At 35.5% G+C, this 288358-nt stretch overlaps 1 protein-coding gene across 20 annotated transcripts; it reads right to left on the reverse strand.

Annotated features, from left to right (window-relative positions):
• Positions 1-16066: 16066 nt before the first annotated feature.
• Positions 16067-242587, reverse strand: TFEC (transcription factor EC). 20 transcript variants are annotated; one of them, XM_055347459.2, is made up of 13 exons: positions 242077-242585; positions 232561-232659; positions 203820-203863; positions 202515-202824; positions 194386-194432; positions 193099-193317; positions 66715-66966; positions 56571-56657; positions 39055-39169; positions 36892-36948; positions 33184-33259; positions 24240-24387; positions 16070-23273 (listed from the first exon to the last, which is right to left on the reverse strand). In XM_055347459.2, the coding sequence occupies exons 6-13, from the start codon at positions 193294-193296 to the stop codon at positions 22893-22895; spliced, it is 1314 nt and encodes a 437-aa protein (XP_055203434.1). In that variant the 5' UTR covers positions 193297-193317; positions 194386-194432; positions 202515-202824; positions 203820-203863; positions 232561-232659; positions 242077-242585; the 3' UTR covers positions 16070-22892. The 20 variants fall into 20 exon arrangements, with proteins under 20 accessions (XP_004046131.1, XP_055203444.1, XP_055203434.1 ...); XM_055347457.2 differs by lacking the exons at positions 202515-202824; positions 203820-203863 and adding exons at positions 238454-238561; positions 239593-239651; XM_055347462.2 differs by lacking the exon at positions 203820-203863.
• Positions 242588-288358: the final 45771 nt, after the last annotated feature.

A 288358-nucleotide genomic window follows, 5' to 3' on the forward strand; every position in this document is an offset into this window, starting at 1 on the left:
TCACATGTTTACGTTTTGTAAAAATACCATGAGAGAAAAAAGTATCCTATTGCCTGCGGGGCGGAGGGGTGGGGAAAGCATAACTGGTTTGCTATCTTTCATCTACCTGACCCAAACAGAGAAATTATGTTCCATGATCTTCATAAAGTAAATTGCTACTTGTAATATTATAAGCATAAATTTTCCTTTTTTCATTCTATCCTTTACTAAGGATGTTTAAAATAATCTTGAGTTACTTCGGCAGCTATTTATCAATGCATTTTATGCCTTTTGTTAGCTATAATCTTAGTCATTTTAGTACATGGAGCCCTAATCTTCAAGTCTGTCAGTCCCATTTTGCATTACAAATCATTTGTAGTTTTATAACTGTCATTTCCAAGGACATCTGGAAAAGATGGATTTATGAAAGGTTACCATGCATTCTAAGAAGGCCAACAATTAGCATGACTTTGTAAAGGTTCTTATAAATTGAGCAGCAGCCATCACTGGCAATAAGGTGTTTTCTGCTCTTGTCAAGTATCTTTATTTAAATATTAAGGGAGAGATATGACCTTTGGCCTCGGAGATCACTGTGACATGGCAATGGTTCAATCTATTAGCTGTCAATGGAGTGCTATGGTCTGACTCTCTCAAGGCTCCTATTTGTGGACAGTGTTATAATAACCCTTCCATTAGGCACCCCCAAGGCAAATAACCTCAGCTTTAGCAGAGTCAGTTTAAAACTCCTTAGAGTAACATTTAGAGACTATCTGGTTTGTGTCAGTTTAAGATCAACTGCTCTCTGCACAGGTTCAATTCTGTAAATTTTAAGTAGCCATAGTTATTTAAGAATTATTTCCTATATGCCTGCAGGTAAATATTAGACACATAGAATGTAGAAATAACCCTATCTACTTCTTTGATTTTTTTAACAGCCTTTTTAGGGATTAATTCAATCCAAATGGGCTTGAGATTCTATTTTTTAACATGACTTTTTCTAATCTATGTACATAGCTTTTGTTGATAGAAATTGTGCACGGTTGCTGCAGTGATGTGGTATGAACAGGAGTTAGAGATATCAAATCCCCTCACAGTACACATAAATTATCATAAATGGAATAGACAAGGTAATATTCATTGGAGGAAGCAGGCACACCTCTCTATGTATATACTGAAGTAAGTGATGGTTACAAGACCAAAAATTTTTGGTTTTCTCTGTCTCTTCCCCCTGATTTTGTCTGCCTCCTACACTGTTTTACCCCAGGTAAGTCATCTGGTTATGCTCAGATGAAATGTTCACATTTGAATCACAAATGATTGCTCTTATCTCTAACTACTTAGGTTCATTATTAGACTCAGACTTTGGGGGGAAAATCTGAGGTAAAAAGACAGCTTTATGCAGTGAAAAATCAAGGTCAAACTATCCTAAAATGCTTTGTAAAAATCACAATTGTCATTGTAAGTCTAAAACATAACAGTAAAGATGATATTAATACTTTGAATATTTGGTCATGAAATGATTTTACCGTTTCCTCTAAATTCAACTTTTGTGTTTGGATGTCTGACTTTTTTCTTGTTAAAACATAAAATCCAGATTAAATATGAACAAGTTTATTGGTGACTATAGATAGCTTCTCAAATGCAAGTTTCATTGCTTTACATTCTTTGTTAAATACCAACAGAAATATTCATTTAATTTGGGAACTGTTATTTTTAAAACTAATGGAAAGTCAACAAATATTTGTAGAGTGCTTACAATGTACACATGGCATTGAGTTAAATACAAACATCTATAAATATTCTTTCCATGCATACAGTAAATATCCAACCAATTTTTAAAATTAAAGACTAATTTGTAAGAAAACAAAGTATATGTTTAGTACTTGACTTTACTTATTGATGCCAAGTACATTAAAGTGTAAATAATTATTGATTGTATTTTTTGTCCTGCATCAGGTTAACTGCTATAAGAGGGAAAAAAGTAAAATGATATCATGTGATAAAATCCCAGTGCTCATAAACAACACTTAGCCTTTGATTTACAGTGAAATCACAATTCTCCATTTCTCCTTCCCTCTGTCTCTGACATTGCATGTGAGACTATAGGGCAATACATGCCCTACAACATAATATAGGATGTAATTTAAAGGGTTCTATTGATGCTATAAATCACAAGTAGTTCGCTGAAGCAGTTTATGAATGGCAGTAAAACACTAAGACTGGATTATACCATTAGAATTATGTACCACATGCATGTATTGTTATTTGTAATTGGGGATAAAGTATTACAAAACAGATATATGGAAATGTCGTTTTTCTTGATATTTACAACCTTCTTTTACTCTTATGTAAGAAGATGTGTTTTGGGATAAAATAAGAAATCCAGGGTTGTAGAATATCTGTCATTCTAGAAAAAGGATTTGTGTTCTCTGAGAGTAAACTATAATAGTTAGAGCATATTCTGGCAGTTCATACATTACCCAATCGTTAGAACCACAAAATACTATCTGCATATGGCTACTAGCATATGGGTTATTAATGAAGCTTATTAGTACAAAATTAAAGAGAAATAACACCACAATTACTATGTGGTATGATGCTCTAAAAATAAACTGAAGAGTGTAAAAGGTCAATCAACCTGTTAATGCTCTCTAAAAATATAATAAAAATGAAGTTATTTTTCCATTGAACTGACTGGTTTTTGTAGATACATAGCCATTCTGAAGCTCTGAAATAATATGGACTTAAATATTTCTTTTCTGGTGGGATAAAATGATAATGGTAATTCTTCAACTATTCTGGGCACATATTTGATGATGGAGAGGAATTCCAGTCTTCTGTCTTTTTTAGCTGCATCCTTCTGTTATTATGAGTAAATTGTCTTAGTGGATGTATCTATGTAACCAAACCAGATGGCCCGATTTGATGCCAACACAGTTCTTTCATCTATTATTTTAAATGTTATTTTTTCTCAAAGAAACTAAAATAAAATAACATATAGTGGGATAACACAAGTAATTTCAGAATATTCTAAGTGGGCCTTTGGGTTCTTCAGATTAATTTCCCTAAATGAGGTCAATCCTCATCAAATTCTAAAATAGGTTAAGACTTGAGCACCTCCTACCTTTCTGTCTCAGGCAATAACCAGCAATAGCCGCAAACATCCAAGCTTACCCCTAGTTTCCCATGAATAAAATAAGGCATTCCAGAATTATTTATCTGGATTATCACCTGTCAGAGTCGTGTCCTTTCATTTTAGGCTTGTTGCTATTATATTTCCCTTTCCACAGAAACAAATTCATTCTAATCTCATACTTTCAAAAGAAAATAGAATAATTGACTAATAAGCTATCTGCATTTATTTACAAAGGTAGTGATTACATTTGAAATACCATTAGAATTATGTACCACATGCGGGTATTGTGGTATAAAATAATAAATATAGATATAAAATAATATACAGATTATTTTTAAAGTCCTTTTTCTGGGAAGAACTCTAGAATTGATTTATTTAAATATTAAAATGGGTAGAAATAATGTGCTATAACAGTTTAGACATGAGAAAGATGACTTCCAGCTAGAGGTTCTCTAGAAAGTTTCTAAGATAAGGTAAAATTAGCATGTAGAGATACAAAGGATGGCCATCCTGGAGGAGCTTAGTCAAGGCACAAGAGCAGGAAAGTGAGAAATTCTGGGTACGTAAAAGGGAGGAGTATGAGACGTCCATCACTGCAGAAATGTTGGGAAATGCAGTAGCATGTATAGAAGAAAATAATTTTGTATTACAGTCTTGCAGTGAAAAGTAATCAATATTAACATTATTATATCATTCAGTTACAATTTTAAAATAAATAATATTCTGCACTTATGATTATATGTACATATATGTTATATACATATATGTATATGTGAATATATGTATTTACACTACACATTTATAATATAATACACATAGTTGTAAATATATAATACACTTAGTTTTAAAATAATTAATGTTTTTTAAACTGTATACTTTTTCAAAATAAGAATGATTAATCATTCAAATCTATAGGAAATTTATGTTGTTTCTCATATTTTGCTACTGTTGGAATAAAGGTTAGAATAATCATACTTTCAAATCCTTGTACCTGGAACTGTTTCCTTAAGAAATATTAAGAGAAATAAAATTAGAGTTAAATGTATTAAGTATTCAAAGTTTTCTGATATATAATGCCATGTAGTTTGAGTATATACAATTTACATTTCCTAAGTAGTGATAAAAGGGCCATCTTAATACCTATTTTCATCCTTCATATATCTTTAAATTTGAGATTTCAACAAGGATAATACATTGTTTAACCTTAATAATGATGTTTTTCCTTTGTATTTCCTTAGGCTCTTCTCTTTCTGCTCTTAGAAGGGCATTCATTTTGATTATGAGAATGTTAGAATTGCTATCCCAGAAATAGAAAGAGAAAGAAAAGTTTTTATTTAGTTTTCAAATCCAAAATAGTATTTTTTGCAGAAGTAAAAATATTTGGAAAGTTAAGCTTTGTTGAGAGAGAAAGGATCTTTTTCAAAACACTTAAAATATGAAGGGTCAAGTCTAAAGATCAAAGACCATAGTGCAGAGAGAAAGCTTTTCTTTGTATTCATGGGGTTCACTGTGGTTCTGTGAGTTGATATCTTTCATACAATTTAGAAAAATCTTGGCCTTTATTTCTTCACATATTATCTTCCATCAGATTTTGAAAAAACTTGGCCTTCATTTTTTTCAAATATTGTTTTGGTTTCATGATCTTTTCCTCTCCATCTGTGATTTCAATTACACATATATTAGGCCTTTTTAGAGTGTCACATGTATCTCAAGCATTTTTTCCCTAGGTGTTTTCAACTATTTTTTCCCTATGACTTCAGTTTTAATATTGTTCTACTGGCATGTTCTTAGGCTTGCTAGTCCTATATTCTGCTACATAGAGTAAGCCATTTGACCCATTCAACATGTTTTTAAAGTTAGATGTTGCATTTTGCAGTTCTATAAAACTCATTTAATCCTTATTTACAAGTTCTCATTCTTCACTGAAGTTTTCTTATGCATTTTGTTTTTATTTTTCTCTATTTTCTTTAAAATAGAAATCTCAGTTACTCGGAAGCCTTTTTTCACTAAATCTAACATTAGGGTTATCCCTGAGTTTGCTCTTATTGACTTTATAAAGAATTTCTTGATTGCCAGTAACATTGTTTTTTGCCCCTTTACATATTTGGTGATATGGGAATATATTTCAAATTTATGAAAAATATATTAGAAAAAATCTGGATTATATTATTTTCCTCTGAAGAGTATGAAATTTTCTTTTGCAAAATGTTAAATTTTTGGAGGGGAACTTGCAGCTGTCAAACGTTGCTTTTAGGATTTCTAAAAGTGAATATGATTCAGCTTTACCATTACTCCTACGACAGAACCATCATAACTCTTAGGGCATACTTCTTACTCCTAGGGCTTAGACTTTCTCAACTACAATCCTAAGATATTTACTAAGAACTCTCCACTTTATCTGGACTTGCACTTTAATTTATTTATAATACTCTCTGCTTCTGAAATTTATGCTCAGTTCTCTGGCCTCCTAGCAAATGTGTTATGCTATGCTTCCCAGAGACTTGCTCTGTGCATGTACAGCTTAGGCATCAGCTAAGGGCCCTGAGAGGGATTTTATGCAGATTTTGTAAGTATCTTTATCTGCAGTGTTCTATTCTCTAGTACTATGCTCTCCAAATCCTGGTTGTCAGTCAGCTCCAAATCCCAATCAATGTTTCCGCTTGGCCTCTATTTCCCTAATTTCTTAATGAAAGACTCACCTTTTGGATTTTCTTCTCAAAAATTGTAACCCTATCTTGGAAGCTTATCAATGCTCCAAACCATTGTTTCATTTAATTAATTTTTTTTTTATTATTATTTACAGTGGGAAGCCAAGTCTAATCTCAGCTGCCGTATCATGTCCAGGACCAGGTATCATGAAATAAAATTTGAAGAGAGAGAATGTTTAAATTTTAAAAGTAGATTAATCACTGGTAGGTCTAACTGCATATGGTTCTAACAGGTGGAGGCTCATGGTAAAGAAAAAAGGTTTTGTTGTTGTTGTTGTGTTTGTTTGTTTGTCTGTTTTTTTAAAATAACACAAGGTTGCGGTATGTTGCCTAATCTGGTCTGAAACTCCTGGGCTCAAATGATCCTCCCTCCTTGGCATCTCAAAGTGTTGGGATTACAGTTATGAGAGCCACTGCACTCAGCAGAAAAAGCATTTTTAAAAAATGAAAAAAAAATTTTCTCTGCATATATAGGAAAATGCAAATTATTTTTCAACCATGCCGCACTTTAAAAAATTATTTTTAAGACTTATTGTTTTTAACACATGTATTTCTTTTTTGAGGGCTGTATGTTAATGTTCTTTCTTGTATATGCCTTTAAAAAGCAAGTTACAGGCTTCTGTAGTTGAAATACAAGAAACTGATTTCTGCACCCACTTGAAGTATTAATCATATTTTTTAAGATACAGATAGAACATATGAAAAAGAAACTACTGGAAAGAGACTGGACATCAGGAAGCAAAAGTGGTCCATGCGAGATAGAATAAAAATGAAGTGAGCCTCATAACTGCCCCAGCTCACTGCCTTGAGACAGTTTCAGCGCCATTGTACAAGGAGGGTAACCTAAGTGGAATTCAAGAGACTTCCTGAGTTAAGGAGACAGACCTAAGAATCTGGAGAGACAAAGGCAGGTCAAGTTTACAAAAAGAGTACTAAAGAGGAAAGAACTGGACAAAGAGAGAAATTCAGAAATCTCATAGGGCCTGTCTTGAGTATTCAGCAGAGTACTGATTAATGCGTGTGCTTCAACTATCCAAGCTGAGGGAAGTACTACTGAAAGGATCAGAGAAAAAAAAAAAAAAAAAAAAAAAAAAAAAACAAATCCATGGAACAGACGCAAGACTGGGAATAGTGCCTATTCCACTAGCCAAACTGAAAAACAAACAAAACTTCATTCTTCACAGGCTTTGTGTATAGTACTTAGAAAGGTTTGCCTCAATAGTGGAAAACAATTAGACTAGATTGAGCACTGTCCCAGATTCCAAAAAAACTGTAAAGCAAGTCCCAAAAGGATCAAACTATTTCCAAGTAACCTAACTCCATTCCAGAACAAAACATCCGTGCAAGTGAGCTAGGAAATGGATCTTTCCAAATTGAACCTTGAGATGACTGCAAACTTGTAGAGATTCAGTCAAAAGATAGCTTTAAGTCATGTCTGGATTTCTGGCCCACAGAAACTGTGGTATAATAAATGACATTTTAAGTCAAGAAATGTTGGTGTAATATTTAACCCAGAAGGAAACTTCCTTAACCTATTAAAAGGTATCTATGAAAGACCTACAGCAAACATATTTAATGGTGAAAGACAATATTTGTTCCCTAAAGATCAGGAATAGAAAGGATGTCTGCTCTCACTACTTTTGTTCAACTTGTACTGTAAGTTCTGGCCAACAAGCTAGCCAGAAAAGGAAAAGAAATAAAAGGCTTCCACATTTTAGGGGAATAATTAAAGCTATCTTTATTAATAAACAACATGATCATGTATGTAGAATATCTGACAAACTATTAGGACTAGTGAGTGAGATTAGCAAAGTTGCATACCTCAAAATAAATTTATAAAAAATTATTACATTTCTATATTTTGGAAACAAAAAATGAGAAGTTGAAATAAAAATACCATTCACATTAGCATCAAAATATGAAATATTCGGGATAAATATGACAAAAAATTATACACCAAAAAGTACAGCACCGAGGGAGACTGAAGAGAAACTAAATAAATGGAAAGAGACCTACTTTCATGGGTTGGCAGGCTCAATATTGTTAAGTTGCCACTTCTCCTGAAATTGATTTATGTATTCAAAACAATTCCAACTAAAATTCCAGTTGTCTATTTGAAAAAATTGATATTGATGTGATTCTAAAATTGATTCTAAAATTCTAAAATTGATATTGATGTAGAAATGTAAAGTACCTTAAAAAGAGAAAAAAGTTTTAGAACTTACACTATGTGCTTTCAAGGCTTGTTTATAAAAGTACAGAAATCAAGACAGTGTTGTATTGACATAAATTAATTAAAGAGATGAATAGACTAGAATAGAGGGCCCAGACATATACTCACAAATATATAGACAATTGATTTTCAACAAAGGTATAAAGATAATTCAGTACAAATATTACTGATAATTACCATTTACTAATTTTTTGTTTATTGCCTATCTTCCTTATTTAAATGTAAGCTAATGGAAGGCAAGATCTTGGTCTTATTAACTACCATGTCCCTGTGTCTATAGTAATGTCTAACACTGAATTCAAATACCACCTTTTGTGGTGAAAAGTGCAAATAACTTAGAGCTAGAAGCAGTTCTGGGTTATGCAATATAGTGCAATCTTATTAATCTTATGCACTTTAACTGTTTTGTAATAAAGAAGTTGTTTAGTGGATGCATAGATGGATGAATAGATAGGCAGGCAGAAAGAAATGCTGCAATGCATTATTAGAAACTACAGAAACAACATACCTCTGAGAATCTCACTTAAAAAATAAACGTGTGACAAGAAATGGCAATAGAAAGAAGAATCTCTCCTCCTCCTCCTCCTCCTCCTTCTTCTTCTTCTCCTTTTTGACATGGGTTCCTGCTCTGTCACTAAGGCTGGAGTGCAGTGGTACATTCATGGTTCACTGTAGCCTCCACCTCCTGAGCTCAAGCGAGCCTCCCACCTCAGCATCCCAAGTAGCTGAGACCACAGGCATGTGCCGCCACACCCAGCTGATTTTTTAAATAGTTGTAGAGACAAGGTCTCACAGTGTTGCCAAGGCTGGTCTTGAACTCCTAGACTCTAGCAATCCTCCCACCTTGGCCTCCCAAATCACCGAGATTATAGGTGTTAGCTACCACACCTGTCCCAGAACCTCATTTTTTATGATAATTATAATAGCTATTATTTATGGGGTACTAAATGTATGCAGGAGATTATGCTAAATTCTTTATGCACCTTCTCTCATTTACTAATCCTCAGCAAAAATTTACTATGCTGGTTATTAAACTTGTTCCCATTTTACACATGAGGAGACTGATGCACAGAGGTGAAATAAATCTTCACAGTCATGTGCCCCTTAAACTGTAGAGAAAGGACTTGAACTAAGTTTGCCTTACAACAAAGACTGTAGGACTCTCAAATATTGCATACAGCCTCAGAATGACATCTGACAGTCTCCAAGAAATTCATCCCAGGAAACGCTTTGCATTTTCTTACTTGGTATATAAATGTACTCTGTCTGAAAAAAAAATATTGAAAGTGAGCAAAGTTACTCAGAAAAGTTGCTGAAAACAATAATATCTAGAATGGAGTAATACAATTTGAAAACCAAAAAGTCATTCAAAACAACTTTTCTTGTTCCTCACTTCAGGAATTAAAGAAACCAGATATTTTCATTGAATTTGTTTATCTTTGTCTTCACTTTTTCATCCTTTTCCTCCTGCCGCCACTCCCCTATTTGCTCTTATTCCTCCTTTTTTTTCCTTCTTTCCCCTCCTCTTAACTCCCTTTCATTCTTGGCTCCTCTAACCATCCTTTTCTGTTTTTGCCTTTTCCAAGACCATACGCATTTCCCTGGTCTTCAATACCAACTCTACCATGAGCAGTCTCCATCTGTTATAGACTAAATATTTGTGTGCCTCCAAAATTCACACGCTGAAGCCCTATCCCCCAGGGTGATGGTATTATGAGATAGTGCCTTTGGGAGATGATTAAGGCAAGAGAGCAAAGCCCTCCTTAATGGAACTGGTGCTTTTGTGAAAGAGGCCATAGAAAACTTGTTTGCTGTTTCTGCCAACTGAGGATGATGAAAAGATGGTGGCCTCTGGACCAGGAAGTGGGCCCACACCAGACACTAAATTTTCTGGCACCTTGATCTTGGATATCTCAGCCTCCAGAACCGTGAGAAATAAATTTCTGTTTTGTTAAACTATCCAGTCATGGCATTTTTGCTATAGCAGCCATAACAGCATCTCCTTCATGTTCTCTCCAGTGGTCTACAAAGTCTACCACAATTCCACTGCACCCTCAAATTAGCTAGGCTTATTACCCCCATCACTCTATATTGGGTGCTTTAAAGCCCCAGTCTATATAGGCCTTGTGACTTTCCTCTTGTTTAGGCTGTAAAATCCTGAACTAATTATTTACTATGCACCTCCACCAGCTGTCAAACTTAAGTCATATTCATCCAGGAAACCTGCATTGAAGAAATAATTGCACTGTAAGCCCTATATCAGCTGTTTCTAGAGTGAAGCAGAGCTCCTAAAATCTGCGTAATAGCACATTCGGCTGAAACCTGGATACGTGGGATTTTAGTCCTAGATCTAGTTTTGCGATGGTGACAAGTTAACATAACTACTTCCCTCTCAGCTGAGTGTTGGGCATCAAGAGAATGATAAAGTCACACATTCTTATCACAGCAGGAATTATTCTCTGCTTTTAAGGTTCTATGTGATTAGATTAGGCTCACCTGGATAATGCAGGATAACTTCTCATTTCATTTAAATACATCTGCAAAGTCTCCTTTGCAATGTACGGTAGCATATTTACATGTTCCAGGGATTAGAATGTGGCCATATTTGGGGGAACATTATTCCACCACAAGGCTGTTAAAACTAATGTTTGTATTAGGGCAGAAATCCAGTTATTTCTAAGAATCTTCCCAAAATATAAATGCAAATACTGCATGTCTGTTTTATTTTTTTTTCTGCCTTTGCTGTCTTCAAAAAAGAAACTTAGAACTGTTACTGGTCAAACATTGAAAGCCAACATTGCAGAAAATACTATGGGTGAATGAAGAGAACGAAACAGGAGATTAGAAAAATAAACTGTCATACTGAATGGGCAGAAACTAGAAGCATTCCCTTTGAAAACTGGCACAAGACAGGGGTGCCCTCTCTCACCACTCCTATTCAACATAGTGTTGGAAGTTCTGGCCAGGGCAATCAGGCAGGAGAAAGAAATATAGGGTATTCAATTAGGAAAAGAGGACGTCAAATTGTCCCTCTTTGCAGATGACATGATTGTATATTTAGAAAACCCCATCAGATCAGCCCAAAATCTCCTTAAGCTGATAGGCAACTTCAGCAAAGTCTCAGGAGAAAAAATCAATGTGCAAAAATCACAAGCATTCTTATAAACCAATAACAGACAAACAGAGAGCCAAATCATGAGTGAACTCCCATTCACAATTGCTTCAAAGAGAATAAAATACCTAGGAATCCAACTTACAAGGGATGTGAAGGACCTCTTCAAGGAGAACTACAAACCACTGCTCAACGAAATAAAAGAGGACACAAACAAATGGAAGAACATTCCATGCTCATGGATAGGAAGAATCAATATCGTGAAAATGGCCATACTGCCCAAGGTGATTTATAGATTCAATGCCATCCCCATCAAGCTACCAATGACTTTCTTCACAGAATTGGAAAAAACTACTTTAAAGTTCATATGGAACCAAAAAAGAGCCCACATTGCCAAGACAATCCTAAGCCAAAAGAACAAAGTTGGAGGCATTATGCTATCTGACTTCAAACTATACTACAAGGCTACAGTAACCAAAACAGCATGGTACTGGTACCAAAACAGAGATATAGACCAATGGAACAGAACAGAGCCGTCAGAAATAATACCACACATCTATAACCATCTGATCTTTGACAAACCCAACAAAAACAAGCAATGGGGAAAGGATTCCCTGTTTAATAAATGGTGCTGGGAAAACTGGCTAGCCATATGTAGAAAGCTGAAACTGGATCCCTTCCTTACACCTTATACAAAAATTAATTCAAGATGGATTAAAGACTTAAATGTTAGACCTAAAACCATAAAAACCCTAGAAGAAAACCTAGGCTATACCATTCAGGACATAGGCATGGGCAGGAACTTCATGTCTAAAACACCAAGAGCAATGGCAACAAAAACCAAAATTAACAAATGGGATCTAATTAAACTAAAAAGCTTCTGCACAGCAAAGGAAACTACCATCAGAGTGAACAGGCAACCTACAGAATGGGAGAACATTTTTGCAATCTACTCATCTGACAAAGGGCTAATAACCAGGATCTACAAAGAACTCAAACAAATTTACAAGAAAAAAACAACCCCATCAACAAGTGGGCAAAGGATATGAACAGACACTTCTCAAAAGAAGACATTTATGCAGCCAACAGACACATGATAAAATGCCCATCGTCACTGGCCATCAGAGAAATGCCAATCAAAACCATAATGAGATACCATCTCACACCAGTTAGAATGGTGATCATTAAAAAGTGAGGAAACAACAGGTGCTGGAGAGGATGTGGAGAAATAGGAACACTTTTACACTGTTGTTTGGACTGTCAACTAGTTCAACCATTGTGGAAGACAGTGTGGTGATTCCTCAAGGATCTAGAACTAGAAATACCATTTGACCCAGCCATCCCATTACTGGGTATATACTCAAAGGATTATAAATCATGCTGCTATAAAGACACATGCACATGTATGTTTATTGCGGCACTATTCACAATAGCAAAGACTTGGAACCAACCCAAATGTCCATCAATGATAGACTGGATTAAGAAAATGTGGCACATATACACCATGGAATACTATGCAGCCATAAAAAGGATGCATTCATGTCCTTTGTAGGGACATGGATGAAGCTGGAAACCATCATTCTCAGCAAACTATCGCAAGAACAGAGAACCAAACACCGCATGTTCTCACTTACAGGTGGGAATTGAACAATGAGAACACTTGGACACAGAAAGGGGAACATCACACACCAGGGCCTGTCGTGGAGTCGGGGGAGGGGGGAGGGAAAGCATTAGGAGATATACCTAATGTAAATGACGAGTTAATGGGTGCGCACACCAACATGGCACATGTATACATATGTAACAAACCTGCACATTGTGCACACGTACCCTAGAACTTAAAGTACAATAAAAAATAAAAAGAAAAAAAGAAAAAGAAACCATCAATATAAGCATACTATGCATCTTAATTTTTTCTTTGAATAAATACATTTGTATGCTTCAAAAAATTTTTAAAAGGTATGTAATAAAAATATTCCCACATCTTCTCCCCCAATAACACCGCTGTTAGGTTCCTATACATCTTTCCACAGTTCATTCCTGCATGTATAGCAAATATGAATGCATATCCCTATCTTTCACTCTTCACCACCAAGAAAGAAGACAGCATTCTACATGCAACTCTACTCCATATAGTATTAAGTAAAAAATCAATCCCAGGGAACTTTTTATATCAGAACACAGGGTGTTTTTTCTCCATTCCTCATTGCAAAAAACATTCTACTCTATTTAATAGATGTACCATAAATCTCATGGCCATTTGATGTGATTACACGCCATTTATAGAATAGTCTCGTCTATACTGATTTGTAATTATTTCCTTTATGTTTAATTCCAATATGCATTTAGGCTTATTTATGTCCTATGAACTGTTTATTCATTTCCCATTCCACAGAGTTTTAATTAGTGAGACTTTAAGATATGTTTTAGGCCGGGCGCGGTGGCTCACGTCTGTAATCCCAGCACTTTGGGAGGCCGAGGCGGGCGGATCACAAGGTCAGGAGATAGAGATCATCCTGGCTAACACGGTGAAACCCTGTCTCTACTAAAAAAAAAAATACAAAAAATTAGTCGGGCTAGGCGGCGTGCGCCTATAGTCCAAGCTACTCGGGAGACTGAGGCAGGAGAATGGCTTTGAACCCGGGAGGTGGAGCTTGCAGTGAGCCGAGATTGCGGCACTGCACTCCAGCCTGGGCGACAGAGCGAGACTCCATCTCAAAAAAAAATATATATATATATATATGTATATATATATATGTTTTAACGTCTGGTAGCCCTTGACTTTTCTCATTACTTTTATTTTTCAGCTATTTCTTTTATTTATTTGCTTATCTTTCTTTATAAAGTGTTATGGCAACTTGTCTTCTTTACAAACACCTATTGGCTTTTCTATTTATATCCATAAAATGTATGAATTTACATAGGGAGAAATGATACCTTTATTTTGTCTTCCTATCCAATAATATAGTATAATTTTCTACTTATGTAGTTTCTTTTCCTACTAGGTTTCTTAAATGATATACGTGGGCTATTAAAGAAAAGAGGCAAAGTGTTATTGAGTACTATTGGGCATTCATAGACAGTGTGGGAGAGGTACTTAAAAGAGCAAACTGCTAGCTGTAAGCACACGGTTAACTATATGCTTAAAACTAACAAGAAAAAAACAAACAAGAAAAACCCCTTATCCCAGACAGGGACAGTAAACTAGCTGGGAAGGGTAGCAGTAAACTAGCTTGGTTCACTGATACAGTGAACCACACACACTTAGACACACACTGAAATATACACTCTCTTACTCTGCCTAGGAGAAGTGACACAAAGGTCCTCTGACCAAGTGCCCCTTTCCTGAGTTTTCCTTAGTACACAAAACAACCTGGGTTTTGTGTACTAAGAGCCTTTTTAAAGTAATAACTCCAAATAAATCCAAATCTTCTGAAACCCCAGGGTATTAAAACCATTGATGAGCCCCCTGAATGAATAATTGTAAACTCATTGGATGCTTGTGCTTAAAGGACCTCTCCCCCTTCTCTCTCTCTCACCTCCCCTCTGTACCAAGCTAGCTCTTGCTCTGCCTTGAGGTATCAGTTTCCCTGAGACTGGTGTAGATGCACCAATGTTTGCTTCCATAATACCCTTAGCTCTGCTACCATCATATTTACTAAACCTTATTGGAAGATTTCAGTGACTTTTGTTTTTTATGTTCTCTTCAGCAACAACCACTGTTCCTTGGGAGATGCTCATTAAAGGAACAGTAAGTGAATCAATGAATGATTGTAGAACAGGAATATTCTCTGTATCAAGTTTTGCAAAAGTTAATGTTATTTTCATTTCTCAAAGTTATAAGCCCAAAGAACACAAAAATTCCTATCTCACTGTAATAGAGATAATTGCAAAGAAAGATTGAAAGGTGAACATTTCAGTGAATGGTCACAGCCTTGAGTGAACACCGTTTTATTATCTGATTGAAGAATTCGACACTTGCATACTTTCCTTACCTAAAATTACCCATCACTTAATTATTTACTAAGAAAATAGCATGTTAAGTGATGTAGAATAAAAGAAAGCTAAGGTATATGTTTTGCCTCCAGTGCCCATCCATCTAGTGAGAAAGGTAATGTATGTATTAGCAATACAAAGATAAACGGCAATACAAAGATAGAATTTAAGTACCAGCTGACTGGAATTGCCAGAAAAGACAATGGTGACGTTAACTGTTGACTGGGGTGGTGAGGGAAAGCCTTCAAAGTAGGAAAATGTTGAGTAGCCTTGTTAGATTAAAGAACAGAAGACCAGATGAATATGGGAGTTGCCAAGACTGACTTTCTTTATTGATCTGGGGACCTGTGTGGAAAAAGTAATAAATCTACGTCTCAATTCTACTTTTTTATATTTACCATATAATTTCTATTTACCAATGGAAATTTAATGCTAGAATAAATAATGCCTCAGATATATCCTACTTCCTGTCCTTAGGAATATCAGAATCGATTTTACACAACTACCTACTGCTTCTAACATTACAAGTGATTGCAAAGTCTTGAAGAACTTAGAGGCCTGCTTGTTCCATATAAATATATGAAGTAACTATTTCTTAAGAGATAACCATGTAACTCAAGCAATATTTTTTCTTTACACATACGCACAACATCACTCTTCACTTGTGTAAGCAAATAAATTATAATCTCGACTATAGTATTGGTTTTCAGCAATTTAATTTTTTCTGAACATAGCTTTTATTCTATTATAATGCTTGAATGACTCACATGCAGTGTTTCCAATCCACTTTTCCTGGCTTGTGAAACTTTTTAACAAAATGTTAGCATTTGCAAGCACCAGATGTTTTGACATAAGGAGAAGCAATATGTAAATTTTAATCCATGCTAGGAACAATAGCCTGCAGGCACCTTTTTCTTATTACGTGAATCATATACTTAACCACAATGTGGTTGAGCCTATCAAAATCATTACTGTCTCAAATGTAATACTTTTGTCTTATGGTTGCCAATTAATGAAACTGATACATATCTAAAATGATAGGCATCCATTACTTAACCAATAAGCCTTATTGTATTTTACTACTTCACTACCACTTAGCTAGAACTCCGCAGGTGACAGTAATAACTTTTTAGAGGGTTTTAATCTTCCTTTTGGTGGTCAATAAAATCAATGCTTGTATTAGATCTTAATGTTTTATAGCTGAAAATATTATTTTACCAAAAATATTAAAACCTATTACAACTTTTTTCATCTTTTCCACCTTTAAACTCAACTCATGGTAAGGAGTATGATGTATGATACGTGTGTGTGTGTGTGTGTGTGTGTGTGTGTTTCTAATAGGAAAGATTTGGAGACAGCTTCAGTATTTGCTACATGTATTTTCCAATAAAGAATAACATATTCTCTTTAGCTTAAGGATTTTTCTAGGGCTAAAAGAATAACAAAGAACATATTCTTATATGCAGTCTTTTCTAATATTGAAGAATTATAAAACGTTTTAAATAAGCTCCCACATGGACACATATATGTATGCCCAAACACACCACAGATGTACATACACATACAATAAACAATCAAGTATCAAAACCATTCAGTCATCCATATTTTCAGCCTATATACTGTTTAAGAAAAGTCACCCTGACTTATTTTTACCTGTATTAGATTATTCTTTCCATACAAAGATTATTATAATGATCAGTATTTTGGGCATTGATAATACTTTAAGAAAAATATTCATGACATTACTTTTTTTAAAAAAGCAAAGAACCTGTATTTGAACATAGAATACCACCCTTTATGGTTAACTCTGAGCAGTCCTGTTTTAGTATTTTAAAATAAAGTATGGAGGGAAAAATTTCATAAACATGGTATTAAATATTAGAAAGTCTTAACACAACTGAAATCCTTATTAATTTCATTATCAAAGGATAGGTCTAGTCAATACCAATTAGCAGCTTTAAGATGTTTTACATATTAAAATACAGTATTCTATTTATCCTAGATTGTCTGGGGACCATCTAGTATATTAAAAGGTTTTGCAGAGTTTCTTAGTGATTTCACTGCTACCATTATGCCTGTTAGCAATTTAGCAACATTCTGATAAATATTTTCCATAAATCAAAGCCATAACAGCATGGTGAAGCAGATGGCAGGAGACCATATTAAAGAATGTAACAATTATTTTCATTAATAGGGAAATATTGAATCATCATTTTCAGCATGGACTATGTAGTGAGTAGTTGTCAGCTGTGATGTCTGGTGACTGTTTTAAATATCCTTTCAAATGATTAACCCACATTCTCTGTTTTCCAGTGCAGTCTATATACAAAGGCAGAACAAAAACTGTAAAACATTTCATAATTATAGTCTTTCATTTAATATATGCAAAGAAAATATTGGTACATTTTAAGGTATTTTTACAAAGATTTTTGTATGTATTAAAGTACACCAAAGTTCTCCATTTTCTTAGAAAATAAGACACATTACTTTGTTATTAAAAATGAAAAATAGCAATAATTACAAATTCTACAGTCTTATTAACAATGTTTTCTTGATCTAATCAATGTCAGATTAAAATTATAGGAATGTTACTTCAGCTATTTATATATGTAAAACACTATTAAAGTCAAAGATTTTTAACTACATAATAATTATTAAGATTAAATAGCTGAATTAATTTTAGCCTTGTATGCCATAAGCAACTGCTATGCTGTTAGATAAGATTCTTGAATTTCATTTGCTTTTAAAATTCAGTATCATATTTAAAGAACAATATGTAACTTCTTGATTATATATAATTCTTTCAGCAAAATCAGTCTCTTCTTTTATTTGTATATTTTGTCTGCTACATAAACTACCAGCTTTAACACAAAAACAAAATTTATTTCTATGGAAAAAATACAGTGACAATATAGAATTTTTGCAATAAAACAGTAGTGCAGGGATAAAAGAGGTAGTATTACAAACACAAAAGTCTTTACTGTTATTCTTTATGCCTGTTGGATAATGTAAGAAAAAGACATTTTACAGAGAATTTCATCAGTAGAAAACACAATAGAAGTCATCTGATTATGCAGAAATACACATAAAAATCCCTTTACAAGCAGATAAAAAGTTCCCTTTTATGTATAAAGCAGTAGACAATAGTATTTCATCATTAAGTTGGTTGAATCCTGGGAGATATATTTTTTAATCAAAATAGCTGTTTTCAGATAATCTCCTATACATTCAAATTCTCTATGGACCTCAGAGGGAAAATGTAGCACTGAAAATTTTAAGAAAAGCTATTTTTTCTGCTTTTGGATTGTTTCCTTGTTTTCAAATTAGAATTCATACAAACAATAAAACATTGGAACATCAATGCACAATAACATAGGAGATCAGTAACACTCGAAATGTATTTTGTATTTATTAGGTAAATGTAATGAAATCTCTGTATATATGTATACTAAGTCAAACTGACATACTTAACATATAGGGCACTGGAGGGATAAATGATGTAATTCCATGTAGCACACAGAGACTATGCCATTATCAATACTGAAACAAAATTCAATCCTTCGGGTGTCTTTAAGAAACCCAGATGGTTGATCTTGCGCTGATAACACAGTGAAATAATTAATTGATTCCAGTTTTATTCCACATCTTACATATCAGATGGTCAGTAAATACCTAAAATGTTTGAATAGGGTCAAAGACATTGTAAAAAAATTTGGAACACTTAGTTATGCCATTTATTTATTTGAATGTTTAAATTCCACAATATCCAAACAGGAAAAAAGTGTTTCCATGATGCCTTGAAGTATAAGAAAATTCCTATATGACTCAGTTTTTCAAAATAAAATAAAAATATATTCCTTTTAAAGTTGTGAAATCTAATTCCCCTCATGACATTATGGTAAATGAGCACACCAAATCAAGACATTCTTTGTATCTATTTTTTAAGTAAGAGCTATTAAATATTTGATTTACAGTCATGTAGGTGGGAAAAAATGAGTTGAAAAAAAAAGAGTAAGGCTATTTCTCAATGTCCCCAGCTCATCTGGCTATTTATTATTTAGAGCTTTTTTAAAAACCTATATAAAGAAAGCCATGGCCACTGATATGCCTATACACTGAGAAAATACCATCTGTACATATATTCTCCATTTGACATAGGAAAAATTCAAGAAGAAAAGGCACTAAAGAAAAAAATTGTAAAGAGCTGTATCTACTCATAGGAGGTCATCATTATTTTAAGATAATTGGAAGTTGGAAAGGGCTATTTAATGTGAATCCAAGAAAAAGCAGCCAATATTTAATAATATAAAAAATGATTGGATGGGATATTTTGTTAAAAAAAGAATGAAAAACAATAAAATTATTGTATCTTACTTTAAAGGAAGTTTTATTATAACTGTAATTATGAATTAAATCTTTAAATGAAAAGGGATAATTGTATATTAATTGAATGAATAAATCAATAATTATGCATTAATAGTCCCATTACAGTTGATGCTTTTTGTGACAGCATTGTTTGATAAACATATGCCTCTTTTACTATTATGAAAAATCTCATTTCTGCAAAAAATATTCTAGAGAGTCAAATTTTTCTAGAGGTCTACCTTGTTTCTTAGATACTCAAATAATTTGCTTTTAAATTCACACTATTTTTGTTTGGAAATTTATTTGCATCATTTCAAAATGTTATGGTCAGATGTTTATAATGCTCAGTAATTATAGTGAAACTGACCCATATATAATAAATAGAAGGCATAGTTTGCTGAGTGGGGAGGACATGTTTGAAAAATGACTACTTCATAAATGAACAACTTTTTTAGTGAATAATCTAAAGTTTGGTACACTATTACTTTCCTATGCAACCTCATCATTATTAGGATTGGGATAATTATATTTAGATTTACAAGTAAGGGTCCCCCCCATTGTTATACATGACATTAACTGCATACCTAAGAGACCTGATTCAGGAATTTTTCACTTGGGATTCAAGAAAACATTCAGGAGATCCCTAAGATCTCTGAATGCATGTGAATTATTGTCCATATAAACAGTTCTATACTTTTCTAGGGAGAGGGTTTATAACTCACTAGATTCTCAAGGTATCTGCCTTAAAAAGTTAAGAACTACCATCTAATTAATTTTTAACATATTTCAGTTGACCGGGACACAGCACAACTCTTTACTCTCTTTAAAAATTCATTACCCTTTTTACAGTTCCCTGACATCTCATAATCTGAATGTAGCAGCAAATATCAGTTCCCTCTCCAGATCTCTTGTGTCCAGGCTCTATCATCCTGTGCCAAGTCCTTATCTCAGCCAAGATTGTGAAGGATAGGTTTCAGGGCCCAGTAGTTGTACCTTAACAGAATGGAAAATAATGACTGAGTAATGACATCATCAGTGCAAGTCTACTCAAAATATGAAGAAATGAGAAGAGCAGATAACATGAGAACCGAAGCCAGTCTCTATCTAATAAAGTGGTGTGTTTTCTATGAACTCCAAAATATATTCCTTATCTGTAATTTTTAACATTTAATCAAATTATCAACTCAGATAATGAAGTGGAATTTTGTTATAAAATTAAAAGTATGTAATATCTTCTTGAAAATTATTGAGAAGATGTATCTAATAGCTGTTTCACATGGCATATTTCAGATGAATTTATCTATCAGGCTTTAATGACTGTACCCAGAAGTTAGTAATTATTTTTCCATGTCAAACAATAAAATTATTTTAATTCTCCAAATTCTGAGCAAATGATATAAGCTAAGCCTGAGATAATTATTATACCATAAGGATTTACTATTTTTCTACTTTTATCAGCATTAGGGTCTCACATTTTATAGTGACATATTTTCCATGTGAGAAGCAACTAAAAGATCCTTTCAAAATTTATCCCAAAGCTTAATATTCATGAAAGATTACATCTCACTCGTTAGTAATATATATTTTAGTTTTCAGCATCCTCCCTGCTACTAAAAAGATTTGTTTCTATTATATTAATACTATATTATTTCACCATAGTTTTCTAAGGGCCTTCACAACCTGTTGTCAGTCTTATGCTTCAGAACTCCCCAACAGACATCTTCTAGGGCATCCAGATCTTTCTAATGAAAGTCCTATAAAGATACTTCCCCTATTATTCTCACTTTTATCATTTGGTTGATATTATTCCTTTATATGCTCTCACTTTCACTCAATTAATGCCTTTCAAAGAGAAGTCAAATTCTGCTGTTCCCATAAAGTTTGTCAGTCATTTTCATTTTCTTTGACCTTCTGTATTTACAGCTTATGCTTAGATTTTTTATTCTATATGTCTTCTATATTTTGTTTTTGTTTTTCATGCATTCTCATAAACTACCTTAGGAGTAAGACCCTATCTTTTTCAACTCTTCTACATTTTCTCAGGACTCACTGCAGTTCTGAGTATGCCTCCATGAATACTCATTGATCGGATGATCACTCTTGGAGGTCCAGCACAGAGCAACGTGCTTGGTAACTTAATTTCCTAACCTAAAAGAAGCGCAAGAGATAAAAATCTAAATGAAGCATCATAGTTATAAGTGCTTATAATAAATGCTAACAGTGCAACCAAAGATCATAGGACACTCTAAGTGCTTATAGAAATAGAACCTTACGTTCCTCTCAGAACTGAAAATAATAAGAAATAGTTTGTTTTAATAATTATTTTGTCAATTGGCAATTCAATTTTCAATATTTTATCCATTTGTAGCAAAACCAAATCAACAACTAATTGATTTCTGTCCAATACTGATGAAAAGTTTTAAGTACCTGAAAACTGTCCTTGTAGGGGACATTTTATATTTTATTTACTACAATTGATGATCTGACATCTCTTCTTAATAAGAAAAGAGAATTTGGAATGTGATTCTGATGCAGTCAGAAGAATGAAGAAAACAAAAGAACATATACTACCTGAATTATGTGAATACGTGTAGGTGTATGTTTGTGTGAAGGGAGACAATTCTGGTCCATATTCCTGAGGAAAATATTCAATATGTTCCTTTTCCTGAACAGAGACTGGAGATATAAATATGCATGGATGCTTTTAGAATTAGTGTAATTGAACCAACTACAATAAAATGAGGATCTAATTTTAGTAACCAATGTTTTTATAAGTTATCCATATTTTATTGTGGAAAATTCTCACATTTATTGTAGATTTGCCTTTCAACCACAAGTGACAGATAATCTATTATACATTTATTTATCCTATAAAGTTTGAACTTTAGACATGTCTACTAGACAATGGAGAAAGGCAATGAACACCTGATATGTTGATCTTGATTCTGGAAGACTGATGTGAAAGTTGAAGAGAAGATGGAAATGAGTAACTAAGAGACTGTATATTTCAGTCGTTTAACACTTTGCAGTCATTAGTTCCAGTAGTACACCACCGAGTTGCTGCTTTTAAAACATCAATAAAGAGCTATTCCTTATGCTGTACCTCTTTCCAGGAAAACAGAATTTAAGTGGATTTGGACTCTGTAGTCAAAGAAGAAAACACCTTTTTTTCGCCCTCAATAATTCATTAACACTATGATTTTTCTTCCTGCGAATTCTTCTGTTGCTTCTATCAGTTTTTCATGAACAACACATTCCTTTAAGAAAAAAAATAAGCCAAAGCAACATATGAAACACAGAGCATAATTGCATAGCACCAGCATAGAATTGCTTTCCAGTTGATGAATTGGGTCTGTTTATTTCTTATAATTCATCACCATCATCTGAGCTAAAGCTACTTCTCCTACTGCTTTCTTTGGAAACTGCAGGGGAAGTGGCAGATAGCAGAGGATCTGTTCCAAATGGAGAGATTGTGTCATCCAATAGCATGCCATCCAATCTTTGTTCCTCTTTCAATGCAGCACTAAATGATAAATCTGTGAAGTATGACAAAGGATCAGAAAAGGCTACAGCTTGATCACAGAGCTCAGGGCTTGGCCCCTGAGACACAGTCAGTTGTTGGCAATAGTCTACTGAATTCTGTTCAGGATGGCTCTGCCGTTTGGTGACATGAGCACCTAAATCAACCGTGCCAAGTGAAGCCAGGGTTGGCAGACCATGAGTACGAGCCTGAATTTCTAGTTCCTGTAATTTCAAACGAGAATCATTAAATAATGTCTTTGAAATTGGATTTAACACTAGAGAATAAGCCAGACATAGAATCAAAATATTAGCAAGCATTTAAAATGAAGAGTAATACAATACAAATTATGAATAATCTTTGCAAATAATGAAATTGATACATTTCTGATGCATGAAAAATAACTCTGAGAAAATTACTCAGATTTTTTTTTAAGTTTGGTCTCATTGTTCTACAAAGGTTATGACTGATGATAGTTCCATAGTGGCTCAGACTACAATACAGCCATTTGAAGATAGCAGAAAGTCATCTATTTATTCTTCCTGATTAATTTCTCACTGTAAATGCAGGACCTTTTCATGGAAACAGTAAATGTTTTACCTGATGCTAAGCATACTCACATTTTTAAAAAATCTTGAGAGTTATAAAAGCCCATGTTTTGATATTTTGGATTATATGAACAGATGAGAAGTGACTTACTATATACTGTCACAACATGCCTTGAGGCAATGAAATCCATAGCAATGTTGGAAAGAAACGAAAGAAGGAGGGCAGAATTTAATGTCCAATATAATGTAGAGAAACAAATGTTCTACTTAGTATTATTATTTGATTAGGATAATAATGTGTGCATTTATGAAATGAGTTATATTTTATGCATTTTGTAATTTGTTGTTGTCATTATATATGTGTATATATATATATACATACACACATACACACATATATACACATATATGTGTATATATGTATATACATATATACATTTTCAGCCACCTTGATCCTGGATTTCTAGTCAAATCCTAATTGAAACAACCCAATTCACGAACTTCTAAAAAGCAGTAAAATTATCCTTCAAAAGGAAAAATAATTGTTAATAAGAGAAAAAATAAATGAGACCAATGAAGAAAACTGATGACAGCTGAGTCATGTGTAAGCTATGTGGCTCATGGCAACATTCTTATAAAAACCTGAATCCGAAGTAGAAGTCGCCTGTTAGCCTGCTCTAATTTCTTCTGTCTGTGTTCTAATTCTCGGGCTCTCTGTTGTTCTTTTTGTAGCCACTTGATGTACTCCACTGATGCTTTTAGAATGGTTCCTTTGTTCCAGCGCATATCACTGTAGAACGGAGAGATAACCTTTTCACAATTGTGCATGTCAGCAGAATTCATAAGAACTTACAAAATCTTTTACATTAATATGAAATAATGATTTACATGACTATTATTCACTCTTAGATATTATTGCTTCTGAATAGAAATTTTAATAGAATAGTTAAGAAGCCCTTATATAGTAAAATTAATCCCAGAATGAAAATAAGTGTCAAAAGAAAGTAATAAAGTGACTTTTTGTGGGAGAGCTAAATGCAATATCATGATTCTACCATTACAGTTTTTATATTTTTAGTGAAAATTGCTTTTATTATTAACTCCAAGATTAAAATCTATGTGCAGTATTTCTGCATTAATGAACTAGGAAATGTACATTACCGAGGACTTAAGCCTAAATTTTTTAAGATCATTTCAAATGTAGCAATCTTTTAACCTATTTTCTAATAAGGTTGCTTTTATGTTTCTAAGAAAAAAATAAAGTCCCTCCTGAATGGTGATCCTGAGCAATTGTGAAACAAATCAGACTCTGGCAACATCACTTTACATAATAGAGCAAACTTTCTAAAACCATTCAGTCATTTTTTTGTATACAAACATCATCAAAACTTCTTAAAAGCTTGATGTGAATAGCTATTTTTAAATACATTTAAGATAAGAAAATATAATTAAACATTACTGGATAACTTTTTAGGCTATAGCATAGAAGAAATCATTTCATTAAAACTTACTTTTAAGACAGGAGAAATTAAAGATATGAAATTGTGGAAGAGGCTACTGATTTTGATATCTGAAAATATACATTAATGAATGTAATAATGCATGAGAACTAATAATATGTTTGGAGAATGAGTCCAAAGTAATTGCTAAATGTTAATCAGAGTTGTTGGAAAACCTGGATACATTTTGAATTTAGAGTCATGAGATGTTTTTAATATAGCATAAAGTACACAGGTAGGGAAATATAACATTTTTCTACATATATTTTTGGTGATGTGACAATGCCATTAGCAGTAAAATATTAAAAGAAGAGACATTTTTCTACCAGCAGGTGAAAATGCTTACTGGAACCTGGATAAGAGCTCTGTTCTACTGCAATGCACCAAAACATTGTCAATGGACATCGCAAGTTTGAAAATGCTTTGTCATTTCTTTAAGGCTATAATGGCTGTTGGTCTCATTCCACTCACAGGGGGTGAGGGGAATGGGTGGGATGGTGGTGGTGGGAAGGGTGGGGAGAGACAGTCTATCTTTGGTGCTAAACCAAGTATCTGTAACTGAAACGTGTAATGGACTCTAAACTAAAATTTAAGTAGTAGCAAAAGCCTTATGGACCCTTAATTGGTGTCATTTTTTCTCATGGAAAGAAAAACTTGAGGACAGAGGAACAGATTTAAAAAAAACGATAACCCTAGCCATATTTGAAGTTTAAAGTACTATTAGTTCAAAAACAAACCTTCAAAATGGTAGTAGAGAACACACAATGAGCCTCCCTTCAATTTGTACCTGATGTCACTTACAATAATTTTTTTAAGTTCCTCTATTTTAAAGAAATTTAATGTACAAGATTCTTTCCTATTTATTTTTTATATTTACTAAAGAGACTTCTGCCTCTCCCAAAACAATTTCAACAAAGTAGGCATTACAAATATTATATAGGGTGGTACCATATAAACACAGACACACCAATAAAGGCATGGCTAAAGAATGAATGTTGATAGTTGATGCTGGCCCTTCATTTTCTGCGCAACAATTTTTTAAGATCTTAAAACTTTGGTGGATTAAAAGCCTGAATGCATTTACAGTCAGAGCAGATAATACAAATGTATAAATTGGAGTAAGGAGTGCTACCAGGCAAAACTATGGAAAATGTACAATCTGTTGTTATCTTAGGAGTGTACATCCACTTAAAAGCATTAAAAAATAATTTTAAAAAAAGATTTTAAAAAGAAAGAAAATAATACTATGACAGGTCTGAATTTTTTTTTTTTTTTTTTTTTTTTTTTTGCTTCAACATTTTGTGACTCCTGACTTAGAAAGCTTTGTCAGGTCTCATATTCTACACCAACTATCATTCTTACACAAAAGCAGGAGGAATTTGGTTGTAGAGGGGAATAAAGATTAAGTAAAAAAACTTCAAACTATTTAGAAAACTTTTTACAGTGCAAAAACAAGAGTAATAGAGTAATTAATGATCTAATAATACTTTTAACTTTCTACTCATGTAATTTTTGTAAACATGGCTCACAAAAACACATATGGACAAAAGTGTTTCCAAGAAAGCTAAAGAGGACAACTACTACATGTTGTAGAAGCTCTTCACTCTTTCTCTTTGCTTTTATTTTTGTTTGGGTTTTGTTTTGTTAACACCGGTCAAGAGATTGTCATTGCCTGGTCATGTTTTTTTCATGTAATTTTCTCAACCTATACATCTCAATTACAGCTGTTCTCTATATTACTTTTCCTTCTGACCTCACCATTTTGACCTGCAAAGAAATAGAACTTTCTGAATATTTTGATACATAGAAATAAAAACTTCATAGAATTCAAAGTGTCTTCAGTTATTAGCTTTTATTTCCTAAGCCAACTCCAAAATATATTCCAATCATGAGCTGGAAAGGTACTCAAAGGCCAACCATGCCACAGTTGCTGCTATATGCCCCAGAGTATATGGTGTTTAGGAGATAAGCCCCAGGTTTCCTCTCTCAATTCAGTACTCTTTATGCCAAGCTGTGGCTTTCCCACCTTGCAAATGCATCTGTCATAAGAAATACGCTTTATATAGTGACTTGGCAAACTCTTAGTAAATAAAACTGCAACAAAGATTTCACAGGGCTTTCCTATTCTCTTTACATGTAATACTCTCATATTTTCAATGCTATTCTTCCTTTTTTGTTTAAAATGCTGCATTTGTCTCATTTGAGTGATTCCATGACTCGTTAATAGGTATGGCACATAATTTAAAATATCTCATACTAGATAATTGTATAGCCTTATGTACTTTTTATTTTTTAAAAACTGTTCTTAGTCATTTTAATGGTTGTAGTCACCTGTTCAACAAGTTATTCAAAAATGTGCTAAACTCAAACTAAAATCTTGTATGGTCTTTTTTTTTTTCAGATCCACTGTTTGTTAATTTCCTCATTGTCATAACATAATAATGTCATTTCTTCTTTTATTTTCTCACCCTCAAAGTAAATTTGCCTCTTCTATGCTACCCTTCCCTTTCCCAGCATTCTTGTTTCCTGTGACTTTTAGATTATCCCTAATAACATTTGAAAATTTGACAAATGGATCCAGAATAATTTTGTCACGTAGATGGGTACTCCTTAGTCCATGGAGCCAGACCTTGGTTCTCAGGTAAAGTCATTTTAAGAGGATACACTCTGGATTCAATCATGGGACCCTCATTGCTAAACCCTAAAGAGGGACACTGGAGTAACAGGTGAGGCCACAGCAAGCCGAGGAATAAAATGTATTTAAACAGAATTAGTACTGAGATTTTTGGAATGTCACACATTTCAGTGAAGTGTCTTCTCTACCTGTGATATACGGAAAAATCCATGTATAGACATATTCAACATCTAATTAATGTGTTTTCCATTAGACCCCAAATAAATGTTATTTGCCTACATACAACACAATAGAAATAAAACAAATAATAACCCTCCTTTCTGAGATTCATAAGGAAGAGAAAAACAATGCTTGCAATGCAGTTTTCCCAATTCTGGTCTATCATAAATTGAATTTTCATATTCTAGACCAAGGGTAGACAAACTATGGCCCATAGCTTATGTTTGTCAATAAATTTCACTGGGTGAGGTCAAGCTCATTCATTCCATGTTGTCTGTGTCTGCTTTCATGCTACAATGCCAGAGTTAAATAATTGTGACAAAGACTTTTGTATGGCCCGCAAAGCTTGAAATATTTACTATCTGGCCCTATACAAAAAGTACTTACCATCCCATGTTCTAGAAAATGAATTAGAACTAGAAAGGAGTCTTTAGATAAAGTTTTTATTAAAATTTGGAGTAATAATCTCTCATAAAACTTTATAACTTGCAAACTATTCCCATACACCTTATTTGATTTTATTTTTATAAAAACACAGGCATATAGGGAAGACAAGTGTTTTCTTTAGCTAACAGAGTCACATGTTTAGAGACTTTAAAAGATTTGAAGAGTTTGGAGTAGAGTCTAAATTAGGCCTGAGCTCTTCAGACCCTAAATGTCTTCACAATCTAGTATGTACGTAAGGACAAATATTGCATTCCCTTTTCTAACAAATTGTTGAATTGTCCAAATAAATGAGCAAATTTGGATTTAGAGAAAAAGTGCTTTAAAATCTCAGAAACATAACTTGTGTGTGTGTGTGTGTGTGTGTGTAGGGTCTTGTTCTACCACCCAGGCTGGAATGCAGTGGTGCGATCATGGCTCACTTCAGCCTTGAAATCCTGGGTTCAAGTGATCCTTGTGTCTCAGCCTCCTGAGTAGCTTGGAGTACAGGTGCATGCTACCATATCAAGCTTGCTCTTTCCTTCTTTCTTTCTTTCTTTCTTCTTTCTTTCTCTCTTTCTTTTCTTTTTCTTTCCTTCCTTCCTTCTTTTCTTTTCTTTTTTCTTTTCTCTTCTCTTCTCTTCTTTTCTTTCCTTTTCCTTTCTTTTTTATAGAGGTAGGATCACACCCAGGTTGATCTTGAACTCCCGGCCTCAAACAATCTTCCTGTTTGGTCCTCCCAAAGTACTGGGATTACAGGCATGAGACAACGTGCCTGGCCCACAAGTATCACTTTATCAAGCATGATCATTTCCGGATAATGAATAATATCCAGTATTTGGAGAAAAAAGTTCTTTTTTAATTTATTATTATTATACTTTAAGTTTTAGGGTACATGTGCCAATGTGCAGGTTAGTTACATATGTATACATGTGCCATGCTGGTGCGCTGCACCCACTAACTCGTCATCTAGCATTAGGTATATCTCCCAATGCTATCCCTCTCCCCTCCCCCAACCCCACAACAGTCCCCAGAGTGTGATATTCCCCTTCCTGTGTCCATGTGTTCTCATTGTTCAGTTCCCACCTATGAGTGAGAATATGCGGTGTTTGGTTTTTCGTTCTTGCGATAATTTACTGAGAATGATGATTTCCAATTTCATCCATGTCCCTACAAAGGACGTGAACTCATCATTTTTTATGGCTGCATAGTATTCCATGGTGTATATGTGCCACATTTTCTTAATCCAGTCTATCATTGTTGGACATTTGGGTTGGTTCCAAGTCTTTGCTATTGTGAATAATGCCGCAATAAACATACGTGTGCATGTGTCTTTATAGCAGCATGATTTATAGTCCTTTGGCTATATACCCAGTAATGGGATGGCTGGGTCAAATGGTATTTCTAGTTCTAGATCCCTGAGGAATCGCCACACTGACTTCCACAATGGCTGAACTAGTTTACAGTCCCACCAACAGTGTAAAAGTGTTCCTATTTCTCCACATCCTCTCCAGCACCTGTTGTTTCCCGACTTTTTAATGATGGCCATTGTAACTGGTGTGAGATGGTATCTCATTGTGGTTTTGATTTGCATTTCTCTGATGGCCAGTGATGGTGAGCATTTTTTCATGTGTTTTTGGGCTGCATAAATGTCTTCTTTTGAGAAGTGTCTGTTCATGTCGTTCGCCCACTTTTTGATGGGGTTGTTTGTTTTTTTCCTGTAAATTTGTTTAAGTTCATTGTAGATTCTGGATATTAGCCCTTTGTCAGAAGAGATAACTAAAATCAGAGCAGAACTGAAGGAAATAGAGACACAAAAAACCCTTCAAAAAATTAATGAATCCAGGAGCTGGTTTTTTGAAAGGATCAACAAAATTGATAGACCGCTAGCAAGACTAATAAAGAAAAAAAGAGAGAAGAATCAAATAGATGCAACAAGAAATGATAAAGGGGATAACAGCACCGATCCCACAGAAATACAAACTACCATCAAAGAATATTACCAACACCTCTATGCAAATAAACTAGAAAATCTAGAAGAAATGGATAAATTCCTTGACACATACACTCTCCCAAGACTAAACCAGGAAGAAGTTGAATCTCTGAATAGACCAATAACAGGAGCTGAAATTGTGGCAATAATCATTAGCTTACCAACCAAAAAGAGTCCAGGACCAGAAGGATTCACAGCCGAATTCTACCAGAGGTACAAGGAGGAACTGGTACCATTCCTTGTGAAACTATTCCAATCAATAGAAAAAGAGGGAATCCTCCCTAACTCATTTTATGAGGCCAGCATCATCCTGATACCAAAGCCGGGCAGAGACACAACCAAAAAAGAGAATTTTAGACCAATATCCTTGATGAACATTGATGCAAAAATCCTCAATAAAATACTGGCAAAGTGAATCCAGCAGCACAACAAAAAGTGTATCCACCATGATCAAGTGGGCTTCATCCCTGGGATGCAAGGCTGGTTCAATATACGCAAACCAATAAATGTAATCTGGCATATAAACAGAACCAAACACAAAAATCACATGATTATCTCAATCGATGCAGAAAAGGCCTTTGACAAAATTCAACAACGCTTCATGCTAAAAACTCTCAATAAATTAGGTATTGATGGGACGTATCTCAAAATAATAAGAGCTATCTATGACAAACCCACAGCCAATATCATACTGAAAGGGCAAAAACTGGAAGCATTCCCTTTGAAAACTGGCACAAGACAGGGATGCCCTCTCTCACCACGCCTATTCAACATAGTGTTGGAAGTTCTGGCCAGGGCAATTAGGCAGGAGAAGGAAATAAAGGGTATTCAATTAGGAAAAGAGGAAGTCAAATTGTCCCTGTTTGCAGATGACATGATTGTATATCTAGAAAACCCCATTGTCTCAGCCCAAAACCTCCTTAAGCTGATAAGCAACTACAGCAAAGTCTCAGGATACAAAATCAACGTACAAAAATCACAATCATTCTTATACACCAATAACAGACAAACGTAGAGCCAAATCATGAGTGAACTCCCATTCATAATTGCTTCAAAGAGAATAAAATACCTAGGAATCCAACTTACAAGGGATGTGAAGGACCTCTTCAAGGAGAACTACAAACAACTGCTCAAGGAAATAAAAGAGCATACAATGAAATGGAAGAACATTCCATGCTCATGGGTAGGAAGGATCAATATCGTGAAAATGGCCATACTGCCCAAGGTAATTTACAAATTCAATGCCATCCCCATCAAGCTACCAATGACTTTCTTCACAGAATTGGAAAAAACTACTTTAAAGTTCATATGGAACCAAAAAAGAGCCCGCATCGCCAAGTCAATCCTAAGCCAAAAGAACAAAGCTGGAGGCATCACACTACCTGACTTCAAACTATACTACAAGGCTACAGTAACCAAAACAGCATGGTACTGGTACCAAAACAGAGATATAGATCAATGGAACAGAACAGAGCCCTCAGAAATAATGCCACATATATACAACTATCTGATCTTTGACAAACCTGAGAAAAACAAGCAATGGGGAAAGGATTCCCTATTTAATAAATGGTGCTGGGAAAACTGGCTAGCCATATGTAGAAAGCTGAAACTGCATCCCTTCCTTACACCTTATACAAAAATCATTTCAAGATGGATTAAAGACTTAAACATTAGACCTAAAACCATAAAAACCCTAGAAGAAAACCTAGGCATTACCATTCAGGACATAGGCATGGGCAAGGACTTCATGTCTAAAACACCAAAAGCAATGGCAACCAAAACCAAAATTGACAAATGGGATCTAATTAAACTAAAGAGCTTCTGCACAGCAAAAAAAACTACCATCAGAGTGAACAGGCAACCTACAAAATGGGAGAAAATTTTCGCAACCTACTCAAAAGTTCTCAGTTTTAATGAAATATTTTCAAATCATTATTAACGCTACAGATTCCATGTTTTCACTTTTTTTTTTTGAGATGGAGTCTTGCTCTGTTGCCCAGGCTGGAGTGCAGTGGCATGATCTCAGCTCACCACAACCTCTGCCCCCTGGGTTCAAGCGATTCTCCCACCTCAGCCTCCTGAGTAGCTGGGATTACAGGCATGCACCACCACACCTGGTTAATTTTTGTATTTTTAATAGAGACAGAGTTTCACCATGTTGGCCAGGATGGTCTTAAACTCCTGACCTCAAGTGATCTGCCCGCCTTGGCCTCCCAAAGTGCTGGGATTACAGGCGTTCGCATTTTTAAAGAAACATTCAACATTTTAAGTTAACACTTTATTTCTCAATATTTACAAGAGTAAGTAATTTGTTTGATGGACATTTTGTGCATACAGCACAAAGCCTGGTCAGCATCAATCAATATGCTTTTATAATTCCATTTGTTCCTTGTGTGTCTCCAAAATTCAGGGACCTTGGAAAATCTAACAGTTCTATTTTCACTTGCACACAAATTTTAAATTGGAAGAATTGTTATACTCATAAAAATTGAATATACCAGTCAGCATCATAAGTAGTATTTGACATTATCACTAAATTTGACAATATTGTCACCATACAGAAAGACTCACTATGAACTGAGGAAAAATAACTTATTTACTTCTTATAGCTCAAGAGGACAACTCTTAGTAACAGCCCTGATGCTCAGTAACAATCAGACTGGAATAGACATTTTAAAATGAGCCCAGCAATAGCCTCATTTTTGCCATAAGCTGCTTAGTTTCCTAGTCATTGGTTCTCTCCTCCCCTCTTCCCTCCCATTCATTTTGGGGGTCTTTAAATTATAACATTATTATAGAAATGATTGTTGAACTCACGGATCATTAGACTTTGGAATAAGAGTGCCAAGCTCCTTGATTCGGTAATTAATATTATACCTTCTTCTTCTTTCAACTATTAAAGAAGAAATATTATTGATTATTCTCATTAATGCACAGTTCACTTTTGGTCAGCTGTAAACATTTTTAACGATCTTTTAAAAACAATGGGAAAAAAACTTTCCATTTAGTCAAAAGATAATACTTCTCAAGAATAAAATAAAAATTCTTATTCTAAAAGTAAAGGTTTCAATATCAGAATTATAAATCTATGATTTACACTGTTTTAAAAACATTTTGTCACAAAACATTTTTAAAAATTCTTTAAAATACTATAATACTCATAATGAAATGTGTGTAAGTATATATTAATATGTATATCTGTTTGATTATTTCATACATTGGCAATTTGTCAGTCCATCAGGATAGTAATCATTCGAGGTCGTGCAACACTCTTTACTCTTCTCATGTACTGTCCTCAAAGCCTAACGCAATGTTTAGCACATAGTAGGTCTGTGTATCCAATTAGACTCTATGACCTCCTTGAGGGCAGGGACCTAACTTACTTATTTTTGTATCACCAGAGAGCTTGACTTATAGGAGGTGGTAAATAAATGTATATTGATTAGACTGCAAATTTATTTTTCTATTTTAGTTTCCAATAATATATAAATAAGTAGTTTTTATACTTTGGCACTCTTTAGACACACCTGGAAGGATTGTTAAAATAGATTTGCACCACACACTTAAAGATTCTAATTTTAGTGTGTCCTGGAAGTAGGGGGACAAGAGTGGGCAAGAATTTCCATTTCTAACAAGTTTCATGGTGATGCTGATACTGTTTTTGTAGGGCCAATGCTTTGAAAACTGCTGATATAAGCTCTTATTCAGAGACTGTTTTCTCTTTTTGCATTTCCATACATTCATTGCTTATGGCAATTTTCTGAACATCGTAAATGTTCAACATGCAATATACATCTGTCAAATTTCCTGTATTACTCTTCTCTAAGAGCAGTCTTCTACTCTATATTCCTAATATCAAGAACCATAACATATACTTATACATGGTATCTTTTTCAACAGATATGTTTAAAGCTTTTGGGGAAGTAAAGGTAGAAAAGGATATGAAGAAGAAGGAAAATATATTTTTTTAAATGTTGGAAAATACTTAAACAGTTCACATGTGAGAATTATGAACTGCTACTAGAAACAAGGAAAGTCATCAAAGACTATCAATTGCCTTGATGAACTTACTCTACAAAGCAAATTACATGAATGAATTTGACCTTTAGGAATAATACATTGTGATTCCTCTAAAATGAGAATATAATTGGTTCTGGTAAGAGTTTATTTTCCCTCTTCACCAATCCTATTTCCCCCGTGCATAGAACTCAAATAACAGCAAAATGACACCACAAAAAACACTGACTAGAAAATAAAGGTAAAGCTAATAGAAACATATATACACACATATAATACATATATACTTATATAAAAATGTATATAACATATGCATATATAAAATAATAAGAATTTCTTAATAATTTTGTGTCCACACACATTAACTCTTATAAGCCAGACTTTTAAATACAAGATGAAGAACAACTATGAAGGAAGTTCAGAGTTTTTTTTCTCAAAATAAGGGACTGTTTCTGTCCTGTCACATTTCTTTAAGATATTTTATTTAAATTTATCTTATGTAGCATGTCAGAACCTTCTTCTCTACTCTTCTTAGATAGTAGTCTATGAATTTTTAAATGGCTAATTATAATGAGAAATCTGGCTCCCAATGGTGTTCATACCTAGTACTAGTTATTTGTAAAGGAGTCAAGTTTTAAGAAATTACTAAACTACTTCATGTCATGGCGGTTTCACTCTTCACAAAGTTTTTGACATATTCACTTAATCCTGTACTTAGATCCAGGCAAGAGAGGCTCTTACTCTGATCAATATTTAGAGGAAGCACTCTTGCCTTCTCTGGCCATGCCTCTCTCCACTCAGCAAGGCAGCCACAGGGCTAAGGGAACCCTTCTAAACTATACTCTGGGTTATCGGCACAAGCAATTTCCTCCCTAATTCCCTGAGTTCACTTCCAGAGCCTGTGCAGGCCACCTCCCTAGGTCCATCCTCCTGAAGACCGAACATGACACCAACGTGCTCACTGGGGGCCCCAGTTCTGACCAATGGGCAGTTGTTTGCAGGGCTGTATATGGAGCTTGAATGTACAGGACAGGGTGTTCACCGACACATTTGAGGCCGCTTGTAGCACAGAATGGAATAGGGGTTGCAGAAAGAAGAGTGGGGGGCTGCAAGCTGAGAGCTGACACTGCCCTGCCCTGACATTTTCACGCCAAACTCCTATGAGCTGAAAATTCTAAATTCACTCCTGGCCTCCGGGTCTTTATGAAGAATGGAACATAATTTTATGTAAACTTCTGGTAAATTGGACTTACTTTGTAATTTTGCTACGATCATCACAAGTTTTTAGGGTTTTTCTAGATTCATTCTATTTAAAACTTATAATGTTTTTAAGTGTTTGTTTCCTCCAAAAGCAAGATGATGTAGCAGGTGTATCTAGATTAAGAAACACTTCGATAATGGATATACAGGACACCATGTTACTCTACATTAAATGACTTGTTTAAGCTGCAGACACAGAAAAGAGAAGGTAGGATTAAGGTCAGTAATCGTTAAGTGGCTGATTAAGAGAAAAGTCCATAGTTCCTCAATTTACTAATCCCTTCTCTCAGCCATTAGCTCTCCCCACTCATAATCTGGACCAAAGTTATCTGCTCTGACACTAAAGCCTTTGAGAATAAAATCATTTCTCAGAGGACTGTTATGACCACGTTCCAGCTCTTGTCTTACAGTCACACACTCAGCAAACATCACTGTGACACAGGCAGGTGCTTTATGAACAGATGCAGGTTTCACAAGTACGTGTATACTCAATTTCAGCTAGCGATACATAAGGAAATTAGTCATTAGTTTTAGGAATTTGCAATATTTTATTTATTTTAATTTCATTCTACTCTGTTCTCAGTTTTTGATTTGGCTTCCAGAACGAAAAGGCTTCACACTCAATTAGTCAAGCTCACTTGAGACAGTTACACATTTAAGACATGACCAAGCATTCTAAAGCTCAGCCTCGCTGCCAATCTACTTTTCTTGCCCGATTTCTCCATCTCATATGACCTGTTATCAGAGTCTAATTGACCCTTAGGAAGGCATGAGGGCTCTATTTGTTCCAGAGGTGAAATTCAGCACTGCAACACAGCAATGCCTTTCAGATAATATATCATTAAGAAAGGAGGAGCAAATTGACACAGAAAAATGAGAACCTGGAGTTAAGTTTCTTATTATTTAAATGTTGTACATTTTCAAAAGTCACTTTTATCTCTTTAAATCTTTGAGTCAGTGAGTCACAACAGAATTCAAATGTAACCAAATGCACTCATCTCAGTCACAGGTAGCCTCCTTGGAAGTGAATGAGCAAAGAGGGAATTCGAGATGTTTCATTTTGTGAAAATAGATAGCTTTTCTGAGAGCTCACATTGTTAATATTTCCCAAAATAAATCAAGTTGTATGTGCAATTAATTTTGGCCATCTGACATCAAAATACTCATGGAGTATAATAAAAGACCACACACCTTAACCTCTATGCATTTCCTTTTGCATTAATTTTATATGGAAAAATATATACTCACTGAGGTTGTGGTTGTCCTTTTTTTGTCTCTCTTTTGCTAAAGCTCTAGTGTCAGTTTCTGATCAAAAGAAAAATAATAAAAACCATGCTTAGTTCTACCTTAAAACCCCTCCACGCAACATAATTCAGGACTCCTAGGTGAAAATAAAATATTATTTGCCCCAAAATGGTACAATAATATTTTTGATGCAAATATTCAGAAATTTGGAAAACAGTACTCTTCAGTGAAAGGCAATGGCAAAGCTTTTAGGCTCTGGGATAATAAAAACGGAATTTATTTTCTGGCCCTCCATTTAATAGCCATGTGATCTATTGCCACACTTCTCTGTGTTTCAGGCTCTTCATCTGTAAAATGACTATAATACAATACCTACCTTAAAATCATTGTGATAACCAAAAGAAATATAGTATACAGAAAATATAGTATTCAATTATTATTTTCAGAATTTTGAGATTCAGAAATTATTCCAACCTAAATATTTTATTAGTAATTATTATTTCTACATCCCAAGAGTTGCAACTCACTATATTTCTCAAATATCCATATGAAACAATTCCACACTTTCTTCCAGTAAATGGCACTTCCCTGTATATATGGTGTGGTTGTATTTATATGACCATCAATCTCCAGGATGGCCTACAATGATTCTTAATTTGTAGTATTCACACCTTGTAATTCCCTCCCACATTAAATAAATAAGGCTGACCTGTGAAGCCACTAGCTTGTTGTGGAAATGACTAGTATGGTATCCAAGGCTAGATAATAGGAGAAATTTTTAACTTTCACATTGGCATCTCTTTGATCTCTAGTTGTCATGTCATGAGGACACTCAAGCAACCCTATGAAGAAGTCCAAGTAGTCAGGAACAAAGACCACTTGCCAACAGGAAGCACTATCCTACAAGAACTTGAGTGAAACACCTCGGGAGTGCATCCTCCAGCCTCAGTCAAGTCTCAGGTGTCTGTACTTCTGGCTGACATCTTGACTACAGCCTCATAAGAGATTCTGGTCTGAACGAATTCACTAGGCCACTCCTGGATTCTTGATGCTCAAAGACTGAATGAGATTATAAATGTTTATTACTTTGAGATTATAAATGTTTATTACTTCAAGTTGCTAAATTTCAGGAGTAATTTGTTGTTATGCAACAAAAATAATACGATATTATTAGAGTTATAGTTTAAAAAGTTAATAAAATAATACATTTTATTTAAATGTATTTATTTAAAACTATAGTCATTAATTTTAGTCTGAATAATTTGGATGCATAGACATTTTTGAATTATTGATTGAGCTTTAAGAGTGGTCATGTTGTATTTATTTAAAATTTTACCATAGTGTTTGAGCTCCAAACCAAAAGTTTATTGCAGAAATCTCAAGTGAATTTATCTACTTTATTCTTACGGAGGATCTAACACTGGACTTCTAAGTCAGGAAACCCTTACGTTGATCCAGTTCTGCCTGTAATCAGCTGTTACACCTTTAGGAAAGTAGCTCCTTTGACCCTGGGTTGATTTCCTCATTTATTTTGGAAGAATTTGACTATGCTCCTATAATTTGAGTTGTAACACTTAAAATAAACTATTGAAAACTCAGGGTTTATTTTCAATTAAGAAAATTAAATGTGAGTCTATCATGAAATCCATAAAACAAGCTAAAAAGAAAAAAAATCCAATATTTGTTTTTTATCAAATTCTGCATACAGAGAATAGAATCCACAAAACAAGCTAAAAAGAAAAAAAATCCAATATTTGTTTTTTATCAAATTCTGCATACAAAGAATAGACTAATTTCTCTAATTTATTACATCACTTTGTAACCATGTTAATAAATGGCATCTATTTAATATAAAAATGAGCCTATGTTAAATGAAGCTGTCTTTTATATATGTATGTATATGTGTGTGTATATACATGTATATATGTATATAAAACATATGTGTATTTGCTCAATTTCCAAAATGATGAATCAATTCAGTCAAACTATAAGTTATTTTAACTTACTGCTTGATTATCACAAAAAGAAAAGATGAATTTACTGTCTGCCTTCTTTTTTGTAACTGTTTTGTTATACTTTTAAAATCCTAGTTAGCACAATATATGTCACTCATAACTTATGTCATTAATAAAAATAAAAAGGGTAAAACTATAAAAGCAACATTACCTGTAATTTCTCTTTTCATTGGTAGACTACTTGGACAAGAAGCACTTGTAAGCCCCATGTTAACTGGTGAAATTCCTTGTTCACCACTATACACATCCAAAATACTTCCAGATAACTTGAGAGGAAAAAGGAAGAAAAGATTAATAAAAACCTTCTGTGCAAATTGATATATTTAGTTATATATATTACATTTTCCACTTTAAATGTGGCATTTTGTTAATAATAATTTCTAATTTGGGGCATTTTGCTTTTAAACAAGACAAGAGTATGCATTAACTTTTTAAAAAATGCATTATAAAATGCTTACAGATAAGATGCGCTGAAAAAAAGTTATATGTGTTTAAGCAAAAAGAGAAATCAGTTCATGTATGAAGGAAAATTCCTATTAATATTTACAAAGTTATGGAAGTTTGATCCAGCATATGACCTGGTTATAAATGGATGTAATTAAAAATATTATTTTGGACAAAAATCAATATACATCTTTGCAAAGCTGGAAAGTTCACCACATCCCACAAATTAGGTATAACGGTTGAACATTTTGGGAGCCTTCTTAATACCATCAGTGCTACCAGCAACTCACAGTCAAGAGGTGTTTTACACTGTTAATTAAATGAGAAACTCTTCCCTTCCTGGAAGGCATACTTTTTCTCATTGTACACTTAATGTTCTAGATTATTATAAATATCCCAGCTGGTAACCAAAAGTAGTCTAAAACTACTTTTGCCTCTAGTGAATATAGGGTACATCCAATTATAGCAACACTGCAATTCTTGAACTGCTTCTTGGGAACAATTTTTCAGAAAACCTAAGTTGCTTTATACACAATTCAAAATTGCACCAATTCATTATTCAAAGTGTGCTTATTGATTTGATTTCCCAAGAAAATCAAATTTAAGTAATATTCATATTTCAGGTTAATACTCATTATTCCAGAACAAGCTACATTCACTATGCAGGATTTGAAATTTTAAGATATTTCCATTGTGAGTATCTTTCTTCCACTTCTGTGCAATAAACCAAGAGCTGAATAAGAAGCAATTTTTTTATTTCCTCAATGACTAGAAATAAAACATATAATAAAACAATGCTTTAACAAGTCTTCATGAAGAATCTAACTTCACAACCCACTTTTTGCAAAACTCCAATTCAATTTGAGAGAACTGATAAAATCAGACTGGAAGTAAATATGAAGAAAGGACATATTATGTCCAAAATTAGTTTCTGAGATAATAATCTATTACGGTATATATAATAAATGTTGTATATACCTGAGGGGAAAAATTTGAAAATACAGTTGAAATCACGTCAGTTTATATGCATATCAATAAGGACATTTTAGACTTATATGGCTCTCAGATGTATTTTTTCATATTTTTTCATTAACTCTATTAGGACTCTTCACGTTTACTTTATATAAACTTAATTGTAAGAGAATTTTTGCTTTATGGGTGTTGGAAGGGAGCTATAAAAGCCAGCTATTGGAGTCATCAGCTATTTCTCCTCAATTTTCTCATCTGTAAAACAGGGGCAAAGTTGAGCAAATTAGGCAGAAATGTGTGTTGGTATCAAATAAATACAATTAATCTTTGGAAGAAATCCAAAAAGCAGATGTTTTTCTAGGATGTGACTCACTTAGCCATACTTTTTAAAGTATAAATTTTCCAAGGTCATTTTTGAAAGGCCTGTTGGTTATGAGCTGAGGCATCACCAGCTTGAATTGCACATTTCCACTGTGCCTTTGAGAAGCATAATGGACACGTTGAACAAAAAGGGAGTGAGGGGGACAGAACTAGGAAAAGGGCACTTTCCCTCTGAAGAGCTTGAATTCAGATGGATTTCAATGAAGAAGTGGCAAGTTGCAGAAATGTTAAGGAAGAAAAGGAGCCATATTACAGATATACTGCAACAATAAAGTAAGAGGTTCCTAACTATAGCATTTCCTTGCCTCCATATTACCTAGTCAGACAGCACCCAGTGCATTATTCCTTAGAAATTGGGTTTAAATTCTGATAATGAATCTAATCCTGCTGAACTGTAGCCATATTGCATATTCTTCTGATCTTGGTTATTGTCTAATTTATGCCCTAAAGCACAATAATTAATATCCTATTTAATTTTATGCTGTAGGTACTTCTCTATTTCATGTAAATGGCTCATCACTTTTTGAATATCATTAAACAATTGAGTTCAGTTTCAAAGTGTGTAATACACTTCATGTAACCTAAAGTGCATTTTCTCCATTAAAAGATGTAAGAGTCCAGTGTTAGTGAAAATGTACAGATTGCATTCACTTGTGAAAAAGTTTACAAAAAACTTCTATCAACATTTGTCAAAGGTATAAGTAACTTAGGTAATAAGGTCCAAGTTTTAATTTTGTAGATCAGTAGGCAAATGAATGCCTATTTTATGAAGAAATATTTATTATGATATTTTAAAAATGTTGCTTTCTCAGTAAAGCAAAATCTTTGATGTGACAATAGGCAAACATATTATTATTAACAAAAAATTCACAAACTTTAAAGACATAAAATAAATAATTTATTATAAAATCCAGTCAACAAAGTGAGAGAGAAGGCCTGATAGAGCAGAGTCTACTTCTCTATAAGGCAATACTTCTTTCTGATAGAAAAAAGTGAACTCCTGATCTGAGAAACTGCTTTGAGGTGAGGAGTGAATGACAGTAGTTTCCTGGTATCAGAGGCTCTTCGCCTTAGATTTTATTCACATCTCCACTGCTGAAGTCATAGGGACTGAAACAAATAGAGTCTAACCTTTCCACATATACACTGCTATCTACAGTAACTAATATTTCCTGAAGAAAATGAGCTAGCAGGTCAAAATATCAAAATATTTGAGGAAAATGACTATTTCAAAAGTAAGGCAACAAACACCATTATAAATAACGTCAAAGGTATTTGTAATAACTTGTGATATAAAATAATAAACAGTAAACATAATGACCAAAGAGACCAAGGAGAAATGAGAGATATGAGAAATAGAATGCTTAGAAAAAAATCCTATAGAATGGAAAAATAACATAATGGAAACAATAAAAAAGGAATAAACGAATTGGTAAAATATAAAGCCAAATTTTTAAAGTAATCTCCCAGGAGGATAAGGAAAAAGACTAAGAAATAGAACATAGGAAAGAACACCTAAACAATACAGGGAATAGAATTATTAGAACTAAATTACAGATAACAGGAGTTTCAAAAAGAGAGAAAAATAACATTGGAAGAAAGAATTTTTTAAAGTAATGGAGACACATTTTTAAGAATTAATAATAATCAATGGACCACAGTATTTTATTTCACCGTAAGTTATCATTATTTTATTTTCATTTAAAAATCAAAGTGTTTATAGAATGCCTAATAAGAATGATAGAAAAGACCTGCATTCAGATATATTGTACTAAAATGAAATAATATACAATAATAAAGAGAAAAAATCTAAAAGCCTAGAAAGAAAGATTGTGTACAAAGAACAAAAGTCCAATTAATATAAGACTTTTCAGTAGCAAAACTGAATGGAAAAATAAAACAAATCTGTATTTTAAAACATTGAAAGAAAATAAAATGAAGTTTTATAGTTTTATATCCAGCTCAAACGTCATTCACACATGAGGCCATGATAAAAAATATTCTTAAGCATACAATGCTTAAGAAAGTTCATCCCATAAAGACTAACACTGGAAAAAGTTGGGGTGAAATGCTTAAATAAGTAGAGATATTTAAAGAATATGCTCAAAAATATAAAATAAAATTGATCGAATATCTTGGTAAAGTGATTGTGGAATAAATAATGGCAGTGGATCCAAGATCAAAGATTGAGTGAAACACATAACCATGTAACTCGATCTAGATAATATCAGCATAATTGGGTTGCTGTTGCAGGGAAGCCAAAGGATGTGAAAGTGGTAAGAATGTATTAAGGAGAAACTTAAAAATGGGGCACAAAAATGAATTAAGATAAGAAGAGCAAGTGAAAACATATCAATAATAATAATTGATCTAAACAGGTCAGACTCCCTAGGTAAAGGGTTGACAGATAAAGTAAAAAAACAGGAACTAGATACAAGTATCTTACAAGAGACATATCCACACAGTAAAAGGACACATTAAGATTAAAACTTAAAGAATGGAAAAACACATATCCAGCAGATGATATCCATGGGGAAACTGATGTAGCTATATTAATATCAGAAAAAGGGCTTTCACGCTTAAAAAATTATTAGGGATAATGAGTCACTATTCCTAAAAGGTATAACAATTACAAGCATGTGTGCTCCTAATAAAGTAACCTCCAGATATGTGAAACAAAATGTTTAGAACTACAAGGGGAAATGAATAAATACACCAAAATAGTGGAAGACTTTAACACACATCTCCTCATTTTTGAAAAGTCAAGCAGACAAAAATAATCAGTAATGCTATAGAAGATTGGAACAATAAATGTTAAATCTCAGCCCAATAGACTGGCATATAGTTTTACATGAAGAAATAGTGAATACAGTTTTCTCAAGTACATATGGAACATATACAAAAACTGACTAGGTGCTCAGTCAAAAGAAACCCTCAACACATTTCATAGAGTATCTGATTGCCAAAATATTTTGAAATTTTAGAAAATTGCTAAAAACCTCAAAGTTTAAGATGAAATCATACTGGAATTTTAAAATACAACAGAGATAAAACACATGTAAAAATGTCTAGAATATGGCAAAACAATGCTTTAAAGAAAATTCATAGCCTTAAATAATAAATGATAAAACTAGATTCATTTTTGACTTATATAAATTAACCATCATTCTTTTAAAAAAAGGGGAAATAACCAAATAAATCCAAAGAAACTAGAATAGATAATATAATAAGGCCATAAATCAGTGAAGAACAAAACAATACACCGATAGATTCATAAACCAAAGCTTGTTTTTGTTTGAAAAAAAAATTAACAAGATTGGCATGCTTCTGGCAAAACTGATTAAACGAATAACATTTCAAATGAAAGGAGAAAGTAACAACAGTATGTTAGATTTAAAAGGTAATAAGTTTCTCCACTAAGCTTAGGAGCAAGATAAGGATGCCTTTTTTCACTACTTCTATTCAACACAGTATTGTAAGTTTAGGTGAAAATAACTAGGCAAGAAAAAGTAACAAAAGCTATCCATATTGGAAAGGAATAAATGAAATGATCTCTGCTAACTGTTGACACGATCTCATATTAAGAAAACCCTCCCTAAGATTCTACACTTACACACACACATGCACACACGCACATACACCATCAAACTGTGTGCTGATTTTATGTACTGCAGCTTAGCTGAATTCATTTATTAGCTCAAAAATCAGTTGCATTTCTACACATGAACCATGAACAAACTGAAAAAGAAATTAAGAAAACTATTCCATTTAAATAGCATCAAAAGGAATGAAATACTTAGGAATAAACTTAACTGGAGAAGAGAAAGGCTTATACACTGAAAACTAAAAAATACTGCTGAATGAAATGAAATAAATCATAAATAAGTGGAAAGGCATTTTGTGTTCATGGATGAAAAGAAATAATATTGTAACATTGCAATACTATCTAAAGCAGTCTAAAACTCAATACAATTTTTATCAAATTCCAACTGCATTTTTTAAAGAAATAGAAAAATGCATTTTAAATTCACATGAAATCTCAAGGGACCCTGCAGAATCAAAACAATCTTGTGAAAGAACAAAGTTGGAGCACTCACACTTCTAGATTTCAAAACTTATTACAAAGCTGCAGTTATCTAAATATGTGCTAGTGTGAGTCTGACAATAAGATATATAGACCTAGGGAGTACAATAGCAAGTCCAGAAATAAACTCTCTATTTTATGGTCAAATGATTTTTGACAAAGGTGCCAAGACCACTCAGTGGGGAAAGGAATTATTTTCAACAAATGGTGTTGGAAAAACTGGCTATCGTCATGCAAAAGAATGAAGTTAGATGTTTACCTAACACCACATACAAAAATTAACTCAAAATGGATCAAATACATAAACATAAGAAAAAAATCTATAAAACAACCCTCACAGGGGGAGAAGCTACTAGCAGATCATGTATTTCTTAAGAGATTAAGATCCAGAATATATACATATAAGCAAATCTTAAACTCAACAACAAAAACGACAACCCAATTTCATTTATTTATTTTATTATACTTTAAGTTCTAGGGTACATATGCACAACGTGCAGGTTGTTACATAGGTATACATGTGCCATGTTGGTTTGCTGCACCCATAAACTTGTCATTTACATTAGGTATTTCTCCTAATGCTATCCCTCCCCTACTCCCCCTCTCCCTGACCAGCCCCGGTGTTTGATATTCCCCACCCTGTGTCCATGTGATCTCGTTGTTCAACTCCCACTTCTGAGTGAGAACATGCAGTGTTTCGTTTTCTGTCCTTGTGATAGTTTGCTTAGAATGATGACAACCCAATTTTCAAAATGGGTAAAAGACTTGAATAGACATTTCTCCAATTAAGATATATACAAATGGCCAATAAGCACATGAAAAGATGCCCAATATCACTAGTCATTAGGAAAATGCAAATCAAAGCCACCATGTAATACTTCAGTCTCATTAGGATGGCTAAAATCAAAAGAAAAATTCAGGAGTGCTGGTGGGAATGTGAAATGGTGCAGCCATTGTGGAAAGAAGTATGGAAGTTCCTCAAAAGGTAAGTATAGAATTAACATATGATCCAGTAATTTCACTTCTAAGTATGTATCCAAAGGAATTGAAAGCAGGGACTTAAACAGATAATTGTACACCAGTGTTCATATTAGCATTATTTACAATAGTCAAATGTCCATCAACAGATGAATAAACAAAATGTGGTGTATACACATAATGGAATAGGCTTAAAAGGGAATGAAATTCTGATGAATGCTGCAACATGGGTGAAACTTGAAAAAATTATGCTAAGTGAAATAAGCCAACCACAATAGGATATATATTGTATTATTTTACTTATATGAGGTACCTAGAATAGTGAAATTCATAGAGACAGAAAGTAGACCAAAGGTTATCAGGATCTGGAGATTCAGAGATAAGGGGAGCTATTGTTTAATGAGTACAGAGTTTTTGTTTGGGATATTGATAAAGTTTAGGAAATGGATAGTGGTGATGGTTACACATTATGAATGTACTTAATGCCTTTGAATTGTACACTTAAAAATGTTTAGAATGGTAAATTTTATGTTACTTATATTTTACCCCAATATAAAAACATAATGGGATATACTACCAACAGGGAGCAAGATAAGGATGCCTATTTTCACTACTTCTCTTCAACATAGCATTGTAAGTTTTAGCCAGAATAATTAGGCAAAAAAAGGTAACAAAAGCTACCCACATTGGAAATAAATAAGTGAAATGATCTATGTTCACAGTTGACAAAATTTGCCATTGATTGTAAATGCTTAGACAAAATGCAAAATTTTCTAGAAAAATATTACTTAGTAAATGTAATTACTGACTGAAGAAGTAATTAATAGTGGTAATCGTATTATGATTACTGAAGAATCAAAGAAACTTTAAACATACTTCACAAGGAAAATATCTGAACTAGATACTTTTATGGGGAAAAGTATCATATTTTCAAGAAATATATCATGCCATTTTGTAAAAATGCTTCCAAACAACTTTAAAGGCAAGTGGGAATATGTCCCAATTCACTGACACCAAAATCATACAAAGACATTAGAGGAGGAAAAATTATAGGCCCATTTCACTCATTATTATAAATATTTAGCAAAATATTATTAACACTTTGAATTCAAAAGCTATAAATAAGATAATTTGCCACCATCAAGTTTGATTTCCCATAAGTGTATTTTATAATTTAAAAGAGAAAAAGAATCTATGATCATCTCAACAAATTCAGAAAAAGCATTTGATAAAAGTTAATCCCATTTATTATAAAACTCAGTTTATTAGGAATAGAATTTTGTTAATTTGATAAATAATATGTCTGAAACTTTAAGGCAAACATCCTAATTAATTATTCCCATCAAAATCATTCCTTTTGACATTCAACTCTGTATCTGAAATTCTAGCCAAGGTAATAAGGTAAGAGAAGAAAAGTGCTATGTTTACAGTATCAGTCTATCTCTTCATACAGAATATAGTATTAAGAGAAAACATTTAAGTTACAAAATGTCACACACAGCTTGATATCCTTTATATATACAAAGTTAAAAACAACTAAGAAAAACAAGTTGATCATGTTTTCTTAGCCCAGTGCATGGTAGACTAGCAAAGGAGAAAGAACAGACAAGGCCATTGTTGTCAAGTGTGGTAACAACTGTAGAAATGACAGTAACAATTTCACAATGCTGCCAGATTTTCTTTTTAAATGCCTAACTGGAGTTTTCTGTATAGTTTTAAATTAATTAAGTTTTAACTGATGTTGATATGAAAGTAATTCTACACATAAGGTATATGTTTCATAAACTTTTTTGGATAAGACCAGTAAATAGTTTGACATAATATTTCTTACCTACAAAAATTCTACCACTTCTAATAGCTTCTTAAAGGGAATTTTTCCTACCTCTTCAGGCTTAGGTATTGATTCTGTTCATCAAATTTGTTACTCTTAATCTCCTACTCTACTACTGTGTAAAGATGCTGATTTAATTACATGTAGAATGATTATATACAAAATTGTGAAACACTGGTTACCGTATATCCTTATCCTCTAAATGGAATGCTTATGGATCAAAGTTTCCATTACACATTTGCTTACTGTTAGGATAAGGAATCGTGTGCATTTGTCTCACATTTTATCAAAATAGCGCCTTTTTTTTTTTTTTTTTTTTTTAGTTGAAGTTACTAATGTCTCCAAATTGCAATTTTAAGTCTGGAAGAAAAGACAGTGAAATTTTTATTCAAATTCAGTGCATTGGCAACATATTTTTGAGACAATACATGTTTTCATAACCCTAGAAAAATATAGCTTTGTCTTTGTTTAAAATCAGTGCTGCTCTATAAGAAAATAAAATCTGTGTCCAAAATTATTGTAGAAACATCTAAGTAAAATTAACCTCTGAAAATGTTCATATATCCATCTATTCTTATCAGGACAAATACAGGACAACATAAATAACCTGACCTGAATTCCACATATGCTTTTTCTACTGTTTTGGCCTCTTCCCTCTTCATATTTTATATCTGATCTATCACTCAGATATGACTTTTTTTAAGAGCTATTTCTCAGTTTGAAAATTCTTCCCTATTCTCATATTTCAAGATTCTCACAGCCCTAAGCCTAAATTATGTTCCCCGCCACTAGTATTTCTTCATCTCTCTCAATTAACTACCACTACCCCTCCCAGACTAACTCATAGTTTAAAAATACAACTTCCTTCTGCTTTCTCCCAGTCAAAAAATTTGAAATCTAAAATCTTTCTGCCTTAACTCATGTATTAAGCCCAAATTCTTGCGTTTAGTTTTCAAAATCTTGCTGCATGGCCCCACTTTCTCTATTCGACATTATTTCCCACTACTCTCAAGATGAAAGATTTCTTACCACCACATGTAAACATACTGTGCCCATGGCTCTCAACAATAGACTTCAAACCCTAGCGGGAGGGAGGGTGTGAGGGGGAAGAATGTTACTGCAAGGAATCTGTGAATTTATATATGGGGAATTTTTTTAAGAAGATAATAAAATACAAGCATGATCCTGACACACATGCTATGTCATAGACAGCTGAGTATTTATTACATACCAGGTACTAAAACAAGCATATTTCATAATAATAATTTAAATAACTATATCTCAAGTAATCTTTACAACAACTCTAGTATTATAATTGTCATTTTAAACATAAAATAATTAAAGCTCTAAGAAATGAAATCATCATTTCATGATCATATAGCTTTATAAAGAAGTAGAGAGCTTGGATTCAAACCAAGGAATGTCTAACACAATGTCTGGATTCTTTATTATCTACCCTATAGGTAGAAGGGCCTTGCCTTTAAAACTTTTAGTCTTAAGTGTTTTGAGTACTAAAAAAAGTTACAAGGCATTGGATTTAATTTTTCTCAGTTTTATTCTTTTCCACTGCTGTTTTCTGCACTACCAATGTCCCCATTCCTTCAATAAGCATCCAAATCTAAGGCTCAACTTTGGGAAAGCCCTCTTCAGCACTCCTCCTCAGGCCAGCCTGGTTTATTTTTCCTTTCACCCTAATCACATGGGGCTAACAAACTTGCAATACATTTTCTAATTGAATTTAAATTAATTGTTTTATCTTTCTCCATTTTTATTCACTCAGCAAGAGAAAAGGCATTATAGTATGTATTTACCATGTTCCTGAAAATGGATTATATATGTAAAGCTAAGAATCTTTGGCATACATATGTGTATATACATATACATATACATATATATAATGTCCTAGATAATTTCATTATAAATACAAAAATGTAAAAAAGTCTTATATATAGTCACATATTATATTTCCAGATAATTAATTAGTAGAGATAATAAAAGGAAAAAAATACCTTACATATATGTGTCTGTGCACTACCATATATTTAATATGAGTGTCAAGGGAAACTGAGGGAGTATTTTGAGTTGTTTGGATCCTATATTGTGTTTTTTTGTGAAAACATTCATTGTGACCCTAACATGGTAAAAGATTAGATAGAATAATTGTAGACATAAAAGGAAAATAAACTTCATGTATAAAGAGGATCACTGTAGGAGAGCCTAGAGTGCACAATGCACGCAAAAAATTGGCGTTTGAAAGATTATTGTCTTTCCTTTTGGGTGTTTATTAATGTAGATGCAATAAACAAGGTCTTTATAGTTTCAGGACACACACCATTAATATTCCTCTAAATTTGTTTTCTTTGCTACTAAAGCAGAGGTATACAGTTTAAATGACATGCACTGAATAGAGAAATCCCACTGTGTTATTGCTGTTATTATTTTTGTCCTATTATGACATATGTAAATATAATGTGTTGAGCTGGAATAGGAGATCCCCTGTCCTTGGTGAGCTGGTTTATACATATAGTGGCAGATTATCTGGAAATACAATATGTGACTATATACAATAATAGAAAAGATAAAATACAAAACAAAGAATGATAATTTATAAATACTTTTGCATCATGCATATTATATACATATGACCTATTTAGTAATAAATAAAAACAATTAATTTAATGTAAACACTGCAACAATTAGTTTGAAACCCTCATCTTTTGATTAAAAAGTAATAATAAACAGGAGTTTGAATATTTTTTATTAAATATACTGTTATAATTTTTTACTATAGTCCAGAGCACTAAAAATAATCTTGTAAGTAAGCACGCTTGTCAATACAGCAGAATATATTTTATGCGTTTCAAAGCTCAATGTTTACATATCTTATTTTATTGACCATAAGTTTATAAAGTTTAAATTCAGTATTTAAGGTGGTTTCATCTCCAAACACTGAAAGAATTCCAAAATATACTTGCTCACCAGTTTTAACTTTGAAGTGTCTATAACCTTCACAATAGCAATGGTTTTCTCTTTCTCCTTCATCATTTTCTTTTCCTTAAACTTGCAAACAATAACCAAGAGAACTGCGCGGAAACTTCTACACTAAAGTGAACTTTGGTTCTTCTTTGGACTTTAAGACTAATCTTGTCTAGATTGTGATTGACAAAAGCTTGCTCACTGATGTTATGCAGTCCTTTCAAGTTCCAACCAAGCACAGGGGGTTGTTAATATTTACTCATTCCTCGTCTCTGGAATGATCTTGAACTATAACAGTTTACTTAGACTACCAAATGCCACCAGCATTTACAGACACTTGATTGAAAAAATACCTATATATGTTAAAAGAAATGAGTTACTATGCACAACCACGTCTCTGAAAGAAAGGGGTGAAACTAAGACCAATGGGTGTAAATAATACACAGATCTAAACTCAGAGGCTAAGCAATCATTCAGCTGGAGTGTGCCAGATGATAAGATCTGTCTCAGACCCCTTCAAATCATAGGATTCTATAGTTCTATGAAATGGCTACTTCCCTGAGACCGCTGGCACAGCAGAATGGGTAGGATAGTTGCACTGGTTTCATGCAGGGCTGGATTCAAGGCCCTACTTTGCCATTCATTAACTATATGAACTTGGGCAAGTTACTGAACTCTCTAAGCTTCTTTCCTCATTTGTAAAATTTTAATAGGCAATAACAGTCTCTATCTCATAGGTTTGTTGTGAAATTAAATGTAGTTTTTCACTAAAAGTATTTTGCATAATTCTTGGCACCTAGTAAGTAACCAATGCATGGTAGCTATTATTATTGTTGTCTTTATTCTTGTTGCAGTAGTACCATGCTACTGCAACAAGAATAAAGTATTCCTGAATAGGAATTATAATGAAAACAATTATTTCAATACTATGTGTGAATTTTAGTCATTTATTTAACATGCATTTGCTGAGCACCTGTGATGTGTTAGTCACTATGCTGGGTACTAACAACAACAAAACAGGCTACTGTTTTAGGCTCCAGAGACACAGCAGTAAATGAGACAGACAAAATCCCTGTCTTCAAGGGGTTTGCATTCTACAGGGGGAAGCATAGAATAAATAGGTAAATGCAGTAATAAAGAAGATCATTTGTGTTACACTACTCATAAGTCAGAGGGTAAATAAAATAAGACATTGATTTGAGGAGTCATGGAGTTAGGGTAATTGTGAAAGGCCCCTTTGACAAGCTGACATTGACTAAAGATCTGAATCATAAAGAGGTAATCACGCAAAGATTTGAGACAAAAGCATTCCAAACTAAGCAAAGGAAGTGCAATGGTTGTAAGATGATAATATTCCTGTCATGTTTAGGGACGAGAAAGGATGCCATTGAATCCAGACCCTGAAGTCAAAGGGAAGTGCTTACTATAATAAAGTGTCTGGATTATATTCTGAATATTTCAGAAAGTTAATAAAATGTTAAGCAAGGAGAAACAGGATCTGATTATTTCTTTAGGAAGATCATTCTGCCTGCTCTGTGAAGAACAGCTGTAAGGGAACAAAATGTAGCAGGAAAGCTAGGTCAGAGCCTGTGGCTGTAGGGAGAGATGATGGAACCTGTTTTACAAGAGGACATGATAGGAACCTGTGAGATTCTGGAAATCTTGGATGTGGATTACAAAAACATATTGATAGATGTGAGTATGGGAGTAAGAGAGAGAAAAGCAAAGAATGACCATTTTTGTTTGTTTCTTTCACATCAACTAAAAGCAGATTTTGGAGGGAGGACTTCTTTTCAGCCATGCTATGTTTAAGATACCTGTTAGAACCACAAAAGATATCAAGTAAGCAGTAGAATATATAAGTCTGGCATATAGGGGATTGATCTAGGCTAGAGATGTGTTGATGTTACCTATAGGGCATGTATTGATATATGAGAAAAGAGGACCAAAGACTGAGCCTTAGGACACTCCAGAATTTAGACATCTGTGAGAAGAAAAAGAACCAGTAAAATGAGTGAAAAATCAGAGAATCCACAGAACCCCAGATAGCTCTTCAAGAAGAAGGAAGTGGTCAACCATGTCAAATGCCACTGAGGAGCCAAGTCAGGTGACAATGGAGAATTTGCTACTGGATTAGTTTGCTGTTGACTGCTATTGATTGGCTTGCTATTGGTTTGCTATTGATTGGTTTTCAGAGCCCTTTTTGAATTGTGAGGACAAAAGCCCTATTGGGGAGGAAAGAATGAGAGGGAAGGAAGTTGAGGCAGGGAGAAAATGGGGGCAGTGAGTTTTTTTGTGTCTGTATGTAAAGGAGTCACGAAATAGCCTAGTAGCCAGAGAGGAAATGTGTTTAAAGGGTGCTGTTTGGTTAGGTTTGCTTTTAGTGAGTGTTATTAAAGACTGATAAATGCTGATATTTATAATCCAGTAGATCAGCATATATTCATGATCTAGAAGGAGGAGCTATTTAGAGAAGAAAAGTCCTTTGGAAGGGATCCCAGACACAAATGGTAGGGCTAGCTTTAGATAATGAACTAGGACAATTATTCACATGGGAGCTAGTTATTTAAAAGAGCATGGCAACTTCTCCCTTCTCTCTTGCTCCCTCTCTCACCATGTGACACTCTGGCTCCCCTTCCTTTCTGCCATGACTAAAAGCTTCCTGAGGCCCTCACCAGAAGCAGATACCAGGGTAATGCTTCACGTATACAGTCTGCAGAGCCGTGAGGCAAATAATCCCCTTTTCTTTAAAAAGTACCCAGCCTTAGGTATTCCTTTATAGAAATGTAAAATGGACTAACGCAGACAACCCATGTCATATAGTAGGTAAACATAATAATAATTATTGGTAAATATTCTCATTTTTGAACCTTATTTTAATAAACATCTGTTAATTTAGCCTGACTAGAATCCATTCACATTTGCTTGGGTAACGACTACTGCTTTCTTGGTTCTCACTCTTAGTCTGGGCAATTTGTTGTGGAGGGCTGTTCAAGCCACAGCTCTAGGGTAGGCCCAAGACCCAGAGACATTGGCTTAGAAATAGATATGTGACAGAAGCTGCTCCATTATCCCAGAGCTTTAACTGGAACTAAGAAGAAAAACACTTCCTCTTAGGTATCCCATACTAACTGAATGTTTCCATTAGGATGCATTTGTTTTTGAGAATCAGAAAATCCTGATACAATTGGCTTATAAAATAAAGAAAAAAAAAACCCTTACATATCCATAGGCAAAATAATTCTCCAGGGGCATATAAGCAGCATTTCTTTCCATATCTGTTGATTTTCTCTTTCCCTTTGTTTCTTTTGTTTTTCCTCACTTTATCTACCTTTTGGGAAAAAAAAAAAAAGGCTACAGAAGCCCCATAAATCATGGAGAAGCAAAAAGCCTTCTCTTTCTTGAAATTACAGACTGAAGAAAACTTCCAAGCAGGTCTCAGTATCCTGCTCAACTTGCCAGAATTGCAGCACAAGCCCATTCTTAAAACAATCTCTGGCAAGGGAAATGGGGCCACCAGAATTGGTTTAAATTAATCAGAAACTTCCTCTTTCTTGTGAAGGAATGGATGTCTGAAAAAAAACTAGGTTAGCAAGAAAAAAGTGTATGCATGGCTGGGAATAGGCTATGACAGTGTCTGTTCAATGGCTGAGAATAAAGCCAGCACAGAAGAAAACAGAGACAAATTTACAAAGGGATGCCCACATACAATATTACTTAGGGATTTTTAGATGGCATGAACCAATAAATTCCTTTCATGCTTAAGCCCCTTATGAGTCAGGTTAACCACCTGCAACCAAAAGTTCACTGGCTAATATACTTACTCAAAGCTTTTTTCTGAATCTAACAAGTCTTTGCTTTTATCTACATAAACTATAAAAATCCTTCAGAGTTTCCTACCCCTATTCTACCAGCTATTCTTGTACATTCTCTTTTTTCTCACTTCTTGCCTTATGTTGTTCTCTTAACTTGCTACTTTTCTGCCTTCATGTCTATCTCTTAAAATCTTAACTATACAGTACTTCATAACTATATTTCAAACATCACCTCTTTCTAAAGGACTTCCAAAAATTCTCACTTTCGCATGGTTTCTCCTTCATTTGAGCTGCAGAGCAAATCTCTGACTAGCATTCAAAATGAACACATGTAGTCTATAAGATATCAATTAAAACAGCCTTCAGAGACCAATATTTTAAATTATTCCCATACTACAAAAATAGATACCAAAGCAAAGGCAGGTTACGTGATTTGCACAATGTCTGGACTAGAAATGGGTTTGACCCAAGTTCCACATTCTTTCCCGCCCTGACTCTCAGGTACAACTCATTGTGCTACCCCATTATATTGCCATCTCTTGACATGTGAATTGTGCCTCACTCAACTTGCAGTCTCATATTGTGTGAATATTATGCTTTACATATAACAAGTATTCAGTAAATATTTGGTTAATTGAACTGCTTTGTTTTACATGTGGATCTAAATTATCAATAATCTTTGGTTAGTTAACAGCAGATATTTCTTTATGTAAATACACTTAGGCCAGTAGTATCCATCTATTTAAAAGTACATTCTGTATATCAAACGCATATTCCCAATGAAATTCATCACCAATTTTTTACTGAGTAAACCATTCTACAAAGACTCTACAAAACAAGTAGATAATTTGACAGAGAATGTTTCAGTATACAATTTCAATGAAGTAAGTACCATGTACAAAGAAGAGAAGACTGCAGGAAATTAGTATCATTTCCTCAAGCTCAGAAGTTGAATATTGGTTAAGAAAATAGGATCCTCATGCTGTGAAATTAGAAAGGGAGATATTAGCATTAATATCAAATGTATCTAGAGAATTAGTTTTCATGTCACTATGCTACTTGAAATCTGAAGAGAAAAAAGGTAGAGTCATCATTCTATATTTAAAAAAATGAAAACTGAAAAAAAATCCTGCAACAAAAACTAGATTTGAAACCTCATCTGATATTTAGCAGGTAGAGTTAGTATTGGTGACTTGACTAGCACTGTGTGGAGGTCCTGCATACTAGAGAAAAGGAGAAAGAGACACTTCTCTCATTAGATAGTCTACTGAAGAATTGATACAGAAAAAAGGGATGCTTCCACCATTTTTTTCTAGGCCCTAAATTGAAAACATCCATCCATAATAATAAGCCTATTGACTTATAGATGAATAGTCCACAACTCAATATAGTCAGAGTTCACTTTTTTAAATTAAATATTTAAAGTAACAATTCAATTGCGATCTTTGAGATTCTTTTTTCTCCTGTTCTCTAAAAGATTGTAAACTGTAAACAAACCAAAAATAATCCTTCAAAATATGTTGAAAGAGCTTATACACCCTTTACAGATAACATTTTTATGATTCATAAATGAACAATCAGAAGGCGCATAGCAAGCAAATAGGAGATAATACACTATCCCTTCATATTGCAGGAATTTGTACTGATTTCAACATAGAAGTCTTTCTACATACTTTAAAGGAGGGTGAGGCCTGTTCTATCTTTTTCAATTTGACTTTAACCTCTGGCTATTGGCTTAGAAGTAAATTTATATTTTTCATTGTTGTAATATTTTCTTTCTTCTACAAAGGTATAGAGCCTCTAAATCTGAAAGCTGTATTAGTCATGGTAAAATAGTCAAAATTTAGTCATGACCTTATAAGAGTGTTTGATTACTTGCTGTGCTTAAAATAGAAAATATAAAGATTAAATTCCTTGCAGAAAATGCTAGCAAATTAGATATATAGTTAGATGCATGTATATAGGATTAGATAGACGCAGAGACAGAGAGAGAGATTAGTACAAGCACTATATTCTTCAACCATTAGATAACCTTTTTTTCTGCACCAATAAATATTTTCTAGTATTCATCTTTTATCCTGTCTGTTTAAAAAGTGCAGAAAAAAGCACCAGTTGCTAATCAAATTTTTTTATTATCAGAGTGTATTTATTTCCGTTTCAATGACCTTCTTGGGTCTGAAAGCACTTACTGTTCTTTGCATTAGCAGAGGAGAGTCTGCTCCTTCCTCTTTAAAACTTGATTCCATACCGATTATATCCTCAATAACGTCCTCCATCTAGCAAAATATAATACATTTAGAATATTGTACATAATGATATAAGTTGTGCTTCAGTCTGAAAACAGAGAGAAAAATTCTAGCAATCTTTAAAAGTTTTTAGACAATTTAAATTGAGGTTATATATACATATATATAAAACCTCAATATTATATATATATATATATATATATATATATATATATATATAAAAACACAGATTACTTTAGCATTGAAAATGCAGGAATCCTGACAATCTTTGGTCTGTTGCTTTTTCTTGCATTTGTGTCCAAAGGCTGACAGGTGACAACTTGACAAATCACCCTGGGCTAGTCTCTTGGAAATCAGTATCTACATAAATAGAGTGGTTATCATGAAATATCTCAAGGCAGATAGGGTCCCTATAGTTAATATGTACAGAGATTACTTTCTACAAACTTTATTTTTCTTTTAAAATATTCTGATTGCATCTTACATGTGGATATCTAAATATTCATGGTTAAATATTACCCAGTACATTCCTGTAGATATAGAAGAGATGGAAACATTTCATCCTACCTTCTCTAAAGACCAATAATAATAGGTAATAGCAATAGCAATAACAAAAACAGCAATAATTATGAACATTTTAAATAGTAACAATAAAAATCACTTTTATAGTGCATGAGATGTACCAGGCATGCTTCTAAGTGCTTTACATACATCATTCATTTAATACTTACAATCACTCTATGAAATGAGTACTTTGCTATATAGAAAAGGAAACTGAGAGAAAAAAATTCAATAATTTGTCCCAGGTTATATAGTGAGTGAGTGGTGGAGGAAGGACTGACATCCTAGAAATTTGGCTCTATAGTCCAAATCTCATTGGCTTTCTATTTCCTTTCTCAGTTCTTTTCTAAAATAGAAACTTCCCTTCCGTACTTTAGCTAGGGGAGATTTTTAAAGTTTATATGTTTAAAAAAATGGTTGCTACTCTCTCTCTCTCTTTCTCTCTCTCTGCTCTAGCTCTAGCTCTCTTTGCTTCCATCATATTCCATTTAGTTAAATTTTTAAATGTGATATAAACTCAAAGATATTGTGAATGTTTTATTTATATAACTATAGTACTGTGAATTTCCCGTGATATATGCAGATACAGTCAGGAGTACACTCTGATAGATATGGAAAAAATTTTATAATTCTATTGATGTTATCTTCAAAGCAAGATATCTAGGAACTTAAGAGAATTGAGTGTTCAGAGAATTCTACTAAGATACTCGAAAAAATAAGGAACATTATTCATATCTTAACAAATATTAATTAAGCAATGTTTACTGTGAGATCTTGTGGTTAGAACTGGAGCTACCATAGCCAACAGCAGGAAATTCTTCCTCTTATGCAGCTCAAAGTCTTAATGAAACAGACCCATAAACAGCTTAATAACAAATAGTGGGCTGAGGAAATTAAAGCAGGTAGAGGATACGGCTTGATGAAAATGGTTGTTATTTTATAAAGCGCATCAGAGAAGATTTACTGACATTTGAACAGACATAAGATTAACATGGGAAAGGGTCATCCTTGGGAAAACAATAAGAAACACCTAAAGTAGGAACAAGTTCAACATGTTTGAGAAAGAATGAGCACTAATGGGAATAGAGCAGAGTGCGCAAAGGCAAGAGCGGTTAGAGATGAAGTGGAAAAGTATGCAAGAAACTGACATCACAGAATCCTCAAGGCCAGTGGTATCCAGTAGAAATTTCTGCAATGATGGGAATGTCCTACATCTGAAATGACCAATGTATTAATAGTAATAACTAACCACATGCCCTCATATGACTACTAAATACATGAAATGTGGTTAGTGTAACTGCGAAACTGAAATTTTAATTTCATTTAATTGTTTTAAATGTTACTGAATTTGGCCGGGTGCAGTGGCTCACACCTGCAATCCCAGCACTTTGGGAGGCTGAGGCATGCAGATCACTTGAGGTCAGGAGTTCTAGACCAGCCTGGCTAACATGATGAAACCCTGTCTCTACTGAAAAATACAAAAATTAGCCAGGCGTGGTGGTGTGTGCCTGTAGTCCCAGCTACTTGGGAGGCTGAGGTGGGAGAATCACGTGAACCCCGGAGGCAGAGTCTACAGTGAGCAGAGATCGCACCACTGCACTCCAGCCCAGGTGACAGAGTGAGACCCCATCTCCAAAAAATAAAAATAAATAAGTTACTGAATTTGGACTAACTTTAAACTCAAACAGACACATGTGGTTCATGGGTACTACAGTGGAGGGTGTAGCTCTAGCCATGGTCAGATGTTAAATCCTTGTGCACAGAGAGATCTTTAAAGAAGCTAGGTTAATACATGTGCATATTTTGTTTCTTTTGTTTGGTCCAGTCTCTGAAATTCTTTAAGTAAATTATTGATTGTTATTAAACTTGAATTTTTATTTTGCGATATTTTACTCATATTCTACCACTAAACGGGCAAAAACCTTGTACTGAACAGATGTGAAGAAGATTTGAGGAAAGAAGATTGCTAAACATAATTTATGAGGAGTGCTTTTCATTTGGATACTTGGAGTGGATTCAGTAAAAGTTACACATAAGTCATTCATCTATTTTCTCTCTGGAAGCTTACGTCATAAATGACGCGGTCTGTTTAATTTTTCATGTTGACTATAAAGCATGCTTAGGTTTCCCTTATTCCAGAAAGAAACTTTTCTTTGTTATATGAGAAACATCCTCCTTTGGAGGCTGTGCCTTTGCCTTTAACACTACTATCCCTCATTTCTGTCATCTACCTACATGACTACTTTTTTCCCTAATTTCAGTTTTACCATTATCTTAATGGATGTTAAAATCTAAAATCCAGCCTAAAACCTTCACAACTTCTAAGTATCTCCATAATTAAAAACCCAAGAATCCATTTGTTATTTTAAAAAGACAATAAACACACCATTTTGTATCAGATGAAACAGAATTAATAGATCAGACAAAATAAGAATTACAAACCCGCAAGTAAGCATCCTCAAAATAATAAATTAAGATCATAACAATACAAAGAAAGAGCAAATTTCTTGACAAAAGTAAAAATGGAGATAATAGGCATAGAAAGTATAAGATTCAAGGACAAAGGAAAACATTTATACGTTTTCAGGTATGTGAAAATAAAGGTTTACAAAAGAACAAAACTTTTTAACAACACTGAGTGCAAGAAGAAAATGGGATAATACTAGAAATATTAAAGGTAAAGAACTTTGAACCTACATATTTATAGCCAACAAAGTATCTTTTAAGTATGTGGATGAAATTAAATTCTTTTTGGATATAAAAACTCAGAAACTTTAAGGCAAAAATACCTTTTAAAAACAGTTTAAGGAGTACTCCAGTCAGAAGATAAATAAAACCATGAAACTGATACAAAACAAAAGAATGAGTAAAGAACAGTAAAATGTTTGTGATCTAAGTAACTCTAGATATATGTAGAGAGAGACATACATGCATAATAATTATATATATATTTCTATAGATAAGTACATATATATACATGAATTCTATACATAGATAAATTCTATAAATATCAATTCAGAAAGGTGGGTGACAACAAGGAGATGAGACCATACTAAGGTAGATTTTTACTTCAGAGTATGTCATATATAATGTTAAACAAGGATATAGATGTAGAAAAAAACATAATGATGACTCTTAAAATATTAGAAGTAACAAACAGAAAAGAAGATTAAAACTGACCAATGGAAGACAGAAAAATAAAGGGCAAAGAAACGGAAAGCATAGTAACTTAAAACATAAGAAATTGTAACTGTTAAATCCTAATAGCAAAGTAAGTACAAGAATATAAATGAGTTAACATATTGATTGAGAAACTCTTTCTTGAATTGGATTTTTAAAAGGTTTTGTAATATTTTGTCTATAAGAGACACACTTAAAAGTAAACAACAGAAAAAGCTGAAACAAGGTTAAAAAAGGTATCATAAATATAACCAAAAGGAAATCCACAGTAGTGGTATTCATATTAAGCAATATAAAATTCAAGGTTAAAATCTAAAGGAAAAATAATACCAAGTGATCATGAACACGTATGCACCTAAAAATATATACAACTGTCAGAATTCTGTGGAAAAGTAAATCAACACTTGCAGTTGAATATTTTAACTCAGCACTCTCTAAATCTGATAGTTCAGCGCATAAACCTAAGTTTAGACTTCTCTTTACCTATACTTAAAGCCATGCCTTGGGTCTTGTCATCATCTAAAATGCTTCATTTCTGAAATCTTAAAATCCATGATCTTACTCATCAAATGCAGCCTTTGTTTTAGATCCAGTCTAAACACTGGCAGATCACCTGAACAATTTTTATTTTATGACCCATTACGCCTTTGCTCTGTTACCTTTCTGTCCAACTATCCCAAACATCCCAGGTAGTCAATCTCTCCACCTTCTATTAACTCAGAATTCAAAATAGAATGGCTTCTGCTCACCATCCTACTGACATCCCTTTTGTTGTTATTTTTATTCACTCTTTGCCAAGTTCAACAGATATTGATCAGTTCTTATTTTACTAGACTCATCTGCTATATTTGGGTGTGTGAATCACTCCCTCCTTCTTTAAACTAATTCTTTCTTTGGCATCAATGACATTGCACTCTCCCAGTTATCTTTTTACTTTACTTTTATGGGCTTTCTCTTCTAACCATCCCTTAAATGTTGGTCATCTTCAAAAGAGTATCTTTAGCTATCACTCTCCTCACTGTATTCAGGTTCTCAAGGGGATTTATTTCTCATTCAAGATTTCAAAGACCATCCGTATGCTGACAACTCTCAAATCTCTTCCTCCAGTCCAGCAGATTTGGATATCTAGCTGTCACCAACATCTCCACGTGATGATCTCACTGATACCACAGTTCAACATGTTTTAAGGGAGAGTCTCACTTTCTCACACCGCACAATAGAAATAGACTCCCAGCTGTTCCCTATCCCTGACTCCAGACTTCTCCCTCTATAGAGCTGACAAAGTGATCTAGAGTCAAATCTGATATGTCACCCTAGGTCCCAAGTTTCAACCCTACAGTGACTTGATACTGTTTAACATGGAGTACTAGCCTCTCTGTAATTTGCTGATTACTTACTTCTTTGATGTCATCTTTTACCACCATCTGCCTTCTTTTCTATTCATTTCACACTGCTTCCCATCTCTATTCTGCGCTCATGCTATCCCATCTGGCTAAATGCCCTACTAGTCATTTTCCTCTAAGTCTTTTTACATAATATTATAATTATTTGTTAATTTTTTCTCTTGCCCTCAACCTGAAGCTCCTATATGGTATAGATTATATAGGATGTGCAGTTTGTTCCCTGAGCATGTGGCAATGACAGCTGTCTGAATGAAGAAATAAATGAAATCTTATTGACCGTTCTAAGTTCTTTTTTGAGAAATAGATTTTTTATTTTCATTTGTCCTTTGAACCTCTTCTCCTGGTTGTCTTCTAAGTTAACTCATCATCACTTTCATGACAAACTCTACACTCCTTCTAACTACCATACTTCTCTTAACACTCCCTTCATCTATGTATGTTGTTCATCCTGTAAAGGCTCAAAAATCTCAAAATTGCACCAAAGTCATCTTCCACCTTCACTTTCGTATACAATATGACACTGAGACGCATCAACATTACCCGAGTTCATTTCTTTTATTCTCTCTACCACCAATTTTCCTGATTCAGGCTATAACTAAATTGCACTGTAATATTCTGTCATCTGTTCATGTAGCATGAAACTTAACCTTAATTCTTTCCCTCTCAACTGCCATTTAAATGTTTCTGAAGCATTGCTTTGATTATGATACTTTTGTACTCAAAAACTTGTTCCCACAGCAGATCCATTGAGAGTTGTGTAGTAAATATCAATTTTCTTCTTCTTTCTTACTAATGTTTTTGGTGAAACAATATGCTCAGAAGAAAAATGCATTTTTCTCAGCTTCACATCAGCTAAATGTGGCCATGTGACACAGTTTTTACTAAGTCATAAGCATAAGTCTCTTGTGAATTCCTGCAAAATTTTTCCTTTCCTCATGGAGGCATTCTCCTTGCTTCTCTCTCTACTGTCCATCTGGTTTGAGGGCCTGAGAGATGAAGCAGCCCCCTTGTGATCACATGAGGCCCATTAAGATAAAAGTCACACAGTGAAGAAGAAAGAGGAAGAACTGATCTATGTTGACGTCATAGAGAACTACAACAGCCTCTGACTACCTACTTCTGGCCTACTTTTCATGGGAGTTGCCCTGTTTTAAAAATGGAGATAATAGGGGCTGGGCATGGTGGCTCATCCCTGCAATCCCAGCACTTTGGGAGGCCGAGGCAGGTGAATCACTTGAGGTCAGGAGTTCAAGACCACCCTGGCCAATACGGCGAAACTCCATCTCTACTAAAAATACAAAAATTAGCTGGGCATGGTGGCTTGTGCCTGTAGTCCCAGCTACCTGGGAGGCTGAGGCACGACAATCTCTTGAACCCAGGTGGTGGAAGTTACAGTGAGCCAAGATTGTGCCACTGCACTCCAGCCTGGGCGACAGAGCGAGACTCCGCCTCAAAAAAAAAACAAAACAAAACAAAACAAAAAACAAAAAAAGGAGATAATCGTAAACCATAGTGCTGTTTAAAAAATTAATTTAAAATACCACCTGACATAAAATAAAGACTAAATGAATACTCTCATTTTTGTTGTTAATATCACTGTTAATATTCTATGTTGTTAATAATTATAAGACATAATTGTATAAGATTATATGAGATAATATAAGATTATTATGGGAGAAAAATTTGTAACTCTCATTTAGTTAAATCATGGGAAGTTATTTTCTCTTGCATGTTCCTAATGCAGATCTAATTGATACAGTCCCCCACTACCTTGGAATCATGTTCTAAGTTCCCAGATCTGCATTTAAGTCCTGTAGCCCCACCCTAATCCTCCTTTCTAACCTCAGTCACTTATTTGTACCAAACTGTATCACTCTCAAACCCACTTATGCTTGTCTATTCTGCCCTTAGCTTACAGCATTCTCTACTCAAAAAAATTATCTTCCGTCATCTTTGCTGTTGATGTACATGTCTTTCAACATCCAACTCAAGTATTACCACTTCCAGAATTTCCTGAGACCTCACACTGAAAAAATTTATCTTCTGATTTTCTAGAATACCTTGATTTCACTTTTCTAATGGTTCTTCTCAAATTATACCATATTACTTAAAGTATCACTGTACTAATAACAGCAAGTAGAGAAATATTATTGAAATAAGGGTACTCATTATTAACTTATAAATTTGCCAAAAATATGCACTGATTATTAATTGGCAGAAATTCATCTTAGGAGCTAGATATTAAAATGTGAATAAGGTATTGTATTTTCATCAAGCAATTAACAGACTAAAAGATAAGAAAAAGAAAAAAGGCATAATTAAAATGTAGCATGTGCTGTGAGAATGCCATGAAAAGTGCAATTGTTATCCATATGATATCAGCATTGCTATGAAAACTCAGATAACAGGCGCTAAGCCCAGACAGAGCATCACCAGGGAAAGCACCTTAGACAAGAAACCTGAAATGAATTTTGAAGGGTGAGCTAGAATTATCCAGACAAACGGTCATGATCAAATAAGCAGGAGGTAAAGAAAAGGTGTAAGAAGGAGAGCCCCGCCACCATGAGAACCAGTGTAAACCCATAGAGCTGAAACATGAAGCTCTATGGAGATACTGAAGGATAAGTCTGAGCCAGGTGCAAGGGTTAAGTGCGGAAGGGTCCATGTGCTATGGGTAGAAGTTTGAATTGTATCTCAGAAAGACCCATGTTACAAAATGCTTCTTTTGATTTTACATTTCAGCTTAAAGATTTTCAGTCTTCAAGTTACTCCTAATTCCAATTACCAAATCCTGAATCTAAAGCTGTTCTCAGACTTATCCTGTGGTAGCTATGATTTCTGGGGTCTTCTTTGAATTGATGAAATGCTCCCTGATGTCACAGGTGGAAAAGGCTTGGGAGAAAAAAAAACAAAAGATGGCAACAGACACCATCTCCTAAGCTCCCACTCTACCCTTGTGTTAAAAATTTAAAATTCAAGCATCAAAACAACTCTACAACGTGTACACACATGGGTGAGAGAAATTAAGGACTGAAACCACACAGCTATACTATACTGACTATATCCAAAGACTATACACTTTCTGCCTTGAGTCAGACTCCAAGAACCAGTAAAAGTATTAGACTACTGCGACAACACAGGGTATATCCTAGCTATCAAAGATAGTAAGTCTGTGAATGATGGCAGTATGTGAAAATGTATAAACGTACCAAATTCAAAGAGACCACACACTGATTAAAACTATTACAGACTCAGTAAAACTGTGATTAAATGGACATTAATGATAGTTGGGAGATACTTTTGTATACATAATTTAAAATATGATGGTTTAAAAAAATAGAAAAAAATTGTCTATAGCCATTGTTCGTTCACATTGCCCCAAGGCCAGAGCAATTCTTGGGACTTTCAACCCTTCTGAGCCATGAGATTATTTGATTGAGAGCACCCAAAGACCACTAAAAACATGTGAATTTTCTTTATATATACAAACTTAGGATAAAAGCAAAGGTAAGATGTGTGCTTAAAGAATAAAAAAAGTAAATAAAAGGCAGAAAGCTGATCTATGTTGCTTATCCATTCTCATTTTTTAGAGTACATATTTTATAAAATATATAATAAAATCATTTCTAGGTTTTACCTAGAATTAACTGGCATATGCATATCCTTCAAGATTTGTTTTTCTCTTCAGAAATCAACCTTTCACACAAGAAAATGAACTTTGGGAGAAGTAGTTGTAGGATAAATTGTACTGTGTGTAGATCTAACATTTACTGAACAGATTATTTCATCTGATATATATTTTTACAATCTTCATAGACTGAACAGAGAACCTGATTCTACATTCATTTTTTAGGAAAGTTTTTTATATATCCACTACTGTAAAGTTTGAGTAAATATACACGTAGGTATTTACATTCAGTTTTAGATTTCAAAAAGTCCCATTTTTTATTGTTTTATTTTTTATTAATAATCTACCAGATCCTTATTTTTTTCTCTTTTCCAGGTTAACATAAAATTTGTTTAAAAAAATTCTCTATCATTTGGAATTTAAATAATGGGATTCTGAGCATTATCCTTTTGTGCCTGGAGGCTACAGGCTTAATAGATGGTAAGCATTGACCTGAAATCGGCAATAAACACCAGGAATGTAGATTGGGAGATTAAACCTGGGAGATCATAGGACCATAGCTTTATCAACAAATCTAATGGAAAAAAGAAAAGAAAGCTCAGTTATTAATGTAGTTTTTTACACTGAAACATTAAAGGAAGTCTTTTTTCTAGTACCAGTGTTTCCCAGTTCTATTCATACTTCAATATTTTCTGAAGGTTCATTACAAGCAAGTCACAATAAATGTAAACTCCATGAAGCTAAATACTCATTTATTTTGTATGATCAGCACCTCTAAATTTCGGTTATTTAGTAAATAGTAGCCAACTATTTATTAAAAATAGAATTGAATGTATAGAAAAGCAAAAGTTAAAAGATCCAGATATAATTTCATATAAGTGCAATAAAATTATTAGTCTTATTCTAATAGTCAATTTCTACAGCAAAAATTTACTGCTATTTAAGTAATTTCTGTCTGTTTTATGTTAATGGATATTTAAGACAATTTAACTACTGATAAATATTTCAACTAAATTTATCAGAAAACATTTACAATTAGGGCTAAATCTTCTAAACACATACCACTATTAGTGTCTATTTTAATTCACATTAATACATATTTGAAGTGCATATTAAAAATGAATTTTTATAATTTATTATGCATAGGAATTTATATGCATATAGTTAATAGAGAATAATTAATTAATTAAAAGCACATTTCTTTTGTTACATTTGCAGTCGGAATGTTTACTGTAAAAATGTTGACTTCAATTACTTTAATAGAGTTTTTTTCAAAAACTGATGATATATTTTTATAACCAGCCATTAGACATACATGCCATTGTGCATTGTCATCTTCTTTCCCAATAGCTAGTAACTTGGTGAGTGGGTTTTCTGTGAGGCCAGCATCACTGTCCAGAGTTGTGTGTGCATGCTGCACAAGAGGCCCACCACTTGGCACTGCAGGTTGTGACCATTTAAGAGTTGGATTGATGATCTGATGATCAAGGGTCATGAAAGAGTTTACTTGCTGTCTCTGGGCTTTCTGTAATTGAGGCCTTGCAGAACTTTCCAGGTGTGCTGGGACCTACAAGATCAAAATTAAACAAATACAATGTGCAGCATCAGCTGTGAAATTAGAGTTCTCCTTTCCACAATTGCACTAGGATAATAAACACACTATACTATAGCATCTAGTTTCTCTCAAATCTATCGTCCACACTTCTGTCATAAGTTACATACAATTTTAATGGGTTATGATTATTAAGAAGTAATTTAAACTTTAATAAAATATTTTAAATGCTAACCAGTTTTTTTAAATGAGTAGCCCTAAAAATTAGGAATAAATATAAAAACCACAATATTTTTTGAGGGTCTAAAAAATGAAGGCCTAAAATAACGTAAGGAAAATACAGATGATTCACTATTACAAGTAATTTGTATATAACATGTATTACTTGGATTCCTTTATATTACACATAAATATTCTATGGAATACGATCAAAACTTTGTTCTTAAGAAAACTAAAAATTATAAGACAGCAGGAACTAGAAATATATGTACAAAATATTAAGTGTGAAACTGTATGGGTAGTGAAAATCTAGATGATTTTTTTCTACTTTTCTGTACTTCCCTATTTCTATCCTGAGCCCAGTTTTATTTTTTTAATCTTATTTTTAAACTCTTTCATATTTTCACTTATAATAATGAGAAAGTGGTATAGTCATTATTATGACTTGACAGGAGCATTCAGAAAAAAATCTAACGATTGTCATGTGTCAACTAAACAACTGTCCAGTCTGCCAAAATCCCTTTTTCAAAATATACCACATACTTTCAAAATTTTACACCTTCAGTCTAGTTATCATAGTTAATATTGTACTATCATTTGTGTAAGGACAACTTTAAGCATTTCAAATCTGCCCTTTAAAAGCCTGTGAACGTAGTTTTGCCTGGCAGTAGTCTTTATATTTACTGTGCTATTCTGTGACTTCTAATACATTTTTCTCAAGTGGCCTATATATAAACCGATTTAATATTTCCCTCATGTTAAACAATAGTAAAGACTGCTGTACAGTGCTTATTTTTCCTTTTATTTCAGTTACACAAACTGTTCCTTAAATCCCTTAACATGCATTAGCCCAGATAAATAGCCTCTACAAAGTATTTTGCATTTAAATTAGCTGGTTTGGGGTACAATATTGTAGTAGTTACTTTAGTTTAATTCTTTTATGCTGACATTTTTAGCACTATTTTAATTGTACTACCATAAAATAATTTTTCAGTCATATAAAATAGATTAAGATTGGTAATAAAGATTACACATATTACTAATTATATTGCTATGAGCTTTAAAGCTGTAAAATAACATTTCATTAAAATGCCAGTGGTAATTTTTTAGGGTAGCTATTTAGATTATCCTACTGTTCTAAATTAATTCTTTTTAATTTGTATACATTTATGAAATATACATTATGAAGAACACTTTCAGTTTCACAAATCTGAATGATATTTCACACTATGCAACTGAATGCCAAAGAACATTGTATACCTACAATTGGGAAATATCTCTTGTTCTAAGAAGAATATGTTGAATCAGAATTTACAACATGCATTAACTAATTCATTTTTTACTTTTCATCGATTCATTCCAAAAGCCTCATTGAAGCACTTACTCTTGTGTTATATCAAGAATACAAAAGAAGTCACAGATGTGATCCCAAGGTTATAGGAGTTTACAATCTATTGGGCAGTATTAATATCAACTATAGCAACAACAACAATGATAATAATATTAAGCAACAGATACTAGGCACTATGCTAAACAATTTACATATATTATTTTATTCCATTCTTGTTTTAACCTTAGGAGATAGGTACCATTAGTTAGTATCCCTATTGCACTATATAGATGAAGCCACTAAAATTTAGAGAGTTTAAATGGCATACCTATTACCATTCAGCTAGTGAGAGAAAGAAGTGGAATACAGAGCCTGTCTTCCTCAGCAGTACAATATCGGTTCCTGAGTAAATAACAGAAATGTTCACAATGCAAAGCAAAAGCTCCATAACACATGCAATGAAATTAAAAAGAAGTGGTTTTAAAAAAACATATTGAAAGAGAAAGTGATTTTAAGTCAGCTGTTGGAAGGAGAGATAGTCCTACACAGCAGGCAAAGGAAAGAACATCTCAAATATTCTCAGCAAACTATCGCAAGGACAAAAAACTAGACACCACATGTTCTCACTCATAGGTGGGAACTGAACAATGAGAACACTTGGACACACAAGTGTGTGATGAAAGGGAACATCACATACCAGGGCCTGTTGTGGGGTGGGGGGAGGGGGGAGGGATACCATTAGGAGGTATACCTAATGTAAATGACAAGTTAATGGGTGCAGCACACCAACATGGCACATGTATACATATGTAACAAACCTGCACGTTGTGCACATGTACCCTAGAACTTAAAGTATAATAAATATATATAAAAAAACATAAAAAGAAAACCTCAAATAGAAAAGATCCAGATGAAACAAGACAAGAAGTTGTGAGACAGTCACAAATGTTACTCATGCAAAAGAAGTCACAGATACTTTTCTCAAAGCAAGAATACCATCTCCTCTTCAGGCCACTCTATACAGAGTCAGAATAAAATATAGTATGGGACTAACTCTAATTCTCCCGAAATTATTGATTATCTGTGAGGAATTACAAAAGTTTAGCAGGCAAGAGTGAGGACTGTGTTGGAAGCTATCTGTACAACATCTGTAACCTAAGCAGAAGAGTATAAAAACTTGGTGTAGCATGGAAAGATTCAATAAAATGTGATTATACTGTTCCCTAGAAAAAAAATCTCTGACTTTACTAATCATGAACTAATATCAGAACAACGGGATAACTCATTGTAAAACACCAGTTTAACTATGTACCACTAATTTTAAAATACCTTAAAAATTGCCTAGGTTATAAAGACATAAAATTATCTTGTGAATTTCTCTAACTGGATGTGCCAATATTTTGTGGGATAAAGTAAATGAAATTATAGGTTGCCATTGTTCATTTGTTCACTTATTCAAGAAACAGTTTTTGAGTATCAAGCATGTGTGGGCACTAAGTGGTACACTGAAGGTAGAAGGCAGATTAACACAGCGTCTGCCCTCAAATAGTATACAGCATAGTCACAATCTAGACAGGGTAGTAAAAAATGAGTTCTTCATGGGCAAGGACTGTATTTATCTTGCTGGCTGCTCAACTGCTATGCTTCTTGTACATATCCCAGAGAATGACAGACAGCAGGCACACAAAAATATGTGTTTATATGTGCTCATATAAACACATATAAAATGTGTTTTATATATATATATAAACATATAAACACATATAAAAATGAAAGAATGAGTCATTAGAGTAAATCTTGAGAATCCACTAGAAGACCATATAAACCATAATCAGGATATCAAAGTATTTGCTAGGAGGTCAGAACAGCTACAGATTGTGATTTGTTTCATTGAATTCTCAAAGAGATAAGACCATCAAAATGAAGAGAAATTTTTTGGTTTTTAAAACAATAAGTAAATCATATCTTCAGAACTCAAAATTATGTTTCAATATTATCCTAACATGCTGCTATTGCAAATTAACCTATATAGAGAATATTTTCCTTTACCCAAAACCTTCCCACCACATTACTAACAGCTTATTTATAAGTTTCTTTTACATCCAGTACATCTTGCCTATCAAAAAAAATTACAAGACATACTAAAAGGCTAAAAAACATGGTTTGAAGAAGCAGAATAAGCATTATAACCAGACTCAGATATGGCAGGGAAGTTAAAATTATCAGACCAGGATGAATTTTTTTAAAACTATGATTAATATGCTAATAGATAAAGTAGCCATCATGCAAGAGCAGATGGGCAATGCAAACAGAGTGACAGAAATTCCAAGAAAAAAAAACAAAAAGGAATACAAATATCAAAAACACTGTAGAGAAATGAAGAATGCTCTTGATGAGTTTATTAATACACTGAAGATGACTGAGAAAAGGATCTCTGAGATTAAGGATTTCACAACAGGAAACTACAGAACTGAAAAGCAAAAAGAAAAAGCTTAAAAACAAAAAAAGAAACAAAAAAGAATATCTAAGAACTGTGGGACAATGACAAAAGATGTAACATGTGCACAGTGGGAAAACCCAAGGGAACAGAAAGGGAGAAAGAAACAGAAACAATATTTAAAGCAATAATGACTTAGAATTTCTTCAATTAATATAATGTACCAAACCACAGATCCAGGAAGCTCAGAGAACACCAAGCAGAATAAATACCAAATGAAAACAAAACAAGAACAAAAAACAATCTATACCTGGGCATAATATATTTGAAGTACAGAAAATCAAAGATAAAGAAAAAAACTCTGGAAAAAAATCTAGAAGAAAAAGCACCCTACCCATAGAGAAGCAAAGATAAAAATTACATCTGACTCTTCCTTACAAACCATGCAAGCAAGAAGAGAGGAATTAAATACTTAAGGGATTGAGGGGGAAAAACCCCACCAACCTAGAATTCCGTAGGTTGTGAAATTTCCCTTAAAAGGTAAAGGAGAAATAAGGACTTTTGTAGACAAGCAAATATTGAGGAAATTTGTTTTCAGTAGCCCTGCCTTACAAGAAATGCTTTTAAAAATTCCTAAGAGGGAAAGAAAATAATGTAGGTCAAAAAGTCAGACCTACATAGAGAGACAAAGAGCATCAGAAACAGAATAAATTAAGGTAAAATAAAATTGCTTATTTTCTTATTCTTCATTGATCTACATTAATGTATTTAAAATAATAAGGCAATCATGGGAGGAGGTTCCAAGATGGCCAAATAGGAGCAGCTCCAGTCTACAACTCCCAGCGTGAGTGATGCAGAAGACAGGTGATTTCTGCATTTCCAACTGAGGTACCACGTTCATCTCACTGGGGCTTGTCAGACAGTGGGTGCAGCCCACGGAGTGTGAGCCAAAGAAGGGCGGGGCATCACCTCACCCGGGAAGCACAAGGGGTCGGGGAATTCTCTTTCCTAGCCAAGGGAAGCCATGACAGACGGTACCTGGAAAATCAGGACACTCCTACCCTAATACTGCACTTTTCCAATGGTCTTAGCAAACGGCACACCAGGAGATTATATCCCATGCACGGCTCAGAGGGTCCCATGCCCACGCAGCCTCGCTCACTGCTAGCACAGCAGTCTGAGATTGAACTGCAAGGCGGCAGCGAGGCTTGGGGAGGGCCGTCCACCATTACTGAGGCTTGACTAGGTAAACAAAGCGGCCGGGAAGCTTGAACTGGATGGAGTGCACCACAGCTCAAGGAGGCCTGCCTGCCTCTGTAGACTCCACCTCTGGGGGCAGGGCATAGCTGAACAAAAGGCAGCAGAAATTTCTGCAGACTTAAACGTCACTGTCTGACAGCTTTGAAGAGAGTAGTGGTTCTCCCAGCACGGAGTCTGAGATCTGAGAACAGACAGACTGCCTCTTCAAGTGGGTCCCTGACCCCCAAATAACCTAACTGGCAGGCACCTCCTAGTAGGGGCTGACTGACATCTCATACAGCCGGGTGCCCCTCTGAGATAAAGCTTCCAGAGGAAGGATCAGGCAGCAAAATTTGCCATTCTGCAATATTTGCTGTTCTGCAGCCTCTGCTGGTGATACCAAGGAAAACAGTGTCTGGAGTGGACCTCCAGCAAACTCCAACAGACCTGCAGCTGAGGGTTCTGACTATTAGAAGGAAAACTAACAAAGAGAAAGGACATCCACACCAAAACCCCATCTGTATGCCACCATCATCAAAGACAAAAGGTAGATGAATCCACAAAGATCAGGAGAAACCAAAGCAGAAAAGCTGCAAATTCTAAAATCAGAGCGCTTCTTCTCCACCAAAGGAGCGCAGCTCCTCACCAGCAATGGAACAAACCTGGATGGAGAATGACTTTGAGGAGTTGAGAGAAGAAGGCTTCAGAAGATCGGTAATAACAAACTTCTCTGAGCTAAAGGAGGATGTTCGAACTCATCACAAAAAAGCTAAAAACCTTGAAAAGAGATTAGATGAACGGCTAGCTAGAATGAACAGCATAGAGAAGACCTTGAATGACCTGATGGAGCTGAAAACCATGGCACGAGAATTACGTGATGAATGCACAAGCTTCAGTAGCTGATTTGATCAAGTGGAAGAAAGGGTATCACTGATTGAAGATCAAAGGAATGAAATGAAATGAGAAGAGAAGTTTAGAAAAAAGAGTAAAAAGAAATGAACAAAGCCACCAAGAAATATGGGACTATGTAAAAAGACCAAATCTACATCTGATTGGTGTACCTGAAAGTGACGGGGAGAATGGAACCAAGTTGGAAAACACTCTTCAGGATATCATCCAGGAGAACTTCCCCAATCTAGCAAGGCAGGCCAACATTCAAATTCAGGAAATACAGAGAACACCACAAAGATACTCCTCGAGAAGAGCAACTCTAAGACACATAATTGTGAGATTCGCCAAAGTTGAAATGAAGGAAAAAATGTTAAAGGGAGCCAGAGAGAAAGGTCAGGTTACCCACAAAGGGAAGCCCATCAGACTAACAGCTGATCTCTCCACAGAAACTCTACAAGCTAGAAGAGAGGGGGGCCAGTACTCAAAATTCATAAAGAAAAGAATTTTCAACCCAGAATTTCATATCCAGACAAACTAAGCTTCATAAAGGAGAAATAAAATCCTTTACAGACAAGCAAATGCTGAAGATTTTGTCACCACCAGGCCTGCTTTACAAGAGCTCCTGAAGGAAGCACTAAACATGGAAAGGAACAACTAGTACAAGCCACTGCAAGAACATGCCAAATTGTAAAGACCATCGACGCAAGGAAGAAACTGCATCAACTAATGAGCAAAATAACCAGCTAACATCATAATGACAGGATCAAATTCACACATAACAATATTAACCTTAAATGTAAATGGGCTAAATGCCCCCATTAAAAGACACAGACTGGCAAATTGGATAACGAGTCAAGAGCTATCAGTGTGCTGTATTCAGGAGACCCATCTCATGTGTAGAGACACACATAGGCTCAAAACAAAGGAATGGAGGAAGATCTACCAAGCAAATGGAAAACAAAAAAAAGGAGGGGTTGCAATCCTAGTCTCTGATAAAACAGACTTTAAACCAACAAAGATCAAAAGAGACAAAGAAGGCCATTACATAATGGTAAAGGGATCAATTTAACAAGAAGAGCTAACTAACCTAAATAGATATGCACCCAATACAAGAGCACCCAGATTCATAAAGCAAAGAGACCTAGACTCCCACACAATAATAATGGGAGACTTTAACACCCCACTGTCAACATTAGACAGATCAACAAGACAGAAAGTTAACAAGGATATCCAGGAATTGAACTCAGCTCTGCATCAAGTGGACCTAACAGATATCTACAGAACTCTCCACCTTAAATCAACAGAATATACATTCTTCTCAGCACCACATTGCCCTTATTCCAAAATTGACCACATATTAGAAGTAAAGCACTCCTCAGCAAATGTAAAAGAACAGAAAATATAACAAACTGTCTCTCAGACCACAGTGCAATCAAACTAGAACTCAAGATTAAGAAACTCACTCAAAACCGCACAACTACACAGAAACTGAACAACCTGCTCCTGAATGATTACTGGGTACACGACGAAATGAAGGCAGAAATGAAGATGTTCTTTGAAACCAATGAGAACAAAGACACAACATACCAGAATCTCTGGGACACATTTAAAGCAGTGTGTAGAGGGAAATTTATAGCACTAAATGCCCACAAGAGAAAGCAGGAAAGATCTAAAATTGACACGGTAACATCACAATTAAAAGAACTAGAGAAGCAAGAAAAACACATTCAAAAGCTAGCAGAAGGCAAGAAATAACTAAGATCAGAGCAGAACTGAAGGAAATAGAGACACCAAAAGCCCTTCAAAAAATCAATGAATCCAGGAGCTGGTGTTTCGAAAAGATCAACAAAATTGATAGACTGCTAGCAAGACAGTTACAGAAGAAAAGACAGAAGAATCAAATAGATGCAATAAAAAATGATAAAGGGGGTGGCACCACTGATCCCACAGAAATACAAACTACCATCAGAGAATACTATAAAAACTATGCAAATAAACTAGAAAATCTAGAAGAAATGGATAAATTCCTGGACACATACACCCTCCCAAGACTAAACCAGGAAGAAGTTGAATCCCTGAATAGGCCAATAACAGGCTCTGAAATTGAGGCAATAATTAATAGCCTACCAACCAAAAAAAGTCCAGGACCAGATGGATTCACAGCCGAATTCTACCAGAGGTACAAAGAGGAGCTGGTACCATTCCTTCTGAAACTATTCCAATCAATAGAAAAAGAGGGAATCCTCCCTAACTCATTTTATGAGGCCAGCATCATCCTGATACCAAAGCCGGGCAGAGACACAACCAAAAAAGAGAATTTTAGATCAATATCCCTGATGAACATTGATGTAAATATCCTCAGTAAAATACTGGCAAACTGAATCCAGCAGCACATCAAAAAGCTTATCCACCATGATCAAGTGGGCTTCAACCCTGGGATGCAAGGCTGGTTCAACATACGCAAAAATCAATAAACGTAATTCATCATATAAACAGAACCAAAGACAAAAACCACATGATTATCTCAATAGATGCAGAAAAGGCCTTTCACAAAATTCAATAGCCCTTCATGCTAAAAACTCTCAATAAACTAGGTATTGATGGGACGTATCTCAAAATAATAAGAGCTATTTATGACAAACCCACAGCCAATATCATACTGAATGGGAAAAAACTGGAAGCATTCCCTTTGAAAACTGGCACAAGACAGATGCCCTCTCTCACCACTCCTATTCAACATAGTGTTGGAAGTTCTGGCCAGGGCAATCAGGCAGGAGAAAGAAATAAAGGGTATTCAATTAGGAAAAGAGGAAGTCAAATTGTCCCTGTTTGCAGATGACATGATTGTATATTTAGAAAACCCCATCATCTCAGCCCAAAATCTCCTTAAGCTGATAAGCAACTTCAGCAAAGTCTCAGGATACAAAATCAATGTGCAAAAATCACAAGCATTCTTATAAACCAATAACAGACAAACAGAGAGCCAAACCATGAGTGAACTCCCATTCACAATTGCTTCAAAGAGAATAAAATACCTAGGAATCCAACTTACAAGTGTTGCGAAGGAACTCTTCAAGGAGAACTACAAACCACTGCTCCATGAAATAAAAGAGGACACAAACAAATGGAAGAATTCCATGCTCATGGATAGGAAGAATCAATATCGTGAAAATGGCCATACTGCCCAAGGTAATTTATAGATTCAATACCATCCCCATCAAGCTACCAATGATTTTCTTCACAGAATTGGAAAAAACTACTTTAAAATTCATATGGAACCAAAAAAGAGCCCACATTGCCAAGAAAATCCTAAGCCAAAAGAACAAAGCTGGAGGCATTACGCTATCTGACTTCAAACTATACTACAAGGCTACAGTAACCAAAACAGCATGGTACTGGTACCAAAACAGAGATATAGACCTATGGAAGAGAACAGAGCCCTCAGAAATAATACCACACATCTACAACTATCTGATCTTTGACAAAACTGACAAAAACCAGAAATGGGGGAAGGATTCCCTATTTAATAAACGGTGCTGGGAAACCTGGCTAGCCATATGGAGAAAGCTGAAACTGGATCCCTTCCTTACACCTTATACAAAAATTAATTCAAGATGGATTAAAGACTTAAATGTTAGACCTAAAACCATAAAAACCCTAGAAGAAAACCTAGGCAATACCATTCAGGACATAGGCATGGGCAAGGACTTCATGACTAAAACACCAAAAGCAATGGCAACAAAAGCCAAAATTGACAAATGGGATCTAATTAAACTAAAGAGCTTCCACACAGCAAAGGAAACTACCATCAGAGTGAACAGGCAACCTACAGAATGGGAGAAAATTTTTACAACCTATCCATCTGACAAAGGGCTAATATCTAGAATCTACAAAGAACTCACAAAAATTTACAAGAAAAAATCAAACAACCCCATCAAAAAGTGGGCAAAGGATATGAACAGACACTTCTCAAAACAAGACATTTATGCAGCCAACAGCAGACTCATCATCACTGGCCATCAGAGAAATGCAAATCAAAACCATAATGAGATACCATCTCACACCAGTTAGAATGGCAATCATTTAAAAAGTCAGGAAACGACAGATGCTGGAGAGGATGTGGAGAAATAGGAACACTTTTACACTGTTGGTGGGACTGTAAACTAGTTCAACCATTGTGGAAGACAGGGTGGTGATTCCTCAAGGATCTAGAACTAGAAATACCATTTGACCCAGCCATCCCATTGCTGGGTATATACCCAAAGGATTATAAATCATGCACACATGATTATAAAGACACATGCACACGTATGTTTATTGCGGCACTATTCACAATAGCAAAGACCTGGAACCAACCCAAATGTCCAACAATGATAGACTGGATTAAGAAAATGTGGCACATATACACCATGGAATATATGCAGCCATAAAAAAGGATGAGTTCATGTCCTTTGTAGGGACATGGATGAAGCTGGAAACCATCATTCTGAGCAAACTATTTCAAGGACAGAAAACCAAACACCACATGTTCTCACTCATAAGTGGGAATTGAACAATGAGAACACTTGGACACGGTGGGGAACATCACACACTAGGGCCTGTCATGGGGTGGGGAGGGGGGAGGGATAGCATTAGGAGATATACCTAACGTAAATGATGAGTTAATGGGTGCAGCACACCAACATGGCACATGTATACATATGTAACAAACCTGCACATTGTGCACATGTACCCTAGAACTTAAAGTATATTAAAAAAAACAAAAATAATAAGGCATTTGACTATGTATGCATATATATATACACATATATATATGCTTACGTATGCTTATATAATAATTAAAATTAATGACAGCAATTATACAAGTGGCAAGAGGGAGAAATTAGGAATATTATTTGGTTGTTACAAGATATTTCCCAGAGGAGATGGGGGAAGATGGCCGAATAGAAACCTCCAGCAATTGTCCTCCATGCAGGAACAACAAATTGAACAACTAGCCACACATAAAAACACCTTCATAATAACCAAAAATCAGGTGAGCAATCACAGTATCTTGTTTTAACTTCATATCACTGAGAGAGACACTGGAGAAGGTAGGAAAGACAGTCTTGAATTGCCAACATCTTCCCTCCCCCAACCCTGACACGGCTCAGAGAGAGTATCTGTGCTCTTGGGGGAGAAAGAGTGCAGTGACTGTGGAACTTTGCTTTGGAACTCAGTGCTATCCTGACACAGGGGAAAGCAACATAGGGCAGAACACAGCTGGCACCCACAGAGGGAGCATTTAGACCAGCCCTACCCGGAGGGGAATTGTCCATTCCAGTGGTCAGAAGTTTAGTTCTTGCAAGTCTCACCACCATGGGTAGAGCTCTCTGGGTTTCTGAATAAACTTAAAAGGCAGTTTAGGCCACAAAATCTGCAATTCCCAAGCAAGTCCTGGTGCTGTGCTTAGCTTACAGCCAGTGGACTTGGGGAACATAAGACCTAGTGAGATATCAGCTGGGGTGGCAAAGGGAGTGCTTGTGCCACCTATCCCCCAACCTAAGGCAGCACAGCTCACAGCATCAGGAAAGACTCTTTCCTTATGCTTGAGGAGGGGAAGGGAAAGAATAAGGAAGACTTTGTCTTGCAACATGGGTACCAGCTCAGCCACAATAGGATAAGAACAAGGCAGAGTCTTGAGGCCCTCATTGCAGAGCCTAGCTCATGGCCATTTCTAGATACATCCTGGGCCAGAAGGGAACCTACACTTCATAGCAGGGAAGGATCCAGTCATGGCAGGATCTTTAAAATGCTAATTAGACCCTGGGCCCTGAATAATCAGCAGTACTACCCAGGCAGTACTTGTGATAGGCCTTGAGTGAGACTCAGAGACATGCTGGCTTAGATGTGATCCAACGTATTCCCAGCTATGGTGGGTTTGGGGAGAGACTCCTTCTGCTTGTGAAAAGGAGAGGGAAGAGTAAAGAAGACTTTGTCTTGCATCTTAAGTAAAAGCTAGCCACACTGGGGTAGAGCACCCAGTGAGCTCTTAGGGTCCTCAATTCCAGAACTTGGCTATCAGACAGCATTGCTGGACATTCTCTTGGCCAGAGGGAAGCCCACTGCACTAAAGGGAGAGTCCTGGAGCTGGCAGCATTCACCAAAAGCTGACTGAAGAGACCTTGGGTCTTGAGTGAACATTGGGAGTAACCAACCAGACAGTACTCACCACAGGCCTGGGGCAGTAATAGCTTTGGGAGAGTCTGTAGCTTGTGAAAAGGAAAAGAAAGAGTGGGAAGGACTTTGTCTTGTGGATTGGGTGCCAGCTCAGCTGCAGTAGAAAAGAGAACCAGGTAGATTCCTAAGGTTTTCAAATACAGGCCCTGGCTCCCAGCTGGTATCTCTGGACTAGCATGGGGAGGGGGATCTCATCACCCTGAGGGTGAGGACACAAGTCTGGCTGACTTTACTACCTGCTGATTGTAGGGCATTAGGGCCTTGAGAGAAACATAAACAGTAATCAAGCAATGGTTACCACGGGCCTTGGGCAAAACCCAGTGCTGTGCTGGCTTCAGTTCTGACACAGCATAGTCCCATTGGAGGTGGCCAGAGGGGTGCTTGTGTCACCCCTCCCCAAGATCCAGGTAGCTCAGCACACAGAGAGAGACTCCATTTGATTGAGAGAAGGTAAGGGAAAAGAACAAGAGTCCGTGCCAGACAACACAGAGAATTCTTCTGGATCTTATCTAAGACCACCAAGGTGGTACATGTATGAGTCTGCAAGAGCCACAGCACTACTAAGCTTTGGCTGCCTCCTAATGCAGATACCACTGCAGTGACCAAGAACTTAGATTACAACATCCAAGTCCCTTTAAATACCTGGAATGCCTTCCCAAGATGGATGGGTACAAACCAGCCCGGACTGAAAAGAATAAAATGAATACCTAACTCTTCAATGCCCAGACACCAACAAACATCCACAAGCATAAAAACCTTACAGGAAAATATGACCTCACCAAATAAACTAAACAAGTCACCAGGAACAAATCTCAGAGAAACAGAGATATATGACCTTTCAGGCAAAGAATTTAAACTAGATGTTTTGAAGAAATTCAATGAAATTCAAGACAAAATGGAGAAGCAATTCAGAATATTATCATGTAAATTTAACAAAGAGATTGAAATAATTTAAAGCAAAAATTCTGGAGGTTAAAAGTTCAATAGGCATGCTGAAGAACGCATCAGAGTCTCTTACCAGCAGAATTCATCAAGCAGAAGAAAGAATTATTGAACTTGAAGACAGAATATTTGAAAATACATGGTCAGAGGGGACAAAAGTAAAAAGAATAAAAAAGAATTAAGCATGCCTACAGGATCCACAAAATAACCTCCAAAGGGAAAATCTAAGAGTTATTGGCCTTAAAGAGGAGGTAGAGGAAGAGACAGGGATAGAAAATTTATTCAAATGGGTAATAACACAGAACTTCCCAAGCCTAGAGAAAGATATCAATATTCAAGCACAAGAAGGTACTAAAACACCAAATAGATCTAACTCAAAGAAGGCTACCTTAAGACATTTAATAATCAAACTACCAAAGGTCAAGAATAAAGAAAGGATCCTAAAATGAGAAAAACAAAATTTTGTGCAGTCAGTGGTAAGTTGTCATCAGTTTAAAACAATAGGTTATAAGATGGTATTTGCAAGCCTCATGGTAACTCAAATGAAAAAACATTCAGCAGATACACAAAAAAGAAAAAGCAAGAAATTGAAACATACCACCAGAGAAAACTACCTTCTCTAAAAAGAAGACAGAAATAAAGGAAAGAAGGAAGAGAAGACCACATAACAAACAGGAAAAAATAACAAAATGCAAGAGTAATTTCTTCCTTATTAATTATAACATTGAATGTAAATGGACTAAACTCTCCAATCAAAAAAACATAGAATGGCTGAATGGATAAGTAAAAAAAAAACACGCAACAATCTGTAGTCTATAAGAAACACACATTAGCTATAAAGATACACATAGAATGAAAAGAAAGGGATTGAAAAAGATATTCTATGCAAATGGAAACCAAAAATAGCAACAGTCATTATACTAATAACAGATAAAGTAGATTTCAAGAAAAAAGGTGTAAGAAGAGACAAAGAAGGTCATTATATAATGATAACGTAGCCAATCAGTAAGAAGATATAACAATTATAAATATATATGTGCCCCAAAACTGGAGCATCCAGATATATAAAACAAATATTATTAGCGCTAAAGAGAGAGCGAGCAACCCCAATGCAATAACAGCTAGAAACTTCAATACCCCACTTTCAGCATTGAAGAGATCATCCACACAGAAAATCAATAAAGAAACATCAGACTTAATCTGAACTATAAACCAAATAAACCTAATAGATATTTACAGAACATTTCATTCAATGGCTACAGTATACACATTCTTCTTCTCAACACATTGATCATTCTCAAGGAGAGACCACATAACAAGTCTTAAAAATTCACATAAGTCTTAAAAATTTTAAAAATATTGATATTATGTCAAGTATTTTCTCTGACCACAATGAAATAAAACTACAAATCAACAACAAAAGGAATCTTGGAAACTACACAAACACACGGAAATATAAAAATATGCTCCTGAATGACCAGTGGGCAAATTAAGAAATTAAGAAGGAAATTTAAAAATTTCTTGAAACAAATGATAATGAAAACACAATATACCAAAATGTATGAAATACAGTAAAAGCAGTACTAAGAGGAAAGTTTATAGGTATAAGCACCTAAATGAGAAAAGTAGAAACATTTCAAATAAACAACCTAACAATGCATCTTAAAGAAATAGAAAAGCAAGAGAAAGTAAACCCCAAATTAGTGCAAGATCAGAACAGAAATAAATAAAGTTTAAATGAAAGAAACCATACAAAAGATCAACAAAATGAAAAGTTGCTTTCTTGAAAAGATAAACAAAATCAACAAACCTTTATCCAGGCTAACTAAGAAAAAAGAAGAGAAGACACAAATAAATGAAATGAGAGATGAAAAAGGAGACATTACAACTGATATCACAGACATTCAAATGATTATTAGGGCTACTGTGATATGAGCAAGTATATGCCAATAAATTGGAAACATCTAGGAGAAATGGACACATTCCTATACATGTACAATGTACCCAGATTGAACCACGAAGAAATCCAAAATCTGAACAAATAATAAGTAGCAAGATCAAAGCCATAATAAGTCTCCTAGCCAAAAAAAAAAAAAAAAGGCAATGGCTTCACTGCTTAATTTTACCAAACATTTAAAGAATTAATACCAATACTACTCAAACTTTCTGAAAAATAAAGGAGGAGGGAAAACTTCTAAACCCATTCTACAAGGTCAGTATTACCCTGATCTCAAAACCAGACAAAGACATATCAATAAAAGAAAACTACAGGCCACTATCCCCAATGAACATTGATGCAAAAATCCTCAACAAAATACTATCAAACCAAATTCAACAACACATTAAAAATTCATCATGACCAAATGGGATTTATCCCAAGGATGTAAAAATATGATCAGACATATGCAAAATAATGTGATACATCATATCAACAGAATGAAGAACAAAGACCACATGATCATTTCAATTGATATGGAAAAAAGCATTTGATAATATTGAACACTTCAAGATAAAAACCCTCAAAAATTTGAATATAGAAGCAACTCACCTCAATACAATAAAAGCCACATAGGACAGACCCACAGATAATATACTGAGCAGGAAAAAACTGAAATCCTTTCCTCTAAGATCTGGAACACAAGGTGCACATTATTCAACATGGTACTGGAAGTCCTAGCTAGAGCAATCAGACAAGAGAAAGAAATAAATGGCATCCAAATTGGAAAGGAAGAAGTAAATTTATTTGTGTTTGCAGATTAAATGATCCTACATTTGGAAAAACCTAAAGACTCCACACAAAAAAGCTATTAGAACTGATAAATTCAGTAAAGTTGCAGGATACAGAATCAACATACAAAAATCAGTAGCATTTCTGATTTCAATATATGCCAACAGTGAACGATCTGAAAAAGAAATCAAGAAAGTAATCCCATTTGCAATAGCTACAAATAAAATAAAATACCTAGGAATTAACTTAACCAAAGAAGTGAAAGATCTCTACAATGTAAACTATAAAACATTAATGCAAGAAATTGAAGAGGACACCAAAAAATGGGAAGACATTCCATGCTAATGAATTGGAAGAATCAATATTGTTAAAATGTCCATATTACCTAAAGCAATCTACAGATTCAATGCAATCCCTATCAAAATACTAATGACATGCTTCACAGAAATAGAAAAAAAAAAGAAAACAGTCCTAAAATTAATACGGAAACACAAAACACCCAGGATATCCAAAGCTATCCAGAGCAAAAATAACATACTGGAGGAATCACATCACCTGACTTCAAATTATACTTCAGAGCTATAGTAACAAAAACAGCATTGTACTGACACATAAACCAATGAAACAGAATAGAGAACCCAGAAACAAATCCATAAATGTAAAGTGAATTCATTTTAGACAAAGGTGCCAATAACACATATTGGGGAAATGACAGTCTCTTCAATAAATGATGCTGGGAAAAATAGACATTCGTATACAGAAAAACAAATGACAATATGACCCTATCTCTTATCATATGCAAAAATCAAATCAAAATGGATTGAGACTTAAACCTATGAAACTACTGAAAAAAATTAACGAGACGTGGCAGTGTGCGCCTGTAGTGCCAGAGAATCGGGAGGCTGAGGCAGGAAAATTGCTTGAACCCTGGAGGCGGAAGTTGCAGTGAGCCGAGATCATGCCACTGCACTCCAGCCTGGGCGACAGAGCGAGACTCAGTCTCAGGAAAAAAAAAACAACCAACAAACAAAAAAACACAAAAACAAACAAAAAAACATTGGGGAAACTCTCCAGGACATCGGACTGGGCAGTTATTTTTTGAGTAATATCCCACAAGCACAGGCAACCAAAGCAAAAATGGACAAACGGGATCATGTCAAGTTAAGAAGCTTCTGCACAGCAAAGGAAACAATCAACAAAGTGAAGAGACAACCCATTGAATGGGAGAAAATATTTGCAAACTAGTCATCTGACATGGGATTAATAAATAACATATAAGGAGCTCAAACACTCTATAGAAAAAAATCTAATAATCCAATTAAAAATGGGCAAATAGTCCAAATAGACATTTCTCAAAAGAAGACAAACAGGTATATAAAAAGGTGCTCAAAAGAAGACATACAAAAAGGTATATAAAAAGGTGCTCAACATCACTGATCATCAGAGAAATGCAAATCCCAAACTACAATGAGACATAATCTCACCCTAGTTAAAATGGCTTTTAATCCAAAAGACAGGTAATAACAAATGCTGGTGAGAATGTGGAGAAAAAAGAACCCTTGTACCCTCTTCATGGGAATGTAAGTTAGTACAACCACTATGGAGAAAAGTTTGGAGGCTTTTCAACCAACTAAAAATAGAGTCACCATATGATCCAGCAACCCCCTGCAAGGTATATACCCAAAAGAAAGGAAATCAGTATATCAAAGAGATATCTGCACTCCCATGTTTACTGCAGCACTAATCACACTAGCTAAGATTTGGAAGCAACCTAAGGATCTATCAACATATGAATGGATGAAGAAAATGTGGTACATATACACACTGGAGTACTATTTAGCCATAAAAATGAATGACATCCTATCATTTGCAACAGCATGGACGGTGCTGGAAGTCATTTTGTTATGTGAAATAAGTCAGGCACAGAAAGACAATCTTCACATGTTCTCATTTATTTGTGGGAGTTAAAAATTAAAATAATTGAACTCATTGAGCTATGTAATAGAACAATGGTTGCCTGAGGCTGGGAAGAGTAGTGGGGGTCCTGGAGGTGGTTAATGGATACCAACATATCATTAGATATAATGAATAAGATCTAGTGTTTTATGGCACAACAGGGTGACTATGGTCAACAATAATTTATTGTACATTTAAAAATAAGTAAAGAGTATAATTGGATTGTTTGTAACACAAGGATAAATACTTGAGGTGATAGATACCCAATTTACCCTCATGTGATTATTATTCATTTTATGCTTGTATCAAAATATTTTATGTACCTCATAAATGCACCCCTGTTACATACTCACAAACATTAAAACTTTAAAAAAAGAAAGTAGACTTGGATTAGTTGTAAATGTATATTGCAAACTCTAGGGCAACCACTAAATTTTCTTTTAAAGTATAGTATAACTGATATGTTAAGAAAGAAGAGCAAATGAAATCATATAAAATGCTCAATTAAAACCACAAAAGGCGAAAAAAGAGTGGAAGACAAAGATAGGAGCAAGAACAAGGGTAACAAATAGAAAATAGTAACACATAGAATAGATATTAATCCAAATAAATTAATAACCACTTTTAACATCAATGGACATCAATGGTTTAAATGCATCAACTAAAAGACAGATAACAAGAAATCTACTTTAGATGACATGGCACATATATAAATTAAAAGTAGGGCTAGGCCAGGCCAGCACCCTTCAGCCTCACACTCCTCTCTCACATTACCATTTTTTAACTTTAAATTTAAAAAAAAAATTAAATAAGTAAAAGTAAATGGATGGGAAAAGATTTATTATGCTAACAGTAATCAAGGAAAAGCAAGAATTACTATGTTAACTTTAGACAGAGCAGGCCTCACAGCAAGGTAAGTGATTAGGGATAAAGAGGGCCATTAGATGATTTAAAAAAAATCAATATTCTAAAAAACATAACAATCCTTAATATTTATATGCCCAAAAACAGAAGGTCAAAACACATGATCCAAAAACACATGGAACGGCAAGGAGATAGAAATGAGTCCACTATTACAGGTGGATACTTCAACACACTTCTGCCAGAAATGATTGAATCCGACAGGCAGAAAATCAGTATGGAGATAGTTAAAGACAACAAAAGTATCAATCAGACAGACATATTTAATATATAATAGACTATTTACCACCAACAACAGATACACATTTTTCTCAAGCTCTCATGGAATATGTACCAAGATAGACCACATTCTGAACCATAAAAGACACTATACAAATTAGATTTTAAAAAATCATACAATATCTGCACTCAGATAATTGAGTTAAGCTACAAATCAATAACAAAAAGATAGCTAAAAAAAACCCTCAAAATATTTGGAGATTAAACCACACACTTTTACATTACACAAGTGAAAGAAGAAATCTCAAAGCAAGTTTTAAAATATTTTGAATTAACTAAAAATAAAAACACAACATTCTAAAATTTGTGAGCTGCAATGAAAACAGTGCTTAGAGAAAAATTAATGGCATTTTATGTACATGTTACAAGAAAAATCTAAAATTAACCTGAGCTTCCAACTTAGGAAACAAGAAAAAGAAGAACAAATCAAATCCAGAGTAAGTAGAAGAAAAGGAATAATAACAATTAAAGAAGAAATCAATAAAGTTGAAAACAGGAAATCAATAAAGAAAGTTAACTAAACCTAAATATGATTTTTTGAAAGGATCAATAAGATTAATAAGCCTCTAGCTAACTAAGAAAGTTAACTAAAAATGAGGGAGGACACAAATTATTATCAAAAATAAAAGAATAAATATCTATACAGATCCTATGAACATGAAAGGGGTAATAAGTGAATACTATGAACAACTCTTTGTTCAGTATAATGAGGAATACATATCCTTATGCATTTGTCCAAACCCATAGAATGTACAATGCCAAGAGTGACCTCTAATGTAAACTATGGTCTTTGGGTGATAGTGAAGTGTCAATGTAGGTTCATCAATATTCACAAATGAACCACTCTGGTGAAGGTTATTGATAAAAGAGAAGGGTAGGCATGTTTCAGGCAGGGTGTATGTGGAAAATCTCAGTACCTTCTGCTCAATTTTGCTATGAATCTAAAACTTCCCTAAAAAATACAGTCCAATATTAAAATAATGCTTAGATCCATTAACCAAAGAACCAGGGGCAGTATGCTTATTGAGTAAACCAAAATTTTTAAGAAAAATTAGAATCACACAAATTCATGCAAGTACAATGAAGAGAATAGTTGGTAAGGAAGAGAAAAAGCCATCTCCTGATTGGAAAAAAAAAAAACATAATCATAGGGAGATCAGTATTACCGATATGATTTGGCTGTGTCCCCACCCAAATCTCATCTTGAATTCCCACACTTTGTGGGAGGGACCTGGTGGGCGGTAATTGAATCATGGGGGCAGGTCTTTCCTATGCTGTTCTCATGATAGTAAGTCTCATGAGATCTGACGGTTTCATAAGGGGGAGTTTCCCTGCACAAGTTCTGTTCTCTTGTCTGCTGCCATGTGAGACATGCCTTTCACCTTCCACTATGATTGTGAGGCCTCCCCAGCCATGTGAAAGTGTAAGTTGATTAAACCTCTTTCTTTTGTAAATTGCCCAGTCTGAGGTATGTCTTTATCAGCAGCATGAAAATGGACTAATACTGTGAGCTGGTACCAGTAAAGTGGGGCACTGCTGAAAAGATACCCAAAAATGTGGAAGCGACTTTGGAACTGGGTGACAGGTATAGGTGGAACAGTTTGGAGGGCTCAGAAGAAGACAGGAAAATGTGGGAAAGTTTGGAACTTCCTAGAGACTTGTTGAATGGCTTTGACGAAAAGCCTGAGAGTGATATGAACAATAAGGTCCAGGATGAGGTGGTCTCAGAGGGAGATGAGGAACTTGTTGGGAACTGGAGAAAAGGCAACTCTTACTATGTTTTAGCAAAGAGACTGGCAGCATTTTGCCCCTGCCCTAGAGATTTGTGGAACTTTGAACTTGAAAGAGATGACTTAGGGTATCCGGTGGAAGAAATTTCTAAGCAGCAAAGCATTCAAGAGGTGACTTGGGTGCTGTTAAAGGCATTCAGTTTTATGAGGGAAACAGAGCATAAAAGTTTGGAAAATTTGCAGCCTGACAATGCAATAGAAAAGTAAATGGGCTTTTCTGAGAAGAAATTCAAGTGGGCTGTAGAAATTTGCATAACTAATGAGGAGCTGAATGTTAATCACCAAGACAATGGGGAAAATGTTTCCAGGGCATGACAGAGACCTTGGAAGCAGCCTCTACTATCACAAGCTCAGAGGTTTCTGAGGAAAAAATCGTTTCCTGGGCCAGTCCCAGGGTCCCCATGCTGTATGCAACCTAGAAATTTGGTGTCCTGTGTCCCAGCTGCTCCAGCTGTGACTAAAAGGGGCCAAGGTACAGCTAGGGCTGTTGCTTCAGAGGGCGGAAGCCCCAAGCCTTGGCAGCTTCCATGAGGTGTTGAGCCTACGGTGCACAGAAGTCAAGAATTGAGGTTTGGGAACCTCCACCTCAATTTCAGAGGATGTATGGAAATGCCTGAATGCCTAGGCAGAAGTTTGCTGCAGGGACAGGGCCCTCATAGAGAACCTCTGCTAGGGCAGTACAGAAGGGAAATGTGGGGTCAGAGCCTCCACACAGAGTCCCTACTGGACCACTGCTTAGTGGAGCTGTGAGAAGAGGGCCACCATCTTCCAAACCCCAGAATGGTAGATCCACCAACAGCTTGCACCATGCACCTGGAAAAGCTTCAGACACTCAACACCAGCCCATGAAAGCAGCCAGGAGAGGGGCTACATTCTGCAAAGCAACAAGGGGTGGAGCTGCCCAAGACCATGAGAATCCACCTCTTGCATCTGTGTGACCTGGATGTGAGACACGGAATCAAAGGAGGTCATTTTGGAAATTTAAGATTTGACTGCCCTGCCAGATTTCAGATTTGCATAGGGCCTGTAGCCCACTTTTTTTGGCCAGTTTCTCCCATTTGGAATGGCTGTATTTACCCAATGCCTGCACTCTCACTGTATCTAGGAAGTAACTAACTTGCTTTTGATTTTACAGGCTCATAGGCGAAGGGACTTGGCTTGTTTCAGATGGGACTTTGGACTGTGGACATTTGAGTTAATGCTGAAATGGGTTAAGACTTTGGGGGACTGTTGGAAAGTCATGACTGGCTTTGAAATATGAAGACATGAGATTTGGGAGGGATGAGGGGCAGAATGATATGATTTGGCTGTGTCCCCACCCAAATCTTATCTTGAATTCCCACATGTTGTGGGAGGAACCTGGTGGGAGGTAATTGAATCATGGGGCAGGTCTTTCCTATGCTGTTCTCATGATAGTGAGTAAGTCTCATGAGATCTGATGGTATCATAAGGGAGAGTTTCCCTGCACAATCTCTCTTCTCTTGTCTGCCACCATGTGAGACGTGTCTTTCACCTTCCACCATGATTGTGAGGCCTCCCCAGCCATGCGGAACTGTAAGTCGATTAAACTTCTTTCTTTTGTAAATTTCCCAGTGTTGGGTGTGTAATTATCAGCAGCATGAGAAAGGGCCAATACAATTACATATACAAAATGTATATATCTACGGTTTTACCTTTTTGTGTTTTTCTATCTTTTTTTAGACAGGAAATTAATGCAGGAGTTCTGACTACTGAGAGAACTGATAGAGATCCATGGGGAAGCAACCTAGGCCATAGAAAAAAGTCAGATATCACTCTCTGATAATAGCAGCTAAACCAACACAAAGATGATTTCAGGGTATTTGGTATCTGATTTGACATCCCCAAGTTTGGATCAGTCTCAGAGGGTTCAACTCTACAAATCACCAAAGATTTAGTCAGAAATTAATTAAGATTAACTAAATGTTATTAACTTACCTATTTGCATTTGAATTTTAAAATCTCCTGGTAGTGGGGAGAGTTGTGGAATAATGTGGGCCAGCCAAGCAATGCTGGCTAGAAAGGTTCTTCATGCCCCCACACGGAGATATGCTTATTTTCACAAAATGGTTTACAAATTATGCTCCTAAATACGTGACTTATTCCCACGATTTACTTTCTAGTGTTCTACGCTGTAGTCTTTTGACTTAGTTCTTGTATGTGTTTCAGATCCTACTAAGTGAATAACAATAGAGACAGCATATTGTATAAGAAATTTAAGAAACAAGTGGGTAGTTGCAGCAAAAAAATTGTGAAGGATGCCATCAACCCCATGATTCTCTATTGTATAAGACTGTCTACTTGCATCATATCTCCTTAAATATTGTGATAACATCATACAAATGCTTTTAAATGTAATTCATATTTATGTAGGATTATATTCATTTTAGCTTCTTTTAAAATATTATCTTTCTATACAGAAAGCATACAATAATGGTAAAAGCCCTCAGCTAATTCTTTCAACATTCACTCAGCAAACATTTAATAAGAGTTTGTGCTTTGTTAAAGCCAGTCCCAAGGGAAAGTGATTCCTCTCCAGAAAGCAGGGCTGTGACCTATATGTCACCACCCACCTGGAGACCACTTATCTAAACTGAGGGCAAAGAACCTGGGAGGAGATAAATCCGCTTCTTGGGTACTGGCCTTTAGAAACTCAAAACTAAAAAGTGATGGTAAACATCAGACAGGCAATTATCTCAATAACAAGATTTTTTATCACTGTTATTATAATAGCCAATCAAATTACCAAAGCAAACATGGGTGCCTACCTAATAAGCCTGTTTAAACCATCAGCAAGAATACGACCAGAAATATTTACAGGCAGAATTAGATTTATTCTAAGTAATTACCTGGTGATAGTAAATAAAAACATATACAACATCACCAAATACATACACACATGCATGCACATAGGCACATATACATATCAAAAAGCAAGACCATTCCATTCATTATAATATGACAGCCCTTATTTAATTTTGTTAATTTCATACTAAGCTTGAATTTAATAAATGAACTAAAACTCTGAGCTTCACAAGTGAGTAATAGGTAACTATTAATTATGTTCTCGGTATCAGAGGTATATAAGAGGAAATCTATTTTGGGGGGCTTATGAAACTACTACCTCCTAGGTACCAACTCATAAAAGCCACATGACATTTGTTAATGTTCTGCAGTAAAGATTAATAACTCATTTCTTCAAATCTTTCTTTCCTCACAGCAGTCTGTGGATATGATATACCCATAAATCTCATCTTGACTAAAACTTAAATTATACAGTCGAGCTTGTCTGATTGAGATATAACTACTGAACTAAAGTAGAGCCCGGTTCATCAAAAGTTTTACTTAGGTTTCTGAATAACTGTCAGCATATTTCAGCTGCGTATTATATAATCCAAAGCTATTTAATGGATAATAATATAAAATGTGATTGTAACATATTCCTTCAGTCCCAATCATTTGAATTTGGATAATTCCAGTGGTGTGTCTTTGAGAAAAGATCCACACTTAAAAGACTAAAAAGACATGAATATTATTAAGCAGAGTTTTTCTAATTCAATGGTGTTCTAGCAGTAAAATTCTTGCACTTGACGAACACTTGAATTTGGTCTATAAAGTCTAAGCTTCCCTTACAACTTCATCTACCTCCATTTATACATGCATTGATTTGTTTTGTTTATAATAGTTTCTCAGTAAAATTACCATGTTATACCTTTAAAATAAATAAAACGAATACCAGCAATAACCATGGTTTGCTTAGTAATTTTTTAAGATGTAAACTTGAATTAAGACAGAGACTGTCAACTTCATTTTGGCCTCAAAACAATACAACAGCCATGCACATACTAAAGTCAACTGTCCCCATCATCAATAACCAAAATAAGTTAATGTGAAACATTCAGAAAATGTAAGCAATGATACTTAAAATATACTTGACACTGTGCTCACAGTTTAGCATTAATTGAATCTGCAAATATTTTTGAGTGTCTACTACATATCATGTTTCATATTACTGCAATGGACTCTGGAGATATAATGAAACAAAACAGATATAACCCACTCTTCAAAGAATTCACAGTATATTAGGGGAGATAAATATTTAAACATATAACTATAACACAATGTGGCAAACCCTTGAAGGTAAAAGGTGTCATAAAACCAAGCAGAAACTAGATAAAATAGGAACAAGTCATTCAAGTGAAAGTCAGTTCTTGCTAGTAAATTCACTGATTGATTCATTTAACAAATATATGCATGCCTATATACGATAGGCACTTGAGTGGGCAGAGTGGTAGGCACAGTCAAACATGGTATCTCTCCTCATGTAGCTTATGGGCAGGTGGAAGAGGCAGATTTTAATCAATCACACAAATGACTATAAATGGTTAAGTGCTATAAATGATAGGACGGAGAAATGCACATGACTTTGAGCACATAGGAAAAGGACATTATCTACACAGAGGTCAGGGAAGACTTCCCAAAGGATGGGATGATAGGGCTCAAACAGGATGGGTGAGCAGGAAGTAACTACATCAAGAGCATAGTAAAAAGCATTTCAGAGAGATGGAGCAGTATATGCAAAGATCCTGTGGTGAAAGGAAGCAAGGGGAGAAAAACACACTGAAAGGATAATGGAGCTAGAGCAGAAAAATAATGACATGGTCCAAAGGGGCTGTAGAGGCTAGTAGGGCCAGCCCATGCAATCCTTTAGCTATATAAAGGTGTCTTATTTTCTTTAATAAAGGGAGGGGCAAATAAAAGTTTAGTCAGATAAATGCTGAAGAGCAAATGAGGGAGTCCAAGAAAGAAAACAGCATTACTTGAATGAGGGTCATGTGGTGAGGGTAAAGTTGTGATGTGGAGACAAATAGCTGGATTCAAGCGATGTTTAGAAATAGATTAAGGAATGACACCTGAGTTCCTGGCTTAAGTAACTGAATGGATAGTGATGTCCTTTACTGAGAAGACTGGTGTTCAAGAAAGAATAGAGAATCATGAATTTGGTTTTAAACATATTGAATTTTTGAAGCCTTGAAGATGTCCAGGAGGGGAAATGAAATAGGTAGCTAGACGTATGTGTCTGGAACTTGGAAGTGATGTATGGTCCATTATAATTTACATGACATCCACACTTAAGTGACAGGTGAGATGGACATTGAAGGAAGAACCTACTTAGAAGACAAGAAGGCTTAGAACTAAATATGATGGATTCCTAACTTCTAATTACATATAGGAAAATCTATTCTGATATTAAACTTTATTTTTACCCCTTGTCCTTATTGAATTTTTTTGCATGTTTTGCAAAATTGTTGTTTAAAGTCTGTGCGTGTTACACTGTCAGGTAAGTTAACCTTAATTAAATAATTATTAGTTTGCCCTATTCCAGAAATTATGCATTCAACCCTTTGATACAGAAAACCTTTATTTTCCTAATCCAACACTATTATAACTTTCATATTAGCAGTTCTCAACCCCTTATCTGCAGCTCTAAAATCCAAAAAGCTCTGAAAACCAGAAGGATTTTTTAAATTGGCACAAGCCCATTAGGTGATAAAATCATCCAGGAGATAAAGAAAGGCTATTAACAGTCTTTCTTTATCCCAGTTAGAGTAAATATTCATATGCTTTGCTGCAGATGTATTAATATGTTAGATTATGGGATGCTGCCTTAGGCCCTTCCGGGGGTGTCAAGTAATAAATAATGTTGCACCGTATTACTTTTCTAAATCTAAAATATTGATAACTCCAAAACACATCTAACCCTAGGATTTTGGATAATACATTTTGCACCTCTTTTTGCTTATTGAGTAAATAGCACGTGGAAAAGACTATCCTGCATGCTTTGAATATATAATATCTCATTTAATTTCATGACCTCATAAGGTGTCATGATATCATAAAACTCAAATAGGTCTCCACAGTTATTTTTTAAGACTTCCCTGTATATAAAATTGTTTATTCTTTTTATAAATTATAGTATATCAAAAATTAAAATTCAAACTGATTGTATGCTATCTATTGAAGAAATAGTATGAAGAACTGTCCTTTCCAATTCAACAAACCAACTGAATGAATGAAATATATATTCTTTTAATAAGAATTAATTGTCCAGGTGTTAACAATATTATATGGTTATATTACTAAGCATATTTATATTTAGAACTTATGGATTGATGTGGTTTTGACATTTGCCCCTCCACTCTCATGCTGAAATGTGACCTCCAGTGTTGGAGGAGGACCTAGTGGGAGGTGTTTTGGTCAGGGGGTGGATCCCTCATCAATGGCTTGGTGCTATTCTCATGGTAATGAGTGAGTTCTCACTAGATCACTTCACAACAGAGCTAGTTGTTTAAAAGAGCTTGGAAACTCCTCCTCTCTCTCTTTCTCTCTCTTGCCATGTGACACACCTGCTCCCTCTTCCCCTTCTGCCATGACTCAGAAGGCAGCCTCAGCCAAAGCAGGTGCTGGCACTATGCTTCTTGTAGGATCTGCAGAACCATGAGCCAAAATAAACCTCTTTCTTCGTAAATGACCCAGCCTTAGGTATTCCTTTATAGAAATGCAAATTGGACTCACACATAACTGTATTTAAATAAGTTAATATTACAGTTTATATGCTTTTTAGAAGCTTAAGGCCCTCTACAATTCAATAGTTTCCTGTAAAGGTGGAAATGTACAAGTTAATTACTTCAATTAGATTCAGTAAAATTTCTTTAAATTTCTATTCAAAAAAGTTTATCTGATTGCATTAGAGTTTAAACATTAATATTTATTAAGAAGGCTTTTATAAAGCAAAAGACATTTTGCTTCAGAAATCAACAATTGTGTTTAGATGATGTTTTACACTTCACAGTTACTTTTAAGTTAAAACAAAGCTCTCATGTCATGCTTAAATGTACTGTTTTCCATCCTCAGTATAGTGACCTTTTGATATCATTTTCATTATGAAGTTGTGAATGTTCTTTCAAGGATGCAGAGAATAAAGGAGAAACAAGACTGATTTCTTTAAAATGTCATATTTCAAATATCTGGAAAGTCATCAATGCACTTCTTAAAAAAATCTACATGCTGTAAAATAGATCTAAAGCCATAAATGGGAACATCTGGGATAAAAACCCAAAACTTACTATAGTGTTTGCCATCTCTTATAAAATTCTGTTGCAAATACAGTATATTTATTGTTGTATTACATCCTAATGCTGGATATGGAATATCAATGTATTCCCAGCCTATTCAGATATTAAAAAATGAATTCATTGGCTATAAAATATAGTTGAATTTATAACAAAGAAACTTATACATTTTCATAAGAATAAAAGGATTATAAAGGTTTATTTCTGAAAAAAAAAAAAAAAACCCAAACAATTCAAATGGTCTTATACTACCTTAGGCTGGAAAACTTTTTATATCCTTATTTTATGGGTTGATATATGATCATCAATTAATGAAATCATTTTTATCATAATAAAATGTCATGATTAGAACTGCAGTATTCTAGTCTAACCATTTTCTAAAGAATATGATCGGGGCATTTTAGGTAGTTAAATATTAAAATAATCTAATTGAAAATGAGACTTTCAGATTATTCATTTTGATTGACAAACTGCAGAAAATGGGTTTCTTTCCTAAGTACATTTCTATCCCTCAATTTTGGTAGATAAAACCAGTATTTCTGAGTAAAAGGTAAAATATACCTTGTCTTTGTTTTACTTAACTAATAAATGCAATTATTCTTGAATTTTTGTGTTTTAAATGCACCTGTTATTTTGGCATCTACATCAATCAAATTCCTCAAGTACTGTGCTTCTGTGTAGGAAAGGTGTTCAGTTACACGGTTGTCATAGCTGCATTTTCCCCTTGTAACTAAACAACAATGTTCTTTGGAATTAAAGAAGCACACTTTTGATTTAAATTATTTATAGTTACAAAAAGAACATTAAAATGGAGGAGCAATTCATTGAGAAGACTGATCACAGGACCTCATGGACTAACTGAAAGCCTCAGAATGCAAAACAATAGCCACAGTCATGAGGTGAGCATTCCAGTGACTTAACTTGTACTTCCATTTCATCTATTAAAAAATACTGGACCTCAGATGAATTATCAGACTTGTTCACAATCACACAAGCAACAAGTGAACTAAATTGCATGTATTTTGATTGTAATAGGGTATTCTTTCAACTGTAAGTTACTTATTATCAGTTAATAAGTATAATGAAATTTAAATCCAGTCCTCATTACTAGGGGAAAAAAAATGTGTTCTATATAAATAAACAAATATGAATCAACTGACCTCACTTTCTGGTAGAAAAATCATTTGGAGTTGCTTTCCAAATATAGGTGGAACTTGACATAGTCACTCATGACTTTTTGTTGTGTCTTGTGTTTCACTTTGTTTTGTAATCACCATATGCTGCAAGATCTAGGTTCTTCATACAGTACAGGACAATGTTACAATTGAAATCTACCATCAGAAAATATTAACTTTAGATGAGTGTTTTATTTCTTTTAGGTGCTTTCTTCCACTTTAGTCTCTAGATTATGTAATAAATATACACTGAAGAGACCCAGCCTTCTTCTCCAGGAGAAATTTTACTTTCTTGAGATCATCTTTACTGTTATCTTAATGTTTGATTTCCTGAAAAACCTCTAATTCCCTTTCACAAGAAAGAAGAATGAAAAAGGAGAGAGGGAGCAGGAGGCAGAAAATAATATTATTTTCAGCTTGGCTTATCCTGCATAAATATCATGATTATGCTATTTAGTATCTGTAAACTTCTTTCTTTGAGAGATAATTTTAAGAAATGAATAAGTGCATATAAAATGTTGGAAAGAACTAAAATGATACAAAATTTCTTTGTACGATTTTTCCTTTGTGTCAAATACTTTTGAGAGATACAGAGAAAATAAAAATGCTAGATAATGTAGCTTTGGAATATATGGAAAATGTTTTACTGTAACTTCATAGAGGAGGACCCAAAATTCTGTTTTCCATACTAATTTGAGCTTACAAACCAACTTTAAAAAAGAAAAAAATTCATTGAAAATTTACAAAAACAAAAATATTTTTGAAAGCATATTTGTTTTAGCCTTTTAAATCTTTTTTCCAGTTACTTGCAATTTCTCTGTAGCAGGCAAAATAATACCTCCCCACCAAAGATGTCCACATCTTACCCTAGAACCTGTGGATAAGTAAATTTACATTATACAAGGAGTTTTGTATGTGTTATTAAGTTGCAGACCTTGAGATGGATAGATTATCCTGGATTATCGTGCATGGCCTAATATAATCTCAAGGGTTCTTATAAGATGGTGACAGGAGGACCAGAATCAAACAGAAGGTGTGACTGTGGAAGTAGGTATCAGAGTGATGTGGAACACTGAATCAGTGTGGGCAGCCTCTAGATGCTGGAAAATGTAGGCAAGCACATATTTCTCTAGAGCCTCCAACAAGGATCTAAACCCTCCTGATACTTTGATTTTAGCCCAGTGAAACTCATTTCAAACTTCTATTCTCTAGAACTGTAAGATAATAAATTTGTGTTGTTTTAACCACTGAGTTTGTGGTAATTTTGTTACAGCAGCAATAGAAAACTAATATATACTTATTACATATCATTATCAATATTATATTTATAATATAATTATAAATTATTAGAATTATAACATATAATTCTGAGTTTTATTTTCTCATTCTTATAGCACCTGAAATTTTGCTGATGGCTTCTAACGAACACGTTTCCTGGAAATGCTGGTGCCATGGTATTTCCCCATCATAACTGAAGTAACTTAAGGAAAATTCTGACAAAGGTCATTTTCCTAAATCTAATGCCTTTAATCAATCCCTCAATGTTATTAAATGCTCTAGTAGTAGAAGTTATAAAGGAAAAAAGTTCTCTCTTTTTCTCCCTTTCTTTCTCAGCATGATCTGAAGAAAGTGTAGATGAGAACAAATTACAATAGAAAAGAAAGCAGAAGCTATCCATAAGGAAGTACAAGCACTACCCTAAGCTTTGTTCTTACAGCCCCGATGACACACTTGAGGCTTTTAGTAGGATAATAATGTGATCAATTAGCATTTCAGAAATATCCCTCAGGCAATAATATAAAGGGGGAGTTATTGAAAGACCTTACTGGGTAAAAGGACGAAAAAAAGAAAAAAGAAGATTCGTGAGCCAAATATTACCGATAATATATAGGAATTAAAGGAAAATGTGTATAAGACTTCTGATTGATTTATACATCACGATGAAGGGAAAGGAAGATTCACATATTATGCATTCAGATAAAATGGGAAATAGTGAAGAAGATGGCATCAAAATAAGGAATAAAAGTGAAAGCAAAATGTTGAAGGAAAGAAGGAGAATTCAGCATTGGGCTTAATGAAATGAGAGCCTGTGGAACATGTAAGGGGAAGGTCTAGTTCACAGCTAAGATGTGCAGATTTAGAGACAAAAACTTGGTGGCCAGTTTAGAAGCCACTGCATCAGGGTTTTAGATAAAGTCACTCAGGATGAAGAATTAGATTTAGAACGACAGCATGTTAAGTAAAGAACTTGAGGAGCATCAATATCCAAGGGGTAAGAGAGACTAAAAGAAACTCAAAAAAGTATTACACAAGGAAAGTCAAGACAGAACACCATCACAAAGCTAATGTAGGATAGAGTTTCAAGAAAAAAGTGGTTAACAAAATCAAATGCCTCAGGGATGAGGGAAGAGAAGGAGCAGAAGATATCCCCAACAGACTGAGAAATAACTGGGTCACTGGCAACCCTCACGAGAATTAGTTCAGGGACTTGGCGAGAACAGAAATCAGCCTGCCGGGATTGGAGGAACTTTGTGAACTGTCAGTGAGGAGACCTCAGGGCTCAGACTAGGCACCTTCTTCTCTCTCTCCACATTCTTCCCATAGAGGATCTCATCAGTGCTCATGGTTTTAAATACCAGCTATAGGCTAACGACTCCCAAATTTGCATTTCTGTTCCCTATCTCTGTGTGAGGATGGAAGCTCACATGCAGTGACTTGAACAGTGAATTGGGGGTGCCACAGGTACAGCACTAGGCACCTCCTCCTCCCTCTATTCACTTTCTATGTGAATGACACGCCCTATTCCCACAGATAAAATACTATGTACATGCTAATATAACATAAATTCCAAAGTTATGTTTCTGCTCTGGAATTTTCACATTTTTTCTAGGAGGCCCAGCTATGTAGTATATATAGTATATTGGATATATATAGTTATAGTATATACATACAGTATATAATATTCTATATGTACATAGCATATCTTATATAGGACACCCAGCTTTATATATGATATAATATCTGTATTATATACTACTATGTACTATATCTACCTATCTCTCTATATAATCACAAACATCTCAATATTTAAAATTTACATGTCCCAAGCACTTATTATTTCTCCTAAAACCTGCTACTCCTTAGTCTTGTCCAATTCAGAAACTAGATAGTCTTCCTTTATTCCTTCATTTTCCTTACCCCCAACATGCAACTCCACCATCCACTCTAACCTGCAACTATGTCTCAAATAGAACCATCCTTGCCTCTGCTACCAGAGCTCTAGTCCAAGCCACCATCATTGCATACTGTGAATCCTTCATTACTAATCTTCCAGTTTCCTCCAACCCTCTCCAATCATTCTTCTTACAGCCTTCAAAATGCACTTTTAAAATCACAGAATGGATCACCTGTTCTCCCATCTAAAATCTTTCAATTGCTTTCCATGTTTTTTTATTTGTTTGTTTGTTTAGACGGAGTCTCGCTCTGTCACCCAGGCTGGAGTGCAGTGGCACGATCTCCACTCACTGCAACCTCCGCCTCCCGGGTTCAAGTGATTCTCCTGCCTCAGCCTCCTGAGTAGCTGGGACTATAGGCACACAAACCACCGCAGCTGGCTAATTTTTGTATTTTTCGTAGAGATGGAATTACCCCATATTGGCCGGCTGGTCTCAAACTCCTGCCCTGGTGATCTGTCCACCTGGGCCTCCCAAAGTGCTGGGATTACAGGCATGAGCCACCACACCCGGCACTTTCCATTTTATCTAGAATGAAATCCAGCTTCCGTACCATGACCTTCGTGTTGAATAGGTGATCACCCAACTATCTATCTAACTTCTTCCCATACCACTCTCTCTCTCCTATGCCTACTGTGGCCTAGCCATACTGGACTTTTACAGTTACTGCAATAAGACAAACACTATCCCCCAATACAGCTTCCATTTATGCTTTTCCCTACTGCCTGGAATGCTCTTTCTTGGGTTCTACAAAGGCATGGCTTCTCTCTTTTCAGGAACAGGTTACAATGTCTTCTAACCACTGTTTAAATAGGTCCTTCCCTAATATATTTTTGTTTCTGAACTCTCATAGTATTGGCATTTTGTAATTAGTTATTCATTTTTTTAATGTATTACCTGTCCTACTGACTACATTCTAAGCTGCTTTAGGACAAGCAATTTGTCTCTCTTTATTTATTATTGGACATCCAGTGTTGTGCACAGTGTTTGGCAAATATTAGGTTCTTAATAAATATTTATTAAATGAACAAATCAGTGAATGAGGAAAAATGCCAATAATAATAATATAGTATTAATAACTACCACATATTAAATGCTTATATATGTCAAGACCTATTGCACATGTTTTACATGTATTAATCTTTTAATCTCCCCAACAGCCCTATGAGGTAGGAACTATTACTATCCTGGTTCAGTGATGAGTTTACTAAGATAAAGAGAAGTTAAGTAATATGCCAAAGGACCCATAGCTAGCAGAGCCAGAATTTGAATGCAGGAAGTCTGATTCCAGAGTTCATACTCTTCATCTGCTTTAAAGATTTCAGAATGCCTGATCATAATCAGAAAGAGAAATTTTGGGGACTTCAGTTATTACAGATGGCTCCAGGGTTAATGGATGAATATGAGTGTGTGTGTTTATAAATGGAGAAGCTTTACCAACTTTATATGCACAGGCTAACATGTTATTGGACTGAAGTAGAAGATACAAGCAAGAAAGGGTGACGAATTAAGTAAGTGACTGAAAAAAACAGGTGTAAGTGAGACCTAACACAAGGAATCTAGCTTTGTTAGAAGGAGATCATTCTTCTTCTGTGAAAGAGGAGAAAAAATAGAGCTGAGGCTGATAAGGACATTTTAGATTTCTGGGGAGGAAGTTGAAGATTTTAAGTTTTTATTAGATTTTCCCAATAAAGTCATAGGCAAATTCGTCTATTGAGTGTATGGGGAGAAATGATGAAGTATGAGGTTGAATGAGAGAAGTCAAATGTACCAAATATACCAAACGGAATGGAAGATAATGGGCTAAAACAATGCCAGCTGGATAAGGTAGAGGCCCCAACTGAGATGGAAGACCACTCACTGGTTTGTAAAAGCAAGAATCTGCAAGTTGTTGTGGGACTGTCTTCCACCACAGCAGCCTGGAGGCTGAGCTGATAGGCTGCACTGGTAATGGATGGTTAGGTAAAGCAGAACAACAGGGCCAGAAGTGACTCTAATTATGAGAACTGATTTAATCATCATAAGAAAAGGTAAAGGCTGGATGTGGAAGGGAGCAATGGGCAGGCCAAAGAGTGAGAGACAAAAATAGCCAATGGATTAGGAGACTCCATCAGACCAAAGAGAATGTATAGAGAGTGAGAGAGCAAGAGAGCTGGAAGACTGAGAGCTATGGTCCAGCCAAAAACACTGGATCACTCTGAAAGCTCCTGGGCCTAGGAAACAAGGCACCCCTCAATCTACCCTTGTTAACTTTTACAACAATTTCATCTTTCCCTTCAATTGCTCACTAATTCTCTAAAGGAATGACTCAACATTCTCATAAGTGTCCGTGCTTGTATATTCTATCACAAAAGATTTATTGGTAAACTTGTCTACCAACCATACTTCCTCTTCTTAATGGGAAATTATTCCCAAAGGTTGCAGCATCCAACATGGTTTTAGTCCTCTTTCTTAAGGCTTACACACTATCTTACAATGACAAAATGGCAGCCATCTTCTTAACTTTAAGCACAATGTTTTCATCAGACTAAATAAAAAATCAGTGATGTATTGCACAGATAATTTGGTTTCTAAATGTTTCCATCATTAATAATTTTCACCACTGGTGACACAATTTATGTGAGTGTTCTCTATTATTGAAACTAAATATTTTGATACACAGCCACAAGATTATGAAACAAGCAGACAAGTGGAATAGAATCCAAAGAGAACAGTGAAAAGAACAAATAAGACACCCCTACAGTATTTTGCTATTTACAGAGCACTTTCTTAACCACTGGCTTATCTAATCCCTTCTATAATCTCTTATCTGATCTCTTATGATTAGAATTCCTTATTTGATGCATTTTATTGATGAGCTAACTAAGGCTCGGAGAGATTAAGCAACTTGTGTGCTAACTTCAATAACTTAATCTGAAAATCAAACCAAGTCTACTTCTATTCTGGTGAACTCTTCAATTTTAAAAATATATTAATAATAATAGCATGAATTGCTAATAATTATTGAAAGTTTGCTATGTGTCAGGCATGTTATTTAGAGCTCTGCCTGCCTTGCTTCACTTAATCCTCACAGCAAGCCAGTGAGGTGAGCCACCTTATTCTCTACATACTACATAATGCCTGAGAAAGTGGGGCCAGAGGATAGGTTAAGGACTTCTGAAGCAAAACAATAATTCAAATCCACACTCACTACTCACTACTGAGTCTTTGTTCCTAATCACTTAGTAATTATGAAAACAAAGCTTTTGCTTTCCAAATTAACATTTTTTTTTCTAAATGAGAATACCTTGTGTAGAGGAGGGAGCAATCCAGTAGGCTCTGTGAGTTGCTGCTAGGGAGATAAATTTGAACAGTACATTTTTATAGCTTAAGAAAACAGTTCTGAATGTGTAAAAGATTTGAAGCAACAAGGTGATTGCTGAAACATTATTAATAATGATTCTATAATGTAAATAACATATAAAATTTAAATATATACCCTAGTGGTCTCCCTATAGCATTCTTTAAACTGTGGGATTCGATTTAGTTCTCTCTTTTATTCAGGTCAAAGGGCTTCTTTGCTAAAAACAATCATAATATAATTAGAAAGCATAAACCTGCAAAGCAAAGCTAACATGTTTCCTTTCCTTGTCGTAATCACACAGCAAAAATTTTAAATAGAATACGTAAAGTGACTCTAAGAGAAAATATTACTGCTTAGCAATTTTAAGAAAAGTGTCATTATTTTAAAGTTGTTATTGACACTGTAGCCCTAAAATCTATCTAGTCGTACCATTGGATTTTTTTTTTTAAGTACAGGAGATAGCATCTAAGTCCTGAACATCGAAAACATATTAACAGGAAAAGTTAAAATTTTAGGCAAATTAAGGAGCAGCACATGAATAAGACTTTCAAACAATAACAGGATCTTTCAAACTCTCAATATGAATACATTAGAATATTCAGCCAACATAAAACAGACTTTATAAAAATGTGCTTACAACAGACAATAACCTCATTATGTTCTCCTCATAAAATCCAACACTATAATGTGAGAATAAATCATTCCTTCCATCCTTATGGTGTTATTTTTGTCTTGCCCAAACCTGGGAACTTATATGAAAGTACATTTTCTAAAGGAACATAAGAATTGATATATAAAAGCATTTCCTTTTAAAAAGCCATGCAAATAATAATTCCAACCAAATTCTCTTTCCTCTCATAAAAGGTTTTGTTTGGGATTTGTTTTTGTTTTCTTTCATAGCTTCTTCTTAAAAAGCACTACCATTAAAGGCAAGGTCGACTTTGCTTACCACAAGTTACAAATGACTGAACTGGTAACCCAATATCTGAGAAGTCATTTGCTGTTATAAATCTATTATCAGTGCTTCAGAAGAGTAAGAGGATAATGCCTTATTAGGACTTGGCCACGACAGGGTAGAGTTTCAAACTTCTTGAACTCTGTATATGCACAGGGGAAAAATGTGATGGTGTTGTAGCCTATAAATACACTGTCAGCTCTAGCAAGCAATGAGACATCTCACTCCAGAAAGTCAAAGCTGCAATGTGTCACTTTCAGACTTCTCTCACTGGTCCCAAGAAAATAGGTATAGATTTCAAATACAGTTATTTAAAGTAGATTCTGGTATACAGACACCCACGTCCTCCAAAGTTAAATTTTCCAGTTAAACTGTCTCCAGTCAATCTGACCACTTCAACCTGACAGGCAAGCCAGTCAAATAAGCAGTCAGTGGGCCAAAATCTGTCAAAATGGTTTTCTTAACTGGTAATTACTTTTTGACGGACTTGAGCAGACAAGTTAATCAGAACAGTCAAACCAGGTTTCCAACGTATACAGTTTTAGCTCTTCCTGTTTTAGTAGGTGTGCTCTGTTTATATATTTGAAGGGAGCTTTATTAAGTCATATTGTTTAAGAGAAACAAGTCAAGAAAGTTGTGAGCAACTAGTTTGACAATAAGGGCTCCCCCAAGAGCTGGTCCTCAGATTCAGCACTGGGGAGAACAGGCTTATCGTCCCTGCCTGAGAGCTATGAAAGGCACAAGGGGAAGGGGTGGCCAGGAGAAAAGCACTGTGGAAGTACCCGCATGCCCACCTCTTGACATGTCCTGGTTAGAGGTCTGAGACATGTGTCCTCTAACAAGGGAGAGATAAGGGAATGGGCTCACCATATTTTTGGAGATTTATAAAAAGACACTTAGAAAGAACTCAGTGGAGGGTTTGATGCCATTGATGCCATTGCTGACAGCGGTTTTCCATTCTTAAACAGCCATTTTTGTCAAGAGAAAGAGAAATTTTAAGAATCCCCTTAATTTAAAAATGAGGGTGAGGGCAATGTAATTTCTCAGCTTTCACAAATGACAACCTTGAAATGCAGTCTAATGCGTGTTAAAAAGCATTGTTTGAGCAGCATTTAAGATTGCAGATTTTGGAATTAGCCCACCTAGTTTCAAACCTGGGCTCCCACTGACAAGCTATACGCCTTGGAGCCACATATTTCCTTCCTTGGATGTCAAGTAGCCTTATCTTTATAATGAATAAAATTAAACAACTCAATTCTCAGAGTTATTTTGATTACTAAGTGATTAAATGTTAGTAAAATATTTTCAACAGGGCAGGGTAAGGAACTCTAGCTATGTAGAGGCATGGCCCAGTTCAAGTTCACCATAACTATGAGAGCATCTTGTTCAAATATAGTATTTTGTAATGTATTCGACTTCTTTTTTACTGGTCTCTTACGTTTAAGTTTTGCTTTAATTAATAGTTTTATCTTTAATATCTTCATAATTTATTTAAAAGCAGCACTAAAAAGCATAAAGGCTAAAGTTGCCAGGTTACCATTCTATACAGGCATTGAACTATATGCTTTACCCTCCCTTTCTCATTTAATAACCACGAAACCCCGTGAGGTAGATCAGGTTTACAAATGAAGATACTGAGTTTCAATCAAATTATATGACCTGTCTGTGATCAAACAGCTGATTATGGCAGAGCTGGTTTTAAAATTAAAATGTAACCAGCTTGCTTTAAAATCTATTAAGAGCCCATAATATAACAAATAGCTAATTAACAATAACAAATTTCTGGTTCTTCCGGCAAAAAAAAAAAAAAGAGTGGTTTATATTGTAAGTTCATGACTTCCTAAAGAGAGACACTTGTCTATTAGGCCTCTGAAGTTATTGTAAGTAAATCAAAAGAACTAGAATGATTCAATACTTATCTATCACATCCAGAAACCAATCTTATTTCCACTCTCTGCAGTTCCACTTTGGATTTCAAAACAATAAAACAAAATATCTGAAAGATAAGACTCACGTATTCCAAAGTACTTAGAGGTATACAAGAATTCAAAGACTGATTAATTCAGCAAATAAAGATAGAATGTCTTGTTACTTGAAAATGGTTCAAGCATCAGTTAGTATCCTGAAAACTGAGAAATTATTGTGACATCAAACTGATTTCATAGTGTTTTCTTCGGTGATTTTTTGGTCATTGATAGAGATAGAACTCTTTTACAATATTGTGCAAAAAAACTAAAGACTCTGAAGGAGCATGAATGAATTGAACCTCTGGAAAGAACTTAGGCTTCCCGCTAAAACTCACCCTCAGAGGGTGTAATCTAACATACAGCATGAACATCTCAAGAGACTTGCCCTAGGTCAGTTCATCTCTCTGTGATGCCACATCCTCTAGATGGAAATAAAAACAGTGAACTCTTTTAAATGTGCCCTATGGTCTGATTAAAGATTGAAAAGGGCTCTAAAAATCCACAGCACTCCCAGGGAAAAATGCTAAATATCATCATCATTATTACACCAAATGCCATAATTTGGTCTCCTCAGATTCCCTTTTTATGTAGATTCCATCACACTCTGACTTGTGACTTTTCGCCTCTCTGACCAAATCTCCAATGACAAAGCAAAGGGAAATGTTGAGGCAATTAGTGGGAAATGGAAGCAATTAATTCCCTTTTTTAGTGGAGACCTGGCCTCTGTGAACCAGTTTAACCAAAAATAATCAATGACCTTTCTCTGACCAAACTGAAGCAAATCTACTTGATATTTGTCACTGGTTATCCATCAACTGCTTCGACATTAATGAGTCCCTTCACTTTGCCCCTTTCTTTTATGAAATAGAGCCATCTTTTCTGGTCCCATGTTACCTCTACAACTACTATTTTTGCAAATCTAATACAGTCAAAGGCCTCATTATCCATGTGTAAGCCTAGAAACCATTTTTAGCAAAACCGTGATTTCTGATTTTCTTCTACCCTTCTCCCTTGAACTGTTTCCCTTTCTCTCCTATGGAGATGCGAGGTTGTTCAAAATGAATGAAAGAGAACAATAAAGACAAAGTTTAAATTTAAAACGGTCCTAGAAAAGACTGTATAATCCATCTGGGCCTAAACAGCATCCAGACCTAGATCTAAGTCTTTGGCCAATCATTGCTCACTGTTCAGCTTTCACCTTGGGAAATTTACCTATCCTTCACAAATCTCAGTTTTCTTTTCTGAACACTGGAGACAACATTACTTGCCCCAAGTGTCTTGTCAGACTCAAATTAGATGATACATGTAAAGCCTTTAGTACATAAGGAGAGCCCAATCAATGTTTCCTATTACCACCTGTTTCAAAGAAGAGGAGAATATTTCATAAAATATACTGTTTTGATACTCAGTACAACTCTTCTAAAATGACTGCTACTCAAGCAAGAATATTCAGCATTCAGGGTCTCCCTTTTACCCCCCTGTTAAGAAGAGTACTTCATGTTTTAGCTTATCCATTTATTTTATACATTTTTTTCCATCTCCTATCATATTCCAGAATATCTTTGCTTGCTATTTTGTTGTTGTTGTTGTTGCTGCTATGGTTTTGTTTGTTTCATCTTTAGACAAACACCCCTTAAGCAACTGTTCATCAGCTGTCATATATCTCACTAAGTGTGGTCCATTAGGCCTGAATCCAAGTGAATTTAGAGACAGCTCGGTATAACCAGTGTTTCATATAAAAACAAATGGAGATGCAAATGAATTGGCAATATATTTTGAGAAAATATGGAACACTAGAGATGTCCTGTGAAGAAAAGGCAAATTAACAGTTACTTCTCAAATTATGCAAGGAGCTGCTTTTTCCTCTATTTCATTTTGTTCTAAAAAGCTCTGTCCTAAGGCGGGCTTCCCTGAGGCTGTTTGAATAGGAGAGAATATTAAGGAAAACAAGACCAGATGTATGAGACATTGGCCTATTGTTATGTTCTGTACTCTGAAAATCTTTCAGAAATGTGGGATGAAGGGCCTCAAAGGAAAAAGGAGAGAGGTCCTTCCTTTGCACTCCGAACTAGATTTCCAATCTTAGAGCTCCTAAATCCAACCCAAGTTTGATTTCTCAGGAGCAAATTCAGAGCTGCTTTTCAGGTACAAGAGACCTAGATTTAAGCACCACCAGACACTTCAACCTTCACCCTCAGGCCCAGCCCCAGCCTTTCACTCTCCACACTAGATATTAATTCAATGTGAAATCTTCAGGAAATACACACACACACAGACAGACAGACTTACTCATAGTCACATGTCAAGTTGGTAGCAAGCTAAAAATGCTGAACTTCTGACTTCCCATTTCACAGTGTGTTCTATCAAACCAAGCAACCATAAAGAAATCACTGGATCACTTGTAAATATTTGCTCAGTCCACTGGTTTGCTAATCCATGTTCAGTTTAAGAGAGAATTGCTGCAGTAAAAAATGTAGTAGTACATCACCTTCAATTTTCTCATGAAGTACATTCTACCATCTTTTCAGCCTCTCTCTTCTTGCCAAAGGTACAACTATTTAGAAGGTATTACCCATAGTCACCACATACAGTCATTTTTGCTCTCTTAAATCGGATACAGAAACACTCTATCAACAAAAATTTAAAACTAATAACTTCAGTCTTTCACCCTCTAATGTGTCTTCCAAATGGCCAGAGCTGGAGAACATAAAACTAAACATAATCAAAATATGCTAAAACATAATCAAATCAAGCTCCTTCTCTGGATAAACCCAACAACTCTTAAAAGCATAGCTGTTCATGGTCTGCCCCCACCTTAACTCTTCAGCCCCACTTCATGTTATTTCACACAATGGTTCCACTTCTAATTAAAGACCCCTGAATATGCCGTGCTTTTCACAACTCTGCACATGCTAGTCTTTCAATCCACTGGACCTTTTGGCCCAATGCCTTCGCCTGCCTAAAGAATAGCTAATTCATTTTAAAGATACACTTCAGCCATCTTCTCTTTGAAGCCTTTCCAGATTGGCAGATAATTCATATATACTTTCATTGTAACATTTGTCTCTGTAATTAATTGTTGAAATGCCTGAACTGCTCACTGGCAGGTAGCATACCTTATCCATCTTAGCATCCTCAGAACCTAGTACTGCACCAGGTACACTCCTCCTCTACTTGTACACCTCCATCTTAACTAACCTTACATAGATATTAATTAAATTACTGAACGAGGTAAAATCACATATTCTCTTCCTTCTCCAGAAAATGGTGTCATCAGTCATGTCACTGGGCAGATTCATCCACTGGCTTATTCCTACTGTAAGAGTGGATATGCTCAGAGTTTTTCAAACACTATTAGAAGGGTTAATAGAGAAAAATGGTTGTTTGCAACAAAAGCAATAGATGTTTTAACATTTGAAAGCAATGACAAAGTAAAGAAGGTTGAATATGTCTACAGAAAAATCTTTAACAGTAGGTGCAATTCTGATGAAAAGAGCAGATCATCCATCACATAAAAATTGCCTTGCACATGTGAAGGACAATCATAAGCTGTAGAAGAGGAAAAGTGATTGGCTAAGTGGGGAGAAACACTAGAGAGTATTACTAAAATATCAGATGCCTCTTAGCCAAATGTTAATTAAGAAGAAGCCTAGAATTTTACCAGAATTTAAAGTCTGGGGGTGAAAATGCTGCTGACAAACTTTCTTTTGCAGACCTCAGATAGTTCAGTAGGTTCAAATCCATTTGAGTCTACACAGGGTCAAAGGGAACAGAGTGTAAACATATTAGTCCCTGAGAAGTTCTCTGCAGACATTGGCAGGGATAAATACCTGTCTATAGACAGATTGTCAATAACACGGTAGGTACTGTTCTAGATTTTGGGATCGTGAGGAAAGATGCCGCATAGAATGAGTGCTGCAAGTGGAAAACAAGATATAGCCAAATATTTGATTGAACAGATAGAAAGTCTAGGCTTGGCAGGGTGTGGTGGCTCATGCCTGTAATCCCACCATTTTGAGAGGCTGAGGCAACCACTTGAGTCCAGGGGTTTGAGACCAGCCTGGGCAACATGGCGAGACCCCCAATCTCTACAAAAAAATACAAAAAAATAAAAAGAAATTAGCTGGACATTATGGTGCATGCCTGTAGTACCAGCTACTCTGGGGGGTTGAGGCGGGAGGCTCTTTTGAGCCCAGGAGGTCGAGGCTGCAGTGGGTCCTGATCAAGCCACTACACTAAAGCCTGGGTGACAGAGTGAGACCCTGTCTCAAAAAAATTTTTTAAATGTGCAGGTTCACATTCTTACTTGGGTGGAAATACATCTAAGGAAGCTGTGCATTGGAAACATGTTTGTGCAAGAAAGAATAAAGAAGGGAATAAAGGGAGGTATAAAAGAAGTCTCTGGCTCAGTGGCAAACTGAGAAAGCATGTTTCAAGAAGGGAGACAATTTGAAAATAATCTTCCATGGTAACTCTTAGGAATGAACATTAGGAGGCATGAGAATCCTTATTAAAACTCCACCTCTATGTCCCAGACTCTCCTTTCAATTCCTTTTTTTAGATCTATTTTCAAATTCTCACCTATTCTTTCAAACCTGAAAAGAGAAAAGAGAAACAGAAACCTAACGGGTCTTTAAGATCATTAGGCTCAACTTCCCTCTATTTCCTGAGAGCAACTGAAAAACTGGGAACAAGGGCTTTCTCGCCTTGACCAATTCATTCTTAAACCTGGTCACCTGAGGAGATTCTACATCTCTATCTTACTATTTCACTTTTTCAATTATGCGAATTCTCCCAATTTTCCTAACATTTAACACAAACTACCTCTAATATTCTCCTGTTCTCCTTTATTTATTGGTGTGTAAATGGCCAAGACTTTTTATGCTCCAATAAATACAATTTAATGGAATCACAAAACCATCTATCATCAGCTAAGCTCTCACAGGCGAAGTATTGTCCACCAAATTTTTATAAATCTCCAAACACCCACAACACAATTCTACAGATTTCTCTAATTAGCTGGCATTCACAATTCTATATAATAAGGAATATTTGTGTAAATTAGTTTCTTGCTATTTGTTTTTCTTTTCCTACAAGACTACTGTTAACCTCTCTCTTCGTAGGTTATGACTTTGGGGATGATTGTCATTCCTACTGCTCTATGCCTCCCAGACTCTTCTTAGTAAACACCCCCAGTAAAATCTGTGCAGGAACCATGCTTTGCACTATGCATGTGTTTTATTTTGTTGACAAATAGTTCAAAATAGCAATCTATTTGTAAATACCACCTTTCTGGATCTGCTATCACTCCATATCATAATCCAGTATTTTTTACTGTAAGAGCTTTCATCTCCAAGAAGAATCTGGAATGTCTAATGGACATCAGATAGCTTTATTTGTACAATGATTTATAAAAGATTAAGTGATTGCTTTTCCACTATTATGGAAAATATCAATAGCCGTAATGATTCCATTTGAGTTATATTTCACTAGTTTATCTAAAACCATTGTGTAAGAATATTTTGTTTCTTTCAGTTTCTTCTTTCCTTATTTCTCCTTTCTGACTATTCAAACCACTGTTTTCAAAACTATTTTTACTTCCACTATATAAGTTAGTAGTATTTCTGAAAATTTCACTATGCTACAAATTTGTACCCTATTTAAATGTCTTGTAATTATTTTGGGCTATCTAGAACTTACAACAAACCTTATGCCACAGTCGTTAAAATTAAACTGACTTTTAAGAAACATTTTTCAGCTTGTTTCATTTTTGACATGAGCTCCAAGTTTCAGTTCAACAAAATGTACTACATTGAACTATTCTACTGTTTTGGAATAAAATTGAAAACTTAAAAAAAAAGTAATAATAACCCAAACCAAGGAAATAGACATGAAAATTATACGTATTCCATTTGTTTTAGAGCTAAAAAAAAAAAGTTTAAAAAAACTTCTTAAAAGGAGATCTTAAAGTTTAGCCTACTTAAAGTAGCTTCCATCCAAAAGTAAAATATTTAACATAAATTTAAAAGATACTTGAAAGTGCATTGCTACACTCAGATTCATCTAAAATAGAAGTGAAGCAGAATTGTCTGAATAATGTTGATAATAAACTGCGTACCGTTTCACTTTGCTTTGCTGACACACTTTCTGAATATGAAAGAATCATGAAGGTTATTTTACACTCTTATAGTTAAATGAAGTTTCTTATAAACTATCCAAAATGAATTTGAAATTACCTCAGGTTTCTCCTTCACTTAAAACGCATATTCCCAGTGAAATATTCTAAGACAATATTGAAAGTATGGAGTTATAACTTATATAAATATATATGAAATTATATCTATTGTAATTTATATAAGCAAATGTATATATACAGCATATATATATGTATGTACATGTGTATAAATATCTTCATATTTATCTTAATCTTAAAGTTTCTACTACAACTCTTTTGATTATTACAATTGAAAACTATTACTTTAAAAAAGTTATTGCTGGGAGGCCAAGGCAGGCAGATATGAGGTCAGGAGTTCAAGACAAGCCTGGCCAACATGGTGAAACTGCGTCTCTACTAAAGATACAAAAAAAAAAAAAATTAGCCAGGTGTGGTGGCGCATGCCTGCAATCCCAGCTACTTGGGAGGCTGAGGCAGGAGAATCACTTCAACCTGGGAGGCAGACGTTGCAGTGAGCAGAGATCATGCCATTGCACTCCAGCCTGAGTGACAGGGTGAGACTCCATCTCAAAAAAAGGTTATTGCATTGGGATACTTGACATCTTCTACAGAAGCTATTTAGATCCACATCTACATAAAAATAAGAATTAATTTTTAGTCCTGGAAAAAGAATATATGCTAATATACTATCTGGTACTATTTTGCTATAAATAGAACTCATATTTTCTTACCTTTAAAGCCAATAAAATAGATATTGCTCAAATGTAAACAGAAATTAATATTTACTCATAAAATAACATATATAAGAGGCAACAAAATGTTAAATCATGTTCCAATTTAGTAAATATCTGAAAATATTAAACTTGAAGAATAAATAACTTTGGTTACCATGAACTAAAACAGTGATTTCCACATCTTGGTTGAAATAAGACATTAATAGAGTTTCAGACATATTTTCCCTAAATAATAGCAAATCACAACTTGACTTCTCAGATATCCTGATACCTAGTTATCATAAAAGATGAAATTATAATTATAAGCAAGCCACACATATCAAAATAAAACAAGTATTGATTAGTTTGTCTTCCTAGTTTGTTTAAAGTACAGAAAATTAACCTGCCAGTTTAGTTACCTACCAGCAATGAGTGGATTTTATCAGTGTTGTCATCTCTACAAACAGCACCAAATTATAATCCCTCTTCCCATAACATATGCACCATGCCAGAAGAGACAACCAAAGTAAACGATCTAGCCGTGAGTAATGAATACTTTGGGCTGGTTGGAATCCACTTAGTTGAGGAAAGAGAAAAGAGAAGTGGCTCATTAGGGCATTTCCTGAACCCTGGTTGGAATTTCAGTTAAGGAAGAAGAAATGACACAGCAGTTTCAAGTTAGGACGACTTCCTTTCTTTATCTGAAATATGCCACTAATTTGAGAAAGAGCACTCCTACAAAACTACTCCACAATACTGTGGCCACAGTAAAAGCTCTTGTTGGTCCCATCGTGGCTCCATAATTAACAATTCTTACCAGAATATACACAAGCAGTACATGGTTGTTATCATAATGGACTGAGATCCTATATTTATTGCAATATGTTATGTTTCACAATGAACATTTCTTCAACAAATTGACTTCCATCATTTTTTTTTCAATTTTAGGAGTTGCACATTTCTTTAGAGCATTAATAGATTTTGAGTTTTTGTTCAAGGGTTCAAGGCCATTGCATTTTCCATATTTTCTATAATTACATTTTTCTTACATATGATTTTACTCCTAAAGTGACCCCAGGATAATTTTTATCTTGTCCAAGAATATTTTATCTTCCCATGTAGATTAAAAATACACAGTTCAGCTTGTGAGATTTCTTTGTCTTATAATTATTATTTACATCCCAATTTCATTTGTATTTTTAAGGGACATGAATATAGGATACTCATGCCTTTACCAATGTGATAAAGAGGTCTCATTTCATGTATTAGGTATCTCAGGAACTTAAAATGGAAAGGTACAACTTTGTTCCCACCCTGTAATTCACACTGTGAAACTCTAAATTCATTCTTGTAACAGTTACATGACTTTCTTGTCTTACCTATATTTTAAAAAATATATACAAAGCAAGGCATTTATGCAAGCTACTGAAGTTTAATGTGAAGGTTACATTCAGATTTCTCTTGCCTTTGTGATCTAAAAATTGTGCAATTAAATTGACATTTGTGTTTGTCAAGAAGTGGAGATTATATGAAAATATTTCAGCACTATATCTTCTGTAAGAACTTCAAAGCTATTAAGTAAAAAAATTGTTCTGTCACTATCAATAGCACATTTTTGAGTCACCTTACCTTTTCTGGCTGTTTTATCATACATCTAAATCTCCTAAGGTGAATGGAAATAGCAAATAATTAAGTGTAAAATCAATTTACTTAGATTAGTATTAGAAATAAACAACATTCATATTAGAAACATTGTGAGAAAAGAAAATATTTGGGATTTTAACTCATTAGAAAATACTTTAGATTGAATTAGAGTTTAATACATTTGTATGATACAATGTGTTTAACATATTTAATGTATTTGTATAAAATACATTTGCGAGCTTCAGAAGGTAAATTTTAAAGCTGTATTACTATGTGGGCTTCAAAAGTTGGAAACATGCACATAGATACATATTCACACCTGAAAGAATAAGCATGTATTTGTTAATATCAGTTATTTCTTAATGGTGGCATAATCGGGTAGTTACCTTTTTTACATTTTTATCTATTGCTTCTATATTTTATATAAAGTGTGGCAATTCCTCTATCTAAAACCAGAAATACCATTCAACCTGGCAATCCCATTACTAGGTATATGCCCAAAGGAATATAAATCAATCTATTATAAAGACACATGCACACGTATGTTCACTGCAGCACTATTCACGGAGGAAAGACATGGAATCAACCTAAATGCCCATCAATGGTAGACTGGATAAAGAAAATGTGGCACATATACATCACAGAATACTATACAGTCATAAAAAAGAATGAGATCATGTCCTTTGCAGGAACATGGATGGAGCTGGAGGCCATTATCCTTAGGAAATTAATGCAGGGACAGAAAACCAAATATTGCATCTTCTCTCTTATAAGTGGGAGCTAAATGATGAGAACACATGGACACATAGAGGGGAACAACACACACTGGGGCCTATCAGAGGGTGGAAGGTTGGAGGAGTGAGAGGATCAGGAAAAATAATTAATGGGCACTAGGCTTAATATCTGGGTGACAAAATAATCTGTACAGCAAACCCCCATGACACAAGTTTACCTATATAACAAACCTGTACATGTATCACTGAACTTAAAATAATAGTTAAAAATTTTTAAAAATCATGCATGTCGTTTCTAATAAAATATAGTTTTAATTTCAAAAATAGTTTATAAACCAAACTTTTAGTATAGTATACTACTTGCCACAAAATAATTTTACCACAAATTATCTGCTCCCTTATGACAAGAATAAGGGAGATCTTATAAATAACTGATATAATTTAAATCCTACCTTCTGTCTTTACCTGATTGATGTTTACAGACTCCCTGCAAGATGCATTTCAGTTAATTAATCACGTGACAAAGAAAAGGGCAAGACATCTTCTCATGATTCATCAAAAAAAAAAAATCTTTGTTTCTGAGGATGTATCCTCACTCCTCGCATTTAAATGGTCAAGTTCTGGCCATTCTATGCCTGAAATTCTTCCCACAAAGAAGAAATGTGTCAAAGTGCTTGGCTGCAGGAATTTGGTTAAGAGTCAGACTGATTTGGTCTCAACTCCCAGCTCTACCTCTTTCTAGCTATGGCACCTTGGTTAAAATACTTCACTTCTGTTTGCCTCAGTCTCCTCAACTGTAAAACAGAGAAACTAATAGTACCTAGAGCAGGGCTAGTATGAGGATTAAATAAATAATAGAAGTAAATTGTTTAAATAATGCCAGGCATGTAATAAATGCTATGTGAGTTTTACCCATTTTCTTCCTTTTTTCAGTTGCCTCTGTCAATTTCTTTATTCCTGCCATTCTCCATCCTCCATGTCTATCCACTCCCTGTACCAGTACCCAAATACTCCCATTTGTTATCATAGATGAATTATATGTTATCTTATGCAGAGAATAGCTCTCTCCATTTACACCAGATCCCATCCCTCCCACTACCCAAGACCACCACCCAGCAATGCCCTCCTCTCACGTGTAACCTACAGTGCCACAAACATTGACTCAACCAGATCATTCCTTTTAGAATATAAGCAAGTGTTCTTTCTCCCACCTAAAGGAAAACAAATAATCTTCTCTGAACCCTACTTCTCCCACCAGATGTTACTCCATTTCTTTGTGCCCTTTTTGAAAAACTCAAAAGAGCTATCAATACTCACTGTCTTCAATTCCTCTTTTCCCATTCTTTCTTAAGCTCCTTCCAGTAAGGCTTTGCGCTCCACCAGAGCACCATAACTGCCCTTGTCAGGACTAGCAATGACCTCTGTCTTGCCAATCAAATGGTCAGTTCTCACTTCCAACTTACTTTCCCTATCAGCAGTGAATGCGTGATCATTCTCTTTGCCTTTAATGCCCTTTTTATGGGTTTTCAGGACACTACAGACTCAAATTTTCACCTGTATCACTGAGTATTTCTTCTCAGTCTCCTTTGCTGTTTCCTCTCTTCTCTATAGTGAAATGTCCTAAGTCTCAGCCTGTTCTTTCCCCTACCCTAGCTATATTCATTACCTTGGCTATATCATGTACTTTCATGACTTTATATCATCTATATGCTAATGACTCTCATGGTCATACTTCCAGGCCTGATATCTCTCTTGAATTCCATACTCATATATCCAACAACCTACTCTATGTTTGCATTTTCCTGTGTTACAGACAACCAAAATCTTCTCTTCCAACCATGGACCACTTACAGCCTTCCCCAACTAGATTAACACCATCTTCATCCCTCCAGCTCACTCCTCTCTTTCTCTATACCCTTCAACGTGTCCATCAGTAACTCCTGTGAGCTCACCTTCAAACCCACCTGGAATTTATCTGCCTCATCCAACTTCCATTGCTATTATCTGAGTCAAAGCTAACCTCATCTCTCACCTGGATTGCCGCAAAGACCTTACACCTGCTCTCCCTCCTTCTATCTTTGTTACACACACACTAACACACACATGCACACACACACACACACACAGCAACCAGAGTGGTTCTCTTAAAACTCAAAGCTGATCATGTAGCTTTTCTATTCAAAACTTTGTCAAAGCATTCCTCATACTCAGAGGAAGAACTTAAGTCATTCCAATTCCTTAAAATGGTGTCTAAGGTCCTAGGCCTACACACCTCCTTTAACTCTTTGCGGAATATCAACTTCCGAATGAAGTTTTTCCTGACTTGTCTGAAATTCCACCATTCTCTTGTCTCCCCCATCTTCCCCCATTGAAACTGTTTATTCTCCTTACCCTACTCTGCTTGTCCTTTTTTCCATAGACCCCATGACCTACCAGGTTTTCTGTTTAATTTCAATCATTCATTGGAAAGACGGCTTCACGAAGACCAGGATCCCCATCTCCTTGCTGATGGACATATCCTAAGCACTAATCACTAAATGATTAAATGTGTGATTTTTCTAAATTTTATTCCCTTTATTTATAATCATAAAAAAATTCCCTACTGCCTAAATTTTGACTCCAAATTCTCTAGGATCACTCATAAATGTCTTCTCAACTAAATCTGAGTCTGAATCTCAAGCTTTACCATAATACATTCTCACTTTCTTTAGGTTAGAATGTCCCCCTGCAGGACGCTCCTCTCTTCAAAGTCCAGATCATACGTGACCTCCTGTCTGTACTTTCCTTGAAAGATACAGAATTAAGGGCTCTTGTGTGTATGTGTATGAACTGAGGACACTTTACACATATTTCTTTTATAAGCATTCATGTTAACATTTTTATTCTCTTCAAATGTTGCAAAGTCAATATAATATCCACCAAAATTCTAGTTTTATTCCATTGGGTACATTTGTTAATATTTACCAAGAAGAATAAATGAAAAAGCATAGCCAAAATATTTTGAAAATTAAAAAAGTAAAGAAGGATTTGAAAAATGAAATATTAAACACATGATAAGACTATGCTAATTAAAACAGCTTACTACTAATATATAATAGACAGAAAGTGAAAACCTTCTGCATTTTTAGAAATTTAGCACATTGTTGAAGGTTGTATTTCACATCAGAATGAAATAAATATATTTCTTAATAAACACTTTTAGGACAAATATCTAATAATTTGTTGAGAGAGAGAGAGAAAGAGAATGGAAAAGAGAAAGATCCGTACCTCTGATTACCAAGAATTTAATTTCAAATACCTTAAAGATTTAAACATAAAAATTTTTAAATGTGGCTCAGAAAAATATGTGACTACTTTGTAACCCACACAGTGGAGAAAAAAAAATCACTAAATACAAATTTTGGCCACATAAATACTAAATCTCTAAGAAAATAATTATTTTTAAATTTCACAAAACCAAAACTGGGAAAATATTTTTCCATATGTTAAAAACATATATAGATAATTGTTATACTGTATTGTCGATTATTTTGCCTCATTTGTCTTCTATCCTGAAAATGTGCTTATTTTGGAATTGGACCATAACATTTTCTTCTTTGTGTTATAGTTCTGTCTTAGTTTTATCACACTGAAAATTGTGTAAAATGCATGCCTCAGATGTTTCCCAGGCAGAGAGGAAAAGAGCTAGGGTATTTACACTCTCCAGGACTTGTCAGTCACTGGTTTCAGGCTGCCTTCACGAACACATTAATTTCCAGGCACATGCTTCCCAAGTTGCAAATGGGCAAAGTAGTTCATATCATGCAGAAAGCAGCTCTCTGACAAAACTTAAAAGTGCTAGCTTTCTGAAACAAGCTGTCATTCACTGAAATGATATAGGGGATATGGCAATATAGACCAAATACCATCAGCATGTGAATTGGTCTTGTCACATAGTAGAGAGTATATATTAAACACTATGCCTTAATGTTCTTTACATTAGTGTTCCCATCAAAACTAATGCTGTAATTATTCATTAATTAATAAGCTTCCATTAAATACCTGCCATCTGTCAGGCAGTAGGTATACAAAGCTAAACACTCCTAGTCTTTACCCTCAAGGAGATTAAAATCTAATCAATTTTTAAAGATAAATTACCCATGGTTTAAATTAATCCATAATAAAAAAAAGTAATTTAATGGGATAATATATAAAGTAGAAAACAAAAACTGGTATCAGGAATAAAAGGATTGTTTTCCTTATATCTGACTTTTGGCCAGGCCCAGGATGTTGGAATGAGAAATACCATGAAAGTAGAGGTTGTCTTGGTTTCCAAAGTCAAACATAAGTTGGCCACTAAGGCAACAGTTGATAATAGATAACATTTAAGTTTAAAATATTAGCAAATAATGCAGAAAAAAATGTTATTTGCCAAATGGCAGCTAACGCACTTTTGGAAATGGACTCAGAAAGTCGTTCTGCAAGTAAATAAATAGTAGAGGAGAAGATCTCATATTAGTCCTTCAAAAAAGAAAGAATAATTTATTGTTACATTAGATTGCTTTTACAGAAGTCTCAAAAATAAAAGGCTACTGGTACAAATCTTTTTAATGGCAATTGATTTTGTGCACGGGATGTTGAGGGTCTTTATGCCTACAACAATGTCTTTTCTGTTAGCAACAAGTGGGCCAGTTAAAGGCAATCATTATTTATGAAAACTTCTAATCTGTTAAATCTGAAGAAACTTAGCTTCCCTCTTAAAAATCTAAGGCAAAGGAAAAGATCTATGTCTCCTAAGAAATTTAGAAATAAAGTCCAAAATCAGTATCATATAGAAAACGAAATCAGACATGGGTGCATAGAACTGGATTTTTTATGCTACTCATTGATCAGAATAGTACCTTTAGAGTTGTTAATATTATAATTGAGTCTCTTGGCAAATAATTGGCATTAATTATTCAAAAGTCAGATTTTATTACCAGTTTGAGAAATGCGGAAGAAATTAGGAAGTGAAAGTTTCCTACTTTTATGCAATAATACCAGATTTTGCCTGTATAACACTTTAAGACAAACATTAAATGTCAAATTTGGCCTTAGCTTCCAATAGCATTTAAGAACTACAAATCATCTAAAATATAGGAGTTCATCCCTCTAAAAGACTAAAATTGAAACTTACCAAGATTTTTACTATTTCATTAGCATACTAGTAAGCATAATATTAGTAAACTTTTGAAATATCTTTAAAACTGCATGAGGTTTTACTCTACCAAAGTTATTATGTCCTTAACAAGAAGCATGTCAGGCAAAAGTGTGGAGGAACACATTTAAAATGTGCATATCACTATACAATTGCAATTTCTCTTTGAGAAATGGGTAAAATCAATCAAAAGATTCATATGACTTTCCCAAGTTTTCTGTCCCCTGCAAATCAGTTTATAAGAACAAGGAGTTTCTAGAAACCTTTAAGGCATTAATGTAATTTAATTCTTCTATAATACCAAGGACTAAAATTTCTCTAGAGCTTATATTTAATCTTGGCATACACTAGAGTATTAAACAAAGAACCAGTCCATCTAAAAATTTTGAAGTAGGCAAAACTTGTCTTTAACATGCAATCTCTGTGTCCTTTTCCCTTTTGCCAGACAGGTGCCATGATCCCTTATCATTTCCCCATTTTTGCCACTACCTAAAACTGTTTTTAGAAAACATTCTAATTCATTACATACCTTACTCACTAAGGCATAAACGACTGATAAGACTTAAAATATTCTCCTTCCCAAAGGCATTTGCATTTGGAAGATAATGTATCCTGAAGGTAAAGAAGGAAAGATGTTATTTAAAATTGGGAAAGGAAGATTATGTATGAAATTTCAAAAATCAAAAATATTTCATGGAGGCTACCATCTCATGTGAGCATGCTATACTCAAACTAGAGAGCATAAAAGAGATGAAAGTAAAGCTTCTTCCTTTGTAATGTTAGAATGTTCCCAATGAGATGGCATGTCTCATGATTGACATTGTAGCTTCCTAGAGATTAGAGAAATTACAAGTCTTCTAGAGCCTGCCAAAGTTGTACCGTTCCTCTCTATCAGGGTAGGATAGGATATGCTGGTGTAACAAACAACTCCATATAAACATATAGTGTTAAAAACAAAATGTTACTTCATTCTCTACATGTCCAAAGTGGATTAGTGGGGAAGTTATTTTCCTCATAGTTACTCAAGGACACAGGATAATGGAGGCTCCATCTCCAAATATGCTTTCAGCACTACTGAGAGATGAAACGGGATGTGGAAAACCATATACAGATTTTTAAAGGTCCTGCAGGAAGTGACATTCATCACTTCTATCCATCATTCATTGGCCAAAGCAGTCCATGGTTATGCCTCCTTCAAAGGAAATTAACCTGCAACCCAATTATATGCTAAGTGAGGACTAGAATATGTTACTAGAACAAATGACTATGACATTCTGCTAAATATCTTTAACATATCAACTTTTCCCAGGAAATCACTGTTAATAAAATTTAGTTTTTCTATAATGTCATATAAGAAATAAATTCAGTCCATCAAATAATAAGCTGTAAACTGTATCCTTAACCATTTTACTGTAAGTACAAATAAGAAGAAGAGAAAAAAGAGAAAGAAATTATAGGAAGAAAGGAGGGAGTAGGCAGATAGTTGAAGATGATAACTTTGATAACCATGATTTGGGGATAAAAACTAAAACAAAAGAAAATTCTGTGTGTGTGTGTGTCTGTGTGTGTGTGTGTGTGTTCATCAGTATTATGATTCTTGTTCTCAAGATATATGCCAAAAGCACCTTCCAGAATCTATCTGCAAGGAGAAAAATGTCGTCTTTCAGAGGAACATCAAACTACGACAGAGACATTTCACAGATTTTCTACAAGCAAACAGAAAGTTTTCCCCAGGAAACTAATAACTATAACAGTACAATTATTATTAAAGAACTAAAACTTGGAAAGGGTAATAAAACCAGAGAGATAGAAAAAAAGAAATGAGTTAAAATATTTTTACGTTTCCTATTTTGAGTTTTTTTATTCCTTTGGTGGTTAAAAAACGCCCTTTAATATAAAACTCCATTTTGAGTTCTTTTATTCTTTTAGAGGTAAAAATAAGTCCTTCAATACAAAAGAATCATCAATGCGCACTTCTTGTTTGAATTTATAATTTTTGGTTGATATTTTTAACTGTGATGAAACTACAGTCCAACAAAGTAAAATTAGATAAAAGAGGAGAACTGGGGTAACTTTCCCTTGTTCCTCAAGTAAGACAGGATATACTTTGCAATAATCTAAAAAATCTAGATGTGACCTGGACAAAGAGAGAGAGACAAAGTATAAAATGCTTTCTTAGGGATAACTCATACTCTTGGTGACAAGAAATGTTAATGGTGTCCTGAAACCTTTTGGTCAGTGATTGCTCCATTATGTGGGAAAAACATAGGAAAATAAACATAGGAAAAACAAAGGAAAATAAAAGACTCATAGTACTTCAATAAAAGTTGTCAACAAATCCCAAGAAAATGATTGCATTGGCAGGAATATTCTTTTTGTTTTAATTGATAGTATTTTAGGAAGTAGCTAACACTTGTTCTTATTTCCTAGCTTAAAAAGTGAATATATGCACACACATATATAACTAGAAAGTGATATATTAACATTTTCTACTAACAAGTTTTTTTATCTCATAAAAGATATTCTTTGACTTCTGAAGAGAGAAGCCAAAATAAATATCACATAGGCATTTCAGATATCCCTTCCTTTAAATGTTTATAGTGATACATAAAATAGAAATTGCAAATATTTGATATTTTAATATTATTTTTGCTTTACAATAGCATTCTTAGTGCTCCATTTTAATTTATTTTATCTCCCCAGGTTAATAATCTATCATAATGTCCAAATTACACAGTATTGTATTGGTCAGCTTTAAGTGCCCAGATCAATGACATTGAACCTGGCAAATGCAATGCACACTCACAACGCCTAGCTTCTAACATCATGGCTGTTGAAACTGTCTCCTCTCCAAAGCATTTTCCCAGCCCCACCTCTGCCATTTGGGTCTCATCTGATAAGGTTTAACCATGAGTTGCTATACTCCATGCATGGCCTCTGCATTTGTGTGTATTGTGATTCTTACGTCAAATGGTAAAGAATAACATTAGATTATTCGCTTTTATTTTGACAGAGTTCAAATAGCAAAATAAATTAGATATACTGTCACAGCTTAAGAAATTTAAAATGAAATATGTTGTAGTCAGGTGGAAGTTTCTGCTAGGGAAATATTAATACCTAATTTCCCAGAATACTTAGTTCATGCATCTCAAATATCTATCTCCTGTCATGACACTGAGATGAAAAGGATTGGTTAAAAGTTTGCTAACTGAACTATTTCCCACAGTGTAAATAACTGAGGGTTAGTATAGACTAGTATGGAAACATACTAATTACACTGGGTGTAAGCTATGTGAGTTGCCTTATCTTTTCACATAACATTTATATGTATTGCATTTCCCATATCATTTCCTTTTGTTTTGCTGATAACAACTAATGAGGAAAAGAAAGGAAGCATTAAAAAAAAAAGTCTTCCAACAAAACTGCTAGAGAGAGAAAGCCAACTATTATAAAATATAAGCACAATTCTATTGAAATATCAGCTCCAGATTGAAGTAATTTTGGGCATGTGTATTATGTGCCAGGAGATTTCACTTACATATGTTATGGAATGCAGTGATTTAAAAAACAAAACAAAAAACAGGTAATACAGTTCAGAAATTTTAAAGTTAGAAAATTGGAAAAGTTAACCCCTTGAAAAATTTCAATTTGAAACAAGAGAAATCAAGAGCTGGTTATTAGCAGTGACCACACTGGTATATGTGAAAATCTGTGGCAAGTAATGGTGTGCTCAGAAGTAATTCTCTTCTCCTGTGTATAGATCTTGCTAATCACGTAGAAAACTCTACTTCATTGTCTGATTTCAACTGAAAGCAGGCAGAGTTTGAAAAACCCAGAGATTTCACAGGTTTTATAATCCTTGTGATGCTCTTCCTGTTTCAGACACAGCTCTGAAACAAAGACAGCACATACCCACACGCACAGACACATGCACACATGCAAACATTGTGGCTGTTGGTGACTCTAACCCTTCCAGGACAGAGCTGCATGATCAGCCAGTTCCCAAAACAAAGGGCGAGAGATGCATCTCTCACACAATATGCAAACCTACAATTGTTCACCTTCTGCTGACAGTCTGATACAAAGCTACAAATCAAGCATTAGAAAAACACAAGTGTGACAGGGAAAAAACAGTAGTGGAAGTGGTGCCTAGTAACCTTAATTTTAAAGAATAAAAAACGGGTGAATGTAGGTGACACAGTTAGATTTTAGACATCTATATAATCAATTCACAGAGTATAGATGGAAAAGTGAAAATGACATTTCTAGCACAATAAGATAAATGCAATCCTACAGTTACCACTGAGAGTCAGTAGAATGGCACTCTTTTCTAGAATAGAGCCATGGAAGAACATTCTTGTCTTTAGAATACATATAATACAGCATAAGTATTAGAAGAATTGCACTGTATATGAAGAGGAAACAACTAAATGGGTTATGTAGGCTCGGGGCAACACACACTGTAGATAATTTTGACCAGACATTGATGAAAAGAGAAGTCATATGAGATAGGTAACATCCCATATCATGAGTATGTTCAGAGTTGTTGAGCTAATGTTATTTAATTCTGAATATTAAGTGTTTAGTTGAAAGTAGAACTTTGCAATTAAAATGGACAAATTTGAATTCACGATTAATTTTTTAATAGTTTATCCCTACAGGAATATTAAACTTAACCTTGGACATAATAATCTGTAATGACTTTTTATTAACCATAATTGTGGCAAAATTATTTGGAAACTTGAACTAAACATTTTTTTAAAAATCTTCCATGCCTGAATCCAACAGTATGCAGGACTGATTCAGGAGTCAGGCAGGGATGATCGGGAAAATGAATCAGAATAAGTCAATATCTAGGTCAATATGACTCTTCTCCCTCTAAATTCCATTAAGAAATCTCTTTAATTCAACGGGGAAATTGCTGAATAAACGTCAAAATTATAAAGCTGAGTAGCATATTTGGACTTCTGTTAAAGCTAATGACTCATATTCTTCAGAAATCTAAAATAAACTTTCCTTACATTGAGAGAGATGACAATAATATGTGAGAGAGCTGATCACAAATACACGTGCTTTTGTTGCTAAAACTTGAATCTTTGTACTCGTTAACTCAAACTGCCTTGACTTCTCATGTTTATGCAAAACAGGTTTTTTGGGAATAGAAAGAGAGGTACTATAACATCAGAGGAAATCATCAAAGAACTAGTGGCAACATCTTAAGGCTTTTATCAAAGTAGTGAGGGAATGCATTAAAGCAACAATATCTGAAGCTTACATGTGATGGGACTACTAAATTTAATAGTGTATCTTATGAACATATGTGGATATAATGATTTTCCTGGAAGAATACTCCACTCTTAAGGACTTTTTTTTCTGAGTAAGAGAACATTATTCTCTCAAGACAATTTGAAAAAAAAATCCACCAATATTTCATTAATAATAGATGCCTCACACTCTACAAACAGAAGACCAAAGTTTTTTAAAGCTATATGAACTACAAGCAAAGGTCATACAAATGGCAATAAGCTTATGGATGGAAAAAAGTTCTTAAAGGTATCAGTCATCCAATTGTTGCTAGAAAATACTGAACTAAATCATGAGTAAAGTACATAAGCATTTAAGTAAAAATAAGAGGTTCTCATCTTGCAAATCTAAGTGAGCTATGATCAAATTTGAAATATTTATTTACATTTATCAAAATATGTTAACTATAAGCCATTTCTTACTCTCAAATAAAACATATTAAAAGCAGTATAGCTGTACCTGCAAATAACAGGAAGAAAAGGAAAAGAAACATATGAAAATACATCTGAGTATTGAACAGAGTGTGACCACCTGATGCACTCCTACTAAGAAATGTCATGGAAGGTTAATAATGGATTAACATACACTGAGAAATCCAAAGTCAACTTCTTATGCATATTCAATCTACTTCAGGTCATAAAATGATCCAAATGCTATTGAGCTCTTCAATTAGTGAGGTAGATTGTGTAGGTGAGAATAGTACCACTACAAAGGAAGACTCTTCTGGGTGCCAATTTGGGGCACTCCTGTGAATGTGAACTACAAAACCTCTAGGATTCAATTTATGGGGCTTCTCAGCTGCCATGTAATTCTTAGTTATTTTCTCAAAAATAAGAAAGTAATCTACAGTCTCTGAAATTATATCATCTACATGTATGGCAGAATTAGAATCTAAGACTTTCACTGTGAAAGATGTTAAGTTTTACTCAGAAATTGTAAACTTGGGCCTCTGAATATTAAATATAAAAGTGACTTGCCCTAAGAAAAGCAGGAGTGGGATCCATTAAACGAGTTTTAAAATTCTCCTTTGCATATCCTTCGTCATGGCCAGAGCAAGTCTTATAGCTACCAGGCAAGCTAATAGTGTTACCCCTTTTCTAATTGATATTTTAAGGTATTTGCACAAAATGTATTTGATGGGAGTGGGCATGTGCTCTTACTACTAACAATAAACCTTTTTATATTCAAAATAAGAAATTATTACATGCTTTGAACATAACACTTAATTGTTTGAAATATTATTTCTTTTCACAGTGTTATAGACACAAGAACAGCTGTGACTAACCTACACTTATTTTGTGATACATACTTCAGAACAGAAGTTTATTTTCTTTTGACTACTATATAAGCAAAATGTTCTTCAATTTCTTTAGTTTTTATTTTCTTTTCAGTTTTTTGACAAACAACTACTTGGGAAGTACATTTAAGGGTTTAATGGTTAGGTAATAAAGTGAATCACTGGTTCCTAATCAACAGCCAGACGCTGGGTATCATTTTTCTTCAGCATCTTGACTGCCTACACCTGCTGACTGCAGGCATCTGCCAGCTGCCTTTTTCAGGCTGGGAGGCATAATCTGTAGTTTCACTTGTAACCTGCCTCTTTAAGATGCAAAATACTCCAGTGGGACAGGCTAGCATTGTGATGAGGTTTTTTCCCCCAAATTTATTTCCACTCAGAAGCACTGTCTACTTTAGAAGAGGGACGAAATTAGATTTCACCAGTTATGTAAGGAATGATGTGGGGAAACCTGAGGAAACTGTACCCCTTTATCCAATGCATCCCAGTGGGTCCTAAAAACTGGCAGCCTATAAACTGGCACCAGTAGAGTGGGGCATTGCTGAAAAGGTATCTGAAAATGTGGAAGCGACTTTGGAACTGGTTAACAGGCAGAGGTTGGAACAGTTTAGAGGGCTCAGAAGAAGAAAGGAAAATATGGGAAAGTTTGGAACTCCCTAGAGACTTGTTGAATGGTGTTGATCAAATGCCTGATAACAATATGGACAATAAGGTCCAGGCTGAGGTGGTCTCAGATGGAGATAAGGAACTTTTTGGGAACTGGAGCAAAGGTGACTCTTGTTATATTTTAGCAATGAGACTGGCGGCATTTTGCCCCTGCCCTAGAGATTTGTGGAACTTTGACCTTGAGAGAGATTATTTAAAGTATCTGGCGAAAGACATTTCTAAGAAGCAAAGCTTCCTCATGCTGTGTGCAGCCTAGGGACTTGGTGCCCTGTGTCCCAGCTGCTCCAGGCTATGGCTTCAGAGGGTGGAAGCCCCAAGCCTTGGCAGCTTCCACTTGGTGTTGAGCCTGCGTGTACATAGAAGTCAGGAATTGAGGTTTGGGAACCTCTGCCTAGATTTCAGAAGATGTATGGAATTGCCTTGATGCCCAGGCAAAAGTTTGCTACAGGGGCTGGACCCTCAAGGAGAACGTCTGCTAGGGCAGTAAGAAAGGGAAATGCGGGGTTTGAGCCCCCACACAGAGTCCCTCCTGGGGCACTGCCTAGTGGAGCTGTGCGAAAACGGTCACCATCCTCAAGACCCCAGAATGGTAGATCCATTGGCAGCTTAAGCTGCAGACACCCAATGCCAGCCGGTGAAAGCAGCCAAGAGGGAGGCTGGACCCTGCAAAGTCACAGGGGCGGAGCTTCCCAAGACCATGGGAACCCACTCTTCAATCAGCATGACCTGGATGTGAGACCTGGAGTCAAAGGAGATTATTTTGGAACTTTTTAATTTGACTGCTCCATTGGATTTTGGACTTGGATGGGCCCTGTAACCCCTTTGTTTTGGCCAATTTCTCCCATTTGGAATGGCTATATTTACCTAATACCTGTACCTCCATTGTATCTAGGAAGAACTAGCTTGCTTTTGATTTTACAGGCTTATAGGCAGAAGGGACTTGCCTTGTCTCAGATGAGACTTTGGACTGTGGGCTTTTGGGTTAATGTTGAAATAAGGTAAGAGTTTGGGGGACTGCTGGGAAGGCATAATTGGTTTTGAAATGTGAGGACATGATATTTGGAGGGGCCAGGGGCAGAATGATATGGTTTGGCTGTGTCCCCACCCAAATCTAAACTTGAATTGTATCTCCCTGAATTCCCATGTTGTGGAAGGGACCCAGGAGGAGGTAACTGAAACATGGGTGACGGTTTTCCTGTGCTATTCTTGTGATAGTGAAGAGGTCTCATGAGATCTGATGGGTTTATAAGAGTTTTCCATTTTGTTTCTTCTTCATTTTATCTCTTGCTGCCTTTCCCCTCTTGCCATGATTCAAAGGCCTTCCTAGCCATGTGGAACCGTAAGTCCAATTAAACCTCTTTTTCTTCCCAGTCTCAGATGTGTCTTTATCAACAGTGTGAAAATGAAATAATATAACCTACAATGCTACAAAATTGGTCCAAGCCTTAATCCAACATGAATATCATAAAGAAAAGAAATAGTTAGACATATAGTGATTTATGTGATGCGTTATACTTGTTTTATACCGTAAGTTCTAAGAAGGCAGGAACTGGGTCAGCTTACTCCCCACTGTACTTCACCACAAAACTAACTGCACAACATATAATTAATGTCCACCCTTTTGTTTCAGAAAGATGTATATACAAAAATGGGCAAAATCATGCCACAATTTATAATTTTTGTTATGATAAATGATTCCCATATGCTCTTACCAGAGAGGTGAGCTGTAACACAATCCCTTGAATTTATGATTTAAAACCCTCTCATGGAGAATACCATTTTATTACAATAAAAACAAAATGATAAATACTTAGAAAGCGTTTACTCGTGTCAGTGACTCCAGTAAACACTGTTCAAATATAAAATAAATGAATAACCTGGTTCCAAGATGGCCGAATAGGAACAGCTCCAGTCTGTAGCTCCCAGTCTGAGCGACACAGAAGGCAGCTGATTTCTGCATTTCCAAATGCAGACAGCGGGTGTAGCCCATGGAGCAGGGCGGAGCATCACCTCACCCGGGAAGTGCAAGCGGTCAGGAAATTCCCTTTCCTAACAAAGGGAAGCCATGACAGAGGGTACCTGGAAAATCGGGACACTCACAACCTAATACTGCGCTTTTCCAACGGTCTTAGCAAACGGCACACCAGGAGATTATATCCCACACCTGGCTCGGAGGGTCCCACACCCACGGAGACTTGCTCACTGCTAGCACAGCAGTCTGAGATTGAACTGCCAGGTGGCAGCGAGGCTGGGGGAGGGGTGTCCACCATTGCTGAGGCTTGAGTAGGTAAACAAAGTGATCTGGAAACTAAAACTGGGTGGAGCTCACCGCAGCTCAAGGAGGCCTGCCTACCTCTGTAGACTCCAACTCTGGGGGCAGGGCATAGCTGAACAAAAGGCAGCAGAAACTTCTGTAGACTTAAACCTCCCTGTCTGACAGCTTTGAAGAGAGTAGTGGTTCTCCCAGCACAGAGTTTGAGATCTGAGAACTGACAGACTGCCTCCTCAAGTGGGTCCCTGACCCTCAAGTAGCCTAACTGGGAGGCACCTCCCAGTAGGGGGAAACTGACACCTCATACAGCCAGGTGCCCCTCTGAGACGAAGCTTCCAGAGGAAGGATCAGGCAGCAACATTTGTCGTTCTGCAGCCTCCACTGGTGATACCCAGGCAAACAGGGCCTGCAGTGGACCTCCAGCAAACTCCAACAGACCTGCAGCTGAGGGTCCTGATTGTTAGAAGGAAAACTAACAAACAGAAAGGACATCCACACCAAAACACCATCAGTACGTCACCATCATCAAAGACCAAAGGTAGATAAAACCACAAAGATGGGGAGAAACCAGAGCAGAAAAGCTGAAAATTCTAAAAATCAGAGCGCCTCTTCTCCTCCAAAGGAACACAGCTCCTCGCCAGCAACGGAACAAAGCTAGATGGAGATGAACTGAGAGAAGAAGGCTTCAGACAATTGGTAATAATAAACTTCTCCGAGCTAAATGAGGATTTTCGAACCCACCGCAAAGAAGCTAAAAACCTTGAATAAAGATTAGACGAATGGCTAACTAGAATAACCAGTGTAGAGAAGTCCTTAGAAGACCTGAAGGAGCTGAAAACCATGGCACTAGAACTACGTGTTGCATACACAAGCTTCAGTAACTGATTTGATTAATTGGAAGAAAGGGTATCAGTGATTGAAGATCAAATGAATGAAATGAAGCAACAAGAGAAGCTTAGAGAAAAAAGAGTAAAAAGAAATGAACAAAGCCTTGAAGAAATATGGGATTATATGAAAAGACCAAATCTACATCTGATTGGTGTACCTGAAAGTGACAGGGAGAATGGAACCAAGTTGGAAAACACTCTTCAGGATATTATCCAGGAGAACTTCCCCAATCTAGCAAGGCAGGCCAACATTCAAATTCAGGAAATACAAAGAATGCCACAAAGATACTCCTCAAGAAGAGCAACTCCAAGACACATAACTGTCAGATTCACCAAAGTTGAAATAAAGGAAAAAATGTTAAGGGCAATCAGAGAGAAAGGTCAGGTTACCCACAAAGTGAAGCCCATCAGACTAACAGTGGATCTCTCAGCAGAAACTCCACAAGCCAGAAGAGAGTGGGGGCCAATATTCAACATTCTTAAAGAAAAGAATTTTCAACCAAGAATTTCATATCCAGCCAAACTAAGCTTCACAAGTGAAAGAGAAATAAAATCCTTTATAGACAAACAAATGCTGAGAGATTTTGTCACCACCAGGCCTGCCTTACAAGAGCTCCTGAAGGAAGCACTAAACATGGAAAGGAACAACCAGTACCAGCCACTGCAAAAACATGTGAAATTGTAAAGACCATCATGCTAGGAAGAAACTGCATCAAGTAACGAGCAAAATAACCAGCTAACATCATAATGACAGGATCAAATTCACACATAACAATATTAACCTTAAATGTAAATGGGCTAAATGCTCCCATTAAAAGACACAGACTAGCAAATTGGATAAAGAGTCAAGAGCCATCAGTGTGCTGTATTCAGGAGACCTATCTCACACGCAGAGACACACATAGGCTCAAAATAAAAGGATGGAGGAAGATCTACCAAGCAAATGGAAAACAAAAAAAACAGGGGTTGCAATCCTAGTCTCTGATAAAACAGACTTTAAACCAACAAAGATCAGAAGAGACAAAGGAGGCCATTACATAATGGTAAAGGGATCAATTCAACAAGAAGAGCTAACTATACTAAATATATATGCACCCAATAGAAGAGCACCCAGATTCATAAAGCAAGTCCTTAGAGACCTACAAAGAGACTTAGACTCCCACAAATAATAATGGGAGACTTCAACACCCCACTGTCAACATTAGACAGATCAATGAGACAGAAAGTTAACAAGGATATACAGGAATTGAGCTCAGCTCTGCACCGAGTGGACCTAATAGACATCTACAGAACTCTCCACCACAAATCAACAGAATATACATTCTTCCCAGCACCACCTCACACGTATTCCAAAATTGACCACATAGTTGGAAGTAAAGCACTCCTCGGCAAATGTGAAAGAACAGAAATTATAACAAACTGTCTCTCAGACCACAGTGCAATCAAACTAGAACTCAGGATTAAGAAACTCACTCAAAACCACACAACTACATGGAAACTGAAAAACCTGCTCCTGAATGGCTACTGGGTACACAACGAAATGAAGGCAGAAATAAAGATGTTCTTTGAAACCTATGAGAATGAAGACACAATATACCAGAATCTCTGGGACACATTTAAAGCAGTGTGTAGAGGGAAATTTATAGCACTAAATGCCCACAAGAGAAAGCAGGAAAGATCTAAAATTGACACCCTAACAACACAATTAAAAGAACTAGAGAAGCAAGAGCAAACACATTCAAAAGCTAGCAGAAGGCAAGAAATAACTAAGATCAGAGCAGAACTGAAGGAGATAGAGACACGAAAAAAAAACCTTTCACACAATCAATGAATCCAGGAGCTGGTTTTTTGAAAAGCTCAACAAAATTGATAGACAGCAGCTAGCAAGACTAATAAAGAAGAAAAGAGAGAGGAATCAAATAGATGCAATAAAAAATGATAAAGGGGATATCACCACCAATCCCACAGAAATACAAACTACCATCAGAGAATACTATAAACACCTCTATGCAAATGAACTAGAAAATCTAGAAGAAATCTATCCATCTGAAAAAGGGCTAATATCCAGAATCTACAAAGAACTTCAACAAATTTACAAGAAAAAATCAAACAACCCCATCACAAAGTGGGTGAAGGATATGAACAGACACTTCTCAAAACAAGACATTTATGCAGCCAACAGACACATAAGAAAATGCTCATCATCACTGGCTATCAGAGAAATGCAAATCAAAACCACAATGAGATACCATCTCACACCAGGTAGAATGGCGATCATTAAAAAGTCAGGAAACAACAGATGCTGGAGAGGATGTGGAGAAATAGGAACACTTTTACACTGTTGGTGGGACTGTAAACTAGTTCAACCATTGTGGAAGACAGTGTGGCGATTCCTCAAGGATCTAGAACTAGAAATACCATTTGACCCAGCCATCCATTACTGGGTATATACCCAAAGGACTATAAATCATGCTGCTATAAAGACACATGCACATGTATGTTTATTGCGGCACTATTCACAATAGCAAAGACTTGGAACCAACCCAAATGACCATCAATGATAGACTGGATCAAGAAAATGTGGCACGTACACACCATGGAATACTACACAGCCATAAAAAAGGATGAGTTCACGTCCTTTGTAGGGACATGGATGAAGCTGGAAACCATCATTCTGAGCAAACTATTGCAAGGACAGAAAACCCAACACCGCATGTCCTCGCTCATAGGTGGGAATTGAACAATGAGAACACTTGGATGCAGGATGGGGAACATCACACACTGGGGCCTGTCTTGGGGTTGGGGGAAGGGGGAGGGATAGCATTAGGAGATATACCTAATGTAAATGACGAGTTAACGAGTGCAGCACACCAACATGGCACATGTATACATATTTAACAAAGCTGCACGTTGTGCACATGTACCATAGAACTTAAAGTAAAATAATAAAAATAAATAAATGAATGAATAACCTTTTGAGGAGGTACTATTATAATCCCCATATTGCAAATGAGAAAACTGAGGGATAAGAGTTCAAGTCATCAGTATCATACTAGAGGCAAAATTCAAGCTCAGGAAGTCTGGCTGAAGTCGAACTCTTAGCACTACACTACACCATTTCTCTCTCATGATGAGGTGTTCTAGGTACCTCTCAAACAAACCTCACATGAGCAATCCAACAAGAATTGTTCTGCCACAGAACTGGAACAAATGGTATATCATATTTTGTGTCAATATATATCTGACGGGATTTAAACATTTTATAATTTATATTTAGGTACATGTGTGTGCTTATGTATCTACACACATATATATGAATCTATATTAGCATAATCTAGATCTATTTCATGGAGGAGGAGGAAAGAGTAGTATCAATAATAGTAAAAATAGCTACAAACATTTATTGAATATTTATACCAGACACTGTGGTCAGTACTTTTCATGCACTATTGATTTAATTTTCCTCAGAATTTTTGATAGGTATTATGTTATCATCTACTTTTTTCAGATAATAAAACTAAGGATTAGGTAAGTAACTTTTAGTGAGCCACAGGTTCTCAGGGCCTTATGCAGAAGATATGCATTGTTAGAGGAAACTAGAACTCAAGTCCTTTGTTCTGAGGAGGTGTAAGGATGAAACTCCCATTTCCTGATATGGGTAATCTGCTAGAGAAATCAGAAGCATGGTTTTTAAACGTTTTAACTTTGAGGTGCCTATTAGATATCCATCAGACAGGAGGGGATGAGATGCAATGGGCAAATGAGGGGATTGGTCAAGGTAGAGACACCAAGAGCTCATTCAGCGTAAAACAAGGGGAGCCTAAGGATATGAGCAGACTCAGATTATAGGAACGTAGCTGTGACTCAGTGGATTTTGGTAAAAATAAGTTCTCATCTTGCAAATCTCACTAAGCAAGCTATGATCAAATTTGAAATATTTATTTACATTTATCAAAATGTGTTAAATATAAGCCATTTCTTATTCTCAAATACAACATATTAAAAGCAGTGTTGCTTTACCTGCAAATAACAGGCAGAAAAAGAACAGAAACATAAAAATACATTTAAGTTGTTTGGTTTGTTTGTTTGAGATGGAGTCTCACCCTGTTGCCAGGCTGGAGTGCAGTGGCGCAATCTCGGCTCACTGCAACCTCCGACTCCCGGGTTCCAGTGATTCTCCTGCCTCAGCCTCCCGAGTAGCTGGGACTATAGGCACATGCCACCACGCCCTTCTAATTTTTGTATTTTTAGTAGAAACAGGGCTTCACCATGTTGGCCAGGATGGTCTCAATCTCTTGATCTCGTGATCCACCCGCCTTAGCCTCCCAAAGTGCTGGGATTACAGGCATGAGCCACCGTGCCCAGCCACATCTAAGTATTTAACAGAGTGTGACTACCTGACACACTCCTACTAAGAAATGTCATGGGGGCCGGGCGCGGTGGCTTACGCCTGTAATCCCAGCACTTTGGGAGGCCGAGGTGGGCGGATCACGAGGTCAGGAGATCAAGACCATCCTGGCTAACATGGTGAAACCCCGTCTCTACTAAAAAAATACAAAAAAATTAGCTGGGCTTGGTGGCAGGCACCTGTAGTCCCAGCTACTCGGGAGGCTGAGGCAGGAGAACAGCATGAATCTGGGAGGCGGAGCTTGCAGTGAGCCAAGATCTCGCCACTGCACTCCACCATGGGCGACGGAGCGAGACTCCATTTAAAAAAAAAGAAAGAAAGAAAGAAAGAAATGTCATGGAAGGTTAACAATGGGTTAATCTCTCCTGGCTGCTTACATTTCCTTGGTGAAGAATATATAAGTATGGAGAGAAAAGCAAAGTTGTTGAGAAAAGAGAAACTGTGAAGGGGAGATGGAATGAATCTTGGACATGCAATTGAATTTCTAGGCAGCAGTAAGGACGAATTTGAGGTTCACAGTTGCTAATCAAATGTGAAACCCCTCTAGTTTATCTGTGCATATACAGCATACAGTTGGATTTAAATGGGGTTTGTGGAGAAAGGATTTAAGAGTGTGAACAAAGGCATTTGGACATTTTTGAGGACAATGATGCTGCTGCTGATGATGATGACAAAAGCTAGCCTTACAGTGTAGTGTTGATAACGGTTTGAATGTCTTTTCCAAAAGTCATGTTGAAACCTATTTCCCAAAATGGCAGTATTGAGAGGTGGGAAATGGGTGATTTGATCATGAGGGCAGAGCCCTCTTGGATTAATGGGTCAACAGGTTAATGGATTAATGGGTTATCATGTTATTAATGGGTTATCATGGGAACAGGCAGCTTTTTAAGAGCGGAAAGAGAGACCTAAGATAGCACATTTGCATGCTCAGCCTCCCTCCATGTGGTATCCTGTGCCATCTCTGGACTCTCTAGAAAGTTTCCACTAACAAGAAGGTTCTCACCACTTGTGGCCCTACAACTTTGGACATCTCAACCTCCAGAACTATAAGAAATAAATTAGTTTTCTTTATAAATTATTCCACTTGAGATATTTTGTTATAAGCAACAGAAAACAGACTAATAAAAATGCATACTGTGTACCAGAAAGGAGCCATTCTAAGTATCTTATATAAATTATTTATTCATCATAATAACCTAATATGGTATGTCTAACTATTATTGTTGCAATTTAATAGTAAACTGATGCAGAATGATTTGATAACTTATTGGAGTTTACCGCTAGTAGAAGGTGAAGGCAGGGAAATGCTTTTACAAGCCAGGTAGTCTGGCTTTGTATACTAATAATTCTATACCATCAGGGAGGACTGTACTATCTACTGAATAAGGAGAGGATTAAGAACACCTAGGAGGAAGGTAATGAAATGGTAGAAGAATCTATGAATTTGGGAAGAATCGATGAGTTGTAGAGCAAAAAGAATGAATGTTGGAGTTGGGATCTTCAAAGAGGTATACTAGAAAATTAGGAAGGGTTGGTTGGAGAGTGGAAGGCTTGAAATGAAAGATTATAAAGGAAGTGTATATATTTGGAATGATAAGTTCTAGAATACAATCCTGTAGAAGTGTGACTAATGTAATAAAGTTCAAGGTCTCTGGAGGAAAAGAGATCAAAGAAGAAGTGAGAGACCAAAGTATTGGAAATATTATATAGCAGTACTGAAGTCATCAAGACAGAACTAGTTTTGAAGGGAATTACTTAAATCCAGGGACTAAAATGGTCAACGAATAAAGTGAATTGACACTTAGCTGGTGAATGATGGAAGATGGAGTTGCCAGATTTAGCAAATAAAAAACACAGGATGCCCAGATACATTTGAATTTCAGATTTTTTTAAATGAATATTTTTAGTATAAGTATGTCTCAAATATGGCATGGAACATACGTACACCAAAAAATTATTTGTTGTTCATCTGAATGTCAAATGTAGCTGAGCATCTTGTATTTCATCTGGCAACCCTATTACTGGAACCAATATCTCAACTCAAATTTGTCTTACTTACAGGCTGAATTCCTAAACTGGATAAGATAGATCTTTACCACTAGTATTAATTTAAGCAAACAGAGCAATGAATAAGTTTTACCAAGTCAGAATTTTATTCCTAGTTGGCTAAATTAGAGTAAGTGTATTCCAGGATCTTATAATAATATATTCACATGAAAATATGAATGCATATGGCATTTTGTAAAAGCAAAAGTACTTTCACAGCATAAGCTGCATTCTAAAATTTTTATCACTAGTTGTATGTGTAATAGGATGCCAGTGGGCAAGCTCCCTGATCATCTCTTGGTTGTTAATTCAGTTTAGTGAGTAAGTTCAATTATGATGACAGGAAAATAGCCTATGCATTATCACAAATCATCTTTCATCTTTGATACAAATGAAAAGATTACTTTCAATAATTCCATAGTTATATTTAAAGCAAATTTAGCATTGTGTTTGAAGTTATGCTTTTAAAAGCAATAGGTCCCACAATTTGGAACCAATACTGTAAAAAGATCTGTCATTTAAATATGGCTTCTTTTCTTTTCAAAATGCTATTACTATTTATTGAATTATATAGACAAAATCATGAAAGATAGGAATATATGTGTATTAAAGAGAATAGAAATCTAAATAATTTCAAATGAATTAAACATACAAATATGTTCTAATATAGTTATATGGTGATTTTATAATCCATTAGGACCCTAAGTGTTTTCGTATTATGGACTTTTCCTGTGAAACCTATAAATGATATAGGAAATATACGTGGATTATGTATTACAAAAATATTTTGATAGATATTTCATAAAATTTAAACTTTATAACTTTTAAAGATATCTCACATTTTCATAAAATGATATTTCAAAGTAATTTTACATATATCATCTCAATGATTGCCACAATTCTGTGAAGAAGATAGAATAGGTATAATAATTTTTTTCTGTAAATAAGAAAATTAAAGAAAAATGGAAAGCTTATAAGGTCACAAGCTAATAAATGGGAGAGTGGGTTGAAGAACCAGATATTTCTATTATTGTTTCTGTGTTCTTTTTACTGAAATAACATACCTCCTAAGCTGCTCCTATTTGTGTATACTATACCATGCCGTTTCTGTTCTTATTAAAATTATAATTAACAGCTCTTAGAGATCCACTTTATAATTCTTGATAACATATTATTGAAATCTCACTAAAATCATTGTTTAAAAATAGTTAAGAATGCAAAACCTGGATATTACTGTATCCAAACAAGATAGAGTAATGGGGACCAGATTTACCCTCTTAACTGAAACAACCATAAAACAGACAAAATATTTGAAACACTACCTTTCAAGAGACTAGACATCATCAACAAAAAAGAGTGATCCCCGAGAGACAGGAAAGGTAAGGTAACTCAAGAAAGAAAAGGTAAGCTCGACAATTTTCCTACTGTCCTTAGAGACTTTCCAGACTGTGATACAAAAAAATCAAACCCAGGCAGAGGTTGGCAGAATCCTCGAGTTGAGTTGGTCTGGTAGTATTGGGAGACTAGGTAGCTAGAGTTCTCAAGACAGTATACCAAGATGAAAAAGCTACAGCGAAAGAGATTTAACAGGTGTTTTTCTCAAAGTATTCACTAAATTATTATCACACATACATGTGAGGAAAATACTGAAGGACAGAAAAAGCACCACTCAAAATGACTAGAGGTGACAGTGACCAGTTCTCACACAAGGCCAAGAATGGTGCCATTTCCCACTAGCCATACTGGAAATCACATAATTCATGGCACTGGATAGAAAGCACAGAAAGATCTTGCCTCAATCATGAGAATCAGCCTTAGATCAAGCATTGCTCTGGTCCTATCTAGAAGAAATCTTAAACACCTGACCCAAAAATATCAAACTCTCTTTAACTAACTAAATTGTGTCCCAGAACAAAGTTCAAAACTATTTATAGGAATACAAAAATATCTAACATCTTATAAGGTAAAATTCATGATATCTGGCATCCAATAAAAATGATCAGGCATACAAAGAAACAGGAAAATATAACCCATAATAAAGAGAACTATCAAACAAAAGATCAAAACTGACACAGATATTAGAATCAGAAGAAAAAGGCACTAAAACAGTTATAACAACTGTATTCCATATGTTTAGAAAATTATGTAAAGACATACAATATATAAACAAGACTCAAATTGAGCTTCTAAATATGAAAGATACGATGTGAGATGCAAAATACGCTGGATGGAAATAACAGCAGATTCACTACTGCAGAAAAAATCTAGAAAACTTACAGACAAAACAAAGAAACAATTTAAAATGAAATGCAGAGTAAAACAGTAAAAACAACAACAAAAATGGGCAAAGTGTCAATTAGCTATGGGGCAAATTCAAGTGGTCTAAAACGTATATCATTACAGTTCCCAGAGTCAGCAAAGAGGAACAGAAAAAAACTGAAGAAATAATACCTCGAAATTTTGCAAATATGATGAAAACTATAAATCCATAGATTCAAGAAGCTAAATTAACTCCAAGCCCTAAACATCATTACTGAATTGTCAAAGCCACATTATGTACAGAAAAACAAAGACAAGAATGACAGCAGATTTCTATCACTGAAGGTCAACCTAGATTTCTATATTCAACAAAGACATATTTTAAAGATGAAGGTGAAACATAAAAAATCTGAAAGAATTCATCACCAGCATACCCATACTATAAGAAATGTTAAAGGAAGTTTTAAACAGACAGATATATGAATCTATAAACAGAAATGAAAAGACTGGAAAGAGTAATTTATGGGTAAACATATACAATTTTTAAAAATTATTTAAGTATCTCTAAAAGATAATTAACTTTTTAAATTTTTTGATAATTGACTATCTAAACAAAAACAATAGTAATGCATTGAGGGGTTTATACTATCAGTAAAAGTAAAGTTAATGAAAGAATAGCAGAAACTGGAGAGGAGAAATCAAAGTACACAATTGTAAGTTCTTATACTATATGTAAAGAGGTATAATATAACTTGAAAAATTGTGGTAAGTTAAAGAACCCTAACGCAACCATTGAGATAGCTAAACAAGGAATTATAGTAAGTAAGCCAACAAAGGAGATAAAATGGAATCATAAACATTTGTTTACTTTGATTAATCCAAAAAGAAGCAGAAAATGAGGAAAGAGTGAGCATAGATGGAACAAACAGAAAACAAGTATCAAGATGACAGATTTAAACCTACTCAAATTAATAATCACATTAAATGTAAATTATCTTATTACCCAATTAAAAAGCAAAAATTGTTAGATTGTATTTTTTTAATTAAGACCTAACTATATGCTTTCTATAAGAAATTCACTTTAAGCATACAGTAACAAATAGGTTAAAACTGAAATGACGCAAAAATTATACCACACTAACATGGATCAAAAGGCAATTGGAACGGCTATATTCATACTAATTAAAGTAGATTTCTGAGCAATGAAAATTAGCAGGGATAAAGAGCATTTTATAATAATAAAAGTGTCAATTTATTTAGAGAGCATACAATCAGTTATGAACCTAACAACAGAGTTTCAAAATATATAAAGCACAAACTATATAGAATCAGAATCAAAAAATAGAAAATTAGAAAATAGAAAATTGTACCATTAAGTCAGATATCTTAATAACTCTCTCAATAATTAATGATAGAATAAAAGGACAGAAAAATTGGTAAGAATATAGAAGACTTGAGCAACATTATCAACAACCTGACCTAATTGCTTTTATAGAACACTTCACCCAACAACAACAAATATACACTGTTTTCATGTGCACATGGGAAATTGACCAAGACAGGTCATACTATGGGCAATAAAACAAATATTAATAAATTTAAAAGGATTCATATCATGCAAAATATGTTCTCTCCATAGCATAATTAAATTTTAAACAAACAGAAGTATTCCTAGGAAATCGCCAAATATTTAGAGCAAAATAATATAATATACTTTAAAATAACCCATGGTTCAAAAAAATCAAAAGAGAAATTAGAAAGTATTTTTGAACTGAATGAAGACAAGAGTAAAACAGACTTAAATTTATGAGATGCCGATAAAGCAATACTGAGGGACGAATTTTTAGCTCTAACTGCCTGTATTTAAAAAAATAAAGATCACATGTCCAAGACTTCAGCTTCTACCTTAACACATTAGAAAAAGGAGATAGATTAAATCCAAAGTAAGTAAAAGAAAGAAAATAAGATCAGAAGGAAAATTAATGAAATAAAAAATAAAATCAATGTAACTGAAAGCTTATTCTTTAAGAAAATCAATAACATCGACACTCTTTTAGCAAGATCATAAAGAGAGAGAGGGAAATACAAATCACCCAACAAGGAATGAGAGAGATGACATCACTAAAGATGCCACAGATATTAAAAGGATGATTAGTGTATATGACAACTTCATGCCAAAAAAGTCAAAACTTAAATTTTTTTGACAAATTCTTTAAAAGGTACAAACAAGATTTCAAGAAGAAATAGATAACCTAAATAATCTATACCTATTAAATAAATAGAATATGAAGTTTAAAAGCTTCCCAAGAAGAAAACTCTAAGCTCAGATGACTCCATTGGTGAAGTCTAGCAAACTTTTAAGGATAAAATATACCAATTCCGTACTCCTCCAGAAAATTAAAAAGGAGCGTCTTCTTCCCCCACTCACTCTATAAAGTCAGTATTACCCTGAACCAAAACCAGATTTTACAAAACAAGAAAACTACAAATCGGTATCCTTTGCGAGCATAAATGGAATAATTTTAAACAAATATCTTGCAAAACAAATTCAACAACATTATCAAGTGAAAAAAATCAGGATTAAGTCGAGTGCATCCTCAAAGACAGGGCTGGTTTAACATGTGAATGTTAATCAATGTAATTCACCATATTAACAGACTTAAAAAGAAAAATGATATGATCAGCTCAGTAGACATCAAAAAAGTATTTGACAAAATACAGCACCATTGTTGATTTAAAATTCTCAACAAATTAAGCCTACAGGAGAACTTTCTCAACCCAATAAAGGGCATCTATGAAAACATATATAACAGAAAAAGACTAAATGCTTTTCCACTAAAATCAGAAACAACAAAAATGTCGTCTCTTGCCATTTCTATTGTACTAAAGTTTTTATTAGTTCAATAAGGCAGAAAAATGACATTAAAGAAAAGACATCTAGATTGGAAAAAGAAGTAAAACTATCTTTATTCTTAGATCACATGAGTGTCTATGTAAAAAAACCCCACTGAATCTACAAAATAACTTCCAGAATCATCAAGTAAATTTAACAAGGTTTCAGGATACAAAATCAATATATAAAAATGAATGACAGTTTTATACACTAGCAATGAGCAATTGTAATTTTAGATTTAAAAATGGTACTAAAGTCAAAAAAATAACATGCTGGCAAAGTTGCAAAGAAAACACTCATACACTGTTGGTGGAAGTGTAAATTAGTTCAACCATTGCGGAAAGTAGTATGACGATTCCTCAAAGGACTGAAAGCAGAACTACCATTCGACCTAGCAATCCCATTACTGGATATATACCCAGATGAATATAAACCATTCTACCATAAAGACCCACGTATGCAAATGTTCATTGCAGCACTATTCACAATATCAGAAACATGGAATCAACCTAAATGCCCATCGATGACAGGTGGGATTAAAAAATGTGGTACATATACACCATGGAATAAATACTAAGCAGCCCTATAAAAGAACAACATCATGTCTTTTGTGGAAACATGGATACAGCTGGGGGCTATTAGCCTTAGCAAACAAACTCAGGAACAGAAACCAAATACTGTATGTTTTCACTTACAAGTGGGAGCTAAATGATAAGAAATTATAACACAAAGAAGGAAAGAAAAGACCCTGGGGTCTACATGAATGGGGAGATGGGAAGAAGGAGAGGAGCAGAAAAGATAACTATTGGGCACTGGGCTTAATACTTGAGTGATGAAATAATCTGCACAACAAACCCCTGTGACACTTGTTTACCTATATAACAAACCTTCACATATACCCACAAACCTAAAATAAAAGTTTAAAAATAAATAAATAAACAACTTCAAGAATAAGTGTGACAAAATATGTGAAAAAATATTACAGTTAAAACCAAGAAGCATTGCTAAAAAAATTAAAGAAGACCTAAATATTTGAAGAGGCATACTGTGTTCATGAGTCAGAAGACTCAATGTTACTAAGATGTCAAAAAATTCAAAACTTGATCCATAAATAGATTCAGCATAATCTCAATAGAAATCCAAGCAAGATTTTGTAGAAATTGACAAGCTGATTCTAAATTTATATGGAAATGGAAAAGATGTAAACAGCCAAAATAATGGAAAAATAAGATAAAGGTTGGAAGATTAACACTACCTTCTTTCCAACTTATAAAGTTTCAATAATCATAATGATGTGGAATTGGTACAAAAACACAGGCATAGATCAAAGGAACAGAATAGGGAGTCCAGAAATGGATCCATACATATATGGACAACTGATTTTGGCCAAGGTGTAAGGGCAATTCAGCATAAAAGGGTAGTCTTTTCAACAAATTATTCTGGAGAAGTTAGACATGCCAAAAAGTGAATTTTTAATCCATAACTTGCACTATATACAGAAATTAACTCAAAATGGATCATAGACTTAAATGTAAAATGGAAAACTACAAAATTTCTCAAAGAAAACTTTGGAGAAAATCTTTGTGAATTTGGGTAAAGGCAAAGATTTCTTAGATATGGCACCAAAAGCATGATCCAGAAAAAATAAGAATAAAGTGAATTTCAACAAACGGTAAACACCTGCTCATCAAAATACACTGTTGAGAGAATGAAAAGATAAGACTACGAGACTAAGAAAAAAAAATTTCAAATCTTGTATTTGATGAGGGTGTATATTCAGAATATGTTCTGAAACTCCCTAAATTTAATACAAACAGCCCAATAAGAAAGAGAAAAAACTCTTTGAACAGACACTTCACCATATAAGGTATATGGATAGCAAATAAGGCTCAACATCAACAGTTATTAGGGAAATGCAATTTAAAACTACTATGAGATACAACTACATACCTAGATATTTATTAGGATGACTAAAATGTAAAAGACTGATTATTCTAAGTGTTAATAAGGTTGTGAAGGAACTTGAACTCTCATACTCTGCTGGTAGGAATTCTTTTTTTTTTATCCCTCACCTCCTTCCCATCCCTTCCCCTAGTCCCCAAAGTCTACTGTATCATTCTTTTTTTTTTTTCTTCGACAGTCTCACTCTGTTGTCCAGGCTGGACTGCAGTGGTGTGATCTTGGCTCACTGCAGCCTCCACCTCCCAGGTTCAAGTGATTCTTGTGCCTCAGCCTCCCAAGTAGCTGAGACTACAGGCATGTGCCAACATGCCTGGCTTTTTTTTTTTTTTTTTTTTTTGTATTTTTAGTAGAGACAGTGTTTCACCATGTTGGCCAGGCTGGTCTCAAACTCTTCACCTCAAGTGATCCACCCCACTTGGCCTCCCTAAGTGCTGGGATTACAGGCATGAGCCACAGTGCCTGGCACCATTGTATCATTCTTATGCCTTTGCATACTCATAGCTTAGCTCCCACTTATGAGTGAGAAAATATGATGTTTGGTATTCCATTCCTGAGTTACTTCACTAAGAATAATAGTCCCTAATTCCATACAGGTTGCTGCAAATGCAATTATTTCATTCCTTTTTATAGCTGAGTAGTACTCATATATATATATATATATATATATATATATATATATCACATTTTCTTTACTTGTTGATTGATGGGCATTGGGCTGGTTCAATATTTTTGCAAATTGCAAATTGTGCTGCTATAAACGTGTGTGCAAATATAATTTTTGTATAATGACTTCTTTTCCTCTGGGTAGACACCTAATAGTGGGATTGCTGGATCAAATGATAAATGTACTTTTAGTTATTTAAGGAATCTCCACACTGTTTTCCATAGTGGTTGTAATAGTTTACATTACCAGACTGCTGGTAGGAATGTTTAATGGTATAATCACTATGAAACGCTTTTGGCTGACTCATAAAAAGTTTAACATTCACCCACCATATGACCCAGCCATTCCACTCTTAGGTATTTATTTAAGAGAAATAGAAACATATGTTCATGCAAATATTTAGACACAAATATTTATAAGAGCATGATTGGTCATAGCCAAATGTTGGAAACAATGCAAATGCCCATCAGTAGATTTATCAATACAAGAGAATACTACTCAGCAATAAAACAGGAATGTACTATTGACACATGCTACAACATGGATGGATCTCAGAATAATTACACTGAGTGAGAAAAGCCAGGCCAGATAATAATATGTACTATATATTCTATTTATATAAAATACTAGAGAAGGCAAGCTAATGCATAGTGACAGAAAGATCAGAGATTGCCTGGAAAAGGCAGCGAAGGAAGATGCAAAGGTTCAGGAAAAAAGGTTATGAAGGGGCAGCAGGAAACGCTGGGGTGGCTGGGCGTGGTGGCTCACACCTGTAATCCCAGCACTTTGAGAGGCTGAGGCAGGTGAATCATTTGAGGTCAGGAGTTTGAGACTAGCCTGGCCAACATGGTGAAACCCCCTCTCCACTAAAAAATACAAAAATCGGCTGGGCTTGGTGGCATGTGCCTGTAGTCCTAGCTACTCGGGAGGCTGAGGCAGGAGAATCACTTGAACCTGGGAGATGGAGGTTGCAGTGAGCCAAGATCACACCAATGCACTCCAGCCTGGGAAACAGAGACAGACTGTCTCGAAAAAGAAAAGAAAAAAGAACACCCTGGGGTGATGATGGGTATTTTTACTATATTGATTGTGGTGATAGTTTCACAGGTGTATAAACATATTAAAAATTATTGAAATATATTCTTTACATAATGTCCTCTAGGTTCATCCATGTTTTTACAATAAGAGGATTTCCTTCCTTTTTAAGGCTGAATAGCATTCCATTGGGTAAACATACTGCATTTTCTTTATCTCTCCATTCATTGATGGACACTTAGGTGGATTTCATTCTTGGCTATTTTGTATAATGCTACAATGAACATGGGAGTGCAGATATTTCTTCAACTTAATGATTTCATTTCCTTTAGATATGTACCCAAAGTGAAATAAGCCAGGAACAAAAAGACAAACACTGAATAATCTCACTTATATAGAAGATCTAAAAAAATTGAACTCAATAGAAGTAGAGAGTAGAACTGGGGTTTCCTGGGATGGAGCGGGGGGCAGTTAAAGAGATGCTGGCCAAAGGATACAAAATTTCAGCTAGATAGGAAAAATAACTTAAAGAGATTTATTGTACAACATGGTGACTCTAGTTAATCAGAATGTACTATATTGTTAAAAATCACTGAGACTGAATTTTAAGTGTTCTCACCACAAAAAAGTATTTGAGGTAAGGCATATTTAATTAGCTTGATGGAGCCATTCTTCTATATATACCTATTTTAAAATAGGCATATATACACCATGTTGTACAAAATAATATATATATTATTTTTATTTGTCAATAAAATAAAATAAAATAAAAAATTAATTATTTTTAAAAATATATCTTTTAAATATGTGCAGTTTATTCTATGTCAATCATAACTCAATAAAGCTGTGGTAAAGAAAACAAAACCCACAATAATAAAGAAAAAAGGAAAGAGAAACACAATGGAAGTTTTGGAAACTGAAAAGCAACTCAAGGGGGTGGAGGGCAAGGGGAAGGAGAGCATTAGGACAAATACCTAACGCATGGGTGGCTTAAAACCTAGATGATGGGTTGATAGGTGCAGTAAACCACCATGGCATATGTATGCCTATGTAACAAACCTGCACATTCTGCACGTGTATCCCAGAACTTAAAGTAAAATTAAAAAAAAGAGAAGCAGCTGAATTAGTGGCAACTTATGAAAGATCTAAGAAAACTAGATTTAAGAAAGCACCATGGAAAATCAAGGAGTTCTGGGCCTTAAACCAAAAAATTCTCCAGAACTGTTGGCCACAGGTACCCCTGAAAATAAGATGAGAACTGAAATGTTCATACTGCGAGATTCGTTGTTAGATTCCAATGTCCTCTGTTTTACCCTAATAAAACCATGGAGATTAATTGTCTAAAGAAAATAAACAAGATATTCTATGAGTTAGACACAAGACACAAGAGTGGATTGTTCTCCTGAAAACAGGGGGATGAATTGAACACATGCCCACCAGTTCTCTTCTCCAGAATACTCAGAACACTCACAGCCAGGCCACTACTCTTCGAAAAGGAGACTTAGATGATCTTTCCTTGGAAACCAGACCAGCACAAGAGGGAAAATCTGAAGGCAAAGGTATAAAACAGTGCAATATGATCATTCTACAATGCAGCTAACAGTCAACACGCCCCAGCCATGCTACCAAGATTTCCAATAATTATATGAACCTCTGATTCTTAAATATGAGCAAAAATCCCAAGACTACAAGACACCTGAGAAAAGTTCCTAGGGGAACATTGAGCAGTAAAGGAAATTAATCATGGTTTACCTTATCATTCCATTATGAATGGTGCTTACATGGTATAATAATGTAGACACATAATATTACATGGTATAATAATGTAGACACATAATATTAATCTGAGCAAAATAACAATTGTATTGAGAAATGAAAATATAGAAAGATACTTCATGCATTATGGGAGTGAGTGGAGGAAAGAGGTGATTTCTGGTCCTTTGAACTGGGAAGTCAGTTGATAATGCTTAAAGCTGTCAAGCCAAAAAGTATATAGTTCAACTGCATAATCTAGAGACTCAACTCATACCAAACGAATCAGCAATACTTGTGTATGGAGTTGCTTCTGAGACAGGGAAAATGAAGGGAGGGGATGAGTATGGTAGATTTTCATAAAAGCCTTGTTGAACCATTTGAGTATGTATAACTTTGATCAAAATGGGAACCAAAAGAAGAATTTATATCAAATATAGACTTTTAATTACAGCACATTCAAATGCTACAGCATGAATACCTAAGAATAATGATGCCCTGATGTTCCTTAGGGACATCAGATTGCCCTCTGCAGCAGAATTGAAACATAGTAGATCTCACTGGAGCTACATGGTGCCAACTTAAAGAGAGAAGAGGGCTTCCTAGGCAGCTAAAAAATGGAATGCAACCCAATTGAGTTTATTGGATTACCTGAAGAAAAAAATACATCAAACAGAAATAGCTATACAAGCAGTGGAAACAATTTAAAGTAAGAATCACTGGCAAATGCTAGCAAAGCCCATTACAGACTTGCCCAAGGAAGATGATGCCCTGCTTATAGCCTAATGGCTCCAGTGGCTCTTCTATCCCTATTGAGGAGATGAATTCACCCATTTGTCATTACCTGCTGCCATTAGACATTTGAATGACTTAGCCAACTCCCTTTTATTCTGATTCCAGGCCCATGACAAAGCTGATCTACAAAGATCAAATGTACTCATTGGAGGACACAAATATGCAGTACCTTGGTAGCTGCATTTCTGATTAGAAATTAATATAACTTATGTCTTTCTTTTGATATAAGTTAATGTAAGTTCATGTCTAAGAGGTTAATCAACATTTAGTATGCTAGAAAATAAGATATTTTTAGTTTGTAATTATGGGTTAGTGGAGATGAAATAGGGAGTCATGTTTTTAAAACTATCAGGGGTTTTATATATATATATATATATATGAGATAAATCTGAAGAGCAGTATATCTTCTTATTTTAAAATGTCAAATTATCTTTGGGAGTAAAAATTTTCTTTCTCAGTTGTAATGAGCCTAGGAAAAGTGGAAAACATTTGAGTGTTTGAATGTAACTGGGCAATAAACTAGTTCAGATGAAGCAATTTAACCAAGTTGTAATTGTTTTCATGATATTTAAAAAATACAATTACAATTTTTTTTATCTCTGGACCTGAATATAGAACACAGATTATGTCTACTGTGTAAATGGCCATTTCAGTGAACTGAATGGTGCCCTAGTGGTCTTGAGAAGATAATGCAATTCACAAAAGGCTTAAATTATTCCCTAGGCACCATTTACACAGTGCAAGTATGTATCCTATTAAAGTCAAAGTACAGTTTATGTAGAGGCCATAATTTGTCTTGGCCAAGTGGTAATTTCAAATGAAATATTTGGAGTTGAATCATTCACTTAAGTGTATGTATTTAAGGAAAAATTAAAATGATATGAAGTATCAAATCAGTTTTTATAAAATGAAAAAATATATTTTAATTAACTTTTAAATTCTGATTTGTGTACTAGCACTTCTTAGAATTATTGCATGTGGTATCTCATAAAAGGGAGACTTAGAAAGATCCCTGAGATAAACCCTCTAGGCCAGAAGGATGAGGCCATAGAACATAGGGCCATAGAACATAAAAACTCTTTATCTTTCATAGTTTATTTTACTCAGGATTCCCTAATTTTAGATGTTTAGGTAACATGTAATATTCATAGATGTTTCCATGTCTAAGGCAGAAATGAATCAGTGATTTCAAGCACTAATTTGAGAATATCTGCAATGCCTCTGATTTCAGTGAAAACATAATGGCACCTCCAGTGAGATGTTGACCATTCTTGGCTCTGTATTATAAAACAGAAGGTGAAACAAGAAACGAAAACAAGAGAAATATGAAAAAAACCTGTAATCAATCAACCGAGTATTTTGGACATCCATGACTATAAGCATTTAGCTTGACTGGTTTTCACTCTGTATTGCATAGGGCAATTTCTTCTTATACAGAGTAGTCAGTGATGCATTTCCCTGTGTCTACTGCTTTGAATATTTGACACTTGTTCCTACCCTTTTTGAATATGCATTTACTTGTTAATTTAGTAAATATTTATTGAGATCTACTATGTGAAAATTGTGGGTGGCTATTACTTCCAAACTCAATTTTACTTAATTCATCATTAGTCATAATGGACTATGTCCTTGACTAAAGTCTTTCTCACACTTACTCCACATTCCTCTTCAGCCTAATAATGTGTTTGGCCATTAACCTGCAGCATTCAGTGCTTTGATGAATTAAATTCCTTGATGGAAGAGGGAAGGACAGGAGCTCTCATCTCATTTCTAACCCAAAGTGCTGTATGTCACCCTAAGCCTATACCTCCCTGAAAATCTTGACCCAAAATTTTCTCACCATGTTCTCTCAAATTCCTACTCTATCTCTCTGATATATCTAAGATATTTGAAAAAAAATAAGTCCATAAAAATATCGACCATTTGGGAATATTTTTTTCTTGCTTGTTTTGAAAAGGAATACTTACTATATCTCAAATGAAGACTTAATTGGTAGAATTTCAGGGAGTGCTGCAAAATGAAATAACAATTTCAAGCAAAGTTGAATCAATTTTTTTTTTGTATTTTTGTCGGGGGTTGGGAGACTTGGAAATCCCATGTATGACAGGATAGTTGCTTCTTTTTCTTCTAAACTCAGCCCTGATCTCACTGAACCTGGGCAAATAACTACATCAATGTTACTAAGCCTAAAATTGTTTGATTAAGTATTGCATTGAGTGCAACCTAAAAGCAAGCATTTAGAGACTTGACCCAAAAATCAGCAAGGGTAGGAAAGTAAATTGTAAATGTATAGTGTGGGTACATAGGTAATGATGAGGTAAAAAGCTGGGAAATATAAAGCTATATCTAAGAAATAATTAAGCTAAGTCTCTGATGCTAAAACATTCTAATATTCCAAACAATATGCATAATGCACTACAGTCATATTTTTTCAATAGTTTGAAGACTTTTGGAATAATTAACAAAATAATAGAAAAGCTTACTAGTATATATGCATATTATCTATGAAATAAAATATTAATGATTATTTTAATAATACTAGAAAAGAATGCTTTGCCTTCACATATCTTAATGAGAATTAATAAATCCAAAAATAAAAGGCAAGAAGTACATCCCAAAGCCAGAAAGCAACAGCAGAAAATCTACTAGATACATCTAGATTTTTAATTCATATGTAAGCTGTAACAAAAATCAACTTTCTCTCATTTTTCGCTGTAACATCCATACAATATTTTCCAATGACATTTTCAAAAATAAAATATACAGAACCTGAACACATTAAAATAATGGAAATGATACAAACCCTGAACTTGATGAAATAATAGAAATGAGAACACAACTTGAAGAAAATAGAAAACATAGGCAAATATGATTCTTTAAGATTTGTCAAATTTAGGGTTTATAAACTCTACATTTCTTCATACTTTGATTTTCAGCTAATATGTTGAACTGTCATATATAGAAAGAGTGATAATTTTGCAAATTCAGTGAAATACAAACCAGAGGCACTCTAAAGATCAAGAAGGCTGTGCTGATTCTTTGCAGGAGGAGAAAATAAGATAAAAAAAACTCTGGCAAAATTGATTAGAAGAATAGAGAAGACATAAACAATATGATGTATTTTGAAAGACAGAACCACAGATAAAGAAGGAAATGAAGAGATAATGAGAGTATTATCAATCCCTATTCGGGTATATTTTGAAAACAAAATTTACAAATTTCTAAAAAAAGGTTCATCAGAATTGACTCAATACGAAATAAAGAGTTTGAGTAATCCTATGGATATGTTTGATACATACTCCTTCTTTCTGCTGATGATAAAAATGTTGAAGAGGAAAAGTTCAAAGAATACATCCTCTAAAACCTTCCTTGAACCTTGCCTCCAGGTAGATGAAACACTATTAATGAACAATGTAATAGTGATGTGTCACGATTATAACTATAATTTTAGAATAACATGATTTATTCATGTAGAGTTTTAATGAGCACTGCTTTCTTTTCCAAAGAGGTTATAATTAATGGCTAATGCTATGCCAGCAATGTATTAATCAGTAGTTGAGCAATCTTCCCACTTTTCTCCTTCCCACTGTCCCTGCTTTAGTTGATGGGGTTCATGGTTTCTTGTGTGGAAAATCACAAAAGCATCCTAAATGGTCTTTTGCCAACCACAATTCATCTTTCTACTGATTAATTTTTAAATACTTTTAGAGATTTAGGTCCAATTTCTGGACTAGAGTAATTTTAATCTGTCAAAATATGTGACCAGTTTCAGCCTGCAGTGATGATGTACTCTGAATTTCTCAGATCTGCTTCTTTTAAAACAAAATGAACATATAAATATATAAATATGTAGATGTATAAAACAATGTTAAATCATTTCTAGAATATAAAAACATTATAAATATACATACATACTTAATATGTACATATTTATGTGTGCATTTATGTCTTTACATAAATATATGCATATACAAAGCAATATAAAAAAATAAATATGTGTGTCTATATATGTATATGTGTGTGTATGTGTGTGCATGTGTATATATATACATATATATGCAGCTATTTTCAAAATTTCCAAAGAAATTCAACCTTGTTAATTCTTAATAAAACCTATAAAATTTAATGTTTCTCATGTTGAAATATCAAGTATATTCATTTATTACTTCCTTGCCACCAAAGTGTAAAGTCAAATTAATCCCCAAAGCAAACAAATAGATTTTTGTTTATACCAAAAAACGTCCCAAAATGTATTCATTTGAAAATTAAATTATTTAGAAATCTAATATTTATAAGCAACAACTGAACCAATAAATTACCTCAAACGACCCAATACAAAATTGTAGTGTTAAATGCCTTAGTATTTTAGTACCAAACAATCTAATATTAGACTTTCAGAAATGAGTATCATTGGGTCATGAGATAAACCAGAAGAATACATATAAACACATTGGAAATAAAAAGAAACATAATTCAATACATACACCTATTTTAGCTGTGGGTCAGAAATGTTCTCGTTTAATATACATCACAATAAACATTATTGTCTCCTAGACATACATTGAAGTTTTAATGGCAAAATTTAGTTGTCAAGTATTAAGATTTTTCTATGACCAAATTAAAAACACTCTTAGATATCCTTATTACATAACTTTAATAAAATCAAAGTTAACAGTGTTATTGTCCATGTTCCTTTTATTAGAGAAGCATGAAAAAAAAATTCACCAAAAGTGTATTAGAAGAAATAATTCTATATGAAGAACAAGACAGAAAGAAAAATAAGGACCCAAAACCCAAAGTAACACATAATACACACATACACATTCAATTAATGCACAATGAAATCGTCTTGAAAATTCCACTAACTTATAACCATCTGTGCTCTCTGCAGAATGATTAAAGAAAAGAAAGAAAAAGATTCAAATGATAAATACATGCAAAAACATATTTTAAGCTATTTTATTTGGTTATTGTATAAGAAAACGATTTTTAAAATGAGATATTTTGAGGATCAAAAAGCCAACATTTTTGCTATATTTAGATGCCAAAATAGACACCTAAGTGAAAAGAAAAATATTCTTGACACAAAAATAATATTACTTTTAAAGTTTAGAGATTCTCTGAACTTAAGCTTACCCCAACAGCTATGACATAATGATATTCCATATATCAAATGAAATTAGTACAAGATGAGATGACTCTTTCATCACAGCAGGCATACTAGAGTTAAAAAAAAAAAACCTGAATATGGATCAAGGTATTAGGTTTTTAAAGGGCAACTCAGGTAGATAGCAATACAGAAATATTTATATTGACTGAGATTTTAATATACAGTATTATCAAAGGTATTTTTAAGGAATAACATGATTTTAAGAATAAGTTGTTAAATTATTCTTAACATGATTTTAAGAATAAGTTGTTAAATTAGAAAAATATTCCTACTTTTTCTAAAAAGCGTACTTGACTAGATCTAAAGAGATTTATTTAGTCATAATGATTGTTATGTAGAAGATGATTTATAATGATTGTTATGTAGAAGATACAGTGAAAGAAATCCTGCAGTTGCCCTATAATGCACAAATTGTATTTTAAGTAATTCTCTTATGAATGCTCACAACTTCCTGTTCTGATATAAATATCTGCCTTCATTAGAATGCCTCCCTGCCTGTGATAATGTGCTTGGATTTTCTCATGTTTAAATATCATATCAAAGCTGAAACCTATTTTCAGTTACATTGTGTATGCCACAATTTTAAGTAAAATATGTAGTATTACTTAGTAGTAATAGTAGTATTACTTAAATTAGAAAATGTGTATTTCTCAAAACAGAAATACATAAAAGACCTTAATTAAAGTACAATTATTCATTGTTGATTTCTTTCCCAAAGACTAGCCCCATTCTGGCTTCATTGAAAACACATAAAATTACAGCTATAGCTGAATATGTGTGTGTTTATTAAATAAGTTAATTTTTATTTTATGGGCAAAAAGAATGTATGGAATATTTTACACAGAAATCTATATTTACATCTTAATCTCTTTTTTTAGTTCTAATAGTTTTAGAGCAAATTCTTTAGAATTTTCTATGTATAAGACCATGCTATCTACAAATAGAGATAGTTTTATTGCTTCTTTTCCAATCTGAATGCCTTTTTATTTTTGAATATTAAGTAGAATAATAAATACATTCCTTTTGCTCATAAAGTAAAAACTAACTTATTAAATAAACAGACACAAGTACTCAGCTGTAGCTACAATTGTATGTATTTTAATATTAAATGCATTATTTTTATGCTTTGATATGTATTATTTAACATGACAAAATCCAAGCCTGTTATCACAGACATGGAGTTATTCTAATGAAAGCAGATATTTATATCAGAACAGGAAGCTAAACATGTATTCAGCTAAAGTATGGTAAACACAGATCATACTTTTGTGGCTGGGACCATTTTTCTTAAAGATACATATTATTTAAAAGAACGATTTATTACAGAAATATTTAAGTAACCTTATAAAGTTGTGTTGATGTGTATCCATGGACTGGTAAGTTTAAATTTTTTTAATATCAACTTATAAAACCACATGAACATCTCAACAGATGCAGAGAAAGCATCTGACAAAATATAGCACACTCTTATGAAAAGAAGTATTCAAGAAACTAGGAATCGAAGGGAAGTTCTTCAACTTAATATAGGGTATCTATGAAAAAGACACAGTTAAGATGATACTTAATGATGAAAGACTGGATGCTTTCTCCCTACTAACAGGAACAATACAAGGATACCCACTCTTGCCACCCCTATTTAATATTGTGCTGGAGAGTCCAGACAGTGCAATTAAATAATTAATTAATAATTAATTAATTAAATAATTAAACAAAAAAATAAGCATCCAGATGGCAAATGAAGAAATATACTATCTCTGTTTGTAGATGGCATGATCTCATACACAGAAAATCTTAAAGAATTCACTGGAGAGGTATTAGAACTAATAAATGAGTTTAACAAGACTGCAAGATACAAGATCAATAAACAAAAATAATAAATTTCCATAAGTTAGGAATGGGCAACCCAAAAATGAAATTAAGAAAACAATTCCACTTACAATGCATTAGGAAATAAAATACCTGGAAATAAATTTAGCAAAAGAAATGCAAGTTTGTATTCTAAAACTCCAAAATATTGTTGAAAGAAAGATCTAAATAATTGAAGAGACATCCCATGGTGATAGATATGAACATATAACTCTGTTGAGATTTCATGCAAAATTGTTTTAATTAATGATAAGCAAATGGCTCTTAGAAAAGTTTGAGTATTTTTCTTTCTTTTTTATTATACTTTAAGTTCTGGGATACATGTGCAGAACATGTAGGTTGCAGCAAACTACCATGGCACGTGTATACTCTGTTGAGATTTCAACAATTTCCAAGTTGATCTACAGATTCAGTGAACTCTCCACCAAAATTTGAGAAAGTTTTTTTGCATAAATTGACAAGCTGATCTTAAAATTCATATGGAAAGTCAATGGACCCAGAATAGCCAAACAAGTCTTGAAAAAGAACAGCTAAGAACTGAGTTGGAAAACTTACAATTTCCAATTTCAAAACTTAAAACAAAACTAAAATAATCAGAACAATTTGGAACTGGCCAAGGATAGACATAGGTCAATGGACTACAATAGAAATCCAGAAATAATACACATAGATCAATAGAATAAAATTGAGAGTCCAGAAATAATAGACATAGATCAATAGAATAAAACGGAGTCTAGAAATAAACCCTTACATTTACGGCCAATTGACTTTCAGCAAGGGTGCTCAGACAATAAAATGGCAAATAATTATCTCTTCAACAAATGGTACAGGGACACTGGATTATTTACATGCAAAAGAAGGAAGTGGACCCCTTCTTCACAACAAACACATTAATTAACTTAAAATGGATCTCAGACCTAATCATAAGATCTAAAACTATAAAATTCTTAAAAGAAAACATATATATGCTTATATATACTTATGATTACTAAATATGTATTTATCTAAATATTATATATTATATATATTTTTGTGTATGTGTATATATGTGTGTATGCATACACACACACACAGACACACACACACACATATATAAATGGACTTCCAAAATGAAAAATGTTTGTCCTCCAAAGAACACCAACAAGAATTGAAAAGACAACCCACATAATGGGAGGAATTATTTGCAAATTATATGCATGACAAGGGGCTTTTATCCAAAATATATGAAGAACTCTTACAACTTATTTAAAAAGATAAAAGAAACCCATTAAAAATGGGCAAAGGATCTGATTAGACACTTCTTCAAAGAAGTTATAGAAATAGCCAATTAGCACATGAAAAGATGCTAAATGTCATTAATCATTAGAAAAATGTAATTCAATACTAAAATAAGATTCTGCTTCATGCACACTAAGATAGCTAAAGCAAGAAGACCAATAATAATAATTTTTGGTGAGGATGTGGAGGAACTGGAATGTTTATAAATTTCTGGTGAGAATGTAAAATTGTGCAGCCACTTTGGAAAATAATTTAGCATTCCTTGAAGTATGAAACATAGGGTTACCATACCATGTGCACCAGTAATCACACACATAGGGTATATATATATATATGTCTCAAAATGAAACATATATATTCATACAAAAACTTCTACACATATATTATAGCAGCGTTATTCACAATAGCAAAAAGCAGAAGCAACCCAAATGTCCACCAATTGATAAATAGATGAATAAAATGCAGGGTGTCCATCAATGAAATATTACTTGCCAATAAAAACGAATGAAAATGAAGTTCTGATACACGACATCATATGGCTAAATCTCAAAAACGTTATGCTTATTCAAAGACACTACTAACAAAAGAGTTGGGGAAATGAGGGTAATAGAGAGGGACTGCAAATAGATATGATGATTTTCTTTGGAGAGGGTATTGAAAATGTTCTAAAGTTAGACTGTGGTAATGTTTGCACAACTCGGTAAATATACTAAAAAACTATTGAATTGTACACTTTACTTGGGTGAACTAAATGGACTATGAATTATATCTCAGTGAAGCTATTTTTTTAAATGTCCATCTCAGATATAGGATTAAGATGGCGGACAGGAGGCAGGACTAGCTTGCAGCACCCACCCGGATAGACAGAGCAGTGTGTGGAGACTCACATCATGAAATTTTGCTGCAAGAACTACTGGAGGGAAAGCTGAGGGAATCCACAGACCCTTTGAAGGGGAACTGGATTGCTGCTGCAGGCTCACTGAGACAGCAAAAAAATGTGGGTGTGCTTGCCTTCTCAACAGGGAGGCTCGTGGTCTGGGGCAAGCTCTCAGCCCTGGTCACCAGCTGCCTGGAAACAGACTTGGTGCTGTTGGGGGTGGGGCACAGTGGGAGTGAGACCAGCCTTTAAGACTGCCATCTGTGTGGGAACGGGCTGAGGCCTGTGGCTGCTGGATTTCCCCCACTTCCCTGGCAACCTGCATGACTCAGCAGAGGCAGCCATAACCTCTGGGAACATAATTCCATTTTCCTGGGAACCACATCCTCATCGCCACAGCAGCAAGCCCCACCCAAGGAGAGTCTGAGCTCAGACACACCTATACCCACCCCCATCTGGTGGTCTTTCTCTACCTGTCCTGGTAGCCAAAGACAAAGGTCATAATCTCTTGGGAGCTCTATGATCCTACCCACCACCTGAGAAATCTGAATACTTAACCAGGCATCCCTAGGGCAAGTTTGCATCCTCCCTGTAACACCACAGCTAATGCGCTCTTGAAAATGCCACCTGCTGGCTGGACGCCAACCAACATAAAACCAGTGCACTATATGAAAACACAACCAAGGACCCTCACAGAGTCCACTTCACTCCCTTGCTACCTGACTGGAGCAGGTGCTGGTATCCACGGCTGAAAGACCTCAAGATGGGTCACATCACAGGACTCTTTACAGACACTCCCCAGTACCAGCCTGGAGCCCAGTAGCTCCACTGGGTGGCTAGACCCATAAAAGCAAAAACAATCACTGCAGTTCAGCTTTCAAGAAGCCCCATTCCTAGGGGAAGCAGGAGAACACCACATCAAGGGAGCACACCATGGGACGAAAGAATCTGAACAGTAGCCCTTGAGTACCACATCTTCCCTCTGACATAGTCTACCCAAATGAGAAGGAACCACAGAAACAATTCTGGTAATATGACAAGACATGTTTCTTTAACACCCCCAAAAGATCACACCAGCTCACCAGCAATGGATCTAAACCAAAATGAAATCTCTGAATTGCCAGAAAAAGAATTCAGAAAGTCGATTATTAGGCTAATCATGGAGGCGCCAGAGAAAAGTGAAGTCTAACTCAAAAAAATCAAAAACATGACACAGGATATGAAGGGAAAAATCTTCAGTGAAATAAATAGCACAAATAAAAAGCTATCACAACTTCTGGAAATCACAGACACACTTAGAGAAATGCAAAATGCACTGGAAAGTCTCAGCAATACAATAAACAAGCAGAAGAAAGAATTTCAGAGCTCGAAGGTAAGGCTTTCAAATTAACCCAATCCAACAAAGACAAAGAAAAAAGAATCTTTAAAAATGAACAAAGCCTCCAAGAAGTTTGGAACTATGTTAAACCTCCAAACCTAAGAATAATTGGTGCTCCTGAGGAAGAAGAGAAATCTAAACATTTGGTAAACATACTTGAGAAAATAATTGAGAAAAACTTCCCCAGCCTTCCTAGAGATCTAGATATCCAAACACAAGAAGCTCAAGGAACATCTGGGAAATTTATTGCAAAAAGATCATCACCTAGTCACATAGTCATCAGATTATCTAAAGTCAAGACAAAGGGAAGGATTTTAAGAGCTGTAAGGCAAAAGCATCAGGTAACCTATAAATGAAAACCTACCAGATTAACAGCAGATTTCTCAGCAGAAACTCTACAAACTAGAAGGGATTGAGGTCCTATTTTTAGCCACTTTAAGCAAAACTATTATCAGCCAAGAATTTTTTATCCAGTGAAACTAAGCTTCGTAAACGAAGGAAAGATACAGTCTTTTCCAGACAAACAAATGCTGAGAGAATTTGCCACTACCAAACCAGTACTACAAGAACTGCTAAAAGGAGCTCTAAATCTTGAAACAAATCCTTGAAATACACCAAAATAGAACCTCCTTAAATCTCACAGGACCTATACAACAATAACACAATGAAAAAAATAAACCAGGTATTGAGGCAACAAATAGCACAATGGATAGAATAGTACCTCACATCTCAATGCTAATGTTGAATGTAAATGGCCAAAGTGCTCCACTTAAAAAATACAGAATGGCTGAACGGATAAGAATTCGCCAACCAAGTTTCTGCTTTCTTCAGGAGACACACCTAACACATAAGAACTCATATAAACTTAAGGTAAAGGGGTGAAAAAAGATATTCCATGCAAATGGAAACCAAATGCAAGCAAGAGTAGTTATTCTTATATCAGACAAAACAAACCTTAAAGCAATAGCAGTTAAAAAAGACAAAGAGGGACATTATATAGTGATAAACGGACTAGTTCAACAGGAAAATATCACAATCCTAAATACAGATGCACCTAACACTGGACCTCCAAAATTTACAGAACAATTACTGCTAGACCTAAGAAATGAGATAAACAGAAACACAATAATAGTGGGGGACTTTAATCCTCCACTGACAGCACTAGATAGGTCATCAAGACAGAAAGTCAACAAAGAAACAATGAACTTAAACTATACCCTACAATAAATGGACTTAACAGATATTTGCACAACATTCCACCCAACAACTGCAGAATATATACATTCTATCCATCAGCACATGGAACATTCTCCAAGATAGACCATATGATAGGCCACAAAACAACTATCAGTAAATTTAAGAAAATCAAAATTATATCAAATACTCTCTCAGGCTACAGTGGAATGAAATTTGAAATCAACTCCAAAAGGAACCCTCAAAACCATGCAAATACACGCAAATTAAATAACCTGCTCCTGAATGATCATTGGGTCAACAATGAAAGAGGAAAGGTCATAGCATTAAATTCCTTCATCAAAGAGTATTAAAAAGCACAAACAGGCAATCTAAGGTCACATCACGCAGAACTTGAGAAACAAGAACAAACCAAACCCCAAACCAGCAGAAGAAAAGAAATAAAGAAGATCAGAGAAGACCTAAATGAAATTGAAACAAACAAAAATATAAAAGATAAATGAAACAAAAAGCTGGTTATTTGAAAAGATAAATAAAATTGATAGACCATTAATGAGATTAACCAAGAAAAGAAGAAAGAAGAACCAAATAAGCTTCATTAGAAATGAAACAGGAGATATTACAACTGATACCACAGAAATACAAAAGATTATTCAAGGCTACTATGAACACCTTTACATGCATAATCTAGGAAACTTAGAGAAGATGGATAAATTCTTGGAAATATACAACCCTCCTAGATTAAACCAGGAAGATATAGAAGCTCTGAACAGACCAATAACAAGCGGTGATATTGAAATGGTAATTTTTAAAATTGCCAATACAAATAGTCCAGGACCAGACAGATTCACGCTGAATTCTATCAGACATTCAATGAAGAATTGGTACCCATCCTACTGACACTATTCCAAAAGATAAAGAGGGAATCCTCCCTTAATCATTCTATGAAGTCAATATCACCCTAATACCAAAACCAGGGAAGGACATAACCAAAAAATAAAACTACAGGCCAATATCCCTGATGAACACAGATGCAAAAATCCTCAACATAATACAAGCAAACTGAATCCAACAGCATAACAAAAAGATAGTCCACCATGTCAAATGGGTTTCATACCAGGGATGCAGGGATAGTTTAACATATCCAAGTCAATAAATGTGATAGATGACATAAGAGGAATTAAAAACAAAAATCACATGATCATCTCCATAGACGCAGGAAAAACATTTGACAAAATCCACCATCTCTTTATGATTAAAACCTTCAGCAAAATCAGCATAGAAGGAACATACCTTAAGGTAATAAAAGCCATCTACTACAAACCCACAGCCAACACACTACTGAATGGGAAAAAACCAAAAGCATTCCCCCTGAGAACTGGCACAAGACAAGGATGCCCACTTTCACCACTTCTATTGAACATAGTACTGGAAGCCCTAACCAGAGCAATCAGACAAGAAAAACAAATAAAGGGCATCCACATCAGTAAAGAGGAAGTCAAAATGTTGGTGTTTGTTGATGATAAGATCGTATACCTAGAAAACTCTAAAGACTCATCCAAAAAGCTCCTAGAACTAATAAATGGATTCGGTGATGTTTCAGGATACAAAACTCATGTACACAAATCAGTATTTCTCCTATATACCAACAGTGACCAAGCTGAGAATCAAATCAATAACTCAACCCCTTTCATAACAGCTGCAAAGAAAATAAAATACTTAGAAATATACCTCACCAAGAACTTGAAAGACCTCTACAAGGAAAACTACAAAACACTGCTGAAAGAAATCATGGATGACACAAACAAATGGAAACACATCCCAGATGCATGAATGGGTAGAATCAATATTGTGAAAATGACCATACTGTCAAAAGCAATGTACAAACTCAATGTAATTCTCATCAAAATACCATCAGCATTCTTCACAGAACTAGAAAAAGCAATCCTAAAATTCATACAGAACCTAAAAAGAGCCTGCATAAGCAAAGCAAGACTAAGCAGAAAGAACAAAACTGGAGGCATCACATTACCCGACTTCAAAAGGTACTACAAGGCCATACTCACCAAAACAGCATGGTACTGGTTTGAAAATAGGCACATAGACCAATGGAACAGAATAGAAAACCTGGAAATAAAGCCAAATACTTACAACCAACTGATCTTCAGCAAAGCAAACAAAAACATAAAGTGAAGAAATGACATCCTATTCAACAAACGGTGCTGGGATAATTGGCAAGCCACATTAGAAGAATGAAACTGGATCCTCATCTCTCACATTATAAAAAAATTAACTCAAGATGGATCAAGGACTTAAATCTAAGATCTGAAACCACAAAAATTCTAGACATTGGAAAAACCCTTCTAGACATTGGCTTAGGCAAAGACTTCATGACCAAGAACCCAAAAGCAAATGCAACAAAAAGATAAACAGATGGGACTGAATTAAACTAAAAAGCTTCTGCACAAAAAAAGAAATAATCAGCAGAGTGAGAAGACAACCCACAGAGTGGGAGAAAATCTTTACAATGTATGCACCAGAAAAAGGACTAATATCCAGAATCTACAAAGAACTCTAACAAATCGATGAGAAGATAAAACAAACAACAACAACAACAACAAAAAACATTCCCATCAAAAAGTGGGATAAGGACATGAATAGATAATTCTCAAAACAAGATATACAAATGGCCAACAAGCATATGGAAAATTGCTCAACATCACAAATTATCAGGGAAATGCAAATCAAAACCACAATGCAGTGCCACATTACTCCTGCAAGAATGGCCATAATCAAAAAATCAAAAAATAATAGATGTTGGCATGGATGTGGTGAAAAGGGAACACTTAACTGTTGATGGGAATGTAAACCAGCACAACCTCTATGAAAAACAGTGTGGAGATTCCTTAAAGAACTAAAAGTATATCTATCATTTGATCCAGCAATCCTACTGCTAGGTATCTGGCCAGATGAAAACATGCCATTACATGAAAAAGATACTTGCACACGCATGTTTATAGCAGCACAATTTTCAATTGCAAAAATATGGAACAAGCCCAAATGCCCATCAATCAACGAGTGGATAAAGAAAATGTAGTGTATGTGTATGTGTGTGTGTGTGTGTGTGTGTGTGTGTGTGTGTATATATATAATGGAATATTACTCAGCCATAAAAATGAATGAAATAATGTCATTCACAGCAAAGGTACTGGAGATTATTCTAAGTGAAGTACCTCAGGAATAGAATACCAAACATCGTTATGTTCTCACTCATAAGTGGAAGATAAGCTATGAGGACACAAATGCATAAGAATTATACATTGGACTTTGGAACTCTGGGGAAATGGTGGGAGGGGGTGAGGGATAAAAGACTACCCACTGGGTACAGTGTACACTGCTAGGGTGATGGGTGCACCAAAATCTAAGAAATAAAAAAAAATTAAGTCTATCTCATTATCTTCCCACAAAGAAATATTATGATCACAATGTACCAAACACCAAAAACATAAATCTCAGGGATTTTCCTCAACTATATGAACTTCTTCATCTGTCCGTATCAAATCCTCTGCAATCTATCTCAGCAATCTCCTTTAAATCAGCCCTACTCTTCTCCATGACCACTGCCCTGCCTCAGTTAAGTAGGTCATGGTTTATTGTGTAAAAAGTTACAGCAGCTTTCCAGCAAGAGCTGCCTCTGGTAACTGCTCTCTCCAAATCAGCAACCCACTGCCTACACACTCGTCTTCCTAAAGCATGTGCTCTTATTGGTACTCCAAAGTTCCCACTACAGCTCTCAGAATTAAGCCCAAATTCTTTAGCACAGATATGAGGTATTTTTCAACCTGACTCCACACAATGTACTAGCCCAATATATCAGCAACCTTCAAACCAACACTTCATACTCAAAGTAATCTTTTAAGCAACTTAATTTGTAGCTTTTCGAACACTGTATGCTCTTTATACCTTGGTAACTTCAAATGATACATCCCTTCATCTTGCGCCTTTCTTGCTTGAATAATGTTTATCTCTCAAGACACACTTTTAAATGCTACCTCTTCTATGCAATCTTCCAGGAGATCCTTCATGTATATGTATTTAGTGGATCCTTTCTTCTGCTCAGGAGGAATTTTACTTATATCTTTAGTATGGTACTGAGCACTATTGTATTGCTATTCGTTTATACATCTGTCTCCCCAGAGACTGTGAACTTAGTGATGATAACTTTATTCATCTTTGAATTTCCAACCCACCTATTACAACGCTTCTTATATTAGGAAATGCTTAGTCGATATTTATAAAATTATGTAATGTATGCAAAAGTAATAAATGTGTGTACATACGTATCTGCTACAGGGTGAATGAGGACATTTAGCACTGAAAAGCAAATTCTCCCAGTGCCTGCCTCACTCCCAAATTCACTACTGCATCCAAATTTAGCATAACATATCAGAGATAGGAGGACCTTTTGCTAGATTAACTTGATAAACTACACTGAAACGATGGTATCTAAGAGCCCTTAAAATTCCAAATTATGCCTAAATATTTTCTAACTCACCAGAACTATTTTGCCAATATTGTGTATTAACAAATCATTTGTTAGCAAAAATGAAAAAGTGCTTTCTGTTACTCATAAAAACATGAGTATCTTCATTTAAAATTTAGTGTACCACTATGATCTAAAATAAAGAAACTATGCTAAATTAAACACTGTTCATTGAGAAATGTAAAAGCTAAATTTGTAGATTCATTGATTTATTATACAGAATCTATGATTTTCCAACAATATGCTCATATGAATTTGTGATAATGCCATAATTTTTTTTGGCAAACATTAGGTGTTTAGCAGATTCATCCTGTCTAATTAGTAGAGATTTCATTATTATGTACATATGTATGTATAGCACCTACAACAAGGCTCTATTTAAATGTTTCTAGACTGTCTCATCAGCCACACTGTTTATCAATCCTGTTCAATGCATTTTAATAGATGTTTTATTTAATTGGAATCACAAAACTAAATCTCCAACTCAGTCTATCTCCTGTAATACTTTACTGTAATTTGTCTTCAAAGCTGTAGAAAAATTCAATTGAAACATCAACAATAAATATATGGCATAGATACCAAGATACGGTATGCTTTTAATAAAGATAATGAAATAAATAGCTAAAAATACGTAAGACTTTTAGTAAAATTCTAGTTTAAAATGATAATTTTAAGTACTACAAAAATATTTAAAATTCTAAATAATAACTATCAGATGCATTAATTAGTATTTGACTATAAGTGCACAATGTGTCTAATCTCTAAAATTAAAATAGGTGTAACATGATGATGGAAATCAATAATTAGAAGGTTAACTTCTTCTAAAGATTTTGGAGTGACTAGTGAAAAAAATATTTTGTAAGTATCCAAGTGAAAAAATAAAATTTACCATGCCTTACATAAGAACCAAACAAAAATAACAAAGCATAAATCTAAAAAAAATTTGTATATTTTGTGCATGACAATACAAATTTGGCTTATTAAATTAGAATAATTCAGAACACTTATCTTAGAAATATGTTAGGAATTTCTCACTTTTTCTCCTATTGTGATCATCAAGTAAATAATCAAAGGTAATCAAAAGTTTCACAAACTATATAATTCAAAATTATAAGAAAAACTATATAGTCACACACTTGGAGTGACAAAACTCTTGATGTCTTTACACGTCCTGGGTCAATAATTCAACTTTATTTAAAATAATACAAAGAATATAAACCTTCTCACCATGGTCTTAAATGTCATTCAAATGGGAAATATACATACCTGCCCACACCAACCATATTCCAGCATTGTAGAGTTGGAGAATATAAGGCTTTTTCAAGATTCTAAATATTAGTGTAAAAGCTGTTGATTCATTCAGAAGAAATCTGCTATTCTCCTTCTTCAAAGAGTGGTTACCAACTACAAGTTCTTACTTGGCCATCAATACTGCCACAATCCAAGCTTTGTTGTAATGTTGTACTCTTACAGCTAAAACCTGTTGATAATGAACCTGAACCCATTATTTTGAGTCAATGAATTGAAAGAAATAGGGCAAAGAATGAAAGCCACAGGGCCAATTACGAACATTCTTTGATGTATTACTTGCTAGCACCCACCATATCACTTTGTGTCTTTGTCTTGATCCCCTCTGTTACTCATTAATTATTCTGGAAGGGTTAAAGTTCAGAGAGCTAATTGCACAAACCGTCTTTCTTGGTAGGGATTCTCCTACTCTGACACTTTCCCCAACTGTGCCCAGCCACCTTGTATTATGCCAATTAACCCAATTCTTGGCATTTTTGCTTGGCCTTCCAGCATCTTTTCAAGCTTTGCCTAAAATATTTTCACTAGTTTGCCTACAGAATAAACCAACACAACTTTAAGGTTTTATTCGAATTTATTTCATGATATAATCTTTCCTAAACTCCTAATAGTACAACTAACTTTATTCTGCACTAATTATATCATAAACACAACTTTATAACAAATAAAAATATTTTAACTAGCTAGTTGCTGAAGAGTTACAATACTAAATTATTCATTCTACCTTTCTACACTGAGTCTGAGCTCATTCTAATAAAAATGACTTTTTCCACATTTGTTAGCCAAGATCTGAATAGAAAAGATGCAATTTTTATATGGCACATTGGGCAGATTCTCATAATTTATAGACTAACTCCAACATTACCAGGATATTTAAAAGAACTGGTGAGGCTACATAGTTTCTGAAAAGTTTCTAATATTTGATTATTATTAGAATTCTGAAATAAAATTTGAAAAATAAATAGTCATGTCCTGTAATGCTTCCTGGGATATGTCACATCATCCCTTATTTTTCTATGTTTTTCAAAATCTTTTAAAAATCCTTTGTTTTTCTATGTATTTCAGTTTCAGTGGTATCCAGTAATTGTTTGAAGGCATCTTTTTCAGAGGTAGGCACTAATTAATGACTATGTTTATTTTCAGTTATTGCAGTTATATTTGTATCAATTAGTAATTTTTGAGCAACTACTGTATATCACACACTTGCTGGCTGCTGTGACTAACGTGTGCATTAATCAACTTCAGGCTAATGGAGATGTCAGAAGACCAACATATAAATAAACACAATATAAATACTTAGGAACAGGAGATAGCTTGAAGAAAGAGAAAACGTATAGGACCATCAACTTAAAGAATAAAAAGGAGCCAGTCATGCAAAGAGCAGGGCAGAAGGAACAGCATATGCAAAGTCTTATTAGAAGTAAGCTTGCTGGGCTTGAGGAGCTGAATTAAGGCCAGTTTGCAATCTAGTGAAAGGGAGACAAATGGCTTGGGACTAGATTAGAAAGACAGATAGAAACCAGATCATGCAGAATGTTTTAGACTATGAAAAGGAGTTATATTTTATTTAAGGAACAATGCATCTGATGTGATTGATTTTTGTACTACTGAGAAGAATGTGTCAAAGAGTTTTTAAACCAAGAGAGAAGTGAAGCGGGGATCAGTTTTTAAATAGAAATCCCATAAATCTTATAATTTTTTTCTATGGTAGACAGAGTTCTTTGCACATACCCATAAAACTTTGCTTAAAATGTAATTTATCGAACGGGTTTGACCAAATGGATTGTATTTGTTAATTTCCATTAAACAGATACTAAAATCCCATACTCCACAAAGCAACTGTGTCAAAAGAACATGCCAATGAATTCATGGCTTGGATGAAAATATGTTTAAAAGTCCAAAGTATAAAATTATTGAATAAGATTTTTTTAAGTTTGTTTATAGATTTCATTAAATGTCACAAGAATAAAATGAGTCCAAAATGAAGCTAAAATGAAATTATTACCTCCACTGAGGTCAGAGCAATCAGTCAGCTAAAGTTACATGGATTTCACCTTTAGCTGGAACTGTGTGTAAAATGTATTTGGTTAATTCATTCACAGTGTTATCAATGACAGAACTTTTCAGATTGACCTTTTGATAAAGCTAACACAAAAATAACCAACCATGATTCCAAAGTTATTAAATGTATCCTTTTAACCTCTCTTTCATAAGATTCTCTAACATTAACATTAGGGTAGCAAAAAATAGTTCCATGAATTAATTGACTCTTACATAACCACTGTAAAATATATCTTTCAGAGCCTGTGGCTTGTCTATTCCTCATTTTTAGAATGCCATTTATTCTTTTTTTAATTTAATTTCTTTCACACATGATTTATTGAGATATTAAGCTACTTTTCCTAATGAAAATTAAAGGTAAATGATAATTTTTAAAAAGTATTTTCATTCTAATGATTTCCCTCAACTCAAATTTACATATTCGAAATAAAGAGGGGCACTTTAGATTGATGCTTAGCCTCCCAGAATTCACTCCAATCCCCTTCCTCTTCCCACACCCAGTTTGTCAAACTAAATATTCATCCCTGTCTGTTTCCAGTTAGTCAATAATGAACACTTTCTTAAAATAATACCATATTTAGGACCAAAGAATGTGAGAAAGGCCAACTCCAAATAACCATTCAATTGTTCTTATCCTCATTATCAACTGTGCAATTGAGTTACAATTTAATGTTTGATGCATACATGTGTGGTGTAAAGATCAAATCAGGATATTTAGGTGTGTGAGGTGTGACCATGAGTGATGAGGTGATGGATATGCTAAATTTATTATTTTAGGATATTGAATGCTTCTTTATGAGTACCCCCCCCCACTGTTTTCCAAGTTGTAATGCTATAAGACACCACATTTACCCCCACTGAATTGTTAGCAGATGCAAAGTGACAATATGAATACTTGGAGTTGGATCTTACCTCCAGGGATCAGATTCTAAAAGAATGGTAACTCAGCACTTGACAGGAAAGAGAGAAAGCAGAATATTCTGCCAAGTCATGATTTAAAACTCTTTTCCACTATTTGTAAACTACTAGTAAACAGCTTATACTGAAATAGAATGGAAATTGTATAATTATGCAATTTCTACTCCCACATATGTTTTTACATTTTCTACAAGATTATTCTTTCAACATATTCCCTACTGGAACTATGGATGTGATAGTTCTAAATCCAGCAAATGTTGTAAAATAAGTGAAGTGACATCATTAGCGCAGCAGCACAATAATGGAGTTATTTTCCACTGGTAAAATTCATTATCTCTGTGGCTTAGTCTCCCACAATTTAAACCATTACAAGGAATTTCATGGCAAAACTTTTCGGTGCATGAATTACAATTGATTAGAGATCAGGGGAGGGACAACATCTCAGCCAATGTTAAAAACTTCCAACTAAGCCTAAATGCCACACCCTGGGATGCAGAATTTTACCCCAATGAAACTGGGCTTAAAATACATTTATTTGGAATAAACTATATAAAAAACTCTGTTAAATATTTTACTACAGCATTTCATATATTAAATGAAATGCTTTGTCTTCTAAGGGACTGTTACAGGTGAAAATTAAGAAATAAAAATTATCACATTTAATATTTAGGCCCTTCAAAATATACATTTTATTAAAATAGAATGTCTAGGATACTGAGAATATTGTCCAGTGTTGCCTATATTATGTCTATTCTACTCTCCATATCTAAACAGAAAATGTGTGTAATAAACGACCATTGTTTCATAATCCTTTACTACTTCTCCAAAATGCACAGGCTTTCACCCATAAGCTGTAAGATTACTCACAAACTGAACTGCAAATATTATAAATCCTTTTCTACAAATTCTGTACTCAGCTAATTAAAGTGCTACATTCCATTGTTCATTGTTTTAACATCACCTTTGCCAGGCTAGCAATGGTTTCAGGGATAAGGGAGATGGAAGGTATCTTTGAGAACAATTTAAATTCTTTCCCAACAGGAGAAAGAAAGAAAAAAACCTACTATTAATGAAAAAGGAAAAATTTCCAACTTGTAATTAAATAGCTCCAGCAACAGGGATCTCAAACCCATTCTGTTGTTGCATTAATGTACGAGCCAAAAGGTTTACTTTTAATCTAAAACTGTAGACTACCACATTCTAACTCCTACATGTTAACTTCTGTTAGTAATTCTTCCTTCTGGAATAATGTGAAATAATATTATTCTTGCCATATAACAATCTTTCAGAAAATACTTGTTATCACAATTCCCTTTAAGTCCATCTCTGAGATAAATATACAGCATACTCCTTCAACATTCTTCATAGGACTTTGCTGTCACGATTCTCATGATCTCTCCTGTTACACCTACTATTTCCTGTGCCTAGAGTACTTTTTCCTTGCCCCCTACTACTCCAGTCTTTTCTCATTCATCAGCCTAGGGGATAACTTGCTTGGGGAAGCATTCTCTAACCTTCTCAAAGAGTGGATTGGACAACCACCCATCCCCACTCCTCGTTACTATAGAACTCTGTGCTGACCCCTACTGCAGAACTTTTCATTATTTATTGTAATTCTCTTTTCATTGTCTTTCCAATTAGACTGTCAACTCTCTGGTAAGAGGAACTGCCTTAATCACTGACACGTCTCTAAAACTGAGTACATGGTAGTAGTCGGCTAAATATTTGCGATAATTAGAAAATCAAAGAATGAGACAGGATGGTGACCATCTGTGTTCCTCAGTTTCTTTATATATAAACTGGGAATGAAAACAGTATTCACCTCTCAGGGTGGCTGTATTGGTCAATTGAGTCAATATATTTTTTAAAAAACCTATTTAAAAAGCATCTAGTAGATAAGAAGGTTTTTTAAATCTTAGTCATTATTTTTTATGATTAAAACTCATTTCTTTTTTATATAAGCTAATGTTAAATGTCTACCCATTTTTGTACTTATGATTAGGTTTTTTAACATAAATGAGAAGCTTAACATTCACATTTGTTCCTTTTCATCTTAATTCTTCCTGATAACTGATATATGTACTTAATATTATCATCTAAGTTATATATAATATACCCGCAGAGCACACACATACACATAAACACACACGCACATATATACACAGATGTGGGCAGAGAGGGAAGGAAAAATGAGACAGACAGGGAAATTTACTGATTGAGTACAGGGACTTTGGACACAATTGACCTTGGGTTCAAGACTCAGTTCATGAACTTTATGCAAACTTGGACAAGTTGCTTACTCCCTCCTATTATTAATCTCCTTGTGTATGGAGGTTCACCCAACCATCAATTCACTACAGTCCATTATCACCATGCCACTGTTTCATTATTACTTAGCATGTACTTGTTTAAATCTATAGCAAATAGAAGTAATCTCAATCCTCTGAACCTGTACCTACTCCATACTGTTTATCACAGAAAAGCATAGAATATATCTGATTATATAGAATAGTGAGTATCATATGTCAGCTTGAAAATATGGTCCATAAAAGGTAGCAAAGAACTAACCTTGGAAAAATAGGAAGTGTACAGATTATTTAAGGAACACAAGGATGAATAAAGTACACTTAATTGGAAGAGTAGCCAATGAAAGATTTTTAGTGGAAGAATGACAAAATTGGAGCTCTACCTCAGGAGTGTAATGTGTCAGATTGTGAAAGATGATTGGAAGAGGCTGACTCTTGAGCAGGAGACCATTAAAAAGTTTTTGTATTGGCCGGAACAAGAGGTTTACCAAGAGTGCTTGCCAAATGTCTAAGTATAAATCACTGCCATTGGCATAGACGGGAATTCAATCATGAAATATGCACTGGTCTTACAGGCTAGAAACACATAAGCAAGTGAACTTAAGAATGTAAGTATATATATATATATATAAAACCTCTCATATAAGAAAGCTTGCTTCCACCCAAAATATAAATTCAACTGATGATTTAGAAGATGAGGTATTAATTCCCACTGAGGGTGCAAAAGACAAAGGAAAGTATCTCTGGAGAAGTACTATTGAAACTGGGCTTTGAGGACAGGTAAATGTTAATTAACCACTAGCTATGGGGGAAGGATGCACACGAATAAAAACGTATGGAAATTCTGGTTTTGAAACAAAGAAGTCAACTTTTTTTCTCTGTCCATCTAGCCAGTATCCCTGGAACTTCCCTTCTATCCAAAGGCCCAGGGTGTCAAGGTTTGGATCACATAAATTCTGTCCTGTGGGAAAAGATGCCTAACCTCACAGTGAGGCAGAAGAAAGGGTCTGAAGGCAGGGAACCTAAGGCCATTTCACACTGACTTCCTAGAATGGAATTGAAAGGAAAACCCTAACTTTCCATGCCTAAGTAACAAAACGACCAGAGACTACCTTTGCAAATCCCCACGTTTTTCTGCCCAGCAGATGAGAAATTGAAAGTACTTCTGATTGGTTGATTTTTGCAACCAATCAGATGTTTGCATAGGAGTGTGACCTTTGTAACTTCACTTCAGCCTCTGGTTGGTTTCTTTCTGCAACCAATTAGACTGATTGCGGGCCACCACTTCATTTACATGAGGTGAGCACCAAGTGGCCCATGGGAAATCTCTAGGGGGCATTTGGACCTGAGAAGATTCTGTATCCGGGCCCTTGAGCTCCTATGCTCGGCCTGCTCCCACACTGTGGCGTGTACTTTCATTTTCAGTAAATCTCTGCTTTTGTTACTTCATTCTTTCCTTGCTTTGTTTGTGCATTTTGTCCAATTGTTCATTCGAGACGCCAAGAACCCGGACACCCTCCACTGGTAACAAGAGGACCTACAGTATGGCTTCTCCCAGATGTGTCAAACTATCACACAGACTGGCAACTGCTCTCCAAAATGAGGTCCCATCACTTAGGTGAAAGTAGAAAATACTAGAATGGTTACCACTTCTTTTTTTCCTAAAACTAAAATATAAGATTATATTTTATCTGAAAATACATTAGTTCAAGGTTGAAGTAAAAATTTTACAATCTAATAAAGACATAGATAATTTGCATGTGCTCAAAAATGTTTACCGATAGAGTTATGTGATGGTAAAAAATGAGTTCATGTCCTTTGCAGGGACATGAATGAAGCTGTAAACCATTATTCTCAACAAACTAACACAGGAACAGAAAACCAAACACCACATGTTGTCACTCATAAGTGGGAGTTGAACAATGAGAACATAGGGCACAGGGAGGGGAACATCACACACCAGGGCCTGTCGGGGGTGGGGGGCAAGGGGAGGAATAGCATCAGGAGAAGTACCTAATGTAGATGACAGGTTGATGGGTGCAGCAAACCATCATGGCACATGTGTACCTATGTAACAAACCTGCATGTTCTGCGCATGTATCCCAGAACTTAAGTATAATAAAAAAAGGAAAAAAAAAATTATGCTAGAGATCTGAACTGTAGACTTAAAAGAGAATACACAAGAAATACTTTTTCTTCTAATTCCTTATGCATAAAACTTCTTCAGGGAAATTGGTAATATAATTCAGAATTGTATGAAGAACATTATTATATGAAGAGCATTAGCATCTAGTGTTCTCTTTTCTCATTTAGCTTTTTTTAAAGTGTCATTTAGCTTTCAATTGTTGCAAGTACTATTAAACAATGTAAGATCCTAAATAAAAGCAAATGTGTAAATAGTGAAACAACTTGTTAATGTTGCCTTTCCCTTAAAAGTTTACAATTGTGTTTTCCTTCAGTGTGCTTCTCCCTCAGCTAGGTCATCACTAACAGAAAAGCAATCTTAATATAGGCAATTCCTAAACATCTGTAATTTGTCCCCACCATTAGAAAATCAACATTATTTACAAGATGTTTCCGTAAGAGAATAAAACTAGAGACTCAAGACCCTGTATAAACAAAGATATTTGGCTTCCAAATAGATGTCAAAATTGAGTCAATTATACTCTAGATGGAGAAATATCTCTAATAAAATTTTTAAATAAATAAAAATAAACAAGAACTCAAATTTCTTAACCCAATTTACAGAATCATTCAAGGCTGAAAATGTGCATTGTTCTAAATTCTTCTTTTTATAAACATGTGCTTAGTTGTATAGAAAAAAAGATTATCCATTTGCAAATGCCATGCCAAAAACAATTTGATAATTACACTAAAAAAAAAAGGAAAAAGAAGTAGTAAGATACATATACTATTCATCCCCTTTAACCATTAAACTAAAATGGCCAAACTGAATCTCTCAAACAAATTAGCTTCTGGGCTAGAATCTTGATGCCAACTTTAGCCCAGAGCAAATTCTTACAGTGACGATGTTTGCTCTGCAAAATGCCATTTTAATGGAAACACTGTCCGACCTTTGTCTCCAGTAAAGCTACTAGATCTCCCATAAAGACATAATTTAAACTTCCAAATATAGGGACCTTTTTTACCTATCAATTGTCCTTTCAGAGATCAGACCTTATCCCAGTGTCTCCAGTGAATTCCCCTGTGAACTCGAAAGCACTTTCACATTGCCCTAAGGTTCAAGTGGAAAGAATAAATGGCAGGAGTTAGATGTTACTGTTTGGTTCTTATGCATCTATTACTTTAATACTAGTTACAACTTGAAGTTCAACTAACTGACAAAGCCTGAAGACTCCATTTGATTAGCTGTAATAGGATTGTAACACTGCTTTGGAACAGCAGACTTAAATAGACAAAAATCTTGGCAAATACATCTTTCGTGTATTCCATTAATTCTAAAATAAATATGTTACCTGAGGCAAAATAAGTATAATCAGATATTTTAGTATTTTACATTTCAGTGGAAGTATTTTTGTTCCATTATGATGACATTTTAACACTCAATGTTTAAGAAGGAAGTTTAATATGTATGTGTACATGAATTAAACTTTTACTGAACATACCCTTCTTTTGATGTTGTTCTAACAGACTTAAAATCAGGCTATGGTTAAAGGAGATGCTCACCACATTAATACATTTAATTAATTTGTTTGGGCATTCTCCACCAACTACACAAGGCATATTTCTGAGATGTTTATTACTGCTCTCTTTACCCATATCAGGGGTGAAAAAGTAGAAAATGTGGGTCACCTCGATAGTCACTGAGTAGTTAACCACTTGCCAGATTAGATCTCTAATCCTATATGCAGAAAATATACTATGGAAGCGAGTCTGACCATTACTTTAGGACTAGACACTTCCATAGGCTCTACAACAAAATGCAAGTTAAATTAACAAAAGGCCCCAATAAGTGCCCTTATAACAATTTAAACCAGTTTAAAGGAAGCATAGATTAATAATTTTTTACAAAGGTGAAAGGACTTGCATCTCTTTCATTGTTTCATTTATCCAACCAATTAACATTTACCGAGTACCTATTGAGTTAATACATCAGCAGACTGAGTACTTTGAAATTTCAAAGTAAGTAGTAGACTTGGGCCTTGTCCTCATGGGAAAATCTCTAGTAAGAAGACGTGACATCCATGAAACCATGGTAAGACACATGAACTCTGCAATGTGGTCCACAGAATATACATGTTTGAAAAATGGAAACCAAAAGAAAAATCTACAGGTACAATTCTTAGATGAGCCCTTTATTTTTACTTTTTTAAAAACGAGAACAAATATTTCAAGGGCACACATATGAGAAAGAAGGATCATAAAGGCACAGGACAACAAAACAGGCAAGAAAAGACCCTTTCTTTTCAGAAAGAAAAGCAAAGCATTTCAGAAAGAAAAACTGAAAATGCAAAATTTGAGGCTTTGACTTCTCAATATTAGATGTATATGCTCCACAATTTAATATATGACTAACCTGTTAAATGGCTTTAGCGTGGGTCTGATTTTGTTTCTTCTTTCTTTTTTGTTTAATTTTATCACTTTTTCACTGTGCTCTTACCAAATGCATATTCTCTGTGTCACTTCATATTCCATATTTTACATCTGCTATGCCAAAAATAATCTCTAACTTTTTTATAGACAAATCCCTGTCTTCTCTGCAAATATTATGACATCATTGATTTCCAAAGCTCCGATAGGGAAAGCAAGATCAAAGTGTATGTTAGGAAAATATATTCATAGGTGGATATACCTTGGGGGAAATGCAAGCTCTAAAAGTTAGTATAGACATAACCTGACCCACCAAAAGATCAATAACAGAAATGTGGTAATGTTCACTTGTCTTGCCTTCCTGAGATATAAACTTTTTAAAGGCGGTTTGCAAAACTTTTGTGCATAAGGTTTTGGTGTTTTTCCTTCATTTTCCATTTTCCCCAGGCTGCACAAATTTGAAAGAACTTATAAAAGTGAGTCGAATTTACAAAAACAAAACCACAAGAAGAAATTGAAAGTAGGCAGGACAAGTATAGAAACCACTGAAACAGATTGGACACCAACAGAATAACATATGAGGTAGTTTTAAATACATTAAGGAGGGAGAAAAGGACATAAATAATCTTGATTCCTGAGTGTGAGATCATAAACACTACAGAGAATTTGCTTCCAGCACCTGGTAACCTGAACAATGTTATAAAAGTCAGAATTGGTTTGAAGTCAGATTCATAAGACCAACTGCTGTTAATGTGATTGCTTTTTTCTCATTATGTTTAGGTCTAGACTAGACTTCAGGTTTTAGTTTTTCATAAGTACTACCATGTAATGACAAATGTATTTAAAATTTTAAAATAAGAATACATTTTGGCCAGGCGTGGTGGCTCACGCCTGTAATCCCAGCACTTTGGGAGGCTGAGACAGGCAGACCACAAGGTCAGGAGATCGAGACCATCCTGGCTAATATGGTGAAATCCCATCTCTACCAAAAATGCAAAAAATTAGCCAGGTGTGGTGGCATGTGCCTGTGGTCCCAGCTACTTGGGAGGCTGAGGCAGGAGAATTGCTTGAACCTGGAAGGCTGAGGTTGCAGTGACCTCAGATTGAGCCACTGCACTCCCGCCTGGGTGACAGAGAAAGACTCCGTCTCAAACAAAACAAAACAAAACAAAACAAAACAAAAACAAACAAAAAACAACAACAAAAAAAACAGAGTACATTGGGATATAGTAGTCTTACAGATGGTCCAACTTACAAATGGCTTTTCTTTGTTCTTATTTTTTATTCAGTGGTCAATTTACTGTTCAATGTTATAATAGCACCAGTACTGTGGAATGAGCTCAGCACAGGTAACCTTTATGCTGTAAATTGAAGTTAAATTGCTAAGTCTCATTCGATGTTAATTAAACTTACAATCACTGATTTTATGTAACACATTGTGCTTTAAATATATATGCCTGGGATATTCAGCAGATGAACTGCTACTTATAGATACTAATAATGAGGATGTTGGTTATTTTTTCAACTTTAATTAACAAGCGTAATACCCACTTGCAAAAGCATCATTAAAATGGTATCCAAGATTTACAAAATTTATAATACAGGGCTGCTTACTTAATATCCCTTTCATGGTTTGACCTTTTCAGAATGCAGTCTAATATTTGGCCATAAAACCACTGAATTTTCAAAACTTTTTTGCCTTAACTCACCTTAAATCCTATTTTTTCATAAAGTTTTTCTGTTTTATTGAAAACATAAAGCACTTCTAGTTATGCAACTATACTAATTGCAAAAACAAAACAAAAGTGTGTTTAGGGGTACAGGCATGCATGAGTGAAAAGGTGACATTGTAGCAAATGTGCTAGCATGCATGTGTGGACACATACACACATACACATATACATACACACATATCCAAACCCCAAAGCTTCATATGCAATATCCAGTATATGTGACTAATATAAATGCTGTAGACTACGGTCCTATCACTAAGATTTTACTGTGATGTACCCTGAAACTATCGTCAGTTCCCCTTTCCTCCTTTTACTACCAAAGTAGCCTTTTATATTTTGAACTCACTCATTAATATGTTGTAATCTGGCTTCTGTTCCCAAATCTTTTTGAAACTATGACACTTTCAAAGGTCAGCTATGATCACCTCAGTTCAATGACCTTTAGGGATTCTACATTTCCTTTTATTATTTTTTCTACTGCATCTGGAGGAGCTCTCTTTCTTGAATATCTCTTGCTTTGCCCTCTATCATATCACACTACTTTTTTTCTCATCCACTACTCTCAACCCTTCCTCTCTTCCCTCCTAATCATGAGTGTATTCCAAGATTCTATCCTTTGCTTATTATCCTTCTTTGTCTTGGCTTCATCTATTTGATTGCCTCTGCAACTAACTGCCACATCTGTGCATTAGATGTGTTTCCTCTTCTAAAGTCTAATCCAAATCCAGTACTAACTACTTACTACCACTTTTCCATTGTAATCTTGAACTTAATACATCTTAAATATAACTTTGTATTTCCCTTTATTGACTAAATCCTTCTTCTTCAACAACTCTTACAGGACTTTTTCCCAGATACTTTGACTAAGATTTCTACTGTCTTATGGGCTCAGCCAACATCAACACTCCCCGCTCCACACACACACACATAAACACACACACCCCTATAACTACTTGTCTTGCCTTCCTGAGATATAAACTTTTTAAGGGTGGTTTCTTTATAAAATCTCTGACTGTTGCTTCACTTTTGTATTGCTATTACCTTCATACTTGTCAAATAGTCTCATATTTTAAATGAGCATAATCTGTCCTTAATGTCCTTTTCATCTGGTGACGAAATTAAACTGTATTTCTCTCTCCAAAAATAAAACAAAAGAAAAAAGGAAGGTTGGAGCAGGTGGATCCTTGACAATATGTGGTATTTTCATTGTTTTGGATTTTAGCCATTCTATGTGTATAGTAGAATCTCACTGTCATATTAATTTGCAACTTCTCCATGACATATGATACTGAGAGTCCTCTTACTATGCGTTTTTTTTTCCACTTGTATATCTTCTTTTGTAAAGTATCTGTCCCGATATTTTGTGCGTTTTAAACTGGGTTGTTTTCTTATTCTTGAGTTTTGACAGTTCTTTTTTCATGAGCTTGTAAAGTCATGTTTGATGATTTAAGCAAACATTACAATGCCTTCTGATGTGTGCTCAAAGTATTTAGATAAACTAATATTATAAATAGAAAGTGGGCAAGATAGGCTGGGCGCTGTGGCTCACGCCTGTAATCCCAGCACTTTGGGAGGCCGAAGCGGGCAGATCACGAAGTCAGGAAATCGAGAACATCCTGGCCATCATGGTGAAACCCCATCTCTACTAAAAATACAAAAATTAGCTGAGTGTGGTGCCGCATGCCTGTAATCCCAGCTACTCGGGAGGCTGAGGCAGGAGAATCGCTCGAACCAGGGAGTCGGAGGTTGCAGTGAGCTGAGATCGCGCCACTACACTCCAGCCTGGTGACAGAGCGAGACTCTGTTTCAAAAAAAAAAAAGAAAGAAAGAAAAAAGAAAGTGGGCAGGATAAAAGAATCTGAATATAAATCAATTTTCTATACTTTACACAAAGTGGTAAAATGTCAATACAGGAGACTATGAAGTATGTAGACCGTGACAGTAGATATATGTATACAGTAGTCCCCCTTTATCCATGGGAGGATATGTTCTAAGACCCCCAGTAGATGCCTGAAACTGCATTAGTACTGAACTCTACATTTACTATGTTTTCTCCTATATAGACATGTCTATGATAAATTTTAATTTACAAATTAGCTTCAGTCAGATATTAACAACAACATAATAAAATAGAACAATTATAACAATATGCCAACATCAACATTCTTGCATTTTTGGGCCATTATTAAGTAAAATAAGGGTGACTTGGACACAAGCAGTGTGAGACAGCAAAAGTTAATCTGATAACGAAAATGGCTATTAAGTGACTAACAGGAAGTAGCTTTTATAGTGTGGCGATGCAGGACAAAGGGATGATTCATATTCCACAGGGGACAGAGAAGGAAGGTGTGTGATCTCATCACACTCCTCAGAATGGAGCACAATTCAAACCTGTGAATTGTTTATTTCTGGAATTTTGTATTTGATATTTTTAAACCACGGTTAACCATGGATAACTGAAAATAGCACAAACAAAACTGTGAATAAAGGAAGATTATTGTGCTGTAATACCCAGAGCAACCACTAAAAAACAAAACAAAACAAAACTATCCAATGATATGGACTTAGAAATAGTGTAAATAAATCAAAATGAAACTCTGAAAAATGTTTAAATTATCTACAGTAAGGACAGAAAAGGGAAATCAAAGAATGAGAAACAGAGTGAGTGAACAAACAATAAATAAACTGACAGACTTAACCCTTCACATATCAATAGTTATACTAACTGTAACTGATCTAAACATATCAATCAGAAGATAGAGATTAGCAAGGTGGATAAAAACATGACCAAAATTATAAGAAACTTGCTAAAAACATGATAATATAAGCAAATTGAGTGGATAGAAAAAGATATACTATGCAAACATTAACTTTTCTTTTTTTTGAGACGGAGTCTCGCTCTGCTGCATAGGCTGGAGTGCAGTGTCACGATCTCGGCCCACTGCAACCTCCCTCTCCTGGGTGCAAGCGATTCTCCTGCCTCAGTCTCCCGAGTAGCTAGGACTACAGGCGTGCACCACCACGCCCAGCTAATTTTTCTATTTTAGTAGAGATGGGGTTTCACTGTTTTGCCTAGACTGGTCTCGGCTTGAACCACTGCGCCTAGCCGCAACCAAGAATAACTGTATTAGTATCACATAAAATAGACTTCTGAGCAAAAAGACTTAAGCAGAAACAAAGAAGGCTATTACATAATAGTGAAAGGGTGAATCCACCAAGAACACCTAGTCATCCTACTGTACATGCACCAAACAACAGTTCATCAACATATATAGAAGGAAAACTGAGAGAACTGAAAGAAAAATAGACACGTCCACAATTTTAATTGGCGATTTTAATACCCTATAACTGTTAAAGTAACTGATCTTGAATTTGAAAACAATAAATTAATCTTTAGGCCCAGATGACCAAACATTAACTAAGAATTGGCACCAATTACACAGAATCTCTTTCAGAAAATATCATTTAAATGAATACTTCCCAACTTATGTTACGAGATCAGCATCACCTTGATACCAAAACCAGACAAAAACAACAAAAGCAAGAAGGAAAAGAAAAAAGAAAGAGAGAGAAAGAAAAGGAAGGAAGGAAGGAAGGAAGGGAGGAAGGAAGGAAGGAAGGGAAGAAGGAAGGAAGGAAGGAAGGAAGGAAGGAAGGAAGGAAGGAAGGAAGGAAGGAAGGAAGGAAGGAAAAGAAAATTACAGATCAATATCTTTCATAGATTTAGAAGCAAAAGTCTTCAACAAAATACTGGCAAATTGAATCTAGCAATGTATAAAAAGAGTTCTTACATGATACCAAAAGCACAATCCATAAAATAAATATTCATTAAATTGGACTTTATCAAAATTAAAATGTTTTTCTCTGTGAAAGATCTTGTTAAAAGGATGAAAAGATAGATAGGGAATAAATATTGGCAAACCACATGTCCTACAAAGAATCGGTATCAAAAATATGTAGAGAGAAAAACTGATCAAGTAAGGAATTCGTTTCACTGATCTTTACATTTTCTACACAGTTCTCTTCTCTTGCAGATTTACAGGATTTAGCACAAGATTCTAGTAATAACTGCACCATGTTAAATAATTAGGAAAGTAAGGTTCTGCTAACTGGTAATCCTGAATAGCAATATGTGGTAGATTTTTACAGTTAGGGTACCCAATGAATCACACCTCCCTCTATCCACTCCATTATGCAGTCTTCTGCCACGGCGACTCTAGAGTTAGCCATGATGATTTGGCTGAAGGGACAACATACAAGTAGAAGTTTAAAATAATTTCCACATTACGACCAGTCCCCTTTCTTCCTGCTTTTAGATCCACATATGAAGAAGCCAAACCATACTGCTAGAGACACACGGCTTAGCCAACAGTCATCAGTCAGTCTCAAACAAGACTTTTGAGTGAAGCTGTCTTAGAATATCAATCTCCAGGACACTCACCCAACAAGATGCAGAATGGAAGCAAGCGAATGAACCTAGCCCATATTGCTAACCCAGAGAATCATGAAGAAGCAATATAGTTGTTTTAGGTCACTGATTTTCATAGTAGTTGGTATTGCAACAATGCGTAACTAATACAGCATATTATTACTAAATGTTTAAATTGTACTTAAATATAAGCCAAAATAAATGGGTTAATCCAATTGTGTAGCTGAGTGCTTTCATTTCAACCTTTATTTTAAAAGCCTTTCATAATGATTCTAACTTTTTAAAAATCTGAAGTGTTTATGATGTTCTGAGTGTTTTGGAAGAGATTAACAGCATCAATGTAGATGGTATGGGAAATTGAATTTATACAGAACCTAATTTGTATATTGTATTTTTAATTTACCAATACTGACTATAGCTCCAATTTCTGCCTGCCTTTGTAATATCAAATGGCTAAAAGTTAATAAATTCAGAGTTTACCCAGAGGCAATTAATATATTTTACTAAATATACCTTTATACAAAGAACCAAGCCTTAAATCACTATAGACTGTGGTCTCTTTTTCTTATCATCTATTTGAAAATAGTCTAAAAGAGAAGATCCAATTGCCAAACATGGAGATCAGCACTCTTAAAAGTTTAAAATGTTCATCTGTCATTGTAATTTTGCCAAATCATGTTATGAAGAGTAATTTGTGAAATTTACTATTCAAGCTATTATTTAGGTCAAACAATCTAGTAAGCACATTAATATGAAAAACATCCCATTTTTCAGCATCTTAACTGCAACAAATTTTAAAGTATGCCAATCTTCATGCTTTAGGGCATAATTTGGTTACCAGCTGGGGTCAGGAAGAAATTTTCCCCATAGTGTAGTATTGCCAATTACCATAGGTGTAGAGCAAACAAGAGAAAGAGACAGGGGGTTACTTGGTTCTCTAAAGCATCTGGTATTGGATGCATTCTGAGTGAGAATTCAGGATAAGATGAAACATTCAATTGTCCCTCTATGTCAATTCCAATATTCCTATGAGCTGCCAATATGACACGGCTGCCACAAGGGAGGGATTTTCTACAGAACAGATGTCACTTACAGTATTATGTGGGCTATCTATCTCAACAAATAATTGCTTGGCACTTCTGCCCTATGGCAAGGGTCTGAAAATATGTTAGGGTGAGAACACACCATACAAGCAGATGGGCATAGATAAAAGAAAGAGCAAGAGCATACTGAGCCTGAAATGCATGTGTAAAAGCCAGATGGGAGGACGGAAGCAAATGTTTTTTTTTTCTTATCTTTAGTGACTAAAGCCCCAAACCAGGATTTTCCAGCTATTAGTTATTTAGAAGTTCTATTTTAAAATTTCTTTAAATAAGTATGAGTTGCAGGAGGCTCCAATTTATTGAAACAAAGAAACATTGCCTTTTTGGTATAAACTTCAATTCACATTTGAAAATGATTGCATTTTGCTTAAGCCCTGACACTGATATGAGACTCCCAACACCAATGTCCCCCACTTTCATGCCCCCCCAAAAAAAAGAAAAAGGAAAAAACTAGGCTGGGATAAGAGGATGGACACAAAGACTGACAATGAATGACAAAGGACAATTGAGATGGGACTTGCCTGAGAGAGACAGCAAGAGAGGAAAAAAAGTCCTTTTAAAATATCAATAAGAGAATCAAAGAAAGCAAGATCCTTTTTCTGATAAAAGGGGAAAAGTTAATAACAGTGAAGAAAGAGAAGGGAATTGCAATATGCTCCTACTGTAATGGAAGAAAAGAAGATGAAGGTAGAATCAGAAAGTAACAACTTTAAATAAGTTTAACATATATGTTACTTTTACACTTTACACAATCTGTGGATTAAAGTTTTAAAAATATTCAAACTACTTGCCCCAATAGTAAACCTGACTGGCCATTTAAATAATTAGTTGGAGAAAGAATAGGGGTGTTTTTGCTCACAAGAACCAGCAAAGAAATTTTCACTTTTAAAATACGTTGATTGCAGAAAAGACCTTGGGGGGAGTTGGGGCAGGGGGGCAATAATAAATGTATTGTAAATTATTAAAAGGCATTAAGTTATATCTCAAAATTAGAAAATGCTTGAGGGCATTATTGATACATTTTTATGTCTGAAATGGGATGCAAGTAATAACTGAAAGTTTTCTAGACAAAAATAAGTTTGCCATTCAGTAATGTCTGAAAACTGTGATTCAACTGAACATTTGTTCATATGTTGGAGCTGATTCAAAGATGACTCTTACAGAAAACTCTAACCATTGCTTACTAGTATCCTTTTCTATAGTCTTTTAATCTTCAGGAACACTGGAGAAATTCTTTAATTTTTATCATAAGATATTAGTCCTATCACATGTTCCTCTGTTTTCAAAGTTTAATAATCAACCCTTAATTATTAATATAGAAAAACAGGATACAAGGTTCTCATGGAAAATATAACCTCAAATTTTTCTATCTGGCTTCTAACTATAGTCTAGCTTAGAAAAGTATAATGCGGGAGAAATTGCCTAAGGATCAACCATGTGATTTATTTACTCTTCCCAGCACTCAAAGCAAAATAGGTCGGTGGGAGGGTTAAGGATACACCACCCCATTTCAGCTGACTTAGGAATTGGACTTTTTCTGAAAGAGAATGAGAAGCCACTGAAGAGCTTTCACTGGTGTGTTTGTTTGGAAAAAGGGTATCATAGTAACATTTAGATGACGACTGATCTCTGAGGATATGTGGTAGAGAAAGATTGGATAGGAACGAGATTGGACCCAAGGACACCAATGTGGAATATTGTAAGAATACAGAAATAATGATGACAAATAATGATGACCTTGATTAGGGTGGTGGCAGCAACAATAAAGGAAGGAGGATAGATTTGAGAACTATTTACAAGGCAGATTCAACAGGATTTGGCAATAACAAGGATGAAGGAGACAGAATGAAAGGATGACCCCAATTTTAAGGCTTGACTAAGTGCATGGATAAGTATTCCAGTTATGAAGTACACAACACCTAAGAATAAGCAAGTTTTTCATTTCATTTACGCTTGTGGCAGCATTCAGAGAAACTAGCTTATTCATTTAGTTTGGGTCTAAATATTGAATTTGAAGTGGCATCTATGTAGAAGAGGATGGATACTTGAATGTGTAGCTCAGAGGAGGGCTATAAATGAGACAAATATTTGTAGGTTGTTAGCATTTACATTTATCAAAGCAGTGTTAGTGGATAATTTTGCCTGTGATAGTATGAAAAGTCAAAAGCAAAGAAATCCAGAAACAGTTTTAAGGAAAACCAAGTATTTGGTAAGCACCTACTGTGCTCTAGTTTCTGGAGCTGCATATATCAATAAGATAGGCAGGGTCCCTTCTCTCATGCAGTTACATTTTCAGTGGGTGAGTCAAACAATTAACCAGGAAACAAAAACAACAACAAAAACCCTAAGATAATAGTGTGCTATTTTCAGAGACTTTTAAAGGTTGTGTAGAAAATAAGATAGGTATGTTAATAACGATTACCTGAAACTGGCAGAACATTTTCAGGGAGAGGCCAGAAGTGAGACAAGCAAAGGAAAGCCTGAGGGAACACTTGGAGCCCCAGGGAAGCAGAGCAGGAAATGGGAATAGGTCTCCACAAAGACAAAAGCAGGGAAGCTGTGATCAGAGCCAACCAAGACGCCAGAAAGTGGAAAGTTTGTTTTCTCTCTGGTAAGTGTAGTAGAAGATGAAAATTGATTCTGCCAAAGCTGCTGCTTACACAGGATTCAGAGCAGTCAGAATGGACAGGTCTCAAAAAAGTTGTAGAAAGACAATGACTTGAACCTAAACTCTAGAAACCTGAAAGGACAGCAGGAAGGATGGGTAGCTGTTCAATCTAGTGAGCAAAAATAATAATTAACAAATAACCAAGACATGACATTTCCTTATATCTTGCACTGAATCTCTTAGTTTCTATAGTTAAATATTAATATTAAAATGTAATGTGGAATAGAAATTATACTATTTCTGTTTCTGTCAATTATCTATATCTGAAATTTCAGCCATAGGGTCAGTTAACACGTAGAGACACCGTTATTCATTCGGTGGCAGCTACTAGAAATAATTAGTATCTATGTCTCCGGACACGCATATTTAAAAGATAATTGAAAATGAGGAGAGCAGTTTGCCACTGAAAATTAGCAAAACAAAGTTATTTGTTGAGTATATATTATTTTAAAAATCTAAAGAAGGATTTTTTGATCAATGCCATGATGCATTTTCAAATAACTATAGGAAATTTAAAGAGGTCGCTACTAGTTATAATAAACTCCTAAAAGCCTTCAGAAGAGGAGACATACAAGAAAAATTTGAAAATGGACAACAGTCTTTACATTTACAGAGGAAGATTATGAAGTTAAAGGTGACCAATTTTCTATGTTTCAAGATAAGTAAAAGGAAATTATACTAAAATTACAGGTCAATAATAGTGAAGAAAAGGGAGAACATTAATATTCTAACTTCTCCAGATCCTGCAATTTATTATCCGAAGGTTGTCTGATTCTCTCTGCTTTATTACCTAAAATCAAGACAGACCCAGAGATGTAGGTATTGATTAATAAGAACCACAGTGCCAGACTGCCTTCTACTTGAGGACTCTAAGAGAACAGGTGACTCCCACTCTAATTTCCCTCGGCTTCAGGGAGCCATTTTCCTCCATTAGTAAGCTCTTGGGCTATCAAGCTATTTCACAGGGTATTAGATGCTGAGTCTCAGGTGTATAATATATGTTATTCAGAGAACACAATGGGCATTATGTGACTTCTTTAAGCTTCTTGATTATGGTGTTGATCAAAATGCTTATAAACTTAGCATAAGCATGGCTACCATTTCAGTTCATCCATTACTCATTATCAGAGAGTGCTAGATACATTTGCTCAAGTCCGAACCATGCATTCCTTACATTTATAACAAAAGGGAACTCTGGGGGAAAATGTTTTCATTCTTATTTGGAAAACATTTTTACAGACAATGCACAGTTGTTTTTACTTTTTCAGCTTTGCAGTTTCTCCAATTTCTATCCCTTTTAAAGTCCCTCTATAGGCAGAGGGACTTTGAAGTATGTAAAATATAATATACAGTCCACTTGACATAATTTTTTAAGCCTGTATTTCACAAAAAAAAAAAAAAGCTAAAGTTTTAAGAGGTCTTTGAAATAGATGACTTCAAAAGGGTGTTCAGCGTAAATGTAAATGAGATTTATATCTGGAGGAGATGATCAAATCCTACAGGTTATTTAACAAATTTAAAACACCCAAAGCACAACTAGAAAATGAGATCTAAACATCGAAGACTTAGCTGCTGAGGCTGTGATTGAATATTTTTTCACTGCCTTCTCATGTTCCATAAGTTTTACCTCTGTGTCAGGATTAATACCCTCTATATACATCTCTTGGTATTTTTTATATTTTGAATCCGACCTCCATTCCCTGCAGCCCTCCAGCCCTATGGCCCCAGAGAAAAGAAAGGATGAATGCCAATGTTGGAAAAAGGAAGATGTAAGAAGTTTCTAGAAGACCAAGAAATCATATGTTTTCTCCAAAAAAAATTATAGAAAGAGGAGAAAGAGAAACCAGGAGGCAGACATGAGAGTCCTGATCCCCTACTCTGGCACAAAACCACTAGTACCTATGCGGTAGAGAGTTTGCAAAAGGACAGAAACCCCAATGTATCCACTACCACTGCTTTAATAAAAGTAAATGTTAATAACCTACAAATATTTTTCTCCAGTTAATAGCCTTTCTCTGAGCTACAAATCCAAGTATGCAACTGCCTCTACCTAGGTGCCTCTTCAAATTCAATGCAGTCCAACAGAAAAAAGAAACATACACAGGAGAAGCACCTTAGTGTTGACCTAAATATCCCTGCAGGCCCCCAGTGGATGAGGGGCAGCAACCAAAATAGTCTAGCCTGGGCTCTGTGGGTGAGAGTCCAGATCCGTTGGCATTGACCGCTGATGTTGATGCTGCTAGGAAAACATGCTATGAACCTTGTTAGCCACAGACTCAGCAGTGCAAGCCAGCAGGAAGGCCAGTGGCAGTCAGAGAAAGAAGCATCTCGGAGGTAGCCATCCAGGTCAGAGGACATAAGCACATGAAAGCTTTGCCTCACATCCATGAAAGTCTGAGTGTTTGCCAAAAAGAGACAGATTTAACCTTAAAGTCACCACTTTACACAAAAAGGCTTTGAGACATTTAACTGGGAAGTTAAATTTTCATCCTAATATCCTCTCCCCAATTAGCAAGCTCCTTTTCCCCATCTCTTTCCACCTTCCATTCCTGAGTAAGATGTACGTGTTGATAGAGTGGTGGGGAATTCAAGACGTTGTAGAAAAGAAGCCACATTTTTCTCATAATTTTCTACCTCTCTACCTTTATCAACAAAATTAAAGTCAGCATTCCAAGAAGATAGAGCTTCCCACATAGAGTATCTCTACTCACATTCAACACAGGGCTGACATATGATGTTGCTTAGAAAGAAACAGTTTCCTATTGATTAAAGAATATCTCTTATTTTAAATACTCTAAAAACTGTCTAATTTCACTCTTTAAAATAAATTAATAAATACGTGTTGAAACACATTACAAGGTCTCATCAAGAAGTTTCACAGCATTTAAAAGACACTTATCACAGTGTAAGTCTCTAAGGCTTAGAATCTTTCCAGTAATGTGCCTCAACACTTAGTCAAAGTGTCAGCTGACTGATGACTTCAGTTTTTTGTTTTTTGTTTGTTTCTTTGTTTGTTTTTTGAAACACAGTTTTGCTGTCACCCAAGCTGGAGTGCAGTGGCACAATTTTGGCTCACTGCAACCTCCACCTCCCAGGTTCAAGCAATTCTCCTGCCTCAGCCTCCCGAGTAGCTGGGACTACAGGCACATGCCACTACGCCCAGCTAATTTTTGTATTTTTTTTAGTAGAGACGGGATTTTTGGCCAGACTCGTCTCCAATGCCTGACCTCAAGTCTTTATGTCCACCCGCCTCAGCCTCCCAAAGTTCTGGGATTACAGGCATGAGCCACCGTGCTTGGCTGACTTCAGACTGTTTCAAAGTGGGCAGTACCTTCATAAAGTCACTGAAGACAAAAAAAATCTCAGCTTTTTGAGGCAAGAAATGTAATCACATAGTTTTGAGCGAGCTCTGAAATGTTGGCACATGCTAGCCAAAAGCAAGGTTGACCAAATGCACCCAGGGTGTCTGTTTACATATCACTTTTGCAGAGTCTGAAGTCTGTTCAACACACGTTAATTTTTCTTTTAATTGCATAGGCTGATCCTGTTCCCCATCAGAAACAGAATTTCCTACCTTAGATTTTTTAAATGTTTAAGATTTAGAGGCTATATTTGGGTCAAATCAACTTTAACTGTTCAAAATAAACTTGACAGAGTTTTTACCTTAATGGACAATATGAATCCAAAGCTCTCCATCCTACAGATGCGATTTAAGAGAGCTAATCACCTAGGGTGTTAAATGGTGAAGATTTAACTAAGACAATAAGAGCAGGCATCATAATGACCTGTGTTCTAGCCACAAATTGAGATAACTGCTTGGCTTATGCAATTACTTGGAGGCCATGTCTGTACAACCCCTTTTGCCCCCCAATTCTAATAACAGACCATCCCCTCCCTCTCTCCCTACAGCCATCAAAGCGAACACCTGACTTCTAAAAAAACTGAGCATAGCACTTACCATCTTGGTCATAATGACCAGGCCAAGGGCTAGACATGTGAGCCAGCAAATGTTCCCTAGAATAGTTCACACTGGAGCTGAATAACATTAAATACTTATTTTCCTTGATGGCAAGCTGTGAAGATGTGAGCCTGGAGGGACTGAAGCCTATACTGTTTGCTGCAAGGAGGAGCTGGTCTGAGAACAAAGACAATATGCAGAGAGAAGCACAGATGAGACCTAGAGCTGTTCCTAGTGATATTTGAAGTTCTGGCTCTAGTCATCCCTGATATCAGCTCTCTTTCCTGGAAATAGCAGCCAACAAATTCTCTCTGTGATTTCATCTACTTCATACTGGGTTACTCTTACTGGGAATCATCAGCATTTTCAATAATAAAGCTAGTGAGAAAGTAGTGAAACCCAACAAAGCAGACAAATAAGAACCACTAGGTCATAGTCAGAGAACAGTAATGCTGGTGCTAGTCATGCAATTTTGAGATTATTTCTTAAAATCTCTGAGCCTGAGTTCAAAATCTGCAAATGGGGCTTCCAGCTACTGAACTAGATTATTGAAGAATTAGAATACTATATGTAAAGTGATTAGCATGATGCTTGTCCCATAGCAATTGCTTACCAAGTGCTAAAAACGTATTGTTTTATCATGAGGCTGTGAGGATATTGATGAGGAGGACTCAAAGAAAACAAAGATTATAGAACTCAGAATCTTCTACAACTTTTCATTAAAACCGTACTGGCTTAAATATTTTTGAGGAAAAATAAAAACTACAAGCACTAAATAGAAAAATGTAACGAAGTTAGAAATAATTATAAACAGAACATTCTTATTATTTTAAGACGCAAAGGTATTTTAAAGCTCAACTTACAATAAATAAGCATTGTTATTGAAAGTTTACTCAAGGTCAATGAAATAGTCTTATTTTTAAGAAAAATTGTAATATGAAAAATAAAGCAAGTATTATTGATATAGCTACTTCCTGAAAATGGAGCTGGCAATACTTGTAGGCCCAATTCAAATGTCTCCACAGTAACAAAGCCTTCCTTAACATCACCAAAACCATGTACGATACTATACACCACACCAATGGTGCACAGCTTTTCTTTCATCGAATTTATTTATTTCCCATTCCACACTATAAAACTCTCCTAGCAAGGCCTCTTTTTTCATATCTGTACCTTTAAAATGTAGCTCAATAACTTGGTCAAAAGCAGGTGCTCAAAATATAGTATTAAAATTAGACTAAATTTTAGACGTACACTGAGCATGAGACTTGGGTTCCAATCTTGCTTCTGCCACTTACTAGATGTGCTACCTTGAATAAGTCACCAACTATAGGAATATATCCTCATAGTGTTTGCTTTCAAAGTTACCTACAATAACCTCCTACCCCAGTACAAAAATTCCATCTCAATGCATTTTCTACCTACACACTCTGTGATAGATCCTCTACAAAACGTAATCTTCAGTCAAACTTCATAACCAGTTTTTGGCATAACTATTATCTTTCACATTGAATAAGTCAACAAAGCAATGCTTTATAAAGCCCACTATCAGACAGCCAAGAATGCAGACTCAGAATTCTAACTTTAAAAAACAGTCCTTCCCAAACCTGACAAAAACAAGAAATGGGGAAAGGATTCCCTATTTAATAAATGGTGCTGGGAAAACTGGCTAGCCATATGGAGAAAGCTGAAACTGGATCCCTTCCTTACACCTTATACAAAAATTAATTCAAGATGGATTAAAGACTTAAATGTTAGACCTAAAACCATAAAAACCCTAGAAGAAAACCTAGGCAATACCATTCAGGAGATAGGCATGGGCAAGGACTTCATGTCTAAAACACCAAAAGCAATGGCAACAAAAGCCAAAATTGACAAATGGGATCTAATTAAACTAAAGAGCTTCTGCACAGCAAAAGAAACTACCATCAGAGTGAACAGGCAACCTACACAATGGGAGAAAAATTTTGCAATCTACTCATCTGACAAAGCGCTAATATCCAGAATCTACAAAGAACTCAAACAAATTTACAAGAAAAAAACAAACAACCACATCAAAAAGCGGGTGAAAGATATGAACAGACACTTCTCAAAAGAAGACATCTATGCAGCCAACAGACACACCAAAAAATGCTCATCATCACTGGCCATCAGAGAAATGCAAATCAAAACCACAATGAGATACCATCTCACACCAGTTAGAATGGCCATCATTAAAAAGTCAGGAAACAACAGGTGCTGGAGAGGATGTGGAGAAATAGGAACACTTTTACACTATTGGTGGGACTGTAAACTAGTTCAACCATTGTGGAAGACAGTGTGGCAATTCCTCAAGGATCTAGAACTAGAAATACCATTTGGCCCAGCCATCCCATTACTGGGTATATACCCAAAGGATTATAAGTCATGCTGCTATAAAGACACATGCACACGTATGTTTATTGCAGCACCATTCACAATAGCAAAGACTTGGAACCAACCCAAATGTCCATCAATGATAGACTGGATTAAGAAAATGTGGCACATATCCACCATGGAATACTATGCAGCCATAAAAAAGGATGCATAGTATGTCCTTTGTAGGGACATGGACGAAGCTGGAAACCATCATTCTCAGCAAACTATCGCAAGGACAAAAAACCAAACACCGCATGTTCTCACTCATAGGTGGGAACTGAACAATGAGAACACTTGGACACAGAAAGGGGAACATTACACACCAGGGCCTGTCATGGGGTGGGGGGAAGGGGGAGGGATAGCATTAGGAGATATACCTAATGTAAATGACAAGTTAATAGGTGCAGCGCACCAACATGGTACATGTATACATATGTAACAAACCTGCACATTGTGCACATGTACCCTAGAACCTAAAGTATAATAATAAACAAAAACAGTCCTTCCTACACACTACACCACTTCTCTGTGCTTTAAAAGTCTTGGAGTGTTTTTAAAAGTTTTATCTCTATTAATAGTCTTCATTATGGCATACTACAATGATTGATTCAAATAGCAAAATGAGATGATATAAAACTTCTTTGTAAAGTATAAAGTGCTCCAAAATATCAAGTAGTAGTAGTATCATGACAATGATGTAGATGATAATGATAATAACAGGAAAGGGAAAAGTATGTACTTTGGGTTCTTTGTCGCATTAATATTTCCATGCTGTTAAATGGGTCAGTTAATGTAAATTGTAGCCACTTACTGGAAATTGGGAGGAAGCCCTGGGTTTTTATTCTTATTTTTTTCCTTCAATTTTTTGAGTACAATTAAAATGGACAGATTTTCAGAGGTAGTTACTATACTTACTTAGAAATTACGGCTGTATATGTATACAGATACATACCCTGGTATAGGATGGTAATTGACTTGAATAAATTTGTGGTCTTGCTGGGACAAGTCTATGCAACACTGGTTTGTATGAAAACTGCATGTGGAACTCTGTTCTATGGGCACTGATTTCCTGGCTGATTTGAAGTCTTCTCTCCTTTTCTCCTAATTGTTCTTTCAGCTGAAATTGAAGTCCAGTTAAAGCTTCTAACATATTTCTCTTCTTTTCTTCTCACTATTAGTGGATTTGGAAAAAAAAGGAGCACTGTAAAACACATACAAAATAATATTTTATCACCTGAGACTACATACTATAAAATAAATTTAGTAAATGATAAGGGAGGTATTTGAAATAGAAAACAAACTCATTATTTAATGGTTATGGTTCATCCATAAAGAAGTAATTCTTAATGTTCAAGTTAAAAAAAAAAAAAAAAGATGAGAAGAAACAGTTGGCATTCAGCTAACAATTGTGTTTGGAGATTTGTGCCTGACTTTGTTATTCTGAGCAAAGCCAGGTACCAGTCTCTTGGGATTATGTACAAAGGCAAGAAAAAAAGTGGACATGAACAAACCTCAAAGGTGACTGCTGGGTTAATAAAACAGTCTGTTTTCTGTTCACCCACTCTTGCTCTCAGTGTGCAAGTATATTAAAATATGTCAAAAGAAAAACCATTCACTGTGCAAAAATAATTCAACTACAAGTCACAATTTCCAGCTGGTGGAGTGCCTTAGTGTATTTAAGTGCACTAACAAGTGACCCATACATCTCCCCGGATGAAAGTTGTATCCTCATTAAATGAGAAACAAACACAAAATAGGAACAACTGTCACACAGAAAAACAGATCACAATGGATACCGCATTTCCCACACTCAATTTCTGGCTTGAGCTATGGCAGACTGAAGAACAGTGCTGTCCTGGAAGTAACCTCTTAAAAGGGACTGAAAGTAAAACAAGGAAGCTGTTGGGGGACCTAAATGTCTTGCTAATAGCCACCCAAATTCTCATTCAGAGTTTCTGGGAAAATATCATTTTCTTTCTGGGCCCTAAAAACTCCCATATTAGGTAAGACATTATATAATAACACTAATGTGAAGTAACTGGAATAAACAGACCCAACCCCCAAGGAATTTAGAATTAATGCTGTAAGTTATATTTTTAAATAACTCTGTTAGATAAACTCTGGTTTTAGTGTTTATAAGATATCATACCACACCCTGGTAAATGATGGTACTTGATTGAATAAATTTGTGGTCTTGCTGAGACAAGTCTATGCAACACTTTGTATGAAAACTGCATACCTTTTACTTTCTGATTTTCTCTAGGGAACTAAATCATTGATAGGACTCTGAAAAGAAAAAAAGAGAGAGAAGTTACTGTTTTTTAACTTTAATAATACTGTTCTTATTTGATTCATACGTTGTACATTATTATAAGGCAAAAACATACATTGGATGTTCAATGTGATAAGTTGCATCTTATACACAACAGGACGTACAATAGGAGCATGTGTCTCCAAAAGGCTGATAGACAATATCTGGAATAATAAGGGAACACTACTTGAGAGCAAATAACTGATTACAAAAGTATGGTGCTAACAATTATTTCAAAGTAGGGTAAGATGTTCCACTTGTATACAGTCAACACCTTTGTTCAAACATTTTCATACCAATTAGCACACACTAATTTCCTGTTTACTATCCCCTCCCTTCAACTAGAATATAAGCTCCTCAGGGTAAAATTCATTGTATGTTATTTCTTATATCATTAGAACTAGTACAGCCTCTGGCACATAATACATACTCCAAAATTATTAATTGGTTGTTTGGCTAACTGATTATAGCTGTACACATGACAATTGGTGCCCAAGATTGAATTGTCAACCTCCTAATGGAAGATAGTAGAGGAACTGGAAAGGGAAGATGTTTCTAGAAAGAGACTAATGTTTTCTATGACAAACTGTAGCCCAGGAGCTATGGATATATGTGTAGAAAAAAAGAATCACACGGCTCTAAATTATGCTTTAAACTAGAATATATAAAACAACCATTAAAACGAAATTGAAGCCCAATAGAGGAATGTAGGTAATAAGGGATCAGCAAACCAATCTAAAGAAATTAAAATGTCTAGGCCCAGAATAATTATGTGAGCTTGGAAACAAGAAAAGTATTTGAGGAACCAAAGTTAATGATAAGAAAAACTTATTAAAAATAGGAAAAGATAGATTTTAGAAACCAAGAGCTAGTGAGCTTGATTTTTAGGCGTCATGAAATTCTAAAGCAGATTGATTATTAAACAGCTGGTCTATGAATTCATGAAAAATAAAGTGGAACTCACTAGGAGATAGGGAGCTGGACTCAAGAGAGTATTGCATGAAGACAAAAGTCCTTGGTTCATATTCTGAATGTGTGCTTCCTCTTACTTTAATGATTTTTCCTTTTCCCTATTTCTGCCAGTTAAACTATATCTCCCCTCACTGCCACAATAAGTACTAACTCCTAGTACCTGTAAATATGAACTTATTTGGAAATAAGGGTCTTTGCAAATGTAATTAAGGTACACATTAAGATGAAGTTATATTAGAGTAGGGTGAGCCCTTAATTCAATATAACTGGTGTTACAGGAAGAGGGGAAGAGACACAGAGAACATGGACAGAGAAAGAAAAGAATCCCAAGTGATGAAGAAAGCAGAGATTAGAGTTGTGCTAGGAGGCAAGCTTGGAATTCTCCCTCTAAGCTCTCAAGAAGGAACCACTCCTGCTGACAACTTGATTTGAGAATTCTGGCCTCCAGAACTGTGAAAGAATAAATTTCTGTTGTCTTAAGTCACCCAGTTCGTGGTCATTTGTTATGATAGCCCTAGGAAATGAGTACACCATCCTATAAAAAGGAGTCAGTGATATATCTTCGCCAGGTGATTGTCAGGAGGATTATAATAAAGCATAAGTAAATATTAATTTCAGCAAAGCTTTTTACTAAGATTCTTATAATGCGTTCACTGATAAAATAAATCTGTGTAAGCTCAATTATTAGTTAGGTTCAAAGTTGCTAAAATTGCCATTCCCAAAGACAGCTGATTAATAATTCAACATAAACTTAATCTTTCCCAAAATGTTCACTTATGGATATAGTGAAAATAACTCTCAGGTCTCAGATTTCTATCATTTAAGGCCCTTTATAGACAAACGGACACAAGTTTTGGAAAGTCACCTGAAGTAATAATGTTAATGATGGACACAGAACCTTTTGTTCATCATTAGTTGTTCAACATATTTACAGGACTTAGAGAAGTACATAGAATGGATGCTATCCAAATAAGGGAGAAAAAAGTAAGTTAGGAAAAATAAAAGTAACACATTTAAAAGGAAAACTCTTGTTATCTTAATAAATTTATTATCCTAACAATATAATTTAGTAACCATTATTAATAGTAATTTGATACTTTAAACTTCAAACAGTGCTTCACACATAATAGATACTCAGTAAGTTACTGTTATTATTAATAGTATGATAAGCTAGAATGATGGGCCAAACCCACTTCAGCAAAAAACACACAACATTTCATTTGGGCTCAAAATTTAAATGGATATCAGGTAGAAAATATCCAGGCTCATCATTAACTCATAGGAAGTAGATTTGGAGATTTCAGTTGATCAAAGTTTCAGTGAATGCATCCAAACAGTGTTTTGTGAGACCTCTAAAACAAAAATAAAACAAAATAAACAACAAAGGTGAGAATTTAGGATAAATCAGTAGATGTACGTAAGCCCATGACAATTTGCAAAGGGCAAGCGTAAGGGGGATTGTTTTTCTAAAAGCAGCAATTCTCCTCTGTAAATTTGAGAGACGTTCTGGATGCTGAGGGCATCTGGATGCTGTGGGGGTGAAGTTCCAAGGGAGATAGAGAGTTTCTGCACACTCCCATCCTACACTTCCAGAAGATGAAGAGACGTAGGTCCCCACGGCATGCGAATCTGAGGAAGAAGATCTCTTGGTGAAAGACCTTTCTTCTGCCACCTAGAAACAACTGATGCTTCACAAAAGCAGCATCCGAGAAATGCAAGAGCGGTAAAAAATTATCAGAGGCTCCCTCGGCTGAGACTGAAGCATGCAAAGAAGGATGACAGAAATGTGAAGAAATCAAAGAAAGACATCAGCTAGGAAGGGACATTGAAACATCTCACTCTCAAAGAACCAAAGGAAACCCCCCTCCCCGCCACCCCCCAGTAATGGGGAGAGAGGACATTTGACAGAGAATGAAGACAAAGACATCAGAAGAGAAAAATTTCCCCACACACTGACTGTCATGAGCATGAGGGATAGCCAAGAAAAGTAAGGTAGATCTAATGTCAGTAGTGTGGTCCTTTGTTAATTAACCTTCCCTTTTTAAAAGCTGTTAGAGGTATCACATGTAACGTGGAACCTTCTGGATGTTAAGATGTATTTTTCTATATATTGACTAGGAACACGGAGCCTATAATACTCATCACAGAAGTAATTCAGGCTCTTTAGACCTCAGTTATTTCTAATACATGGTTTCAGACAGTTTTGGATACAAATACACTCGTTTCCTGTGGCTGCTTTTAAAAAAATTTACCAAAAACTTCGTGGCTTCAAACAACATACATTTTTTGCTCTTATACTTCTGTAGTAGAGAAGTTTGAAAGTAGTTTCCCTAACCTAAAGTCAAGATGTCAGCAGGATAGAGCTGGCTTTTTAGGAGACTTTATGGGATAATCCACTTTCCTGCTTTTTTCAGATTCTAGAAGCTGCCTATATTCTTTGGCTTGTGGCCCCTTCCTCCATCTTTGAAGTGTGTCACTCCAACCTCTGGTTCCATGGTAAGATGTCCTTCTCTTTTACTCTGACGTCTGCATCCCTCTTATAAGGACTGTGTGATTGCTTTGGGTTCACCAAAGATAACCCCATAAAAATCTCCCCACCTCAACATCCTTAACTTAATCACATATGCAAGTTTCTTTTGCCATGTATAGTAACATCCACAAGTTCCGGGGATTAGGACATGGACATATCTGGGGGTTCATTATTCAGCATACCACATCCACTTTAAAAAGAAACATTATAGGGAGAGAATATAGTATAGAGTGAAAGCATAAACCAGCTTGCTTGCTTCACAGACACTTAGAGTGCTTTTTATATGCCGGATGTTTTTATAAGTGCTTAACAAATATTAGTTCATTATTACTCTCTACAGCCCTAAGGCATAGGCATAATTATAATTCCCCATTTTTCTGATGAGAAAGCTGAAGTACAGAAAGGATAAGTTACTTGTACATGGCTTTGTGGTTATTTAGAGCTGGTATGAATCCAAATCATGCCTCTTAACTAGGTGACCTTGACACAGTATTTTCACTGGAAAGAACATATTTTACATGGTTGGTGTGAGTATTTAAATCAAATAATGTATATAAAGTGTTTATCACAGTTCTTGGCTCAAAATTTACTCATTACATGGTAGATAGTAAAATAACTATGTTAGAGACATCGACCAAAAAAATGGAAAAGAAGAATAAAAATGGTTAGGGAACTAGAAACACTATCATCTTAAAAATGGTAGTTTAGCTTGGAGAAGAAAAGAAGTATATGGGGGACATGATAGCTGTCTTGAAATATGTGATGAACTTTCATGTGAAGGAGAAGTAGATTTATTTTAATGTTCCCCCATAAAACCAAACTAAAACCTAAGGGTGGAAATTACATGGTGATAAAATCTGGCTCAAAAAAAAAAGGAAATATCTAATAATTAGAGTGTTACACCAATGAAAAAGGCTGCCCCAGAGTTTTGTAAGCTTTCAGTAAGTTGAAATGTTCAAGCACAAGCTAAATGACTCTCTGTAGTATATAAAATATAGAAAGGATTTCAACAATGAAAGGAATATTAAAATACATTCATGCATTTATTCAGCAAACATTTACTGACCATCTTCAGTGCACAGTGCCTGTAAGGCCCCTTACAACTCTAAAAATAATAGAATCTACTATTCTATGAATGAGCAAATAAGAGCACATGTCCCCAAAATGTACAGAATTTCTGGCTGATTCTCATTGAAGGGTCTACTGATTCTTTCAATCAGGTTCTCTAGTTTGTCTGGCATAATCTGCAATAAGCTTTATTTTTGCAGTCACTTATCACTAGTCACAGGAAGACTTCTTCTACAGTAAAGAATCAGTTCTTAATGGGAAAATCACTCAATTTTATATTCTGATGAAAGAGACTTTTCTCGAAAGGAAAGAAAAGGATTTTATTTCATAATAGTTGTTTTTTCTTTCAATCTATGCAAACAAATGTAATAACATCTTTTAACCAAAAAATAAAAAGAGGATTCCTCTCATTAATGTGGAGCATTTGCCATCCTTGAAAGAATCCAACAAAAATAAACCACTCTGTTGGACCCACAAATAAATTAATTATGGTGGAAACCTATTGAGTCTGATTTGTCCTGGGAACTATTAAGAGGTCGCCTACCTACTTCTCATTTAATCTGCTTGGCTAAATAAGATTGCTTTGTTGGAGAACTACCTGAATTACACACAGAATCCAAGAAAGTCTCCAATTAGTGACCAAAATGTCCCCAGTGTCTATACCATCCATACAACATTTCACCACATAGCAGCTGATGGCATTTATTATACAGCTGTTAGTAAGTGTCAGAATTAACCAGACAATAGGACAGACCTCTCTGTGATTTTTGCTGCTTACAATACTTTCTTAGCAGAAGATACAGAATAGGAATAATAATAACCCAAATACAAGTTGATTTTAATCAGCTCTTACCATGTGATGGTATCATCATAGGCAATTATTTCAATGACCATGTCAAGCAGGAACCCCTCTTATCCTATCTAAAGAATGTGATGGAGCCAAAATTAAAACAGGGATGTGGAGTTCTCGAACTATTATTGACTGATAAACTGCTTCCACAATCTTTAACCCTTTCCCTAACAAAGACGAATAAGTTAGAAGAAATACTGAAAAGTAATTACAAATCTGTATTTTGATCTCTTTTACAGAAATAAACAGTGTGCCAAAGATGGGATTAGAACCTAGTTCTCTAGTTACCTATGGTCCAAATAGCTACCAATTAAATTAAATGTAAAAAGCATTCTCAGCCCTGTGGGCTAGCCACATCACTGAGTTATTAAGTATCATGCAAGATTCTGTATAGGCAAGAACATTGCTCTAAAATATGGTAAATTTCCTTCTCTTTCCTTTCAAAATGCCCCAAGGCACTCGTATACATTGTGGACACCACCGGCCTGAAAATTCTCAGTTGAGGGAAAAAGAAATTCAAAATCCTTGAATTTATAAGAGCACTAAAAGCATCTAAAATGATAACTATTTTGCCCCTTTAACACCAAAAGATCAACTGATTTTTATTTTTCTCTTAGAGTTGACCTTTATTTAACCCATGGCATGCCAAAGTTATGGCCTGAAGCAATTTTTTCAGTGACTGCCTTGACTTGGGACAAGAATAGACATTTCACTCAACCTGTCTCTGAATCATCATTCCATATCACTACTGATGGTCAGTCTAACAAAGAAAAACCGTTTTCAACATTTAGAAAACACTAAAACTTTCTGTTGAATTATTTATTCCCTCCATTTCAAATATGTTCGGACCTGCAAAATGTTTGCAAATTCTAAAATTATCAAATGTTTTCTCAAAGTTTTTATTAAGCTCTTCAATAAAACGTTTGTATTCAGTTATGTATAAAAAATAATGAGCTCATTGTGCCTGCATCATAAAAAGCTAAAACCATTTCTTTTGATCAGTTGACTACCTGCTGGCATCTTTTCCTAATGGGGAAATTAATTTTAAGGCTTTGTGGTACCTCTTTTGCCCCCTATATAAGTCCTGCACCTACACACAATTGTTCAGGACACTCTCACTATTTTGAATGTAATAAATGAGGTATATCTAAAGAATTTAGACATGATTAGTGGTGTCTAACACTTTTCCTCTAACAAAAACAAATTCAATAGTTGCATATTATGAAAGATTACAAAACGAAAGAGAAACGTGCAATGATACAGTAGGAGGTATTTAATTTAGAGATTAAGAATTTATGTCTATAAGTGCTGGGAGGCACATCTGTGAGTTATCCAAGGGAGAATGCAGATTCTCTGGAGGTTTATAATGACACAAATAGCTATGTTTCTGGGCTGGCATAAATGGGATCCTGGTTATAGGTCGGCAGCATAATAAAATAACTATCTGTGTCAAAAAGTGTAGCTCAAGGATTTCTACAAAAAACTTTCAATGACAACAGTATTTATATGAGCATAATTTAATATTAGCACAAGCATTTTATTGTGGATCATCTTTACCCGATTTTATTTCCTGAGCAGCATTGATCTTTAGAAAGTCAATGAAAAATGAATCAATATCTACCACACATTAAGCACTTTGCTAAGCATTTTATTTTTTATATCCTTCAATAAATTTATTAATGCTTCCCATTTTTACCAAATAGAGAAGCTGAAACTCAACAATCATAAGCAATTTGCTCCATGCTACACATTTAAGAAGTGGTATATTTAACCCACATACATTTGACTTGAAAACAAATACCCCTAAACTACATTACACAGAAAAATAGTATTAGCGATAATTGAGAAAAACATGGATCCAGCCAATGCAATAGGTCCGGAAAGATAAATATGAATTAAAATTAATTTTAAAATATGCATTTATTAATTGTAAATGATACAAATAACTACATAGAAAATCTATGAGAAACAACAAGAAAAATGAAATGAGAGCTTAAACACAATAAATTTAATGAATTAACCAAATCATACGTACAATATTTTGAATATATGTTAAAAAAACACTGAATTATACACTTTAAAAGTGTGAATTTTATTGTATGTAAATTGTATGTCATTAAAAAGTTAAATAAAATGATTACACTAGCCAGTTAATATGGGGGGTAAATGGAGTGGAAATGAGGACGATTCACTGATAATATGAATGTAAAAATTTGAACAATTTTTCTAGAGGGTAATTACATTTTATTTATCAAAATCCAGTTATTATATTTTTTAAATCTAAAGAGTTAATCAGAGATATGGCTTAGGTTTATATGCAATAAAATTTATCATAGTCTTGTTTGAAATATGTCTCCCAAAAGGAATTTAAACAGTGGAAACTATATAAATCCAGGAATTTCTAAATATAGCTTGATACATCCATATAAAGTCATGGTTCAGAATAGTTAATTACATTGGAAATGCTTACAATGTTAAGTAAAACAGACAAGATAAAAAAAAAGTAACAAAAGGTTAAAAAGAAATTAGAGCTGCAGTGAATGTTATGAGAGAAGAGGATTTTTTTGCAAAAATATATTCGGTAAGATAAAGAAAACTGATGCAAAGGTGCACCTGGGCCTGGGAATGAATTCTTACATTTGTTGGTGGAGAATAGGCTGTGACTGGTATAACAGAGAATCAAATGCTTTCTAGCTTGTTCTGTGTTTGTAGAACCCCTGTGTTTCAGGGAAGAAGATGGGCTGCTATTCCATATCACTTTTTCTCAGATAACCAAGACTTCTCCCTCCATGGAACCTTTGCAAAAGCTCCTTTCTCTCCATGGAATTTTCTTTTCCTAGATTTTGACTTGGATGGCTCTTGATGCACACTCCACATTCACATCTTCACTGAAAAGTCACTAGTTCAGTCAGGCTTTTTCTGCCCATTCATAGCAGCATGGCATCACCTGGGAATTTGTTGGAAAGACAGAATTTCATGCGCCACCCAAGACTTACTGAATTTGAATCTGCATTTTAACAACATCCCCAGATGATTCTCATGCACACTAAAATTTGAGAAGCACTGTCCTTACAGTCTGTGATAGAGACTGCATGCCAACTCCCTGCATCATTTTCTCCATAGGACTTATGCATATCTAAAATTATTTATTTGCTTTCTTAAACATAGTTTCATTAGCGTAGAATTTGTTTTGTCTTTTGCCTGTGTTCACAGTTCCTAAATAGTGCTTAATGTACTGCTGGGACCCAATGAATATTTGTTGAATGAAAGCACAGAATAGGGAGAGGTATAGTTCAGTAATTTTGATTGAAGAAATGCCATTTTATATCTTCACTATCTAAATAACTCTGTCTTTGGGGCCTCAACTATTGATTAAAGCTATAAGAGCTAATAAATTGTGTTCCAGTCCAATGCATCATGTGCCTGTAATATTTACTGGTTCTATAAAAAACCCTACCTAATAACTTTCAGAAGGATAACCAGTATTATTATATGTAAAAATAAAAGTAGGTTGCTCAAAAAGTTAGAGTATTGCCATGTGACTCAGCAATTGCTCTTCTAGGTATACACCCAAGAGAATTGAAAACAAATGGTCAAACTAATCTTATACACAAATGTTCATAGCAGGATCATTCATAAGAGCCAAAAAAGTAAAAACAGCCCCAAATGTTTATCAATGAATGAATAAATCTGCAAAATGAGGTATATACCCTCAATGGAATATTATTCATCCATAAAAAGGAATAAAATACCATTGATGTTACAACATAAATGAACCTTGAATATATTACATTAAGTAAAAGAAGCCAGATACAAAAAGCTGCATTTTGCCACATATTGCAAAAGCCACATACATGAAATGTCCAGAATAGGCAAATTCATAGAAACAAAAAGCCAGTTAGTGGTTGTCAGAAGCTGGAAGGAGGGAGAAATGGGGAGTACCTGCTAATGGACACGGAGTTTCTCTCTGGGGTGACGAAAATATTCTGCAATTAGATAGTGATAATGGTTGACATCATTGTGAATGTACTGGAAGTCCTTAAATTGTACACTTTAAAATAGTTAAGATGGTGAGTTTTAGGTTATGTGAATTTCACTTCAACAAAAAATAAATATATAGAAGCAAATTACTATTTTAAGACATAGTGGCATTAAAATATATTGACTTGCTATCCAGAAATTTTGTTTTACAGACTCACTATTTCAGAGGTCAGGGTGCCAAGTGATTAATATTATGTGACGATTATCTTTTTCAGATAGAGATAAGACAGGGAAATAAGGTAAAAGAAATGAGTCTGGGATTTGCCTAAGCCAGGACTCAAATTCCTTTGATCCTTGGCTAAAAGCCCTGATTGGTCCAAAAGGTCAAATGGAAAGGAAAAAGCAGTCAAGAATAAATCAGTAAAATAAAAAATTCATTAAAATGTAGCTATTGGGAGGAAAGGAAATAACCTTCCTTTCTTCTACTAAAGAGTGAATTGACAACCTAATTTTCCGAACAGGTAACAAATGTATACCTGTAGCTAGGTGCCCAGAATTTCTTCTCTACAGGGAAATGTTGGAAATAAATTATGGAGGAGTCTTCAGACTTACTGAAGCCACTGAAATTGTAATTGTTGTTACAATCGCAAGGGTTTATTAAAGATCATCAGGAAACTTGGCATTAAAAAAGTGTTTGGATAGATAAGACCCCTGTTTGCACTTTAAGCCTTTACTGTTAATTACATGTTACTGTGATTAAGCACTTCAGAAGTGACTTTTATGAACTGTGCTATTATTTCATTTAATAAGAACTTGTTATAAAGTCACAGGTTAACAAAAGTTCATTAATAAGTTCAATGTTTGGAACTTAAAAAGCATTTTCCTATGGAGCAATGTTAGCCATGGTGGTTAGGTTTCTATGTAAGTGGGGTCTAAGAAATCAGGTAAGCCATACACACCTGCTCCCGTAACACTAAACAGCACACTACACGTTTTAAAAGATTTCCATGGAAACATGCATTCAGCATGCTGGGACCAAGACATCTCTTCCCTCCACTGCATTAGTGATGCTTGTTCATTAGTTCATCACTGAATCACTCATTCAACAAGCACTGGCAGTCTCTGCTATGTACCAGGCCCTTTAGCAAGTTGTATTCCTTTTTATCTGCCAGGTAGCAGGCTTTCTTCAACTTGGAGGAAGTAACCATTGGTTTAGCATATGAACTCCAGCATAATAAGATGCAGAAGATGAGGTTCTAGGGCAAGTAGAAGCAATGAAGGTTGAGGATGACTGAAACAAGGTGATGGCAAGTGAATGATTATTTAGCCCAGCTGCCTATGCCCCTTTCCCCCACTTTTCTCATTGTGGCCAACACTGGTGTTAGTGTGGAAACTCTAGTGGATGACAACAATAAATGTCAGCTATGTAATAGATGCCCTTTCCTGCTTCATTCTCCCTTAGAGCAGTGCCCAGGGTTGGGAAATGCCAAGTAGCCAAACAAGCGTGAGAACTGAGATCTACATTTTTTTAACCAATCCCCCCATCTTACTTGAGAGTACAAATCAAAAAGAAAAAAACAGAGAAAGGAAAACATTAATGAACATATATCCATAGGTATGAATGTTATATATCAGGGATTGTGTGAAACAAAAACAAGCAATTGCTGAACTCACATTTTTTTAAAAAACTACAAGTTACCAACTAACTAAGATCACCACCTAGTGGCCCCAGCAAGATAACTGCACTTGAACAAGATGCATTGGAATTCAAAAATATTGGGGGTTTGTTGCAAGAACGTAAGGTAACATTGAAACACTGAAGCCTCTCCTTTTGTCCCTTGGATCCAACCTCTCCTTTTTCTTTCATTCTGAGTCAGTTTCTCTTAGTTTATGATTCCAGTTTGTCTTGAAAGCATTCTATTTGCAGTTACCTTTACTCTAATCTTTGCAATTAGCTACCTTGTCATCTTTTGAGTTCCTCATCTTTTATGATACACCACAAGCCCTTCTGAGTCTTGCCTGAAATAGTGGGTTTAAACATCATTTTTGTCATGCCACTTCCCTACAAAAAAAAAATTGAATGCTTACGTGGATCCTGTTGTCACTTATATCAAGCCTAGTCTAACCCGCATATCCCCACACTCCACTTTTGCAAACATAATGACTACCCACTGGGTACTTTTCTTTATTGATGATTCACCACACTCAAATCTCAAACACAACCGCCCTTTTTATCTATTTCTGAGTACTTTTATCCAACTCAAATTCCACCTTTTCATAACTTTTCCCCTACTACTCCTATCATGTTCACTTCCTTCTTCTCTAAGTTCTTACATTCATGGTTATTAACACCAAGTTTATGATTTAATTATTGTCTAATTGTTTTATAAGTATTATGTCTGCAAAGGAAGTTCCATGGTTTAAATGTGTCTATATCTGCCACAAATCTTAGCATGATATTAAACATAACACAAGAGCTCAAAGAATAAATGACTGACATAGAAATTGATAGATTAGAATTCCTGCAATTAAAGGACTTTTACTTGTCTATGGGTAAGTGACAAGGAAAGAAGAAGGAGAGTACAGAGTGGGGAAAGATTGCTGGAACTATATTCCATGAGTGGAAAAAGATTAATTTTATCCACCTTTATTATGTAAAATGCCAGTGACAAATTGAATACAGAAGTATCTCCCAAAATGCCAGGATACATTTAAACATATTCCAAAACATATAGTATAATATAACCACGAAAGTTTTTAACGGAATATAGTTACTTTGGGTGCAGACAGTGAAAGCAGCTCACTAAGACAAAGAGAGGGAAAAACGGGGGAAAAAAGAAATTGTTATTAAACACGTAATGAAATGTTAACTTGCGTTCTAAGGTAGGACAAAGTTTTACTTCTTGGGCAGCAGCATAAAATCTGCTCCAGGGATGTGAATTACAGATACATTAGGCAACTGCACACTGGAAATAGCAAGACTGGGAGAAAGTTCTATGCACTCAAACTTTGGCGTATAATTCAACCAACTTTGAATGTGAATGGAAATATTTTACCCCCAAAATGTGAATAATAAAACAAATAAAATATTAAATAATCTACTCAAATGAAGAAGTCTGCAGAATAAGTAATGTGAACTTGAAAAATCTCATTAAGTGTCACCAGAATTCTATTTCTAGTGCAACTGCAAGTAGTTTTATAACTAGGTCTCCGGTAAAATAATTAGACTATTTTAAGGGGTAGCAACTGACTCTATCTTGAGGAGAGGAAAGAAAATGCTTCTCCTATGTAAATTTTCCCCCAATTTTTCAAACTGACATTTTCAAAGGCATCATAGAAGGACAATTACTTCTATGCTGTATATATTGCTGTTTTACCACAAAAGAGCACTATGTATGCAAGGCACTGTGCAAGCTATGGTAGAGGTAAACAAAGAATGCAAATGGCCTGCATTATATCCTCAAGTATCTTACTAGGGTGAGAAGATCCACATGTATTCAATAGATAATAAATAATTCCATAATTAATTTTTAAGTAACTATACCACATATTATGCAGACAGCCTGCATTTTCATACTTCAACAAATATTTCTTATAACAATTAGAAAGATGTTATAAGATGTTTTGTAAGTACAAAGTAAATCCATTACTCAATTGGCCCTCAGCAACAGTGAGTATAATAAGAAATGGACAGCAGGTACCTCAATAGAGATGAAATTACTTGATGAAAGAAGTATAATCTGTGATTTATCTTAAAATGCAGGTGTGGTTTAAATATGCAGGGTTGCAAGGTATTAGAGAAAGCATTGGAGGCAGACTTATAACATACAAAGGCACTGAGTTGATAAAGCAAGGATGGGTGTGAGAACTTAGTTCATTCCTTTTAGTATGATGTATAGAAAATGTGACATGAAACAATAGGCAATGATGTTGGAAAGCTGACTTAGAACTACAGTATGGAAGATATTAAATTCCAAGTTAAGAAATTTGGCTTTAATCTATCAAACTAGGAATGATGGAAATTTTTGAGCAGCTAAGACCATCATGGTTGTGCTTTGGAACAATTAGGTAGCAGTGCATGAATTGGTCTTGAATAAGGAAGCATGGAGAATACATTAGTTTAGGAAAGAGGTAATGTTGGCGGAATGTATGGTAGTGACCGAGATAGAATGGAAGGGACAATTCCAAAAGATCCTACACAGAAAAAAGAAAATTGACTGAGACGTGGTTGACTCAATTAAATATAAAGAGCTATCAAGGATGAACTCAAAACTAATGCCATTTAGAGAAACGAAGACCAAAAGAGGGTAAGGTTGGTGTCTCCGGGGATTGGACAACTTCAGTAAGACATATTTGCAGCTTGAAGTGCCTTTCAGAAGAAAATATCCAGCTGACAGTTAACAATATTCAACAATTGAGATGAAAGCTAAGTTGTGATTTGCAAACCATCAAGAGTCAGTATAAAAGAACTGAGCAAACTGAAATCTCAGAGCTTGTACAGGACAGCAAGGAGAGCCACCCTGATACCACAGAGGCCCAGTAGTGAAAACAGATCATGAGAAAATGTGACTAGGATCAGCTAGCTTCCCACATCCCCACCCTGCATTTGGTCCTCTTCAAATATGATAGGGATTTACACATTGGAGAATTTAAGCCAAGCAGTATAAAAATCTCCCAATAAGAAAGGTATAAGGAAAAAAACTCAGAAGAAAATGAGAAAATGTGTTCAGGGGATAAAAGAAAAAAACAAAGCCTGAAATTGATAACCTCAAAATAAAACAATATCTTTTATGAAATAAAAATCCAGATGCACTAAAAATGGACAAATCAATTTTTTACTCACTAAATAAATGTAAGGGACTATCTTAAAATGCAGAAATAAAAGAGGTTGATGGAAATAAAACAAGGGAAAAAATAAGATAGAGGTTCAATCATGGAAGTATAACATTAAGTAAACTACTAGGAGTCCCAAAAAGAAAATAAAGACGGCGAAGGGATGAACAAAGAATAAAGACATTATTTTTAGAACTGAAGCTCATTAGTTTCCAGATGGAAAAGGCCATCAAGCACCCAGCCCAAGAGATGAAGAAAGGAACACTATCGAGAAATTTTAGTGAAAAAAGAACACAATAGCAATACACTTTCAAAATCTGAGAGAAAATGACTTTTAGTAGATAATTATTAAATTAGTAATTAGGGAGGAGCGTGGATAGAAAAAAGGACATATTCAAAAAGGTGACATCTTAAAATTTTATTTCCCTTTTATACTCCTTTCATCCACCACTGAATGATATACCCAAGTCAATTGAGGGAGGAAACAAAAAAGGACAAGGGTGAGATTGAAAAAATAAAAACTATTTCAACAAAGAGAGAACAAGTGATACCTAAAGAACCACTGTCCCCTGGGTACACACAACAACCTGTCCAGATATTGGGACAAGAGAATGAAGGACTCCTGAAAAAAGAACCCTTCGACAAAATAAACTAAATAAATAAATATTGCCAAATACGGATTTCTTCCAAATCTCCAATGGTAGTAGATTCTGGTTTATTGGGCTTTACCTTAATTTCAACCTTTCTGACTGGTTTTGACTTAGATGAAGCTCCTGAAAACAGTACACATCTGGGCTTTGGTTTTTGTTTTTTTGAGACAGAGTCTGCACTCCACCCAGGCTGGAGTGCAGTGGCGCGATCTCGGTTCACTGCAAGCTCTGCCTCCTGGGTTCACGCCATTCTCCTGCCTCAGCCTCCCGAGTAGCTGGGACTACAGGCGCCCGCCACCACGCCCGGCTAATTTTTTGTATTTTTAGTAGAGACGGGGTTTCACCGTGGTCTTGATCTCCTGACCTCGTGATCCCCTCGCCTCGGCTTCCCAAAGTGCTGGGATTACAGGCGTGAGCCACCGCGCCCAGCCTGGGCTTTGGTTTTTTATCCGATGTAATAATTCGTGTCGTTTAGTTGATGAGAATAATTTGTTTACTTTTACTGAAAGCACTGATATATTTTCACTTACTTCCATTGTCTTTTCTCTGTTTCTATTCTTTTAGTGTTTAGCAAATGTATTTAGCTCTAGACTTTCTAACAAATCCCTATTTGTTCTATTTTTTTCTTTACCTTCAAGTACTCCAAGATTACTCATTGAATTACTCATTGAATCCATCCTCTCATTTTGCTATTACCACCACTGCACTCCGGCCTGGGCAACAGAGTGAGACTCAGTGTCAAAAAAAAAAAAAAAAAAAGTAAGAATATTGGGAATAAAAAGGCAACTTATGTGAAAGAAGACATAAATTTGAGCCTGTTTCCCTTATATTTCTAAGTAATGGCTTGTCCTCCATGTTACAAATTCATATCATGTTATGGCTTATCTATGTTGCCTTTTCTAGCCCACACACCCACACCCCACTTTTATGTTATTCCTGGTTCATTTACCTCTCAATGTTTTTGTCAAACTACTCTTTTTTTAATCCATCTAAATATATGTATAGTCTTTGAATTTATAAGGCTTTTCTAAATATACTACTAAAGCCAGCCAAAAACCACAAGAGAAAAGATCAGCTTCTAAAAAAGCAGTAACTCAAATTACATAACTTCTCTATTGCACAAACTAACATGCTCTCATGTAAAATGCAAAATAGTCAATAAAGTTGAAACTTGGGCACACTAATTTGAAATCACATTCCACATACCCAGGAAGTTAAACCAGGTTAAACCACTCCCAACAAAACATAATATATGAAACAAAAATATTTAAAGCTAGTAATGATAAAATAGTGATCAGCTTAAAAGCAATGAGAAATAGAATAATTGAAGACTTTTCATTGGCAAAAATGAGGCTAGAAGACAATGAAGTAGTAATGAGAAAATAATTATCAATTTAAAATTTTATACCTAGCTAAGCTGACACTCCACGGTGAGGGCAAAGTAAATCAACTTCTACACATACAATAACTAAAAGAATTATTCAACAAGAATATAACTGATGCCAGGGGAAGGTGTGGTTTATATGAAACAATTATGAGCACAAAAATGATAAACTATGTCAATATACCAATTTAACTATTTTTTATATAAAAAAACTAATTTTTATTTTTATAAATCAAAGCTAAACTAAAACTCTAGACTAGTGCTTCTCAAAGTATTATCATTTGATCTGCACCTGTGCATGAATTACTTGTTATTGATCTGCAGTACTTACAGAAACTGTGTGAAACTGTTTTAGATATTTGACTGCCTCAGTGTTACTGACTGAGGAAAAAACAAACTTTTACTACTGATAGTTTGAGATGTGTGTTTCTGGGTGGTAATAGCAAAATGAGAGGATGGATTCAATGAGTAATTCAATGAGTAATCTTGGAGTACTTGAAGGTAAAGAAAAAAACAGAACAAACAGGGATTTGTTAGAAAGTCTAGAGGTAGATACATTTGCTAAACACTAAAAGAATAGAAACAGAAAAAGACAATAGAAGTAAGTGCAAACATATCAGTGCTTTCAGTAAAAGTAAACAAATTATTCTCATCAACTAAATGACACGAATTATTACATTGAATAAAAAACCAAAGTCCAGACATGTACTGTTTTCAGGAGCTTCATCTAAGTTAAAACCAGTCAGAAAGGTTGAAATTAAGGTAAATAACAATAAACCAGAAATCTACTATCATTGGAGATTTGGAAGAAATCCCATTTGGCAATATTTATTTATTTAATTTATTTTGTCGAAGGGTTCTTTTTTCAGGAGTCCTTCATTCTCTTGTCCCAATATCTGGACAGGTTGTTGTGTATACCCAGCGGACAGTGGTTCTTTAGATATCATTTGTTCTCTTTTTGTTGAAATAGTTTTTGTTTTTTCAATCTCACCCTTGTCCTTTTTTGTTTCCTCCCTCAATTGACTCAGGTATATCACTCAGTGGTGGATCAAAGGAGTATAAAAGGAAAATAAAATGTTAAGATGTCACCTTTTTAAATATGGCATACAGAGAGCATTAAATGTCACTGTGTATTTACTATTTTCTCACCAAGAAAATAGTAAAGGAGCAAAATCTAGAAAACAACCCTCCTTGCATGGTGTTTTTCTTGCTACCTTTGTCTTCCCAATATTCTTACTTTTTTTTTTTTTTTTTTTGACACTGAGTCTCACTCTGTTGCTCAAGCTGGAGTGCAGTGGTGGGATCTCAGCTCACTGCAACCTCTGCCTCCCAGGTTCAAGCAATTCTCCTGCCTCAGCCTCCTGAGTAGCTGGGATTACAGGTATTTGAGACCAACCTGGCCAACATGGTGAAACCTCATTCCTACTAAAAACCCAATATTCTTACGTTCTATAATTTCTGAGGCTAGTTCTTAGCCAAATTGTGGAGAAGATGGGTATCATCATTCTTCCAGATGCCTTTCTCTGATGTACATTTTCCCCTTTAGTGGTGGCTTCCTATCACCATAAACTTTCTATCACCATAAACTTCCAGTGGCTCTCCTTCCCCTCATGCTATGATGCTTATTATTCAGTCATTTTTTTCTGTATTCCTGTCTATATCACTATATTCCTGCCACCAAACATGCAAGAACACACACACACACACACACACACACACACACACACTCTTACTTGAAAAACTTATTTTTGTTCACTTTTCCAGATCTGAAGCCCTATCCACTAGAAATCTCTGATTAACCAATTGTGGGGTGTGTTGTTTTCTCTTGTAAGTTTCCTATATTCTCACTAACACTGCACTTATCACAGAGTGCTAGAAGTTTGTTTTCTTATCCATTCACTAGCTAGACTATGAATTTCATGAGAGCTGAGGCCTAATCTGACTCTTTCATTGTTATCCTCAACGTGCTCTTTATGGCAGCATGACAAATATATAAGCAAACATGTAAGCAAATGGCAGAAATTTTCTCAAATGCAGAGAGAAGGAGATGAAAATGGTAATATAGTAACCTACAAGAAAATAATACTACACAGTTAAAGCTTGGTGAAAGTCCTGTGAAGAAACCGATAAGAGACAAATGGTCAGAATCTCGAGTTTAAAAACATACAAATTTCCAGATAATCATTCCAGTTAGCTCATTTAGAGCTTACTCATGTGTTTTCAGTCCTGCTGTCTTTATTCTGCACAATATTTCTTTTTTGGGGTAGAGTGGTGGGGACAGTTTCCCTTTGTTGTCCAGACTGGAGTGCAGTAGCACAATCCCAGCTCACTGCAGCCTCAACCTCCTGAACTCAAGCAATCCTCCCACGTAGCTGGGACTACAGGCACAAACCACCATGCCAGACTAATTTTTCATTTTTTGTAGAGATAGTGTTTCACCATATTAGTCAGGCTGGTTTCAAACTCCTGGGCTCAAGCGATTTGCCCACTTTGGCCTCCCAAAGTACTGAGATTATAGGCATGAGCCACTGCACTCAGCTTGCACTATATTTCTCAAAGACTTCATCTTCATTCCCTTTGCAGAATCTTTCTAGTTAAAATTTTCTATAAAGTAGTATACACACAAATTTACGTGACACTGTATGGATGAACTTTCCTTTTACTTTAATAGAATCTACATTAATGTGTATTAATACTAATTATATTTGGTACATTCAAGACCCAAGATCTCATTTATGCTATTGCCTTATGTGCAGCAAATTTTTAAAAGTAAGTTGATTTATAAATAATTATTAAATATACAATCTAGTTGGAAAACAGATGTGACATTTTCACATCATCTGTAAACTGAGCCAATGTCATCAATGCCATCCATATGCTCATGGAAATAATTAATAAATATTTTAGACAGGATAGAAACCATGTGCCTTTGAACAGGGCACAAAGACCAGCCACTGTAGACTTCCTTCTGAGGTAATAGGAACCCACTAATTAGGACTAGTCTGTAAGACAGCTAAAATTCATTAACAATTCTATCATCCATAACATAGATCTTTACCTTGGTCACAAAGATATCATGAAAGTTTATATCTAGAATAGATTTCTCATTTACTAATTTAGTAACCTTACATATATTAGAAAAGCAAGTGTAATCATATTATGTTTTTATTATTTTGAACTAACTGCATACAAAATATTGCCTCATAGAAAGAGTCCTCAAAAATAAATAAGAAAATAAAGTAATGGTTTTAATTAGCACTGTTCACTGTCTATATTTAAACATTTTTTTCTAGCTAACATGAGTGTATTTGAGAAAAAAATTGTTTCCTCAAGTATTGTTCCATCTTGTTTCTATCATCATCTCCACTCCCCTTAAACAGTTTGCTAAGCAATGATAAAGTTTAGATTAGCCTCTGCCCTAAGAGGTACCCATTGCAATGATGATTTACAGTATTAGTACCCTTGAGATATTAACGCACATTAAATATAAAGTGAATTGAGATGAGCTTTTCCCACAGGGGCACAATAAATAGTAAGATCCAGGTACTTAATTATTGTTGCCACTTTCTGCACTCCTAAAAATTTTCCTTTGAAGTTTTACTCTTGCTATAATCATATTAGGTCATTATGCTTCACTTTATGCTCCAAAAGCCTGTAAAGCACATTTGATGGTGAGGTCAGAATGGTTGGCTTTTTTTTTTCCATCATAAAGTATGCTGTTTCCCCTAGATCAGCAAAACATGCATAGCAGGTGATAAGATGTACTGCAGAGAAGCCAACGGCATCATTTTAAGGAATTAGTGCATAAAGTTGGCCTATGAGTCAAACAAATGTATGTAATCAACATTACTCATGGAAATCCCCTAACTCTGCCATAAACCATATCCTTTAGTGCTGTTTATATGGCACTGTTCAAAAATGCTATTTCTTAATGTTTTCTTAAGGATTTGAACAAATTTCTGCTTCTTGGGTCTGGCATCAGGTAAAGTAGTTGGCTATTCAGGTCTACAGTGAATTTTTTTAAATATGCAAAAAAGATCAAAGCTTAGAATATTATCAGCTAAGTATAACTCTCGAAAAACTGAATATGCTCAAGGATCAGGTCTAATAAAGTTAATAATTTTTACAGCTTCATCAAAGGCAATCCTAAGTAAAGTTGACATTGTTTTCTTTAACTGTGAGTGCATGGCAGTGAAGAATATAATGACTGACTAGCAGTTTGGTGCCACGGCCTTCATTCATAAAAAGGCACATGCAATTTATTCACCATTGCTTTTGCACAGTAAGTGCAAATATTCAAACTGTGAAAATGGAAAATAACATTTCAGCAATAAAATGTTTTAGGAGACACCTCGGGAACCATAGAACATTCTTTGAGAACTATAGCATTAAAACAACTTTTAAACAAGCTATAGAATATTAGTTAGCTGGAAAAAAGTAAGAAATCTTTTCCTGAAATGGCAAAGCATCATTAAATTTTGTTGTGAATGTTTACAGTGAATATTTTAATTAATATGCATATAAAATTTCACCAATTGTGTTTTTTGTCTTTTATCTCATTTATCTGTCCTCTTTTCAATAGATTGTCAACTTTGTAGCTTTGTTTCATTAATTTTTAAGCTTTTCTTCAAAACAGTTTTAAGACTACTTTAGAAAATAAATTATTACAGTGCTTAAAAAGAAAATAAATGTATGCAATAAAAGCTATCATCGATTTTTAAGGTGCTTATAATCTTTTCAGTTTTTGTCAATTTTCAAAAGTTACATAATGACAAAGAGTGATTTAATTTTTGTTTACCTCACAATACCTTATGTTTAGATTCTCGGCAACAAAACTACAAACATGTGTTATGTACCAAACGAAAATAATTCTTTCCTTAATTAGAAAAAGTCTGGCCAGGCACGGTGGTTCATGCCTGTAATCCCAGCACTTTGGGGGGCCAAGGCAGGCAGATGACTTGAGGCCAGGAGTTCGAGACCAGCTTGGCCAACAGGGTGAAACCCCATCTCTACTAAGAATACAAAAATTAGCCAGACGTGGTGGCGTGTGCCAGTATTCCCAGCTACACAGGGGACTGAGGAACCCCACAAAGTGGACATTGCAGTGAGCTGAGATCACGCCCCTGCACACCAGCCTGGGTGACAGAACAAGACTCTGTCTCAGAAAAAAAAAAAAAAAGTAGGGGGGTGGGGAAAAACATTATTTGCCAATAAATGATTTCTGGGAAACATAATTTAATCATTTAAATTAAAGACTTTTCATGCCCCTCTTGTTGATTTCCCAAAAATGTAGCTTTTTTTCCTGACTGAATTGTTCTTTGAAATAATTAAAAGAAAAAGAAAATTTACCTCTTTACTTCTCATGTTCTTGTGTTATTTTTCAGAGCTTAACCTATGGTACTGTAGTAAACGCTAAAACTTTATGAATAGTGGCTTTTTAGATGCCTAAGACATCTTTAAGATTAGAGAGCAATGTTTATGAAGTAGAATACTATTGAATTAGTTAAGCAGGTAAAAGAGAAGAACAGGTCCTGAGCAGTAATAATGCAAAAAAAAAAAAGCAACAAAAAAATTAGATCAACATAAGCTCCTGATGTGTAATCACTGACAGAAAAAGCTGGCAAACCAAGCCAAGAGATAGCAGGCCAGTCAATCCAGACTAAAAGCTTAAGCTAAAAATAACTGCCTCACTAGGTCTTTGTAGAAAAATTCTACATGCTAAGGATGTCAACTTAAATGTGTCTGGTTTATGAATAAGAATATTTAAGAACAAAGGCTGCATACATTAAAGGAAATAAAATTAATATAAAAGACTGAGTCAAGTAAATGATCTGTGTAAGTTCAGAAACTTTTAGATTAAATAGTTGAAAAGCTGTGAAACTAGAATGACAGCTTTTATCCTTTATCATATTTAAAGCAGGGTGTCTATGCTTGACTTCTGTTCTCATGCTAGATATAAAAAATAAGAAAAAAAAGAGGGAAGGACAAATGTATACCATATATTGCTGCTTCTAAATCAATTACACATTGTACACAAATTGAATCACCTCTCACTTAAAAGCTAATCAGAAACATCACTATGCACAGAAATGACCTGTTTTCCACCTAAATTCTAGTACAAACCCTTCCCTTTGGGTCTCTGGAAATTTTTTTATTCACTTCTTTTTATTACTTTTACATATCAAGAGTAAATGTGGTTAGTTTTGAATCATTTATTTTGAAGGAAAAAATTACATGAAAACTGAGGTTAATAAGACTGTCAGCATTGCTATACGAAAAATTAGAAGTCTTCTTTGCCCTTTTTTGATAACTGCATTAAGTATATGAACCCAAATACTTTCTCTAATTATACACATCTTACAAATATGTTCATATTAATGGAAAACAAAAGGTATGCTATAGCTTTGTGGTAGAGTGGAAATAAATGCACCAATTATACTTAAAGTATTAAATAATGTTATAACACTGGCCTTTGAAACTAAAATAAATGTCTTATTTATAAAGCATCAGGAAAACCTCTTCAGCTCCTGCTCAAATACATTGCACATTTGAATAATGCCAGTCTCTGTAGGACTTGATATTGGACTATGAATATTTGACCTAGAATGTCATTAACAACTTATACATTTTAAAATCACATTTTGAAATGCGGCAAAACTAAGATTGTAGTGAATTTAATTTCAAAGTCATACTATCCCTCCTTTTATGCTGTATGTGGTAATCCTTGATTTTTTTGCACTGATGCTAAATGTTAATGAACAGAACCACCGTGTACCATTTCACCTGGAGCAATGAAAACATTAAAATCTCTTTAGAAGCCTGAATAAAACTTTATTTTATAAATATAATCCATGTTAAAGCTCCACCGTTTCACTGTACTTTTGAAATAAGGGCACATGGAAAATATGGAAGCGTTTCCTTTGAGATAGCTAACTAAAGCTACAAAATGAGCACGGTACAGCATTTCCAAGGAACATGGTTCAAAAGTTGTACGATTACTACTAAGGTTGTTTTATTCTCTACCACATTTGGAACAGGAAGTCTGTGTTGTTCTTGAAGAATTCTGAAAAGCAATGTCACACTCTGATGACCTCTTCTCCTCATTAAAACGTTCCCAAAGACAGCGCTCTGCATGATGTTTTGTAGCTTCAGCAGCCATGAACTAATTTGTACCTCTTATTTTGATCATGCACTGGTGAAAGCACCAAACAATATTTTTCTTTAAACACAGAGAGGTCTTTCAACAGCTCAGCATGCACTTCTACCCTCTTTTTAATCTTGGAGCACCTATTTATTTGCTCTTTTCACCACTAAATCTTCTTTGCTCCTTTCTGCCCCCTGCAAAGTGGCTAGTTAAAAATCTTCAGTGTTTTTTCTTCATAGGCTTAAACCATTAAAAGGGTATTACCATAAAAACAGAGATGAGGGCTTATAGATATAGTATGAGGAGAATTTGCATTTCTAATTTTTAATCCAATTAAACTAAGATAATATTTATTTAGTTACTACCTTTCTATAATGTGTATGATCACAAAAACCAATACAAAAAAATTGCTTTAGAAAATCAGCTTTTAGGGTTCTCTGCAAAGACTAGTTCCTCACAGTGAATATTAGAAGACTCTTTTTAAAGCTTATTTGTATGTATATGACTCATTTATTTTCCATACCTCTACACTTTCTTTGGTTCAGTTACATCAATCCTTTCCATATGTTTCTCTTTATCACCAAGAAGTGTCTTGATTATTGCACGCAGTGTATAGGAATTTGGTTTTTAAGCCATGCATTTAATTTACTCAGAAAAAACAAAGGAGAGGGACTACAGTAAAATGACATTGGTAACAAATATGACTTTTTAAGCAGTAATATTATGAACTCTATTAATGAAAACAATTCGAAGCAATTTAATAATTCAAAAGTATTGTTTTAAAATGTATATTAATTAAAGTTACATAAAACTCAAATATGCATATCTGCTAAAATTTATTAAATTATACTAGATTTCATCAAGCCTATGGTACAGCTGTAAATAGAACATAGTGCTAAGATTTCAGGTCTAGTTAAGGAGAAATGTACCATTACATACTAATAAATAGATTCTTTCTTCATCATGAAATATTTATTCTCACAAAATGTATTTACTGAACACATTGGATTTCCCTTAAACAGCTTGAAGTTAATAATGTAAACATTTCACTATTAATAAATCATAGTATGTTTTCAATCTCAATAGAAAATTGAACATTAATATTAGGTTATTTATAATGTTAACTCATTGACTTTCAAATTTTAAAAAATCAGTTGATTCTTGAATACTGTCCTAAATAAAAATGCAAGTCATATGAATAATTTCTCAATTTATTTGTAAAGCTAAACATTTGTAAGAAAAGAAATGAAATAACAGAAAGGTGTCATTTATGATGATATTATCAGTACTTAATTTTAGTGTCATTTAAGATTTTTTCAAAGTAAAATTAATTCAATTAATGTTATCAAAATAAATTATGTGACTTTTTAAAGCACCATATCTAATTCATTGATCCCTTTCACTATTCCAAATCTCTTCTCAATGAAGTAATTTTCAATGGCAAACTGGAATGTGTAAAAACTGTTAATTTCATATAATATTCCTCCAAATTTAATCAATATTTGCTGTTTAAAGTTGTTTCTTCATAAATTTGTCTTTGGCTAATTTAATCTTAAAACTTTACCACATGTTCTGTTGTGTCTCTATCATATCTTAAACATCATTTCCTCATCATGATGGACTTCAGAGTGACCAGCAATTATCACATATTTTCTTGATGATCTTTTCCTCCAAGGTAAGAGACTCATCTTGTTGTTTTTGTCTTTTAAAATAATTTTTAAAAAGCATCTGAGATATTCAACTCTAAGTTGTATTTATGTTTCTGTGTCTTTATGTTTGACAGGTCTAGTTTGAGACTTTAAAAATGCTTACCAGTGGACTTCTAAATCCTCAAGGGAAAGAAATAAACACACACAGTGCCAGCTTTCTGGGGTCACCTTACTTGCAAAAGTGTTGCTTTTCGGCATTGTTTTAATAAACTCAGAGAGACTTGGATGTGAGTATAGGCCTTGACAGTGACTCTCTCGTAAACTTGAGCAGCTATTTTATGTCTTTGAGTCTTAACTTTCCAACTATGAATTGGGTTTAAGGATTCTATTCTACAAGTTATTAAGATGATTAGAAATGATATATGTGAAGATGATTAGGGTAGATGCTAACTGGTAGTTACTCTCTATTGAGAGTTTAACTGAATTCCCCCAAACATTAAGAAATTTACACACACTCCATCAACAGTGAAATTCTACTAGAAGGGTTCAAATGTCAAGAAACTTGGGCTTTTTAGTTCACAAGTCATCTTACCTTCCTATCAATTTATAAAATTTGAACTAAATACCTAAGACATTTTTATTGATAATCAACTTAAATGATACTTGTGAAAACCCTCTGTACAGTATAAAATAGTTTAGAAGATGAAAATATTAATAAATAAATAATTATAAATTTGAATATGAATATGAATAAAATAAATGAAAATAATCAAGAATTCTAGATTTCCAAACCAGAAGAAATGCGGTCATTTGTTTAACCATGCACTTTATATGTGAAAGTAAAGAGATTCACAGTCTTTCCTCAGGTTATATACCTAGCCAAACACAACATTCATTTCTGCTACGTAAATCTGCCTCTCCAATGTTGATAATGAGATATTTTCCATCATGTACAGGATCTATTAAATTAAAAATCTGACACTGCAGCAATAAACTAGATTAAGTGTAATCAAATAAGATAAGCCATTATATTTATAATGAATTCAAAACAACAGATAACACTAAAATCAGGTGTTAGATGTACATGATATTTTATCTTCACAGACAGTGCACTGATTTTCTGATTTTTTCATAAGCATGATATTATCTGAAAGTTAGGATCCTGTTTGGGTGTACAGTTTAATGTTCCATTCTGACTTTTGTCCACTAGATGTCCCCAGTACGTCACACAGAAGCTCTGATCTCATATAGGCCCTTGTTAGGGAGAATCTGCATCTTTTTGAAGTGAGTCCTGAGATAACTCTGTCAAATGATTTTTATTCCTGAGTTCATTTCATCCTCAAAATTAACAAGCTACTAATCTACAGAGAAATGCAATCATTTAAAGATTTTTGTCTAAGAGACAGAATATAACTTTGCCAATTTAAGAAGCAATTAAAGAACATGTATATCTTCTTTTCTGAAATGCATTTAAGAAATCAAAGACCTGAAACAAGTTAAAAATCCTTAGAGAAAAAGTTCATAGCCTTGCAAAGGAAGACTCTTAACACAACTTTTAATTGTATTGATTTCAAAGGATGAATAACATTTACACAAAATAGTTCAGAAAACTTTGGTAACAGCAGGAGCCTTGTTTAATTTGAACTCTAATAAATTAAAGAAAAAAAGTAAAGGCTTGAGCGGTCACCCAACGTGTCCCCTCCTAACTCACACAAAAACCTCTGTAACAAAGGCTACGAGACTGAAATACAATAATAATTGCAACATGGGGATGTTCAATTAGAACTAAGCTTGCAAAATGCTGTCTTTTTTCCCCAAAAGCCCAGTGAGCCCATATTACAGGAGGCTTCTACCTCTGACTGAAAAATAACACTCTCTGGGGTTGCCGTGGCAGATTGCTGCACTAGAGGGCTAAGAATCTACTCTTCTAAAGCAATTCAATAAGGATTCCTACAAGGTGTCTCAAAATGGAAGCACTCAGGCAGCATGTTTCTGCCTCTCAGGGCAAGAGGTAAAAAGTTCAGCCTGTGAAGTAGAACAGTTTCTGCCCCAGAGCAAGAGAGAAAAAAAGTACAAGAGCGTTCTGATGAATTATCTCTTACTCAGAGCTAACACGGGCGTCCCAGGAACAATGGCCAAGTCTAACCAGAGTTGACAGCCTCCATTCACTGCCCAGCACTCCATCCCGCACAGTGTCAGAACAATGATCCATTCTCACCGCTTCTCAACCCGTCCTCAGCCTTTCAACAAACCTTCTCCATTCAAGAGCCACTGCTTTATCGTGCTTTCTTTGATTAAAGCTCACCTTTCATCACACTAGAATTTTATTATTATTTATTGAGTGTGCCAAGAATGGAGGTAATGTAAAACAAAAAGTTTAAATCATTGAACCTTGCATTTATTTAGTTTATGATCAAGGTTAGGAAAGTAAACCAAATCTTAAGAAACAGCTAGAAAACAATTCTGTGATAAACTAAGGGATCCTGGCCAGAATTACTCCGGTAGTTCACAGAAGGAGATTATATTTGAGTCCTGGAGAAGAAAGGTTTGTAGAAGAGAGGAAGTTTGAGATAGGCCTTAAAGGATTGGGAGAATTGAGAGAAAAAAGGTAGGCAAAAGGAGAGACCAGAAGATAAATCACCAGATGATGGTATGCAGATACACAAATGAGCATGGGATAAACAGAAGATAGAAAGAAACCAGCTGAACCTTGACCAGGCACTCAGGGCACTTGGACAGAAATGGGCATAACCCCCATGAGGCTGGATTGCAGATGTCCAAGAGACATAGATCCAAGGATAAACAAAGCAAAAGGGAGCACCATAGTGGTTTATGCTGGGGCATGATGCAATGGAAGTAATGTTCTAGAAATATCATCATAGCAGGTTAAGCACAGCAGATGAAGCAGGAGTGAAAAATTCTACCAGGAGAGGTGAAGGACTGTGAGGAAATCCATTCATTGACTATTAAAACAATCTAAGGTTTCAGTAATAAAGGCCAAGACTGGAGGATTGACTTTTGGAATCTAGAAAGAGGCAACTCTGAGAAATAAAGCATGATGGAAAATCAGATAAGTGAAAGAAATGAGTGGCTCTGGAAGAGAGTCTACTCTTTGTTTAGATTCCACAGTTTAACATTCTTCACGCAAGAATAGAGCCAATTTAATCTATGTGTTCTGTTTAGTATTCCACAGAATCAATAACATGCTTGAATAAATTTACCTTTTTTAATGACTCCATCTCATAAGGAGGAATTTTAGGCTCCAAAGACTACCTCAGCATCCTTGAGAGAGCCTAGTAGATCCTCTCCAAATCCTGAATTTCTGCTGACAAGAACTTTTATATAATTTCAAAGTATTACATCATTAAAACTAATAACAAAAAAGATATGTGTATTATAAACTAAAACAATGATATATTGGCAGTGTCTTACAACATATGCATGCCAATAACTACTTTAGATGTAATGCCTAAAGGAATATGAATAACACATACCCAGCCATAGAGGCTAAATGAGAAGTCAGGTTAAAACTATCTTCAATTTTTGCCTTCCCATTTAGAACCCTCATCTGACCCTGCACACTCTGTAGTGCATTATGTGCACTGTAGCATTTCATCATTCAGCAAATGTTTATAGGGCAACCATGATGAACTAACACATCCATGAGACATGAAATTCTATCTACTAGAGGTGACACAATGTATTTCCTCAAGGAATTTGCAATCTAGCAATCTTTCTGGGCTGTCAACAAATTTCCCCCACTATCCAGATATCAGCCATTTATCTATAATACAATTATTTTGTATAAAGTATCAAGCCCTGTAGGAGACTTGGAAAAAATTATCTTATAATGTCTAGAAATTTACAATCATTATAAATTACAGAGGTTTGTAAACAGATGCATATCTATTAAAATTTAATTAATAATGCATGCTAAGTAAGTAAGTGCTGTAAGAGTTGTTTCAGAGGTTCACAGGAGGAATGTATCAGTAAGGCAGGATATAGCCAGTAAAAGTAAAAAATAAAAGACAATTATGATTCCAAATTTAAATTGCGTGAGCAATTTTAAATATCTAGAACTGTGAAAAGGAGCTGGAACAATTTAAATTAATATATTCTCATGATGTTAATGTCATAAAAAATAATCTTTATGAGGATTTTTCTAAATTTTTAATAATTTTTTAATAACTAAGTGAAAAAAGTTTCTGTTACAATGTTGTCTTGCAACAAACTATGGAACTACTCAAGTTATAATAGGTGTCTTTAGTCACCTTCTAAACAAGCCAACTCATTAATCTAAAAACATGCGCAGTACAACTGGACAAAGGTAAAATGGACAGAGTCCCTTGGGTATGATCATGTGTGCTTTGTTTTGTTTTTTCTTCTCAGCTTCTTTAGAAAAGAATGTTAATGACCACCATCCAAAGACCACTGGAAGCACAGAGGCAGTCAAAGTTGGATGTATTATTTGCTGAAGCAGGGGCCACCATATCCCATGAGGAGCTCTGAAGTATCTCTGCAAAAAGGTGATATTGGGAGCAGGTAACAGAAGTTGGGTTTGTTTTACACGATTTTTAGGGAGGGCTCAAAGAAGGACTTAGCTATAGACTGAATGTTATCAAAAAGTAGGGCTAATTCAACAATTGGATATCAATAATTTTCTAAGAAGCAGAAAAAACACAGTGAGTTTAAGGCTGCAATTGATAAATAGTCGCTCATGTTAACCAGGAGGGAAAGATACTTGGTCATTTTTGTGGTTTGCACATGGTCCTTGTTCCGATATTATTATGGTCTGGTTTGGGGTTTATCTCTTTTCATCATGATCACAGAGTGATATCACGAGATACTGGTGCCATTTAGGTTAAGCAAGAGAACACTGTGCCTTACTGTGAGTGCCAGGCTAGTAACCAGTGGGCAGCTGTCAGAGCAGCTCTTTTTCTTTCCCAAGTACAATTTTCTATGATGAAAAGATTACCTATACGGCTAGAAGAATGTACATCTTCAGAGGCCCAAGGGGTTCTCCATTTTCTTCACAACTCCCAAACAATGAGATTTGCTATGAACTCCTCTGGTCTCTACGACATACACTAGCCATAAACTCGTAGAGGATGAAACAAAATATAACGATCATTCATATTTGAAGTGATGGATTACTAAGAATACTGATAAGACTCGAGGTAGTGGACACATTTTAGGGAATCTATCTTTATTTTTCAGAATGTACTCCCACATACAGCTGGGTCCTACCAGCTACAATTGTACTGTATGACTCCCACCGCATTTGCAACAATTAAGTGCAGCAGAGGTAGACACCTGACCCTAGTTGAACCAATCAGATTCCTCCACCCAGATATTTGGAATTGGAACTTAGAGAAGTCAAATGAGTTCTGCATGCAGCTAAAATTGCCACAGGTTAACTTGGGGGCTCTTCAGATGCTCTTAAGGTGCTTTTTCTCATGTGCCCAGAGGGTCAAAGAAAGCCAGGCTATGAAAAAAGAAAGGATCAGAAATACAGAAAGAAGCAGAGATGCAGACAGAGGAAGGATTCTAAAAATTTTCAGTTCCTGTTTCCAGTTGCTTCCTGAAGTCCATTCTTACCCTTGAATTTCCTGTGTCTTTATAATAAATTCCCCATTTTTGTTAAAGCCAGCTCAAAAGTATTTGTTATTTATAACAAAAAAGTCCTAACTATCATTAATAAAAAATTGAATGCCTGGTATAAATGTAGCATAGACCATCGATTATTTATAGAACCCTCTGAGTTTTAGCTGAGTACCTGGTTGTTGAGGTAAAGCCTGCATTTCCCAGCCTCCCTTGCAGTTAGGCGTCACCCTGTGACTACGTTCAGTCTCACAGGATGTGAATGAAGGTCAGGCGTGCGACTTTGAAGTTATCTCCTTTAGACAAGAAGCCTACCCTAAATTTCCTCTTTTACAACTCTCGCTAGCTGGATAATGGTGACCACTGGGACAATTGCCTTGAACCAGAGACAAAAATACATTTGAGAAGGACAGAGCCAATCTACCAACAAATGTACTGGTTGACCTTCAGGAGAAAAGATTCTACCAAGATCTTCAGACCACCTGCCTGACTTTGGACTATTCACACAAGAGAAAATAAACTCCTATCTTATCTGCACCTCTATACTATGAGATCTTTTTGATACAGAAGACCAGACTCCCCTAATCAATACAGAGAGATTGTCATAACAGACCTTTATAGAAAATGCAGAATAAGCCAAGCAGAGGATATGAGGGTTAATAATTCTCATTCCAGGACGAAAAGCTGAATGAAGTGCAACATGAAAGGGACAAACATCAGTCCAGGGTTTCCCAGCTAGAAGTAGACAGAGAAAACATATTTAGTGAACTGAAATTGCTGAAGTCTAAATCAAGAAACTGAATAGATGTCTTTCCAAACTGAGTTCTGCACATCACCCCTTGCTGTGTATATGATTGATGCTTCTATAGGGAACTGCAGGATCCTAGCAATTAGAAAAGGATCTGGGAAGAGTCAGAGAAGTGAGGAAACACACTCTCCAGGCGCCTCCAGCAAGTCTCTGTCTCTACTCCTTCTGCAAACATATCACAATGCCCTTAATTATAATGTTTAGTACAGGTTTATGGGGAGAAGGGAAATCACAGAAGAGACTAGAGATGAAGGGCTCCCAGACATTCTTCCTTTTCCTAGGTTTTTATAAACATTTATTGATTCTACTGATTAAGAAAAGGTAGAGCCTCGCCGGGCGCGGTGGCTCACACCTGTAATTCCAGCACTTTGGGAGGCCAAGGCGGGCAGATCACAAGGTCAGGAGATCGAGACCATCCTGGCCAATGGTGAAACCCTGTCTCTACTAAAAATACAAAAATTAGCCAGGTATGGTGGCACACACCTGTAATCCCAGCTACTCAGGAGGCTGAGGCAGGAGAATCGCTTGAACCCGGGAGTCAGAGGTTGCAGTGAGCCAAAATTGTGCCACTGCACTCCAGCCTGGCAACAGAGTGAGACTCCATCAAAAAAAAAAAAATAACACAAAGAAAAGGTAGAGCCTCAACACAATAACTCTAAGAAATATCACTCATCTGGGTATTTGGATTATTAAACTGAAGTATTCACAAGGCATAACCCAAAGGTTACAGGTTTTGGCAAACTGAATCATGTTAACTGAAATCGGCAGGCAGTCCACTAAAATTTTATAAGATTTGTGATTGTTAATTTTTTGTGTCTACTTGGCCAGGCTACAATGCCCAGTTTGTTTGGTCAAACATGGTCTAGATTTTGGTATGGAGGTATTTTTTAATGTGATTTACACTGACATTTATTATTTTTTTTAGAAATGGGCATCTCACTATGTTGCCCAAGGTGGTCTCAAACTCCTGGGTTCAAACGCTCCTCCCACCTCCATCAAACAAAGCATTGGAATTACGGGCATGAGACACCATGCCTGGCCTCAACATTGACATTTACATCAGTAGACTTTGAATAAAGAAAATTAATCTCCATAATATGAGTCGGCTTCATCCAATCAGTTGAAAGCCTTAAGAGTAAAGACTAAGATTTCCAGAAGAAGCAACAATTCTGCCTCAAGATTGCAGCATAGAATTCCTGCTTCAGTTTCTCATCTGTTGCTCTACCCAGAAGATTTTAGATTCAAGACTGCAACATCAGTTCTTACCTGAATCTCCAGTCTGCCAGCCCACCAGTCATGTGAGTCAGTTACCACCCTCTCTCTCCCTATCTCTCTTTCTCTCTAGATAAATAGATAGATTCTGTTTCTCTGAAGAACCCTGACTAATATAGACTATATTGCTAGGAAAAATGCAATCCTAGCCAACTGCAGCAAAAAAGTAAAAGTAAATACAAATAAAACTGTATTCTATAACAATCACCCCACCTTTTTCCTTTTACCTTAGGAAAGTTTTGATTTGTGAAATTATTCTTTTCACAAGAGTAAATTATTCAAATAGCTTGAGATTGGTTCCTCTTCTCTCCCTGAAAATTCACCTGTCCTAATCTTTTCTCTTCCTTCCCAAATGATGGTCACCTTACTAATAATAAAATTCATGCTCATGAGAGAGTAAATTGATATCTACAAATCTCACCCCCACCCCTGAGCTATCTGATGATTGTGACTCCTGCTTTTGCTGTCCCATGTGAAGTAGCTAAAACAGTCATCTCTAGGCCACAGATGAACAGAGGAGAAAAATCACTGGGTCAGAAGGGGTCAGGCAGCACTCATCAACTCACAGCACAGAGACCACTTCCTTTGGTGCACACACATACAAGACCATAACCGTTAGACTCACATCTAGCAGATGCTCTGAGCTCAATGAATTACAGGCAATTCTTAGAAGCCAGAGTATTTCTACACAAATACCAAGATCCTAGAAGCCAAAAAGAAACTTTTGATTTGTTGAGGGACCTAGGAGATATTATCAGGTCTCAAGGAGTTTCAGTTTCAGACATACTCTCAGGAACCCAAGTTATTTTGGATTAACTTAGGTCCAGGTGCCAGACTGAATCCACACACAAATGGACCTGAATTCTTCACTTACTGACTTAGAAATGTCCATGGCATCCACTAAAATCAGGTCATTCTAGAGCAGGCAAAACTTCTCAGACTGCTTATAAGTTAAAATGCCAAAACCCCTATAACAACCAATAAAGTAAGACTTTAAGATTCAAGTGTGGTACATAATTAAAAATCAGCTATCACTATTTCCTTTATATTTTTGAACTCAAAACTGAGATGACAAATTCAAAGTAATAGATAAAGGTAAAACAAACACTGACAGGAAATGAAAGTTTGAATTCTGTTTCCAGCAATAATGGAAGACAAGTAATTAAGTGAAAAACCTACGAGTACAGTATACCCAATAATGTTAACTAGCAGTTTTAAAAATCATTTTGACACCTGTCTTGGCAAGGGAAGACAGTCAAGGAATTCCCCAACCAGCAGAAACATGAGCAACTACAGATCTACAAAGACAAGTAAGTCTCAGAGTAGGAATTTGCCCGGTACTGCTTGCCAATCCCTGACAAAACAGAGTTCTAGACTCAGTAAGTTTCCACTTGAGGGATGACAGGCAGAATCCAGGACCTGAGTATAACAAAGAAAACCTACCAAAACCAGGACCCTCGAAAAAAGAGCATTATTGTCAGTGTCTGAAAGAAATATCCCTGTTTAGTGTCTATGGAGATACCTGCCTATTGCAGCTTTGCCTCTGAGTGGAGGGCAAAAAGAGGTTGGAGAAATTTAATGATCTTCAATTCCTAATCACAAGCCTCCATCTCAGGTGTCTAAGGCAAGAATTCAAATCACCTATATGGTTCAAAATAACCTATTAGAAAATGCAGATTAAAGTGATCCAGGGTTGGTAGGATACACACTTTCCTGACAAAAGGAACCCAAACCTTCTATAGACAAACTCACTTTAATACATACCTTAAGGAAGTCCCATAGTTAATGCTCTGAGATTGGCTCACAGTGAAAAAGTCCACCAAATACCAAGGAACAAACAACCTTGAGGGAGAATCAAGATTTAAACTAGTAACTGTCAAGTAAGGCCATCAAAGATGGTTGCTTTTATAATAATCAGAAGAAGCCTAAAAAATGAGTTTACCTGATATATTTAAATAAATAAAAGAGACTACTGAAAGTGCAATGAAGAAAGAAAATATTATGGGAGCTGACCAGACATATTTGAAAAAGAACAAAATAAAATTTTTTGAAGTGAGTAATGTGATAACTAGAATTAGGAACTCAAAGTTTGGATTAAGCAACAGATTAGACAAAGATGAAGACAAATTTGTGAACTGCGAGACATATCTGGATAAGTTACTCAAAATGAAACACAGAGAATCAAAAGAGTGGAAAATATTAAAGTTAAAAGATGTAAAAATAGAGATTCCAACATGTAACTGTCTAATTAGAGTTTCAGAAATGGATGAGAAAAAAGATGTAGAAGAAATATTCACAAATATAGTGACAGACATTTCCTAATATGATGAAAGATGCAAATCCTCAAATCTAGGAAGTTCAATGTTTTTATCAGAATTACGTAAAAGAAATCTATACCTAGACATATTATAGTGAAAGTGCAGAATATCAAAGACAAAGAGTTCTTAAAACATCCAAAAGGAAAAGACAGATTAGCTAAAAAGAACAATGATTTGACTAATGGATGATTTATCTTTTTATATTTTTTTATTATACTTTAAGTTCTAGGGTACATGTGCACAACGTGCAGGTTTATTACATATGTATACATGTGCCATGTTGGTGTGCTGCACCCATTAACTCGTCATTTACATTAGGTATATCTCCTAATGCTATCCCTTCCCCCTCCCCCCACCCCACAACAGGCCCCATTGTGTGATGTTCCCCTTCCTGTGTCCAAGTGTTCTCATTGTTCAATTCCCACCTATGAGTGAGCACATGCGGTGTTTGGTTTTTTGTCCTTGCGATAGTTTGCTGAGATGGATGATTTCTCAGTGACAATAATGGAAGAGTGGAAAGTAATAACTTCAAAGTACTAACAAAAATGTAGCTGTCAACGTAGAATCTTATACCCTATGAAATTATCTCTCATTCAATCATTCACTCCATTTAACAAAAATATATTATGTACTTACTATGTGTTGGATAGTGGTGAGAATCCATCAGTGGATAAAATAGACAAAAAATATTCCTGCTCCACCAGAGTTTACATTTCAATGGGGGGAGGAGCCGATAAATAATAACTCTAATAAGTAAGTAAAATATGCTGTGAAAGGAATGGACCCAGATAAAGGAAGTAAGATTGACAAGTAGCAGAGGTCTACAAATTTAAATAGGGCTATTGGAAGAGAATTCATAAAGGCGAGATTTAAGCAAAGACTTCAACTTAGTTAGGGGTTTCTTGCAAGGAAGAGTGTTCCAGACAGAGATAATAGACAGTACAAAGCCCTGTGGTCAGAGTATTCCAGAAACAGGAGGCCAATGTGGATGGAACCCAGTGAGCGGGGGCCAATTTAAGGACTTTGGCTTTTACTCAGTGAGACAGTAAATGAAAGAGGAGCAAGTGAAGAGTTGACATGAATTTTAGCAGGATCACACTAACTGCTCTTTGAAAGTATATAGTGCTATGGGTGGGGTGAAGGGTGAGACAAAAGGGAAATCAATTAGGAGACATTGAAGTAATCCAGGCTCAAGATGAGGACGGTTTAGACCAGGGAACAGAATCCATGAACAGAGCAATGGAGTGGTGAGAAGTGGTTGTTTCAGAGCAGGGAACAGAAGCAGGAACAGAAGGAGTGAAGTGGTGAGAGGTGGCTGGATTCTGGATTTGAGTATAAAATGACAGGATTTCCTAATAGATTGGGCAAGAGGAGACTCTAGATAACTGAATTTTGTCGTCCAAGATACTGGAAAAAAAGAAGGGATCTTTAACCTCCATTGCGGCTATGGATGAAGTAGCTTCAATAGGAAGAGGGAAGACATCAGCAATTTTCTTTGGGCATGTTGAGTTTGAAACATCTATTAGACACTAGTGTGTAGATGCAAACCAGAAGTTGGACAATTTAGTCAGGAGCTCTGGAGAAAGGTTTTTCACTATAGATGTAAATCTGCGAGTCATTCACATAGGGTCGCTAATTAAAGGCACAACACTCGATGAGATCATCAAGAGAAGGACTGTAGATACAGAAAAAAAAAAAATGGCCCAAAGACTAATCTCTGAGAAACTTTAAGTGATCAGGGAGATAAGGTTAAATGGATCCAGAAAGAATGATTGATAGGGTAAAAAGGAAAACCGAAAGAAGTATGGTGTATCCAGTTAAAATATTTGAAACTGACAAAAATGGCTAAGCATCCAACTTAATGAACTGAGAAATAGAATAGCAGAATTGCCTCTGAAAAAGAAGGATGAAAAAATAATTATTAGAGCTGAACTCAGTAAAAAACAATGCAAATATAAAGTTAAAACCATCAAAAAAGTTAGTTATTAGAGAAATAACAAAAATAACCTCCAGCAAAGTTGACCAAGGGAAATAAATATAATTCAAAAATACATAATGTAGGGAATGAGAGGGAAGACATAACTAGATGCTGGTGAGAGTTAAAAATATATTAAAAACAAGTTTATACCAATAAATCTGAAAACTCAAGTGAAATTAAGAAATCACCAAAGACATAAACTATTAGAACTGAATCAAGTAAAAGCAGAAAACTATTATAGTCTTATTAAGGAAATTTAACCAATAGTTTAAAATCTTCCCAAAGGATAACCCAAGGCTTCTATAATTTTATAAGGAGAATTTCACAAAAATTAATGGAAGAGATTATTCTGATATTATAAAAACTCTTTCAAAGTTTTGAGGAAAAGAAATTGTATTCCTCAATGTATTTTTATTGCCTGCAGTAAGTACACAGTGGAGAAAATTAGTCTCATTGATGAACAGAGATGGAGATATCCTAAAATATTTATTAGCAAATGAAAACCAGCAATGTACAATTAAAATAATAACTCATGAAAAAGTAAAGTTTATTTCTGGCTTCAAATTGCTCCCATTGTCCCAGCTCCTGCATTCCACATCCAACTAAATAAAAGAAAAACTCTTAATTTTCAGCCTTTTCTCCTGAGATCAGACTAAAATAAAGAACTCCGAGACATTAAGTGTTCATCACTGGACTCAGCTATTAAACATTATTTCTTCATGTAGTTTGTCTTGACTCTAGGCAATGGGGCATCCATGTGGTAAACTCCTTTACAACAGTCAACATAAAACCAAATGGAAATTTGACAAAACCAAATATACTTTCTCCTCCCTATCTTGTTTCCCCACCAAGTAAATTCTGAAATTGAGAAGTTTGTTTCTGTTGGCTTTTAACCTCCAAATAATTACATATTCCAAAACACCAACATCTTTTTGACACTTAATCTAAAATTAACTTTTAACAACTATAAAAGTATAGTTGTTATGCTTTGTTTGCTTTCATAGTTTTACTACTAGTCTTGTATTTCTTACTTAAAATTGCTCAGTGTTAATCAGAAGGCCTTACTTCTGTTTAAGCTCCTCTTCTTTGGGTGGTGGAACTATAAGTGCCCATTCTCAACTTCACTCTATTTTCAAGATTTTCAATGACATGCATGAATTATTTCTACAACAGAAAAAAATTATTTAGTAAATTTTAGAATTCAGGGAATAAATTGCATTAGAACAGCTGGGACATCCAATACAATATTGAATACATGTATCGACACTGGACATTCTTGTCAGTTTTATTTTGGAGAAACTAGAACTATAATTCAATGGCATTTTAAAAAATAAAATAAAAACTATGACCTACCTTCCCGCTTGACAACCAAACCACCACAGTCACACGGTTATATATCACATGGTTGGGGATATTAAGGAAAAACAACAGCAACAACCCTGGCACCTACTCTTCAAATAAAATGCTTGCATTTTTATTGTCACATTGTTTTCTTGCAGAGTGTATAGTTAGGGGAATGCTATTTTAATATTATGCTAAAGGAAGTGAAACTAACACTTAAAAATTCATAAGAAGAGTTTTCATGTTCTTATATTAGCATTCAGAGGTAGAGTAAGGGTGATTGGAAGGCATGTGAGTGTGACTCAAACCCACATCATATTTGTTTATATTAAAATAATGCCTTCCTGATATATGGCTTTATCCGGAATCAAAATGCTAAACATTAATTTGTATGCATCCCTCTTAAATGACTATAATTAATGTAAAATCAGGATTTGGAGTTCTAAAATTATGAATTCTAAACATAATTTAAACATAATTTTATCCAAACCACAGTATTCTCATTGGTCTCCTTTAGAAAGAATGCAGTGCACTGTTTAGTGAGTTTTTCTGGCATTTCACATGCTTAATCAGTAGCATATGAAAATAAAGAAATATGTGAGAAAGTCTGAATTTCTTTTAAAAGAATGATCAATCTGAAATTCAAAATAGATTTCTTGTAACATTAATCTAAACATAGAATATTTTCTTTGATATTATGTCAGAATTTTTTTTTTTTTTTTTTTGAGATGGAGTCTCGCTCTGTCACCCAGGCTAGGGTGCAGTTGCACGATCTCAGCTCACTGCAACCTCTGCCTCCCAGACTCAAGCAATTCTCCTGCCTCAGCCTCCTGAGTAGTTGGGGCTACAGGCACCCACCACCACACCAGGCTAATTTTTGTATTTTTAGTATAGATGGGGTTTCACCATGTTGGCCAGGCTGGTCTTGAACTCTTGTCCTCAAGTGATCTGCCCACCTCGGCCTCCCAAAGTGTTGAAATTACAGGCATGAGCCACTGTGCCCAGACCTAGCTGTTGAAATTTTTATTCTTCAGTTGGAGTTTTCTTCTCCTTGTAGTAGGGTTTGTTTTTTGTTTTTGGTTTTGGTTTTTTTCCAAAATGAGAACTTGTTACAATGGAATTTTTTTTTCATTCAACAGGACAAATATGCTTATCTCTTAATATCATTATAAAAATTTTTATATTTGGGAGATTTACATTTTAATGGATGAAATAATGCATGGACATATCTAGTCTCAGATAATATGAAGTGACAGATTTAATTGGTATATAAAATACTACTGAAACCTGAATTGATTTGTTTCACTGGGTTAAATATTTGTTTTCCATCCATACTAATTCAGGAAGCACCTTGGATGTAAACAAAGATAAAATTTCTGGAAGATTTTTCATTTCTTCCCAATACAGGAAGTAGAATAGTTTAAACAAATATAAATCTCTCTGTGACCACTTTTTCTCAAAAAAAAAAAAAAAAGGTAGTAAACCCTTTCTTATTGAGGGTGCAGAGTAATACTCATCTCTCCAAGTACACCTAGATTAAACTTTGAATTAATAAAAAAGTGGTATTTAGGAGCAATTTGCGCAAAAAGTTTAGTTCAGTTAAAAAATGTCAAGGACTCCCATTGCCAGCCAAGATAGAAGAACAAGAATCATAATTACCCTCATACCTTAAACAACTAAAAAGTCAAAGAAAACATACGAAACAATTTTCCGACATGGAACAACAGGCACCACAGAAGCATGATCCTGATAAAAGAAAATAAACTAGGGAATAAACCCAAGAAGAGGGGATCTAAACAGAGTCCAGTGTTCTTTTTGAATTGAGAAGACAGAGATGAGAATTTGGGAGGCTCGATGCAGTTAAAATTTGCAGGGCAGAGTTTACCAAAGTAAAAAGAGCTGCAAAGAGAAGAAGCTCCTGAGATCTGCAGAGGGTTCCCCTAGAGTCTTCAAGCGGGTACTGATCAGGGCATGTGTGTAAGCAAACTACATGAGACCAGGCAATGACTGGAAAGGAGCAGAAGGAACAATTTCCAGAAATCACATAAAGCTGGGAATGGTTATTTCCAAAAGCCAGAGGGGAGAAATATTATATTACACAGGACATGCATCAAGAAATGTACTCAGAATCGTATTGCCTTAGTAATGGAGACAAAACCAGCCTCCTCTGGTTCCACCTAACAAAGTTGAAAAAGTAGTTGTGAAAGGATAAATATGTTTCTGAGCAACTTAATTGCATCCTAGAGCAAAGCTCAAAAATATTTTCTTAAAAAAATACTAAAAATTCCATAAGCTCACAATGGTTGATATCCAATCAAAAATTATTAGTCATGCAAGAAATTAGGAAAATATGACCAATGAGAGGGAGAAAAATCATTCAACAAAAACTGACCAATGAATGAAGCAAATGACAGAGATAGTAAAAGCACATTAAAACAGCTACTATGACCCCACACCATATGTTCAAGAAGGTAGAGGAAAGCATAAGCATGTTGAGGCGAGCCACGAAAGATATTTTTAAAACCTAAATCTAAGTTATAGAGGAAGAAAGTACAATGCCTCAAATAAAAATTATACTGGACAATATAAATCCCAGCCTGAAGACTGGAAAAACTTGCAAGCAGGAAATACCAACAGCCTGGACAAATAGCAATGACATCCCTTATCCTTTGAGCAAATTAGGTTAGGCAGTGGTAGCAATGTTGTGGGTGTTTTTGTTTTGTTTCGTTTTGTTTTGTTTTTTTGAGACAGAGTCTCGTTCTGTTGCCCAGACTGGAGTGCACTGGCGCAATCTCGGCTCACTGCAATCCGCCTCCTGTGTTCAAGGGATTCTCCTGCCTCCGCTTCCTGAGTAGCTGGGATCTACAGGCATGAGCCACCATGTCCGGCTAATTTTTGTATTTTTAGTAGAGACGGGTTTTTACCGTGTTGGTCAGGCTGGTCTCAAACTCCTGACCTCGTGATCCACCCACCTTGGCCTCCCAAAGTGCTGGGATTACAGCGTAAGCCACCGTGCCCAGCTGGTTATTTTTAATTTCTTTGTTGTCACAGTTGTGGTTATTGCTTTCTGTTTTGCATTCCTCCTCTGATCATTCACTTTACCAGTAGTAATTAACAATAATTGGACAAAGAGAAAAAAAAAGCTCTTCCTTCCTTTACTATTTTAGCAAACCAAATAAAATGTATAATGAAGTAAAAATTTTAAACCACTAGGTAAGATTGGAATGAATTGGACACTGCATAAAAAAAAGATTAGGAAAGTTAAAGAAACAGCAACAGAAATTGTTGGACAAAATTAAAGACAGAAAAAGACTTAAAAAATTAGGAGGACACCAGTGAGCTGTGAGATAACTTCAAGTGGCCTGATAACACATGTAACTGGAATCATAGAAAAAGGAAGAAAACAGAAAAGTGTCCCCAGGTTTTAAAATCTCATGTCTGTGACCCATCTCTTAAAGCAGGGGATTAGATGAAATTGTAAGGAGAGAAGAGTGTTTCTGCTCTTAGTGGTAAAGTACACAGGGCCAGCTAACCATTGCCTTGAAACAGACATTAAGAGGACTGTTCTTTAATTTTAGTTACGCATCTTGAACTCAATGGCCATTCTTCAAATGATGCTAGTCTTCCTATTCCTTATAAACATCCTCCCAAGTTGATATATATACTGGGTGACCTATGAAATGAGAGGGTGAGATGCATAAAACAGTCCAGGCTTAGAGAGGAAAGAATTTTTCCAGGCTCTGAAACTCTGTCGATTTCAAATGCACCTCCTTTTCTTTCTCTATCTCCATTCCTCACTTTCTTCAGATGGAGGCTTTACTATCTCCTGATATATCACTGAGCTCCTATTCAAAATCACTTTTGAAGGAGTACGTAACTAACATGTACTCCTTCAAGAGTTTCATAACTCTTGAAAGTATGGTAGGAATGATGGCATTCATTCAGGTATATTTTTATTTATTCAAAATCTTCTATGGGTTAGACGCTATGAAATGGACTGGGAATATATATTAATGAACAAGGCAAATACATTCCTGATCCATGGAAATTACAGACTGCCTAGAGAGACTGGCATTGCACTTATGATAGCATTAATAAATATATAATTCTTTAAGATACTAAGTATTAATATTTGCATCAGCCTAATTCCTTTCTCCCAGGTTCTGTTTTATTATCACAGGACACCAGATATATCCCTGCAAACTCTATCCTCCAGAATTTTTTGCCAATTGACTTCCAGTTTGGTTTGGCCAATAAGAGGCATTGGTGCAAGATTAGAAGGTAGAAGGAGGGGAGAAATCGCGGATCTTCCTCTCTTGGATATTAATTCTCTCTTTGTTTTGTGGTGGTATCTCTGAAAGGGACTGGAAACCTTTCACAGGGGTCTCAGCCTTGGCCCTGGTTTTTCCTCTTCTGCCATACTATCCCTTGCCAAATTTTCCTCTTTGGTGGTTCTAGCCCCTGCTATGCACCCCCGGAAGTCACAAATACATTCTCAGTCTCTGAGTTACCTCATTTTCAGTTGTTGCTTTCAATGCTTTCACCAGTTGTGTAACCAATTCTATTAGATTCACTCTCCTTGAAAGACCTAGTACGATTTCTGTTTCCCTGACTGAAACACATCATTCTGATGAATGCTACATATGTGGTCCAATGAACATACAAATGGGAGATCTAATCGATTCTGAGGAATTAGAGATAGCTTCCTTAAAGAACTAATATTTAAACCAAGAACTAGAGTATGAATAGAAATTAGCTAAGGGAAAGGAAGCAACCACAGCCACGTGATCAAACATCACGTTTATTTAAGATATCGAAGGACTATTTTACAAAAGGCAATTTCTCGCTATGCTACAGTTGACATATTTCCATGTCGTACTTCTTACTGCGCCATTGGGCCTACAGCAAACCTGCCAGCATCTACCTCAGATGGCTAACTCAAAGGTTTTTTGTTTTTGTTTTTAAAGTTGATCCCATTAAACTCAGGCACATTTTGCTTTCTACCAACTCTGATGTCTTTGCAGTGCCAGAAAAAAGAAAGAAAGAAAGAAAACACTTCTAGGGAGAAATGCCCAGCTGTGAATGCTCTTATGCACTTGCTTTTAGCAGCATCTCCAAAGCACGGTCCTCACTTGCCATCCTCAGGCCACATGTTTAATCAGGACTGTCAACATGTCAAAAAGATTAGGTTGGCTGACTGAATGACTGCTTCTATCTTTCTTTTTTATAACATTCTTTGTCACGGGGCTGCCTAATTATTAAGATCTACCTTACCAATAAAATAAAATGCCCTGTTTTTCCCCAGCTCTCAGATCAGCTTTACTGACTTTCTTTTTCTTTTGTCCCCAGTATGGCTCAGCACAGCACCTTTACTGATCCTTTGATACTTTATGCATTACAGAGTTTGGGGCATAAATTTTGATTTTTAAAAAATATTGCATTAATATATTATTTATCTCGATTTCTGAGTTTTTTTGTTTTTGTTTTTTGTATTCCTTTAAATTTCATACCTGAGGCAAGTGTTTCATACTCCTGGCCCTGGTCCTGATGCTGAAGGAGTCCTGGTTACTCCCTTAAAGAATCTTAGCCTGTGCTGACAGCAGAGTGGGACACTTACGTCTACACTGCTCCAGAGGTTCCCAGCCATTGGAAAGACAGAAACAGCAGGAGGGAGAGAGGGATTTCATTCTCTTAAATCATATTCAAAGACAGGTCATGGAGCATTCTTGGAGCAAAGCATGGAGTGTAAACAAATTTGAATATTAGATACAATTATTTCTGAAACATTTTTCTCTAAAAATATATATCATGGGTGTCAAATAGATTCTAAGATAAAAAATCTATTTTTTAAAAATAAACTTCATATCAGTCCTACTTCTAAGATTATAATCAAACCACAATTAGCAAAAGACATTAAAAATATAGGAAAACAAGATATTACAAACCAGAGGAATAATTTATTTCATGTGGGCTTCTCCATAACTACACCCATCCTCAGCCTTGAATCTTTTCTTGCAATTTGGCCACATTGAAATGGCTTGTGTGTATTTTAAGCTATCTATTTTGTGTGTGTGTGTGATTCTTTAGAATTTCTACTTGATTTCTCAAGGGCTTGCTTTTACAGTTCCTAGATGTAGTCTACAAATATGCCATCTTCCATATCAATGTTAACAGGCCTCCATTTAATACGAATAGAGCCCAGAATGTGAGGCTCCTGTTTTCTTGTTTGTACACGGTAAAGGCATTCATACCTTCATCTCCTCATCTCCTAAATGAAGGTTTTGGACTAAATGGCCATTAACATACTTTGCCATTTTCACATCCTGTGATCAAATAATTCTGTTCCACATATACATTTTATACTATATGGAAGGCTTACCTTAAGTTGACCTTATTGATACTTTTGTCTTACCTTTTGTTTAATACTGAATTTTATTTTGAAATAACTACAACTAAAATGGAGCACTTGGAAAATGATTTGTGGACTTCCAATCACAGCAAGAGTTTTGATTTCATACATTAGGCCTCCGATGATCTTTCCCATACTCTCTTATGTTCTGTTTTAAAATTGTATCCTTCTTTTATCATATTCCCTAAAATTTTCCTATATCTCAATGCTTTGATACTTTCACATGCAGAAGAGTGAAAGCATAGCACTGCTCATATTTATTAACAAGCATTTATTTTTCCTTTGCCCCCTCTTTCTTTCCCGCTTTTTTTCTCTATTCTCTTTTCCTTTGTCTTCCTTTGACTCACTTTTCCCATTTTCTCCTTGCCTCTTCTTCTTATTTTCACTTATGACAGTTAACATGGTCCTAGATGTTCCAAAAAAAATAAATAAGTAAGCAGAAATAACATTACAAATTGCATTTTATTCAACAGTTAAGTTATGCATACTAAATTTGATGCATATAGAATAACACAATAAGGAAAAGGTATTCCAAAACCGAAATGGGTTTGTGATTATAAATAGTATATGGTGACTGAAAGTAAGTTTAGTAGGGAATGAGCAGTCTTGGGAAAAATGGAAATCAGGATTCTAAGGGAAATCAAAAAATAATATGTTGAGTGTGGGGCTAGGAAGTGACTAGGAGACGAACAGATGCAAAAATGCCCACATTATCTTTAGCTCTTTTTAGGGAAGTTGGACTCCTGACAACTCTTCTAACTGTTGCCTTCCCTTAAAGCCTTCCCTAGGCATCCCCAAATTCAATGGTCCAGGCCCACTTTGTTTTCTCACCTGTATTCTAATACAGTCACACACAGAACTTCTGTCACACCGAAGGTACTCATTCACTTGCACATGTGCTGTCCTGCTTCCCACTAAACACCAGTCCCCTGGAGGACATGGCTGTACATTATTCGGCTTTGAATTTGAAATGTGGCACATATCAGACACCTATCTTCAAATTCTCTGTCCCCCGTTTACAATTCATGCAGATACACACAATATTTCTTTTAATATTTCGGAGCCACAATCTCCTTATTTGTAAAATTAGGAAAATATTACCCTTTATTGTGTTATTCTATATGCATTGAATTAAAATAAAAGAGATAGGTATGGGCTTTCCTTAAAAACTGAATAACTACCCAAACTTTTGTTTTTGAAAGCTTAACACATTTTTGGAAGAGGCCTTCTCTGAGCATCCTATATTTGTCACCTAAATTTTTTCAGTATAATGCTATGAAAGAGGTTTCTGGTCCATTTTCGAGCCTATAGAGTCTTTTTTAATGATTATTTCTCTTTCTTCCCCCTCATCTTCAATAAGTAATGTCAGCTAAAACTCTTTGTAGCTTTAAATGAGCATTACAGACAAGAAAAGAAATACCTAAACTGAGTAAGCCAAATTATTTAGTTGTGAAAAATTATGCAAACATCTGAAGCATGAATTCCCTCTTCTTGTCAGCTTTATGTAATTTAAGCAACTAACTATATATCTAGCCAAATTTAACGAGCTCACATCTTAATTACGCTCACTAATCCATTTATTTTTTTGTTTTCTCAAAATTCTGGCACAATTCTCAAAATAGCGAAAAGTGTGCTGATGAAAATCAATGATATCCAAAGGAAAAAATTTGATGTTCTGAAGTACAAAAATATATTATGAAGTTTGGTTGTGCTCTCCTTGCTTAAAGTACATAATAATGGATAAAATGTTAGGCTTTTTCTTTCTTTTGCAATAGCATATTACTATAAAAATGTGATACTAGGTCCCACTATAATAGCACAAATCCTATTTTGTAGTATTTCACAAATCCTAATTTAATATGTGAATTGAAGAGGACATTTTCTTATTATATTTGCTTTTGTTTTTGATATTTGCTCATATTAAAAAGATGAAGTAACAAAAATTTACAAAGATTTCTTCATTTTTGTCCCTAAAAGATTATAAAATGTTTTGCTAATTTATTTATTATATAATTTGTCATGCTTAAGCAATAATGAAAATTAGTTTTACAAATATGAGTTTGAATAACTTGTGTTTTATACCATTCATATATAGTTCAACTGACTCACAGTTTTTATATGTAACTTAACAGTTTTTATATGTAAATAACTCATTTACTTAAAGAGCTATCTGAAATAGGATTCAACATGATACAAGAAATAAGTCACAAGTGTATTTACACTGATAATCAGAAATAAATGTCTCATTTTTACTAAATTATGAAATTCAAATTTATGTATGCCCTACTTTAAGAATATAGAATTTTCAAAATTTCAAATTTATGAAATATATTTTTATCAAAAATATACTTTATAAAATAACCATTTTGTCTTGTTTTTCTGAGATGATTAATCGATGCTAGATTAATAAATTCTACATTATATATAATAATTATATTTTCAACCAATTCTTCAGAGACATATATATTGCATAAAAGGAGAGAAACGTAGTCTCGCCAATTCTCTATAAACTTCAGCGATATTTGAAACCATTTTGCACAGTCCAAAAAGAGTAACATTTAGAAGTCTCACAAAGCAGTTATCCAATTTACCATTTCCTTTTCCTTCTAGTGAATTCACCAGTGAAGCATTATAATCAAATATCACCCATAAAAAAAACAAATAGCAGCATTAAAAGTTTTATCTAACTTTTTGAGCTAATGTAAGTTAAAAGTTAATAAACTTAAACATTTAAACTAAGTTGAAATTTATAGCCATATGATTTTAAAGCCCAAAATACGAGTGATTTTATACTTTGTAGTTCCAATTAAATAATTCAGAGGAAAAATTACCTTTGCTGGTGGCTCAGGCGAAGAATCCGTGAGACTCAATCTCTCCATTTGTTTTGTATGTACCATAAGCATTATCTTTCTGTTTACTCCCACTTCTCCTCTTTTTCTACTTCTAAGGGAGGCCAAGCTATATAAACCATGATTTAGTTCCTCTTTTTGATGTTACATTCATTTCTCATATTTTCGTATAATGGTAAAGAGGAGGAGTAATATTTATGAGCTCATGATTTCAACAAATTGCAATTACAAACACCAGTCCAATTATTTACTTTTTTTGATGTATGGAATATTTTATTATTTTATCAACAACTATCTATACACAAATAAAAGTTACAGGTGCTTAATAGAAAAAACTGAGTAGCAAGCACAAATTTAACTGTGCCATAAGAGGACAATATTGCCACTGTTAGGTGAAAGCCCCTGGGAGAAAATAAACTGTCCCTCAATCATCATCATCTGGCTTCAGTTTCTCTGGATTTTACAAATCCTTCCTAGAGAAGTCAACAAGTAAAACAAAGCAGGAAACACTGGGCTTACCACATTCAGAGTCTTGTAGGGCAAGTTGGTTATCACCCCGGGAAATAAAAAGAAAGAAAGGGCAAAAAGTGTGTGTGTGTGTGAATACGTGCATATGACAATTATTACCAGTGTTGACCATTTCACTCAAATTCAATTCTTCTCTACTTCTAGCTCACTCAGAGTTAGTAGTGGCCACGAGTCTAGTTCTGGTCAATGAAGAGGGAGGGTTGAAACACTTTCTTGCCAGTGCTTGACTCTACAGCTCTCCTCTGCAGCTGACTCAGTGATCACCAAAGCAGGTGTCCAGATGGAGCGTCCATCAGCTCAGGCCTCAAGTGGTTCTGATGAACAAAGCTTCCTTATAAGCTATGTTGGACTCGTAGCATAAATGAAAAATAAACTATTTTATTAAAACTACTGAGATCTGGGGGGTTGTATACTATAACCTAGCCAATTCTGACTGACTCAGGAATGAAGTTATAATTAATATATTTTGAAAAGCAGTGTGCCATTTAACACCCATATGTAGAAGAATAACAATATCCTCTGCTCACTCCAGTATAATACATGGGCTACCTTCCCTCTAGAGCGGATATGAGGAATAGTAGTATGAGAGAATGGAAAGAGGAGAAGGTTAGAAGATCTGGATACTTGTCAAAGGAATGCAAACTAATTAGCAGCAGATCTTGGTCCACTCACTAACTTGTATGCATTACTGTGAACAAGTCATTTCAGCACTCTAAACTCAAGTTTCTCATTTGTAAAATGGAGACAATAATAGCTTCTCTGTCTTATAACAAAGGTGAGTATCAAATTTTTGTGTGTTGCCATTACTAGATCATAGAAATATATTCTATTCTTCTCTAAATTCCCAATTACCTAGTAAAATATCTTACAGTACCATAAGTACTAAATAGGTGGTTAATAATTAACGGCAAATTCTATTCCAACAATTATGTAAGCCTTTAACTAATGTCTAACTCTGGTTTATAGAATACACTTACTTCTTACCATGAGTTCCACATCAATGGATGCAAACAATCATAGAATGAAAATGTTTGGAGAAAAAAACAATAAAATAAGAAGAAAATAACAAAAGCAATATAATAATTTTATTTGTATTTTTATTGTTAACAAAAACAAATAAGTTTATTTCATTAACAATAAAAAAATTCAAATAAAAATGTATAACAATTATGTTTATAGCATTTATATTATATTAGATATTATCAGTAATCTAAAGATGATTTAAGGGGTCCTGGAACCAGTATCCTGCAGATACTGAAGGACAACTGTATGTGAGAACATGTTCTTTATGAAGTACCTTGCTAGCAAAGTGTTTAATTACTTTTTAATATGTTAAATACTTATTAATCATCTACCACATGTCAGGCACTGTTCTAAGCATTAGAGGAGTGAATCAGGGAACAAATTAGACAAATTATCTGCTATGATGGAGGAAAATAGACAATGATAGGCAAAGGCTGTGTGTGGTAGAAGGGGGGAGGAAAGGGTGAATCTGATAGATGGCCAGGAACCTCCTTGTTGACATTTGAGCAGTTAATTGAGTGAAAGAATGCAAACCATGTAGGTGCTTGAGGGACTGACATTCCAGGCAGTAGGCACAGCATGTATAAGGGCTCTGAGGTAAGAAGAGTATTCTGGTGCTTAAAGAATAGCATGATCATGTCCTTTGCAGGGACACGGATGGAGCTGGAGGTCACTATCCTTAGCAAACTAACACAGGAACAGGAAACCTAATACCACATGTTCTCACTTATAAGTGGGAGCTAAATAATGAGAACACATGGACACTTAAAGGGGAACAGCACACACTGGGGCCTTTTGGATGGTGGAGGGTGGGAGGAGGGAGAGGATCAGGAAAGATAACTAATGGGTACCAGGCTTAATACCCGGGTGATGAAATAATCTGTACAACAAACCCCCACGACACAAGTTTACCTGTGCAGCCAACTTGGCACTTGTACCCCTGAACTTAAAATAAAAGTTAAAAAAATAGTATTAAAGCCATTTAGACTCAGGCAACATGAGTAAGAGAAAGAACATAAAGGATAAGATCAGAGAAATGAAAGAGGAACCAGGTGCCTAGTAGGCTATGATGAGGACAATGAATATTATTCTTAGCATTAGAAAGCATTAGAAGGTTTTGAGCAGAGGAGAAACATGATTCAACTTACATTTCCAAAGGATCACCAAGTCACCCAGGCTGCTTTGTGGAGGACAGACTGGGGAGGGGGGTGCAATTACAGAAGCAGGAAGATGAATTGGAAGGCTACTGAAATAGTCCAGCTGAAAAAAATTGGTCCCAACTCCCTTGATGATGTATGCATATATATAAGAAAACCAGGTTTTCTTACTGCAGCCATTCTCAGGGTCTTTCCTATATTACTATGGCAAGAGTCAAACTGGAGAGCCAAGAATCTGTCTGCATATGCAGGAATATATATATATATATATATATATGGCGCTATATGCAGGAATATATATAGCACTATATACATACAGCTATAGTCAGAGATAGCATCATGATATGGATAGCAGGAAAGGAGGGCTTTGCTTTAACAGATGTACAAGAACAGAGTTTGTGTAGGAGAAGGAGGAGGAAGAGAAATTTTATTTGCTAAAGGTTAGTTATTTTGAAAATGTGTTCTTTGATGAGAAGGATCAGGAATCAAGATAGTCTAGATAGAAAACACAGAGGCAACATATGTGGCACACACACACACACACAAAACACCAAACAAAAAGAAAGGCCTGTTGATCTATTTCTGCAGAGACATGAGAAGAGTTATTTAGAAAGAAGAGCCAGCAGGAGGCAATGTAGGCTTACAAAGTACAATAGGCACATCAGCCTAGAAATCTTCAATCAATCAATCAAACCTTTCATAATGTAACTAATAGGGAGGAAAACATACTGGGAGGCAATAGGATTACTGTGAGCTGTTTTGTAAAATACTCAGTAGTCGTTGGTTTCTATTGTTGTAACAAAATTTCCCTTTGTTATATATGATTAGCAAAATTGCCAGTGCCTGCATTTACAAATTCTAAACTCTATAGAGTTCATTTTCCTAAATTTCAACTACATTTGAGCTAATCAATAAATGGTCCCCTGACAATATAGCCCAGAGTTTAATTCCAGAGAAACCAGAAAGGGACCACTGTTACCAGGAGCAGAGTATTATCCCAAAGAACAACTACAAATTCAATTGTTCAGGTTGGTTGGAGGTCATGTTCTATGTTCTACATGAACAGGAAAAGGACAGAGAGGCATTGTCTGGGTAGTCCATCCCAAAGAAACCACAGGGCAAAGTCTGGGACAAAAGAAGAAACATTAAAGCTGCCATGCACTTGCATCTTGAAGTCAGAGCAGCCAGGAAACCTATTGTTCCAAAAGCTGCTTGAGAACTTCTGAGACTATTAATGTTGGCACAGCTCAGTCCCACAGACCAGCAGCTCAATAGAAATCCCTGGAATTTCTAAAGGTTATCTGATGTTTCTAACTTGCCACTACCAGCTGTCAGGAGTATACACTCAGCATGGTAAAGAGCCCACAAATGTGCCCAGTTTACCTAGAAACTACCTTTTCCTCTGTATTAGTGCTGTATTCCTCTAAGGGGTTGAATAAGTAGGACACAGGCTGAGCTTCTGAAATAGAGACCCCAAATACAGTGGTATAAACAAAGTGTAAGTTTATTTTGTGCTCATTTGATTATGCAGAGATTAGTAGTCCCAGATCGGGTGACAGAATCCGCCTTTCTCAACAGGGTGTTCCATCTCTGGGCCACCTTGGCGGTCCCAGTCGCATCACCTTCTAGTAACACACATCACTTTCTCTCCTATTCCTTTGGTCCCAACTAAGTCTATGAGAGGAACTGGGAAACAGAATGCCTACCGAGCAGCCACACACCCTTCAGAAACTCAAGATTTCTTTTTAAAATAAGGGGAGATGAATCCGGATAGACGTCTAGGAAACTCTGCCATGGGTAACTTGACAAATCATCACAAACGTGAGGCTTGAGAAGAGATTAATTGGGATTTTCCCTGTTTTATAGATGAAGAAACTAAAATAAAGTTGTATGACATTTTTTTAACTCATTCAGAAAAATCTAGAAGTCAGTGGGTGACCTTCCTTGCTGTCATTCATTATAAAAACTCCATGCTTATATACTTGTTTTTGTAAGCATTTACATCCTTTGTACATACACAAAATTTTGCTGGAAATAATTTTATTCCTCCTCCTATTACTTTTAAAATTATCAGTGGTCCAGAGTTCAAAGATTAAGAATTATAAAATAGACCATGGAAAATTTAGCAATAATTGAGCTCTCCATGTCTGGTACTTATGTAGAAGCATGTTTTAATGAACATCTGCAGAACATATGCTCAGTGGAAAACCCCTTTGACTGAGCAAGATTGAGAAATGTTTCACCCAGAATCATCACTCCCATTTCCAAATGAATGCATATAATTCCCCAGCAAGAGATTTTTAAGGCTTGATTCTTTTATTTTAAAGTAAATATGCAGGAAAATATTAAATAATTATGAATGTCTATGTAATATGATAATATTAGTAATGCTGCACCACAATTGCCGGGGGTGGTAATAGGCATTTTACAAACATCACTTCTAATTCTGACAGCAATTTTGGGCAGATATTATAATAACCGTTTTAAAACAGAAAATAAAGGCTTGAACAATTTAACAACCTTGCCCATAATTACACAGCTTGTAAGTGACCGACCTGGAAGGTCAGTGGAGATCTTTCAGTATTTAAAATTTCCATGGGACATGTTAAAGTAGCATTGTGTGTTGGCACTGCTGTTGAATCATAGATGTGCTCCATGGACTGTTTAAGTTAGACGGTGACCTTCTAGAAGGTACCAGCCTTGAAATAACCACTACCTTCACTTAAGTTCCCTTTCCATGAGTTTTCTTTTATTTTTACACCTTTGTTATTTTATTTTTCTATTTTATTTAAGTATCAACAGGGAAAACAATCTAAGAAATGTTTACTATGTAATGAGCAATTTCACTTTTTAAGATATTAATATCAAACGAAGACCTTGGCTGATAGATTATAAGGAACAGAACGCACACTGTGAACTTAGAAATGACCCATATCCAACTTCAGTACGGTTATTTGTGACTTGTTAATTCAGTGAACCTTTTTGAGAAAAGAATGCCATTAGCCAAAATGCCATCATTAGGTTATTCATGCTAACCTCTTAATTCTATCAGTACAATTAATTATCTTACTTTTTCTGTTTTCAGTGAAATTACTATATAGAAGGTTAGTACAAGCATGGCAATAGGGGAATTCATCTAACATAGAGAATAGAACAAATAAAGCAAACAATCTAAAAACAAAACTTTCTTCAGGAAATAGATCTATTTTCATAAAGTAAAATCTACAGTGGAGTTTACTCTTATATTTTAAAAACTATTAGGACATCAGCAATTGGTATTCTTCACTTCTCTATTCTTGTTAATGTAGTTCCTCTTTATTCTACTTGCATAATAAAAAAGTAATAACAGTCTTAGTTCTTGTTAGAAAGTCCCTAGGTGGTGGTGGCGCAGATTGGAATTAAACTGCTGACTCACTCTCATATGACTGCCCTGTGAAGTCCTAGAATTCGGGGGTCTAGAAAGAAAATTTTGTATCAAATACACTACACAGTCACAAGAAAGTAGCAAATTTAGAATTGAATGTGTTGTGGTTAGATGGAATTTCCATAGGCTACAAAATACACCTGAACTTCCGATTTTAAAATCTAAGGCTCCATTGTAACATTTCAGGATTAATGACTGAACAACTTGTTACAGGCCACTTGAGGGGAAGACTGGAGGGAAAGGTGCCAATATTCCATACTGTCTTAAAAAGTTAAGGAATACTACTGGGTAAGTGGGAATGCACCAAGCTCGGTAGCATTACTACGCATTTGCCTAACTGCAGTAAGAGGAAACAGTGGGTGAAGGAAGTCCAGGCTCTATGAAGGCATGGCATAAATCCATTTCACTAAGCTGTTGGCCATCGCTGATGCTATCCTTGTGAACAAGATGATCAAATTTCAGATGATTCAGGCTTGAAGATTGATGTCGCTTTGAGGAACAGGCATTGGTTAAATACCAATGGACTCCAACAAGTCAACCTTGTAATCAGCTCTCAGGAGGAAAATATAAAACCTGCTGTTCTGATTCTTGCCCATTTGCCCTACCCCACTGCTCCTACCCACCATGCCATTCTCTACCCTGCTTTGCCCTGCTCTGTGCCCAGGAACAAAGGCTGATTTACTATGGAGCTAATGAAGCTTCAGCTCAGGACTCCATAGATGTTACCTCTTCCAAACTTTGTGCCTAATGTAATTTGGAACTATTTTTCTTATAGATGGCCTGCTCCTCACTGTATAAGCCTCATCTCTACCTAATTTGGAGTCAGCCCTGTCCAGGAGGCTGAATCCTATAGACTATCAACTGATACGATAAGCAAAAACAATGGCCCCTCTAAAGACATTCACATCCTAATCCCTGGAACTTGTGAACATGTTACCTTATGTGGCAGAAGAAGTCAGTGATGCTATGTGAAGACTCAATCTTCCATTGCTGGCTTTGAAAATGGAGGAGCTGGCCACGAGCTATGGAGGAAATTTTGAAACTGGAAAACACAAGGAAATGTATTCTCCTCTAGAGCCCCCAGAAAGGAATACAGCCCTGCTGACACTTTTATTTGAGCCCAGTGAGACCTTTGTAGGACTTCTGACCTACAGAACTGTTAGATAAAAAATTTGTATTATTTAAGCCACCAAGCTTGTGGTCATTTGTTACAGCAGTAATAGGGAACTGCAGCTGGCTTCTGGTTGAATTTGGCTAATGGGAATCATCTGAAGATGATCAGATGCTGAGAGGAAGAAGTGGTTGGAGTACTCCTTTACTATTCTCCACTTGCTCTGCGCCGAGTGTCCTGGTGAGGGCGACATCTCTCCCCAGCTAGAATGTCTCCTCCACTGCTCTGGCTCTCAATGGGATGCTGAGGCACCATTTCCTGTTTGCCCCTTCAAGCCTAGGGCTGGTAAGGACTTCCTGTTCTTATCTGTCTTCTTACTCTACCCACAATTTCATAAGTGGTTCGTGAAGTAGCGCAAATAGTGTTCCCCAAAATTCACGTTCACCCAGAACCTCAGAAGGTGACCATATTTGGAAATAGGGTCTGTGAAGGGATAATTAACCAAGGATCTTGAGATGAAATCATCAGATATTTAGGGTGACCCCTAAATCCAATGACTGGTGTCTTTGTGAGAAGAGGAAAAAACACAGAGAGATACACCAAGAAAGCCATGTGAAGATGGAGGCAGATTAGGGTGATGCCTCTTCAAGCCAGTGAATGCCCAGGATTGTGAGCAAACACCAGATACTAAGAGAGACGCATGGGCTTTCCCTCAGAGCCTCTAGAAGAAACCAATTCTGTCAACACCTTAAATTTGGACTTCTAGCCTCCTTAACTGTGAGAAAATAAATTTCTTTTGTTTTAAGCCACTGGGTTTGCAGTAATTTGTTACGGCATCTCTGGGGAATTAATGCAACACCTTTGTTAAAGTCTCTTGAGGCATTCAAGTACGCTTCCATTTTCCACTCTGGCTGGCAGAATTGTATTTTTATTACCCTTTAAAATGGCACAAAAATAGGAGGAATAGTTATTTTCTGGATTATGGGGTCAAAATTAAAAATAATCTTAAAAATCTAGCATAAAGGGCTGTACCTGGAAAATGTGAAAAATAACAGCTTTGTACTTCAGTTCAAAAAAATCAGTTGCCATTATTGCCCATGGAACCTTAGACAAATCACTTAGTATTCCTGACTCTAAGTTATATCATGTTTAGAATGGAGATGATAAAACCTGTTCCCCTAACATTCTTTTAAGAGCAAAAAGAAATAATTGAATACAGGGAAATGAGTGCAGAATAGGAGTCATTTGATATGAAGCTAAACTTGGCTTTGTCACCAATAAGCTGTGTAATCTTCCTTAAATAAATTAACCTTAATGTTCTCTAGTTCCCTCATGAGAAGGTTGGACTAGATGCTTGACAAGTGGATCATTTAGTCCTAATATTCTATAAATTGATTGCATAGTACAACAAATATGTGAATAAACAGTCATCCTCATGAAAAAGACCAAGGGGATTTTTGGTAGTTGATCACAAGCTTAATATTAACCAATTATGGCATGTGACTGCTAAAAAAAAAAAGAGAGATTAACTAATTAATGGAAAAGAAAAAAAGAAAACAGTATAGACTTAGTCTATTTTAGAAATATCCCTATCTAAGAGAAGATAAGTATTCTACTAAGCTGTGTTGTATGATCAGTTATAAATATCACATTTTCAAAAGAATATTAAGAATGATGAATATTGTCAAAACAGGATTATCAGGATAGTTTGGCATCTAAAAAATATCACATATGTATTGCTTTAATGAGCAAAGAACACATATCCTGAAGAAGGAAAAGTTTAAAAGGATAAACAGGGAGAACTAAGGCCAGTGAATCAAAGTAGAGCAAAAGTAATTTTAGAAGCAAGATCAAGAAAAGAACTATTGTAATTAGAATTGCCAAGTAGTAGAATGGTAATGTTGGTCACTAGACTTATTCAAAGGTAAGGCTGGGTCACATCTTACAGTTGCTATCAACCTATCAGTGGTTTGTTAAAGCAAGAGACAATTGTTAGTACCTCTTCCAAACTCCATATTCACTGACACTATTTCAGTAGGTTGAAATTGGCCAACCTGAGAGTATATACACCACTGAAGTCAGCAAACACTAAAAAACACGGGCGTTTGTTTTCCCTGGACACCTGGTGGTTAAATATTTACCACCACACTACTGAGTGCTATGGAATTCCTGCACTGAGTAGTTTGACCTCTATAATTGTACTGCCAACTCTGTAGGACTCAGATTCTTTTTGACTTAGTCTAGTGGGGAGTAAAATCAAGAGAGATGAGTCTAAATAAAGTTAAAATGCCTTCAACATAAGACTTCTAGACTCAGCTTCCTGGTTGTACACACTTTCTTTTTCTTCCCCTGATGGTGATTCTTCAAACCACCTTGAATATCCTCTCCCTTTCAATTTCTTTTTCTTCTTTCTTATCAAAAGTAAGATAAATCTGACAATCAGACAAAATGGACACACATAATAGATTTTCAAATAGGTGAAAGGTTATCATGTAGAAAAGAAATGAGACTATTATCATTATTAAATAGATCATGTAGTAGGGAAATATTATCGTGTGATTTAAGCAACATCAAGGACAATATATGCATAAACATCATTCATTAGCTGCTATTGATTAGCTACATAGTGTGAGCAAGTCACTTACTATTCCTTGGATTCTGTTTCTTATCTGTGAAATAGGACTCACAATTTCTAACTCAAAAGGTTTTCTCAGTTCTATAAAAGATGATTAAACAAAAATATTTTGTCAGGTGCTATACAAATAAAAATTATCATTGTTAGTATATTATTACTACAATTTATTTACATCTTAATTCAAAATGGTGTTTATTCTATGATTATAACAGGAGTGGTACAAGAAGAATGAGATGCACATCCCTACTTCCTTATCACCCACTGACAGCTTCTATGTGAATATGATTCAAACCAAAACAACGCAATCCTGTCCTTCCCATTCCTCACATAAAAGTAATAACAAAACTGCAAACAGGTGTTTTTCTTCTTTTGCCCATATCCTCAGCATTTTAGTAGGGACTTATTATATCAAGGGTACCCAGAGCCTTGCTAGCCTAGCCTTTCCCTCAGCATGGTTCTGTGCTGTAAGAGATAAATAAATTTTTGAAAATTAAAACATCTTAAAATACCTCACATTGTGTTTTCCCTTGTATTAATCCTACTTTAAAAAAACAGCCATTCCTTTCACCATTAAGGATAAGGCATAAGGTTCATTGTCCTAGAAAAAGAGAGAGAGTGGTAAGAGTCTAGAACAAACAGGCTTCTCATTGTAGCTCAGAGTTTAAATATTTGAGTTCACAGTCAGGGAATACTCTTGAAAATCAGGCTTTGTTTAGAAAGTAAAGAATGTTCTAACCCGAAGCCAATCTTTACATAACAAGGTTGGAGATCTGAATATAAAAATTCCCTATAAGATATAGGCAGAGAACATTCAGCAGATCACATATGCTCATATGTGCCTGAAGCTCTTATCTGCCTACAGGCTTGGGATGCACAATTGGGAAGAAGGGTGTTGGGGGTGGGGAGGGGGAATGTGCAGGGACTGGGGAAAGAAGTTCAGATAAGACAAGTCCAGGGTAAGGAAGCAGCAGGCACCTGGAAAGGGGATCAATCCAGTAGTTGATAGAAATTCTGACACAAACTCCAAATAAGTTGAGAACAAACCTGAGAACAATTGAGTGGGTGCTCCGCTTCACACCTTGGGGAACAGTAGAACAGCAAGAGCAGATAAACAAGTCCCGTCACATGGAGCAGGGTAGTCCTACATCTTCTGCCTGTCTCCTGAGGAACAAGAAATGATACAGAATTGCCCATGTATGGGAGAAGGTAGATAACATGAGCTTACCTGGGGGGGTCTGGATAAGGAGAAAGTTAATTTACATACAGCACAAAGCTTTGGGATCAACTTCCCATGTCAGGGATTGAATCAGTCACAGCTATATCTTTGGGCAAGTTCTACTAAGCCAGAAATAGTGAACCAGATGGTGGAGGTGACTTGATCAGATAACAGAGGTGACCAAGTTCCCCAGAGCAATCTCCTCACCATGTCAAGGCCAAGAGAACAGACCACAAATTGTACCACCTAAAGACACATTAAAAGTGGCAGCAGTATGGAGTCCTCAACCATGGCCCCAGTGAACTGCATGTTACACAGTTATGTGTCATCAAAAGACTGATATGCTTTTATATTATCAGAGTGAGATTTGATGCCAAAACATCCAAGCCAAGTTCTGTGGGAGTCGCAGATAGAGACAAAGCACAAAGCAAATTGTTCCCCCTCAGCCTTGCCGTGGGTTTTGTAAGAGGCAGGAGAAGAGAATATGTGAAAGAATGAGCTTAACAAAAGAGACCATTTTAAAACAGAAGAGCATGAGCTACTTAATTGACAATTTTATATCTATTCCACAATCCCCACTGGTAAAGATGGGGGTTTGTAAGCAAAATGATTTCAAAATAAAGAAAATAAACTGGTTACTTTGTTACTTTTTTTTCTTGCACATCTGAATGGTAATGCACATATTTTCACCTCCCATCACCAATCCTAGGCATTTGCTCTTGGGAAAGGTACCTTAGATCATAAGTCAGCTAATAAAGAGAATGGCAGACCCATGTTCTCGTAGTGAAAGGATTAAAACAAAAGCCCTGCAAGGAGGATCTACGTTCACTGTTTCTTCCAGGGCTGAAGAAGAGCATCAACATCCACCAGTTCGAATCCCAGAATCTCAGACTCAGGTGGATCCAAGGAGTGATGATCCTTCCTGTGAAAAGCAGTAGAGGTTTTGCAAGGGAAGATAGTAGAGTATTGAATGGAGAATGTTCAGGAATGGAATGTTTGGAGCTGGAGGGCACACAGGGGTTTAAAGGTGAGGACTGGCTGCGCATCTTTAGAAGGTGGAATGGGAGTCATCCATGATGTCCCGTTCTTAGGAAGCCCTACGTTATTTTGGTTCCTTAACTTGTGAGATCTGAAGAAAACTCCAGGTTAACTAGGACTTTAATATGGGTCCTTTTAACCTTGTAATTCCCTTCTAAAATTTCTCTCATCCTAAAATAAAGAGGTCACGTATTTTTAGAAAATCAGGTGTGATGCCTTTGTGGAGAATGAAGGATGAAAGTAGACAAGAGGTCTTCTGGATCCAGTGGAAAAAAATATGTAACAATATCGGGGCAACCACACCTCAGAATAGGTGAATGGATGAATCGAAATGCCAGAGCATGACCCACAGAGAAACTGGTAATGGAGGGAGATCCTGGAATCTGGAAAATATCCCAGGAAAAATATGTGGATGAGACATTTTACAACCAAACCTTCCTCCAACCCTCACAGGTTACTGAAGGAACAGAACAGACCTTGTAAACTGCAAGCTACATAGTTATGTGTCTTCAAAATACTAATGTTGTTTGTATTGTAAGTGGGATTATGAGTCATTTTGTTTCCTTTCTTCTGTTTTCTAGAGTTTATGTAGACACATGCTTTCCATCCAATAAATATTTATCAACATTTACAATACACCAGGCATTCTTCATCAGTGAGTAAAAGAGGCAAAAATAAATCCCTGCCTGTACTCTAAAGAAATACAATGTAAAAGCAGACAAAAGCAACTATTAATATTTTTAGCTCAGTGGTCAAATATGCCTCTCTCATGTGTGCACAAATGCATGCACGCAGAGGCACGCACACATGCACACAAACAGAGTGTCTTTCCCGGTTTTCTTAATTTCAACCTGTTTATTTCCCCAGTCTCCCCACTTATTTCTAATTCTTCATTTCACTCATAGGTTTATTAGATTTTCTCAGAGTTCTTTGAGCTAAAAAGCTCAGTAATTATAAGTCATCTGTTGCGCCCCGAAACCTTTATTAAATTTTATTTAGACAAAATTATAGAAAACAATTCAGTATGCTTCAATTAAAATTTAGCCAAACTATTTTCACATACACACTGCATTTCCACTGCCTCAACACACATATACACAACCACATACACCAGTAATATTAAAAGTTAAAAAGTAATTTGCAATTCAAGTATGTTTGTTAAAATAATTACTACAGTTGTATATGAATGTTCAGTGAGGTAAGAGGAAATTGTTTATTACTGAATAATGAAAAAATATTACGCTTGTCCATTGGGTGGCAGCAAAACTCTTCCATACTGTTAAATTCTCAAAGCCTTTGTCTTCAGTGTCTTCATGCTAAATTTGATAGATTATACTACACACAGAGGAAAAGCCTCAATTCTTCCCTCTCAGGAAGGGGCTGCAGAAGCAGTGAGATTAGTGCTGCATCGAGTTTAAAGTCTTACTGGGTATAGAAGAAATTATCTTTTGAATTTAAAAAACAACAAATTGTATTATTTTATTCTTCAATTCAATCCAAAAGATTCGTGTCAATTACGTGTCAGTACTATGCTGGAAACTTTCTATTTTCATGAAGTTGGCTCCAGCGGGTAGAACTCTACACGAAAAAATAAACATCTGCAACATCAAAAACACCCGGCTTCAATCTCCATCTTCCCTCTCAACAGCCTCCTGTCATCTGAGCAAACACTCCTTCTTTCCAAAAAGTTACTACTTGATTGGAAACTTAAACTATAAAATCACCATAACACAGCATCAAAATTACTGTTTATCTAAAATTGTGTAAGTAAAGCAAGGATATCCACTCCATCCCTAAGGTCAGAAGTTCTAGAGGGCCCAAGTCTCTCCTCAAGATTCAGTTGTGAGATCCCCCTCTTGCCCCTAACCTTCATCAATATCCTGAGGTGTAACAGAAAGAAGTCCAAAAGAGGACAAAACTATGCGAAGTGCAAGGATAGGATCTGAAGCACCTGTAGAGTGATTGTTGCCTGTGTAGTAAGAGAAATTCTGGAACACAAGCAGTGTGATGATATTCCTCCTACAGTGGCTGGACTCAATGCATGAGGAGGATAAGGGCTTCTCACTCGAAGGATAGGTTGACCAGAAGATCAAGCTGCCCCATTCTGCAGTGCCTCAGGTGGCTCCTGGACCAACATAGCTCCTATGCTCTTAAATAGCATCCTCTACAATGTTCTTCAGTTAGCCCAACCCCAAGAGCATGTTCTGTGCCATGTACCAGGCTCAGGCATCCAAACTCTGTATCCACGGCCCTTCCTCTACATCTCATTACCCGCTCCCACCCTGAGTGCCTCTTTTGGCCTTTAAATGCAAAAAAAAAAAAAAAAAATTCTATTTCTCCTATTTCATTCACCAGAGATAACTAGTTTTAGCACCTCAAAGTTTTCTTTTTCCTGATAATTACCACCTAACGAATTGTTTCTAACCTTATCAACTTCATTGAGATATAATTTTTATGTAACAAACTCCATATATTTTAAGGGTTCAGCATGATGAGTTTTTGAAAAATCTGTACCTCCATGTAACCTCTATCTTAATCAAGATACATCTCTCAAAAAGCCTTCTCATGCCATTCCCAGTGAAAATCCTGCCTCCCAAGCAACTACTGATATAATTTCTATCACCATAGTTTAGTTTTTCTGTTCTAGAATTTCATATAAATTGAACAATTCAGGATTTACTCTTTTGCGACGCTTTTGTGACAGGTTTCTTTTACATACATAATGTTTATGAGATTTATTGAAGTTGTTGCATGTATGAATAGTTCTTTCATGTTTATTGCTGACTCATATTTTGTTGTATGAATATACCACATTCTCTTATTTACAAACTTTGAATTGTTTCTATATTTTGGCTGTTATGAATAAAAATGTTATGAGCATTCTTCTACCAGTCTTTTTATGAATACATACTGACATTTCTCTAGGGTAAATACACAGATGTTTCCACTAGAAAATGGGGATACAGCGTAGATGTATGCTTAACTCTCTAAGAAACTGCCAAACTCTTTTCCAAAGTGTTGTATACTTTTACACTCCAATGAGCTATATAAGAGAGTTCCAGTTACTTCACATCTTTACCAATGCTTGGTATTGCCTGTATTTTTAATTTTGCCCATTCTAATGTGTGAAGTGGCATCTTCCTGGGGTTAATTACACTACTATTTTAAGCCTTCTTAGTTCCCCATGTAACCCTAATGTCCATGTAGGTGAGCTGGGGCATAGGGGTTGTGCCATGTATGTGGAACAGATGGACACATACCTTTGTCTCTTTGGCCTTCGGGGTCTCCAGGCCCAGAACAGCCAAATACTCTAGGCTGGTCACTTCCAGATCTAAGGGTATCATTCATTTACCTCAAAGTATCAACACAAATAGCATGTTCAATGTATGCCATATGAAAAAGCCTGGGAAGCACTTTAACATACTTGCCCCGTTCTGTTCATTTCAGTCAGCATCTCTTGACACTCAACTGTTAATTCTCTTCCTTTCACTTGTATTGCTCTTTTCTCTGTTTGTTCTGGGAGCAACAGAGGGAGGGTCAAAGGCCCCTGTGGAGCAGGCAGGTTCAGCAAATATTTGGTTGTGGATTTAAAAAAATAGTCCCAGCCAGGCACAGTGGCTCACACTTGTAATCTCAACATTTGGGTGGACAAGGTGGGCTGATCACCTGAGGCCAGGAGTTCAGACCAGCCTGGCCACCTTGGTGAAACTCCATCTCAACCAAAAAATACAAAAATTAGCCAGGTGTGGTGGTGAGCACCTGTAGTCCCTGCTACTTGGGAGGCTGAGGCAGGAGAATCTCTTGAATCTGGGAGGCAGAGCTTGCAGTGAGCCAACATCACACCACTGCACTGCAGCCTGGGCGACAGAGCCAGACTCCATCTCAAAAAAAAACAAAAACAAACAAAAGTCCCAGAATGGGTCTACTACGTCCTAAGATCCTGCCATTAAGCATATGACTGATTTATACATGGTATAAAACATGAAATCTGGCAAAAGTCATGCAACTTTCCATCAGAATCACCTAAAATCACTGTTCTCAAGAAGGTCCATAAAATCACCAATTTAGAGAATCTTCTTCCTCCCATTTTTATTTTATACATTTTATGCTTACAAAATGTACATTTTGGGACGATGTGCCCCTGTGGCTTCCCCAGCTTATCCACATATCCCTCTCCCCACATACTACCATGTGTTGTCACCTACCAGTTATAGAATCATGGAAGGTGATTTACTTTATATTCACTATGTTTGGGGGAATCTTCTTTGGAAGCATTTTGTGCTGGGTCATTGTTTTTAAATTTTTTAATTTAATTTCAAGTTCCAGGATACATGTGCAGGATGTGCACGTTTGTTACATAGGTCAACTTGTGCACCAAACATGGTGGTTTGCTGCACCCATCAACCCATCACCTAGGTATTAAACCCCACGTGCATTGGCTATTTATGCTGATACTCTCCCTTCCCCAACCCTCCCCCAAGAGGCCTCTGTGTGTGTTGTTCCCTCCCTGCGTCCACGTGTTCTCATTGTTGAGCTCCCACTTGTAAGTGATAACATGCGGTGTTTGGTTTCCTTTTCCTGTGTTAGTTTGCTGAGGATAATGGCTTCTAGCTCCATTCATGTTCCTGCAAAGGACATAATCTCATTCCTTTTTATAGCTGCATAGTATTCCAAGGTATATATGTACCACATTTTCTTTATTCAGTCTATTATTGATGGGCCTTTGGGTTGATTCCATGTCTTTGCTATTGTATATAGTGCTGCAGTAAACATACACATGCATGTATTTTTATAATAGAACATTTTATATTCCTTTGGATATATACCCAGTAATGGGATTGCTGAGTCAAATGGTATTTCTGGTTCCAGATCTTTGAGGAATCGCCACACTGTCCTCCACAATGGTTGAAATAATTTACATTCCCATCAGCAGTGTAAAAGTCTTCCTATTTCTCCACAGCCTCGCCAGCATCTGTAGTTTCTCCACTTTTTAATAATCACCATTCTGACTGGTGTGAGATGGTATCTCATTGTGGTTTTGATTTGCATTTCTCTAATGATCAGTAATGTTGAGCTTTTTCTCATGTTTGTTGGCCACATAAATGTCTTTTGAGAAATGTCTGTTCATGTCCTTTGCCCATTTTTTGAATGGGTTGCTTTTTTCTTGAAAATTTGTTTAAGTTCCTTGTAGATTCCAGATATTAAACCTTTGTCAGAAAGACAGATTGCAAAAATTTTCTCCCATTCGCTCACACGTCTGTTCACTCTGATGATAGTTTCTTTTGCTGTACAGAAGTGCTTTAGTTTAACTAGACTCCATTTGTCAATTTTTGCATTTGTTGCAATTGCTTTTGATGTTTTTGTCATGTAATATTTACCCGTGTCTATGTCCTGAATAGTATTGCCTAGATTTTCTTCTAGAGTTTTTATAGTTTTGGGTTTTACATTTAAGTCTTTAATCCATCCTGGCCTAATTTTTGTATAAGGAAGGGGTCCAGTTTCAATTTTGTGCCTATGGCTAGCCAGTTTTGCTCGCTAGCCATAGGCACATAGGTCCTTTTTTTTAAACTTTGATATGCATAAACCTATCATGGTAACCTTGAATCAATAATTGCCTAGGCTGGAGTACAGTGGTATGATCCTGGCTCACCGCAACTTCCACCTCCTGGGTTCAAGCGATTCTCCTGCCTCAGCCTCCCAAGTAGCTGGGATTACAGGCATGCACCACCATGCTCGGCTAATTTTGTATTTTTAGTAGAGATGGGGCTTCTCCATGTTGGTCAGGCAGGAATTTTATGGTTTTAGTTCTTCCATTTAGGTTAGTGACCCATTTAGAGTTAAGTCATAAGAAAACACTCCAAAAGATATTTATTGTGCCAAGATGATAAAAATATGGGGATTTATTTTTTCTTCTTTTCCAAAACTTAAGTAATGTACACATATTAATTTTTAAAGAAAACAAAAATTCAAAGTAAATTTTAAAATAAGATTGTAAAGCATATTTCTATAGCTAGACAAATATTCAAAATTTTATATGCCCTTTCTGCTTTTTATGTAACATCTTCTCTGTTCTTCCATGTCTCATACTTCCTATTTGAAACAAGAGCCATCATTGCAAAGCACTCCACGCCTGTAGGATATTGGCGTTTTATGACATTTCTAGGCTCCTATGGTTTTTCCAGCTCTTGATCCAAGGCCCTTATGAAGCTCAATAACACCTCTTATCCTTAGGCCCCACGGTATTCCCTGTAATCTCTATTATTTCCTCATGTTTACAGCAAACTAACTTCAGCAGCTTCAGTTGTTTGGCATGAAAAGTTTCCTGACAAAGACAGAGAACAAAGATCTCTAGTGATGAAAAACCATCAATTTGCTGCTACTGTATGAAGGGCTCAAAAGACACAGCAGAGAAACCTGTCATGTCCTAAAGAGGTGGTTAAGAAAGTCATCACCAAAAGCCATTGCAGCTGCATCCTTGATTTGAGTTAAAGAAGGATAAATCAGTTAGCATTTTAGTTATGAGGACAGCTAATTCTGGAAATTGTCTGTGAGAAACTTCACCCCTCTTTTCTTCTACGAGTAGCCACTTAGTTTATGCCTTTAAAGCAAAACATATGCCTTAAAGGTCAGAGAGATAAGTAATACTCTTCAAGTACCAAAGTTAATCAGAACAATTCATCATTCAAATGCTCATATTTACTTACATTTTCAAATAGATGTTATTATTCTCAGTTTATAGGTGAGGGCACTGAAGCTCAGAAAACTATTTTGCTTGAGATCTCAAACCTATTAAGTGTGAATACTAAAATAAAGCCCTAGGATTTTTATTCTAAGTTAGTGGTCTTCCCACCCGTCCAGAGCTACTTCTTTAAGACAATAATACAGGGCATGCTGATCTCAGTGGAGGCCAGTCTTATGAATACCGACAGCTAAAAAATGTGCCAAGGGGTTTAAGGCAACATTCCCTACACCAAAACATGCCTCTCACTGCCTAATATTATTTCTTCATCCTTTGACTCAGGTCAGGAGGAATTTAACTGAGGTGAAAGAAATAACAATCTTTGCCTTTATCAGTGATGGATATCAACATCATGAAGCTTTTTTACCATACTTATGTCTACATCCCTCCATTACCCTTGCCCCTAACAAATCCAGATTCCATATATCTGAGGTAGGACTAGCACATGTGTATATTGAAAAAATTCCCCAGAGGATTCTGAAGTACTGTTCTAATTTAAGAACGGCCTCATAAAGATTTCTTGATAGATATCTGGAAGCAAATAGACATGCAGTAAATTTTATTTTTCCTTTAAAATAAATGTATGATCAACCCTGTGTCAGGCGCTATATCAGGCAGTGGGAACATATCAATGAACGAGTCAGGTACGGCCATGGCTTTTGTGAAACTTGTATCTCATTTTGTTGCAGTGTAACAATTAATTCTATTCTATCCATAAGAGAGTCAAGTATTAAAAGATAATAGGGAAGATGACAAAAAGGAAAACAAAGATAAATCATACATACTTTAAATTTTAGGAAAGTTAACAGTAATTAAAAAGAAGCAAAATAAATATTAAAGCTTGAGAAATAGAGATACATTGATGTTAAAAAGTAAAGTCATGCATTACATAACGACAGGAGTATGTTCTGAGATATGCATCCTTACGTGATTTCATCGTGTGATCATAGAGTCCACTAACACAAACCTAGATGGGTTAGCCTACTACACACCTAGGCTATATGGTATAGCCTATTGCTCCTAGACTACAAACCTGTACAGCATGTTATTGCGCTGAATACTGTAGGCAATTGCGAAACAATGACAAGTTTTTGTGTGTCTAAACATACATAAAGATGGAAAAGGTACAGTAAAAATATGGTTTAAAAGAAAAAAAAGGTACACCTGTATAGGGCAGCTCCATCATAATCTTATAGGACCACCATTATATATGTAGCTCCTCTTTGATTGAAACGTCATTATGTGGTGTGTGACTGTAATATTCTAGCTAAATCCAGCTTATCCAAGCAGTAACTCAACAGACTTGCAGTAACCTATTCTAGATATTATTAAAACACAAACACTAGGCAGGGCGCGGTGGCTCATGCCTGTAATCCCAGCACTTTGGGACGCCGAGGCGTGCAGATCACGAGGTCAGGAGATCGAGACCATCCTGGCTAACACAACGAAACCCCGTCTCTACTACAAATACAAAAAATTGGCTGGGCACGGTGGCTCATGCCTGTAATCCCAGCACTTTGGGAGGCCGAGGTGGGTGGATCACCTGAGGTCCGGAGTTCGAGACCAGCCTGACCAACATGGAGAAATCCCGTCTCTACTAAAAATACAAAATTAGCCAGGCATGGTGGCGCATGCCTGTAATCCCAGCTACTCCGGAGGCTGAGCCAGGAGAATGGCTTGAACCCGGGAGGCGGAGGTTGCTTTCACTCAGGAGGCTGAGGCAGGAGAATGGGGTGAACCCAGGAGGCGGAGCTTGCAGTGAGCCGAGACCGCGCCACTGCACTCCAGCCTGGGCAACAGAGCAAGACTCTTGTCTCAAAGACAAAAATTAATTAATTAATTTTTAAAAAATTAAAAATAAGAAAACACAAACACTGAAGAGAAGAAGCTTAGAATAAGGAAGGAAAGCATAATGATATAAAATTAAGTAAAGTAATATTTAGTTTGCTCAGAGGGAATAAACATCTTGTGAGAGAAAAAAATTAATGAGGTTCTTGAAAGTATTTATCTCTTAGACAATTGGTAATTATCATGAAATACTTCTAGTCATTAACATAGAAAACTGGGCTAGACAGAGACCTAAGAGTTATACACCCATGATTAACTTTGATTGGAGAAAACCAATTGCAATGTATGAGATCTCCTTTAATACTGCTTCCTTTAATTCCATGTCTTCCCCTTCCTGCCACCTCAATTTCCACCATTTAATTTGGCACATGATGCCTCTCATGATCTGGTCTGTCTCTCAGATCTCATTACCCCAAATTTTCGACAGCCCTTACCCACTACATGACCAGTGATCTGGTAGTGCCAAACTACTTTTAGTTTCTCAAGTAAGCTATCATCTTTGATGGCCATTTGTTTTGCATATTTTCTTCCCTCTGCTTAGAACAGTCTTACCATTACCTTGAAAAAGAAATCAGACTATATTAGTTTGCGAAGGCCACCATAATGAAGTACCACAGACTGGATAACTTAACATAAATTTTCTCAGAGTTCTGGAGGCTAGAAGTCCAACATAAACAAGTCAGCACAGTTGATTTCTTCTATGGGGTCTCTCATTGGCTTGTAAATGGCTGTTTTCCTGTGTTTTCACATATTTCCTCTGTCCATGTCTGTGTCCAAATTTCTTCTTCTCATAAGGACACCATTCATATGAAATTAGGGCCTACCCTACTCACCTCATTTTAACTTATCTCTTTAAAGACAATATCTCCGAATACAGCCACATTCAAGGTTACTGAATGCTATGACTTCAATATATGAATTTGGGGGGAGAGTAAAATTCAGCTTATAACAGACAAATTCTTACTGTCTACAATACAGCTTTATAGTAATTTCTTCTAAGAGTTCTTCATCTTGAATCTTTCCATCTCAGTCTGGGTTAGGTCTCCTTCCTCAGAACTTCCAAAGCACTACATGTATTCCTCTATCACATTAAAGGATATGTTTCCTCACTCTATTCTAAGATGTGACTTTCTTTTCCTTATCCCAGCACCTACCCCTGTGCCTCACACATGGTAAGTGTGCCATACTCTTTGTACCTTGAAGTATAAGCCCTCTGGCCTGGCTGTATTGTGATAGTATTTCATTGGATAGGAAATATATAATTAGAAAACACAGACAATTAGTGCCTTTTTTGTAATGTTGAGTTTAAGAGATATCTATATAGAAATAAGTAGCAAGGAAGTGGAAATACAGGCATGAAACTCAATGGAGAAAACCATGCTGAAAAGTATGATTTGGTGAATGGGTATGATCACTCAGGGAACATGTATAAATGAGAATAGCACGGAAAAATCTTTAAAGAATAACAAATTTTTGAAACAGCAGGAGAAAGCATAAATAGAAATGTCAGAGAAGCAAAAGGAGGCTAAGAGAGAATAGTTTCTCTTCCCATTTATACTATTTTCCATACTAGCATCAAACTTTGCAGTGAGCTGTTTATCCTTTATATTGCCACCAGGGGTCTCCAACAACTTCTGCAATGCCTGACAGAGCTCAAAGTATCTTATAGCTGTCTTTACAAAGGCTTTGGCAACAATAACATTCCTTGAGAAAGAAGACCAGGTAGGTGCCTCAAAACAGTGTTAAGATATCCTTGACTGAGCTGAAGTCCGGAGGAGTCCTTCAAGTTACTCTTGGTCTGCAGCTTACTGATCACCAGGTAGTCTCTTGTACTGGCAACTTTGTCACAGAACGAATCACTGAGACATACTCTCCCTATCACAAGAATTGAGACTGGTTGTTCACCTACGACACAATGAAGCCCAATACATAGATTGCATAAGGCTTGATGAGCACCCAGAGCAGACTGAAAAGAACTGGATGTTCTGAAGAAAAAAATTAAATCATGTAATAGGGACTCTATTATTTTGATTCTAGAAATTATCTACCTTCAAAAAAAAAAAGATGAGAAAAAAATGTTTTAAGTCCATCTCCTAGAATAAAGAAAAATAAGATTAGGCTGAATAAAGCTGACATTTATTTCTTAAACTTTTTCCTTTTTCTAATTATTCCTGCAGACAACTGCAATTAACTTTTATATATATATATGTACTTTCATATTAAATGTTTAGAATTTTCACTAACATGGAAACGTTTAGTACAGAAAAGTAAAGATTGAACAATATTACTCATAGATCGCCTACCTCATTAACATTTTGCATATTTGTTTCTTCCATGTATGTTTTGTCTCGATGTGTCCGGAATTGGTGGGTTCTTGGTCTCACTGCCTTCAAGAATGAAGCCGCGGACCCTCGCGGTGAGTGTTACACTTCTTAAAGACGGCGTATCCCGAGTTTGTTCTTTCTGGTGTTCGGATGTGTTCGGAGTTTCTTCCTTCTGGTTTGTTCATCGTGTCGCTGGCTCAGGAGCGAAGCTGCAGACCTTCGCGGTGAGTGTTACAGCTCTCAAGGCGGTGTGTCTGGAGTTGTTCGTTCCTTCCAGTGGATTCTTGGTCTCACTGGCTTCAGGAGCGAAGCTGCAGAGACCTTTACCGTGAGTATTACAGGCCCGTAAAGGCAGTGTGGACTCAAAGAGTCAACAGCAGCAAGATTTATTGCAAAGAGCAAAAAAACAAAGCTTCCACAGTGCGCAAGCCAGACCGCAGCTAGTTTCCGCTGCTGGCTGGGGCAGCCTGCTTTTATTCTCTTACCTGGCCTCAACCACATCCTGCTGATTGGTCCATTTTACAGAGAGCTGATTGGTTTGTTTTACAGAGAGCTGACTGGTCTGTTTCGACAGGGTGCTGATTGGTGCATTTACAATCCCTGAGCTAAACACAAAAGTTCTCCATGTCCCCACCAGACTAGCTAGATACAGAGTGTGGATTGGTGCATTCACAAACCCTGAGCTAGACACAGGGTGCTGATTGGTGTGTTTACAAACCTTGAGCTAGATACAGAGTGCTGATTGGTGTATGTACAATCCCTTAGCTAGACATAAAGATTCTCCAAGTCCCCACCAGACTCACGAGCCCAGCTGGCTTCACCCAGTGGATACCGCGCTGGGGCTGCAGGCGGAGCTGCCTGCCAGTCCTGCGCTGTGCGCCCGCACTGCTCTGCCCTTAGGCGGTTGATAGGACCGGGCGCCCTGGAGCAGGGGGCGGCGCTCCTCGGGGAGGCTGGGGCCGCGCAGGAGCCCACGGGGGTGGGGGGAGGCGGGGAGGCTCAGGCATGGCCGGCTGCAGGTCCCAAGCCCTGCCCTGCAGAGAGGCAGCTAAGGCCGGTGAGAAATCGAGCGCAGCAGCTGCTGGCCCAGGTGTTAAGTCCCTCACTGCCCCGGGCCTGCGGGGCCCGCCAAGCCCACGCCCACCCGGAACTAGCGCTGGCCCGCAAGCGCCGTGCGCAGCCCGGGTTCCAACCGCGCCTCTCCCTCCACACCTCCCCGCAAGCTGAGGGAGCCGGCTCCGGCCTTGGCCAGCCCAGAAAGGGGTTCTCACAGTGCAGCAGCGGGCTGAAGGGCTCCTTAAGCGCGGCCAGAGTGGGCGCCAAGGCAGAGGAGGCGCCGAGAGCGAGCGAGGGCTGCTAGCATGCTGTCACCTCTTACTGAGCCATTATAAAATAAATTACAAACATTATACTTCAAACTAATCACTTTAGCATACATTTCCAGAAAATAAGTGTTCTCTTACCTATTAGCAGTGCTGTTGTAACATCTGACAAATTTAGAGAACTTCTTAATGTTATATATTTACCAGGCCACATTTAAATATTGCCACTTCCCTCCACAAAATGTTTTATAGGCTTTTTAAAATAAGTTTTTAAACGAAGATTTAGTCAAATACCATGCATTGTCTTTGACTGTTATGTTATCTTTTCATCTAAAGCAATTTCCATTCCCTTTCCTTTTTTCCTCCATGATACAGGCTTAGCAATGAGACCAAATTGTCTTGCAGAATTTTACATAGTCTTGATTTGTCTGTTCTTTGTGGTATCCTTTAAATTGATCCTGTATCACCATTATTTCCTATAAATTGGAGGTTAAAACTGTAGGCTGAATTAAATTCCAATTAAGCATTTTGAACAAGAATATTCCATGGGTGATGCTGTGTACAATATTGTGTATCACATTAGAAGGCATATAATGTTTGATATCCCATGATTAGTGAAATCCCTGTAGGACTTCTTTTTTTCTGTTTTTTTAATTTCTTGTTTTTATTGACAAATAATAATTGTACCTATATATGGGGTACAGGGTGACATTTTGATACATGCATACATTGTGTAAAAATCAAATCAGGGTATTTGGCATATACATAGCCTCATTCATTTATCATTTCTGTGTAGTTAAAACATTCAAAATTCTGTCTTTCAGCTACGTTTAAATATACAGTATTTGTTAACCATAGTCACCCTACTGTGCAATAGAACAGAACTTATTCCTCCTAACTGTAATTTTATACTCATTGACCAATCTCTCCCTGTGCTCTTGTCCCCTTCCCTCCTAGCCTCTGTTAATCACCATTCTACTCTCCACTCCTACAAGATCAACTTCTTTAGATTCCACATATGAGTAAGATGATATGGTATTTTTGTTTTTGTGCCTGGCTTATTTCGTTTAATGTCCTCCAGGTTCTTCCATGTTGCCACAAATGACAGAATGCTACTCTTTTTTTGTGGCTGAACAGTATTTCAGTTTGTGTGTGTGTGTGTATACACACCACAATTTCTTCATCCATTCATCCATTCATGGACATTTAGGTTGATTCCATGTCTTCGCTATTGAGAATAGTACTGCAATATACATGGGAATGTAGATAATCTCTTTGACATGTTGATTTCATTTCCTTTGAATATACACCATGTAGTGGGATTGCTGGATCATATGGTAGTTCTATTTTTAATTTTTAAAGAAATCTTCATACTGTTTTCTGCGATGGATGCACTGTTCCCAACAATGTATAGGAGTCACCCTTTCACCACATCCACAACAGCATTTGTTACTTTTTGTCTTTTTGATAATAGCTATTCTAATAGGAGTGAGGTGATACCTCACTGTGGTTTTGATGTGCTTTTCCCTGATGATTACTAATGTTAATCATTTTTTTCATATACATGTTGGCCTTTGTATGTGTTCTTGTGAGAAATATCTATTCAGGTATTTTGCCCATTTCTTAATTGGATTTTTTTTATTGTTTTGTTTTGCTGTTGAGTTTTTTGAGTTCCTTCTATATTGATATTAACCTTTTGTCAGATGCATAGTTTGCACATATTTCGTCTCATTTTGTTGATTGTCTTTTCAATCTTTTTTTTCCTTTGCTGTGCAAAAGCCTTTTAGTTTTATGTAATCCCATTTGTCTATTTTGGTTTTTGTTGCCTATGCTTCTGTGGTCTTACCCCAAAATTCCTTGCCTTATGTTTCCCCATGTTTTCTCCTAGTAGTTTTATCACTTTTGGTCCCCTACTTAAGTCTTGAATCCATTCTGAATTGATTTTTTTTATATATAGTGAAAGATAAGGATCTCACTTTATTCTCCTGCATGTGGATATCCAATTTTTTCAGTACAATTTATTGAAGAGACTGACCTTTCTCCATTGTGTATTCTTGACACTTTTGTTGAAAATCAGTTCGCTGTAAGTGCATAGATTTATTTATTCTTCTCTATTCTGTCCCACTGGTTTGTGTGTGTCTATTTTTATGCCAGTACCATGCTGTTTTGGTTACTATCATTTTGTAGTATAGTTTGAAATCAAATCATATGATGCCTCAAGCTTTGGTATTTTTGCTCAAGATTGCTTTGGTTATTCAGGGCCTTTTATGGTTTCCTATAAATTTTAGGATTGTTTTTTCTATTTCTGTGAAGAACTGCTGACCTATCAAAATGTAATGTAACACATTTGTCTTTTCTAAGCCACCAAACTTGCACTGATCTGTTATAGCAGCAATAGAAAACTAATATATCTACATAAGTTATTTATTTATCAAGGATTAAGTGTATGAGCACGTGTGTGTATGTGTGTTGTGCATCATTCATATTGCAAACCAGGTATTTGGCTTCTATTGAACTATAAATAAAATCCATGTCCTGTCAACATCTAAATAGTTATACTATGGAATTATTTTTTTCTAATTTTTATGTCACAGAATGGGAGTTTTCTGGTTTTTCAAGCACTCTGTGTTGTCTATCAAACTTATGGCTTTACTGTATGAAAACAGCAACATAGAGTATCCGAGAAAGTACTGATTTCTGGAAAGTATTATCACTTTCAGATAAGAATGTTGCTTATATGGAAAATTTTCAGCAATGTCTAGACAGCTTTGGAATCTTTATAAACATCAGATTACACCTTTCTATCCCCTACTTTTTCCTAGTAGAAAAATGATGGGCTTTTTCACATAGCCAAAGCAATCCTAAGCAAAAAGAACAAAGGTGGAGGCATCACACTACTCAACTTCAAACTTTAAGGCTACTGTAACCAAACCATGGTATTGTCATGGGGTCCTTGGGGTGTCTCTTCACCAGCCAGAAACCTCTGTGGCCAGTGGTGCCTTCTATCTGAGTATTGCTCACACCTGCTGGGCTCATTCTGCCCACTCAGCCTGGCTAGCTGCACTTGGCTCACACTACCAGCCCAGATTTCACACCTGCCAAGGGTGAGCCAGGCATGGACCAGTGAAGGGTGTGTGAGTGAGTGCAGGGTCCAGCCACTGCACACAGCCAGGCACGCCGGCAGCTCCAGGTGCCGGCACAGGTGCTAGCTCCACGCGAAGCTATGGCTGGACCAGATGCACTGCACTCAGCTTCTGCTGTGGGCACCCACAACTGGATGAGGGAAATGCAGTGGCACCTGAAAATTTGGAGATGCCAGGAACCACAGAGCCCAAAAGAGGGTGTCACAGCCCTGGCTCAGGGAGCCCCTAAGTCTGGGCTCCCCGAAGGGCTGCAGCTCTTCTGTCCTCATCACCCACAACATGGTGAGCATGGGGGCGTGTTTCAGCCCTGTTTGTGTTACAGCTCTTTCAGTTCCGCCATTCAGTGGGTCCAGAATTCCCGTCCTGCGTCCAGAAAGAATGAGGTACATAGACAACTGGAGGGTGAGCAAGGCAGAGAGGAGCTTCATTGAGCAACAGAACAGCTCTCAGGGGACCTGAAATAGGTAGCTCCTTTCCACAGGCAGGTCATCCTGATGTGTGTCCAGCTCTCAGCAGAGAAGAGATCCACAGTGGGCAGCTCCTTTTCGCAGGCAGGTCGTCCGGACATGTGGTGACTTGTAGTGTGTAACTCCTTTCCACAGCTGGTAATCCTGATGTCTGTGTGAGTCTGGCTGGGTTTTTTATGGTCTCAGAAGGGAGGAAATGTATGCTGATTGGTCCATGGGCAGCCATGGACGGGCCTGCAAAAAGCACCATAAGTTCTCACTCCAGGCTGTGGACTCCACCTGAAACTGACAGTCCAGCCCCCAGTTTTCAGGCCATCCATGGCTTGAAGGTGGGGCTTCACTGGGGACCTGCCCTTTTCTGCCAGGAGCCTGTCTGCCTCCTGCCACCATCAACATGTCATCCATGGCACCCAGGCAGTTCCTACTGAAGAGCACCTGAAGGCCTGTGCTGAGCTGCCCTCAGCCCCTATTGGCCTCCCTCCCATGCTCGTTGGCACCCAAAGTCCAGAGGAGGCCCAGGCAGCAGGGGGCTGGCCTGTCAGTGCCACCCCAAGCGCTTGCACACCTGGCTGGGTTGCAACAACACCCAGGCTCAGCCACAACTGTGCTGCACCCTGGAGTGGGTGCTGGGAGTTGGGAGAGGATAGGCAATGGGAGCAGGCACTTTCCAGCCTATGGGAGCAAGGAGTTTTCTGGGCCCCCAAGAGCACAGGGATGCCCAGCTGGGTGGCTGCAGCTGTAGGAGCATGGGGCTCCTGCCCGGCTGACTCAGTAGAGGGCAGGGCTCCCACCTGTTCTGGCCCCCACTGGCTCCACGCAGCATGCAGCCCCATTGTGCCTCCACCATTGCAGCCAGTGTCTTCCCAGTGGTCACTCCATGGTTAGTATCCTATTTAAAGCTATTGTTATCATCCCACTAATACTATGTAAGTTTGTTACATCTTTGTAGAAATGTAGCCATTTCTAGATAATAAATTTCCAACAATATTTTTATTTACATTTTCTTCCTAAACTGTAGCCTCACTGCTTGCTATTATTCTTCTTGCCCCCTCTCTTTACTTTCTCCAAGTGGCCTATGCTTATATCAGTAAAAATGTTGGAGTAAACATCTTTAAAAATTACCTCCTTGGTAAATGCAATAAGAATATTGGCAAAAATTATCAAAACCAACTTTTTTAGAACTCTGAAAATTAACCAAATGCTTGAGGCACTAAAGGGATAATTTATTTAAGAAAAACTTTAATTTTGTTATGAACAGCAAGATTTGTGGCATTTTAACTTGTCCTATTCTCAGCCTTCTCCCAGCTCCACAGTAGCCTTAAAAATCAACAGCTCATAATTAGTGAAAATCTGCAGTGTGTCAACTCTTGAAAAAGTAAATGGAGATGGACCTCTTCAAAGACATGATGCAAAAAGTTGTTATTATTTGACCTCTCTGGTGGTTCTCTGGAAGACTCACTCACAAGGCTGTCTTTGTTTGATCTTACCCCGCCTAATCACTGGAAACAGCCTTTCCCCTAGGGCATTTGTTGAAAACAATCAGAGACAATTGCTGAACATGCTGGTTGTCCACAGTGATAGAAAACAGTTGGGGCAAATGATAGGCTAACCTGTAAACTTAAAAGGAGAAGCTTGGAAATTACATATCCATAGTTGGCTTTGAAAAGCTCTGCCATGTCACTGGGAATGTAGAAGGCCACATATATGCATAGTGCTATGTGTCTGCCCAGGGCCAACCTGAGAAGGCCCTAAGATTTACTACTGGCTAACATGAGGCTCTGTGCAAGTAGGTAATGAAAGCTATTGCAGAGTTGGTAAGTGCCTGACTGAGTGGTGAAGGCATGCCCCACCACACACAGAATTCCTCAACAAAGACTGGAAGACTTATTGGTTTCAAGAATTTAAGGAAGTATTTATCCAATCACTAGCTGACCCCTAAGATAACCAAGCAGAGTCTTCAGTGTTCACACATAATAAAGAGTACAGAATTTACAGAATTAGTTCAGAAAAGTCACTAAACAATCAATGAAAACAAACAGCAACAACAAAATGTTTTGGGGAGGGAGATATCTGATTTTCAGATTGGTTACATTATATTATTTAAAATCTAGTTTTCAACCAAAAATTATGACACATATAAAGCAATAAGGGGGAATAGCCCATCCACAGGGGAGAAAAAGCAGTTTATAAAAATTGCCTTAAGGAAGTACAGATGTTCAGCTTACTGGGGAATCTCTTTAAATAATCTATTTTAAATATGTAAAATAACTAAGGAATACTATGTTTTAAGAAGTAAAAGAAAACATGGAGACAGTGTCTCACCAAATAGAAAATATCAATAAGGATGTAGAAATTATTAAAAAAAAACAGAAAGAGACAAAGAGAGACTTGGAGTTGACAAGTACAATGACTAAAATACAAAATTTACTAGAGGGGTTGAAGAGTAGACTTGAGGAGGTAGAAGGGTCAGGTAATTTGAATGTAAAAAAATTGAAATTACCCAGTCTGAAAAACAGAAAGAAAAAAGAATGAAGAGGCCAGGCATGGTGGCTACACCTGTAATCTCAGCACCTTGGGAGGCCAAGGCAGGTGGATCATCAGGTCAGGAGTTCGAAACCAGCCTGACCAACATGGTGAAACCCCGTCTCTACTAAAAATACAAAAAAATTAGCCAGGCATGGTGGCATGCACCTGTAATCCCAGCTACTCAGGAGGCTAAAGCAGGAGAATCACTTGAATCTGGGAGGCAGAGGTTGCAGTGAGTCAGGAGTGCACCACTGTACTCCAGCCTGGGCAACAGAGCCAGACTCCATCTCAAAAAAAAAAAGAATGAAGAAATATAAATAGAGCTGCAATGACCTCTAGGATAACATCATGCGTGAAGCATACACATAATAAATATCCCAGGAGAGGAGAGAAAAAAGGTGGCAGAAAGAATATTTGAAGAAGGCATGAATAAAAACTATCCAAACTTTAAGAAAAACATAAATTTACACTTTCATAAAGACTAATGAACTCCAAGTAGGATAATCTCAAAGAAAGCCACACCTAAACAGATTATAATTAACCCATTGTAAGCTAGAAAGACAGAGAGACTCTTGAAAGCAACAAAATAGGAAAGCAATTCATCATACACAGGCATCCTCAACAAGATAGAGCTGATTTCTCATTAGAAACTATAGAAGCTAGGAGGCAGTGTGATGATATACTTAACGTGCTGAGAGAAAAACTATTAGTGAAGAACTGTATATCTTGTAAAACTGTCTTTCAAAAATGAAGGAGTAATTCAAATATTCCAAAATAAAGAAAAACTAGAATAATTTGCTGCTAGCAGATCTAGCCTAAAATAAATACTAAAGGAAGTCCTTCAGGCTCAAATGGAAGGACATATATAGTAATTTGAATTCACATGAAGAAATAAAGAGGACTAGTAAGGAAAACACACAAATATAAAAGCTGGTATAAATTTTTTTATGTAACTCTTTTTTCTTCTGTCTGATATAAAGCAATAATTGCTACCTTTGTTGATAGATACAAAATACACAAACATATAATTTGTAAGATAATAGTACCAAGGAAAAGAGAGGAAATTGAGCTCTATAGAAGCAAAGTTTTTATTAATATATCCTGTTGTAATTCAGTTGGTATTAATCCAAGCTAGACTGTCCTAAATTAAGATGTTAATTATAATCCCTGGGCTAAGAAAGTAGTTAAAAACCATATAGTAAAAGAAATAACAATGGAATTTAAAATGGTACACTTGAAAATGTCTATTTAATACAAAAGAAGGCAGCAATGGAGGAATAGAACAACAAAAAAGGTCTAAGGCATACAAAAACATCAAAAAATGGAAGACATAAAGCCCACCTTATCAGTAATTATATTAAATACAAATGGATTTAACACTCCAAATAAAAGGTAGAGATTGGCAGAATGTGCTTTTAAAATAACATGATCCAACTATATGCTGGCTACAAGAGACACTTTAGATTAAAAAATGTAAGTAGATTGGAGGTAAAAGGATGCCAAAATACACTATACCAACCGTCACCAAAAGAGACTTGGAGTGGCTAGACTAATATCAGACAAAAGATACTTCAAGATATAAGATAAAACTTTTTACTAGGGACAAAAAGGACATTTTACAATGTTAAAAGGATTGATTTATTGAGAAGATATAACAATTAAAACATATTCACCTAACAACAGAGCCCAAGAATACACAAAATTTAAATTGACACAATTGAAGGGAGAAACAGACAATTCACTGGTAATTGTTGGATGTTTCAGTCTTCTGTTTTCAATATTGGATATAACTAGACAGAAGATTCACAAGGAAATGGAAAACTTGAACATTATGAACCAAACAGATGTAGCAGACATCTATAGCACACTCACCCCAACAACAAAATACACATTATTTTCAAGTGTGCATGGAACATTCTCTAGCATAGACCATACATTAAGCCATACAACAGTCTCAATAAATGTAAAAGGATTGAAATCACACAAAATGTGTTCTCCAACTACAATGAAATGAAATTAGAAACTGATAATACAGGGAAAATTGAAAAATTAAAATATGTGGAAATTTTACAACACATCCCTAAGTAATCAAGGGTTCCACCTGGTACGCATGGGATTGGTCAGTGCTAGTCGTGTTGATGATTGTCAGTGATGAGCCTGAAGGCTAGAGCCAGTGTTAGGCAGGGCCTAGGAAATGCTGCTGTGTTCAATTTTCAAATATTTCTTAGATCTGGTTTTGTAAACAAACAAACAAACCTTTAATGGTGTCCCAAATAAGGTCTCAATCCCATTATAATCCAACCTCTGAATCTATTGGTCCATTACTCATTACTACCTAACTCAACTGCCCAGCCAGGCAGATCCCTCAAAGTCTCATAATGCAGAATGTGCCTTCCCATCTTCTGTGCCTTGGCTATGCTTTTCTTTTTTTTATTATTTTTTATTTTTTCATTTTGAGTGCCTGCTCTCATTTATCTCTGTTATCAAAGCAATATGATATCATATGCACGTAATGTTTTATAAACTATAAAATAATATATAAATATGAACTATATTTACTGGAATCCACACCCTGCAAGAACTAGTTTTTGTCCCCCTCCTTCCAGGAAAATTTACTAAACCCCTATAGCCCTCAGTGATTGACTTTTTCTTTTCTATGTTTTCTGCCTGCTTATCTTCCTTCAACCATTCTGAATTTTGTGTTAATCATTTCTTGTTTCTGTCACAGTATTTATTATAAACTTTTATTTTGCCTGTTTTTTAACTTCACATAAAAGCAGTCATAACATACTCATGCTTCTGTACTTTTTTCTTTCTTCTTTTCACCAGGGGTCTGTTAGTTAATTTCAGTAGGTATTATACACATGCTGCAAAAAAATCAAAACAATACAAAACAATACACAATAGACTAAAAATCCCTGCTTCCTCCCCTATTGCTGCCACTCTATGGACCCCTCCATCTTCTCCCCATAGATAATCACTCATTAATTTATTTTGAATCTTTCCAATATGAGCAAATACAATTATATTTTTATGTTTCTCGATTTTTGATTTTTAAAAATAAACATCTTGGCTGGTCGCGGTGGCTTACGCTTGTAATCCCAGCACTTTGAGAGGCCGAGGTGGGCAGATTATGAAGTCAGGAGTTTGAGACCAGCCTGGCCAACACAATGAAACCCCGTCTCTACTAAAAATGCAAAAATTAGCTGGGTGTGGTGGCGAGCACCTGTAATTCCAGCTACTCAGGAGGCTGAGGCAGGAGAATCACTTGAACCCGGGAAACAGAGGTTGCAGTGAGCCAAGATCACGCCATTGCACTCCAGCCTGGGCAACACAGCGAACTCTGTCTCAAAAAAAAAACAAACATCTTATCACATATAGATCTTTCCACATCCTTAACACAAAGCATTTTCTCATTCTTTTTTATAACTACATAACATTCCATAATGTACATCTACTATGGTTTCTATACCAGTCCTCTATTAATGGACATGACTATTCTCTAACATTTTACTAATACAATGTGCAGATCGTAACATATGTCATTTCTTATGTTGCATGTATTTCTGTAGGATAAATCCCTGTGAGTGGGACTCCTGGGTCAAAGGTGAGATACATTTGTAATGTGATAGACATTGCCAAATTATACTTCATAAAGAATATACTATTTGTACTCATACCAATGATATATGGGTGCCTCTTTCCCTTCAGCATCACTAAACTTAATTTTTGCTAATTTAATAACTGAAAAATGCATCTGATTGTGGTTTAATTTAAATTCTCTTATTATGAAAGAAGTTGTGTATTTTTTTCTTATGTTTATAATAATTTATTTGACTTTTCTGTGAACTGGTTTTTCTGTCCTTTGCACATTTTTCTCTTAGATTATTGATACTTTAAAAAATAAATTCCTAGCATATTAATTCTGAATATTATTTTCCCCTCTGGTTTGCCATTTGTCTTCTGACTTTGCTTATGACGGTTTTGTCACAAAAAAGATTGTTTAATGTAATCAGTTTTGTCAGTTTTAAAACAGCTTCTGCATTTTGAATCAAAGTTAGAAAGGACTCTCCTAACATAATTTTATAAAGAAGTTCTCTTCTGTTCTCTTTTCTGGTACTTAATAATTTCATTTAAACCTTTGAGTTTATATTGCTTTATGGTATAATAAATACATCTGTGTCTTTTCTAAGTGGAGTTGCCTGATTGCCCCAAACCAATATTGTATATAAGGTTCAATGTCAATGCATATAACTGTAGTTAATTCATTTTAAATGTTGAATTCCAAAGTGCGAATTAAATAATGTCTTTATCTTCTCCACTGATAATGAGCATTTCGATTGCTTCCAGTGTTTTGCTATTATGAATAGATCTGCTGTAAACATACTTATACATGTCTTATTTTTTAAGTCTACAGCACTTACTGTCTATCACTTATACCTCACATTAATTGAATAACTGAATTGCTATTTAACTGTTTCCTACCATTTACTCATTCCTTTTTTTACTAGAATTTAATGAAAGGTCATCTTACATCTTTGGACTATGTGCCATATTGACTAGGAGAGGAATAAACTCTCAGTGGGAAATGAATTGAATTGAGGTGAATTAACTTGAATAGAATTGGTAGCCTGCTGTGGGCAGAGAAATGTAATATAAAATTAACTATTTCCTAATAATTCACCAAAACCAGAAAAAATGGGATGAAGTAAATTGTGCACATATTTTGACCATATTATTTTTTAAGATTACAGAGAGATTAAATCTTAACCAGTACCAAAGAAACCAATTAATTAATTCATCTGCCTTTGATACCTATAATTTCTCATGTGCATAGGAACACTGATGCAGTTTCTGTGATCTATCAAAAGCAGATGAAATATGGTGGAAAATTTGTTGCACAATTTACTTTTCACCGATCCAAAAAGAACATGTTGCCCTTATTTGGCATATTTTTCACATCGTTATTTTGACTAATCTATTTGTTCAAATGATAGGCGTCTTGAAGTTACTACATCCTCTTATGGTAGAAGCAAATGTTATGTCCTTCAGAATGCATTCCAGGCTAGGTTTTTATCCAGGGATTAAAAGCCTGAGTTTTAAGTGAACAAAATCTACATGTCTTTCAGAGCTATAATTGATTTTCCTCCTTACCCGGCTATCACAGCAAGTGCTATACTAAAATAGTCACCAATAGACTTGTGCTATCCCTTTTTAGGGATGATTCAACTTATGAAAAATAAATGAGTAGCTTTTGTTCACACTGAGGCTTACCAGAGACTCATATTTATATTACAGTTAAGAGGCAATCTGACAATGACAACATTTCCATTAACCATAACACACTGAGCTCTCAGGAAATGGTATACCCAAGGGAAAGCAGTTTTAAAAATGAGATCTTGTGTAAATGTTTGAAGTAAGAAAATGTATTAAATGATAATTTAATAGAAGAATTTTTTATTATTAAGTAAAATTACTTAGTAGTAATAACCCATTAAGACAACATATTGTGTTGTAATTTATACAGAATTTGTTTAAATTTGCATGGTGCTTTGATCACAGAACATTTCCCCTGCTATTTTGATTACCGTGTAACACTTTGAAAAGCCCTTACTGCTTATTCCTAAAAGGTATCATTCTAATCATTCTACCTAGGGAGCGTGCTGCTGTAGAGAATCATTCCACAAATACCACTCAGTACTCACTGTGTTTGCCCACAAGGAATTATTTGTTTTAAAAATGATGTGAAATTCTCCATTCTGAGACACATACGAATTCCTAGCCAATTACCTCAATAAACTCCAATGCTATGATGCCTCACATTTCTATTTTACAATCCCATCTTTTATTCACATTTTCTTGGTTTGCTGAGGAAAAGAGTAAGCATATGTCTAACATTATTGTTAATACTTAACATTCACTCATGAGAAAAACAATCTATATCTTTCCTTTCTGCTTTTTACATCATTTCTAAATTTATTCAACAATTTGAAAGGGATTATTCTCCGCTTTGGATTTCTGCTTAAAATAAATCTTACTGTAATTTGGTGGAATAGTATGGAGTTTTTTTCAATCAAAAAAATGTTTCTAGAGTAGAAAATGAGTATTTTGTACCAGTATTTGCCTTAAGATTATAAAGGGCAGCAGCGGATAATGATACCTCATGACTCTTTAGTTTAATGAGAAGAGAAAACTCAGTTGATCACAGATCATTCCCAGGGTTTTTCAAAACTCAATTTGTAAAGACGAGGCCTCTTTTGTCTGGTTATGGAAGATGTGACCTGGAACTCTCTGTAGCTATGTTCCCCATGACATGGAAAAACTCTTCTAAGAGAATGAATCTGGAGTGCTGCAAGAAACAGAGAAAGAGAGTATTCTAATGGTGTTCAAATCTCTTTTTAGTGATCCTTAAAGGTAGTTCCAACCACCCTTCTCTCACTGTTACATAAAGCCAATAAAACCCCAACTGGCTTAAACTAGTTCAAATTATGTGCCTGTCATATGCAACTAGATAACAGCAAGACATTTAGGCATTATACCTAAAAGTGGGGTTTTACAAAGTAAAGACCATAAAATGTGGTTCTGTTTGAGGTGGGAGACCATGAGGAGATAGCAATCCTTTGAAAATGGTATCAAGGGAGTTGGTTAAATCTGTTTCCAGTTTTCTGTTAGGACATAGGCCATATACACAAAAGCTGTTACTTAAGAGGATTTCATAGCAAATGTCAGGGTATTGGAGGGTGTTGGTGAATTCTTGCCACCTTCAATAAATTACAGGAAAGAAACAAGCTAGGATCTTTTTTCTGATTTATCAGACAGAATAAAAAGTCCATTAGTATGGATCAGCAATTTTTTAAGAGAAACTCTGGCTGTGGCCAGAAATCCAAGTTAGCAAAAGTCAAAAAATCATGCGTCCTACTGAGGTACAAAAACTGAACATGTTGTCCTATATCAACCAGAGTGTATTAGCTTGGAGTAGTGTTTTTCAGGAGTCAGAGTAATGGGGGAGGTTTAATCTCCCATGATTCATCAAGTTACAGTCATGCATCTCTTAACAACAGGGATATTTTGAGAAATGTATTGTCAGGTGATTTCATCTTTGTGTGAACATCATAGAGTGCACTTATACAAACCCAAATGAGATAGCCACTGCACGCCTAGGCAATATGGCACAGCCTATTGTTCCTAGGCTACTAACCAGTACAGCATGTTACTGTAATGAATACTGTAGGCAATTGTGACACGATGGTATTTGTGTATCTAAACATATCTCAGCATAGAAAAGGTACAGTAAAATATATATATAAAAGATTTAAAATGGTATGTCTGTGTAGGGCACTTACTATGAATGAAGCTTGCAGGACTGGAAGTTGCTCTGGGTGAGTGAGTGAGTGAGTGAGTAGTGAATGAAGATGAGGGCCTAGGACAATACTGCACACCACTGTAGACTTTATAAACACTGTACATTTAGGCTACAATAAATTTAAAGTAGCTTTATTTCTTCAATAATAAATTAGCCTTGGCTTACTGTGACTTTTTTACTTCATACATTTTTTAAACTTTTAAAGATACTTTTTAACTCTTTCGTAATAGCACTTAGCTTAAAACGCAAATACATTGTGCAGCTGTACAAAAATATTTTCTTTCTTATATCTTGATTCTATAAGCTTTTTGGATTTCTTCTTTTTTTTTTTTTACTTTTTGACCCTTTTTAATTAAAATCTAAGATGCAAACACACACATTAGCCTAGGCATTCACAGGGTCAATTTCATCAATATCACCATCTTCCTTCTCCACATCTTGTCCCACTGGAAGGTTTTCAGAGGCAATAACATGCATGGAGTTCTATCTCCTGTGATAGCAATGCCTTCTTCTGGAATACCTCCTGAAGCACCTGCCTGAGGTTGTTTTACAGTTAACTTTTTCCATAAGTAGGAGTACACACCAAAATAATAAATTGTTAGTATTATAAATACCTAAACCAGTAACATAGTTGTTTATTATCATTGTCAAGTATTATATACTGTGCATAATTATATTGCTATAATTTTATATAACTGGCCACACAATGGGTGTGTTTTGGCAGCATAACTACAAACACATGAATTATGTGTTGTACTATAACATTCTAATGGCTACAGTGTCACCTGGCTGTACGAATTTTCAGTTCCATTACAGTCTTACGGGACCACCACCTTATGTGCGGTCATTGACTGAAACATCATTATTTGGTGCATGAATGTATCTTCTATGCACTTCCTGCCTAAATCCTCTAAAATTCTGATTTCAAAGCACAGAAACTTGGAATCAATCCCCGTACAAGATAAAACTTTCTATTATCTCTGGCTATCTAAGACAGTGACCTCAATTTAAACAGACCTTTAAATTGAGGATAGAAGAAATAGACAGAGACTTAAACCTGTTGCTGAGAGATTTAAAACTAGGGTTACAGGCTAGAGATACAAATATTTTACTCGGTAAGTGTAGCAGATTGTGTCTTCTAAAGTTAGACACAAAAATATTTTCCATACCATATTCTTACTATGTAATACGGATACTCTAACTATTGCATAATATGGTCTATGTCCCCTGAATCCTGAATGGACCTTTATGACTGCCTCAACCAAGAGAGTTTAGTGAAAGCAATACCATAGGACTTATGAGGCTAGTTCAGAAAAATGCCATATACTTCCAGCCTGGTGTCCTGGAATATGCAGTCCTGGAACCCAGCTATCAGACTGTGAGCAACTGGCCCATAAAGAAAAAACACATGCTGAGGCCATGTAGAGAGACTCTCACTGATAGTCCTAGTCAACAGCCAGTATCAACCAGATATATAAAGACAACTCTAGACGATTCTGGCCCCCAGCTAGATGACTGAGTCATCACCAGCCTTCAACACTTCCAGCTGAAGCCCCATACACCATGGAAAAAGACGGTCTTACTGTGCTCTGTTCTAATTCCTGGCCCATACAATTTCTAAGCCTACTAAAATGGCTGTGTTACGCCACTAACATTGGAATGGTTTGTCACAAAGCAATAAATACTACAACAGCTTTTGGGTACTAGTAGTGGAGTGCTGCCAAAAAGAAAATCTGAAGCATGTGGCATTGGTTATAGGCAGAAGAGAGCAGAAACTCAAAGTTTCTTGCGATACTATTTGAAAGTTTATCAAGCTTGTCCAACCCACAGCCCGTGGGCCACATGCAGCCCAGGACAGCTTTGAATGCAGCCCAACACAAATTTGTAAACTTTCTTAAAACATTATGACTTTTTTTTTTTTTTTGCTTTTTTTTTTAAGTTTTGGCTCTTCAACTATCATTAGTGTTAGTGTGTTTTATGCATGGCCCAAGATGATTCTTCTTCTTCCTATGTGGCCCAGGGAAGCCAAAAGATTGGTCACCCCTGCCTCTTAAATGGTTTCTAAGAGACAGTTAGCTAAAGCTAAAAGGCCTGAAGGAGGCTGTCAGTGAGGGCTTAACAGAAAGGTATGGTGAATGTTACTAGGAACTGGAGGAAGGGAAGCAATTGCTATGTACTGGCAGAAAGTTTGCCAAGATTGTTTTCTGCGATAACGTAGAAAATAGAAAATGTACCTAAAACTTGATGATTGCAGAATATTAAAAGGGCACCTATGATAAAATTTGAGGGGAGAGAAGAACTAAAGAATGCAATATTAGACAAAAAAAACTGTCAATTCCTGGGTTCTAAAGTAAACCTGTGTCTCATACCCAGGATTTCCATATGGAAAATAATTTTTTTAAATTAAGAAATGACTTCTGGGCAAAGATCAAGTCCAGGATGGTGATTAAGAGTCTTTGTGAAGACTTCAGAAACACACAACATAGTGACTGATATATAACCTTTCAGAGAGACAGAAGGCCCCCTAGGTATCTTAGAGTGCACCACATAGATATTACACATTAAAAAGAAAAGATTTATAAGAATAATAAATATGTTATCCAATGAAAGTTTCACAGTTTGAGCTCAAGATAGGGAAAGAATAATCTCAAAGATATTTGTAGGTGTAGCTTTGACCTAATAGAATGTATTATATGTTGATACGTAAGAAACTCACAAGATTTCTTTAAGTAATTATAACAGCACAGACTCAACAGACAGAGTCAGTACAGCTCCCTCGAACAGGCAGTTCCTTTGAATTCCGAAGTTTGCAAGCTGGAAGCCGGTTAGAAGAATGACTTAGGTGCAAACATGGAGTATTTTTGGTGGAAAAAGAAGATGATTGACTTGGATATCAGAATGAATAGCCCAGAAGGTGAAAGCAAGATCCATGAAAAACAATCTTTAAAGAGCAAGAATAAGCCCTAGTCAAGAAAGTGACGACACATCCCTGGCTGGATTTCGGAACTGCTGTGGAACAGTGACTGTTACGTGCTTCCTGTTTTACCAGTATCTGAAGGGATTTTGTATAGCAGATATTCTAGGACTATCTCAATATATGCTGAGCGTGTGTGAAGAACAGATAACTTGTCCCTTTAGTTCAGAGCTTTTCAGATCAAGAGGAATAGTACTCAAGCAGCTATACTAATTAACCACACCTGAGGAGCATCGTCCACACCTAGACTTGACTCAGATGACAAGTACCAGACTAAGCTGTGGAGACTTGAAGATCTTAAAGGATGAAATCATTCTATTAGGCAGATGGAAAGAATGTGAGCTTTCATATCCACAGGGCAGATGGCAAAACATTATATTTTCCGAAGAAGATTGCAAGTATACCTCCCATTCCACATACTCTTCTTAAATAACAAATACTACATGACTTTGAAAGCCAGTTCATAAAAATTTCATGGACTCCACTTTACTCTTTTGGAACATTTTCTTTTGAAACCCAGTCATCGTTCATAAAGACACCAAAGCAACTCATAGAAGCCTAGCTGGAGAGGAACTGATGCCCCAGCTGACAGCTAGCACTAACTTGCCAATTAATTGTCCCATTTGGGCTATCTCAGCTGATGTTGTATTCAGCAGAGAAAAGATATCCTTACCTTTCCTGCCCAAACTGCAGATTTTTGAGCAAAATTAATGATTAGGGTTTTTTTTTTAATCAACTAAGTTTTGAGGTTTTTTTTTTTAACACAACAACAGATGATCCATTTCTGGTATCATGTATAGCAGTGGTTCTCAACTGAGGATGAGTTTGCTCTCCAGAAGACATTTGGCAATGTCTGGAGGTATTTTTGGTTGTCATAACTGGAGTGGGATGCTAGTGGGCTTTAGTGAGTTGAGGCCCAGAATGCTATTATACATTCTGCAATACACAGGAGAGCTCCCTACAACAAAGATTATCTGATCCAAATTATCATTAGTATCATGGCTGAGGAATACTTATTTAAAGGTTCCCTTGAAATAAAAATGACAGTCAAATGTTAAGTAAATCTCAAGCCTGGCAAAAGTAGCCTATATCTCGTTGTATTATGGCATCCCCCAAATCCCAAATATCCAAAGGACAGGACAGGATAGGACAGTTGTTGGGATAGGACTACTCTCCAGAACAAAAATTTCAAACAATGCCTCTCTGGAAGGTCATCATAGGAGACAATGGATAAGGAAGGGCATCTCGGTAGTAAGAATTCAGTGCATACACAATGGAAGACCAAGAACCTAACTCCACCCTTAGGAAAGTTAGCTCTTATGTTCTCAGTTCTGCATGATATAATATTTGCTGTGAAACAGTTTGGAACAGAACAGATTGCTTTTGTTTTTTACCAAGAAGTTTTACTGTTGCTACCTTGCTTTTGTTTCCCCAAACAGAAGTGGGTTAAATAATGTTTATTTGTAGTGGGTTAAATAATGTTCCCCCAAAATTCATATATGCCCAGAACTTCAGAATGCGACTTTATTTGCAAATAGGATCTTTGCAGATATAATTAGTTAAGAGGTCATATTGAACTAGGGTGGGCCCTAAATCCAATGACTAGCATTTTTATAAGAGAAAGGAGAGGGAGATTCAGACACAGACAAACATAAAGAGAAGATGGTCATGTGAAGAACAAGGCAAAATTGGAGTATTGCAGCTACCCTAGTTGAGAACCACTGCTTTGCATGATGCCAGAAATGGATTGTCTGTTGTTGTATAACAAAATACCTCAAAACTTAGTAGATTTAAACAACCCAAACTATTAATTTTGCTCGTAAATCTGCAGTTTAGGCAGGAAAGACAGCAAGGATACCTTGCCTCTGCTGCATACAACATCAGCTGAAATGGCCCAGCTGGGGCACTTCCTTGGCAAGTTGGTGCGGGCTGTCAGCTGGGGCATCAGTTCCTCTCTAGCTAGGCTTCTAGACTGGGTTTCAAAAGAAAATGTCCAAGCAGGAAAGTGGGTGACTGGGTTTCAAAAGAAAATGTCCAAGCAGGAAAGGCAAGCCAAGGAATGCCAAGGATTGCCAGCAAACACTAGAAGCTAGGAAGAGGCAAAGAGAATTCTTTCCTAGAACCCTCAGAGGTAGCATGGCCCTTCTGATACCTTGATTTCAGACTTCTAGCTTCCTGAGCCATGAGATAATAAATTTCTGTTATTTTAAGCCATCCAGTTTGTAGTAATTTGTTATGGCAGCCCTTGTAAACTGATACACCCACTTTACATTGTTTAAGTTGGCTGTTGGTTATGTTTATCATTTAGCTCATTTGAACAGAATCATGATAAACCACGTATAGACCTGATTAAGACTAATTTGTATCATCCAGATATCCTGGATTTAGAGTTAGATGCAATTGTTATATTTGAGCTGGGAAGAGTTAAATTTGTGTTTATACATGAAACAGATGTATTTTGGCAAAGCTGGAGGGGGTATGAATGAAAAACAGGCATGTTGGTGTATCAAGAACACAAGGAATAGATGTAACTGGGAATTATTATTTTCTGTTTAGAACAGAGACGCCCCATTAGCTTTCTGGGATTCCTTATTCTGTGAAGTTTGGTGAGTACACAAGAAACCTTGTCTATTTGCTCCATCTCAATCATAAGCCCCTCCTGTCCCCATTAGTAACCATTTTCCTTATTTTTTAAATGCCAATTACTTCCTGCATTTTTAAAAAATTTCATTATTCAAACTCGTATCCCTAGACACTGTGGTTTAATTTTATCCTCGCTTATTTTTAAATAATTGATATGTCTTTTTAAGTCTCCTAATCTATAGGTACTCCATTCATCCCTTTCTTTTCCTTACAATTTTATATCGAAGAACCAAGATCATTTGATCTGTAGAGTTTCCTGCAGTCTGGATTTTGCTGATTTGGTGTTCTTGGAGTAGTTCAATATGTTCTTCTGTCCATGGCATTTCCTGCCAATTGGCAGCTGGATACAAAGATTGGACCAGATTCAGGTGTTATCCCTTTGGTAGCCCTATGGGAGGTGTTTGACGTGTAATGTCAGATTGTGTCTCGTTTTATGATGGCAGCAGTCAGTGATACTGATTTTACTCATTGTTTTGAAATGGTGATATTCTAATTCTATCATTTTTAATGTATTAGTTGGAATACTTCTATAAAGAGGCACATTCTAATATTTGGTTATCCAGTGGTACAGTTCATATTGAAAAGATACAATAAATCCTTGATTCTTTCTCTTTACTTACTAATTCTTTAGATTGTTAAATGCTTCCCTATTATTCTCCAAAGATGGCTCGTTTTAAAAATATTATTATGAATTTATAGATATTTGATGGGTTTTAGTTTACTGTAATTGTTATTATTATTGAAGCTCAAGTTGACCAATTTTTGGCCAGCAAGAGACTCTTCGAGCTGGCTTCTAACTTCTTTTGACATGAACCCAGTAGTTTTTCATACCCTCCTTGCTCTCTTCTATGACAACATGTTTCAGGCTTAACTTACACATTTTCTGCTTTAGACCTGGAATCAGTAATTTTTCCGTGAAGTTCTAGGTTCCTTTTAGTGATAAATTTTATTTCAAGATCACAATCTGGGTTCTAGAGATATTCTTTGCTACTAAGTTAGTCATTGTAGCCCTTCTCTGTGGAAAGAGCTAGTAAATAGAGAGAAAGTCAAATTCAAAACTATTATAGTTTTAGGAATTTAGATTAACTTCTTTCTTCTACACCTCAAATCCTGGTTGTCAAGATGACAGGGGATGATAAAATTAGACTATCCCCTGATTACTCATTTGTCTTACTTCCTATTATATGCATAGCAGCAGATTACTAATGCTAATATTACCACCAATATGAATATTGAAAGTCTGTTAAAATTTTTATATGCTTTCCTCTCATTTTATTTTTATTATATCTACATTGTCAGATCATATGGTTAATATACGTTACACTCTCTCCTTCTTGTTCCTCATTTAGTTTTTGTTCTATAAGAGTTGTCTATATAGTTAACACTCACCTCCTTATTCCAATATCTCTCCAGTAACTTTGGTTGTCTGAAGCTCATTCTCTATAGATTCCTCATAAAGGGCTGATGGGACCAATATTTCTTGAGTTCTCGTATGTTGATAAAAGTTTGTCTGTGTCCTTTACACTTGAAAGTCACTTCACATAAAATCCTTGGCTCACAGTATCTTTCCTAAATATCTTGTTTGTCCATTTTTTTCTGACCTAAAGGGATTACTATGTCAGATGATAATATAATTTTCTTTCTAAGTTACATACACTTTAAAAAATCTAAATACCCAAAGGATTTTTCCCCCATTCTTCAAAGTCCAGTAATTTTACTAGATTATGCTGTGGTGTTGATTTTTCTGAGTTGATAGTGTCAGGTATGTAGAGCAATCTTTCAATATCTAGTTTTAAATCTTTTTTTAATTCAAGAAATACTTCTTTAATTATAGCTCTTAGTATTTGTTTTTTTCCTTTGGTTTGGTTTTCTTCTTCAGGGATTCCTATCATCCTTGTGTTTCATCTTTTTAGTCTATTTTCAATACTTGTTACTTTCTCTAGACTGTATCTTTTTTAAATATTCTTCTTCTGTTTTGCCTTGTATTGGTCTTAGCCATTATCAGTTTTTTGCTCTTTTATTCTTTTACTTTAGTCTTCATTTTGTTAATATTGTTTTCTTCATTTCTAATTTTTTCCTAAGTTCTCTCAACTCACTTCTTAGTTTTTCTAATTCTGATTTGTGTGATCCTTTACATATATTATCTTGTTAATGCCTTTTAGCTTGTTCTAAAATAATAGCCTATAGTTTTGTTTTGCGGACACATTTTTCTGATGCTCTTTCACTATCTGTAGTGATGTTATGCTGCTCCTTTTTTCTCTTTTTTTGTTATGACAACTTTGTATGGAATTTGAACTTGATAATTTGCTGTTGCTCATTTTCATGTGGTATTAGTTTTCCTGAACTTTTATAATAATGCAAGGTTCAGAAAATCTTGCCCAACTTAGCTCCATCTTTCTTTGTTTTTATTTTATTTATTTATTTATTTAATTTATTTATTTGAGACGGAGTTTTGCTCTTGTTGTTCGGGCTGGAGTATAATGGTGTGATTTTGGCTCACTGCAATCTCTGCCTCCTGGGTTCAAACGATTCTCCTGTCTCAGCCTTTTGAGTAGCTGGGATTACAGGCATGCACCACCATACCTGGCTAATTTTGTATTTTGAGTAGAGACAGGGTTTCACCACGTTGGTCAGGCTGGTCTTGAACTCCTGATCTCAGGTTATCCTCCCGCCTCGGCCTCCCAAAGTGTTTGGATTACAGGCGTGAGCCACCGCGCCTGGCCTCCTTGTTTTTATAAAGTGCTAAAAATAAAAATAAATAAAAAATACAGCAGTACTTTTGA

The sequence above is a fragment of the Gorilla gorilla genome, chromosome 6 (genome assembly GCF_029281585.2).
Source record: "Gorilla gorilla gorilla isolate KB3781 chromosome 6, NHGRI_mGorGor1-v2.1_pri, whole genome shotgun sequence".
In the NCBI taxonomy this organism is placed as follows: Eukaryota; Metazoa; Chordata; class Mammalia; order Primates; family Hominidae; genus Gorilla; species Gorilla gorilla.

What these genes read in the sequence shown, in the direction of transcription:
- TFEC (XM_055347455.2), bottom strand. Translation starts at nt 193,296, where the DNA reads ATGTTAGAAGCTTTAACTGGACTTCAATTTCAGCTGAAAGAACAATTA. An exon ending in ATGACAATGCACAATGGCAT is followed by an intron (nt 56,658 to 66,714) that starts GTATGTCTAATG and finishes ATATTTTGCTAG; the next exon opens with ATGGAGGACGTTATTGAGGA. An exon ending in CTCTGCTAATGCAAAGAACA is followed by an intron (nt 39,170 to 56,570) that starts GTAAGTGCTTTC and finishes TTTCCTCTCAAG; the next exon opens with TTATCTGGAAGTATTTTGGA.